Raw genomic sequence first — 288,358 nt, forward strand, 5'->3', positions numbered from 1 at the left:
TAGGTCAGGATTTTTATTCCAATTTTGCCCCTAATTAAACTCGAATATTACTAATACAGCCGCATAATTGCGTGTCCGATATGGTTTCCAAGTAAATGACAGCAAATTGTGTAGGCTAACGTGGCGTATTGGAAGTGGCCAGTCTTTAAGTCAAATTTGTGGCCCTGAGTACGTGGCGTAAAATGATTAGTGGTGAAGTAAATAAATATCCTGAGTCTTCTTTTCTTTTGGAATGATTGGGTTTGTGACAGACAAACCACGTGGGGAATAATTGTCGTTAGCCCAATTATTAGGCGTATCTCTTCCTCTCACAAAATTTAAAATATCAACATCCCACAAAATGAAAAATTCTCAACCTTAGTTTCAATTATACTTTTTCTTACAAAAAATTGATTAATGTTAACTTATATAATCAAAGTGCTATCATCCTAAAAATTGTGACTATTGTACAAGCTTTAAAGTTTACTTTTCCTAATATTCGTCAAAAAAAAATATTGTAGGTTTGATCTTCTTTTTCATTGACATTGTTTTGTAATTTTTTTTCAGTCTTTTTATCTTTTTCTTTTTTCTGTAAATTTTTTTTCAAAATGTTAAAAACCATTAGATATTGGATTGTCAAATTTAAACAATCGGCTACAAAAAATTGTCAAATCTAAACGATCTAGTAGCAAAAAAACTTTAAAAATTTGTTTACATTTGTCTACCCAAATTTAAACGATCAAATCTAAATGTGTCAAATATAAACTATTGTTTTCCAAATATATCACGTTTGTTGGATGACAATTAATCACATGACATTTTTAGTGTTTCACATTGTGAGCCTGTGGACTTTTTTTCCATTTTCGAAATTGTTTTATAGCAGGTAAATATTTTGCCGTCTTGTTATATCTTTTAAAAGACCCCGTTAATAATTTTATAAATTATCCATGGATATTGATATTTTATTGAAACACTTTGAAATATATCAATACATGCGTTGATATTCCTTGATTGTCATGTATGGCTGTTGAATGAGAAACTTTGGACCAGTCACAAATTGTCACATCATTTACCAAATTAACAGCGAAAATATGAAGAGAAGTTTTTGAGTCTTTGAAGATTCAAATCCAACGAGAATCTGGTAAGGGCCTGTAAGCTAGTATGAAGGAGAACTCCGAGTAAAGGACCAGACGTAGAAGCTAGTCGTTGAGTTAGTGAGTGGTCATTTTTAGTAAAAAGATTTCTAAACTTTGTTGAATGAATCCTCAAACGTGCATCTTTGAAGAAATTGTTTATATGTTTTTTCCCTTAAATATTTCAATTCCAAAATACACCAGTTTATGCATGAGCTAAAAGGAGATGATCACACCATACGTTAGAGGTGACATTTTCATGATTTAAAGGATGAATGTGGTAAGTTGCCTCTTAAGTAAAAGAGCGTTTGTAAATGATTTTCTTAAGAAAAATGTACTTAGAGATATTCCTTCTAAACTTCGTGGTTATGCATAATACATGTGTACTAAATATGTTATAGTGCCTTATTGTTATTTGGAAAGAATACATGAAACTATTAAGAAGTGAATTAAGATAACTTTTATATCCTATGCGATATGATACTTTATTCCTGCTGCACGATATGGAATGGAATGCCCTATTCATGCTGTGTGATCTTGGATAAGATGTCTCGTACATGTTGTGTGAACTAGTATCAAATGTCATTTGCTTGTTATGTGATATGACATTGGAAGAGCTGCTATGGGTAATAAATTTGACAAAACTTGGAACCTAGAGTGGATGATAGTTAGAAACAACTAGAAAGAGAGTTTCTCAACCACTTCTATAACACCAGACGTATCATAAGCATGATCGAGCTTACAAGCACAAAAACGAAAGGAAGAGCCAATCATCGACTACTACAAAAATTTGTACGTGGATGAAATTGAATTTAGCATGAGTTGAGAAAGGGAAAAGTATAATGTCAATAAAATATCAAATTACCATATCGTCTCTAATTATAATTTAAAGCCACAAATATTTTGAAAAATGATTATCTTATTTGGTAGTTTAATCATCGACATATAGAAGCCTTGTAAAAAGTTAACGGATCCTAACGACATTGATCAAAATAGAACCAAATTTTTATTATCATTCCATTCTCTTCGTTAAAATTGACCTAAAAGTAATAAAATTAGGTTGAACAAAAATAGGTGGTTACAACCACCACCGTATTGCAAACGAGACTTGTTAAGCTTAAATAGAAAATCATAATTATAAAAAATATCTCCAAACATAACTGAAGTCAACACGTTAGGTCACAACCTCTAAGACAAAATGTCACCAAAAGAAATAACGAGACAATCCATTAAACAACTCATGAAACAAAAAAGCTAATAGACTTAAACAAATATATTCAATCAACACCACAATTGTAATAATTTCCTCAAAGAATATAATAGATCTTAAGGAAGACCATCTTCCATGATCTTAAGCTATAGACATATACAATTTCCACTATACACCATGTGTATATAGTCACCAAAAATTACTATCCCTGTAAGACAAACATACTCAGTATAGGTATGCATGATATGATTTATTTTCATTATCCCTTCTAGTGTGTATATTATATAATTGGAGATTCCTTTTATCCCATCCCAAAGAACATAATAAATATCCAACTTAGCAAACAAATTAAAACAAACCTTGCTTACCAATCTTTTTTATTTTATTTGGGTGTATTTATTTCTTGGAAAACCAGCTAGGGCAATGATTATAAATAGTTTTCTATCTAAGGAAAACATCTAAAATCCAACTACACTTGACTAAATTTGTGTTTTGTCCTTTATCTCCTCAATCATTTTTTTCTTCTATTGAAAAAAAATATATCTAATATTTGGTTGTTCTTGATTAAGAGGACCATTAGCGTAATTTTAAAAATGATTAGCAAAAACAATTTTGATCCAAAATTTTTAAAGATGGTAAATTTTATGAAATATTTACCATCTATAGCAAATTTTATCACTGATAGTTATTGATATGCTATAGTGATAGAAGACCATCAATAATAGAATCCAAAATTTTATTATAGCTTGTAAATATTTTAATTTAATTTACTATTTTTAAAAGTCTCCATATTTACTTGTAAATTTACTCATTTTAGATTTCTTTTAATCTTTTATACGTATCTTGTATTTTAAATGTTTTTTTTTTCTCTTACCCTTTAATTTGATAGTTAGATTGTGTTTAAGAATGATTTTAGGGAAAGGAGAAGTGTTTATAACAAATTCTTATAATGTAATCTTTTTGTAAAACAAATTTTGATTCCATTAAAATTATCTCTAAATCCGAGGTTGAATTTGTTGGAATAAATGGTAATTGTATGTGTTTATTCATTAATGGATACATCACGAGATGATGCATTTCTTCATGAAAATTAATAACTAAATTATAGAAAAAGACATGATTTTTCGAATGGTCACAAATAAATCTATAAATAAGTTATTTTCTAGTTGGTTAAAAAAACACATCTTTTCATTATCCATAATCTTGATGGTTGATCCACAAAATTTCGTTCGTTGATCTTCTAGATGGATGCTACTTTTAGAAACAAATTGATATGTTCTATCCTTGGAGACAATTACTCTCAAAATTCAAAACACTAAAGTGAGTAAATTTGTCTTAAGGAGACAACGTGAATTCGTTGGGCTCAGATCTATAATGCATACATGAGCTTCTTATTGTTGTGATGACAATATTAATAACAAATTTCACGCTATTTTTAAAAGCATATATTTAATTACTAGTTTTTAGCTTTTAGTATCTTTATGTTATTAATTTGATATCTTATACTTATGTGGTTTGTATTTAGTATTTTTCATCTTAGAGAAACAATCATATCTATATCTTAGTTTTTAAAAAATTAACGAATCGTCATATTCTATCGTATCCATACATGCATTTCATGGAAGACAAGTAAATAAAAGAACTCATTATTACTATTTTTCTTTTATATAAATAAATGTTGTTCAACTCTTCTTTTATTAGCCGACAAGAATATAGTTCATAGGTGGAGCGCGCACCAAAAAATTTGTGGTTTGAATTCCCTATCTTCTATTTGTACTAAAAAAATTAAGTATCGTAATCTTCCCCGTTGTCCATTGAGATTTTTTCATTAAAAGTTTTTTAAAAATAAAAGTTTATAATATATAAAAATTACTAGGAGCATTTTAACCAAATAGATTCAAAACACTTGCATCTAGATACCTTATTTGAACTAAGTATTTCATTGAAAATATTTACACATTAACATTGGGCAATATTAATTTTAACCACACACTCACACCTCAATTAACGAAAATTGTAAATCAAATCGCACAACCAAAAATATTTTAAGAAATAAAAATTTGAATGTATTCTAAATTTTGTCCTATCTCAAATTAACAAAATATAATACATAATGTTCAATCTCATCTCCAATTTAAGCAGAGGGAAATTATTTTAGATAGAAAATAATATATTCTTTCTCATTTTTTTTTATATTTTATAAATATTTTATTATATATAAAATAAACGTAAAAAAATAAATAGTAAAATAACAAAATTATTTTTAAATAATTTGATTATATGAAAAATTATAAATAAATAAAAATAAAACTTTTTACCATTGAAAATTTGATTGAAATTAACTCGTGATTGTGTATGTATAAAAATAAAAATAAAAAAGATGGTTTTTAAATGAATCAAAATATTTACAAAAAAATATAAGTAATTTTGAAAGGAAAATGTACAAATTTTAGAATTCCACGTTAAAAGTTTGGCACACCAAGTATATACGTATATATGTACATATGTGTATATGTGTATGTATAATTTAGGCGAAAGCAGGTGTAAAAACAGGGAAATGTTTTTGATTCCTCACAGTGCAGTGTTTGTAATCCAAAATCACAGCCACAAAGTTCTCGACTCGTGGCTGTCATTCATCACAGCCTGTCATTACAGCTGTCCATGTCATTATGCTCATCCACACACATGCATCTCATTTTGCATACATCCATCACATTATCACATGCATACCATACAGACCCACTCATTTTTATTTTTCTTGAATGGGATATTTATCAAATCAAGACTTAATAATGTAATTTTTTTTAAAAAAACTATTAATATTTTTGTTAGGACAACAAACCCTATAAATATTCTCACGAATGACTTTGCTTTTAGTTTCATCCCAAAAAACTTTATACGAAAGAAGATAATTGTCTTAAGTTATATATCCAAGATCATCTCTTTATCTAACCGATGTGGGGTTTTGGTCGCATTAACAATTTTGAACCATTTGAAGATAGCTCAATTGATTTAAGATATATATCACATAATAGGATTATGGTAAGATCGAGTTCAAGTTTCTACTCAGACATGTTGTGAAACTAAAACAAGTGTATCAACTAAATTTGATAATAGAGACGATAATTACACAAAAACATTGGATAGAGTAAAAAATTGGTAACTTGAAGACCTTGAAAAGAAAAGATGTGTTTGACCAAATTTGTTAGGTTAAAAGTTTCTTTAATAGTTCAAATAAGGAATGTAAGGTAGGGTGATTTTGTTGTACGTCGTGCCTAACTCACTTGTTTGAGTTGAAGTAAAAGGTATTACACGGTGTTAGTGAAGTGTATATACCTAAAATTATGGTGGTTAATCAATACAACTTAGCTTAGCCATACAACACAAATGTATATCTTTTAATTTTATTTATAAACGATAGTTGTATAAGTTTTTTGTTAAGGTTGGTAACTCAATCACGGATGTATGATTTTATCAAAGTACCAATTAGATAGATAACAAACTGGACACGACAAACAATTTAGTTATTATATTTTCTTATAGACAAGGCAAGACACATTTAGTTTTAAAGCATTATCCTATCTTTTACTAGGAAAAAAAAGTTAATGGTTTAGAAAAATCACATTATTTAAAGAAATAACGAATTAAATAATAACTTTTGAATGAAGAAATTGTATATTCTTGCTTTAGAGAAAGCCAAAACTTAAACAAACCATCCTCTTAAACATACTTACATGTTTGTAATATTAACCTTAAAGTTGAATTATTGTTGCTATGTTACTCTTTGCTTAATGAATTGCATATATAAAACATAGCAGGGTACTAAGTTTTTAGAAGTTTATTGAAAAGTGACATGAAAGCTAAGATTTTTTTTTTTCTTTTTTGAGTTTGAACCAAGTTATATAATGGTTAGTTTGTGCTTAAACAAATTTAATTTTTGTAGGAAATATAATAATTATTGAATTCACACTCATTTTTATATCTTTTTAGTCAGTAGACAAACTAATGAGAATTGAATGGAGATTAAAAACTAAAAGTTGCATACATTGAAATTTAAAATTCAATTGGATGAACGTACGATTTGTAAGAAGAAATTGAAAGTATAAATTGATTGTTTCGAAACTACTAAACTTCGGTACTGATAACCCAAACTTCATGCACGAAATGACTTTGATTTAGAGATTTTGAAAACAAAAATGAGTCTTTTGGTTGCATCATTTCCTTGTACTTAACGTTGCTCTCCCCCTATCACGTACACATTCATCTAATGCAACGCATAATAGTGTGCTCACATATTTAGGGCCATTCCTCTCCCACTTACACTTCTTTTTGCTCTTTCTTTCTCAAATGAAACATGGAAACATGTGTTGAAAAGTAACTTTGACGTCTCAATTCTTTTTTCATTATTTTTAAAATTTGGAAGAACAACATTTTAACTTGAAATTTGAGTCATTTGTTAAAGAACGATGGTAATTTTATATAAAAATAAGAGATAACTATATAGGAATATCGAAATTGGAGATAGCATCTTGAAAAATATAGCAAAAACCGACATGAATAAGAAAAATAGCAAATAGAAGGCACATGTATTTTTGAAAGTATATTAATCTCATCAACTTTGCCCTTGATTCTAGGATAATTTGTAAATCAATTACAATATATTTTAATGAATCGAACATGAAGCATCACCTGACAAAGATAGTGTATCTTACAAACCAGGTTCAACTTTATTAAATTTTAACTAAATCTGAGATTTTGTTGCTAAACGAGATTGGAGCAAAATTATCCACCTATAATAATGACAAATATATCTTTAGACTTCACTTAATAAACTTTATAAAACATGTTGTTATAATAGATTCAATTTCATTTATATAAAACAAATAAGATTATTTTTAAAACTTCTTAAATAAATAATATTCATAAACCATCAAACTTTTTATTTCTTAAATAAAATTTAAATTTTTAAATAACAGTATATTTTTTCCCATTCTTATAGTTGAAGATTCTGTCTTCTTTTTCGATTTTTCTTTTGCTATATGTTATTTTGTCATGAGCGTTACAGTACTATTATAGGTTATTAGTGTTAAATTTAGCACTCTTTAGTTTGCAACTAAATTCTTATATGTTTTGATAATCGAAATTTGATGACTTATATTCTCATTTAAAAACAAGATTCATTTTGCATTATATGTAGTCATAGTTACCTTATAGTATATTTACACTATAAAAAATGTTGTCTTCAAATATGCTATATTTCATGTACATTGTATTTGTTCATATATATAATGACACATTTGAAATGTCTTACAATTTAAATCTATTACAATACATTATCGTTATTTTGAATACTTTTAAAGATGTCAGTGAATACTTAGACACCCTCACATTTATAGTGTATTTGATTTTGATTTTTTTTTTTTGTTGCTGTTAGTACTCCTATTGTTATTGTTCTACCAAAATACTTATAAAATATAGTAAAATTTAAGATAAACGGAAGAGATTATATATTATTGAACTTTTTATATTTATTTATTTTTTAGATATTTCTATTTACAATAATTTATTTCATTTTTTACATTATATATTATCGGACTTTTTATTTTTATTTATTTTTTGGATCGGTTTAACAGGTGGGCTCAGCTCAGCTCAGCTTTATAAGGCAATAAACTTCATTTTTCCCCTAACGCGTTTGGCCGAAGAACCAAAATTACAAACGACCGAAACCGCCGAATCTCAAAAATTCCAAGAAAAAAAAAAATGAGTCCCTTCGAATCTCAGATTTCTCCTGAATCCGCCATTGAAGGGGACCCAGAAGCTCAAACCCTCCATTTCCAATCTGAATTCAGCTCTGAACACGATCGCGACGAGTCAGTTTTTCCTACCTACTGGAACAACACCAAGAAGAACCAGATCTTGCTCGAGGGTTTTGTCGAGGCTTCGGATGAGGATAATTTGACTAGAACAAAAAGCTTAACAGATGACGATCTTGAGGATCTCAAAGGATGTGTGGATCTAGGGTTTGCGTTTTGCTATGACGAGATTCCTGAGCTTTGTAACACCTTGCCGGCCCTCGAACTCTGTTATTCCATGAACCAGAAGTTTATGGATGAACACCAAAAGGTTCCGGAAAATCCTTTACCCGAGTCGATGGATTCTGTTTCCGGTCCCATTCCGAATTGGAAGATCTCTAGTCCTGGTAAGCCGTTCTGTTCAATTCTTAATCTCAATATCGCTTGTAAAATTGAAAAGGAATTTCTCTTTGTGTGGTTAACTGTTCTTCAGTTTATGAACTTTTTGTTTAGGTTGAGTATGATTCAGTTTGAAATTGTTCTATGTTCAGGTGATCATCCAGAAGATGTTAAGGCCAGGCTCAAATACTGGGCGCAAGCAGTGGCTTGTACTGTCAGATTATGCAACTGAAGGAACTTGAAAAATTAAACGGCTGATGTGAATGGAAAATTTTCAAGATTGTTAGAGAAGATGACACGGGTCTTCTTCTTGAGCTTGTGCTTGGCAAATGGCAATCCCTTTTAAAGAAAACAAAACTAAAAAACCATCTCCATAAGATTTTCCATTTGTAGCCAGAGATGGGTTTTTTCTGAGACCGTGTATGTTTGGTTTAATTTTGATGATGGATGAAGAAAAAAAAGGTGACAACGACGATGAAGAAGAATTTCTCAGGTTTGAGATCAGCCAATGATCCAAAGAACTTGTGTCTGATTCAATTCTTTAGAAAATTTGTAATAATTAGAATTTAAAACATTGAGAAAGCATTATTTCTCTCAAAATTTGGTTGCCTGTTGCTGATTGATTATACGTATTCTGCTTTGTTTATATTTTGTGGCTTTCAAATTCGAATCTTAGTTAGTTTAGTTGCTTTTATGCAGTGGTGAGAGCCCCATCAGAGCTTCCACCAACAGCCTTTTGCTTCACACCTCTGTACATGCTGAGGTAACTAACCTTACCTAACTGAAAACAAATGTTTTGACGGTTCTTTTGATGTTCCATTTCTTGGTCTAGTGTTCGTATTTTTGTGATTCCTGAGTGCTAACAAATGCCAGATTGTGCCAACAATTTCTGTTCAGTTCACAAATATGGCCTGGATGAAATATGAATACCTGTTTGTTCGAGGTGGGGGAGAATTGTCTGCTTCGTGTTGGTTTGCATCTTGAACTTGGAGTTGTTTTCTGGCTTCTTGTAATAATATGACTAGAATACGATCAGTTGATCTATCTCTTTCTGCCTTGTGTTCCCTTGGTTCTTTGCTTCTGTGGCTTCCTGAGTGCTAACTATTGTGTTCAGTCCACACAGCATGGCAGAAGAACTGAACTTACTGCCTTGTACCAATTTATGATTGGTTTTTCTTTTCATGATGAATTGGAGGTGTTTTCTTGTTCTGGATTGTAATGTGTAATGACATTACTAGAAAACCATTAGTATGATCTGATCCCTTTTAATTTTGCTCCTTTTTGTTTATTTGGTTGCTTACTTGATCTCTGTTTAGTTCTCATTTGGTTGGATAAATTCTCAATTTCCCTTTGTTATAGGAGTATTAACTTAGTTGAGATGTCCGGTGTGCCGGCTGATCTCCAATCCTAGCTTTAGTGGCTTTTATGCTTCTAGTTTTATTGTACTTGAAGCATTAGCCCTCTTCACTAAGCATCATATCAATAAAAAATCCCTTTTCCTTTAAGAAAAAGGGTGTGATAGGGGGAGACTGCAAATTTCATCTTGAACTTGAAGTTGCTTTTTGGCTTTGTATTTTGAATGATGATTGTAATATGACATGATTAGAGAAGGATTATATGCTCAGTTTGGTTAATATGTTTAGATGTTTTATACTAATTTTGAAATGATCAAGATCACTTATGTTATATTCATTAAACACAATTTTCATATATTAAAATTGATTTCTGACATGTTTAAAGTGATTTTGATGTATATAACAAAAGTGAATTTAATTATTTCATAATTAGTCAAGAGTTTTTAGTTAGTTACGAAGCCCTTAGATTATATGCTTTACAAGGAGAAAGAGAAGCAAATTGCTCAAGGAGCAGTAAAGTTGAAGAACGCCCCATTAGGTATGTTAGATTTTTTTCTTTTCTTTTTGAATGCTGATTTTTTCCAAAGAATATACTTATGAATATTCTTTTATAATTACTTAGACAATGTTTCTAAGTGGAAGCAAAGATTTCAAGTAGTTGGAAAGTTAATCTAAAAATAGAGAATAGTCCCTCAATCTTAGAAAAGTAGAATATATTTGCCAGATAGTCCTTTTAGAAATGCATTTTTGAGAATTGTAGTAGGAATTTTGCAATGTTTAGGTTATTTAACTACTTATTGATGCCTATGATGTTGAAAGAATGTATAATCTTTTTGTGATATAAAACTCTAGTTGATGTTTAGTCTAATTTAAACTGACGGTGTTCATATGCTCATTTGCTTTTGCTTCAGTGTCATAAAAGAGCTTGGGCACTTTTGGCTCAGAGTAAAAATCAAATATCAAAGTGATTTGTTATTCAACATTTTCTAGAACCTCAAAGTATTATATAAGACGTTTATTTTAAAAAGCATTTCTACACCTAGGATTTGGTTGGAGATTAGAACCAAAGATGTTTTAGTCGTTAACATTACATGAGCTATGTTAGCTTTGACTTCTAGATTGATTCTATCGTTGATTGGCTTCTAGATTGATTCTCTAGTTGATCATAGCCTTAATTTATTATTTTTATATAGAACTTTTGGAATGGGTATACAATTCTCCTAATAGGATGATTGTAGTTACTCTGTAATTTTATTTACCAATAAAATAACAACATTCCAAAACATATAAAAAAAATAAAGGAATAAGAATATCTTATATTAAATGTTAACCAAGTATTGTTTTCATTGCATCTTTTTCCAAGAAATACACAAATAGGTTTCAGAAGCAAGTCCCTTTTGCTATTGCTTTTGGGATGTCAGAAAATTGTTTGTCTTATTATTTATAAAAATAGGAATTTGTTTCTTTCTTTCATACAAAAGATTATTGTGGTTGAAGTTGTTTTTGTAATCAATTGATGTGAAAAGTATAATGGAATAATTCTTTGTATAATTCTTTTTAAAGATGACCACCATGAAGAAATCTTTAGAAAAGATGCAACTTGCTTATACCATATCGTCATATTTGGATTGCTCACTATATATTCACATCAAATTCAAAGAAACTTCTTCCACTCAAAATAAATTTCCTCGGTAGATGCATGCATTATTGAGGCAAACTAGAAATTAAACCGGCTAAATTATTTGTTAATTATCAAATAGTTGCATGATCTACCTTTTCTTTTTCTTTTTGTTGAAAATATAGTTTTGAGTTGTTCCATTTTAACTCATGTATTCATCTTAAATTTAGTCCTACTAGGTTATATTTTGAGAATATTAGTTAAACTATAATAATATCTGTCAGGCAAGAAAACACAATATACTTGAAAACATGAAATTAGGAGTGCAAGCTGTGGGAACCAATAATTTTTTTTGAATTCGTATGTCTCTTTCCAGAATGAAATCAAAATTGCAAATTGCTTATCATTTTGCCTTTATGTTATTTCTCGAACATGCATGGATGTCCCCTAATAATTCAGAAAGATTTAGATAAAAGACTTAAATCTGACAAATTTTCCAAATTTCACAAATGTTATAATAACAAGAGAAAAAGTTAGTTTGCCATCTTCTTTTAATTTGTATCTTTTATTCATTCATCAACTTCCTTCTCTAAAAGTTTTCGTAATTGAATACGTTAAACTAATGTAATATAGTTAATTAATTTTTCAACAGTTGCAAAGTAGAATTGCCTATCAATCTTATAGCATTTTAAGAACGGTTTATGAGTTTAATTTTAAGCAACAATTTAAAAAAAAATTAATCAATTGAAAATGAAGATATTTAACAAAAAAAACTTGCAAAGAAAAAGTCAAGTTATGCAATAAAATAAAAATGAAACACAAATATCACGTGCGTGATAAAAACTAGTATATATAAAAGCCTCAATATGGAGAAACTTTTTTCTCTCTATTATACCATTGAGTTTAGTTCTACGTTACAAATCATTCTTTGATTTTATGGTAAATTCATTTTAAATTTTGTTTTATTTTTTTGTAATATAAATAGTTATAAAAGAGTCACCCTTTTCCACTACTTTATGAATTGTGGAATTAAACTATCCACCATCTCAAAAGTTGAAACCCAAATGGTTTTTCATTTACCCACAAATTTTTGAATTAATTATACTTAAGGTATGGAGTATGTGAAAAGTTGGAATGCAAATAATTTTTTATTTACATTTTAGAAAGTTTTCGTAATTAACAATGTAAATTTAAATATCTAAAACTTGAAAAGTTTTCGTAACATTTTTTCTGCTCTATAAAGGTTTCTTTGATTTTTTTTCTACCAACATTTTTGTGTCTTTAAAACTTATATATTTGGAAGTCTATTGATTTAAAAAATGTCAACGTTCGAATCCTATTGTTTGATTGGAGAGTTTAAATCTTTCAACAAATCATGGAACATCAAGTAGTAGGTGATCATGCAGTAAAACAAGTTTTTCTTCTACGAATACCATTAAACCCACCAAATGACAGTAAATATCCATTTTAGTTCAAGAGAAAACAATTTCTCATTCGTTTATGTTTTGCAATCACAATTAACAAAGCACAAAGACAAACAATTTTTAATATTGGAATATATCTTCTTGAAAATGTGGTTTGTCATGAACAACTTTATGTTGCACTATCTTTATTTTTTAATGAAGATAACAAAAGTTCGGATCACGTACAAAAATATTGTTTATAAACAAATCATTGTTTTGATATAGGCAAATCTTACATTTAAATTATTATATTTTAATCTATGTCCATCTAATTGTGTTACATTTTAAATTTCTTACTTTTAAATTTAGTACAACCTAAACATATACATGCAATGTTTCTTATAATCTAAAGCTACACGTGTCATACACGTGTCTCTACTAGTATATATAAAAGTATGAATGATGATAAACTTTTTGTTTCCAATTTTTCTTCTTCTTACCACATTTATTTGTGTCCTACTTCGGTTTTATTTTTATTGTAATTTACTTTTTATTTATTTTTAAATTTGAATTTAATTATTAATAAATACTTGGGTATTAATAATTTTAATTTTTTCTCTCCAATTAATCATATAATTAAATCTCTAAAACTATTCACGTCCCTCTATCTCCGTCCTATTCGCATTCCGTCCTACCTCATATTAACTTGTATCTATTCAAACATTTCAAATTCTTTTTCCTTTTCAAATCTTTGGATATAAATATCTCATTTTTTTTATTTTCTATTCATGTTCACAAGTCCCAATAAAAAGTTAAGGTGTGAATAAATTAGTCTTCCAACATGTTTAAATGAAAATTTATGAGTCAAGGCTACAAAAGCCCACAAACCTTCGTCAGATTTTTGCGATGCCTAAAAGCAAGCAATCATCTCAATAAAAAATATGTAGAGAAATTGATGAGGATTCAAGAATGAATAATATAAAAGTAGGAGACTAAAAAGAGAACGTTAAGCGTCATTTTCAAAAATAACAAAGTGGAATGAGGATGTCAAAGAACTAGGTTTTTCAATTTTTAATTATTGCTTTGTAATTAAATATGTTTTTTTATGTAAAGATGTATGATGTACTTACCACTATAGTAGATTATGGATCTTATAATTGAGAGATCAAAGGAAAAAAATTGTCTTTCTATTATTTCAACAATATATTTTTATTTAAATTTAATTATTCATTTCAAAACAACAACTAATTATAATTCTGGAGAAATTTGTTAAATAATTATAGTTTTTGAATACGATAGAAATACATAAAACATATAGAATTAGCACAAATGTCCAACCAATAATCAAGTCAATGTCGATGTCCAAAATTACAATTCATTTTATCATTAAACTATTTATATCTTTATGAGCTCAAACCAAACATATAAGTATTTAGATTTTAAACTTATTTTATAAAAGAAGATATTTTAGAAGAAATGTATACTTTAAAAATATATTTTTTTTTAGAGACAATCCAAACTCGTATTCATATATATACATTGTCAATTTTACAATTGTGAAAAAAAAAAAGGATTTTGCATGAGAGGCCCTTTTGAAGGCCCATTTTCCCAAAAGGCACTCCCTTCTGTTTGCGTACACAAACACCTTTTCAGTTCCTTCTTTATTTCTTTTTCTTCTCTATCTCTCTCTTTCTCTCAGAAACCAAAAACCAAAACCAAAACCAAAACCCCACTTTGATTCTCTCTCATCCCTCATTTTTCTCCTTTCTCTTTCTCTTTCTCTTTCTCTCTCCTTTACCGAACCCCCTCAAGAATTTCCATTCCCTAATTCTCTTCTCCCAATTTGTCGCGATGGATTCTGAGGACGATCTTCATTACTCCACCGACGTTGAATCCGTCGATGATGATTGCGATTTCTACAGCGGTGAGATGGACATGGGTATGGGTTATTACACCGATGACGATGACCCTGATGCTGAGGATTTCGTCGATGATGATACCGATGATTACTTCGAGGCCAGCCGACGAGAGGTTCCTTTTCTAATTCCATTTCCGTTCCTTGATTTTTTTGTTTCTTGTTAATCAAATTTAGGTAATTCAAAATTCGATATTTTTCACGGACACGCAATGATCTTTGGCATAATAATAATGGGTTTGGATCGTTCTGTTTGATCTTTGGGTGCTATTTGCTTCAAGTTGATTTTAAGTGGTATTGTTTTCTTTTGTCCAGCGGCTAAGTGCGGGGTTTTTTGTCTGGTTAAAATAAGTATTTTAAATGTTCTTCCCTGACTCTCTAGGTTTATCCAGTTTTGGGGGAGGAGAGAAGTTGGACATTTGTTTTTTATGGTCTTGTAAAGAAATTCGCTTTGGAGGAGTAATCATGTTAACCTGTTTACAATAGGTCGTGTGTAATCCTGTTTAAACTTGAAAGAAAAAAAAAAAAAGGAGTTCAATTTGTCGCCCCTTTCTTTGGGTAGTAACCTTCTTACCAATGGATTTTTCATGCGAAGTTGTATTCTAGATGCCAGGATGGGGAAGTTCACTTTATTACCACTCCTGAATTTCTATTTTCACTTGGGTTTATAGTACGAATTATAGTTGGATAGTTTTCTTATTTAGATGAACAATAGGGATAGTTTAAGGCATCATCATCTTGTATGGTTTTGTTGTTAAAATGTGAAATAGATAGGTGGTACTCCATTTATGATGCAAAATAGGAGTGAAGTTTCTATTTATTCCTTCCTCCTTACATGTGTAGATTTTGTTTATGTTGTTGTTTCTGCTTAAAGGTGTCACGGAACTTTGTGAGAATTGTCAGTTTGCAATATCTATTCTTGAATTGAAACAAAATCTTTTGATCATGAATCCTACAGACAATTGTTGTATTTTGTGATTTTTTAAAATCAATGTTTCAGTTGTTTTTTTTTTTTTTTTTTTTTTTCTGTTTTTGGTAGTTTCTACCTTTTGTAGGTAGTGAGATTAATAATGCCACTGTATCATAACCTTTCTATACCACTTGTTTCTATGATTTGAATGTGGTGAAGGCTCGAATAAGCAGCCTTTATGTGAGGGACGTGGGCAAGCTTCTATTAATAATTGATGATTTGGTGCCATTTTTCAATTATGAACTTTTTCCATCTCTTTGATTCATGCTAATCACCCTATCCCATGGAAATCTGATGTTTTACTATGATTTATAGGCATTGGCAAAGTTTGTCTTAAATCTTGTGGTTTTCTTTGTTTTTGTTTTTTGCTGTTATTAATTTTAAATTTTGTCCTTGTGCAGCAAAATTATACAATACTAAATGAGTCGGACATAAGACAACGGCAAGAGGATGACATTGCAAGAATTTCTTCTGTACTTTCTATATCACGTGTAGCTTCAATTGTCTTGCTCCGCCACTTCAATTGGTATTGTTTTAATTGTTTAAGTTTTGTTCATCTTGTCCAGAATATTCATTCTCTCCTGTTTCTCTGCAATTGTCTTGGTTTTCTTATAAGGAGCAAACTTTTTGTGGAAAAAAATCCATGTTTTTTGGAAGGGTTACATTGTAGGTTTCTGTAATCATGCATTTTTTACATATATTGTCAATATGCCATGCAGGAATGTTACTAAAGTTCACGATGAATGGTTTGCTGATGAAGCTCGAGTAAGGAAGCAAGTTGGCTTGTTGGAAGCACCTGTTGTACATGTCCTAAATGCTAGAGAAGTAAGAAACGCATATATTTGAATCCTCATTGCCATCTTTCTCTTGGTTTCTTTTTGAAAATTTGTGTTAGTGTATTTTGATTGCATAACATTTGGAAAAGTATATTGATGATTGGTTTTGCTGGCAGCGAACCTGTGGGATCTGTTTTGAACCCTATCCAAATAGTAGGATCAAGTCAGCTGCCTGTGGTCACCCTTTCTGTGTATTCTGCTGGGAAGGTTTGTTATTACAATGTTATAGATATTTAATAGTTTATTATATTCTTTATCAAGGCTGTATGCGGTTGAGTTCATATATTTGCTGGAATACTGACTTTTAGGGATAACATACAAACACAAAAACTGCTCTTTTGCATACTTGCTTTTGTCCAGATGCTTGTCGATAATATCCAATTGACAGTCTTTATTGGCTTGCTTCCCAATGAATAGCTTCTCACCGTTTTAACAACCATGAGTTGGTATGAATTATATAAGCTTATCTGTTACTCACTGACAAGAATAAAGCTTTCACATGTATCATTGAACTTTTGAATCTGAATATCATTAAGATTATTTTCTGATTGTGTCATGAACCACGGTAGTATGGGATCTCTTTGTCCCACATTGGTTAGAATGGGATGAGGATGACCAATGTGGTACTTAAGAAGTTGGCTCTCCCACTCCAATAGCTGGAGCGGTGGTTTTCCAAGTTTCTTAAGTACCTAACAGCAGAGGGCTTTGACTGGCTGTGGCCAAGTGAAGTACTGCAGGAGTAGCCATCAGAACACCGACTTTCTGGGGATGGGTATTGTTAGGAACGGAGGTAGTATGAGATGCCTTTGTCCCACATTGGTTAGAATGGGACGACTAATGTGGTAGTTAAGAGGGGATCTCTCACCTCAAGGCTGGCTTTTGGGGTATGGTTTTCCGAGGTGCTGAAGTACCTAACATTTTGTTCTCTAATCTGAATAATAATGGAAGTGATGACATCTATTCAAATAATTTCACATTGTACCTGGATGTAATGTAAATTTATTTTTTGTTTAATTACCTTGTCAATTTCCGTGACATTTGTTTTCACTTCTAGTTAAGTTTGGTTACAAACCTTTATTTTATGTGCTTTATTTGTTTGCAAATATGTGGAACTGTCTTGGACTTCTTTTATATTGTTATAGAATTACTCCACTTAGTTCATATGACAAACTTTTTATTTTTTGATTTTATTTTACCTTTTGCATGGATCTCTGGATAGGCTACGTTAGCACATCAATTAATGACGGTCCTGGATGTCTGACGTTGAGATGTCCTGATCCTTCTTGTGGTGCTGTGGTTGATCAAGACATGATTAATTCATTGGCTTCCAGTGAAGACAGGAAAAAATATGCTCGTTACCTTCTTAGGTCTTATGTTGAAGACAACAAAAAGGTATACTGTGTACCATACAGGCTACGGCGATATGTCTGTGATTAGTATAGTAGCCCTTACATTCTAAAATTGAAGTACAAATTACATTCTGTTATTTTTTTCCATGGATGAATTGTATTACATGTTAGCTTGTTTATAACAGCATTCATTAGAGAAACAATAGCTTTTTTCCCTTTTCTGTTTTGTGTTCATTTTGCTAAAATCTGCAGCTTTCTTTTGTTATTTGCTTTCCTATCTCTCACATTTTTGTTTTCACGTTCTTCCTTCCTACCGCCAGACCAAATGGTGCCCAGCGCCTGGTTGTGAGAATGCTGTTCTCTTTGACGCTGGCAATGGAAATTATGACGTTTCTTGCTTCTGCACATATAGCTTCTGCTGGAAAGTTGGTATCACTAATCATAAAGTTGATTTAGCTTTTATTATTTTACATATGCATTTAGCTTTTCTTTTGAATCTTCAGTGCACAGAAGAAGCTCACCGTCCTGTAGATTGTGCTACTGTGGAAAAATGGATTTTAAAGAACAGTGCCGAGTCTGAGAATATGAACTGGTATATCTTCTGGCATTCTCGTGTCTTCCTTAGGTTTTTTAAACACTCAAAAGATTTTAAAGTAAAACTTTTTGACCAACTTTTTCCTTTCTTGCAATCAATGTTAGCTTTTCAGGGGTCTTTTCCTCGTGCTTTTTTTTTTCTCTTTTTTTTTTCGTTTTCTCATTGTTGTGTTTTACTTATTAAGCTTCTGGTGTTTTCCATTTATTGTTGTTGTGCAAGACTTAAGCATGATTAACAATGAGTTGATAGTCACGTGCTATGTTTGTGTGTGCACAATTTTCATTTATATTTCAATGAGGCATGAACAAGAGCATGTTTTCTGGAAAACCTAATTTTTTTTTATTATAATAATCTCAGGATATTAGCTAATTCGAAGCCTTGTCCAAAGTGCAAGCGGCCAATTGAGAAAAACCAAGGTTGCATGCACATGACTTGTACACCTCCGTGCAAATTTGAATTTTGCTGGTAAGTTTTGATGTAGTTGATGGAATGAAGCCATCTCTTCTCTTGTCCTCATCTTATTGCAAGTTTCCATTGTTTAGAATCCTACAGAGGAAAAAAGGTTTCCACATCTTTGATGAGATTGTATTTTATACAAATAGGTTGTTCTGTGACTTTGTAAATTTATGAACTGCAGGCTATGTCATGGTGCATGGTCTGATCATGGTGAAAGAACTGGTGGCTTCTATGCTTGCAACCGATATGAGGTAGCTAAGCAAGATGGTGTGGTAAGAGGAACCTTCCATCCTATAACCAATTTCAGTTGGATTCTGTGGAGCTATCCTTGAAATCAACTTTTTTATGCTGTATATATTGTAGTATGATGAGGCTGAGAAAAGAAGAGAGATGGCGAAGAATTCTTTGGAGAGATACACTCACTATTATGAACGTTGGGCAAGCAATCAAACAGTATGCAGAACAGTCAAACTTACATATGCTAGTTTTTATGTAGTTTCTAATTCTTGCCATGGTCTTCGGTATTCTGTTGTTTGTCGGTGAGGCACTTGATACAGAATTGTTTGTTTCTCCTCTCTGACAGGCTTCTTTATCTTCTTAAAGTGTGTGTATTGCTTAATTTACTTACTATTTGTATGCCCTTGGAAGTTCTATGATGCCACTAATCTATTTGTTAGTTATATTTGCGGGACATTTGTTGGATGGCAGAAGAAAGGTTAGAATTGGTCAAACTTTTTCTATTGCATGTTTGCATGTGGTTTCTTAAATTTTTTCTGGGTGGGGTTTTCTTTGTGCTTCTATATCTATATGGATGGACCTTGTTGACTTGACTGGCCTTTTATGTGTCGTTTTCTTTTAGTTCAAGCCAATTTGTGAGGTCTATTTATTTTTATTTTGATCAATAATTGTGTATATCTCACTCTCATGTTTGTGTGTTTTTTCTGTTCGATAAATTTGATTTTTTCTTTGGATGCTGCTTGAGAAGTTCTTGTTCTATTTCATAGAATGTGGACATTGTTCAAACTGTTTTATTTTACTATTTTTTGTTTATTGATTGTTAAGGTTATGCTGCTTTTATTCTTTGCAGTCTAGGCAAAAAGCAATAGCAGATTTGCATCAAATGCAGAATGTGCATGTGAGTTTCTATTTTAGTTACTGACTTTTATTTTTAACGAGTTACTGAACCACTAATTCTCGTAAGCTTTTGAAGTTTAGAACCTTATTATATCCATTTCTAGTTTTTCAATGATATCTAATGTTTGGTTGCTGATGGGTGAAAAAAAATCGAATCACAAGAACCTCTTGGTTTTCAAATTTTCACATGCATTTGATTATACTGTTTACTCTGTCTGTTGGGCCCAATTAAATTTTAGAGTTGATCCCTATTTCTTGCTCTTCCATAGATTGAGAAGCTCAGCGATATACACTGCACTCCTGAGTCTCAGCTAAAGTTCATAACAGAGGCGTGGCTACAGGTATGTGCCACATTATCCAACTAGGAAACATCAGATTTCAGCTAGTCTATTGGTGTTCTTGTAGTGAGACTTTCAAGTTGTTTGAGTCAGTTTTAAAAAGTTATATAACTCAAGAATTCTCATGATTTTATAGTTTACATTACAGATTGACTTTTGAAAGATATTGATATTGATAATAGTAAAAAAAGAAAAAAGGAAGAAGAAGAAAAGCTGCATTTTACATAGTTTAACACGAATATTATTTTAGCCCAACCCAACTATTTTTTGAGCTCATTATTTGGTGGTAATTATTTGCAGATAATTGAATGTAGACGTGTTTTAAAATGGACTTATGCATATGGTTATTACCTGCCAGAACTGGAGCATGCCAAGAGACAGTTTTTTGAGTATTTGCAAGGTAAATTTTCAAGGTACTGACAAGGAACAATTTCTTCATGGTATGGTCCTAAAATAATGGAATATTTACTTCTTCTCCAGGTGAGGCCGAGTCTGGATTAGAAAGGCTCCATCAGTGTGCGGAAAAGGAGCTACTCCAGTTCCTCAATGCAGAAGGTCCATCAAAAGAATTTAACGACTTCCGCACAAAGCTTGCTGGTCTGACCAGGTAAATGAAGGGCTCATTCATGAAAACAAGTCTGATTTCAATTATAACATGCTTTAAAACCTTGATATGTTTCATGCACTGAATCACACTTAACATTTCGCTACTCGTTAATTTGTCTGCCACGTACAGTGTTACTCGAAATTATTTTGAGAACCTTGTTAGAGCATTAGAAAATGGGCTTTCAGATGTGAACTCTCATGGAGCAAGCAGCGGCACAACAAGCTCAAAAAGCACAGCAGGAAGTAGTAAAGGAGGGAGAAGTGGACGTGGTAAGGGAGTGAGTCGAACTGCTAGCTCTACCAGAAGTGGCGACAATGCCACTCACTGGTCATGTGAACACTGTACCTTTGTGAACACTAGATCTGCTACTACATGTGAGATGTGCCATCAACGCCATTGAAAACCTCTGATGGTTTCAATAAAAAGAAAAATAGGAGAAAGAGAGCAAGTAATCAACAACAAAGGAGAAATGGAAATGTCTGATTTGATGGGTTAGTAAAACCCTTTTTTCTATGCGTTGATTATTTAAAAAAGAAGGAAAAAAATTTAAAAAGAATGATAAAAAGGATTGTTGGGATGAGATTTAAGAACAGGCAGGGGATAATGTGGATGATGTGTTGAGACAAGAGAGGGGAAATGTCAAATATGATATGATTTCAATGTAAATAGTTGGCAGTATAAATTAACAAATTTGTGTTTGCCAAAAATGTGGGTTTCACTTGATGATGGTTTACAATGTCTTATTATATAGCAAATACAAGTGATATATATATAAGTACACTAGTGTTTAAATAATGCATTTTAGTTTCTCTATAATGCCCCTAATACCATTATTGTACTAGACATTTTCTGCTTTCTGCTTGGCTTTTCTTTTGTTTTTTGTTTTTTTTTTTCCTTTTGTTTTTTGTTTTTTCCCTTTTTAATCCATTCAACTTATTGTATAGTATTACAGGATTGTATTTAGTGTATATTGTTATTTTCGAGCCTGTTTAATGTTCTTGTCACTTTTGTTTCTTATTTTTTTAATAGACTAGGTTTGATAAATTGTTCCAAAGTTACTTCTCTTTAATTAATGTCTGCTATATTTATGTGGTCATTTCGGTAGCAGGTTTATAATCTTTTTTTTCTTCCTTATTTGTTGTGAGAATTGGGAGTGAATGTTTTCTTCACCCTGTGCTAGAGATCTTGGTTCAATGTTTTTCTTAATTGTTTTACTGTCTTTTACTATTGTCAATCACTGATAGAGATAGACAGTTGGAAGGGATCAAATCTTTAGAGGGAGTGACGGATTGATTGGCTATTGCTTTGGTTTTGTTTTGGAACTTACAACACAGTTGATAAAGCAGTACGTACAATATGTATTTCTACAGGTTAAGTTAAGCATCTAAAGAACATTTCTTCAAATTTTCCAGGTCTTCATAGCAGTTCTCTCTGTTCTCTTGCAACCAATCTTTCTTGATCATCGAGATGCTATCGTAGGGTCACCTGTGCTTTCTTTTTTTTTACCCTTAATTACAAAGACCGGTTTTGTGGGAACAGTTCATCCGTTAAAACCATTGAGAGAAGCGGTGAGGGAGGAAGGCTGAGATCTACGTCCTTCCTCTATTACATGTTGCCCTCTTTTATGGAAAAAACCGTGAGGTGGGAAATAAAAGCACACATTTCACTTCTTTTCATTTAATCAATTAAATTCATTTAATTTAATTAATTATTGCAATGGTTTAATTTTATCAATTATTAGTTGCAGTAATTAATGATTAATTTGTATCGATTAATTTACAAGATTAAATATCTCAAATTTAATTTAATGTTGCTATCTTATTTCATTTCAAGTGTATATATTTCTCTTTAGAACCTGTAGTTTTTAATTTGAATTTTCATTCCTATTGATTTTTAACCTATAGTTTTATCATGAATCTAATACATATTTTAATCTGAATCTAATTGATATTAGTATTTGAGTCTTATTCAATGTGGTATATCTTTTTTATTGTATAGTTTAATTTTGAATCTTATTCAATGATTAATTTTATATATATTGTATTAATCACTATATTTATTACAATTAATATTGTTTCTAATGGATTTGAACAATTCAAATTCTTTGAATAGTGACCTTTGTTAATTGGTTGTGAGCTAACAACATATATAATGAACTTACATCTTACAAGTTTTAATGATTGAGATTAATTAATTAAACTATCTTAGAAGTTTATGAGATTAATTAACTAAACTATTCAAATTATAGAATATATTGTATCTATGGATTTTACCATTACATATAAGTGCTTACACTTCACACGTTGTTCATAATTGGCAGGTCAAATTATTGTACCAATAAAATCTCTTGTAATTACCTCTAACTCCTTAGTTGTCACTGAACTCTTTAACGGGCATATGTTTATGGTTCTATAAACCAAGTTCTTCTCAAACTCGAGTAGGTAAGTATTCTTTGTTCAAGATATGAAATCAAAGCTTAAAAGAAACAATTCACCTACTCCTCTTAAAGGTGAAAATGAGTGAATTTCATCTTACTTCAAACATGAGCGACTTATATATACAATATATCATGAGTGACTTATACATCCAATATATATCGTCCAAGTTTCATGAAATTATGTTAATTTTTTTTCCATAATAGATAACTAATTATCACAAATTTAAAATAATCACTTACTATATCAAATAACTAGTTAAGTACAAGGCTTTAAGAAATAAATTCAATCAATGTGACATTTTGCAATATTAAAATAAATGTTTACATTTATATATATATATATATATTATTTTTATTTTAAAAAAATTTACTTTAATTTCAACTAGTTAGAATTTTACAATAATATTGTTAGAATTTTACAATAATATTATTTCTTTTCCTTAAGAAGTTAAGTTTGTTCATCTAGACAGTGCATTTATGCCTAACCTTCATATTTTATAATAGTGAATTTTTTTTAAAATAATATAATAAGAGGTAGATAAAAATTATAAGCTCAAAACGTTCAATTCACACACTATTCTAATGATCACACACTATTCTAATGATAATAATATTAATATTAATATGAGGCAAATATGTCTAAGAAAACAAGACCCACAAAATATGGAAATCAATCTTTCATATGTGAAAATAATATGGAAATCAATCTTTCATATGTGAAAATAATATTTTGTTGATGTGTAGTGACCTCCAATGTTTGTTGTTGACGTGTTGTCCAACATATTGCGAAAATTTTATCTTAAATAAGATGAGCCAACCCATCAAATCATGAAGAAACTAGATTAACACAAATCATAAAACGAACCATTGTCCTTAACAACAGAAGCAAACCAAACACGAGAAACCCACAAGTTGGCAGAAAAACTAAGAGCCACAACCACATTCATTCTTCCCCTTTTGTTTGACTTACAAAAAACAACCAAATTCAATGATTAAGACTTCATCAAACCAAATAAAGTCAATTAAAAGCTTGAATCCTCTAATGCAGCACCGAGAAAGAACAATATTTAAAACAATCTTATGAGATAGATCATCAGCAACCTCTTTCTTAGGAACAAATCTTTTTCTAACAAAATATTCAGCATCAATGTGACCAATAGTAGGAATATGAGTTAGACTAACTTTCATAAAACCCTTAGAACCTACATTTTTCATGCTAAATTGAGAAAAATTGAGAAATGAACGTCATCCTTTTTCACAATTGATCCATTGGCACAAGCATCTAACATGGAAATATCACACACTATCATCTTGACCATCATATCTGACAACATTTTTACCAACCATAACATTATCAACAATCAACTTCACAAACACCCTTAGAAGGCCAATTCCTAAAAGCAACACTAGCAAACACATCAGAACAAACAATGTCATCCTTTAACACATTCTCGAAATAATCATTCAACTGGCTAGATGAAGCAACAATAAAAGCTTTATTAACCTCAGAGACACAATCAATGTCAGCAAAAGCAATATCAATATACTTGTCAAAATAGAGATAATTACCATTCACCACATTTTCAAATGAAACAATGATTTTACCCATAGATTAACCAAGAGCAATATTATCAATAATGTCTGAACTAGTCTCTTAGTCCTATTTTTTTCTGTTATTTATTTATAGAACAATCCTGTGGTGTTAGGTCATTTAAAATATATGAAAAAAATTTCTGAATCAACGGTGCAAGAAACCATAAGTATGTTGATTCAAGAAACCATAACATAGAAACCGTAATCGATACTTTAAGAAATGTGTTATCGTGTTAATGCTGGACTCTTGTTCCTACATAATGGCATTTCCATAGGCTACAAAGTTGTGTTTGTGTTCGTCATGTTTGAGGTTTTTGGAATGGTGGACAAACAAACAAGAAGATAATACCTCTGGGAATACACCTCTTGAAGGTATTTCTGAGTTAGCAATATTACTGCAGAAGAGTAGTTCAAAGATGATGTTAACAATTACCCTGTCAACTTCGGTTTTCCATCAATCTTCTCCAAACCATTTTCCCACAGTGAATCAAGGTCAGAATTGCCATGATGTATAGGAGAGGAATACTAATTACGCAACCTCCGGATGCAAAGTTTACCAGCGTCTGAGAACAAAAGGAAAAGCATATGAATCATAGAAAAAAAAAATTACAAAAAAGGAAAAAACTTTAATTTTGACCCATAAACTGTCCCGGGTTGTATCAATTTAGACCCTTCAAATTGGAAAGGATAATGAGCTCCTAGCTGCCTAATATATTCTTGATCACAAAAAAGTAAACAATAAAATAAAATAAAAATGATGTTGCTAAAGACTTTGTATATAAAAATAGAATATACAAAGGAATAAAAAAGGAAAATATTTAGGAATTAGGGAAAATATTCTCGTAATCTTTCCATAAATATTTTAAGATTCTAACAAGGTTAATCTTTCCTTGGACTTAAGCCTACTAATTCTAACACTCCCCACAAGTTGGGACGTAAATGTCAATAAGGCCCAACTTGCTAACACATGAATCAAAGCTCTGAGAAGTCCCTTTATGAGAACATCAGCAACTTGTTGATTCGAGGGGATGTAAGGGATGCATATTATTAAACCACCAATTCATCCAAAAGCTTAAGCTTGTGGTTGAAGGCAAATTTAATTATATATCACCAACACTCCCCCTCACTTGTGGGCTTGAAATATCTAAAAGGCCCAACAAGTGGAATCAATTTTACCTCACTTTTGGGTTTGAAATATTTGAAAGGCCCAACAAGTGGAAATTGATTTTAATTGGGGAGGAAACGACAATGCAGGGGCATGAACACAGGACCTCCCCGGACCACCTGCTCTGATACCATATTAAACCACCAATTCATCCAAAAGCTTAAGCTTGTGGTTGAAGGCAAATTTAATTATATATCACCAACACATATCTCCACATGTTTGGTTCTATCATGTTGAACTGAATTGTTGGCGACGCTAATAGCTACCTTATTATCACATAATATTTTCATTGGCACCTCATAGTCCTGATAGAGGTCAGATAAAACCTTTTGTAGCCAAATTTCCTCACATATCCCCAAACACGTAGCTTCGTACTCAACTTCAACACTGCTTTTGGCCACAACCCCTTGCTTCCAAGTTACGAGATTGTTCCATACAAAAGTACAATAGCCAAAGGTGAATTTCCTGTCAACAACGAATTCTACCCAGTCAAAATCAGTATAGGCCTCAATAGCTCTTATGTCAGTCTTCCTGAACATCAATCCTTTAACATGAGTTGTTTTTAAGTACCTCAGAATTCTGTTATCTGCCTCTGTGTGTTCCTGCATGAACTAGCTAACAACACTTACAACATAGGAGATATTCGATCTAGTGTGTAACAAGTAGATCAACTTTCTCACAGACTGCTAATATTTTTCTTTATCAACTGAAACATTATCACCTGAGTTTCCCAGTTTACAGTTAAACTCAACAAGAGTATCAGTCGGACAATATCCCAGGATACATATTTCAGTCAACAAATCAAGGGTATACTTCCTTTGAGATATGGAGATACCTTCTTTTGATCTAACTACCTCCGCCAGGAAATACTTCAAATTTTCCAAGTCTTTAATTTCAAACTCACTACCCATCTTCTCTTTCATTTGGATGATCTTTACGATATCATCACTAAATAAAACAATGTTATCGACATAAACAATCAACACGGCGATCTTCCCAGGCTTGGAGACTTTCTAAACAAAGTGTGAACAGAGTGCCTTGATTGTACCCTTGGGACTTGACAAAGGTAATAAACCTATCAAACCATGTTCTCAGTGACTGTTTTACCCCATACAAGGATTTCTAAAGTTTGCAAATCCGAGATCAAACTGAGCTTTAAACTTCCTCTTCCAAGTCTCCATTCAAGAACGCATTCTAGACATCTAGCTGATATAGGGGCCAGTTTTTACTCCTAGCAACAGATAACATAACTGTAACGGTATTAAGTTTTGTAACTGGGAAAAATGTTTCAGAGTAATCAACTTCATAAGTCTGAATAAATCCTTTTGCAACTAACCTAGCATTGTGTCTGTCAAGAGTTCCATCTGTCTTGTATTTGAGTGTAAACACCCATTTACGTCCCACGATTGTATGTCACTTGGGGAGAGTACAGATTTCCCAAGTCTTATTCTTTTCAAGAACTCTCATCTCTTTCATAAGAGCAGTTTTCCACTCAAGGCACTCTAAAGTAACGAGGATAATTTTAGGTATCATGGTATGTCAAGGTTTGGCCGTAAAGGCTCTGAACTGTGGTGATAAGCTCTCATAGGAAACATAGTTGCAGATGGGGTGTTTCTGTAGGACCTGGTACCTTTCCAAAGCGCAATAGGAATGTCAAGAGAAGGATCATACATATATAGATTATCTGAATGATCCTGTTCAGCCTCATTACCAACAGTTTCTACTCTAACCTCAATCTCATCAACACTATCCTTTTCTCATATCTTCAAGAACAATTATATCGGACTTGCCATTCTCACTCATTTTACTGTCAACACATCAGTCAATAAGATTAATCATACCTTGACCTCGTGGAGGTTCAAAGTCTTAGATCGAAGCCGACTGATTAGTAGGGGACCCAATTTCCTTTTTGAGATTCCTCTTACAATAGGTTTTCCAGATAACTTGGTTTTTAGGTATGGTATGAGAATCAGGGTCAAGTAAGGTAACAAGTGTAGGACTGGTAGACTCTAAGGGATAGTTAAACTCTTCACTCACACTCTTCCCTGAAGACGGCTAACGAGAAAGATGTGTGGGGCTGGGGGCTGGGGGGCAAAAGTAATAATAAATCAAATCAAAGACCAAGAGCAGAATTAGAGTTTTACCACCATTCCTGCGGCAAGATGTATGACCGGAACAAAATATTGGTCCACTTTCTTCCCCTCTGAATACCCATTGAATGCAATGACCATAGAGAAAGTATGGATTGTAACAAATGCAAGAGCAATGATAGCTGTAGGATTACCAGCAAAATACAGCTCGATAAGTTGCCTTCAGTTATTGATGTCAGCAAAAAAAAAGAAAAAAATAGTGATACATTTGCCAGCCTTAAAATGTGCTAGCAATTAACGATCAGAAACACAGTATTTGAATAATTGAGCTCTAGGATGGAGTGGAATGTAAGGGTTTATGAAAGTTAGAGTGACAATAATTACCTAATTTGTTGGACTGTGTATGGTTCACAGAGGTATACAAAGTATTTACACAAATAGATATGAGTAAAAACTCACCCGAAACAAGAAAAAAAGGTAGTTGGGAGCATCTATCAACGAAGTACGTCGCTGGACCAAATGAGGGAGTTAAAAGGCTAAGACAGAAAAACACAGCATGAGATATGCCATGACCTAAACCCCCAGCTGCAAGCAATTAAGAAGTGCACATTAGAGCTCATGTAAGAGTAAAAAACAAAGACAATAGGGAACCTTGCTGAACTACTAAAATCACTGTGCCCTCGGTTCATAAACAATTGTCTTTCAAAACTAGAAGAGAGATTAAACACCATTTAATAAGTCTCATCAAATTTAGCAGAGTTGACTATCAGTTAGTCTGATTGCCTCCAACACACTGACAACTTTTGTTTGTATTTCTCAATAAGACTCTTAAGTCAGGCTGCAACTTCTAGGAATGTTTTCTTCCCTCAAGGGGCTGGGTCTTCTAAATCTAACTAAAGTTTCCATAATTAGAATTCTGGTCAGAAAATTTAAGCTTCCAAAGTCCACTCCTTCAAAGCCACAAGGAAGTTTCATGGAACAGCATCACCAGTGAGGTTTTGACAAAGATTTAATGGGAAAGAAATGTTAGAATCTTCAAGGAAATTGAAAATTCCAAAAAGGAAATCTTAGAATCCTATCCTCTGTTTTCAATTTTTTCTTTTGGTGTAAAAATTTATTGCCCCTCAAAGATCATAGTTTAAATTTAAAATTTTCTTGTTGCTAATCGGAAACAACTTTTGTACCTCCAATGAATAAGACTTCTTTTGTAACCCTCTGGATTATTTCATTCATCAATGAAGTTGTTCCTTATAGGGTGCGATAAAAAAAATAAAGTTGTTTACCATCCAAAAAAAATATTTTAAAAAACCAGGCTTAAGTTTCAATCTGAAGAGAATTTTTAACTTTTACACAATCCGTCTGACCCTACAACATTTTGGTGTCAAGGTAACTCATAGGAAATTAATTCTTAAGTAGGTGGTCACCATGGATTGAACCCATGAACTCTTAATTAGTTATTGAGACCATGTCTTCTTTTTTACCACTAAGTCAACCTATGTCTTAGTGATTCTCTTCCATCTAAAGAGAATTAATACTATGGTCATCACCCAAAAAAATATTTCTACTGATCTTCGTCCCACTGAAGCCATTCTAAGTAGAGAGAATAATATACTGGTGCATTATTTTACTGTAGTATGCATTATTAGATTTTAGGGTTTGTTTTTGCATGTAACTTGGCCTGTGAGGATGATGACTTGAGCTATTAGTTACCTTTTAAAGGTTGGCTATTGCAATAGGATCCGGTTGGAATAGGCCCTTGGAGTATTGTATAGAGTATTTGGTCGGAGTGAATCATAAGGATATTTAAAGATGTTTCTGGCAAATAGGAGGCAAGCATATTTTCTATCCATTCTGGTTCATTCTGCCTCATGGTTGTTCTCATTTTGTATGGTTTTACTTGTTAGGAAAACATATATTTTTGGTCCCCAGATTTTGGTTTTAATTTCCATTTGGTCTCTAAATTTCAAAATGCTACACTTTCACCCAAGTTTCAAGTTTAATTTTCCATTTGTCCCTTGGTTTCAAAATGTTACATTGGTACCCTTGAGTTTTGAGTTTTATTTCCTTTTGGTCTCCATGTTTCAAGATTTACATTTTTAACCTTGATTTTTCACTAAATACTCATTTTCGGTTCGTAGTGTTAATTTCTATCAAGTAATTTACTAATTATCCATCACTATTAAAACTAATTTAGAATTTTCACTGGATAATTATTATTAATTAGCTAAAAGTTAATGCCAAAATGAGCATTAGCAAAAACTCTACTGTAAAAGTATAATATTGAAACTTAAGGACCAAATGAAAACTAAACTCAAAAGTCAAGGTTGAAAATATAGCATTTTGAAATTTAGAGACCAAATAAAAATTAGACTTACTTCAAGATAAACGAGCAACATTTTGAAACTTAAGGACTAAATGCAAACTAGTTTCAAACCTTAAGGACCAAAAGGGTATTTTTTTTTCCAACATTTTATACAGGTAAAACGTAATAACAAAATCTTAATGTCGTGGCTTTATAGAAACCAATGGTAATATACAAAAGGCTATGAGTTGAATCATGGGGGATCAAAGTTTACCTAGAGCAATCTGCATCTTATCTGCTAAATATAGGCGCGGCTTTGAAACTCTGTCCGCAAAAGCATCTAACATATCTTCTAACCTCCTATAAAAATTCAATAGCTGAGAAATCGTAGGTAAATCATTGTTTATAGCAAAAGTATTATACAGTCTACAGAAAACAAGTACTTTAGAATCTAATTGAGAGTGTATATTAAAGACAAAATAAATCAATGACAATCTTGAAGTAGCAGATAGGAAGGAGGTACGTCTTTAGAAGGGTAGGGAAAATAGTCAAAACTTGGGACGCTGTAATATCAGAAAGATATTAGTAATTGTAAGAAAACTCCAATCAGTAATCTAGTCTTTGAAGGTTAAAAAAAATGCTCTTTGGATTATGCACCAATAAGATAAACTAATACTAATAGTAAGGCCAAATAAATATACCAATTAGAAGAGAGTTAGAAAGTTCTAATTTAGAACCTAGAATGAATGAAAAATGATTGAGTTCTGATTTCTGTGCGGTAGACTTATTGTTTTTTATGCAAAGCACAGCTTTCATTGGGAAAGAATGAAAGAATACACGGATACAAAAAACCGAGCCCAAAAAAGAGAAATTCCACTGTAAGAAGGGACACCAAATATACAAAATCAAGTTCATAGTCTAATTACAAAAGATTTTTGAAATTGAAGCCTAGTGAGAGACATGAAAGCGAACAAGAGAACATAATCCCATTACTCTCCCTCTCACACCCCTAAACACCCTACCATTTATGTGCGGTAGACATGTGTAAATGTAAACATGGAGATTAAAAAGGCCAACATAAGCGTAGTTCAACGGTTAAGACATCTATACTTCCTCTAAGGAGTCGTACTCCACCCCACATGTGATATAATATTATAAAAATAAAAAACAATAATAAAAAGGACTGTAACCTTGAGCATAAATCCTAGAAGGAAAAAGTAAAAGATCCATAACAATGGCTGCTCAACATGGCGAATGGACAGAGAACTTTAATCACTGAATACATCACTTTTTATCTATATTAGTCCAAAAGCTTCCTTTTTCCAAATTTGAACTAATTTTTCACTAAAAGAATGTAAGTATATGTATATCACATAAAACCATCTAACTAAACCTACAAGCTAACTCCTTCATAGCCACTAATCAATCTTAGACCAAAAGCTTCCTTTTACCAATTTTTGCCTAATTTTCCACTAGAAGAATGTAAGTGTATCACATATAATGATATAACCGTCTAACCTTGAACACTGTCTAGATATAAATTTACACCTGTGTTCTATCAGTGTTAAGTGGTAAGAAGGCTGAGGTGTTCAGTGATCAGTTGCCTATTGGTAAAGTTAAGCAGCAGCTTAGGCATAAACAGCCCAAATACGCCTAACTCTGTCTATAATGATAATCATTTAAGGAATTTCTTCACTGCCTTGTACTCTCTCTCTTTCTCTTGATACATCAACGACTAATTATTTATATTTCGGACTTCCTCAATACACCTAATCAAACCCACGTGCTTCCAATTCCCACAGTCAATAGCAAGATATTATAACAGATTTTAAACAGTATTTATACTTAGTGAGGTGAGGCAATACACCTCAAGACTCAAAGAGGTGGGTTCCATCAAACTTTTATTTCTAAGGAATGTTGCACAAAATCTATATTACTCGAATCTTCAAGTGATATTGAGATGCTATCGGAATTAGATTATGTTAGCTTCAGTTCCAAATACTTATACAGCCCTTTTGTAATTTCATCTCATCAATAAAATTCTGTCGAATGCTTCTCATAAAAATAAAAAAAATGTGATGTTGATTCACCTGTAGACTTTCCAGAAAAGAACCCGTAGAACTTCTTGAAAAATGACCGAAGTCAAAATAAGAATTGCATAAGGCCACGATACTGTTGAATTCAGTGGAAGAAACCCCCTCCATAACGCAGACAGCAATATCAAACTAATGAGCCATAACAGGGTGCTGCAAACATAAAAAACAACCGTGAACTGTAATTCTACCACGTAATAACTGCTTTAGCAACACAATTGCTAGATGAGGGCACAGAATGTGAATTGGACAAAAAATAGTTGATCCCACGAACCAAACAATTGAAATAAACCGAAAATTCGGACATGTTCATTAAGATTGGAAGTTGAAAAACCTAGTTGAAAGCTTTTAAAACTCAGACCAAAGCAGACATGAAGGGCGATGAGATGGGGATGAAGGAACATTGTGGAAAGAGAAATGGAGAAGTACCTGGAGAGGAGAGTGAGAATCAAAAAGGGCTTGTGAGCAATGACGGAGATGAAAAGGGAGAGAGAAGGACCCAAGGCTATCAAGGTGTAGCCGATCCCTGCTGATACTGTCATCGTTTTCTTCCTTTGCTCTCCGCCCTCCCGGACCCCAATTTCGAGACTGATATTTGTATGCTTCCAAGTTTGGACCTCCGAAGTGTTTAATCTACTGTGGTGTCACGGGCGGCGGAGCGGTATATGGCGCCCCATCACACATGTTTTACACATGACCAAATTACACGCAGCAATTTATTTAGAATGACTCAATTTTAAAAGTATGAATTTGGATTGGAACCATGTGCATCTAAATCACTCGAATTTGAACATGAAACCTCTTATGTATGAAAATATACAGGTGCTAGTTGAGTTAAACTCATATTATTTTCAATGTTGTTCTTCATTGTTTCCTATTTGGTATTCAATTTATTGTCCTTTCGTAATATTCGTCCATCCATTATATCGTACTTTACCTATAACGTGCTAACTTTTTATTTCATTATATTGCTTACAAATATATACCACTTCATATATACAATAATACATGTACATATATATATATATAATGATAAACAGTAAAAGTTGTTAGTCATATAAACATTTATATTTTAAATATACCATAAACTTAAAAGATGTAAACTACATAATTATGATAGAATTTGAGTTTAAAATATATGTTTATATAGTAAATAGTACTAAAACAATAGTAAACTACACACTTTCAATGTATCTATAGTATACATTGAAAATATCACACATACACATTATCAAGTTGTATATATTTTAAATCAACAACATATACTTTAATACATTCATAAAATATAATAGTTTTGTTATGTGATTTAGTATATATATACTTCATCTTATTTACAAAATTAATATTTAACGACATATAGTTCTAATAATCTACTGGCATGATGATCAGAATTGCAGTTTATTCCGATGATTTTTTCAACGAGTCTAACAATTATGTTAGCTTTAGTGTGTTCGAAATAATAGTTTGATGAACATATTGTGCTACGAGAAGTTGTACAATGTCCTCGAATCCAAGTTAATATTTAGTAACATATAGTTCTAATATCAATATTTGAAATAAAGTACATAAATCAGTTTAACAAATTGAGAGCATAACATCTACTTCATATAATATACAATTTATTGTTTCATATATACTATTCATAAACCAATTTAACATTCAACCACTTTTTCATACAATTTATTGAATTTTCAACTCTTTCATCAAAGTCCCTACATCGGAAACATATTCAGTTTTTCTCAACATTATATAATAGATAACAACTAATGTTTTAATGACATATCTTACATATACTCATCATATATTTTTTTATTCATGTTTATGTAAACATAAACAACATTTCTACATACTCAATATTCTTTCAAATAATGAATTACTACGTAAGATATTAATATTTAAATAAGACACATAAACAAATTGATACAAAAACTTTTCATTCATAAAACATACGTTGTATTATTCAATATATACTATAATTATGTGAAATACATGAAAAACAATGCAAAAAGAATGGATGGAGAGAGAGGCTGGAAAGTGAGAGAGTTAACGGTAGGAAATAATTTTTTAACAAAATCATAAAATAAAATTAATTAAAGGACAATTTTTATTATAAAAGTACTATAACATAATTAATCACTTACCATATTTACATAAGTTATCTAATAAATGCAAATCTTAATCATGGTCCACTTTTATTTTTTTCTTCTATTTTTTAACATATTATTGATAATAAAGATGAGTAAACTGGTCATTTGGGTTCTATATTCGTGTAAAATATTAGTCAATTTAGAATTTTTTTTGAAAAATTCAACAAATTTGGGTTAATCTTATGATATGTATACCATTTTAGGTGATCTTAGTTAAAGACTCTTTTAAACAATATAACAAACTGGCAAAATATTTACACGGTATAAAATAATTTAGAAAACGGAAAAAGTCCACCGTGGAAAGTACAAAAAATGACTAAGTCAATACGCGATTAATTGGCCACTCGACGTAATATATTTGGTACAATTTAGATTTGATACACCGTCGTTTAGATTTAACATCGTTTACATTTTAGTACACGAATATTCTAACGATTTTTTTCAAAAGTATTTGGTATATGATCATCAAATTCTAAACAATTGTGTACCAATATTCAAACTATTTTTTAAAATATCTTTTATATTTTATATTTGTTAGATTCGGTTGTAGCCAACTTTTTAAAAAAATATATATAAAAAATAATTGTAGAAGAAGATAAAAAGAACAATGAAAATGAAAAGAAGAATGGCCGAAGAAGGTAAGAAAGAGATGAAAAGAAGGGGGATATTTATACAAAAATGACCCATTCGTGGATTTTTTATTTTATTTTATTACAATATCATAAATTTTGAGATATTTTGTTATATTTATGAAAATTATTTATTAAATCTCAACCATTCACCAATTTCATTTCGATTTGATTTCAATGTGGAGCTCTTAAAAAGAATTCCAACCTTGATATGATGCTAAGCCTTTAAACAAAGTGATATTCAAATCTCAAAGTTTAATTTGAATTTTCATAAATTTATTATTTTTTTGTTTTTAGTTTAAAACTTTAAAATGAACAAAAATTTCACGTAAGTCCCAATATGTTTCAAAGTGGTCTTAATTTAAATTATCTAAATAAATTCAATTTGATTAAAATGAATTTTAAATCATTTTCATTTCAAAAAACACTGTGAATCTTAATTTTTCATAAAAGAATTTTATTTTAGTTTCAATCCCAAGTTTCGGAAAGAATTTCAATTTCAATCAAATTTGAATTTTCTAAACAAAGTTTCAATTCATTTTCACTCTTTACGAAATAAATTACAGAGTTTTTTTAGAGGGTTACTCGTAAGGATTAACTTAGATTTAAATATTAAAATATGAGTTGGCACATAAGACGTCACTATGTCAATCCGACGATGGAATTAAGATTATCAAATATCTCAACTATCGAGGTAAATATTTTCTCTTGGTACGTGATAACAAATTGATAGATATCTGTCACTCAAAATATTAAACTATGCTATGTTCTTAAAAGTTATAGTGAAATTAGATGAGACATTTTTTTAAATTCAAACTTTGATTTTTTTTTTAAAGAAATATATAAAGTTTTTTACTATAATGTTAGATAATAGAATAAAATGTTTTCAAACGGATGTTGTAAGATGCTAATACTTTTCATATACTCAATGATCGCCGAACCTATCCTTGGTAAAATAATAATAGCTCTAATTTAAAACAAATGACCAATCACATTCTAAACTGATTGGTGGCTACTCCAAACCTTTCACCTTGAAACAAACTCTATAGAGTGGGACGTCAGTTGCTCCATGTCGTGACATCAATGTTATGCTCAGTTGCCACCAATATGCTGCAACATTGAGCAAAAGTGCACATGAGTATTGTACGTAGATTAGCTGCGATGTTAAGATATAGCGCACTTCACTGTATTGTTTTGCAGTCTTAGGTTTCAAGCATTTACGTAGCGTTGCAATGCTTCTTGAGTAGTTTTTAAGTATATCATTCTCCCTCATCAAGCCTTAAAGTCAAGGTCAAGGATATTCCCTTCAACATTTTGCTTCAATTAGTCCGTTCAACCTAAATTTTCAATTCATACAAATACAAATAAAAAACATAAACGAACACAAATAATGAACAAACCTAACTAAATCCTAAACTTAATACACTTTTTATTGCTTTTCACCCCTTCATGATTAGAAATTTGCTAGTCACGACCAAAAGACAAACCCTAAGGAAATTCTAAACAAGACTCCAAAATATAATATTAGATCTATAATTTAGTGCATATCATGTAAGTATGCTTTTCTAAAAATAGGGGAGATCATGTACAAATCCTTCCATTATCATTTTAGATTCAACCAAAATATGAGTCCATTCAATATATATCAAAATAAACTTATAGGATGAACAAATGGAATAGAAAATTTCCCTCAAAGTAAAGGAAAAACATGACTTTCTATCACGGTGCACCAAGTAGTTGTGACAACACAATATTATCCACGTAAAAAAAAAGTATATTATCACGAGATGCTAATGCTAATGCCACTTAGCTAATTTCAATTTAAGTTGAAACAAATCACAAAATCCACCACTGAAATAGGATGGTAGTTGAAACTATAGCCTTAAATCTTTTGGGGCCTAAAAAAATTGTAACTAAATAGGTAATTTTTACCCATTACCCTTTTTAATTTACTGGTATGATTAAAAGGCATGGTTTTTGTTTGGAGTACACAAATGGTATGAGTTAAATGGTGTACATATGAGTATAAAATTACAAAAACACAACTTGGCGCCATCAGAAACCAAAGGAAACACAAAACCCATTTCTTCTCATTCACAGAATAGCGGCTGACATGCAGTCTTTTCCTTCACCTTCCTGACACTTACAGATTGATTCCTCTATTCTCGACCTTCACATTAATGCTTCCATGGCTCATCAACCCACCTCTTAAATGCTTTCCCTCTTCTCCAAACCCTAACCTTCGCTCTTTATCTTCCATTCGAGGTAATGCCCAACTTCTTCCGCCTTCTTACTTGAATTTTTTTCCTCAAGTTTTATATGGTGATGGTTCGTCTTCTGGAGCTTGGCCGTTGTTGGTTTTTTTTCTTCTTCTTCTTCTTCTTCTTCTCTTTAGGCATAACATGCATTAGGATCAGAATGTGTTGCTAGTTTGTGGGTAAGTTCGTTTTTGAATTGGAATTTTGTAAAAGCTAATAAGTTTTATTTCTCCGAGTTTGATTCAGGCATGGTTAATTCAGCGTTGCTCTTTCTTGAGTTCGTGCTTAAGTAGGATGCAGTGATGGATGGACTGTTTTCTTGAACTCAGCCTATTTCGAGTTGTTTTTGCTTCTGGATGTCGATATTTTTTTTCTTCCGTTTCTTCTGTTTAACATGCACTAGGATCGGGTATAAGTTTGATGTTAAACGTGTTGTTAGTTTATTAGGGAAGTGAAAAGATGTGAAAGTTAGTGTATCGAGAGTAGAATCGTTATGGAATTGGAGTTTTATAAAGGCAATTAGTTTTACTTTTTCTTTTTTCTGAAACGGAGACAAGCCTCTTTATCAAACATAAAAAAAGAGACTTAAGTTCAAACCACAGGAGTATTGTACTAAGAGGAAAAGGGTTAGGGGAGAATACGAACTAAAGTGAAAATGACCTAAACAAAAACATCCATCCTTCAATTCAATTGTTGCCATAATAAATCCATCGAGGTTTTTCCTTACTTTAATTTTGGCTTTCGATACATAAATCATATTCAATGTGTCTAAGGATATGCTCTCGAGTCCACTGAAGTAATTCCCAATTGCAACAAAAACATCCTTTTTCCAATAATCAAGTGGTAAGTTATTGATGGATAACCATACTCCAAAACCTCAAATAACTTCTGGTCTGCCATGTTTAAACTTGTTCCATTTTTCAAATAGAATACGAAAGGGCCCAAAGTGCTCTCAATCAAAATTTCAAAATTCCCTCGAGTAAGACGTATTAAGGCCTTGTTTTATGATTGCTGTTTGGTTGTGATTGAGGCACAGATCATTATACTAATCTGATGGACAACCTTTTACCTTGTGCATTTTAAAATACTTGGTATTGGAAATCTCTTAGAATGTCTAGGTTTCGTTTGACAATTGGCTTCTGTTTTTGAGAAATAGGTGTATCTTTAATAATTTTGTAATTCTTCTGTTGGATGAATTCGAAGAGACCTGAAACTTCATATTCTTCATTCTTCAGTTTTTTGAAAGTCTTCAAAATAATGCATAAAAGAAGTAAAAATTTTAAGTCTCTTGTTTACTGTAACTTCAAAGACATTCAGGTTGGTTGGATCGTTTTGCTCTCATCAAACTTGAAACTTCTTGATGCCTTTCTTTGCCTAAATTCAATTGGTAGTCTTTCTTGCAATGACTTGTAACAATATTCAGCTGTGTTCTTCCTTCTATCTCTTCTCGAAATTTTCATTTATGCTTTATTTCTCTTTCTCAGTCTACACTGGTACAATTTGAATTCTTCAACTCACTTATTGCTTTTCAATCAATGGTCAGTTTGATTTTTTGTTGAAGAAAAAGGGATGAAATCGTCTTTTTTCTAATTCTTGTTTATTTTCTTATATATATAAAAATATATTTGTTTTTTGATTGATTTTAAAAGTTATAAAGCTAAAATATAGTTCTCTGTTTTTTTTTTGTATTAAGCATATGCTAATTTTTAGCAATATTATTTGGAATTCAGTCAAAGTTTGTTCCTCTACTTGGCTTTTTCTGTAATTCCCTTGGAAAGCATATGCTAATTTTTTTTTCGCCACTCTCACACACTTGGTAGTACAAGATCAACGTGGATTTGAATTGAGTAATTTCTTTACAAGGAGTTAGTTATAGTGTATGTGATGTAAACTATAGTTAGTTAGTTAGTTAAAATCCCTAACTAGTTAAAAGTACAGCTGTAACTAACTAACTAACCAAAACAGTCTTGTAACTAACTAACCAAAACAACCTTGTAACTAACTTGTAACTAACCTTGAGATATCAATATATAACAATCTCCTAGCCTGAAAAAAGGTAGAGAATTCATTTTGAGAATTTAATCCCAACTTTGAATTACATCAAAGTGGTATCAGAGCAGCCCCGATTCTTGGACGGATGGCTGGCCGCAGAGGTAACAACCCTGCCGCGGGGGAAAACCGTGTGCAAGAAGCAGCGGAGGAAATCACCGCCCTCTCTCCAAGGACAACAACAGTTCGCTTGCTGGCTGTTGAGGAATCCTTGGAAGATCTCCACAACAAATTTGATAGATTGATGGAAAGTGTCGAACTGTTAAGCCGAAGGGAAGAATTCCCACAGCCACCACCACGGAATGAAATTAACATCCAAAACGACCATCGTTTTGGTGAAGCAAGAGGCCGACGAGCAAGGGGATACTTCAGAAACATGAACAATCCACGAGGTCTTCAAAGAAGGAGACCCGGTTACGCCATACCACAATAGTTTGACGAAGACTTTCAAGAAGATCAAGAAGCATGGCAAGAAATCCAAGAAGATGATTCTTCAAGTGGGGATGAACAAGGAAACATGTGGAACCTCAATGATGACTTACGAGCAGGAAGAAATAACCGAAGAATTGAAGTCAGAAGAGGAGAGTACCACGATTATAAGATGAAGATTGACCTTCCCATGTATGATGGCAAACGAAATATAGAAGCATTCTTGGACTGGATAAAGAGCACTGAGAATTTCTTCAACTACATGGATACACCTGAACGCAAGAAAGTCCACCTAGTAGCCTTAAAATTAAGGGCCGGTGCATCAGCTTGGTGGGATCAGTTAGAAATTAACAGACAAAGATGTGGGAAACAACCGATTCGCTCGTGGGAAAAGATGAAAAAGTTGCTGAAAGCAAGATTCCTACCCCCAAACTATGAACAAACATTGTACAATCAGTACCAAAACTGCCGCCAAGGTGTTCGATCAGTAGCTGATTACATTGAAGAATTCCACCGCTTGAGTGCAAGAACAAACCTAAGCGAAAATGAACAACATCAGGTTGCAAGATTTGTGGGAGGTCTCTGATTCGACATCAAGGAAAAGGTCAAACTACAACCATTCCGTCCTGTCTGAAGCAATATCCTTTGCAGAAACAGTGGAGGAGATGATTGCGATTCGATCCAAGAACCTAAATAGAAGATCAGCATGGGAAACAACTTCAACAAAAAGCAAAACAAACGACCAACCTTCAACCTCAACAAAAGGAAAAGGGAAGGAAGTTGATAACCAAGAAGTAGCCGTTGAAAGAAAGAAAGAACAAACGTTCAAACCTAGTGGTCAGAACAGCTACTCCCGCCCTTCATTAGGAAAATGCTTCCGATGTGGCCAAACTGGCCACCTCTCCAACAACTGCCCGCAAAGAAAAACCATTGCAATAGCCGAAGAAGGAGGACAGACGAGTGAAGACAGTATAGAAGCAGAAGAAGAAACTGAACTGATTGAAGCAGATGATGGGGAAAGGGTCTCTTGTTTTATCCAACGGGTATTAATTATGCCCAAGGAAGAAAAGAACCTGCAACGCCACTGTCTTTTCAAGACAAGATGCACCATAAACGGAAGAGTATGTGATGTAATCATAGACAGTGGCAGCAGTGAAAACTTCGTAGCAAAGAAATTAGTAATAGTCTTGAATCTAAAGGCCGAAGCACATCCAACCCCTTACAAGATAGGTTGGGTAAGAAAAGGAGGAGAAGCCACGGTCAGCGAAATCTGTACAGTCCCTCTCTCCATTGGAAACGCCTACAAAGACCAAATTGTTTGTGATGTCATTGAGATGGATGTATGCCATCTCCTACTAGGAAGACCTTGGCAGTATGATACTCAATCATTACACAAAGGGAGAGAAAATACATATGAATTTCAATGGATGGGAAGAAAGGTAGTTTTACTCCCAATAACAAAAAAGATCAACGAAGGATTAAGAGGTGAGAAACAGCTATTCATCACTGTTAGTGGGAAAAAGATGCTTAAAGAAAGGGAACAATACATCCTAGGACTGGTTGTTATTGAAAAAACCAAGGAAAAACAGGTCGAAGACATAGAACCCAAATTACAGCAGCTCCTTCATGAGTTCCCACATATAAAGGAAGAACCGAAGGGACTCCCACCCCTTCGAGATATACAGCACCACATAGACTTGATCCCGGGAGCATCACTACCAAATTTGGCTCACTATAGGATGAGCCCCCAGGAGTACAAAATACTTCATGATCATATTGAGGAATTACTAAAGAAAGGGCACATCAAACCGAGCCTCAGCCCTTGTGCAGTACCAGCACTTCTCACGCCAAAGAAAGATGGAAGCTGGAGAATGTGCGTTGACAGCAGAGCCATCAACCGCATCACGGTAAAGTATAGATTTCCCATTCCAAGGATTAGTGACCTGCTAGATCAACTCGGTAAAGCCAGTATCTTTTCGAAAATTGACTTGAAAAGTGGCTATCATCAAATACGGGTAAGACCTGGCGACGAATGGAAGACAGCCTTCAAGACAAACGAAGGATTATTTGAATGGATGGTCATGCCATTCGGCCTTTCTAATGCACCCAGCACCTTCATGAGATTGATGAACCAGGTACTTCACCCATTTCTCAACAAATTCATAGTAGTTTACTTCGATGACATACTTGTTTACAGCACAAGCAATGATGAGCATTTACTACACCTAAGGAAACTGTTCCAAGTCTTAACAGAGGCAGAACTCTACATAAATACTAAGAAAAGCATGTTTATGAAAAAAGAAATTGCATTCCTCGGCTTTATAATCAAACAAGGAAGCATAAGCATGGAACCAAAGAAAATCGAAGACATCCACACATGATGGCCGACTCCTGCCTCCATTAAAGAAATACAAGCCTTCCTTGGCCTGGCTTCGTTTTACAGGAAATTCATCAGAAATTTCAGCTCTTTAGCCGCACCACTAACTGACTGTCTAAAGAAAGGAAACTTCAAATGGACCCCATTACAACAAGAAAGCTTTGAAGATATCAAAAAGAAGCTCACATCCAGCCCTATCCTTAAATTACCACAAGTAGCAGTTCTGCTTGCACAGGGATTGGAGCTGTCCTAGTAGCAACAAGGACATCCTATCGAATACTTCAGTGAAAAACTCAGCACCTCAAGACAGACCTGGAGCACATACGAACAAGAGCTGTATGCCCTTGTCCGAGCACTAAAACAATGGGAACACTACCTACTCTCTAAAGAATTTGTACTCCTAACTGACCATTTCTCACTAAAATACCTTCAAGCTCAAAAGAATATCAGCAGGATGCACGCACGCTGGATATCTTTCCTCCAAAGGTTTGATTTTGTGATCAAACACCAATCAGGCAAAGAGAACAAGGTGGCCGATGCTTTAAGCAGAAAAGGCTCCCTACTCACACTACTGTCCTCGGAAATCATAGCATTCAAACATTTACCCGACCTATACGAAGAAGATATTGACTTTAAGGATATCTGGTACAAATGCTCCAACTTCATAGACGCTGATGACTACCACATTGTTGAAGGATATCTGTTTAAAGGAGAACAGTTATGCATCCCGCACACCTCACTACGAGAAGCCTTAATCTATATTTTATTCATTATTTAGTAGAGATACAAGCCTATATATAACCATAGAGAAATACACTTAAGGAAATAATATCAAATAATATCTCCAGAGTAATATCTCCTAAGAATAATCTAATTATATTAATACCCTCCCTCAAACTCTAGGTTGAAATCACAAACTTGAGTTTGCTAAGAACTAATAAAAGAAACAATATATCTAGAATAGAATAAAAAACCCGAAAAACAAACACACAAAGAACATCTAGGTTAGAACAAACCCACGAAAAACTTCTGGGATAGAAACATAGATCCTCGTATAGAGATCTATAACAGAACCTAGGAAGAACGAAACAAGAACTTCGAGGGGCAAAATGAAAGAGCAAAACTGAAGCAAAGTAGAATCAAAGCTGGACGAAAACAGGGTCGGAATTGGATAGAAGTGTTTTGTCGGATCGGAATGGAACCGAACCAACTAAACTAGAGCGAGTCAGAATCAGATTAAACGGGAAATCTGGGGCGAACAGAACGGAAACTGAACTAAATGGAGCAGAGAGGCTTAGCGGATCTGAACAAAAACAGAATGGAGGCGTCGTTGGATCTGGGCTTCGATCTAAACTTCAAAGGCAGACATGAAGAATGGGTCTGAACGAAATCAGACAGGTCTGGAACATATTGGGGGCGGACGCGAGGATCTGAGGACATGGGGTTTCATGGGTTTTGTCGGGACAACATAAGAAGATGGAGCAACGACAACGAAACGCAGGGGCGAGCGGAGCTTCTTGGACGACGGACAAAACCGAAACTCTTCGGCTGGGCGTTCGGCTTCAACTGACAGAGGTTCAATCGGCTGCTTGGCTAACGGAAAAACAAGAGGTCGGACGAAGAACTATGAAGGAGATGGCCGCCGCGGACGCTAGTGAAAAACGAATAGGGTTTCTGGGGTTTGGATGGTGGCAGATTTGAACAGCAATGAGTGGCAAAGGGAAGGTGCAATGACAACGGCGGATTTGCAGATCTAAGGGGCGGCTTCGGCTAATGGGAGATGATTCTGCCTCCGTTGATCATTCATCAACGGAGGCAGAGATCAAACGGGATGTGGAGGCTAGAATTCAATAAGGCGAAAACCCTAGAGCTCTGATACCATGTTGATTTTATGGAATTAATCTATATTTCATTCATTATTTAGTAGAGATACAAGCCTATATATAACCATAGAGAAATACACTTAAGGAAATAATATCAAATAATATCTCCAGAATAATATCTCCTAAGAATAATCTAATTATATTAATAAGGCACATTCTGGAGGGCTAGCTGGACATTTCGGACAGAATAAGACATTGGAGATCACCTCCAAACGATACTACTGGCCGCAAATAAGAAGAGATTCCAATAATTTCGTAAAGAGATGCCCCATCTGCCAAAGAACCAAAGGCTCCAGCACGAATGCAGGATTATACTCGCCACTACCCATCCCGACCTCAATATGGGAAGTTTTATCAATTGACTTTGTGGTTGGATTACCAAAAACACAAAGACAATTTGACTCAATAATGGTCATAGTGGACAGGTTCAGCAAAATGACCCATTTTGTAGCATGCAAAAAGGCAAATGATGCAATCTACATAGCCAACCTCTTCTTTAGAGAAGTAGTACGACTACATGGGGTACCTAAAAGCATTGTATCAGACAGAGATGTCAAGTTCCTTAAGCCATTTTTGGCGAACATTGTGGAAGAAGTTTGACACAACACTGAAATTCAGCACCACAGCCCACCCACAAACAGATGGACAAACTGAAGTAACAAACAGGACCCTAGGTAATCTGCTACGCTGCCTTAGCGGGTCAAAACCAAAACAATGGGATCTAGCATTGGCTCAAGCTGAATTCGCCTTCAATAATATGAAGAACAGATCAACAAGAAAATCCCCCTTCGAAGTAGTTTATACCAAACTACCACGGTTAACCTTTGATCTCACTACACTCCCTACAACTGTGGATCTCAACAACGAAGCAGAATGCATGGCAGAAAACATAAAAAAACTACACAAGGAAGTCCATGATCACCTTATACAGACAACAGACTCCTACAAAAAAACAGCAGATAAAAAAAGAAGACAAGCCCACTTCAACAAAGGAGACCTAGTGATGGTACACCTAAAAAAGAGCAGATTTCCTACTGGCACCTACAACAAGCTGAAAGACAGACAAATTGGACCATGCCCTATATTAGAGAAATACGGAGATAATGCCTTCAAGATCGATCTACCACAAGACATACACATACACCCAGTCTTCAATGTTGCTGACCTAAAGCCATACCATGCACCAGATCATTTCAGGCTTGCTGACTGATGAACCCTGGGACGAGTCCATCCTTAGGGGGGTGGAATGATGTAAACTATAGTTAGTTAGTTAGTTAAAATCCCTAACTAGTTAAAAGTACAGCTGTAACTAACTAACCAAAACAGTCTTGTAACTAACTAACCAAAACAACCTTGTAACTAACTTGTAACTAACCTTGAGATATCAATATATAACAATCTCCTAGCCTGAAAAAAGGTAGAGAATTCATTTTGAGAATTTAATCCCAACTTTGAATTACATCAGTATGTTTGCTAACAATCAAGCAGTTAAAGTCTACTCATGAATTGATTTGTTTTTTAATCTCTGTGCCAGCATTCTATTCTGACAAGGGACACAACGAATTGAAAATTTGACTTTTTTTTGCACCGAAAAAACACCCCTACCATGAGTGCACCAGGTGTATGCCCAACCGAGGATGCCATACATGCATTATTAGACTATTTAGTCGAACCTATGCTGCCTGCAAAGTCATCTTCGAGAGAAAATCCACCAGAAGCTCTACTGCAATCAGTTGCAAAACAGGTACTTCTGAAATTGACTTTCATGTGTTTAAAATTTAAATTTCATTGACTTCCATGCTTGAAAATATCCAAACAATCATAATCAGACTAATATATTTGGTTTTAGATTGGGTGGTTGGAGTTGTTTACGGGAAACATTAAAGTCGTGCAAGCGCAATCTCTGCTTTAATTTTCAAGAACCAACAGTTTATGAAAATACTATTGCTTGCGTAGTTTCTCCACGGGTCTCTCTTCCTCAACTAACTGTTTGCTTTAGCTTTGTTTTAACCATTTGAAAGAGGCAGGACTGTAAGCAGAAAACTACTTTTGTAAATAAATGTAATCTTCTTCAGAAAACTCTCTTTCTCTGGTTCACTAGAGAAGGAGTAGGCTCCGGCTACTCTGTGATAATTGAAGTTACATGAAATGTCCCGGCAGAAAATTTATGTGAGGAAATTAGTTCATTTATTTTCCAATATTTGAAACACATGCAAGTAAAAAGTAATTTATGGCAATTCTGCTGCTTTTGATTTTTTGATATCGGCACTTCTGCTGCTTTTGCTAGTCTATGATTTATTTGATTTTTCTGATCTACACATTTTAATGTAGCACCATTCTTCTTACAGGGGAAAAGTTTGGATTTTCTTATATTTAAAAATCAGCAGACATTGACTAAAACTGTTGATATGATTAAAACACAATAGGTTTAAACTGTAAAGTAGGTTAGTTTTAACTGCATGTGGCAGCTCATTTCTCACCACTCCTTCCCGTAAGAAAGACATTGTAAAGAGAGAATAAAAGTGTCATCTAGATTTAAAAATAGTTTATTCTTAAAACAAGGTGTTATCTAACTTAGTGATTTTCCCTTGAATCTACTATTAGATGCATGCAGTTGTTCTATTATACAACTTCTACCACCAGAAACAACATCCACATCTTGAGTTTTTGAGTTTTGAGACATTTTGCAAGTTAGCTGTGATCATTAAACCAGCTTTGTTGTCTCACATGAAACTCATGCAAAGCTCAGATGATATTGAATTGGAAAATCCTGAGAAGCAGCTTTCTCCAGCAGAAAAAGCAATTATGGATGCATGTGATATAGCCACGTGTCTGGAGGCATCAACAGATGAAAACGTAGAGGGCTGGCCTCTTTCTAAGGTTGCTGTTTTTTTAGTCGACTCCAAGAAGGAGCATTGTTATTTGCTATTTAGTTTCATCACTCAAGGAGTTTGGTCTGTCATTGAACAAGATATAGATTCGTCTGAATGGCAACCAGAAACTGTGGATGTGGAAAGACATGTAAACAAAAAGAAAAGAGTGATTAAGAAACCTTCAAAAGAGGGGCTAGTTGTTGACGAAGCTAAAACTCAGCAGCTTGCATATACAGCAGTTAAGGAAGCAACTGGTATGTATCTTACTGCACTAACTCATCAGATAGTTCCATGGTTTATCTTGCTCTAATTCGCAAAAGGTTTTATCTTGGTCTATCTTATGCTTATCTGGGAATGTATTTTTTTTTTCAGTTTAATTTTTGTTTCATGTGATATTGTAAATCATGCTTTTGCTTCTTTCATTATATCATGAAAAGAGCATTATTTGATTTAGGAGACATGCGCTATTTAAATGGTTTGATTGAAAGTGTGCTTTATATGATCTCTCTTTAGTCAAAGGGTCCAACGGTGGATATAGAAGCCAAATTGATAGATTTTTCTTTTGAAAGGATAGATGGCAGTTTTGGCTTTCTCACCCATTGTTTAAGTCTTCCTCCCCGATGTGGAAGATAAAGGTTTGAGGGAGAAGGTAGTTCCGTTTTTTGGGGAAGCTAAAAAGGTTTCGGGGATGTTAGGCTTAAAACCGTGAGATCTTGAAAAACTTATGGTTCTGAATAGCCTGGATGAGACGAAGGAGGTTTTATTTGAGGCAAGGAAGAAGGTGGTTGAACCTAAAGGCCGATATTTGAGAGTTAGTTGGGAAGGAGAACGTGAGTTCCACAAAAAGCAAAAGTTAAATGGGCTAGTGAGAGTGACTGTAATTCAACTTATTTCCATAGAGTTGTTGACAGAAGAAAAAACAAGAACTTCAACTTATTGAGGAGTTTGGAAAGTTGTTAGTTTTTTTAAAAAAGGAAACGAATATCACTATTAATAATATTGAAAATAGAGGGACAAAACTCAATGTATAAGGGGTATACATAGAGCAATAGGGGGAGGGGGGAGGATCAGCAGGTGCACCCAGGCATCTCAATTAGGTTGACACCCCTTAGCGTCCTCATCACATCCAAAAAGTGAAAAAAAAAACCCATACACCAGGTTTCTAAAAGCAATACAAAATCAAAACCAAAGCCAAACAAGATGAAAGAATAAACTATCCAAAACAGAAACTTAAGCAAGGCAGCAAGCCAAATACAAAATAAAAATAATAGTCCTAGATTGAGCAAAAACTGACTGGAGCAGAAGGCTGATTCGGAAGGCATGATAATCTAGAACTTCAAGGTGGAGAGGCTATAAAGGCTGGCCAATTTATAACAATCTCCTGCTAAGAGTAATCCTGAAAATATTTAGATAATGAGCACCATGAAGATGAGGATCACGAGATTTGGCTGGCCAATTTATAACAATTTGGAGAGTTGTTAGTTGAGGATCACGAGATTGAGGACCAGATTATTTGCCATTTCTCTTCTTAGTATAGCCATTTGATTGGACCTCCTTCATTTGGGTTGGTGGGCGGATTTGTGTCTTGACTTCTTTGGGGACAAGGTCGTTGGAGACTCCCCTATTTCTTGGTGGAGGTGAAAAGGATGGTTTTTGGGTTGGATAGAAACACAACCCTAGTTCTGAATGATTCTTATGCTATTTTTTTTCCCAAGACATTTTGGAGGTTATCAAATAGGGGTTTTGGAAAGTTTTTAGTGAATTCCACGAGAAAGGCGTCATCGAATGTGGTATATGACACCTTTCTTTACCTAATTCAAAGAAGGATAAGGCCAAGAAGGTTAAGGACTTAAAACTTATCAGTTCCATTCCAACGTGTATAAGACTATCCCCAAGGTCCTCACACACATGCTTAAGAACGGTCTTCTGCCGATGATCTCCAGCAATTAGGGGGCCTTCCTAGTGAGCAGATAAATTGTAGACAAGCTTGGATTGGAATCAAGCCATTTAGAAGAAAGAGGGGATCATTTTCAATATTAATTTTGAGAAAACATGTGATTACATGGATCAGGATTTTTATGACAAAGTGTTGGTAAATAAGGGATTTGGAGCTGATTGGAAACATTGGATTGGGACTTATATCATATTAGGCATCCTATCAAGCAAGTCTATTAGAGAAGGGGTAAAATGGTGGGTTTGCACCCTCGACAAAGGGGTAGTTGACTGTAGTCCTATTTTGTATGGTTGTAAGGAGAATGTTGGTATTTAAATGTTGTTTTGTGCTAAGATTAGTTATCTTGAACATTGTGTGTGAACAGTAATTCTATCATGGAGAGAGCACCCTCCTACTTGGCTATAGTTCTTGTTTGTTTCTTTGTGCTGTTTAATTGAATTCTATTCCCTTGTTTCATTGGTATTATTGTTTGAATATCATCTTTGTGAGTTTATTGCCTCACACATCCGCAATATGAACAGATTCTAGTCAATGATAATCCAAAAGGGTAGAGTTCGAGCCTCTAGAATAATCTGATAGGTGTTCCATCTCTCCTTTTTTGTTTCTCTTTATGGTCATTTTGAGCCAGATGATCTCAGAAGGGGTTGTAGGTAATTGTTGATGATATATGATTAAATTTGCCTCATCAACTTAAGCTTTTGGGTGACTTGGTGGTTTAATATGGTATTAGAGCAGGTGGTCCAAGGAGTTCCTGTGTTCAAGCCCTTGCATTGTCATTTCCTCCCAATTAAAATCAATTTCCACTTGTTGGGCCTTTCAAATATTTCAAGCGCACAAGTGAGGTAAAATTGATTCTACTAGTTGGACCTTTCAAATATTTCAAACCCACAAGTGAGGGGGAGTGTTGGTGATCTATAATTAAATTTGCCTTCAACTACCAGCTTAAGCTTTTGGGTGAATTGGTGGTTTAATAGTAATATTATGAGTCATTTCTAATTGGAAAGGACAAGATATGGAGAGAGTTGTTTCTTTTTTTTGAAAAAGGAAAAAAATGGAAAGGACAAGATTTATCTCTTCTAACTTCATTTCGCTGATGATACTACTTTTTGAGATGATTGCAAGCCTTAAGATTAAAAGAGGCCAATGTGATGCAATTAATGCAAGGCTTTAGGGATTTTTTATGAATAATACTTATGATTTCTTTTATTTATGAATAGAGAAGCCTTTTATAGGCTGGAAGTTTACAAAAATCTGTTAGGAGTTAGTTATTTTAGAACTTACTTTGAATTGAGTTAGTTATTTTAGAACTAGAGATACAAGAATGGTAAATCCTAGATAAAATCAAGAAGCTTAAGAAATAGCTAAAGAAACATTAAAGAACTTAAAGAAACATCAAGAATGGAAGATGTTCTACATCACAATGTCAAATTTTGGGCATTAATTGTGACTCTTTCAAGGGAGGTGGCTAAATTTGTAGGTCGTGAGGTGGAGTCTTCCCTTCATCCTATTTGGGTCTTCCCCTTGGCATCTCACTCTTATTCAATTGGTTTTAATTGGTGTTCCTACTTACTTATGCCTCAAAAGAGTCCGAAATCTAATTGGAAGGGAAATGGCGAATCTTGTGAGAAATTTCTTATGGAAGGGAGGTTGAAGAGGGGAAGAGTTTGCACCTGGTGCGATAGTAGGTGGTTTCTAGCCCATGGACTTAACGAGGTTTAGGTATTGGTAACAGCAGGATGAGAAACATTACCCTACTTGCTAAATGGCTTTGGTGATTCTATCATGAAGTCGTACCTTATGGCACAAGGTTATTGTTAGCAAGTATGAGCCTCTGCCTAACCCCTTTGAGTGCACTGGTGAGGGTTTAAAAGGCACTTCCAAAAACTTGTGGAACGAGATTGTGGCAGTTTTTCCTTTGTCAATTTGTTCATTACTCAAAATGATGTTGGGGATGCACGTGATATGGAAGGACAAGTGGTTAGGGATATACCTATCTGCTCTTTATACTCTCGTTTATATCACTTATCTTCTCCCAAGAACCACTCACTTACTTTGATCCTTGGCCATTTAGATTTATTGTCGTCTCCTTCATTGGGTTTTCATTGTTCGTTCATCAATAGGGAAACAACGAATGTCTCAGCTTCCTTTTCTTTCTCTCCTCTTTTCACTTTATGCCTGGGAGGAGAGATTCCGGCCTTTAGATCCCATGTCCTTTGAAAGGTTATTCTTGTGACTCTTTATTCTATTTCTTTTCCAACCCATCCATGGTGGGGAGTTCTATTTTTTTCTCTGCTTGGAAGGTGAAAATTCCCAAGAAGATTAAGTTCTTTCTGTGGGAAGTGTTTCTTAGAAGAGTTAACACCTTGGATCGAATCTTCCTTGGGTAGAGGGTCTTTAGTGGTTGAGCCACTTTGTTGTATTCTCTCTAGGGGATGGAATCTGAGGACCTGAAACATATCATGTGGAGCTGTTTCTTGCTTGTGTTGTTTGGAGCAGTTTCTTTCCGGTGTTTGGCTTTTGTTTTATCAGCCACTGTAGTTGTAAGGATTCATTCTTGGAGCTTTTCCTCCACCCATTTTTTTTGTGATAAATGGCTATCTTTTTTGCCAACCTGGAGTATGTGCTATTGCGTGGTAGTTTTATGGGAGAGAAACAATAGGGCGAGGGTGTAAGAGCACCTTTGTTGATGTTTGGTCCCCTGTTAGCTTATTTGTTTTTATTTTGTATCCTCAAACCATCTTCTTGTCAAATTTCTATCCTTAAACAACTTCCTCTCTAGGTTTCGACAACACACTGCAATTCACTAAATGCGACCCACCTCCTTCCTTGGCCCCTCCCATAGAAATTCCCTCGTGACTTCCAAATTCTTCTTGATGGATCCATGACTGTTGAAAAGAAAGAAATACAAGGGATTTCTGGGTGTTCTTCCCCTTCATAGAAGAAATTTTTCTTCAAGAAGCTGTTTGAAAATTTCAATCAACTTGAATGAATTTTAAATCGTTTACCACTGTTAATGCTAATTTTCTTCAACTTAATCCTTAAACAAATGCTAGTGCATGGAAGCAAAATTCATGGAGTTAATCTTTTTTGTTATTATCACCCTCGATAGTTGCTAATTTGAATTATTTTAATGCAAAACAGGAATAAATCAAAGCGATCTCAAAATTTTAGAAAGCCACGTTGTATACTCTCTAAGTAAAGAAAAATCAGCAGTCTGCTTTTATATGATTCAGTGCACTCGATCAGCAACTGAAGATGTAATTCAAGTTCCCATAAGAGATGTCGCTAACAGGTTTCATTATTTTTCTTTTGCACCTGTTCTCTTCAATTCTGTGTCATGGTTTGAATGCATGTTCCAGGACCTCATGTGCAATGAACATGGATGCAGGTAAGTCCTCAAATGCATGGATATCCTTCTTGCTCATGATTTTTCTCTTTTCCATGGTATTAGTTTGCAGGATTCATTGTTTAGAAAAAGTGGAAGGAGATGGAGCATTACTTCAAAAGTTGAGTACTTCCACATTCTTCCTTATGCTAAAATGGCACTAACCTGGTTTCACAGGTATATTCTTAATTGCTACAGATATTAGTATTAAATGTTGATGTATTTATTTATCATCTGCATTACTTGATATTTTAAGCTTGATTGTTCATGACCTTGTTTGTTTCTTCTTTCTGTTTCTGTATCCACCCTCTTGGCTTTTGCTAGTTGCCAGTACTGTGAGGGTTAACTGATGGTTATTTTGATGACAAAAAACGGAACATTTTATCTAATACTCTGAAGATACAAAATGTGAAGGTTGACTATTTTTTTTGTAATGGAAACAAATCTCATGTATTAAATAACAAGTCAGAGCTCAAAGTACAAGAGAGTTATACAATGAGCAATTAAAGAATTGGCATCCTCATCATATCCATAAACAAAAATAAAGATAATGAAATGACATAGAGCTAATAAAAGTGGTAAAAAACATAAGACCTTTACATCAGCATCCTTTCATGAACAAAAGACTAACAGAAAAATCTAAAATGGGCAAAAATAGGGCCCTTTCTAACTCTCCTTTGCTGGAAAGAATATTGCGTTCATTAGATCCATTGAATAGGAGAGTTTCTTCCTCGCGCGAGGAAGCCCTCTCTCTCTATCCTTCGTTATTCTATGAGATAATCTATTTCTCAGAATATACTGGAACAAGAACTGAAAGAGCTACTTTCTCAAGATCATTCCCCGATACAGGCTTCTCTTCTGCAGCCACTTATCTTTCTGAAAGTGAAAGAGCTCATACAGCCGACCCGAACCTTTCGTCCTATTCTTTTTCTCCTCCCACGGGGCACTCAAAATTACTAAACAATAATGGCTTGCCAGTTGAGAAGAATGTCCTGTGTGGAATAATCTTGGAATCCTTTGACCATGGAGCACCATGATGAAGCATTTAAACGGGCATACTTTTTTTTTGAAACGGAGACAAGAACTTCTTTATTAATAAGAACTCAAAGTATAAGAGAATTATGCAAAGAGAGCCAAAAAAAAAAGTAGAAAACAAAGGAGATCTAGAGGGATCAGGAGGCGCACCTGGACATCTCAACTAGGTTGACACCCCCTTAGCGCCAAACATCATATCCCAAGCACTAGCATTTAAACGGGCATACTCAAAGCGATCGGACCATACTGAAGCAGTATTATGGAAAACGTGTTGATTCCTTTTAAACCAAATTTCTAATAATAAAGCCTTGACTGCATTGCACCATAGTATTAATGAGGTTTTCTTTAAATTTGGTCGAGAGAGAATTTGTAGTACATTACTGCTAAAGCTGCCACAAAAAACCCAACTGAGATTAAAAATTTGCAGCAGCTTACTCCAACAGTTTGCTGCATAAGGACATTTTAAAAAAAGGTGCTGAAGTTCTTGATTCATACAACAAAGCTGGCACATATGATGAGAAAGGCAATGAGAGGGAAACTCTTGTTTGCAGTGTAGAGGCACAATTTAAATTCCCTTGAAGCATAATCCACATGGATACATTGACTCTTTTAGGGCTCTTAGTTTTCCAAAGCCCCCTGAATAAAATAACATCAATGGGAGAAGCAAGAGATAGATGAGTAACCAAGGATTTAACAATTAAGTAGGCACTTGGTTCTAGGGACCAAACTTTCTTGTCTTGGTTAGAATTTACCATTTCCCATTTAAGGAAATCATGAGTGTTTGAAAGTCAACAAAGTCCTCCTCTTTCAATAATCTTCTAAAGTAGACTGCCCAGGACCTAGGTTGGCTATTCGCACTTGACTCTGTAGGCAAGAGTGCAATACGAAATAATCTAGGGAACTTGCTGTTTAGGGGAATATTATCTAGCCATGGATCATTCCAAAAAACACACTGCTGCCATTATCAATTCTGAAATTGGCTAGAGCTTCTATCTTGCACCCTTCCCTTGAAATACTAATCTACGGGCTTCTCAAACTCAAAGCCTCCTTTCTGCTGGTGTGCCAAAGGAAGGGGTGGGTGCCGTGAATACTTCTAACTACTTTGCACCACAAAGCCTTCTATTCTAACATGAATCTCCACTCCCATTTTGATAATAGAGCCATATTTTTTATTCAAATCACTTAGGCCGAGACCCCCATCTCTTTGTCTTTTGATTATTTTAGACCATTTAGCTAAGTGGTTCAGCTTTCCCCCATTATTACCTCTCGCTTCCTTCCTTTCATCCCTAACCACACTTTGGCCCCCTTTTTCTCCTCTGGCGTTTTTCATCCTTCATCTTCGGTAAGTCCCCTAGAGCATGTTCTTCTTGTCCATCCCTGTAAAGTGGCAGCCTGGTTTTGGTGATAATGGAAGTAGAAAGATGCAAAGTAGCAAATGCCCTTTACTGTATTTGGTTGGACAAAGAATACTTCCACATAGAAGACAGGGAAGCTCATAAGATCTTGACATTATCAGACACTCAACTCAGATGGTTCTTGAAGGAGATTTCAGAATTCTTGCATGGCCCTGAGAATGCTTTTCTTCTTCGAAACGGTTTTGATGATTTTGGAAGTACAAGGCTCTTAAAATTTATGTCAAAAGTAGGTTAGGCTATAAGGTATGTTGCTTGGAAGAGGAACAAAAAACTATCCTTTATCCATACTTGTTCTGGTGTCTCTCGACAGCGGTTGAAAATCCTTTCACAAAATGTTGGAAAGTTTCATGATTTTTGTAGTTATTTTGGTTGTTACTTTGGTCTTTTCATGACCTTAGTATTGTTCTTGTGCTTTGGTCTTTTCTTTGTATTTTGGATTTGATGAGGGTGTTATGGGGGTGTCAACCTAGTTCAGATGTTTGGGTGCACCTACTGATCCTATCTCTCTATCTCTCCCTCATTTCTTGGCTTCCCTATTATTCTCATTGTATAGCTCTCTTGTACATTGAGATTATTAATAATAAAGAAGCTTGTCTCATTTTCAAAAAAATAGGGAAGCCAAGAAAGGGGGAGAGAGAGAGAGAGAGGGATAGATAGAGCTAGGATCAGTAGGTGCACCCGAACATCTCAACTAGGTTGACACCCCCATAACACCCTCATCATATCCAAAATACAAAGAAAAGACCAAAGTAAAAGAACAATACCAAGGTCATGAAAAGATCAAAGTAACAACAAAAAATACAACAGAAGATACCTACGGTAGACAAAAGCTAGGCTGAAAAGTAAAAACATAACCGCAGAAATACATATGAAACCCATCCAAACTACAGAAGCACTAATTCTGAACTGGCAATCGGGGGAAACTACAATGAAACTCATCCGATGAAGGCGGTCCAATTGAGGCATATGTCTTGAATGGAGTAATCTTTGAATTCCGCATTTGAAGAACACCAAGCTGCTGCGTTTCTTTTAGAAATCTCTACGATGTCAACCCAATTCCTTTTTTTATCATGGAAGATGCGTTGGTTACATTTCAAACCAAATCTATGCTAGAATCACTTTTATCAAATTAACCCAAATTAGAAAAGGCTTTTTTGATAAGTAAGGCCCCCTTAGTAACTGGCGCACATTGGCGCTAAACGAACCATCAAAGACCCAAACTGATTTGAGCATAGAAAATATGCTCAACCAACAATTTGATGAGAAGGAACGGAAAATGAATAAGTGAATTAATGGCTCACTGCTTTCCAAGCAAAGGGGGCACTCTGAAGGCAGCAAACACGTATTGGGAAGCTTCCTTTGCATAGTCTTGGAACAGTTTAGAGAAAACAAAGTTTCATGATGAAGCACGATTATTTGAATTGGTACAGAAAACTTCTCCATACCTCTTTGTAGCTTCCTTCTGAGTCACTAGGAGCAAGTTGTGCTGAAAAAGTGATGCTTAATGGATCCTTTGCTCAGGAATTGGTAAAACATAGCACTTCTTCCCCTGTTTTGACCTCTGAAATTCAGAGTGCAACTCAACATTAGGTGATTAAAAATCCAGAAGTTTTAAAAGAAGACTTTGATAGTCTATGGATTATTTCAAGATTATTTGCCTTTGATGATTGGAAGGAAATTAGTAAAACCTTGGAGGATCTTTTTCAATAAAAGATAATTGTTTGCAGAGAGCGCTTTGATTATATTGGCTGAAGGTTCCCTAGAATAGTTCATTGGAAAAGAAGAGTTATGGCAAGTAATGGGTCCTTTTCATTTAAAGTTTGAAAATGGAGCAAAAGTAAACATAGCAGACCATCAGTTATTGTAGACCATGGAGGATGGATTAAAATTAAAAACCTCTCTTGATTATTGGATCAGTTGGAAGTTCAAAGTTATAGGAGATTATTTTGGAGGTCTGAAAAATATTGTTTCTGAAACGCTTAACCTACTAAATGCTTCCAAAGCAAAAATTCAAGTAAAAAGAAACCAATGTGGTTTTGTACCAGCTATATTAGAAATAACAGACTTCAACCGAAGAATGAAAGTAATGGATTCCATCTCTGTTTTCAGAGAAGAACTAAGTTGTCACCTAAAACATCAATGAAAATTAGAGAGGAAAGGAGATGGATTGGTAAAAGTGACAGAATTATCTCTCTGGATTGTGTATTGGAGTGAGCTCTTGAGGGCTTTATACAGGTGTCAAATTGGAATATTCCTTGATATCTTCCTTCTGATTTTATCTGACGCCGAATATCAAATTCCATACCCCACTACACTGCTTCATTGCAACACAGGTCCATTGGATTTGGCACAATCTGAACTTTGATGGCTGCCAACTTGCTGGTTGGACGACTACCAACTACATTTGTCGTTTTGTGATTTCATCGTGTGATTTTGGTTCGTTGCTTGACATGTTGATCTTGTGCAAGTTTGAGCGCCTTTTTGCTTGTTTCTTCATCGCAGCTTACTCGCGTTTTATTCTTCTTTTATAATAATCCTGCATCCAAAGCATAGACATTTCATAATAAACAGGCATTCTATACTTTTGTGAACTTGTGTTTGCACAGTAAGCTTTTCCACACTAGTTTATTACAGTTCATCGCCTTCTTTCTCAATTTAACTTCATTATTCTAAATAAAAGACTACGATAACTTGTATTTTTATAAGTTATCACATAACGATGACCTTAGCAAATATGGTCATTGGCGAAATCCATTGGAGGTGGAGAGAGGGAGGTCGAACGAAGCTGAGGAGCAAGGGAGGGACAGAAAGATTTGGGAGAGGGGAAGGAGGTTTTTAGGGTTGGACTATTTATTTATTATTTTAAAATCTTAATTAATTTTAGTAGTTAGTGTAATGAACTAAAGTTAGTGTGTTTGTATCCTACATTTTCATAAATTGGCATGTCATTGTGTTCTTGCTGGTGTTTTTTTTTAGTAAAGCTTGTATACTGTGCTTGGGTTTTGGAAAAAGTCTTGAAAGTTTGTTAAACGGAAGGAAATCTTTTAATAGAAGAATCGAAGGATGTAAGTGTTTTTCCCTCTGCTTCTTTTTCCTCTTTATTCTTTCTTTATTATGGTTGTTTTAATTTTTCTTTAATTAATTAATTTAGTTCTTTTTTTCTGGACAAGAAACTAGTTTTCTTATAAGAAGAGAGTGCAAATGAAGGGAGAAATTATGTTGAGCGGTCCAAGCAAGCTTTAACAACTGAAAACGTTCTTGCTTGAAGCTGAGTAGTGCTGAAAGTTGACTGGCTGCATATCTCCCTTATTTCCAGCTGTTTATTTGCAGTCATTTATCCTAAATCTATCATTCTAGTAGTTTGTATGTGTGGAGAATGCACGCTTTAGTAATATAACATTTTCTTAAGTAATGAAATAAATATCTTTGTTAGTGAATAATCACATATTTGAGAGCAAGGGAAGTATTCTTTTTGCTACATAGCGGCATTATTATTCTTTTTTTGACTTGTATAGAGATAGATGATATACTAATATTCCTATCCTTTTATTCACGTAGGGAATCTTCATCAGATAAGTTGGGAGTCATAGGTGAAGAAAAGGTTGATGAAAATTTGAACAGGCGTGAGAGAATAGATGTAACCAGGAAGCTTAAAGTTGAAAACAATCAAAATGGTGCTAGTGCAAACAATTTGAATAAAAGCGCTAACATTTATGGTAAAGGATTGGAGAGATTGCCAGATAAAACTAACTGTGTTGGTAGTTTGCATGATGCGATCTACAGGCCCCAGAGTACTAGTGCGGTTGACTTAGTTCCCTTCTATCCAGTAGAGAAGAAAAAAGATGTACCAAACACTAGCCAAGATATCATTTCTTATACAAGCAAAATAACTGATAGGAAAGTTGACAATAGCTATGAACTGATGATCCCATGTATAGTAAATGAATCAAATGCCTCAGAAAGTGGTATCAAAGTCGAGGTAAGAAATTGAGGTCTTCTCACTAAGTTTAGGGACCTTAAGATACAGGTTGTTTTAATTTTGTATTTACTACTGGGACTCCTGATGCTTATGGGAACAGTGACTCATATTTTATTCTCCCTATAAATTTTGGCATTTAGTCATGTCTATACTTCAAAAATTATTATGGGTGCATTCCTTGAAGGATCTGGGCATGTTAAGAGCAGATTTTAAATAATATTTTTTTGGGTACTTTGTATGCATACTTCAATCACTCAAAACGAGATTCAATGTTAGGATCTTTGGGCCAAGAGACAGCTTGGGGATGGATTGACATGGTTACTCTACTTTAGAGTCCACAAAAGATACTAATTGGTTTTTGGTTTCATCTCTTTGATGGATTAAATTGAAGAACTTGCACATTTAAATCCCTGACTTTTTTGGTAATGTAAAGAACTATCTCGCGTGTTGCAAGGTAAATGGTTTTAAAAAATGAAGTTTTTGAAGAAATTGTGAAATAAGAAAATGATAAGTTACTTCTCAACAAACATAGTGACACCTGGTGTTCAAATTTTGGCATGGCCATATCTGTACTTCAAATCATTTATCTGTGTGATGAGCTTGTAAATCAAACGACAGTTTCATTCTGCATGTGAAAAAAAGATGGTTATTATTGTTGTAAAAAAATAAGCTTGTGCTAACAAGTCAGACTTTTCAGATTGTATTATCTGTTAGCTTTTATGAATTAGTTTTCTCTATATTTCTTTTATTTATAATTCAACTAATAGCATAATTTACTTCCCAGGATGTCGTAAATAAATAATTTTGTGCTAATAACTCAGAATTTTCAGATTTATAATCTATTAGCTTTTAATGAATTAGATTTTACTATATTTCTTTTATTTATAATTTAGCTGATACCATAGTTTACTTTCCAGGATGGGATATTAGCTACAAACCCGTGTATTGCTGAATGCAGTGGTGAAAAGCTTGCTTCTGGAAATCTCTCTGACAATATTTCGTTTGATCAAAATAGGAACGGTGATCATGCTCTCATCACCTGTCAATCGAACCCAGACTCAGAGCATCTTTCCAAGTTACAAGCAATTATTGTTTCAAAAGAAAGAGCACTGTCACAAGCTGCAATTAGAGCTCTAATCAGAAAGAGGGATAAGCTGGTACGGACATACATCTTATATTGTGGTTATATTTCAGGATTATCCTTGTCTCATGATTTTAATTTGAACCAGAAACTTTCTTTTAAAGTTTAGCATGTTGACGCACATATTATATGATAAAGAGCTTAGAGCTTACACCATAATAGTAAAATAGAGATGGGAATAGTGATTTAAATCTCAACTTTCGTAGACGAGATTGTAGGAAAATAATTAATCCTCTGTTATTGTTGTCTGTATCACTATACAATGACATTCAGCTGTCCATTCTTCTCTCTCTATCTGAACAGGGGTTGGTCATAGATTGAGCTCTTTTCAATCATATTACATAATCATTTTTGACAGTGTAATCCATTCGTTCTGTCTGCAGTCTCATCAACAGCGCCTCATTGAAGATGAGATTGCTCAGTGTGATAAAAACATGCAGACAATATTAAGGGGTAAGCTTTATTGTCTCTTTTCCTTTTCTGTTCCTTCTGTTTTTGTTTTGTTTTTACACTTTTTGTCTATTTGAAATATTTCATGTACAAAACCTTCTAGAAATTTAGATAATTTCCCTTTTCAAATACTTGATGAACCCCTCCCCCAGCTATCTATGATTTTTGGTCTTGTAAGGCCACTGCACCCAAGCTAAAGTATTTTTCAGTATTGGCTAGAGACTAAGATTTGAATTATCGTCATGATCACTATTTTAAGTGTTGGCATATTTTGAGCTTCAAGAGGGAGTAACAGTAGTATTTTTGGATTTACTTTTTGTTATTGCTTTATTGAATTGTTTGGTGTATATTTTGGAGCTAAATTTTCAATATTGTATGTACGTACGTTGATGGATAGTGTTAAATTAGAACAAGTAATATTAGAAACTCAGATTAAAATTAAAACTTTTCTAAAACTTGTGGAGTGCTTCTGCTATTCTAAGTACTAACTCATCATTGGGTGTGTCTGCGTGGCTAACAGCAATGGAGATGCTTTTTAATCTATAGGTATCATAATTAGCCAAAGAAAATGTCTGAACTGCATATATATATTTTGGTTGCTGAAGGTGATGAAGATGATTTGGTTTTAAAGCTGGATTCTGTGATTGAATGTTGCAATGATATATGCCCAAGAAGCACTGCCGAAGACAAATCTTATCAATACTTTGAAGAAAACTGCTCATCTCAATATGTCACAAGGAAGCGATTGTCAGAAGCAATTCTCTGCATACAGAATCCATGTCTGGTTGGTTAATAATTGAAGAAAATTAATTTGACATTTTTTAACATTCCAGGGTATTTGCATGTTTGTATTTGTGTTATGGTTATGTCCTAATGCTGCCCACGGCATATTTATATATTTTTATAAGAGATGCAAGTAAAACATTAAAAGAGAGGCTACAAGATCAAAGGGGCAGGATAGGAACTCTTCAAAAAATTGTACTGCACAAAAACACATAAGACATCGGTATAACAGATTGATGTTAAATAGTTTTGTTATGGCACTTAGTATAGAAATTGCAAATGCTTGGACTTAGAAAAAAATTACACCGTCCATAAGGTGGCCCACCATCTTCTAGCCTCTTACTATTTTATCATTGAGATGGTATAGCCAATATCACCAATTTGCTACAATCAACTAGTAAACCCTTAGGCTTATTATTTGAAATCTTACTATAAAGTACTGTGACAAAAGGAAGATCAAAAAGTGAGAATTAACTACTAGGGTTGACCTAAGGGTTAAGTTGACAGAATTAACTGAGTTATGGTTTCAAACATCAATATGAAAGTTGGTCTGGATATCTAACGATATTGAGAAAAACAAAAGGAAAGAAGAGAAATAGGAAGCCGATGCCTCCTGTTGCAATTCAGAAACCCGCCAAAGTTTTAATTTGAAAGGATGGTGAGAGTTAGTGTTTTGAATGATGCTCTTAAGAGCATGTACAGAGAAGAGGGGGAAACAGCAGGTCATGATCAGGCCTTCTCCGAAAGTGATTATCACGTTTCTTTTGGTTATGCAGAAGCTATTGGTGAATTTGAGTTTGTAGATGATCAAAGATCTGGAAAAATTGTTGTTGAACTAAACTGTAGGCTGAACAAATGTGGGGTTATTAGTCTTTAGTTTGATGTGGGTGTTAAGGAAATTAAAGGTTGGATTGCTAGGTTGCTCCCTTCCTGACAGTTTGGATTCATTGTGCTGTGCTGACATCTGCTGGAATTATGGATCATGAAGAGGCTAGAAGGAAGAATGTTGGAGGCAAAGTCCTTGGTTTCTTCTATTGAACATGGTTTTGAGCATCCATTATGAAGTTTTGACCTAGGTTTCAAATAGTATTACATTTTCTCTCGGTAAAGAAAGATCATTATCCTGTATTGAAAGAAAAAAAGAAGAGGGGAAATAAAGGAAATTGTGACAAGATAATTAACAAAATAATATTTTTGAGTAATCATAGGGAGCCTCACTGAAATAATTTTTTTTTTTAATATTAACATTTATCAGCTTGATAAAGGTGTGAGAGTTGATCTAGCTGTTGGCTAACATTTTGGTAGTAGTGAAGATTGGATATTCATCAAGCTTGGTGCTTTGTGATGCCAAACAGTCAACCAAATATAAACATGGACAGTATGGTAGCATGTTTCAAAACTAGAGATGACATAAGAATGCATTATTAAAAGTTGGAAGTATGACTTGTTATAGACAATTGGAAAGTTCTCACTGCTTCTGGTGAGGGTGCAGGGGGGAGTGAATTTTCAAGGTCTTTTATTTTTTACTTTTTCCCCTTTACTTTATATATTTGACTTATAGTTTATGCAAGGAAACTGCTGCCTCAATATTCTTTATGCTACTAGTTGGGGCCTAATTTTCGAGGTCCTAGTTTTGCCCACTTGTTCTTTTATGTTTTAAACTTCTTTATGGTTCCTCTTGTAACTTTTTTGAACCAGAAACAAGCCTCTTTATTTATAATAATAAATGAGACTAAAGCTCAAAGTACAAGAGAATTATACTAAGAATAAAAAGAACCAAGGATGAATACAATCTAAGACAAACAAAAACTATACTTAGGCAACCTAAAAACGAATTCGAACAGAAAATTAACGAGCTAATCAAAGCCACTCAAAGACAATACGTTTGTAGAAAAGCTAAATACAAAGCCAAACTTAAAATCTCTCAAAAGGAGCCCATTTGAATCTAAAATCTTGCATGCCCAAATCTTCAAGATGAAAGGAGAAAGAGAAACGCCAGGAAGATACAACCAGCTGCCTCAAAACTATCTTACCAAATGCAATCCAATACCCACAGGAACTCAAAGAACTCTTCCAAACCACAGAATTTGTTCCTAAAAGAAATCCCTAGTAGTTACTCCCATTTGGCAAGCCAGACAACGAAAACAAAATACAAAAAACCAATATTAAGCAAGCTACCACAATCAGTGAGGCTTTACTTGAGAAATCATGGAAAGGCAGAAGTTGGTCCAGCAACTGGGGGGACTTTATTCAACAGCTGAGATTCAAACTAGAGTCCACAATCGGCAACTATTGACTTTAGATGATCCGGTAATTGAAACGCTAACTTCCGAAATTGGTTTAACAGATTTCTATCCTCTAGATTCTTTAATCAAAACTGCAATATCCATGTGGATCCCGTGGATTTTCTTTTTGTTAAAGAGAGAATTTCCTTTTCAGGACAGTGTACAGTTTATAAATGTCATGTTGTAATGGCCTTGAAGTAACAGATCTTTATATTTTTACCGGGATGCAACAAATTGATCAATTTTTTTTTTAAACTTGTATTGCCACATAAGACATGCAGTTGAGGATGCTGCTAAGATGGTATTTGTTATGTATGGCAAACTTGGCTAATAAAAGATGTATTGTATTGATGTCTCTAATGTGTTAATGGGAACTGTATCTTGTATGCCTAATTGATTGAGTCCGGTTATCAATTTGCACTTGCATAGCACAAGAAACATTCAACATAAAAAATTCTGAAAAGCATGTAGCATAAACATTTCAATACGGTTTAAAATGCATGGAATGTACATTTGATGTTAAATATTCTATACAGGCATTTAAGAGGGAAAAAATGGTAGTCCGATTTCATTATTTCCACATTTGTAGTTGTAGATATAATGATGCTCTGTTGACTTGGCAGGAACTGGATGGTATATGTCATAAGAATAATTGGATATTGCCAGTTTACGGAGTTTCGTCATTAGATGGTAAAGTCTTCGTGAATTCAGTCAGTTATTACTTATTACTATTATTCTTTTAATTTTTGAGAGGTACGGTTGTTACTGATGGACAGACATTAAATTCTTCTTTTCTAGTGCACTGTGCTTCTCCAAAGTAGATCACGTAGAATGAATGATAAAATGTACTTCTCCTTTCACCTGGAGTACAATGTGCATGACTTTATGGCATTATTTTTTTTTCTGGATTGGACATTATTTTGTTTGTGTTTTTGGTTTGTTTGCTTGTTTGTCTTCTAAAGTATATTGAAAATCGGATTCTACCTTCTTGCATCTCGAAAGATTCTACAAATACAAATTATTATACTCAAGTAGTACAGTGCATTGAAAATTAGATGGTGCCTCATTCTCTCCCATCTTTTCTGATTCTGCCTTTAGAGGCTTTCAGGGTCTTTCTACATATGGATGGCCGATCATGCATAGCTCTTGTGTTTCAATTTGAAATCATTTGAGAGCATCTATTATGGAATAGTGGTGCTAAAGTGTATTATGTGTTTTGAAGGTGGGTTCCAAGCTAATGTGTTTGTAAAAGGGATGGATTTTGAGTATTCAAGCTGTAGCGAACTGTGTTCCGACCCTCGTGATGCGAGAGAATCAGCTGCGATGAAGATGTTGGGTCAACTTTGGAGGATGGCCAATCTGGCCAAGTAGTTTTAGAAGCCTTTGATGGAGGTTATTGTAGTAATGGGTCTGTTTTTGGGTTCTCCATGGAGAGGAGAGGGGGAAAGAGAAGCTCTTTAGTCTTTATGCTCTCCAAGATTGTGTAGCTTTAAGCTCTCCAAGATTGTGTAGTCTTGTGTAGTTTTTTTTTGTACAAGGAGCCTAACAAAAGAAAGATTTTGGAGAGCAATCAAAACAACTGTTTAAAGCTGTCATATTTTCTTCTCTTTGCAAATCTCCATTCTAATTTGTGATTTATTTCATTTTTATTGTGTTCTTAAAAAATATGTATTTATATTCTTTTTTACGATTTCTAATTTGATCTAGTTTCTAGAAAGCATATAAACACATCTCAAATTCTTGGCCAAATTTTGGAAATGGCTGGTTTCATTTTGGATAGTTTTTCAGTTTAGTTTAGTTTTGATCCAAGGCCATGTTTATTCTATGTGAAACATAATACATCAGTGGAAACCTAATCAAAAGCAAATTAATTTCGCTTACAATTGAAACTTATTATAAAGCGATGCTCACTATGATTGCTCTATTAATATAACTTCATTATGATTACATCGATGACATTTTTCCTTATAGTTATGTTGATGACATCTTTCCTTTAGTTATGCTAATTGTTTTACCTAGACTTTTTCTATATCTTAATACGAAATGTAACACTTACAGGTACCTCAATCATAATGTAAGCTTTTTTATATTATTTCATTCTCTTTCATTGGATGCAATATAACATGGGTTAGAAATAGAACATCATACATTCAAATACATGGGCAATTCAAACGACAGTTCCACAAATTGAAAAAGGCCAAATAAAAAAGAACGTGGTTTATAGATTGGTGTTTAGAACACCAAACTCCAAAACCATGTCACCTTTCAATGTTTCTATAAAATAAATTTTGAGCAAGTTGTTGAGTTATGAGTTTTTTCTATCTCACCCTTGGTTTCAAATTTTCATTTAATGCTTCAAGTTATTGTTTGATTTATTTTGAATTTTTGGTTTTTAAATTTTAAGTTATTAAGTCCATGCTTTTAATATGGCTTCACTTTTGTAAGTTATTATGTTTACCCTTTGTTCCTATAAAAAAGGGTGTTGTCTCATGTGAAATATGCATTGAGATATTGGTTTGCTTCCGGATATTATCCTTTTCCATTAATTTCATTTTCTCAATAGTAATATCAAAGCTACTTGATTTTTTTAACAGTGATATCAGAGCCATAGTTTTAAAGGTCTGTGATTTTGTTTGACAGTGAAATTTTTTTCCATTTTTTAATCTGAAACATGTCTTCTAATTTTGTGTTTCCTCACCACCACATTTAAATGGTGAAAACTATCCATTTTGGGTAGTGAAAATGCAATCCTACCTCAAGGCACTTTATCTTTGGAAATCTGTTTTCAACTGATGCTGATCCTCAACCACTGGAAAAAAAATTCAATGTTGAATCAAACTAGACTTCATGGAGAGGAGAAATTGAAGAAGTTCAAAGCTTTATTTGTGATTCATGTTTCTTCATTATTTCTTATTTTTCTATGATTATTGATTCTAAAACGACAAGAGTAGCTTGGGATAAATTGCACAATGATTTCGAAGGAAGTGCTAGGGTGATAGCTATCAAATTGTTGACTCTCAAGAAAGAGTTTGAGATCCTAAAAATGAAGGACTCAGATACTGCTAGAGATTACACAACAAAGTGATGGCCATTTTAAACCAGATAAGATTATTTGGTGAAGATTTTTCCAATTAAAGAATCGTGGTAAAAATAATGGTAGTGTTCATGATAAATTTGAGTCAAGGATCTTAGTCATGTCTTATGATCTAAAAACTCTCACTATAGCTGAATTAATTAGCAAATTACAAGCCCATGAACTAAGGGGTACAGTGCATAATGAGGAGCAAGTTGAGGGTTCATTTAATGCAAAGTTTAAATACAAGAAACTTGTTGCAGAATTTGATACACAAACAACTAAAGGTCGAGGGAACATGAAAAAGGGAGTGTAAAAAAAGGATAAATTTCCTCCATGTTTTTATAAGAAGACTAACCATGCTGAAAACAATTGTAGGTTAAAAAATAAACAAATCTCACTGTGATTATTGCAACAAGATAGGTCAACCAAATCCAAAATTTCCAACTGTTTAGCCTATAATTGTAGTGATTTTTCTTATCTAACTCCCCCTTCCCATCATTACATATATTCACTAAATTCATCTTTTTGCAGAGGATAATAATCTAGACATCATAACGAACCCAACGCAACAAGAACCGCCTAAAATGAGCAAGAACATGCCAAAATGAGTTCAATTTGACGAAGAGGTGCACACTAAACTTCCGAGTGTCGTGGCACTAGTGCAAAAAAATGGGTGAGTACCGCTACGCTCTCTCCCAATGCCACAACACTCCAAAGTTTATTAACAAAAATTAGACTCCTGGGAACATACGCCTTTGTCAAAATAACTGCCAATTAACCCTATAAATTCTCTCTTTCACTCCACATAATGTATTACTTAATCATTTGTTAGATTGTAAGCAAAACTCTCAAATTTGTATAAGAACTCTCTCAATCACTCAATAAAATCCTCCACTTTTGCTGCAAGAGTGAACTTATTTCTCCGAAAATTTTTCTTTTGTATCTCCAACTTCATTGATGGGCTAAGGTAATAGGGTAGTTGGGTGATTTCGATCCAATTCTATGAGATTACTTGTTTAGTTTTGCATATTAATTTGATCTAGGGCCCTTCTTCTTTTATGCATCCGCTAGATCACCCGATAAATTTAAGCTTTAATTTTAACATCTAGAAGTGCTAAACTCATCGTTAAAGTTTGAATGTTAATGATTTTAGAATGAATTCTTTACCATCAGTTAGGATCCTATTGAGTTTGTCTTTTATTGTTAATTTGAGAATGTCCCATTGATTTTTTTAAAAGATAGTGTTTGTTCGGTTTTGAAAAGTTCCAATACGAAACTCTTGATCTTAATGTAATTCATTGTAATTTTGTTAAAACCGCTAAGATAGATACTTAATTGCATAAATTAGTATGAATCTTGTATTTTACGTTGTTTGTTAAATTAAGGCAATTAGTCCCGAGGACCAATTGAGGATGAAGTTGAATGCAAATATACTTTTGTTTTAACTATTGGAATTAAATTGAATTACCTAAATCCCTACTTTATTAATGGAAAGAAAACACTTGTCTTTCTATTTCTCGAGTTCTTGCCTACAATTCATTTACATCTTCCAAAGATTAAGACTTCTATTTTTCTTTTTCTTCTTTGCAAATTGTCACAATCAAATCTCCCTATTACTACTATTGTTTTAGATTCTTGAAATTACTAAATTGTTTGATTTTTTGGTTTCAAGTGCTTATCAAGAACTCGGGTATGCTACTTACAATTTTATTAAGAAAGTTGGATAAATTTTCTTGAAGAGCATTTTAGGTAAAAGTTTCTCATACCCGATTCTTTTGTATAATTCTTTTGTCTATTGTATAGACTTTTGTTGTAATTAGATTGATCTCTTATGTGCAATAGTTACTAGTTCTTGTATATTTCTTATTTTTTTAAACGTCCTACCCAAAATAGTTTTTATCACCAACAACTTGCAAATTGCGTAGATGGCAATGAAGAAGTAGATTGTATATTTATTGCATCTCCTATTGATGACAAAGTGTCAAACTCATGGCTTATTGATAGCAGATGTGCTACTCACATTGCTAAATTGACAAATCTATCTACCCATATTGAATTTTTAGTCAAATTGACAAATCTGTAGAGTCTAAAGTGAATCTTGGACATGGTAAAATTAAATAGTACTACCTAAAGGTAAAGGTAAAGACAATGTCATTATGAATATTAAGGAAGGTAAAAAGAGACTATCTAATGTTTTATATGTTCTAAGGTTATCTCAAAAGTTGCTTAATTGCTCAGCTGTTGCATAACAAAATATATGTGTGCTCCAAAGATCAAGTTTGTGTTATTTATGACCTTCAAGGAGCAGAGTTTGCAAAGGTCAAAATGGTTGAAATGCATTTGTTTTTAGTGATGACTCACTACGTCGTCATCGTGCTTTTTTTGTACATGACATTGATGACAACAAATCTTTGAAAATTTTGCATTTTTCTAACATGGTTGATGGTTTTTCCAATTTTATATCCATTGATCAGATTTGTCAGTTTTCAAGAAGGGAAGGTGCACAAACAAGCAATATGATTTCTCAAACTACTTGGTAGTTTTGGATTTGAGCAAGAAAAGCCTACACACGAGTTTGTGTACTTCTAGTGCTTTCAATCTAATACAATGTGGTCAAACAAGACACATCCAACTCAAGATTTTATTTACCGAAGAAAGCGAAGAAAGCAAGAGAAGAAACTAAAATAATTGGACATCTCAACAATTTACGTTCACACCAAAATCGAGTACCGAAGGAGTGTTGAGTTACGAGTTTTCTCTCACCTTTGGTTTCAAATTTTCATTTTATACTTTAAGTTATTGTTCGATTTATTTTGCAGTTTTTAATTTTAAGTTATTAAGTTAATGTTACAAATATGGCTTTATTTTGTAAGTTATTACGTTTAGCTTTGTTCCTATAGAAGTGTTTTGTATCTCAGGTATAACATGCATCACAATTTTTTCTTACTTCAACAAGAAGATTTAAAAAGATTGAAAAATTGATTTGCTTCCCCAGATATTTTCTTTTTCCATTTCATTGTTGAGAATTTTTCTCAACAGTAAATCAAATTTACATAGATTTTCTCAACACGAGTAATTTACAACTCATAACTTCAAACAACATTTCTAAAGTGTTGCAACCACATTCACAGTATGTTCATAACCTACCCTTAACATTAACTAGGAATTTGAACCTGAGATTTCGGAGAGTAACTACCAACTTTCCTGAGGGAGTATTTCTGAGACATTTCTAGGGATGTATACTCAACAAAGAAATGTTTAGTAGAACTTCAATATTTGTAATTTTTTAAGTTTTGGAAGACTTCACATTCGCTTGAGCAAACCCATTGATCGGTAGAGCAGCCTCAGTTCCAGAAACACATTCATCTTCCACATATGGAATTGTTCTCCACACATTTAACTTCATGGGAAGACTCCCTGCTCCAGTAAATTTACCAAGATATAAGATATTAGATCAATCAATCAAATCTTTATGTTTGATATAAGATATTAGTTTCACCTCTAAAGCTTGTGTCTTTTTCCATGCAAACAGCAGCATAATGAGAACCAGACAGCTCCATCAGCGCAAAAGTCATACTCCTCGAGCAGTTCTCCAAATCATCACAAGACTCTACGCTTATTTCATAAGCCTGGTAAAATATAGTCATTATGAAAATTCACACATACTAAATCCACCATGAAGAAAACTTGGTTATTCATACTGAAAAGTGTTACAGAAGAATAATCCAGTCCAACACATAGAACTCTCCCACTAAGGCTAAAATCCGGTCGCACACACAAAGTTGGCTAAAATGCTAATGATTTGGTAAATCCTATAAAACAAACCATATGTGATTTATTTTCCATTTGCATTTGCACCATTTTCAAATCTCTCCTATTTATCTCTCACATAAGAGTTCCTTTAACTCGTGATGAATGCCTTACCTCCTCAGAAGTTTTACACCCAGGAAGACATGAACCTCTGGCAGTTTTATTAAACTGAATAGTGAAAGTGTTGAATGGAGTAGCCGAGAAGCCCCTACCCAACGCTTTAACATATGCCTCCTACAAAATGAATTTTGGTTACATCAATCAAATGGAAGAGAAAACATGTTCAAACGCAGATGAAGGGCCTTTACAACTGACAAAAAATTCTAATATTCAATCATGGAAAAAAAACTATTATTAAGAAAATGGTTGAGATGGAAGTTAATAATTAAAAGCAAACATATGGTTTAGGGTTTGATTTTCAGACTTGCCTAAGATCTCAGGACGGACGCTATTGCAATTGTGCTCACCTTTAGAGTCCATAATTTTATGAATTCCTGCCGCTGACTTTCAGGATCTGAAATAGCAGATAGAAATTCTATTTCATTTGGAGAAAAGAAACGTTTAGCAAAAGCTATGATGTTGTTCTTTATTTTTCGTGTCTTCGCTTCCACATCTATACCAATCTGAATTAGAAATGTCACAAAAGTTAATTATGTTTAACAACAAAAGATTTACTCAATAAGAATCCAAAGGAGGTGTTGCACAAGTAGAAACGTGTAGTTAGCATGTAAAGTAGAGACACTTACTGGAGAATGCATAGTCACTCCACATGCTATCAAGGATGAAGAATGTGAGATGTTGAATTGCAACGGCGGTAGACATAGTTGACTGCTGTTCTGAAAATCTAACTATTCAACAATTATATAAACATGAATACATGGGAAAAAGAAACAGAAAATAAAGTAACATGTAAACTATACATGAATTGAAGGAGGAAAAGTACATGAATTAAAGAAGGAAAAGAAATCACCTCAGGCTTCCCAAACATATTCTTTTTGAACTTCAACGCTTGTGGATCAATTTGAAATTGTGTCGCATCTAGAAAGAAAATAGCATATTTCAGGTATAACAGTAAAAAAGCAAACCTCACCATTCCCCGTTGTGCAAGTAACATTACAAATAAAAATAAAATAACAATAAAACTTACATCTTGAAATGGTCGATCGTACCAAAGCACGAGCTAGCAAGGCTCTTTTTTGAAGCTCCTCTTCTTGTATTTTCATAACACTCTCCTTTTCATTTGGTGATAATAAATTTAAATAGTGTTTCTGAAGATGTTTACTCTTTACTTCATCAGGTACGATATACCAGATATGGGTTTCCCTGAAAACAAAGAAATAATAGAAAATAAAAACTTGGGGGGTAGGAGTCGATCTAAAATACAGAAATTTTTTGTAAGCTACATGATTCATTGAACCAAACAATGCATGCAATGTACATTAGCGGCCACAGAACCTTGAAATATTGATTACATTTTAGATGGAGGTTGCATAGGAACAATAAGGGATGCAGCAGTGGCAAAGCTCCGTTGGAAGAAATGCATATTTATTGTAGTGCTTGCTCTCAGAGACGAAAAAAGCATGAAGCCGAACTGTAAATATAATCAATCTTTGATAAAAGCCATTCACGACCAAGGCTCCACTGGAGAAACAAAAGATTGACCTGCAATAAAGTCAGACAATTAAACATAAAAGAATGTTGAAAGGACCAAGTGCACAACTATGACCTTGGAAATCCACGTTAGGTGTCGCCTTGGAAAAATGCACACAGATGGTCATATAAACAAGATTAAATAACACATTAGTACCAATATACTGCCACTTAGCGTACTATAATAACGTACATATATTTATAATGAAAATACTTGAAAATAAACCACTCACTATCAATGGCTCAATCCCTCGGGATTACACGCTTTCCCCACTTCAATTTGTCCTGAAACAAAGATTAAGGTCTCTCAGTTATCTTCACGAAGCAAGATGACACAACAATCTACAAAATACTTCATCAGCCTGAAACAAAGATTAAGGTCTCTCAGTTATCTTCACGAAGCAAGATGACACAACAATCTACAAAATACTTCATCATGACAACTCAGGCTATTTTATGGTTCAATAATTCAAATTCCTCACTTCCAAGTTTGCTTTGAACAACATGAAGAACCGATCTCCCAGAAAGTACCCATTTGAGATTATGTACACTCGAGTTCCTAGGCTCATGTTCAATCTTGTAAATTTTCCATCTTTTGTTGATGTTAGTATTGAGCTGAAAACATGGTGGAAAGAATAGAAGAGTTGCATTGTGAAGTCCACGACGATTTGGAGAAGACAACTCAATCTTACAAGTAATCTAAAGACAAATCTAGAAGAGAAGTTGTGTTTCAAATGGGAGAATTTGTGATGATTCATCTAAGGAAGAATAGATTTCCCGTGGGAACCTACAATAAGTTGAAGGATAGACAACTTGACCCATTCAAAAACTTGGAGAAGTATGGTGACAACATATTCCGCATTGAATTGCCAAGTGATACATGTCAACCTTGTTTTCAATGTTGCTGATTTGAAAACCTATTTTGCTCCGGATGAATTCCAATTATCAACATAGAAGACCTCAAGACGAGTTTGATTTTGAGGGGGTGGAATATGGTGTAACCAAATGATGTAGTAGGAATAGGATATTATGGTCAAATCCTTAATCTATTAGAATTAGGATTAGTATTAGTTTCTTTTCTTTATTGGGATTAGGATTAGTTTCCTTTATTTATTAAGATTACTGATTAGTTTCTTTTATTAATTAGAATTAGGATTAGGTTGCTACAAAAAGAGTACTTATCTATTGTGTTCACAACTACAAAAACATTAATAAAATTCTCTCATTTGAGTTACATCAATGTGAATCCCAATTACTTTTAAACTGTAATACACAGGCTCGTAACATATCCTCTAACGTCTTAATAGTCCGCTCTGACCCATCAGTTTAAGGATGAAAGGTTGTACAAAACTTTAGATTAGTACCTAGAGCTTACTATAAACTTGAGCAAAACTTCAACGTGAATCTAGAATCTCGATCTGAAATAATTGACACTGAAGATTCAGATGACTAACTATTTTGGTCACATATATCTTAGCCAATTTATCCAAAGAATAAGCAGCATTTTATTGGCAAAAACCGTGTTGTCTTTGCCAGTCTGTCAACTATCACCCAATTGGCATGTGGTTACCTTGAGTTCGAGGAAGTCCAAACAAAAAATCCATCGTAATATCTTCCCCATTCCACTTCGGTACTAAAAGTAGATTCAATAGTCTTGTTTCTTTTTTTTAACAAACAGTTCGACCTATTGGCAAATCAAAGACCTCGAGACATACTCAGCTATCTCGCGCTTCATTCCAAGACACCAATAATGCTGGTTTTTTTAAACGGAGACAAACTTCTTTATTATTAATAAGAACTCAATGTACAAGAAAATTATACAAAGAGCGTAATAAGGAAGTCTAAACAAGCAAAAGAAGAACCCATACATCTCTATTAGGTTGACACCCCCTTAGCACAAAAACATCATATCCCAAATAAGACTAGTCTATTACAACAATGAGAACGAAATCTAGTCTATTACAATGAGAATGAAATCCAACCTATTACAGCAAGAGACACCTTGGTGCTTCCAAATGCATAACATAAGTGGAGTTGTGAGCTTCCTCTAATATTTCATTCTTTACCTCTAATTTATCAAGAACACATCTTATCATTGTTCTATGACCTCCTAAGTCATAGTCTATTTGAAAGCCTTGTTTCACTATCTCTCATCTGCTTTAAACCCTTATCATTCTATTGAGCCTCAATAATCTTGTAGAGTGGGTCTTGCTCGAAACTATGCAAACAATCTCCCTGAGAGTCGTTATCAACAGTGCATTACAACTCTTTAATTCCCGTAAACAAAGAAGAGTTGATGGCATTCAAAGAAGCTTACAATGAACTACCTTTCTACTCAAAGCATCAATTACTATATTCATTTTCCTAGGATGGTAATCGATGGTGTAGTCATAAACTTTGGTCAATTTCAATCATCTTTGATGTCACATATTGAACTCCTTTTGAATAAAGATGAACTTTAAGCTCTCATGATCTATCAAGATACGGCAATTTCCTGCATATAAATAATGTTGGCATATTTTGAATGCCAACACTGTTGTACATAGCTAATTCCTTATCATGAGTTGGATAATTACACTCATGCTTCTTCGACTATCTAGAAGCATAAGCTATCACCTTACCTTTCTGCATTTTAGACAACCTAAACCCTAATAAGAAACATCACACTAACTTTTGAATCAACAACAAGCACCGAAAACTTTAAAACAGGTGCTCAAAAAAGTTGTCTCTTCAGTTCCTGAGAACTTTGTTCATACTCTTCAGTCCACACAATTTAGAGTTCTTGGTCAAATAATTAACAGAAGAGCTAGCTTTGATAATCCCTCAATAAAACATTGGTAGTATCCAACTAAACCAATAAAACTACGTACCTCAGTAACTATTGTGTGTAGTTCGCACTTAAGTACTACTTCAACTTTTAAAGGCTTTACCAACACACCCTCGGCTATAATAACAGAACTTAAAATGTTACACATTTGAGCAAAAACCCACATTCACTAAACTTAGCATACAATTTCATGTCACCTAACGTTTGCAACACTATTATGAGATGCTTAACATGATTTTACCTCTCCTTAGAACAAACCAATACTTAGGTACTACTTCAACTTTCAAAGGCTTTACTGACACACCCTCAGATATATAACAAAACTTAAGAATGTTAAATGTTCGAGCAAAAACTCACATTTACTGAACTTAGCATACAGTTTCATGTCACCTAATGTTTGCAACACTATTCTGAGATGCTTAACATGCTTTTACCTCTCCTTAGAACAAACCAATAATGTCATCAATGCTTATTTCCATTTTTAAAAAAATACAAGAGAAACTCAATGGGTATTCAAAATTCTTCAAGGACCCGAACTAAATCAATTAGATCTTACCCCCAAATTCAAGGTTAAGGCGACACGATCTAGTAAAAGCCAATCACTGGTGAGGTTCTGATCGGCCACGAGGATGACATGTAGTTAGTGCAGCGGCAGCTATAACTCAGATTCGGTGTGCAAAGGGTAAATTGGGTAAAGTTTTATTTTAAAAAATAGATAATACAAAACATTTAATACATCCAAAACAATTTCAAACGGTTTCAAAAAATACAAAACATACTTCCAAACATATTTTCAAACATTCACCAAACCGCAATAGTCAAATTCATATTTTGGATAGGATGTGGAAGCTAGTTACCTCGATTGACTATCCTACAATTCTCCATCATAAATCCACTTGGGCAAATATCAACTTACTCGAAGTCTAAAGAATCCATAAAAATTTAGAAATAGAACTCAATTTTGAAGACCTTAATTGAAATTGAGAGTGTTTAAAAGGATAATCTTACCCAAAATCAACCAAAACTAACCATAGACCTGAGTCGATCAGTCCGAGCTAGTCTAAAACTACAAACAGCAAGCCTTCACAGGTTAAAAACTAATCTAACACACTTTAATCTATTCTAAAACAGTTCAAAGCATTTAGTCCAATACTTCAAAATTCACCCAAACATAACAACTAAAGGGCTTAAACGGTTCACCATATCATTCAAACATTTAACTCCAATTCTAAATGGAAAATAGAACAAATATACTTACTAACTCTTACCCAAAAGGACTCCAAACCATGCTGGACGGCATTCAAGAAAATTCAAAATTGCAGATCTGATCCTTAGATGTTATGGGTAGACTGATTTAAGACCAATGGGAGTGTGGGTAACAGTCGAAATTATACCCCCAAGCCAAAAACGCTGGTATGGCAGAACTAGTCGTCGAAATGATGCTGCGAAAGCCTAGGCGAAGCCTCACAATGCAAGTCAGATTCGTGGATGAGGGTAGACCGCTGTCAACGACAAAGCCTTGGGTTCGCTTAGAGTGTGGACACCGGTCGTCGCTGCCTCTTGCTATTGAAGAGTCGCCGGAGAAGAAGAATGGTGGTCGGCGGTGAGGGCTCTTTGTCTTTTCCCTCTCTCTCTCTCTCTCTTTTTTTACCTTGCAATTATCACTTTCATAAATATGTTATTTTTAAACAATTTCAAACTTCAAATATTAAAATAAGACTTTATGAAGTATTGGAAACATAAATGTGTGTAAACCAAATATTTAACAAAAGAAAAATAATCACTCAAATTATATATTAGTTTAAGTGATCAATTTAAGCTTAGGTTAATGGATCATTTTTTTAAATAAACTAATGAAATTTCTATTAGCATTCTAAAAATTAATTCAACTCTGACTAAAAAAAATGTATCTACGAAATATTCAAATGATTTTTTTTAAAATAAAATAAAATCCAAAAATATTTACACTCAATTTTAAAAAAGAATTTGTTCATAGCATAAAATAATTTGACACACGCGTAGAATCATATAGTACAGTCTACAAATCATTTGATATCAGTACAAAACTATTTAGATCTTATATCAAATGTAAAAAGATAAAATTTCTTGAAAATTAACACTAAATTTAGTTTACTTTTTCTATTAATTATTAGAACTATTTTATCATGATTTTTTTAATAAAAAGATTATATTATGATTTTGTACCCTAGTGATCATTGGACATGACACGATTCAGAGTAAAGGGGTGGCTCCAAAAAGTAAGCACCATTTTTGTACATTACACCATCATTGGATGTATGCCATTGATATTCGTCCATAACTGGTTGGTAAAAGTAATACTTAGTAAATAAAATAATCAAAATAAGACATAAATCAACGTTCGAATACCAAAAATACAAACATAGTCCACTTATTCATGGCTTTTCTATTTATAGTCAAAATCTGATTTGAACCCATTCAATCTAATTCAAGAAAATTTCATCTTTTGCTATATGATACGATGATCCATCAATGCCATTCCGTTACAACCACTTTAGCCAATTAATAAAAGATTGTTATAATAATCAAAATAAATGCCATTGTCAAAACCAACCAAAATAATGAGAGAGAGAGAAAGAGAGAAAGAGAGAGAAAGAGAGAGAGAGAGAGAGAGAGAGAGAGAGAGAGAGAGAGAGAGAGAGAGAGAGAGAGAAATCACTCAACAGATTTCCATTGCAATAAAATTCCCGACTTTACATCAACCTAACGAAATAAACCTTTCTTTTTCTTAACTCTTTTTTCTTTTTTTCCTTTTTGTGGGGGTGGGGGTTAAGGATTCACTTGTAATAAAGTAATAATAATAGAAATAATAATCAGAAATTAGCCCCATCTTCAGCAAATTTCAATAGAAACTTCAAAATTGAATGCTTAGGATCATCCCTGCCTCCTTTCTCTTTAATCTTGAAAACACCCTTCATTATTCGAGTATATAGTCTTTCAAGCTCTGGAATTCCATACTTCACTGTCCGCTCCAAAAGTACATTCTTCACCGACTCGAATTGGTTCAAAATATAGCTATCTGATATTGAAGCATCTCGTGAACAATTCCAATCTGTGAGATCGGAGGCTTCTCCACCGGAAGCATCACACATATTCCCACTACCCGGACAGGCTTTTGAACTTTCACGACTTGCTTCGCCTGTGTCGGGCTCTTGGGATGGTTTTGGTGCGACCAAATCTTGATGCTGTGGTGGCGGTCTTTCTTCTGTTTGTATTAAGGTTGTCAGGAAGTAAATACCAAATGAGGAAAGAAAAAAAATAGTAAAAATCATCAAGAGTCCAAAATATTCAAACAATACGAATTTCATTCCAAGATAACATTAGTCCTACAGATTTATAGAGGAACTACTGAGATATATCAAAAGAGAATATATTGTTTGCTATCATTGTACGCTATTGGATTTAGAACGGGAGCTTTTCATTTTTAATCAGTAAATGAAATAAAAGGGGAAAACCTGAAACACCTAAGTATTGAAACAGTGTTGACGTTCACTGATGTACATAGGACCAAAAAGAATTAAATCCATCAAGCGATCAAAGGAAAAGAAAGTATCCAAAAATCCTGGCAGTCCTTTCACCCAAAGAAACTAGAGACACTACAAAGATCCAACTAGTTTTCTTCGTGCCACGTAAAAGGTGACCCCATTGATGTTGATGGAGAAAATAAAAAATAGGGATAGGCAGAGGACTGGACCAGCTAAAAGTATAAGCACAAAGTCAGTGAGCAAATAAGTGACACGTTTCGCTGAATCTATATGACACATAACACATCAAAATCGAGAGAGGTTGTTGTATGGCATTCTCCATGGATGATTGACCATATTGACAACTCCAAAGCTACGTTCCCAAGGAAAGGTAAATCTTCTTAGGATGAGCAACTAGCCAAATTACTAAGTATGAATTATTATATAACAAAGGTTCATTAGTACCCAACAAAAAGAAATCTTGGAAGGACCAAGAGGCCAAGATCAATAATCATTAATTAATTGAAGAATAGATGAGATTGCCCATTCAACTGATTCAAGGCTCAAATCCAAGGCCCAGACATTAGTAGGAGGGAACCCATACATCGAAACTGTACTGACTGAACTGAATCTAAAAAGACAACAGGATCAATAGCTCCACAACTCAACCAAGAATCGAGCCAAAAAGAAATCGGTAAATATTAAGACAACGATGAGCATGGAATGCAACAAGAGACAAAGTGGAGCAAATATGACACGAAGGTATGGTCCTCTCAAAATGGGAAAAGGCCAAACACAATCAAACTCGGAGCCATAATATCTAGCAACAATAAGCCTGCGCCACATGGTATTAAACCTTATTTAGAAATCTTGAAATCCATTTAGCCAGTAGATCCAAATTCTAATGATGAAAGTCTCTCAATAACATTATGCATTCCACGTCCTTTGGAAACTTCACAAAAGAAATCACGAGCAAAGTTGTCCAAAGAAGGAAATCTTTGTCCGCGATTTCAACAGTGACATGTGGTAAATAAAAGTGCTAGAAAGGGCAGCTTGGGTTCGGGTATGCTTACCTCCTTTTGAAATACGACAGTGTTTTAAAATGCCCAAGGGAGTTTTGAACTTCTGGAGCCCAAAGAGTTGATAAGATATAAAATTGATGTTTTTAATAGACCCATGACACCTTGGGTCAAACATGGAGTAAAGTTCATAACTCTGACTTCCATACTCCTACTTCTTAACTCCTTGGGCTAAACACAAAACATACAATAAGTGAGTTCACAATACCTGCATGATGAGCAGCATCTGTATTCTTCTTTGGGCGTTTTAATGCCTCATAACTTCGATTGAAGTCAACCTCTGGCTGAACATTACGCAATCGAGCGCTAGCTCGAGTAACAGTTCCCAGCTGCATAGCTGGGGCAGATGGAAACACAGTTCCCCTAAGTGCATCTGGCACATTCAATGGGCCACCTTGGGCAGCTATATTGTCGCAGAATGCAATCAACGCGGGATCCATCTGTGTCAGCATTCCGTGGACCTGTGGATAAGGATATCTATGTTGATAAAGCCACTCAACCTGGAGGGGGGAATGGATAAAAAACAAATGAACATACTGCATCGCGAAGCTCGTGAGCTCTGCTAACAATCCTAGCACCATTGTAATCATCTCCATTATAAGCCTGAAACAAATACAAAGTATATTCTCATAAACATTTGTAGGAAAGGAAAGCTCAGTAGAAGTGAACCCTTTCTTTTGTTTCATAGGGTTGAGAAACACAAACACTGGTGTCAGTAAAATGATTGAAGAACAATAAGAAGCCCAAGTCACATACACACATAATGGATTCAGACGGACAAAGAAATCATAAGAATAGACAAAATTCTGGCATTTACACCTCTGCTGCTTCCCATTTGTCAGACATTTAAAAATTAAAAATCCATAACAATACTGAGGCCCACATGGAATTATCAGAGTAGAACACCCCAAATTGAAATATTTAAGATAATTTTAATTTGAATTTAAAATAATAAATATTTCTTTGTCTACATCACATAATTGTCATAAATATTATTTAGTTTAGAACTTCCATGTTACTACAAGCAGTACCTTCGCATTAGAAACAATAAGATCAACATCTTGTATAAATGCTGAACATGTAATATATTGCCCAGAGTCAACACGTTGAAGCAATGTAGCCATGTCCATCGGGTTCTGGACGACTGAGCGGTAATTGGGAGCATCCTCATCAAGAACAGGGTAATGGAAGACAGTAAACCTTTTATCATACAAAATCCTGCAACGGGAACACAAATCAGTTTAAACAAAGAACAACATATTTGAAATCAAATTAAAAAATATATGAACTGTTTGATCAAATCTTGAACTTTACCAAATAGTCAATTCCATATTAATGATGGATGATTAAAAAAATTGGACACATTTTTATAGGGAGTACCAGCTGTATATATTTGGTTATCATACAGATGGCATTCCCTATTAATAAGATAGATGGTTAAAATGATTAGGAGCACATGTTTTGTTTTGAACAAGGTGATTAATGTTTTAAAAGGTTCCAGGAATCCTCGAGGCATTTTCTCTTGCACCTCAAGTTGGTATGAGGCGTAAGCCTCATTTTAAGTTAATAAAACACAATTAAATCATAAAACATCAAACCTTACATATTTTAATATTATAAAGTGCTTAGAAGTACATAATATACACAAAATTAATCATGACAAAGAATAAAAATCCTAACAATTAATCATGACAGAAGAAAATCTCAATATTCTATCTAAAACTCATCCACATTATCATTATCACTACTAGGATCTTCCATAGATTCATCCTCGTATCCTAGGAAGCACGAGTTTAGACACGTGACACAAGACAAGACGGTGACATGTCAATTTCTGAAATGTAGGACCCGACACGTTGGGGACACGTAATATATGTTATTAGACTCCTCCCTCCCCTGGTAGTGTGTTGGTTTCTGGCAAGGTTTGGAGGGTCAAGATACCAAAGAAGATCCAATTATTTATCTGGGCAAGTTTCGTTAGGCCGCATGAATACCTTGGATAGGCTGGCCAATAAGACACCTTCGTTTATGGGTCCGTCCTGCTGTATTCTTTGTCAAAAAGCAAGGGAACACCTGGACCACCTACTTTGGAATTGTCAATTTGCGACGTTTGTGTGGTCTCACTTCTTTCAAGAGTTTGAGTTTTCTGACCAGAGAAGTATCTGCACTACGATTGAGGAGTTCCTTTTGCATTTACCTTTTAGGAAGAAAGGCTAGTTCTTATGGCTTTGGAGAGGGGGTGCGCTGTGATTTGGGATATTTGAGGTGAAAGGAGCAAGATAAAGTTTAGTGGGTCCGAGAAGGATCCTTCAGAGGTTTGGTCCTTAGTGAGGTTCCATGTTTCTCTTTGGACTTTGGTTTCAAGGTTTGAGTAATTATTCCATTGGTAACATCATAGTGAGTTAGAAGCCTTCCTTGTAGAAGGCTTGTTCTTTTTTTGATGGGCTTAATTTCTGTATGCCCCTTGTACTCTTTCATTCTTTCTCATCGAAAGTTGTCTATTTCATTTATCAAAAAAATAAATAAAAATAAAAAACTCGGTACATAATAAAATGACAATAAATTTAACAAAGATGCAATGGAGCAAGTAAAGACCATCTCACCGGTTGCAAACATCTCTAAGGCACATTCTTAAACGGCGAAGGGCATGCTGTTCAGCTTCTAACTTGGCTTTTAATTCGGAAGCCTTTGGCCCACTGGCTACTACTGGAACCTTGGGAAGCTCAGGAAGAGATTCAGACACTTGCACTCTTTTATCCATGCCCTCCAGCAAAACTGAGGAAGCAGCCTCAATTAAATTGGTAAAAAACAAAGACTTATCTTCACTGGCCGGAGGACTCACTTGATAGCTGCTAATTAGAAAAAGGATAGAACATTAGGTGGGAGACAATTTTTCACAAAAAAAACAACAGCGGATATCTTCTCTATTCTACACAAAAGATTATGAGAAACCATAAAAGCAGAACCATTCATCTCTGTAGTCAATCAACTACTAAGTACCTTTTTCCTTTTCTTTTTTTTTTTTTTTGGAAGAGACCAAGTACCTTTTTCTTAATAAACTACTGTTATTAAAAAGAAAAAAAATATAAGTAATCAAAGAAAGTAGAGAATCAGAAGTGAAAAAAAATTAGGAAAGAAGATACAAAGTGATCAGTTAGAGTGCACAAAATTCCAACACCAGCTAAGCACCTTCTACAGCTTAAAATATCTTGCTCTATATACTTTTGAGCAAATTCTACCAAAAATAGTAAAAAGATTTAAATAAATAAGGGAAGCATTCTCTATCATGAAATGGGGGGTAAAGGATAACTTTCTCTAACATGCTTAAACAATCAAAAGAAAACAAGGTTTAACTTCACAGTAAAGATTTCGGTCAAAGTAGATGAATACATACATCCCACGATTAGGAAAAATCATAGAAGCTTTCTCATCAACTTCAGCAAGCGAGAATAAGGATGTTCCGAGCAGTAATATGGGTAGGTCAGAAGGTAGCTCCTCTAACAGAGTCAATAAAACAGCTCTCAACTGCTGATCTGCCTGAAAAGTCAACCATCAAAACCGCCCCAGCATGTTATACAGTGTTATAACTTATAACATTTGTAAACTTTACAAAGTACAAAGTTTTGAGTAATAATTGATGAATAAACATAGAATATCTTGAATAACAAACTCACTGTCTCCCACCAACGATGAAATTGAGGTAGGTAGAGGATTGACGGAGTAGTCCTCCTTGCTTCACCAAATATATGTACCAATGCCTCCTCAGGTGTCTTTGCACTAGGATCAGAAAGCAGTGACGGGAGCCCCAGACAATGAACAGGAAATTTCTCCAATTCATGTAAAATAGCAGGACCAAGGTGATCCTGTAAAACTAAACCAGTAAGTACATTTAGTTGGTCGCTCCAAAGTGATCATAGAGAAAATTCAGGAGGTTCCAAGATAATTACCAACCCAACATCTTCACCACCACAAAGCAAAAGTCGAGGTCTACACACTAGTGGAATTGCAGATCCAAAAGAAAGCATGGAAAGTTTGGCAAACTCAGATGATGCTGCTAATGGAAAGGCATCAGATAAGAAAACCATGGCTTTATGAAGATGTCTTTTCAAACATGGTGCAACTACAGAAGATAGCGGCCGAGAATGCACTACAGCACCTCGATGAGCAGCAGGAGTAATTGTGGACATGGCTTCAACAAAATGATACTTCTCGACCTTGACAGATTCAACATCTATTAGAAACTTATCATCACAGGTGTAAACCTGAGGATACTTTTGGCGGAAAGCTCGTATAGCAGCCTCAGTGCAGAGAGCCTTCAAATCAGCACCACAATAACCTACACAAGTAGCAGCAAGTTCTGACCGAAGCTCTTCTGAAGGAGGATTCTTCCACTTGCGTGTGTGAATGGTCAAAATCTCAGCACGTGCATCACAACCAGGCAGTGGAAAGTTAAATTCACGATCAAAACGACCAGGGCGCCGTAGGGCTCCATCGATGGCATCAATCCGATTTGTAGCTCCAATTAATACAACCTGCCCGCGAGAGTCTAGCCCATCCATCAAAGCAAGCAATGTGGAGACAATGGAATTATGAATTTGCTCCTGTTTGCTTGATCTTACTGGAGCAAGCCCATCAATTTCATCAAAGAATATGATAGAGGGCTGATTCCTTTGTGCTTCTTCAAAAAGTAGTTTCAATTGTCGCTCAGCCTCACCCACCCACTTGCTTAGAACATCTGCACCCTTCCGCATGTAGAAACTGACCTTTTGGCCAGCCTTTGATGCAGCACAGGCTAATGCTCTAGCAATTAATGTTTTCCCAGTACCTGGAGGCCCACATAATAGCACCCCTCTTGGTGGGGTTATATGATAACTTGCAAAGAAATCAGGGTAGAGTAAAGGAAAGAATACCATCTCCTTCAAAGCATCTATATATTCTGACAAGCCACCAATGTCACCAAAGCTAACACTTTCATCAACTTGTACAGGTTGAATATCTGCCCCACCCTTAGAACTTGGTCCAGCAGTTTGAATACCAGAAGTTAAACTTGAAAATGCATCACTTTGGTGACCCCAACCAGATGCTGCAATATTCAATCCCCAAGACGCAGTCCCATGCATGTCCAATCCTCCAAACAGCCAAGGTGGGCCAGATCTATTTCCACCTCGAGCCCATGGTATACCAGGAGCTTGGTCCAACTCATCCACAAGAAGAGAATCATCAGAATCTTCAATCCTTCCCATACGACGTTTGTGAACTCTTGATCCACCCCTCCTTACATCTCTCCCAACCTTAGTCCCCATTCCTTGATGTAATACTCTACGAGGAGATCTTGGTCTTGGTTTACCTTCACCTATAGAGAGTCTCCGAGCATCGGGACGATTTCGAAGATCATATCGTCTACGTCCCTCCTGTTCTTCTTCACCTCCTTCATCATCACCATCTTCCTCACCCTCGTCCTCAGGTTCTGGCTCACCATCATCATCATTTTGAATATCATCCACATCATTATCCTCTATATCATTCCCATTTTCTATCTCATCTTGGCTTCCTTTATCTTCTGAGCTACCTTGCTCATCATCTGATTCTGAATTCAAATGGTCTCTAGAAACTAATCGTGAATGGCGTGGTCGTAATCCTTCACGCCTAGGAGTTGGTCTGTTGTCCATGTTTTTTTTATGTTTTGGAGAAGAAAAAACATTTTTGTTTGAGTTATTATCCCTTTGACTAGTCATTATTTTAAACTTGGGGTTGGAACTCTGCAATAAGTTACTAAGCTTCAGTATATGTGGTAAATGAAGGTGATATTTCCATGATACAATTAAATCATCTAACTAACCGAAGTTAAGTTGAGGAAGAAAAAGAATTCTTGGAACAACATTAAATCTCACCATTAAATCTTCATCTTCAGAATCTGTGTAACCGCTAAAATTTGTACGCCTTCTCTTTTGTCGTTGAGACCGCCGAACTGGCTGCAAATACACACACAAGAATACAGAAGTCTGAGATGAGAAAAGATAGAGTTTAAGGAGAAGAACCCTAAAGAGTAAAACTGTAAAAGCTTATCATCATTAACTTGTGTGTTTGTGTGTGCACACACACACACACATATATATATTTGAATTTCAAAGTAGAATAAGAATGTTGAAGTATTGACCTAGCTCATCAGCTTTGAAGAAAATAAAAGTGCTAAGAGTAAACCAAGAAATGATGTAAAATTCAACCATAAAACACCTAAAGTAAGACAGAAATATCCAAGCCCAAGCCACGCACAATGACAACCAACTCTAACCATAAAATCATGCAAATATAGGAATAGCAAAACTCAACACCAATATACAAAAAAATGAAAAATGTATAATCCTTAGTAGATTGAACATAGCAGTTGGATGACACTAAAACAAGGTTAAATTATGAGTCGCACAACTAAGTACATGGATAAAAAGTGAACTTTCTCCGCCCATTTTATATGAAAAGCAATATCACAGTAATAGAAGACAATTTTTTTTAAAAAAAAAAACTATAGCTAAAATGGGGAGCCACCAAAGGACAATTACAAGACATAACTTCAATCATGTAACCCTGGCACGTCCACCAAAATAGGTTCCATAAATAAGCAAAAACAAACCATTACAGCTTAGAAAAACCCATGAAAAGTAGACGAGTTTGAGGAGCTCATTCCAAACCACCAGCATAAGAGCAGAAGAACAAGTGTTGACTGTCTTCCCCACCTTTATGCACAACACCCACCAAGGAGACCAAGACCAGTTTGACATTTTCTCTATCATCTGTTGTAGGTGTTTATCACTTAAGGATTTTGGTGAAAACGAAAATCTTGGGACGGAGCAAATGGTGGACAGAAAATCTTGAAGGTTCTTGCTCTTTGTGGACCATCTTGTACCAGTCCTTGTTGCATTTTTGGCTGCTGCCATTGTGCTCCTTGGTTTTCTTGAACCTCTTGATGTTTTTTTTTGGATGAGAGAAACACAACTTTGATTAGGAAAGAGTGAAGGAATACGCAGGTAAACAAAATCCCAAGCCCGCAAAAAGAAGGAATCCCGCTAAAAGAGGAGACTCCAACTATACAAAATCATGTTCATAGGATAATCGCAAAAGATCTTCGAAATCAAACTCAACAGGAGACATAAAAGCGAACAAGAGACCATAAGCCTTCACACCCCTTCTCAACACCCCTAAACACCATACTATTTCTCTCATCCCAAAGCACCCACAAAATAGCACAAACACTTACACACCAAAGAAAGCGGCCTTTCTCCCCAAATGGCGGATTCAAGAGGAACTCCTCAATCATATCTCTAACAACTCTGTGACAAACAGTGCTCATGCCAAAATTCTGGAAAAAGGTCCCAAACATGGCTCAACAACTCAAAATGCCAAAGAATATGGTCCAAGCCTTCCTCCACCTTTCGACACAAAATACAGCAAAAAGGCCCAACCAACAGCGGCATCTTCCTTGAAAGCCTATCGAACATATTGATACAACCATGAAGAACCTACCAGGTAAAGAAACGAACCTTTCTAAAGACCTTAATCCTCCAAACCAATGATGATTATACTCAATCTAGGGACCTTTCTTGAACCTCTTGATGATTGTACTCAATCTCTTTGCCCTTGTTTTGATTCATCAAAATTTTGCCAACGTCAACCATGGGGAGTTCGATTGCTTGTTGAATGGCTACAATGGTGTTGCTCAATGATGGAATTCTCCACACCCCGTGAGGCATTGTTCAATTGTTTGAGGACAGGAAGATGCTTCAACATCAATGGAACTCGAAGGTCGTTGTTCTTGGGGTTTTCTCTACCCGTCAGGTCCCTCTCAACAAGTGCTCTAATACCAGTTTGGTGAAAACTAAAATCTTAGAGTAAATCTTGGAGAGAATTTTATTAATTGTGTAGAATGAGAGAAACAAGCTATCCCTTAAATAGACCCACGGGATAAGGGTTTAATCACACCTAACTATTTAGTTAACTAACCTACCCCCTCAAATAGACCCAAGGGGGAAGGGCTGGAACACACCTAAACTAAAATTAAATCATGATTTTATAAAGACAAAATAACAAATGGATGAATTTCCCAAAATGCCCCTATATCAGATTCTAAACTTCCAGATGAGGTTAACAAAGGGGCTGATGATATCTTCAGAGGTTCCACTTAGCTTGCTTCCCCTGGACTTTACAGAATAACCACCCTCTTTTTCATGAGTCCATATTTTCCACACTAAAGGTGAAATTTGTGATCCAACTAAAGAGCGCAGCCCACTCCCGCTCTCAATCTTTAAATCGTACTATTCCATCTAAAACTGAGGTCCCAGCCAAAAGAAGAGAATGACCAGCATGACAAGCCTAGAATAACCAAATTTGAGAGGAATGTTTAAGAGCCTGGGTCATCCTGACTCCTGACTCCTGACTCCTGACTCTTCCTAAAAAAAACTGTGTCCCCCTTTCAAACTTCACATTCATACCATTTATCAGCCTTTTTCCAGCAGTTTGTTCATTGTATTCGTGTCAATTCTTCAATTATTCCCAAATCCTTTATCACTCAGAGCCTCATCTAAAAAATTTTGATGAAATCTTTCGTTTCAAGATAACACATATATAGAATGGAAAAAGCTTCTGTCTTTCCAAGCAACCAAGAATACAAAGAAAGCTCTTCAGATGATTTAGTTGTAAGAAATAATAAATACATCCAGCTTTCAAATGTTCTTTCTGCTGTCCAGCCATACTTTTTAAATACAATTTCACAAAGAGTGTCTTATGTTGTTACGAATCTATATAGATCAAGAATTGTGTGGCAGAGATTAATTCTTAAAGTACTATTTATTCTTGCCATAATCAATGCCTTGCCCATAAAACCGTTCGAACTGATATAAGATAGAGGACATAGTACTCACAACAGCATTAGCAGTTGGCATGGATTGCTTCTTTGGACGAAGCAGCTTGGCAATTCTAACAGCTGGGGTCCTTTTCTTGTTGGGTTTGAAGGTTGCAGAAGAACCATAATATACATATGGACGACCATACGATATTGGTCTCTTCCTTGGTCGAGCACTTGTGCGTAGTGGGCTGGAGACTGGTCCATCTCCCAAACCAGTTTGCTTCGGATACATGGTCGATGTAAGAACTAGATTGGATTGATAGATCTCCCCGTGAGTGCTTCTGAAGACAACATCTGACAAGAAATTATCCTTGTCAGTTTTTAGCCAATGATAAAGCAAATAAAACTGTAATTAATACCTTAGCTAACATGCATTTTCATAACAATAAATGTACCTACAATTGTAATCACATCACGAAAAATCAAGATATCCGTAGTTAAATTGTGCAGTTCACCATGACGAAACTAATGCTAAAAGGTGACAAAAGCTTGCTCACGACCAACAAAGAAGTTACTAAGACTCGAGGGCACAAATTATTTCACAAAACAGCACGTTCCTAGATCTTAAACTAATGTTTTGACAACAATATACTACATATCTACGTCTTGTACCCCCCCCCCCCCCCCCCCCAACACCAATAAGAGGTAATTTCTTAGACTTGATCATTGAATTGAAGTACTCAACTGCGACTAAGAGAGCACCTGTTTATAGCACATTCTGCACAAATTCACAAGGTGCAAACCATATTACTTCCTTTTAGATACTTTCTCACTAAATTTCATGGCCTTGCATGATCATCTGCTAATTACTAGCTAACATTCGCCGTGTCACTCCCTCACTACGTAAAAAACATACAACCCAGGAAAAACAATCTAATTACGAGTTTAAAAAATAAAAATCGAAACAAAAGGGCAACACCTTTCACAAGTATTGTCCATTAATTACGCACAAAATAAGAGCAACCTCCAATAGCAGACATTAATAAGCAGCAGTTGCATTGCATGTTAGTAAAACAAACCTGAGCTGCTTCTTGCCGCGGTTTCGCCTGATGAAGCCTCCGAACGAAGGAATATCCCAGGCTTCCACAATCAAGAAAGTCTGATCAAAATATCAGCAAAGAAGAAGCATTCGGAGAGGTGGAAAAAAGAATCGAAATAAGGGGGAGAAGAAGGGGGAGAGGAGGAGAATGAAGAAGGTAGTGAAGAAGGTAGTGAAGAAGGTAAGTAATTGTGAGAGATTCAATAGGTGTAAAATTGCATTTGAGTGAAGGAACTTAGGTGGTATGAGGAAGACGACGAAGGCTGGGGAAGAAGGAAGGAAGATCGAAGCTCAAGAAAAACAGAAATTTTTTCCATGGGGAAGACGGAAGAGAGAGTGCATGGCCTCAGCTAGGGCTTTCGTGGGCCGTCGATTTCTTGGGCCTTTAATGGGCCGTCGATTATTTTGTATTCGGATCCTACGTTTGAATACGACCCGACCTGATCCACTTCAAATATGCTTTTGAATGGAATTGTTCTTGTGTTTCCCATTCCTTCTACTTTCATTTTTTTTTCTTTTTTTTTTTTTTGGGTTAAAATAGCATTTTAGTTTTAAGTACTTTGATGGTCGTTTTAGTCTGAATATATTGATAACTTATAGAAATACAAATTAGTGTTTCTTTTTACCAGGAAGAAGTAGGGAAAATTAGTAGAAAATGCATGCACTTAAATTTATGCATTCACATGTTTATAGTGCATTGATTTGATGTTTGAATATTATGATTTCTTGGTGTTTTTCATTGAAGGATTTGATGAAAAGATTAGAACAATTAGGCTAACGCAATCTTTAAAAATTTGCAATGCACACTTAGAAGCAATGTTGTGAAGAAATGATAAAGAGAAGACCTACTCGACACTAACAAGGATTCTAACAGACACCTAAAACATTGTAGACCATTGCCTAGAGAGTTAAGCTTTGAGAATCAAATATGATATATCATTTTCGAATTGTGGATGAAATCTACTAGCGTAAAAATAGTCGTCAAGGAACACAGAACGCGCTTATGGGGCGATGGGTGATGAAAGCCTATAAATACCCTCAATGAAGAGCTAGGAAACAAACACACACATAAAGAACTTTAACAGCGAAAACTCCGCTCAGATTCCTAGTCAACTCCATTCTCCATTCCTCCTCAAGTTCAATGCTTTTACCGAGATTGATCAACCGCACTAGATTAAGAAATTGTGATCTCTAGTTATCATTCTGTTGTGTTGTTTTATAGATCCTAGATGACCTAATTGATTATGCCAACTTACAAATATGTTTGAATTCATGAACTTCGTGTTCATTGTTGCATATTTTTCAATTACTTGATAATATAATCCATAAGATAAAGTAGACAATTTTTCTAATATACGTTTTTCATTTGAGACAGTTGATATTATATAAAGATATTCTATTTCATTTTTTCTATCAGTATCAATATGATAACCACTGCAACATATAACTTTAAAACTCAATAGGTTTCTTTTTTTTTTATTGATTAGAGAACAATGTATTATTAGTACAATAATTGGAATCTTTAAGTATCTTTCTCGTGGACATGAATGAAGATCAAAGTGTTAAGTCGGTAAATTTGGATTTTTTAGAGAGAGAATCTTTGCCTTTTCTTTTCTTTTTTGTGCTCATATTATTATATTATTATTAAACTAAACTTTATTTATTGTTATATTCTACTCGCCACCTTTTCAATTCCTATTATATTTTTTTTGGTGATTTTTATTTATAGGTGTAAATAAGAACAATATTTATTCGATTTAGTTCCATATAAATTTTGCATTTAGTTAATAATTTATTTTATGTTTATTATATTATATCATTTTAAATTTAATGGGGCTCTTATCAACCATAAAAGAAAAATGTGTATGCTATATATTATTTCCATATATATACATATAAGGAAGAAATGCTATACATATAACACTTGTATAACTGAAAATACTTTATTTATATCGAAAAAATAAAAATTAAATTGCTAAAATGTTGATATAGAGCATTTTGATATTTTTATAAAATGAAAAACTAACCTAATTAAGAAACTCTTTTAGAATGCATTTAGGTTGGTAGTCTAAAATGCTACTAATAAAATTGTATTTTAAATGCATGACACATGTTTAATATATACTAGTATAAAATAAAAGTAGGTATGAGGAGAAATTTTGTTTGGCCAAATATACTCATTCACCAAAAGAATAATTTTCATTTATACTTTCATGGCAATTTTGTCTTCAAACATAAATGTTCTCTAATTAATTTATATTCTTAGTGGAGTTAATTTGTGATTGAGTGGAGGAGAAAGAGCAAACACCTTACAAAAGGGAAAAAAACAACCTCTAACATATGTATGTATAGACACATACACACGTGCATGTTAAATTTGGTGTTTCATTTACTTGCAATTATATCATCACATAAACTCATACCATTCCAATCAATTGATTATTAATAATAATGAATATTTGAGTTATAAAAACTTTTCCATCCTCCACGTGATTGGTTATATATAAAAACTTTAGCTTAGGATTAAGATTAAGTTATATAAGATATCTTTAAACGAAATAATTAACTTTATTAAAGTTAATTGTAATATAACTTTAAAATGATTATTTCTATGGTTTCAGTCTTATTTCAACTCTTTAGATAGGATGCTCCCACTTTCATGTTTCTACATGAACGATTCAGGATCACATCGTTTGTACTAACTACAAAGTGGGTCACATCCACAGTGTCTCCAAAATAAGGTGTTCAACCTTATTCGTATACTATATATTATTTAGGTTATATGTTCAAACTTGATCCACGTTTATGTCTCCACATAAAGTTCAAGTTTTCTCAGATATAACATCGGGACCTTAGTTTATTAGCTGTAAGATTATAGTATCAATAACGACTTTATTGAATAGAATATGATTACAAACTACGAGTTTTATGACATGAATCTCAATAGTTTGTTAATCACTTAGTGTAATAAATCATACTCAAGTAATTCAAAGGAATCCTTGAAAAGTTTCAACTTGAAATTCATGCTTAAATCATAACTTAAACTCATTTTGTCGCACATGGTTTGAGCCAACTCCCTTAGTCTATAAACTTCCTCAATTTCTTCTTGATCTAAAATAAAAGAGTTAAATTTCAAATTAATCCTTTTGATTCTCAAAATTTCCAAACTTTGTTAAAAAATCACAAAAACACATGGCACTAAGGCATGGGTTGGCGCATGGCTGAGCAGTCTGCACGAGAGCACACTAACTTTATAGGAGTGCCAAGCTACGTGCTAACCTCACAAGCCACGAACACACGCCCACCATGGCCGCTTGCCTTTGCCGCATGTGTTCATCCTTGCATGCACAAACCCTATCACATAGCCTTGGCGCACCTTGGCTATATCCCACCATGGCCGCATGTTTCATCCTTGCATGCACAAACCCTATCACATAGCCTTGGCGCACCTTGGCTATATATTAAGGGTTGTCTCGCTGCTCAACGCATCATGAGACTTACTCTTGCGCGTCCTTTGTCTCATGCAACTTTCTTCAAATAAAGTACCTAACACCTTGCTTAAGCCCTTAGCAATTGTCGAGAAGCTTATCTCTTATGTAGTTCCAGATTTCAAGCTTAACTTGAAAATTTTATAACTAAAGATTCATTTATCAAATTAAGATATTTCCTTCTACAAACTTGCTTTCATCACCTCAAACTATTATACCAAAACTCCAAATATTGTCTTAGCTGGACTCAAATCTTTGAAGGTTACTCTAGAATTCCACAAAAACAAACATTCTGAGCTTCTCTTGGACAAATGGAGTTCTTCTCCAATTCCCTTCCCTCCAACGGCCCTTATCGAAAAACTAGACTTTCTCACAGTTCTTTTGAGACTAAAATAACTAGAAACGCACAAGTGAAATAGTAGAACTCATCGTCTGAAACCAACCTTATGTAGAGTCCTGCATAATTAAGGTTTGGTACAAACTATTTACAAGAATAACAAAATCTATAGATTCCTTGCTACCCAAATAAATGAAGTGATATACCCACGTCAAACTCACTTGAAGAAATCTCAAACCCAAAATCTATAGATTCCTTGCTACCCAAATAAATGAAGTGATATACCCACGTCAAACTCACTTGAAGAAATCTCAAACCCAATAAGAGTTTGAAGAAATCTCAAACCCAATAATAAAAAATTATTTCAACCCAATATTCACATCTTCAACCCACCTCAATCTCTCATTATCACTTTCACTCTAGCTCTCAATGGCAATCCATTTACAATTAACATCAAACCCAATATCTTCCTCTCTTTCAGCCTATTGCTCTCATTGAGGAATGGAATGGAGGCAGTGGATCATAAATTATCACTCTTTTCCTGTTGTAAGTTTAAATCTTCTCTAAAATAGATCTAACTTAAAAGGACCAAATTAAACTTGCTAATTGATAGGATAGAAAGCCTATATACTCCCATATCACAGATGGTAAACTAAATTCACATCAAACATGAAGGTAAATTTGATTGATTGATGGATTTTCATGTATACCATCAATAGTATTCAGCCACATAATATTCAATAGTATGATGATAAGTGATGAAAAATATTGGCGCATAGTGAATCATGAATTATTACACGAGTTGAAGGTTTGAATCCTCTCTTTTAGTAAAAGCACACTCCCAAACCAACACCAGTCCTTAAAAATACGAATCACATCTTCGAATAATAAAATAGAAAAATACATCGGTATGTACAAATAAACATGATTATCAATCTCAAATACACAACTCCCTCTAAATGAGGAATCCAAATAAGAAACTATAGTACAAAAACAAGGAGGTATCGGATATCTTAGAAATAGACAAATCTTCCCAAGACCTTTCTTAGTGTATCTGGACTACTGCATTAGCAAAACCAACTATTCTTGCCAAAGACACTCCAATGCTTGTTGCTTGTATTTCAGAAGCATCATATGTATAGCAAATTAACTTGATCGACAATTTAATATGAAGAATGAATAAATAGAAAGTGGGATATTGAAGCAGTGTATTTGAGAATACAAACTATTGCCTTTTAACATGTAAATTACAGCTATGTTCTAGCATCCAGCAGCTTTCAAGAATTTGTCATATGGACTTGATGGTGGCAATCTTAAAGAGTGACGACCATATTCATGTGAACAAAGAAGCGGCTGATCCTGTCCTCTGTTTGTCTCATTGTTATAAAACTTGAGATCCCCTTGAACGATTTCCATTGTCTGAAACGAGAACGACAAGAGAATATTTGCAATAGTTTTTCATGGATCAATGAAATGATATAAAGAATAGGACTACTACAACTAAATTTTATAGGGTAATTGCAATGATTAGCAATTTTAGGGTTAACAATTATGTATAACAATACTTTTAAAGAATTTCAAATATAGCACAGTAGATCCATCAATAATAGACTTGGAGAGTTGGATCTAAATTTTGCTATTTTTGCAAATTCTTTAGCATTGTACTATATCAGCTAATACTTTGGATTTGTTGTCATATTTGCAACTGTACCAATTGTATAGCTATGTCTCAATTGTATAGCTAATAGAAGTACGATAATTCAATGTGATCAGCCAATGTAAGATGAAACCATAAATTTTCATTTATCTTCTCTATATCAATGGGTATAAAACGACTAGCCACACAGCGTGTCAAGCTCCTTGACTACTTTTTCAGGAGAGCATAAAAGGAAGAGCCAATTCTCCTTTCAAGTTCGGAAAAAATCAATAAGAATAATGAAGTTAATGATAGCCCGCCACAACTTTTGAAATGAAATGATAACTTACATTGAGAGGTAACGGAGGATATAAAGTTTCAATTTCACTGGAGAGGACAATCGCCTTCTCTTCTTTTTTGTGCTTGAAACTATGAAGCACTGACATCTTCTGCTGTTTACAACTAACAAGGGCCTCACATTGGCTTTTCATTTGATCATATGGAACAGGCGCAGAAGAGACTGGAAAGCTTGCAACTTGTCTGGCTGTTTCGAGCACCTGTAAATAATACAGACATCACTCCACGGATCCAATGTATAGATGTAATTATTGCAAGGAAAATTTATTCATTTCTTTAGAAATTATTGCTATCCAAAAATCTATGACACGTAGAGGCTATTTGAAAATTTAACACCCCACACCAACCAAAGGAGAGTACTTTACAAGACCATCAGTTCATAAAAAGACCAAGTATTCCTATACTCGTCAAACCTCAGGGCTCTGTTTGCTAATCTTGTGCAGCTAGCGCAGACGAACAGTGAAGGTAATCTCTACCACTCATTGTCTTATCCCCTAGCTAGTATACCTTTTGACTGCTTAGAGATTAATTTGGAGCGTACCTACAAACCACAACCTGAAGGACTTCATAACCTAGCCACTCCTTCATGGTCCTAGTATCCTCTCTTCATCAAAAGAAAAATTGGTTCGTTTCTTCATCCATCATTCATCATACCATGCCAAAACCAATTGGAGCCTCTCTTGACTTAGAAAAATGTCTCATCAGTTTCCGTTTCGTACATTACATTATACATGCTTCATTCATGCAGTCTGTGTGTATGTGTTTGTTTTCTCTTTCATGTTGATTTTAGGAAACATAAGACTCAAGAGGATAATAAAATCTAGGATTCTAATGGGAGTAAAACGAGGAAATAACAAGAACTTTTACACCAGTCCCCAAGATTCTGATTTTGTCACTGTCTTTTTGGCACTTGCTCGTCAAGTTCTTATTTTCAGATTGGAATATCATTGCGATAATTATGTATTGAATTGGCACTAGATCTTCAATAAGCCCAAATGATTGTATGAAGGATCTCGACTCCACCCATTTATTCTCCTCTACCTCAACTTTTATAACAAGCATCTTATTTCAATACAATTACAAAAATATCCTATACACATAATTTATTGACAAAGAAAATATCCTACATTTCAACAATAAGTACACATTAATTTTCATTGCAATAACACTACAGAACAAAATAGCAAGCATAAATTCAGAATTGTAGAAAAATAAGAAATGGTTCAGTATGATCCAATACTCTGGAAATATTCCATAAGTGCAAAATAGAAGGATTCATGTAGATAGGATGATTAAACAAGAACTTGAAGACTGGAGCTCCAAAAAATGTTTGTCTTACTGATTCCAAAAGCTGATTAACGTTTAGAATGTCAAGGTTACTGATGGAAAGTGATGTTTTGCGATCAGACTGGCTTCCACTAGGCTCAAGGAAGGCTTCATCATCTGTCAAAGCAGCTGGAGGCATACCCTGAAAGAAACACATTCTGGTTTTACTGTTACTCATTTAAAGGATAATGCCAACTGACACACAACCTAAGCATGTCTCACCTCATCATAATCTGGAAATGCCAGCTTTGCAAGTGGAGAGCATGGACGTGGTGTCTCCATAAATAATGGAGCTCCTAATGGGTATGCCTCATCAGGTAAGAACCCATGTAAGAGCTGCTCTCTAATACTTGATAGCTCGGCCTAAAAGAGAAAATAGTTCATTAACACAATTTTTAGAAAACTACTGATTAAAAATCAACAATAACAAGTAATTAGAGTCCTGAAGTCCTCCTCACTGGCACCTAGGAGAAAGATTAATTGATTTCTCATGGAGTTTCATTGCGGCAGTTTTTTGTAACGTATCTCCATTTTTAATTAATACCAACTCAAATGTTTTTATTTGAGCTCTGGCCTGGTTGGAATGCTGCACATATTCCCTCATATTTTTCAATTCATCCTACTTTTTACCAATTCAAATGTTTTTATTTGAGTTTCCGTGACCATTTTTAACTAGTTTGTTGGGCTTTTTTTTTTTATCATTTTCCATGAAAGCCTGGCTTTTCAGTAATAATTTAAAAATGAAACTACTTCCAACCAAGCACTATAACTAAAATCTTGAAAACTCGCAAAACATTCTGCAGATTTCATCCAATTTCATAGTCATAAGATCTTCACTACTTTAAATTGAAAAAGAAATTCCAATGCATCATAGACTTGGACTTCCGCATGTTTACATGAAGCCTCACATTCTTAGTTATTTTCCATGGAGTTTTTTAATTCCTTGAAGTTTTTTCTGGCTGTTCTCCAGTGTCTCTTGTTAAACTTTGATATTTCACAATGAAAATGGTTTCTCGTGGGAAAAAATGGCATGTATAAAAGTTATCATGAAGTGTTATGAGAATCAAAACCTCTGAGAGATTGGCATATTTAATCGTGAAGTGTGAGACCACAGTTTCCTTCAACTGTTGTTCATCTAGTTCAAGAATTGAAAGAAACTTCAATGCAGCAACTTCGTCTTCTTCTGACCCAAATGGTACACTGTCCTTTTCAGACTTGACACGAACAGCCAGCAGCCTGATATCATTAACCAACTGAAGGTGAGGATCAACCTGTCAGATCCAAAAGTCCAGTTGAAAGTTTTAGCACATGTACTACACAAAATAATCAAACAAAGTACAAAAGGAATGTATTGATCCTATGGGATAGGTTCGAAGATTAACCATTTTATTATCTAATGATGCTTTAATGATGGTAGTCAAATCTGGGAGATCTCCCACCCTGGCTGAAAACAGAAGCATAAATGAGGCCAAGGTGAAGATTGATCTTCTGCGAGAGGGTAGTAAACCACCTTCAAAAGGAGCACAGAGAGATCTGCCCGTTAGTAGTTTCTTGACAAGAAAACACTGCTAGTCTTTTAAAATAACGAACAACTCTGAAGAAATAAAGTACTTGCTATCAGAAGAATCCATATAGTTAATTTAACAATTAAATGTATAAATAGTGGAAGATAATCAGATATAACCCAAGATACTTAAAAGGTAGAAAGAATTCTTTTTATCCTAAATACTTGCATCTCCGTCCAAAGGTCAAACCAGATATGTATTATTGAAATGATTGGTGGAGACTCAAATGTCGCTGAACATAAGATTCAAATGTGGCTGAATATACAGAGTGAAAAGACAGCATCTCTTGTGGTCTTAAGATTCAAGAGAAGCAGAGTAACAAGTTATTGTATCATTTTAAGTTATTGACGAAATAAGTGATAAACTCTTAATGTTCAAATTTGGAAACCTTGTAGTAAAAGAATGACAAAAATAGAAACTACTCCAAAATGATTAGAATGGAAAGATTCTCATCAACATATTCAAACCCTCTCATTGGTGTTCTCTTTCTAATGTGTTTGCTCGTTATTCCCTAAAGATATTTATACTGAATTCGGATGCATTCATTTCATTTTTACCTAATAAGATTCCTTTTTAATTTTACATTTGTAGTTCTCTTTCACTCCCTTTTTAAGAGTTTGTTTCCTTTAAATATTTTTGTATCTTTTCATCATTTCAGTGAGGTCATATCTTGTTTAAAAAGAATATAGAAACTGAACCCCAAAATTCACAAGCACGCAGGCACATAATGAACAGTTTCCTAACAGTTACAAAATGATTTCAGTTTACCTTCTTGATCCACAGCAATGCTACGAAGGGAAAATGCCAGCTGAAAACATCGTACTAGAGCCATGTGACTCGAAGTCTGTTAAGATCGGTACCACTTAGTCATTCTTTTTCTTTTTCAAATCAGCATTTAATAGTGATCTCCTGAGACTCCAGACAAACTAAATTATTAAGCACATTAAATTTATCCAAAATTTCACCTTAGACCGGGTAAATAGCAAAGCAATGCTATAAGTTTGAGCCATAGCCTCAAAATTTGCAGGTGTATTATCCGCAGATGTAGCTTGCACCCAGATTGAGGAGAGCAGGAGTCTAACTTGGTGACTGCTTAACCGGAGGGAATTCAACTTCTGGAAAATTAAAACATGACTTTAATTTTCATTATCAAACACTTCCATAGAGCAATGGATTGGTATAGGAAAGGATAAGCATTAAGAACTTTATACAGTTTTTGACTCGTTTGAACTATGGTTGAAGCTGGAGGATTCATGCCTAGATGGATGTGTTGTATAATTTTCAGAAACAAGGTGTGCTGCTTGACTTTCTTCCATTCTTACCCCATTTATAGATTCTGATACATGATTGTCATCGTCTTTAAAGGAGAAACCTCCACTAGTCAACTTCTGTGTGGGACTGCTAAATGGTAACCATGAAACAGTGTCTGAGGAAATCGTCTTCTGTTCCATCATAGGACACTTAATGGATGGCATAAGCACTATAGAGAAAATGTCGTGTGCCCCAATTCGAGTCTCATGATCAGGGTGAGCCATTGCTAAAAGCAACTGATGAAATAGAGCATCAGGAAAAGCCTGAAGAAAAACATGACAGATTTAAAAGTTAGGTTTTAAAAGATCTTGATATCCACGAGCACGTGCATGTCCCCTAAGCTCAGCAGCTAAGAAGTACAAATACAGATATGAGACAATAATATGAAATGGCACGAATAATTGACACAAATACACTGACACAATGACACATTTATCCAAATATATATTTTTTAAATACATATAAAGAAAATTTAATTTCAAGAAGTTTTTGTATTTATTGCGTCTATTAGTATGCTTAACAAGAGTTCCATGTGTGTAGAACAAATGTTAGGACCCATGTTAACTCTGTACAGCTAGTGTCTACTGTGCTAACAAGTGTTGGAGTGCCAAAATGTCTGATAAGATACATTAGTCAAACTAAAATGGCCATGTGTTCGAACCCAACTTCCTTCTCCCATCCCAAAAACAATTAAAAGGGAAAAGAAAATCAGCAGTATGATTACTTGCCTTCTTGTAATATGAAACATTAGGAATAGAAGATACAGTCATTGCAGTCTGATAAACAGCGGAGACTGTTGCCCGAGCTGAAATATTATTATTTGAAATATTTTCGAGGACAACAGCTAGCATATCAAGTATGAGTCCTGCATCACCTACCTGATAGTTTCAAATGGTTTTAGTGAAAATCAATGCATTGAGAACCACAGTCCCTTGAGCAGAAAATAATTGGCACAGACTATTTCCTACAGTATTTTATTGCTGATATCCAGAATTTGTTGATTTTTTTTTAAATACAAGTACAGGCATTGAGATTTTACTTGATTTTGCAATGAATAAACTTGAATTTTACATTTTTACGAGACAATGTTTAGGAACATCTAGATCAACGATGACAGAAGAATATACATTCATTTATTTATATTTATTAGAAGGAAGATGGTTTAACAATTTCTTCAGAGCAAGTAAAAACAAATGAAAAAGAGGAAAAGATTAAAAAACACTCGGTAGGTGCCCAACAAATCAAATAATTGAAAAGTGAAACAAAGAGCCAACATGTGGAGGGATGATTGATTGAAAAGAAATACGTGAAAAGATTGAAAAATAAATAAATCGGTAATCAGACACCATTCAAATGAGAAAATGAAAGCAAAAGAAACCAACATTCAAGGGACTACTTAAGCCAAATTGTTTTAAGATCTATAGCCACAAAGAAACTTTCAATAGATTTTGTAGAAGTAGATATAAAAACACTGTACTAGGAAGCCACATCACTGCCACAAGTTCTGAGACAAAGGGGGTTAAGCAAGGACCACGCAGCAATAACACTCCAAATATCAGTTAATGCCAAAATCAGAATACATGTTGGATTTATGAAAAATACCCATTATTTTCAAGGTAAAAAAACAGTGATGATTTGATATGTATACAAGTCTAAAAAAAATCCATTGTTGTTTTTATCTATTCTTATAAAAGGTATTACGAACCAAAGATATGAAAAAAAAATGTTCCATTTAACAAGCATGCACAGTGTATCAGTAATACAAGAAATGAAAAACCATATAATCATACATGGCTGAAGATATTTATATGAAAGACCTAACATTCAGCTGGATATTTCAGAAGGCTCTGCAAGTAATATACCATATATGAACAAGTTTTGAGGTTTATTTCATCAGTCTACCAAACTCAATCACGTCCAATTATCAGAATAAATGCTAAAAGGAAAAAAGAAAAGAACAAACCTTCTTTGAAAGCTGAGAAATGCACTTTTCGAGTGCCAACTGAAGATCAGTATTCCATTTATCTGTGTCATGTCCATTGCTGGATGCTTCAGATGAACATAGAATGCACTTCCGTAGATGTTTTATCAAATCATTGATAGCCCCAATAATAGTAACTGAGGCTTGCGTCTTTGCATTTTGAGAAAGTTGTGTGGTTACATTGATAATATCCACTTGAACTTGAGGCTTTTTTACAACACTTTTATGATCCAAGTGCTTGACAAGAATCGAAAACAAAAGATATGAGTTGTCCCCTGGTATCAAGAAAAAGTTTCACCAAAAAGGGGAAAAAGTTCAAATAATGGACAACATAGCAAATGTAACTGCTAGAAAAAATAAGTCGGCAATAGAATTTCAAATATAACCTGATTCATCCAAAAGCGATTGCATAAATGACAACACCGAGTAGGCAAGTCCTTTAACTAAGGACCATTGATTTTCAGTATCAAAATGATGAAATAGAGGTTCAAACATACGCCTGACAGTTGTAGCTTCCTTTGCCAATCTAGCCATATTACACAAGCAAACTCTAGACCAATAAGAAGGGTTCTTGGAAACATCCCTGTGAAAATGCCGGATGATGTAAGAAAGGGGATCAGAGAGCATTTCCAAACAAATAACAGTTGAAACGATTAAAAAAAATAGAATCATGAACTTACACTTCAGTTGCCGAATTATTAAAATGGTTAAACGAAGAGAACTTTTTATCGACATCTAACATGGAAGAGCTATGGTTTTCTACTTTATGTTGTCCTTCAATGTACTGAGATTCTGAGTGAGAAAATTGTCCATCTACTACATAGTTTTCCAAGACCGCAGATATAATCTATTTCAAGACAAGTTAGAAAGTTTCATATTAGCATGGATCTCAATTATATCTTAAACACACACACACACAAACCCTGTGAATTTTACCCAAAATAAGCTGACACCCTTAGTATTACAAGGAAAAAGGAAAAACGGCAACAAGATTAAGAGAGCTCACTTTATCAAAGTCCATCGAGATGTGAGATTGCTCGCCCATGAACAGTATCTACAAAAATAATTTTTAAAGAAATGCATTGGAAAATTATCTTAACGAAGTAAATAGTTGTATCTAATGAATTAACTCGGAAACAAGAGAAAGAGAAAAAGAATCAAAGACTAATGATAACCAACAATTTCAATCATCGGGTCTCACTAGAGAAGCGGAATTCAAGAAGGGAATAGTTCTACTAAGCTGAACAGCAAGACAAATTTGACATACCAGCAATCTATATTATCACATCTTCCAAGAGAAATGGCCGTATCGAATAAGTGAATATAAGACTGGATGTATCAGAAATCTCAATCATCACATTTCATATGAGAAGCGGATTCGAAGAGGGTATAATTTTAAAAAGGTGAACCACATGTTAGCTTTAGAGTTTCAACCAAACCAAATATTGAACCTCACACCCTACATCTGATGACCACTTTATATTCCTCTAATTAAAAATTCAGCCGCTTTTGTCTTTCTCCTAACCCTTCTTGCAGAAAATTCCAGCGAATCAAACCAAATATTGAACCTCCACTACATCTGATGACCACTTTATATTTCTCTAATTAAAAATTCAGCCACTCTCGTCTTTCTCCTAACCCTTCTTGCAGAAAATTCCAGTGCTCCATCTATCACTTTTCTCTCTGAAAAGTGTTCACCTCTAAAAATTTCTCACATTCCAAGACCTTGTTATTGCATTTTGTAAGGATACTTCGGAGCATTCTTTTGTGCTAAACTTTGTGCATTTTATCTATCAAGGGGTAAAGTTTGTTAGTCTACTTTCATGGGTTTTTGTATTAAAAACTGGGTATACTTCAAGTTGTAAAGAAAATAATTGGCTAGATCCGCACCTAGTGAAAACGATATCGGTGTCTGTGAAAATAGATAAATAAAAAAGAGAGAGAGAGGTTCGTTGTCAGTTTTGTTCTCATCCGCAAGAGGACATTTTGCTGTCTTGAGGGTGGAATAGGCAATTTACCGAACTAATATAAATCGTGGTGTCTTCTTTCCCTTGCTCCTCAAAATTTTCGCATTCCATTTTTCTTTATTATTTATTAATTATTTCAATGCCTTACATTGAGTGATATAGATTTATCTTGATTTTTTTTTTTCTGGTGCTAAATAGGTCGGTGCTTTTTGGTAAAAGAAACATTTCATTCATGAATGAAATAAGGGGAGGACGCCGAAAACCAGAGAATCGGTCATTGCTTTTTGAAAAACTAGAATTCATCAAAACTGAAAATTGGTAGACAATCCTATTCACCCCTCAAGTGTTGCCATTAGATCATACAACATCCATCCAAAAATTTTTGATAACCATGGATAGAGGGATTTTGAGTTCAGATACAAGACAGATCTTGGCAATAATCTTAATCTATTTTGACCATTTCAAATTTGATAGCCATGGATGAAGATGGCAAATCAAAATTATGAAAAGAAAGTTGTGCATAAATACATTTACATATCTACGATATTAGCATCAAGACCTTGGGAGAGAGAGATTTCAAAATCAAAATGATGAAAAGAAAGTTGTGCATAAATACATTTACATATCTACGACATTAGCATCGTGACCTTGAGAGGAAGAGAGTAATACCATAGAAGCTAGAGTTTGAAGTCCAGCTGACCGCAAATGTGGTGCCTCATCATTACTCTCGCCTTCTAGAGCCAATTGGCAAAGTTTTGGAATGATGCCCTCCAAGTTGAACATGTATGTACTATCTGTCTACTTTATTTGGATAGTTAGTGTCCAATAATCACTAAATGATAGGGCAAAAGATTAAAAGAGAATGTATCCTTATCTAGAAGTATTGAGAACAGACATTTGTTTATATGAAGAAACCAATCAACTGCATTAAGTTCAAGTTAATACCATATTTGCACAGGTTCTACATAAGATGCAAAAAAGTTACAAATGTATTATCCATTAGCAGGTACAGCACGTAATAACAGTTACACATGCAATATACTAACAAGATCACATTGGTAATGGAACTTATTAATGTTTATTCTTCAAGTACCTGGCTACTAATGAACTCAACAAGAATATTGCAACCAAGAATCTGCATATCATCATGCCGTGTTTGTTCTAAAAGAGTTCGAGAAATCCCAATTAAGCTACTAGCAAAAAGTGGCCTGCAAGAGTTGAAGTGCTTAGGTAAATGACATGCAGAAACGCTGGTTTCATGAAATATCAAAGAACATGCTTTTCCAATCTTTGATGACCCGTAAAATTTTATTGGATGCTAACATAGTGATTCAGAAATAATGTGGTACTCAAACTACTCCCCCATCCCAAAACGAAAGATTCCAGTTAAATTAGACTATGGCTAAAGTAAATCAAACTTACATCTGATCTTTGCACATTAATAGAAGTTTTCTGTATATACATATTACAACTTTCACAGATCCAAAATTCTCATTCCGCAGATCTTTGTAGCATCGTTGCTCCAGGAGTTCGGTAATCTACAAAGACAAAATCAAAGAACAAGAGAGAGAAGATACTCCACTACCTCAAGATAAGAAATCTTATCTAAAATAAATGAACAGGTGACTCAAAAGAATAAGAAAAATGAAGACTGCATTGGAAAGAAACTTAGCTGGATCATTCAATAAACAAATTTAGTGTGTTTAGTGAATCAGTGAAAACCAAACTTCCATCAGAAAGTCCATTATGAAGAACTAAAACACAGGCCAAAAAAGCAGCCAAAGGAGCCCTTGAAAGAAAATAACAATAAGGAACTTTGGCTGTTAAGAGTTAGGAAAAAGAGACCACGACTAAAAATTATAATACACAAGCTCAGGACTAAGTCACTAAGTGAAGTGCTAGTGCGGTTCAACTTCTGTCGGTTCCAAGTTTGTCCAAAAAATCAAGTGTCATATGGGAAAATTTGTCAAAAGCTTTACTTTCAGATTTATGGTTCGAACGAAATCAACGTATCTTCCGTGATAAAGCAAGACCAAGGGCAGAAATTATGCATGCAGCAGAACTTAAAGCTGCAGCTTGGTGTTCCCTTAAAAAGGAGTTTGTTAATTATTCCATCCAAGACATTTACCTTAACTGGGCTGCTTTTCTTTCTCAACCTGCCTAATCCTATGCTGCCTCAGTTTCAATGTTTACAGATTATACAGACCAAAGCCCTGTACAGCTTTTGAAGCCTTGAAGGATTGCTCCTGTTTTAGTTTGTTTTTTGCACCCCACCCCATCCCTATTGTGTTTATAAATGAACGCCTCCAAAATATATGATCAAAATCCTAAATTCATTAAGGACACACTACTAAGGCCTGGGCATCAAAGAGTTTTTCTAGATAAAGTTAATGGTGTTGATTCTTATTAGGGAGAAGAGAGCTTCGAAAGAAAGAATTTCTGTACATAGCTAAGCCTCTTTATTTCTTGTGTGAATATTTACATATCCCAAGCTTGATACATATAGGAGCTTTGTGATAATTATCTTCTAACAAACTAACTAATAAACTGTGTAACAGAAAAATAACTATCTAACAGTCTTATTGTTAATACTCCCCCTCAAGTTGGACGATGAATGTCTATGATGCCCAACTTGGATAACAACCTAGTTAAGGTAGACGATGGTAGTGCTTTGGTAAACATATCAGCTAGTTGTAGGCTAGACTTGATACATAGAACTTTTAAGAAGCCTTCAACTATCTTGTCTCGGACAAAATGACAATCAATCTCTATGTGTTTTGTCCTTTCATGGAATGGCGGATTAGAAGCTATTGCAATTGCTGCTTGATTGTCACAAAACACAGTAGCTAGCATTAAAGTCTTATTGAGGTCAATGAGGAGTTGAGAGATCCATACTAACTCACTGGTGACTGATGCCAAGGCCCTATATTCAGCTTCTGCAGAGGACCGGGAGACCATTGCCTGTTTTTTAGATTTCCAAGAGAAGATAGAATCTCCTAGGAAAATGCAAAATCCTGTGACTGATCTTCTAGTATCAAGGCACAATCCCCAATTAGCATCAACAAAAGCCTTTAGGTGGAATGAATTAATGGGTTTTATTAAAACACTCTGTCCTGGGGTACCTTTTAGGTATTTCAGTAGATGATGAGCAGTATTAGGTGATCTTTCGTAGGTTTTTGCAAGAACTAGCTAAGACGGTGGACAGCAAAACAAATATCTAGTCTAGATATTTGTAGGTATATCAATCTGCCAATCAGTCTTCTATAGTAGGTAGTGTCTTCCTCAGCTAGCTGCCTTCCCTCCGTGTTAGATAGCTTCAAATTAGGATCCATAGGTGCTGCAGTCGGTTTAGAATCAAGAAAACCAGTATCTTCTAGGATTTGAAGGCAGTATTTTCTTTGGGAGAGCATGAGTCCTTGTTGAGACCGTGATAACACTAGACCCAAGAAATACTTTGCTTGCCCCAAGTCCTTTAGTTTAAAGTGTGTCTTTAGGCTGTCCTTGACTGAGTTGATAATTGAGGAAGATGGTCCGGTTAGTAATATGTCATCTACATATACTAACAAGGCTACAAAGTTGCTTCCATTGCCTCGAGTGAATGATGAGTAGTCGAATTTGGATTGAATGAAGCCATGTGAGGATATTGATGCTGCAAATTTTATGAACCATTGCCTTGATGCTTGCTTGAGGACATATATGATCTTATTAAGTTTGCAAGCCAATCTTTCTCCTTTTCTTGGTACTTGAGAAGTTTGGTAGCCCAATGTTAAGGACATATGCACTTCTTCAAACAAGTATCCATTTAAGAAGGCGTTATTTATGTCCATTTTGGTAAGAGACCAATTATAGGATGTAGCAAGGGCTAAGAATATCTTGACAGTAACTATTTTAGCTACCGGTGAGAAGGTATCTGAAAAATTTATCCTTCTTGTTGATTATAGTTCTTTTCTACGAGTCTTGCCTTGTATCTATCAATGGTGCTATCCAGTTTACACTTCACTTTGTATACCCATTTATTACCAACCGTGTGATGATTTTTAGGAAGAGAAACAATGGTCCATGTATTCGTCCTCTTCATAGCTTCTATTTCTTCAACCATAGCTTTTCTCCAAGTCTGGTGTTTTACAACTTGGTGATAATAGGACGGTTCATATATGGAAGCAATATTGAACAAATAGTTTTTATGGTGTTGGGAGTAGGCTTTATACGAGAGGTATTTAGTAAGGTGAAAGGGAGTTGATCTTTGGGAGGTGAGGTTACAATGAAAATCTTTTAGGTAAGAAGGTGGATGGTATTGTCTAGAGGATTTTCTGGGTGCTATGGTAATAGGTATTTGGACAGGGCTATTAGTCTCTTCTGAATCTTCAGTACAAGGATCATGATCATCAACACCGTGGTTATCTTCAAGGGTATTTTTTGATATAGGTCTTTCAGCAGTAGTCAGATCAATGATGGTCTCTTTTTCTAGGCAATCAATTAAAGGGCATGGTATGACGAATTGCTCAAGGAAGTCATGTGAGATAGATGTACCTTTTTCTTTGATAGAATGAAAGGGAAATAATTCTTCAAAGAATAGGACATCCCTAGAAACAAATAACTTTCTCCTAGCTAAGTCATATAGTTTGTATCCCTTCATGCAAGGTTGATATCCCAAAAAAACACAAGGTTGTGCTCTAGGATCGAACTTGGATCTGGTTGCTGAGAGAGTAGAGGCATAGGCAAGACATCCAAAGGTTCTGATAATGCTGTAATCAGCTTCTTTCTCAAACAGAGTGGCAAATGGAGTGCTATTAGAGAGTAGGACCATGGGTGTCCAGTATATTAGATAGACAACACTCAAAATACATTCTCCCCAAAAAGTAAGAGGGGATTTTGATTGGAACATCAATGCTCTTGCCACGTTGGGGAGATGTCGATGCTTTCTCTCCACCACTGAGTTCTGCTTAGGGGTGTAGACACATGAAAACTGGTGAGCAGTTCTAGTTTTAGCAAAAAATTCCCTGAAATTCAATTCTGGAGCATTTCAGAACAAAAAGCATTAATGACTTTTGAGAAATGAGATTCAATCTATAAGAACCCTAGATAGAAAAATAGTGGATTATTAGGAGAAAATTAAAATGGTTGTTAGTAAGGTCATATTAGTAAATAGATGGTAAGTTGGTTAGGTCTTTTTGTTATAAATAGTGGGAGAGGGGTTGGGGAGAGGTGTGAAGAATTTTGAAGAAAGATTTCCTTGTAAGGGAACCTTGGGAGAGTCTAGCCCTCTCAAAAGGCTAGGGTTACTTGTTACTTGTTATTATGATCTTCTAATATATATTTCATATTTGGATGTTTTTTAAGTGTTCTTGAGTTCATCTTTTCTTCTTGAGGTAATCCTTGTTAGGTGGGATTTTAAGACAATCATCTTGAAAAACCGATGAATGACTTGTAGAATATCATTCTTATTTTCCAAAAGGTATACACATGTGTATCTAGACTTATCATCAACAACGGTGGCAAAATAAGAGTGACCAGAATGTGTTAAGGTTTTAAAAGGACCCCATATATCACAATGCACAAGATCAAATGCATTATCAGCAATATTATTGAATGTAGGAAATGAAAGACATCTTTGTTTAGCCCGGGGACAAATGTGACAAATATTTTTTACAGTTTGGGGAATAAAAAATTTCTCTCTTCTTTGTTAATTCCTTTATCCCATTCGTTTGTGCCATGTAGAAATGGAAGCTTTACACATCAGTGTAGTATGTTGAATGCAGTTATCTTTGTATTTCCTCACTCTGAGCAAGTAGAGGCCATTAGTTACCTCAACCTTCCCAATCGTTTTCGAAAGCAACTTGTCCTAAATAAGACAATTAGAATTAGAAAATGACACAGCAAATCTTTCATCTTTGAGAAGAGCACTCACTGACAGTAGGTTGTATTTGAAGTCAGGAATATAAAGTACATCCCTTAGGATCACTTCTTTTGCTATGGAAATATCTCCTATATACTCAACCTTTAGGTGAGTTTTGGTAGGTAAGATTACTGACATATTCTGGATACTGTGGAGATTTTTAAAAGCAGACTTGTCATAGCAAATATGTGAGGAAGCACCACAATCGATGATCCAGATTGATGAATTAGTGAGAGAAGTAGATAGACAAGTACCTGCTATGTGAGTGGTCTCTATTTTGGGATTCTCACCATTTTGAGATGTGTTAAGATAAGATGAGTTTGAAGCATACTCATAAGCTATGAATATTGGTCATTGTTGAGACTTGGCAAAGAAGGCAGATTAATTAGAAGCTTCTGTCATTTTCTCATTTCCAGCTTGAATTGTATTGCTTTGTCTCTGTTGGTGAACAGAGTTGTTGCTTGCAAGTCTATGGTCGGGAGGATAACCATGCAACTTGTCACACTTGTCAACAACATGTCCTCTATAGCCACAATTAGAGCATATAGGTCGCGTGTCCTTTTTCTTGGACTTCTCATAAGGAAATCTTCTCTCAAAATTAGCCAATAGTGTTATACTCTCAAGGGAAGGTGAAGATCCAATGGATCTTTGTCTATCTTCTTGGATAATGAGGGAGAAAACTTTGTTTATAGGTGGCAGGGGATCAATCAAGAGGATTTGAGCTCTAATATGGGAATAGGATTCATTTAGTGTCATGAGAAAGGTCATTACAAATTCTGAGATCAAAAAATCAATCATCTTCTTTGATCCTTCACAAGTGCATTCATCCACAAGACGGTATTCAACTAGTTCTTGCCATATAGTGGTGATTTTTGCATAGTAAACTTTAACTGAGAGATTCCCCTGTGTAGTAGTTACCAAGTCTTTTCGCAACTGGTATATGTGAGGTCCATTGGACTGCCTATATCTTTCCTTCAATTCATCCCACACTTCCTTTCCGTTTCCATTGTAAACACAAGCATCATTGCTCTACTCCATGATGAGTAATTATTTGATCCTACCAGTGGTGTAGAAACAAGGTTGGTGGTTGGAATGATTGAATGGTGTAGCATGAACGGGTTTAATTGGATATCAAGATCATATGAGGTAATTGGTGCTGAAGTATTGGAGCTGCTGGAGCTGCTGGATGTCGAATTCTCAGGTGTCGCCATTGCTGCAGACTGCACGAGGGTATAGGGACGTTCAGGTTTTTTCTTCTAAGACTGTCTTTGCGGAAATTTCTCTAATACCATATTGGGGAGAAGAGAGCTTCGAAAGGAAGAATTTTTGTACAAAGGTAAGTCTCTTTATTTCTTGTATGAATATTTACATAGCCCAAGCTTGATATATATAGGAGCTTGGTGATAACTGTCTCCTAACAAACTAAATAATAAACTGTGTAACAGAAAAATAACTATCTAACAGCCTTATTGTTAATAATTCTCCCCAAAAGCAGCAGGCCGAGAGAATATTTGAACTTTCTTTGAGGTTCTAACCTCCCGGAGCTTAGAAGAGAATAAAGAATGTTGTAGACTGTTGGGTGAAGACACAAGGCTACAAAAAAGATTGTACCTTAATTGATGAACTTCATATAAATACCCATGACCTATCTTTCAGATCATTGTTCTTAATTTATTTTCACACTACAACGTTGACTTCTTGTTCCAAAAACCAATGTTAAAATTGACATATCACAACCCCCCTTGGGGAGCTTTGTCCAAATCCTTCACAGACTTCTCGATTAAGGATATAGGCCTAAATTGGAGGGCATTCACACATCTACCCTATTGGTCATCTTTCTTTTCAGGGGTTCACTTTGTATTTGTTTGGATTAATTTTGAATCATGCTTCATCTCTTTGTTGTTTTGTGATGCATTCCTCGTTTGTTCTGTGAGATTGTTGCTATAATTCCATTTGGAATGTTATGTCAGCTTATATTGGATATGATATAGATGCTAAGTGAGTGTCAATCTAATTAAGATTCCTAAGTTCACCTCTTAATTCTTAGGTTTCGCATTGTATATATATTGTAACTTAAGCATTCATTTCCTTTTGCATTGTATATATATTGTACCTTAAGCATTAGTTTCCTTTCATTACATCAATGAAGAGGAGATTCCTAAGTGCACCTCCTGATTCTTAGGTTTCCTTTTGCATTGTATATATATTGTACCTTAACATTAGTTTCCTTTCATTACACCAATGAAGAGATTCATTTCCTTTTCCAAAAAAACAAAAGTGATTTGTCAAAAAACCTCATGTGACACGGTCAAAATCATCATGTAAAGCAAACAAAAAAGGGGTTTTGGTATGCTGCTAGCCTACTGCATATATGTATAGCTTGTATACAAATATTTCATGACCAGAAAACAAACCCAAAGATTCAGAAAGTTGAATTTGCAACTGATTCATCTTAAGTAGTGATAGCCTTTGCTTAAAGACAGAACATCTCAAGTATGTTAAGAGGGAAAAAGAAAAGGCGAGAAAAAAGTTACATACCTTGGGAATACGCAACGGGTTTTTTGAAGCATAGTCACAGAGCTTACAAATTTTTCTATCATTAGGTTCAGCATCCTAGCAAATGTAATTAGAAAATAAGTAGGCATATAAAAGTTCAAATGTAAATCTATAGTGAACAAGAGTAAAAAAACTATAGGACACAATCACTTGTATATATTTTTTTACGATGACAAAATTTTGGAAAACAGTTGTAACAGCCAAAGTCAATGTCCTTTGTTTGTTGTTACCAAAAGAGAAAGAAAACTGATGAATTAAAGTCGCCAGACTTCCTAAAGCCATGGTCATTAACTCACATTTCTAGAACTCTCAGCTCGATTCAAATTGTTCGAACTCAAAGACTGGCAAGATTGACCCAAAAAAAAAATTCAAGCTAACACGCAAAGACTAACTCCCATGGAGCCACATAATGGAAACTCACCTGATTACGAGGAAATATGTCAGCAAGGAACTTCTTGTATCGTTTCACAGGCTGTCTTGATCTCGCCCTCATAGAAGGACAGAAGAAACAGAGGTTACCACAGGCAGGAACAACCCGCCGAGACATAACCCCCATGTTTTCTTATGAAATTCAAACCTACTCTGAAAGTCCACAAACAGAATCGTACAAACTCAAACCCAATATAGAAAAGGAACTCAGGAACAAATGTAATTCAAAAGAGCCAAAGAACAATAAGTTCATAAGTCACAGCATACTGTCAGTATGATATAACCAATCTATGAGACATTATCACAAGTTTCTAAGCACCCTCAAATCTTCCAAGTCAAATTCAACCCAGATTCAAAACCCCACAACGAAATGTGATGAATTATAGAAGCAAAGAGAGAGAGATCTTACCCAACTGAAATAGAAGCACAAACAAGTAAAGGGGTATCAACCAATAAGAAATCAAACTCTTCAATTGGGGAATTCCGATCAAGCTACTGCGGCCGTGATCTATAGCACCCTGAAGAAAAAACTTTCAAATTTCAGAGAGAAATTCAAAACCCAAAATTCGGTCAATTCAGAAAATGGGAAAAATCGTAGAAATTAAAAAGAAAAAACAAAAAACAAAACCAAAATTGAATTAGGAGTGGAAAAATTACATGAAAATGGCGCAATGGGGAGAAGAGATAGAAATGCAAAATCCTCCCCCCACCAGGGGGCGTGTGTACTACTATAATCTATCAATTTTTTTCCCCTCTTGCCAAACAATAATGGCGAGATTTTAAAAAAAGAAAAAAGAAAAAAGGAAACAAAAGGGGGAAAAAAAAAATGAAATGAAATTCCAAAGGAAAAATTAATATGAAAATGACAAAGTCCCAACGGTCCCGGAAATTAAGGGATCGCACTCGCTTTCTTTTTACAGAGAGTGATTTCTAAATACATCCATCAAAATTCTCTCCTCACGCCTACATGAACATGCTTTTCTTTTTCTCCTTTTTTATTTTAACTTTTTTATAAAGAAAAAGGATTTTAAATTATAGAACTTTCTTGTATTTTGTTTCTATTTACTCACCTTTATAACCACTACCCCTATCACATGTTATATATTCATGTCACTTTTATACTTTAATTAATTATAATTATAATCACCTTCCCCCTATACTAACTAAAGATTTGTTCCAACTCACCTATTAATTCAATATCTTACTATAATTTATTGTACTAAATCAATTATAATTTATTAAATATTTTTGTTCATTGTGTTGAGTGAATGGATGGAATTATTTGAAGAAAATTTTAGAAGGTATATATTTAGGACCTAGATCACACTTACGCCACTTTTACCTTGATGCAATGGGTTATAAAACAATTGCAATATGGTTGGTGGGTGGCCTAATTAGTCTACACGTCTATCTGCACTAGCAATTAAAAGTAGGATCCATTATACCATCCTGATAAATATTTGTAAACTGATTTAGCTTGGAGAGGTCCTCAATTCAATTGCGTTTAGTCATGCGGTGGGATTCACATATTTTGTAAGAATATTTTTTTGTTGAATTTTCATCTTTTGCCATTGAAAATTCGAAGGTACGAATTTATGATATGCATCCTTCGGTGGTCATTGATGACGTTTTAACAATTTTATAACCTCATTTGATAGTCTTAACAACCTACTACTTTTGATTGTGTAGTTGATAATGATAACAATATCAATGGTTTTTATTGTTTTGTGTTTGTTTGGTCAATCCAAACATTTATTTTTTTAATTTCCTTATAACCAAATTTTTGCAAAGGTTATCGATCTACCCTATCATGTTATGTTGATAGGAATACTATAGGGTAAAACGTTGTTCGAAATTCGAATACTAAATAAATTGTTGTGACCAGATTAATGGCAACTTGTTAATACTTGAAAAGTAACATCAACAAACATGCAAGTTTAAGTTTCAAATAAGTCATTGGGACGTACACTTAAATGTAAAGGTGTAAACAGATAATGAAAGATGATTGCAATATGAAACAAAGTAAAAAATGGAAGATAATGACGGATTATGTTACACTTACATATGGACAAGCGAACACCATGAAATGAAAATTGGAAGTTGAGTCATGAAGATAAGAAGAGAGATGTCAAACTGTTGATAGATTGTTTGAAACAATAATGAATGGGTGTGTTTGCTTTTATTGATTAGAAATCATATTGTGAGGGTAGTTTAGTCATTTCCAGTATACCTTTCAATTAACTATTTGAAATAAACATTCTCAACCACGATCATCCTACTTTTGAAAAATTAGATGAGTAAATACCAACAATCTCAATCACGTTGGTTTATCAGTCATCCATATTATGATTGTGGTCGAATTGGAATCAACCAAGAGTACACCATTTTTTTATTCCCCTAGAGTAAACATCGCCTCATATACAAAAGAATACATCACCTCATCCTGAATAGTTGTAATGAATGACAAAACACAAACTCCCTATCATAGCACAATTGTACACAAGGTTAGAAGTTTCACACCAAAGCTTTTAGATTTATGTTTATCTACGGTTTCCAAAATTTTAAAATGTCTTTTTAGTTCAAGTGGAGGGTGGAGGATTTGAACCGCATGTCTTTTAGTCTTAAACATCGACCTTTGTTTATAAGGACACTGAAATGGAGTGGGTCTTATCCATTTAACTGGCCGAGCCTGTCTCCTCACCGTAAACAAGGTGGTCCATCCTCAACTGAATTTTTCGATCCTCGTCAGTCTATAATACATCTCCCTCAACTGATCATTCCTCTCTTTTGTGCTTCACACAATTAGTAGGAGCTTTTCAAAGAAATAGGTTAGTAGCCACGATGGAATCTTCCTTATGGATACTCAGGAGGATAAAGATGTTTACTAGGTTTGAAAATTAAGTTACCTCTTCATTATAAATTCTACCATTCATGGTCAAATTGAAAACAATTTTTTAAATACAAATAATTGAATTTTAAAATATTGTTAATATCTATGAGATATATTAGACATTTTTAAGGATTAAAGTAAAAAATAAAAGTTTAAAAATTTATTAGCATAAAAAAGAGACTAAACTTATTATTAATTTTCATATAAATGTAATTTTAAATGCATTTAAATGTGATATCTCCCTTCAGTAATACTAGCTAAGAAGTTATTTTAAATATGTTTATGAAATTAAATATTTTTATGTATGTGAAAATATTAAAATAAAATAAAGTTTATACCAAAAATACTTTTTTTATAAAGAAAATGAAAGTTAGAAATTAAAATTAAAGGTAAATATGTTAATGTATATGCTACAAAATGGTAACGAACTCAAACACGTGAAGTAATAAATTAAAGGCGGACTTATCACTATCTCGCTTCAGCAATACCTTACACTCGGTTCTATCACGCGAGACATGCAATAAAAATAGGAAAGAATGAAAGAGAAAAATAGTGTGAACCTCTTGTCGAACGGTATTCTTGATTTCAAGAGTTGGAGAAATTCGTCTACGAAGATTTCAAGAGATTCAGCATAAGGACACGAAGAAATTATAGTAGTTCAGCTTATTCAAGCCTACATCCATTTTCGAAGTAGCCATGGAGTATTTCATTCATCTTCTTTAAGAATAAAGTACAAAGAGTTATTTCACTCATTTTCTCTCTTTTTTTCTCGTACTGATTTCTCATCTAAGGTTCATTCATTTTACACCTTTACAATCCGTTACAAAGAGTAAAGTAAACAACTTCTAACTAACTAACAGATTTTTTGTTTAATTTATGTTGTAGGACCATAAAGCTAAAGAATTAACAATCGGAGACATCAAGCACCCTCAAAATGAACATCGGGAATCAACTTGCTTTATTTGTTAAAGAATCAAAGCATGGAGAACAATTGAGATCCACCAAGATCTTTTGTGAGTAATAAAATTCACTCTCTTTTTAACAATATAGTTAATTTATGTTGTTTTATTAGTGGTGGAGAATATTTTAGATTGAAGCTAAAAAAACTTTTGGATATCAATTAGAAGGTAGAGTCAAACATGAAAAGTAAAACGGTTCCTACTATTGAAGTATTTGCCTCTCAAAACAATGAACCGAGGTTGTGTACCTTATAGCTATATAAAATCCATCGTTTCTACGTTGTTTTTTCAGTATGTATAATCTAACTATTAATAAAACGAACACTATAATCATTTGAGTTCTGGTGAGTAGGTATGTTTATGTAAAGTACACCTATCAAATATTACAAAATTTATAAAGTGAAAAGTACATTTCTTGTGGTTGGTTGAGAATCATGGAATTGATGGTAGCTTTAAAGAAAAAGCACACCCCTCCACACCACCAATGCAATGTTTACTTTTTTTTTTTTTTTTTGGTAATAAAACAAAATAATATATAGTAAAAACGACTATAAAATTTTTATATTTAATAAAAATCAATCTACAAATGCATAAAAATGGGTTACCATTTGAGAGGGCAACTGTCTCTACCTCTTTAATAAAGCTGCCATGAAGATGAAAGTTTTTGTTTTATTTTTGTACAAAGAAAATTACACAAAATGATATTCTAATAAATGAAATAAAATGAGATAACATTTGACAGAGTTCTTTTTACTCTATTTATTTATTTATTTATATATATATATTATATATATATATATATATAAGAAAAACAATTTATTTTCACATCAAGAATTTTTTTAAATATAACGAAATAAATTGAACATTTACGAATATAATAACATTTATAGAAATTTTACTGTATTTGTAAATGTTTGATGTAATTTTGTTATTTAGAATAACTTTCTATCGCAAAGAATGTGGTGATAAATGAGCATGGTGGAGTGATGGTTACGTTTTCCTTCCTTTTTTTTTAATATAATATTGTATGGTACGTGTGACCATACCAATACTATTAGGTTCAAACTTGCTATGTTGTGTTTAGTTTCGTTCCTTCGTTAAAAGTGAATTTTTCTTAATTCATTATTTTTAATACCTAAATTTTTAGTGGTAAACATACAAATTTTTCTTTGCATTTGAAAATACGTTTAGTTTCAATTTAAAATTTTGAAATTTAGATTTAAAATTTAAAAATTGTGTTCGGTTGTGACTTTGAAAATACAATAGTGTATCTCATGTTCATAATTTCTAAAAATAAGATCTAAAGACAAAGAAAATGACAATTTATTGTTTTCGAAAATAGACTATTTTACGTGTTTTTTTCTTAAACCGTTTTTAAAAACAAGTATACCAAACATGTTTTAAATACTTTTTTGTATTTTTTGTTTTTGAAAACGTAAAAACTAAAATGAATCACGAACCAAACTCGGCATTAGCTTCTAGAGAGTCTAAGAAAATTTTTTCTAGAGTTGACAAGAAAAATGACAAATTAAGAGATTTACTTTGAAAAAATAACAAAATTATTTTAAATTCATAGAATAGCAAAACAGAAAATCTAGAGAAAAAGAATGGAACAATGCCTCAAATGCTCATACCTAATTGAAAAAATTGAGTCCTAAATAGAATTGTTTACTAAAACTCAAATACATTGTAATTAAATAACACACCCCACAAACAATTAAACCCTATGAACATATAATTCCCCCCAAAAACATAAAATTATGCATATTGTCATTAATGGGAAGCTCCACCTAACCTCCGCAAACATTCAAATCTCGTTCAAATTATTCTTGAACTTCTGTCAGTTTAGCTTCTTCGTTGCATTTGAAACCCTAAGAAATTTTCGTTCCATTTGAAACTCATCTCTTCATCTTCTTCGGATATTTATTCATTGTCAAATCACTGATTTCGCGTCTATTCCCCATCTCTTCACCTTCTTTGCCTATTTCTAAACTTGTCATTTACTTTCGCACAGACTTCACATCCATTTACTTTGTAATTAGGTTATTTTGCACTTTCTTTCCTATCAGGTTCTTTCGATCTTTAACATTGACACTATTATATATATTTTTGCTAAAACTTTGACTTTCCAAACCCCACCTATATATATATGCAGTCCCTTCTTCACCTAAAATAACTGAAGCAAAAATCTCTCAATTGATTTCAGTGCAAAACCAATTAAGATCGAGAGACTGTTTTATTGTGGGGACTAGGGATGTAATAATATGAGTTATAAGGGTTGGGTTGTGTTAGGTTAAAATGTGGGTTAGGTTGTGTTAGGTTAAAATGTGGGTTGGGTTGGGTTAGATTAAAATGTGGGTTGAGTTGGGTTAAAAAAATTGGATCTTTTTCAGGTTGGGTTGGGTCTCGAGTTGGAGGGTAGAAAAATTCGGTTCAACCTAACCCAATCTAAATTAATATTATATATGTGTATATATATATATAATTTAATAAAATAATATCTAAAAACTAGGTTTTCCTTCTGTCATGCGCGCCGCTCAACCCTCACAATTGCGTCATTCACCTTCGATGATCGATCTTCTTCCTCTTTGGTCTTCTCTCTCCCTCTTCGATCTTCTTCCTCACAAGCGCGTCGTCCACCTTCGTTTCCCTAAACCCTAAACAAAAAATAATCATAACCCGACAACCCAACCCAACCCAATCCAACTTATATTTGATGGGTTGAGGGTTGAGTTGGAAACTAAATTTGGGTTATTCGGGTTGTCAATCCATATAACCCAAAAATATGGGTTGGGTTGAGAATGTAACCCAACCAAATCGATTACACCCCTACTGGAGACGACGGGGTGATCAATCTGTTTGCACAAAGAGAGCAGAGTCGTGAAACATCTTAAAGAGAATGTGATTTGCGACTCGGTCATACTAATTTGTTTATGTGTTGCAGTTTTTGATTTCACCTGACAAAGAAACTAGAATCGATTCTTTAACGATCTTGACACTATTTAGATAACCAGTAGCTAGGACAAAGTGCACCAACACAAACTAATGATATAACTTGAAAAAGAAAAAATAGTACGAGTAGTGGTAAAATAAATATATAGGTAGAAAAGTGTTGTTGTTTTTGTATTTTATTTTCTCCATCTATCTAAATAATTCCAAATGGAATTTTGGAATATGCCATAAATGCAAGGTAGGTGTGTGGGGGTGAGACAAGGGGTTCCCTTAAATGATGGCAAAAGCCTTTTTATTTTAAAAGAAAAAAAGAGAAGAGAAGAAGAGCTGTCGCAGTTTTGGCTGCTTCTCTCCTCATAAATGTTCAAAACTTTGGCCTGTAGTACAAGTCACACCATCTGTTTCTTGTCACTCTCTATATGCAATAATAATCAATTCTTCATAATCTTTCCCCTTTTCTTTTCTGGTTTAAAGAACAAGTCCATTGTTATTTACATTGTGGTTAAATTAAATTTTTTATCTTTGAACTTTTAATTTTCAATCCATTTCTTTTTTAAATTTACAAAATTAAAAGTTTAGTTCATCAGTTTCTTTTAGAAAATATAACAATCCGATGAAATATTTACATTGTATATAATATTTTTGGAAAAAGTCCATAGGTCCACAATGTGAAATACCAAAAATACCCCAGCCGACATGCGATTAATCGACCACGACACGTGTAATTCTTCTTCTACATGATCATGATACGCGGAATCCAAAAACTCGTGTCTCAAGAAGGCCATCCAAAGCTCTTGATATGCCCTTCGTAAAGGCGTCCTAGGATGCTTGAAAATCTTTAGGTGTTTGAGCAATTTACGTTATCATAAAACAATTGGCAGTAATATAAATATCTATTCCACGAGGTTCTTAGATTCCCACTAAACAAACGACCATTACGAGTGAGGACTAAATTTAAGACTTCTTTAAAATCTAAAATTAGACAATCCAAAGTATAACTAAAATTGAACAAATTAAATACTTTAAACTTAAATTTAATATTATATAAACATTCCAATACTATTCTTAGTTGAGAAGGAAATAATATTATTGTAGAGTTTGAGAACGAGGTTTAGACTATGATATCCTTTTAAATTATGAGTTCACCCAAAAGTTTAAACTGGTAGGTAAAGATAGATTTAATATCTCATCAAACTACGGTTGATATAATCCACATAAGGAATAGTTGAACATAGCTAAACTAGCATACGACCAAGAAATTTGTGCTTTCATATTATTGAATGAAAAATTTTAGATCAATCACAAATTATCAAGTCATTAAAAAAATTAACGATAAAATTTTATATAATTGAATTTGGAATTAATTAAAAGTTAACATGTATTCGAAATTAAAGTTGAAGACATAAATTCACTAATCTTAACAATGTCACATGTTTTCATCGTGACGATTGGATTGAATCAAATTAATTTGACTTTATTTTTTATTAATATTTAAGTATAATTGAGAAAAAAAAAGTTTAATTTGACTCAATATCTAATTAAAGGACAAAGTCCAACTAATTAAAGGCAAATGTTAGGTTCATGAACCAAACAAGTCCAAACACACAAAGCCCATTTAAGAACTTGAGAAGCTCCCTTCATTCGTGGGGTCAAAAATTTTGCTTCCCATGGGGCTAGAGAGAATTCTCCCATCAAGAATACCATGCTTAAGACGGAAGTTATTTGGAAACACGAACATTTTTTTTCTTATGTAATTCTAACTTTTTGAGCATTTATATATTCATTTCTTCTTATTCTTTCAAGACTCCAACTTCATTTACACATACTATTTTTTCAAATCAAGAGTATCATTAAACGTAGAGAATGAGATGATAAACAAGCTAGTGGTCAATCAAATGCAATCAACAGATCAAAGGTTGATCCATGTTAATCAACAAGCTAGAAGTTTATTCAAGTTCATCAAACAAGCCAAAGATCAATTCAAGCAGATCAACAAACCAGAGACTGTTAATCTGACCATAACAACAAGCTAGAGGTCGATTCGACTTGATCGACAAGCTAGAGCTCGATCCAAGTTGATCAACAAGTCAAAAGTCGATCCAAGCGAACCAACAAGCAAAAAACTGATTCAAGCTAATCAACTAGCTAAAAGTCAATTAAATTTTTTTGTTACGAGGGTCCATCGCCACTTTTTGAATGAAAGAATTAAATGATGAATACTAGAAATTATATTAGTAGAAATTAATACAATACAAAGTTTAGGGTTTAGGGAGAGAGAGAAGAGAGAATCACGTGCAGGTCTTGTGACATCGAAGAACCGAGATCTAGTCCACATGGATGAATGATGAGCAACAAAAGAAGGTCCACAACAACACCGCAAGTTTCATTCCTGTTCAATCTCAAAACCCTTCCCCTTTCCCAATTTCAAAATAAAAACAAAAACTAACTCAACCAAAAAAAAAAAAATATCCCGATTCAACCTTCTCTTCTTCAAATCCTCCCAATACTCATCCACTGGGATTTGAAGGGTAAGATCGCCTCATCATAGTTGAATACATATTTCTCTCTTGCCTTCTGTTCTTTGCTCATTCTGTTTGCTTTTGATTGACTCTGAATCTACAATGTTCTTCCTCAATTTTCATCGTTGTGCATTTCCGCCCACTTCTGTTTGTATCTTCGGAATTGTTTGTTTTTATGCCATCTATTTCATTTTCCGTGGTTTGTTCTTGTGTTTTCTGCCTTGTGATTTAATTGTTTTGCCGCGCCTTGTACAATTAATGGGGTTTGTCTGTAATGTAGTGTTAATCCTTGATATGATTTGGGAAACTGCTTTAGATTAGGTTTATATCTGGCTTACAGAACAATCCATTATCTGTCGGTAATTTTCTTGTTCCAACTATGTTGTATTTAATGTTTTTAATTCTTTTCAAGTAACCCATCTCTTTTTTGGACAGGTAGGGAAATTTTTGCACGTCCCTTCTTAAGAATGTTCTAAAGACATCGTAGAGTTCTATTTCTGTTTATACTCGTTAAATTAGAAAATATATGTTCAATCTTTTGCAAGCCTTCCTTCCATAGCACTGCAACTTAGTCTAGTTAGGGATTGTTCAATGATCTTATTTAAGTAGTTAAACATCATTCGTTATCATGTTGAATTCAATCCAATCTTCTCTAATGTTATATATCTTTTGATCTCAAATTGATTGTATTTCTGATGTTTCTAACTTTGTATAGTAGTGTTGTCTGGTAGGATCCTTTGTTGATTTAGTTGGTTTTCCCCCTTTTTTTTCTCTTTTCTTTCAGGTTCATCTCTTATATAAAGCATAATTGAGTCATTGAGCATAAAGTTAATCACTAATAAGCCTTGGTCAAATGCAACTATAGCTACTATTGCAGGTGGTCATTTCTGACCAGTAGTTGCCTGTTGTTAGAATGTGGAATTTTGCTTCCAACTGTGTGGCTGGATGTGCCGGACTGAAGAGCAGCTCCCGAAAATCATCACATACTGCCACAGAGTGTTCGGATGATGAGCTATCTTCAGATGGTAGGGAGGAAGTGCTAGAGTGCCCAATATGTTGGGAGTCCTTCAATATTGTTGAGAACGTGCCCCATGTTTTGTGGTGTGGCCATACACTCTGCAAGAATTGCATCTTGGGATTGCAGTGGGCTGTGGTGAAGTTTCCGACATTACCGGTTCAGCTTCCGCTTTTTATATCTTGTCCCTGGTGCAACCTCTTATCCTTCCGTCTAGTTTATAAAGGAAACCTCAAATTCCCTTGCAAGAATTACTTCCTTTTGTGGATGGTTGAGAACATAAACGTTGAAAGAGTTAAATCTCATTCTGCGTTCTCTGGAGATCAGCTAGTCTTTCCAGTGAGCGGTACTTCATCCAGGGGTAATCAAGTCAGTCACAATAACCTTAGGAGGGGACACCATGTTCGTCAGTTAGATTCACAAGGACCAAACAATGCCAATAGCCATTTCCATAGCTTCAACCTGGAGAGGCTTCAATCTTCTCTCCGCAAATTGCTTGTTTTCTTCGTTCACTTGACAGCCAAGTTTCCTTTGGTGATCATCTTCCTCCTGATTGTCTTATATGCCGTGCCTGCCAGTGCAGCAATATTGGCTCTGTACGTATTAGTCACAGTCCTTTTTGCTCTCCCGTCATTTCTCATATTGTATTTTGCTTACCCCAGTCTGGATTGGTTGATGAGGGAGATCATCACATAAGGTGTATACCATAAGGGGCAATGTGAATTGTGACTAGTAGAGACCATCACTTCAGGACTTTTACTTCTACAAGCCAGTCACATCTTTCAGGAAAGTTGACTTCATATTTTAGCTTGTTGATACATTAGCTTCCCAATTTGCCGACATTTCAACTGGATCGTTCATATTCAACACATCAAACTCGAGTGGACGACAATTGCAGTCCCAGGTAAAATATAGGTCTTGTTTTCGGTTTAGTGTCCTAATTTATTTCTTTTTCCATTAAAAATCTTCTTTAGTAAGGAAGTACGAGGAATTTGGTTATTTCTGGTGTCATCTTGTTGCTTCTTTGTTCCATATTAACTGTCATCGTGTAATAGATCTGGAAATTAGATGTTGTATGGACAAAGCTATAAGAGGCTCAAGCCCTTGCTTGTATAGAGGATTGGACTAATTATATGCCAGTATCCACCCCACCCCACCCCCAAATAATAAAAAATTAAAAATAGTAAGAAGGTGAAGTTTTAGTTTAGTACCTGAAACTTTTCAAGATGTAAAAATAAATCAAACTATAGGGCCGACTTAAAAGCTTTTAAACTCGGCAACAAGTTATACTCGACTCAAATCATAGGTCCAGATTAGTCTTTTACCTTTTATCTTATTTCTTTTCTTTTTCAAGATTTTGAATGTTTTCTGTCATGAATATGATGTGTGAATGCCAAAATGTGTGGATTTGATTTTGGGTCATATACTTCTGCTATCTGATATTTGTATTTTAAACCCCTCTAATATTAACTCCTGCTTTACTTTATGCAAATGAAGTCGGTAAATGTTTTAAATAATTTGGATAAAATATTATTTAATAGATTTACCTTAGTTAAGGTTTATTTTATATTTTCTTGCAATATATATTTCGTGTTTTTAGTAAAATATTACTATTTAGTTGAACATGTTATAGTTTATGTTTTTAAATTTGTCAATTGGTTTAATCATTTACACTATCATCAAAGTCTTCATTTTTTTTTAATTATTATTATCATATGCTTTTTTTTCTTTTCATTTTCTTAAAATATAAGTATAAACTTATTATGTAAATTGATGTAATAAACAAACTTAGAGAGTTAGAGTTAGTGAGATAAAATTAATAATAAGTTTTAGGTTACATTTTATTGCTTTTAACATACTAGTGTTCACATGATTAAAACTTTTTAGAGCACGCATTATAAAATAAATATACTTTTAATTTAATTTAAATCTGAAGTGTAAAATATGAAAGTAAGAGATAGTAGATAAAATAATATATATTGTATATGTGGTGTGGGTGCAAAATTTGTTAAGGTGAAATAAAATTGATTGACAACATAAATTTAATGAACATTTTTTAAAATAACAAAATAAATTTAAATATGAAACAAATTTTTTGAAAGATGAAAAAAGTTTAATTAATAAAATACTGTCAATTTATAACTTGACCAACTATCTAATGTTATATTTGGGAGTGAACGAAATCAGTTTTAATACGCCCAAGAAATTTGGTACTAAGTCGATCCTCATGAGTTCAATTTCTTCCTGGAAGATGTAAAAAAGACAAGGTTATGAGTTCAATTTTTTATTTTTGTTTGTACTTTTGGGTTTGTAGATTACGAAGAGAAAATGATAAGTGGGTGATCATATTCAATCCAAATTCTATTGTAATGTTTCAAAAAGATAAGATGCCTTTCAGCGGCCACTCTTTGGTTTTTTTTCATTTGGTAAATTATTGTTGATACATGTAAAAACCTTTTTGGATGAATTCATTCTTATATATATAAAAGGGCACGGCCCTCCACCCTTAATAGTATTAGAGCCTTCAAGCTCATATTTCTCTATGGAATAAACTAGGGGTGTAAGAATCGTGCGGGTAATCCGACAACTCGGACTATCCAATCCATATTAGAAATTAGAAACGAAAAAAAAAATAGATTATTCGGGTTGTCAACTAAAATAATTCAAAAATATTTCAACCTGATTACACTTCTAGAGTCAACTCAGGAGTCAACTCTTTTTTGAATTTTATTCGACTCTTTTTTGAATCTGAAAAGAATAAAATGTTAGTCAATTTTCTAATGCTATTCTTTTGAGATATTTTTTTATCTAAGTTCTTTTATGTGGTTGTCTCTCTATGCTAAGAATTCTTTCAAGAGTATAATCATATACTTATATTCATCTTTTCTTTATGAATGAGTATGACTTGGTCAACCTGCATACTTGGAAGAGAATGAATATAAGTATATCCTTTAATCTTGATTATGGTTTCTTAATACTGATCGATTGATATAAACAAACAGTCTAAGAAGAAAGAAAAAGAAAAGATTTATTATCACATTAGCAGGTGACTATCAAAATTCTTGGGTTCTTCTTCTCCTTATTTTCTCTCCCCATGCTCGCTAAGCTAAAAAAGAAATTTTCTCTTAACCCTTCTATGATATCATAGACATAATTTTAGATATCTGCATATAGGATGTACTCAAGTCGTCATAAAACCCCTCTTTAGAAGAGGCTTAGATGTATCGATCTATATGAACTTTTCTAAAATCTAGACAACGGTTTAGTTTATTTCAATTGCAAATCTGTGTTTACAATTGCTCTTTAAGGTAAGAATATTTATGACATTTTATGTAACATCAACCCAAAGGACTACATTTGAAAAATGGATCATATTCCTTTTTCAATATTATGTATGTCTGGTATTACAAAATGATGTACACCAAGCTTTGGGTGTATCTCCAAAAAATTACACTAGGCTTATGGAAGCCAATCTTGAGAGATCATCAATGTATGTTTCAAACCTTATGGATTGGAGTGAGCTAACTCGAAATCCAGTCTGATCAATTGAGCATACAATTGACTAGAACCGAACCAAGTTCAGTTCAATACTAATATTTCTATAAATCAGTCCAACCCAAACCAAATCGAGTTGGTCGATCCATCAATTTGATTTTAGTTTTTTTCACCTCTAATAAATGTTACTTTACCATAAATTGCTATAGATTTATTGTCATGATAACTGAAAATTTGTGATTGATCAACATTTCAAAAGAAAATTGAAGACACTTCGATGAACTTGAGGGATAAAATAGATTTTTTAAATGTAAGAGACCTTATATATAAAAGTTGAAAAGAGGTTAGGAAAATTATATTTTTTTTAAGAGGTTAGTTTTGAAAATAAAAAGAAAGGTTAAAAATCAAAATTCCCAAATATAAAATTATGATTTCCAAATTGTTCAAACAAAGTTCAATGGAAGAAGAGAAGAGTAGAAGGCGATTTTGAAGCCCTAATAAATACGCCGATTTCCTCATCATGTCCATTAACCAAAACCACCTCCTCCGCCTTGTTCTTTCCTGCCGGAAAATCACTGCCCAGGTCACCAATCCAGCCACCTCCTCCATCATCGCCATGGCTTCTTCCTCCGAGCAGGAATTCGTCGCCTATTACCGCTCTAAACTCCACCGTTTTCCTCGATCAAACAATTTCTGGGACTCCAAAGTCGCCTCTCGCGTCGGCGAAAAGCTCGGCCACCGTTTGAAGGAGATCGGCGTCTCCGATGTTCGGATTGATCTCGCTGAAGAGCTATCCCGCCCTATTTACTACCGGAAGATGGTTCTGCCGCTCTTTGATTCTGTTCAGCGCTCCGGCGTCGCCGTTGATGGGGCTGAGAAGCTTGGAACAGGTTCGATCTAGCCTCGACTATTGAGATTGAATTTAGGGCACATATAATTCCTTATCCTTCATGTCGATTAATTATACCAATTTTGACACATTATTTTTAATCTCTCTCTCTCTCTCTCTCGGATTAAAAATTGTAATAATATAAATTGTTTTCATAATTAATTAAAGAAATAGAGAAGAGACCAATTTCCCCCTTGAAATTCAGGCCATTTTATCCTTGACTGATTCGTTGGACTACATACAGATTATACTTGGCTGAAAGAAAAAAGGATTTACATGACACCCAAAATGTTGAGTACAAATTGATATTTTTTTATACAAATTATGGTGTTAGAATTAGTTGTTCTAGACATTGAGGGTTTGTTTTTTAGATGATACGATAATATTTGAAGAAAAGTGATTGAATGAAAAATATAATTTTTTTTTAATGTTTGGTAGGGTGTGATTGGTATCTGGGGAACGGTTATACCTTATGATAAAAGGTGTTTGGGGAAGGGTAAACCTATGTCATGATAAAAAAGGTGTTTGGGGATGGGTTATTGTATAACTGTTGTTATGATAGAAAGTGTTCGGGGAATGAATATGTGAGTAGGATTATGACAAAGTTATCATAAGATGTGTTTGGAGGAAAGCCTTACACGATCAAATGTGTTTGGTTTTATACTTTATAATTGTTTCGACCTCGAATCATGTCTATTTTTTATTTTTTATTTTTTATTTTTTATTTTTGTTCTATTATTTAAGTGTGTTTGAATAATTAGACTATATTTAATATTTTTTATGTTTTTTTTTTCTAGTTGAATTTAGTTGGGTTGTATTTTCAATATTATTAAAATATATATTATCAACTCATAAATCTTATAGTTTACTATTAAGAAGTTTTGTTTAGCTTGTAGGACATATTTTAAATTTTGATATTGAACGGTTGAGTTTTATTTTAATTTTATGAAATTTTAGTTATTAAAACATGTTTTATATAAATTTAGTAGTTTTTCAAATTGGCAAAATATTTATATTGTATAGAACAATTTTGAAAACATAAGAAGTTTATAAGCCCATCATAGAAAATATAAAAAATGTCATATTCAATCAACGTTTAATCAGCCACACACGCGTGTATAATTTTTTTCTTAAACGATCATGATAGGATGATAGTATCAACATCGAGCACACGTGTGAGTGATTATTCTTTTAAACAATTGTGATATACAATTGCTTACCAAGATCTAAACGATCATATACTAAATATAAACGATTTTGGTTCACGATCATATACCAAAATCATTTATATTTAGTACAATATAGTTTTACTTGGTACAAGATCATCCAAACGATCTTGTATCAATGTTTAAATAATTTTTGTTCAATATTGTGTACTAAGATATTTTATATTTGGTATACAATCTTGAATCAAGATTGTTTAAATCTTAGTACACAATTGTTTAGACTTGGAAGAGGAAATATATGAAAGATGACGAATATCATTTACAAATTAATAATATGAAGGAGAGATGAACAAATAGTGAAAAAACGTCTACAATACTAAAGAGCAAACTTAGAATTTATGAAAATATAATGAGTTTTTTTTTTCTTTTTACACCATTTTAAATATTTTGGTGTTTTGTTGTATTTAAGAAAATAAACACAAATTTAAGAATTTTAAGTTAATAAATAATATACAACCCGACAATTCAACACAACTCTTATTTTGAAAGTTAGGTTAAGTTTGGTCGAAGATGTTATTTGGGTTGTCCAAAAAATCTTTCCAATACAATCTATTTACATTCATACTATTATTTTGTGTTATATATATCTTGCTACATGAAATGCATTTTGAAAAACATAGTTCAAACTATATCTCCAATGATTTATACGAACTAGTTTATTACTATAACATAAAATTTTATAATATAACTTCTTCTATAAGTTGATAAGATTTTATTAAATTAAAATACGAGCTAGTTTATTACTCTAATATAAAATTTTACTATATGACTTCTTTTAAAATTAGATAATAACTTTTTTAATTATGTTGTTAATTTAATAAATTTAATATTATATATGTTTATGATGTTTATATTTTACTAGGTATTTTAATAAAATTTCATTCTCACTTTGACTAATTTGCAAAAATATTATAATTTTTTTTATCATAAAATGCTAACTTCAAATTGAAATGAAGTATTCGTTGTAGAAAATTATATTTTTTTAACAAAAAAATCATAAAGTTTTGAATTTTATTTGTTCATTATTAAACTAAATTATAGATTCTTACCCATATAGTTTAAATAAATATAAGGAAGGAAATTTAAATATTAATTTTTAACAAAAGGGGGATAAAGAAAATTTAAATGTTAATTTTAAACAAAAGGGCAATAAATATAATGTTAGAAAGATACCTTAATAGTAATAATAATCCACAAATGGTAAATAAACATAAAAAAAAACAAAGATGAAGAATCAGAAATTGTATATTAAAAAATATTATCATAATTAAACTATGAACATATTTGGAATAACTTAGAAGAAAGTTTTTAAAATCTTATTTTTATTTTAAAACTCACAATAAAAACTTCTTAACATGAAAAAACAAATGTGTTTTAAAACTTTTTAAATTTATATATATAAGTTTTCTTTAAAATGTTTTTATCTAAAATTTTTATGGTTGATGAGTGGTGATTGGAGGTTAGTTGATAATAGTAGTTAGAGTTGGCTTTCAAAAGGTCGTCGGGGAGTCAATGGAGGTGGTGGTCAAAGATTGATCGACGATGATATTATTAGAGGTTGTGTTCGAACTTCCTAAACCATAAAACAAATATCTTTAGACCTATTTATTTCACATGAATTCTCATTGCCACGAGATTTCAGACAAATATTAGTTATCTTTGGTTCGTGGCTTTTAGAATGATTTTTTTTTTTTTTTAATGTTTTAGGGTTGTGGAGTTTTTATTTCTATTTATCCTAATCTGTTTTAGGGTTCACCAAGTAAATAACAAAATAAAATGTTTCATCTGGAAGAATATTTAAAAAGTAGTTAGAAAATGGCAAAAGTGATTTTTTTGAGTTATTAATTATGAATTAATAATTTACGAAAATATCTCTATTTCAAATTCTAACAACGATATTTCACTCTAATTAAACATTTGATATTTTAAAGAGACACTTTTTAAAATAGCAAAAAATTGAAACTATTTATAAAATATAGCAAAATTAGTAAAACTCTCCCAAGCCAATTTAAGTTGTTTTTTTACATATTTCTTAAATAATTTTAATATTTTGCTAGTCATGACAACTTTCCGAGGACTAATTCAAAATATCTAAAATTTGAATTCTACTATCAAATCTTAACTATATTCCTAAACAATTATTATTAAAAAGGGCTGACAATAAAATATCTAAATAGAATGTTTACTTTTGATAAATGATACACTTTTATTTAAATTGATAAAATAGAAAAATATGGAAAAAAATTATTGTAACAATGTCTTAAATCACCGAAAATTTTGAATCCTAAATATAACTGTTCGAGGAACCACATATACCCTATAATTAAAATCAAACTACCAACACACAACTAACACTTATCATCATCATAACTTCACATAATTTTTGCATCGTTTCATATATTCTTCAAATCGTGCCCGTTCAGGCATTCAAACGTTCAAGCAGAAACGATTGTAGCTTCCAGCTTCGTCTCTTTTAAACCCTTCAAAGTTTTCATACATTTGGCACAAATCAAGAAATTTTCTTCTTGTCGGCTCCTCTTATCGGAGACTCACATGTCGAACAACCTACTGCAAATTCCAAGAAGAACCACGATTGAAAAAAGAACATTGTACCCACGACGAAATTCACTGTAAAATTCGTCGAAAATGCCACTCATCCTTACTAGTATGTGTTGTCTTTAGTTGTGCATTTGGTTTGTACATGAGTTTAGCTGCTATAATTTGTTAGTTGTAGGTTGTAAGTGTTGGTCTTTGAGTTGTAGGAACTCTAGTTTGTATCTATTTATAAAAGATTTGTTAGACTTGTTATTAGATGAGCTGCACTTTAATGTTTTATAAGTTGTTTCAATTTTTTCTGTGTTTGTATATTTCATGTTAAGTTTGCTTTCAGTTATAGTAGGGTCAGTAGGTATCAGTAGAAGGAGAATGGTATATGTTGGCTTCACGCCATCTCTTAAGCTAATAGTAGGTGGTCTAAGGGAGGTATGACACAATCAACTTCAACGAGACAAAACAACTAGCTCTGGTGAATATACAAGAGCAATTCCGATCGATTTATTTTTTGTCTCTCACCCTTTTAAATTTTTGTTGTAGAGCAAAACTAAAAAGGAGTAAGACTCAGGGCTGAAGAGCGAGATCAAACATAGGAGAGCGAAATGAAAAAAAGGAGTAAGACCAAGAGCTGAAGAGCGAGATCAAACATAGGAGAGTGAAATAAAGTGTTGAAGAGCAAGACTAGAGAAGGAAGTTGTGAGAAAAAGGGAGAGGAAAGTGAATTATGAAAGCTAAAAGGGAGGGAATGAGATAAAGAAAGGTGAGAGAGAGGAGAGAGAACAATTGCAAGAAAGGAGAGTGAGCCAATGAGAGTCTAATCAATGTGTGCAAGGTTTTCTTTTTAGTATTTTCACTCCAATTTGACATCAACCAACAGATAAAAAAAAAATTACTTAGGAAAAGATAGATCTCAATTTCTCCCACATTTGGATTATGTTTTAATTATATTTTTAACAACTTATAAAATAATAAGATACATTTTGAAAATCAAGACTAAATAGATCTAATCTTATAAACTTGGGAAAAAAACAAAACAAAACATAGCAATTCAATATCGAAGGATATGGAGGGACGGAGTTGAACCAAGAAATGTGTGGTTAATATGTTAGTTATTTAGCATAAGTTTCTTTTTCACCCCAAATACCCTAAAGAAGCCAAAATCACATTAAAATGATACTAATTACCAATAAATTTCATATTTTTATCTTTTAAAATACACTGAGAAGTCACCCGTCAGAAAGAGAGAAAGAAGTGTGAAGAACAAAATGAACCGAATTCATCCCCAATGGAAACAACCCAATTGTGAATTCGATGTAAATTCCAATGGGTACTCTCCAAAATCCCTAATTTCAAAAGCTATAATCTCTTTTGAAAAGCCTCTCAGTGATCGATTTCAATCCTTTCTTCAATCCTCCATTTTCAACCACCCCTGCAATTTTTTCTTCACCTTTCTCTTCAATGGCCTCCTCCCCAAATGCCGGATGGTTCAAAATATTGCTCATTAACCGTGTCCCTCTCAAAGCATTAGTTAATGGCAGATGCCCTTCAGGCGTGTCCTCCGTCAGCTCCCAAATAAACTCCGTCGGAAATGCTCTGTAATTGTACTGCTCAATTTCCGTATCCAGCTTCTTCATCCAACCAAGTTTCATAAACAATTTCGTGAAATCTTTGTTCACTTTCTCGAAAATCCGTTTCTGTACGCTGTACCCAAATTTCCCATCGCTGTGTTTCTGCCACAGATCGTCAATGGCTTTCAGATCCTCGGCGGCAATGAATTGAACTTCGGAGAAATAGACGTACCCTCTTTTCAGGGCGCCTTCGCCGGCGAGGGCGATCAGAAGCCGGCGGGTCTCCTCGTCGGCTTGCCGAAAGTCTTTGGCGCCTAGGAGGCGGTCGAGCTCGTCGAAAGAGATGGCGGAGGAGGTGTCTGAGGAGAGAGAGAAGGAGCCGGCAGCTGCGGCGGAGAGAGAGGAAGTGGCGGCGGTAGTGGTGGTGGTGGTGGTGACAGCGGTGGAGGAAGTTGGTTTGAGGAAGAGAGTGGAGGAAGAGGAGAAGGAGGTGGGAGAGAGGTTAGGGCGGTGAGGATGGCGGAGAGAGTGACGGAGAGATGGGAGAGAGTGGGAAGTTGCCATGGGGGAGAGGGAGAGGGAGAGAGAGAGTTAATGAAAATTGAAAATGTGAAAAAGAGAGGTTTTGGGGTTTTGAGTGAATTTTGATTGAGAGATAAGGAACGAGTGGAAGTGAAAGGGAAACAGAGTTTCTCATCGAAAAGGATTCAAGTGAGGCTTTTGATTGGTTAGTTAAGGGTGAGGTTGGATCTCTCTCCATCCCTCTCAACAAAAACATTTTTAATATTATTGATATTAAACTCTTTTTGTTATTTTCATCTGTATTTTTGTTTCTCAATATCACAATATTAGTTTTTAGAAACTTCACCTCTATCAATTTAAATTCCACAATTTTCAAATCTAAACAAAAACAGATCAAAATATAAAATATAACTAAGTTTATCCCAATAACTTTTTTCTAAAATATAGTTATTTAAGAAATTATTCTAAAACATCAGGTTGGATCCACAAAAATAACTAAATTTAGGTCTTTCATTCTTTTTAATTATATATATATATTTATTTATTTATAGATCCCATAATTTCTTTTTTATTAGTTGATCCTACCCGTCTTCTTTTATATTATATGTATTAAATATTTCAATTATAAAAATATATTTATTTATTAAAATTAATAACTTTTCAATTTGAAATATTTAATATATATAATGAAAAAGAGAAGGTATATGATCCACTAATATATAAATAATGGAAAAATAATCATGGAACCCACAATGAATATGTATATATATATATATAATTTAAAAGAAGATGTGAGGTCAAAACTACCATATTTTTGTCAGTAGTTTTGAAGCAACCTCATTTTTTAGAATAGTTTCTTACCTCACTATATTTTTTAAAAACACTAAAAATATTTACAAAATTCATCAAACTTTCCTCCGTTTATTTATGTTTTTTTTTTTCAATCCTATATTTTGTAAATAGTTTGAATGATATTATTTAATTAAAATTAAGACTAATTTTCATAAGTATAACAAAACACCAAAATATTTTCGGCACGTAAAACAAAATAAAAAAGTCTATGATATTTTTATAAATTTCAGGTTTGCTCTTGAATAATGCGGACAATCTTTTACTTTTTTTTTTTATTTTTCTTCTTTTGCGATTTATTCAGCTCCTGTTCGTACTATTAATTTTTTTTCATATTATTACTTCTTTTCATTTTACAATATTGTGATTATTTGTGTAAATATTTACCAATTTCTTCATTTCCTCTTCCATAATTTTTTCCTTATTCTTCATTTACCATATTCTTTTTTCTTCTTGGTACAAGATCTAAATGGTATTGGTACATGATCTAAACAGTCATGTATCGTTATCTAAATGATCAATTGTCTATCTTAGATAGACCATTATCACTGATAGATTGTTTAGATTTGGTACAACATTGTTTAGGTTGGGTATAAGAGCACAAGATTGTTTAAACTTGGTACAAGGATATAAGATCGTTTAAACATGTTAAAAGATCTTTTAGATTTGTTAACAGATCGTTTAGACTTGCTAATAAATTGTTTAGACTAGGTACGAGATCGTTTAGACTTATATAAAATTATTTTTCAAGCGTGTGTGATCGATTAATCGCAAATATATTTTTGTTACTTCACGTTGTGGGCTTGTTAGTACTTTTCTTTTTTAAAACTGTTATATACGGTGTAATTATTTTCGCGCTTTGTTTTATTTTTTAAAAACCACTTAAAATTAAAATTATCAATGTTCAACTTAATTAATTATGAAATGGTTAAATATTATTTTATAATTAATATGACCGTTCGTACAAAATTTATAGATAGACATAAATATATCTATAGTGAGGAAAATGTAATTACAGAATTTTAGTGGAATGACCTGTTAGTTAACAAAAGTTGATTAGTGTGATCTAAAAGAGTCTAGCCAATTAATCTCGAATCGTTGGAGTTCATGATCTATATATCCACTAGATCCCTCTACTAGCTCATTATGGTAATAAAATTTAGAACCGGGTGATCGAAATTCGAAGAGTTTGAATTAGCTTTTATTAATATATTTAACGAGTTTTTTTAGAATCAAGTTATATTTAAATAAGATTTAAATATCTAAAAGTTAGAATGGAGATTTGAATAAGATTATATTAAATAAAATTTTCATATTCTTATTTCTTTAAAGAAAACTCATAAATTCGGTCACCAATTCGATCCCACGATCCCAATCGATCCTTTGCATTCTAAAGTCATAAAATAGTAAAGATACTTAATTCAAAATTTTATTTTGGAGTAAAATTGAACTTCTACTCAAGATGCTTGGCTTGAAATTGGAGTAAAATTTGAATTGTACGAAAATTTAAAGTTTAGAATATGACCAAATTATAGTTGAAGTAAACTTGTGATTTTATCCACGATTTAATTTGAATGAAAGCCAAATTTGGATTTGATAAAATGTGCCATACGACCAAATTTTAATTTGAGATAGTCTTAAGGACTGAGGACTGGGGTGAATATGAGGTTTTATCCTTTTAACCCAAATTCGAATTTGGAATAAAACTTGGAGTCATAGAGTGTCTCAAATTTTAATTTTAATTTTGTTGAAATCAAAATGACAAGGAACAACTTCTTGATTTTGGCTCCATTTGATTTATCATTTTTCAAGATGAAATTTGAACTTACATGCAAATGATTTTCCAAAGCTCCTACTAGAAGGAAGAGATAAAAAAATGATCAAACTGAAATATTATCTTCAATTTTGACAAAATTGAATAAGGTGGTAGTTTTTAATACTCGTATGAATAGTTTTTTTGGTTTCCTTAAGTGCTCCATCACGCGTTGCTCAGTGATACAGTCGCCTACGTTTTGCCACACGTCACAGTTCGAGCCAGTTCTCTAGTTGTCTCGAATTGTCATTATTCCACGTTCCACGCCCCAGTTCGTTCACTATTGATCTTTCCTCCATGCCTTCCTTTTATTGAAACTTCATATGGGAGTTCAGTGGAACTATTATAAATAGAGCCCTCATCCAGTTCGTGTTCATTCATTATTCGTAACCTCTCCTCCTCTCTACCTTTTTCTCTACCAATACAAATAGTTATGAGTGAGTTCCTTCATCGCTTCTGTTTCTATTTTCGACGAGTGCACATCAGAAGTAGGAAGCTGTGTTAACCTTGGGAGCAACCGACATTATGATTAGCACAACAATGTGGCCAAATTTACTTTCAGGGTAGTGATTCGTCACGACGCAATAAGTCATTTTGATCGTCATCTACGTTACTTTTACAACAGATATGACCACTAAACTGAGAAAATGGTCTCATAAATATGACCACCAATAGTTGTGACACAAGTCGAAGGATTAGGGTTATGACATAACACAATAAGTTTATTTATGGGTTAGGAGTATAAGTATTAGTTATGGACTTTTACATGTTTGCACACAACCAAAGAGTCTCTTATTTCTACCGGTCATCGTTGGTTTTGCAAACTATTACAACAAAGATGTGAAAAACATAACTAAATAGACATGTGCAATTTGGAAAACACGTGAAACAAAGAAACAGGACCTCTACTTAAAAAAAAGGATCACTTTTCATAAAAACGAATATTGGAATTTGTTGGAAGAGACTAATTTTCGTCAAATTTCCCAAAGTGTATCCTACAGTTTTTTATGGTTTTGGCGCCGCCATTGAAGGCAATTGGAAGACGGATGGTTCGTAGGAGCTCGTCTGTTCATGAACGTAACGACGGAGTCTTCCAGAAATCGAATTCCGAATTTATAATCATAGCAGGATCAAAATCAGCTGCCCACCGTCTAAGAATATCCGTTTGATTTCATTCATTTTTTATCTCAATCTCAGCTGACTTTTGTTCCGCGTATTCCTGCTGCTTCATTCACGTGTGTCCCTCGTTCTTGCCACTCCAAAACGCCACAGAACTTCAGTTTTTCCACTTTGAGGTTATTTCATTTCATCGGATCAGCTGAAGGTTCTCATGTAGATTGTTATTGTTATGCATATGTATTGAATGATGGTTTTTCATTGAATTTTGGACTAGACCTATGCGAGAGTAAGAGAGGTTGATGTGAAATGGAAGATAGATATGGCGTGGTCATGAGTATTTTTCCACGAGATATGCTCGTGGGGTTGTGAATGTGAGTTTACGGGTCGAGTTTTATGTTTGGAATTGGAAATGGGGCAGAGTTCGAAGAAGAAACGGCGTGGTGGGGGAAGGGATGGGAAGAGGAGCAAGGGAAGGACGCCACTGACTGATTACTCATTCAGTGGTGAAGAGAGCGACCTTATCACAGAAGAGATGACTGCCTTGTAAGTCCCTCTTTAAATCTACTAGCAAAGTTGTTCAGTGATTTTGTTATGTTAATGGTGTTTGCTCCATGCTTCTTATCTACTAGCAAAGTTGTTCATTGGCGAACTTGTGACTCATTTATTATTTGTTGTTTATTGTTTATTGTTCATTGTTATTCTCCTTTATTAGATTCAACTCCTATGAAACCAATCTTTAATAATAAATTACAACGAGTTGGATCTCATTTATGTCATACCCTACCTGATTTCTAATTGGTTGGCATTAGGTTACTTTCCTTCTTTTATCATTCTGAACGATAAGCACTGTAACACCATGAAGAGAGGGCAGCAAAAGGGTAAAGAAATACAGAGAGTGAGAAACTTTTGGATGAATTGTTTCTAGAGATTGATTTATTTAGGTATAGGACATTTCCTTTTATAATGGGAAATGAATAGAACAGAAAAACTTCTTTCTTTAACAGAAACTGTACAACTAAAATGAATCTTTAACAACTAAACTGTTTTAACAACAGTATTCTGGGCTTTCTTAGTGAGCTATTTTTTTTTTTTGAAACGGAGACAAGCTTCTTTATTAATAATAAACTCAAAGTACAAGAGAGTTATACAATGAGAATAATAGGGAAACCTAGAAATGAGAGAGAGGGAGAGAGGATCAGTAGGTGCACCTGGACATCTCATAGTACCCTCATCATATCCGAAATAAAAGAACGATACTAAGGTCAATAACAATATAAACTACCTATCGGAAGACAGATGCAAAGCTGAAAAGTAATAAAACATATGTAGAGATACAAAATAAAGCCCAGCAATTCTTCAAGCAATCTGGAAAATAACAGCCCTGGTTCTCTTCAGATGAAGGCATCCAGTTGAGTAAGATGTCCTGAATTGAATACTCTTTGAATTCAGCATTCGAAGAGCACCAAGCTGCTGCATTTCTTTTAGATGTGTTACGATGTCAACCCAATCCCTTTTTTATCGTGGAAAATACATTGGTTGCGCTCAAACCAAATCTCCACTAGTAATGCTTTTATCAAACTAACCCATATTAGAAAAGGTTTTTTTGATAAACGGGTCCCCCTCAATAATTGAAACACATTGGTGCTTAGAGAACCATCAGAGACCCAAGTTGTTTTGACCATAGAAAAGATGCTAAACCAACATTTAGATGAGAAGGGACAGGGAATGAATAAGTGCATTAGATGCTCACTATCCTTTAAGTAAAGGGGACACACTGATGGCAGCAAACAATTATTGGGAAGTTTTCTTTGGAGCTGTTATGAAGACCAACTGCCATAATCCAAACCAGAATGTTTATTCTCCTTGGACTACTGGTTTTCCAAAATGCTTTAAAGCAATCTTTTTCCAAAGGGGAAGAAGGAGAGAGGTGATTCGATAGGGACTGAACTGAGAAATGACTCGAGGTCTCTAATGACCAAACTCTCCTATCATCCAATTAAGATATGAGGGTTAATAGGCGTTGGAAATCTTGGATTTCTTCATCGTTCAGCAATCTCTGAAAAACTAAGGACCAACATTTTGTGACAAATGTTCATTATCCCATTTATTATTGATGAAAAATCTGTCCAACGACGATCTTGCAACTGTGCCACCCTCTCTTGACCAAGTGAATTTGCCATTTTGTAGGGGAAATTCCATTATATTAGCCGAATCTATAAAGTCATTAAACTGTATCAAACCTCTTAGTGAGCTGTCTTAATACACCCGAGTTTAGGAGCAATATATGAATGAACTGATATAAAATATGGATAAGAGGAATCCTGAGGATCTGAAAGTCTACTTACTTATGGCTTGTGTTTTTGTGTGCCTTTTTGTATTCTTTCATGTTTCTCAATGAAAGCATTGTTATACAAATTGATATAGTTCTAGAGGTAAACTATCCTCCTCCCATGGAGAGGAGACAAAGTTTCAAAAGAAAGAAAAACTACAAATCAAAATCTACATTATTTTGTTTATAGGTGTGCGATCTTTCAAGAAGACTGCAAAGTTGTCACTGGTCCATCCCCTCAAGTTACCATCAAACTTAAGTATGCCTTGTATTCTACCATACTTTCTATATAGATGAATTAGAATATTTTAGTCTTGAGCTTCAATTTTTCCTTGGCTATCAGACCATATTCAAATGACATGGGGTTCGAAGATCGAGATGTATCTGCTCTTTTTTCGGTGAAGTATGGCTGTTTCCAATTTTATTTTTGTTTTTCTTCTTGAGCTGCCGAGTTAAATCTGTATTTCTTTTTGTTATTAGTTAGGTACTTGCCTGGATACCCATACAAATGCCCAAAGTTGCTTATAACCCCAGAGAGAGGTTTGGCAAAAGGTGACACTGAAAAGCTGCTTTCTCTTCTCCACGAACAGGTACAGGCTAGCTGTTATTTGATGAAACATGCACCTGATTATTTCTTAATCTTTTAGAATTACCTTTGTAGATATGACATTTCTTTTAGTAATTGTGCCAATTCATAATATTGTTTTAAATACTCCCTTGGGCCCTACTTTTTTCCTTAAAGCGATCAATTACTTTTTTTTCCAATGGAAACAACTTTTTTTTTTCTTGAGAAAAAATGAAAGGATACAAGGGTTAAAGCGATAAATTGTTAAAATTTTAATGGTTGAATATGGCAACTCTGAAACAAAGGTTTTTATGTAGTTAATGTTGCAACAACCTTTTCTTTCCCTGTTTGGGGTGCCCATTATTGTCAATAAGACTTGGGAGAAGTTTAGGAGGGATTTCTTATGTGAAGGGGCTGATGATGGAAGGAATCTCCTCTACTAAGGCAGCGAGTGGTGGCCAAGCCATTGGATTTTGGGGGATTAGCCATAGGTGATTTGTACGTGTTCTCTCTTCCTTTGTGAATAGTTTGTAGATCTGATTGCCAATGCCTTCCTAACAAGATATGACAAGCTTCCATATCGAGAATGTTACATACAATATGATCTTTGTAGAAATTACCAATTGAGAGAGAGATGGTGCAAATGGAACTTATCTAAGCTTCACCACCCTTCTTAATCCATCCAATCTTTTATGGTTGAGAATGCAGATTTTTTTTTAAGATCAAGTGCTTTCACAAGTTTAAAGTCACCATGTTCTCACTGCTTCCATTATCGAACATGTTGATTATTTCCTTTCTTTTATTATATTTTATTGTATTGGTATTATATTTACCCAAATTTATTTTTTCCTTCTTTGTAATGGGTTGTTCTTCTATTCAAGAAAACCCTTTCCTCTTTGTGAAAGATACAAGAAATATATTTTTTTGAAAACCTTAAAAACCCTAACTCATTGAAACCTAAAAATCCCTTATAGCTCCCTGCCGCCACTCCCGCCACCGCTGTTGCCTTGAGGGTCGTCGCTGCCGGTCGATCTACTCTGACCCATTGCCACTGCCGCCAGCTCGCCAGACATTGCCGGCAGTTGGTTTTTCTTGTGTTTTTGCTGTAATTTGGTGGGTTTTTTTGTGGTTTCTCATGTCTTTGCCGATCGCCCTTGTCTGAGATGTCCGCCACTGATTTTGCTACTGTTCGCTGGCGGTGATGAGTTTGATCCTTTTTTTTTCCAGATCTGTTTTGTCTGTTTTCTTAACTTTGTTGCTTCAGCCATGTTTAAGTCACTTATGGTTAAAGTCGACAATCGTATCCATTCCAATAGCCCCACAATCCAAATAACCACAATCTGACTTAACAGAGACAACTTTCTTTGTTGGTCAGAAAGTGTTAGGTTGTATATTCGTGAACAAGGGAAAATTGGCTACATTATCGGAGAGAAAACTGTCCGGTAATGTACAACCTTTAGCTGTTGCTGGTTTTTGGAATTTTTTTTTTGTGCCTCTTCTAGGATTTGGACTACTTTGGCATGTTAGCTTTGTGCTTGTCGGTTGCTTCTTCTTGCTAGTCTCTAGTTTCAAATGTTTTCCTTTTGAGAGAGTTATTTCGTTTTGCTTTGTTTTCAGATCTCTTCGTTTTGGTTTTGTTTTAGTTTCATTTTTTCTGTTGGTTTTCGCCTTTCTAGCTTGTTCTTTGCGTTTGTTTGTTTTGGTTATTTTTCTCTTGTATTGGCAGTTTGTTTGGTTGTTTTATTTTCTTTTCTTTTTTGCTCTTAGTATAATTCTCTTGTACTTTGAGCATTAGTCTCATTTAATAAAGAGGCTTGTCTCTGTTTCGAAAAAAAGAAAGAAAATTGTCCCAACTTTGCTTGTTACATGAGATGCTGAAAACTCCATGGTTATGACTTGACTTGTAAACTCCATGGTTGAAAACATCAACTGCAATTACATTTACTCTACAACCAAATGATTGTGGGATAGTGTGACACATATGTACTTTGATTTGGGCAATCAATCACAAGTATTTGAGTTGAATCTCAAATTAGGAAATATACTCCAAGGAGGTAACTCAGTGACATAATACTTTCACACCCTAAAAAGGATTTGGCAAGACCTGGATCTCTTTGATTCATACAAGTGGAAGTCTGCAGATGATCAAAAGCATTACAGGAAAATTGTAGAAGACGGTCATATTTACAAGTTTTTTACTGGCCTCAATGTTGAATTTGATGAGGTTAGAGATCAAGTACTTGGAAAAACCACTCTTCCATCTATTAATGATGTGTTTTCTGAAGTTCGCAGGGAAGAAAGCCGCAGGAATCTTATGATTGGAAAAAAGGCTATTGACTCAGTAGAAAGTTCTACGATGGTGGCTGAATAAACAACCATGAAGACCTCTGATCACTCTAACAAGACACACACTCTAACAAGACACAGGTAAAGCCTCAAGTTAGGTGTGTCCCTTGTAATAAACCCTGACATACACGTGAAATGTGTTGGAAGCTTCATGGAAAACCTGCAAATTGGAGAAGTTGTAAGAAAGGGGGGAGAAATTCCCTCCTACATGAAACTAGTTTGCAATTTGTTATCTGCTAGTAAAATCTCTAAGGATACTACTTTGGAGGTAAATTGTTCCTAGGCAAATTTGACTTTAGACCAAAATCCTGATTCTTTGGAGGTAAATTGTTCCTAGGCAAATTTGACTTTAGACCAAAATCCTGATTCTTTGGAGGTAAATTGTTCCTACGTTCAAGCTCCTTCTTTTTCAACCAAGTCAGACCCGCCTAGGCCACCTCATCCACGTTTTAAGTATTATGTTTTTTCCTTACTTTCCTCAAAGTTGAAGTTTTTGGGAGGTTCTCCATGCAAATCTCTGACCGCTCCATTAAAAAAGAATTGTGAATCAGATTTTGACACTACATGTAGTCTGAGTAGCGAGGAAGCCGACCATTTGACAAATTCAACTGAGGAGGAGGTCTAGTCGTTAAAAATCCTTTAGAATCTGATCTAAATTCCCAGTTTCAGTCAGAGGAGGATCTAATTATTGAAAAAGCAGACCTCTATGATTCCCTCACAAGCACAACACTGTGAAATTCCAGATCACTTGAAGTCTTTTTCATGAGAAATGTAGAATAGTTTTGGTTTGAGTCCTAAAAGTAAATTTGATTCTGTCTCATCAGACAATTATTATTGGATTGCAGTCTTTTGGGTTGAAAGTTTTCAGTGAGGCTTCCCGGACTCGGGATCGTTTCTGTCACTTCAGACTTGAAGCAGCTTGTTTGTTTACCTTTTCTTGGTGTTTCCTCTCCATCCATTTTTAAACTTTGACCCAAAATGGACATCTTGGATTTTGGGCTTTGTTTTAAAAATTCTTTAAGTTTACGTTGTACTTTGTTTTCTTTTGTTTATTCGAGGTTTAGAAGTTTTCGTTCAGTTCGTTGGTTCTTTTGTTCACTGTTCTTTTAGTCCTTTTCAGCTTTTAGTATATTTCTCCTGTACTTTGTGCATTAGTCTCATTGTTATTATTAATAAAGAGGTGTGTTTCCATTTCAAAAAGACGACAGTTAAAGGAATTAGCGTGCCCCCAAATCTTCATCTTGGTGTTCTCTCTCTCAAAGTTATTTGGTTGTTTGAGATTTACCGCAGCAGTTGGAAAGCTTTTATTTCTTTGATTTTCTGATTTACGTAATAATTTTATTTTGATTGTTGGTTTGCCTTTTCTATGCTTTGCTTGGGCTGATTTTATTGTTTTTTTCCACTCATTTTGGAGTTTGTTTTCTTGAACAATAGTCTCTTCTTATTTTTTTAATTAAAAAGTTCCGTATCTTGTTGAAAAATAAAAGTTAAAGAATCTGGAAGAGCACAATTGGAGTTTACATTGCTTCATACGGCATATATTTTAGAAGTTTCCTTTACTATGGTTGATTGTTAATAGATATACTTAAAATTTATGGTTTTCCGCGTCTTTGAATCTTCATACCAAGATAACAATTGTTTGTACTTTCCAGGCTAATTATAATGCTCGAGATGGAAGGATCATGATCTTCAATTTGGCAGAGGCTGCTCAGGAATTCTTGTCAGAAATAGTAACTATAGGAGAATCAAATGAATCAGTAAGATATGTCAAATTCGTTTAACAAAAAAGAAAAAGACAAAAAATATGTTTAAATTTCTGTTAAAAAACGATGTGTTCAAATAATTTCTTCTTTAAAATTTCATTCAATATCATTTTCCTGATATTTTGATTTTTTAAAGTCTATTTTTAGGGGAGAGACAAATTTTATTCCTGAATGAAAGAGGGAGGTTATGAACACACAACCACGAAAAGGTGTGTTTCAAGAAAGCTCTCCTGTTAGAAATTAAAAAAGAAAGAAATACTAGTCATTAAATGAGTTTTTGCATTTACACCAATAAGAAGCTGGAAACAAAGTCAATTTATAAAACTATCAGAGCCGGAACTCTTCCATTTCGTTTGCGATTCCAAAAAATACTATTGATCGCAAGCCATAAGGTCGTCTTCACACAATTGGAAGGGTGTCCTACAGAAACTGGTGCAAAAGTATCATTAATGGTTTCAAACATTACCATGGACCAACCAAAATATCCAAACATAGTAACCACTATCGAAAGGCAAGTTGGATATATGTCTTTTTTTTTATTAAAAAAAGAAAAAGGAAACAATGTTCTTCTTTTCATTGATATAATGAAAAGTGTCCAATGCTAAAAAACACAAGCCATCAAATAACAACAAAATAAAAGATTTATTGAGTAGCTCCATCTTCTCCTTTTTCTCTATTTTGCACATTATCGAGAAACTCCATCTTACAACTCTGCACTTCATATTAATTATAGACTTCATTTTTGATAGAATAACGACTAACTCAATTCTCCCAAAAAAATCAGCATTCCAAGTCCCAAACTCCCTAAATATAATGAAACTGTGCCTTTTCTATCGAGGCAAATTGGATTTTTATAAATCATGATGACAGGTCTGAAACTTCTGAAGCAAACAGGAAAGGGAATTTGCCAAGAAAAGTTATTTTTATTGGACTTAGTGTTTTGTGGGTATCACCACAGCAAAATTCAACAAAGTGCTTGGCTATGTTTCTTAATTTGAATAGGTGTGTTGCATGTAAAGAGACTTGAAAAGCCATGTTTGTTTTTCTTTTTATTGCCACTAATACAAATCTCTACCAAGGAAAAGAAGCAACAAGCCAAATAACATTGACCCAAAATGAAGAAATGGTGGATTTTGATACGTGACCTCTAAAAAGTCTTTGTAGAGTGGATTAGAGCTTTTTAGAAAAAAATACTGTACAGCAAGAACTTTGACCCAAAATGGACATCCTGGATTTTGGGCTGCTTGAAGAACACAAAATTCTCTGTTTTCATTAATGGTAAACCACACAGTCGCATATTGGCATCAAGAGGCATGAGACGGGGATCCTTTATCTGCCTTCCTGTTTCTTTTAGTTGTTGATGTCTTGGGAGCTCTTGTTTTAAAGCTTTACGAAAATGCGCTTTACAAAGGTTTCATGGTGGGAGAAGAGAAGGTTCACTTTCCTTACCTCCAATATGCTGATGACACTCCTTTTTTTGCAAATATGACGAGGATATGCACTTTAAATTAAGGGATACCTTAGTTTTGTTCGAATGGTGCTTGAGACAAAAAATGAACTGGTAAAAATTAACACTTAGTGGACTAACTTGAAGCTAAGTTTAATTACATGGTTGGAAAATTAGGTTGCAAGACCAAGAAGCTTCCTTTTATGTACCTTGGCCTGCCTCTGGGAGGTTATCTGAGGAAAGAAAACTTTTGGCAACTAGTGATCGATTGCATTCATAAAAAATTGGATAGATGGAGGAGAATTTAATCTTTCAAGAGGGGGGAGGCAAACACTATGTAAATCGGTTTTGGCAAACTTACCAACCTACGACATGTCTCTCTATGTAATGCCGGTTAAGGTGGCTTCCTCTTTGGAATGGTTGTTGAGAAATTTTCTTTTGGGAAGGTCAATCGGGCAACAAAATTAACCATTTGGTAAAATGGGATAGGGTCTCCCGCTCTCAACTGGATGGTGGTCTTGGTTTGGGAGGGCTAATAGCCTGAAAAGTTCTTGGATAGGTATTCCCTGTAATCTAGAATTCAGAGAAGTATATTTCTTATTCATATTGAGTCAAAGGAAAGTTACATATTTATATAGAGAATAAAATAAACCCTAGACACTATGTACAATTACAATAAAGGACATATGATATAAATATAAATATATATATTATAACACTCCCCCACAAGCTGGAGCAAATATGTCGATCATGCCCAGCTTGTTGCACAGCTTGTAGTCTCCATTTAGTGTGAGTAGTGAGGAGTTCTTGGGGTTTCCAAATGGTTTTGATTTCAAAAATAATGAAGAAGTTGAAGGGGCTGATCTCTCTTCTCTATTTGACGAAGCCAGTGTTGTTCCCATCGAAGTTCCCTTGGAATTGCCTAAGGATCTACTGCCCTTAGTCAATGATTGTGGCATCATTTTGGTGTAATGAAAATTTGATAACCTTCCTCCTTCTCATCCAGGCTAATGAAGATAATTTCTCAATAGTAGGAAAATGCAGAAAATGCGGATTAGTTTTCTTTCGAGATCTAGCCACCTTTTCGTCCAATAATTGTGTACTTTATAAGGTTTGAAGGCGGAAATAAAAATTTTCATTGATAAAGTGAAAAGAGACTAATGCTCAGAATGCATAGAAACAATCATGATAAGCCAAAGACTCACAATTATAAGAATGGCAGCCACATGTGCAGCCAAGGGGAATAATCTTTCACTAATTTTAGGTTCGAAGGGAGCTAACAGATGACATCTGATAACTCCTATGAGTGGGCTAATCCTCAACATAATGACTAATGAACCACAATTCTGCAAATGCTATAGTAAACTAAAATATTTCTTGATTCTACCAAAAGAACCTCAGCCGGTAAGCCAATAGACAGAAGCAAGTGCTGTGCAGCCTGTGTACCTTCCATGAAAAAAGGGTTACAAGAAGAAACTTGAATGGTTATTTCATATGAATTCAAGTGCATTTTATGTATATTAATTTTTTCTTTTGTTTTTTTTTAAATGTAGACAAATTTCTTTATCAATAACAAAACTCATAGTACAAGAGAGATATACATTGCGAGTAATAAAGAAGCGGATTTCTTTTTCTCTTCTTATTTCTTTATGTCAGCTGATTGTGATTTTCTACTTATTGTGCAAGGCTGTCCGTTCTCATACAGCTAGCACTTCTCAACTGCTTCCAGAAAAGACAACTTCAAATGAGAAGAAAGGACCTTATGTTTATGGCTATATAGACCTCTTCAGTGGTTCTGGGGAGTTGTGGAGCTGGAGCTTTGACATGGACGAGAAGCTCAACTCCCTAGCACAACCTCTTGTAGCAGATAGCTTGAAACTAGGAGCAGTTCAAGAAAAAAAGCTTGATAAAGTTCAAAACTTATTAGCTCGACAAAATTCAAAACGAGGTGAATTATTGTCTCCTTCCTCTAACCTAGGTACCCTCGAAGAAGAAACTGAAGGTGACAGTCAGAGCAAAAGTTCTTCAAATTCAAGAAGATCATTAATTGTACAGAGGAATGAAGATGGTAATGAAGGTGAGATGCAGGTAAGCACTATTGGACATGGTTACTATACTTGATCTTGGTTGTTTGACTTGCTAAAATTGTATACTTTACTGGCGTCTTTAACAAAATTTTATTTTTCCTTCATTAATTATTATTATATTTTTTTTGTTTCGTCCATCTTCAGGTTGTTCATGACATTCTTATGCTGGATAACCACTTCACTAATATTGAGATTATGTCCTTTTATTTTCATGGTTTTTCCTTTTGTTTTTTGTTCTATTGACCTGATTTTGTGTTAGGAAAAGCTTTTGCTTCGTAGATGGAAAAGTAGGAAATTTTTGTATAATAGATCGTGCCTACAGATTTTGGAAAAGAACTCGTGATGGTGACAGTTTGAGATCGCTACAATATGATCTCAAGAGTTTGTCATCTAAGTTAGGTGGCATGTGGTATGACCACTTAAATATATGCATTTATCAAATTTATTATTGTTAGAAATAGTGGGCTTGGGCCTTGATGAAATCCCATGGATAGTTAAGATTTACTTTGTCCTATTTTTTTTATTCTTTTAATTAGGCTCATGTTGCCTGTAAATTTTTCCCTTTTTGTACCTTTATGATTATCAGAAAATAACAAGAAACATATATATTGTGGTTTTTCTTCATGTACTAGGGTTCCACGTATATCTTGTGTTCTTTCTTCGTCTTTATTTTTCAATATGGATCAGAGCGGGATATCGATGAAACCCTAGATGACTTGACACTTGATGGATGTCAAACGGGGGAGACAACTATCGGGATTAGTGTCGCCGTCGATGCTGGATCGCAACTGCAATGGAGGAGCTGTTTCGTTGCCTACATAACCCACCGACCAACCCTTCCCTTCAGTCGCAACTTTCAACCAGCTCCCTTCCTCAGCCGCACAGTCTACATGTGCTGCTGCCAATCCCCACATGCCGTTGCTACCTCTGCACGCACCACCAATCAGTGACCTCCAGTTGCAAACCCATGTCCAGCTGCCACCCACTGTTTCTGCTGCTCACATTCATTCAACCTTTGAGGGTGGTGAGTCTTCAACACAATCAAATCCTCACGTCCTCACATATAGGTTTCCTTTCTTGGAATAGCCTAGCAACAATCGGACATGCTTCGACAACTAATTGCAGATCATTAGGATTGCACTCAATCCAAATGGGTCAGTTTCAGATCATTAGGACTCTTCTACCAGCTTTTGGTCCATTTATTTCAGAAGATTGCTTAATGATGAGAAAATATTGGACTTTCGGTCCTTGTTAATTCAGATCTCCTCTTGACAGCCAGTCTCCTTTTCAAATTGAAGGTTTTGGTCCCTTGAAACCTCAGATGTCTTCTTGGTAAAATCATTGGTTAACATCTTTCAACATCTTCTCCTTTGAATAGTTCTTTGTACAATAGGCTTTGGCAATTTGTCCAAGAAGGGTAAATATCTCCGTATGGATTATGCTGTTTGGAAAATTAAACTGTGTTTCAGTACTTCAAAGAAAGCTTCCCTCCCATGTCCTCTCACCTCATGTCTGCCCCCTTTGTGTTGATAACATGAAAAATATCCAGCACCTTTTAATTAACAGTGTCTTTGCATCTAAATGTTTGGTTCCGCCTTCTTTAAGCATTCGATATTTGTTGGGATTTTTATCATGATTTTAAGAACAATGTGACTTAAATTCTTGCCGGTCCAGCCTTGAAGAAGAAGACAACTGATTTGTTTTGGGTAAACACAGTAAAAGCCTTCCTATTTAGAATCTAGTTTGAAAGAAACCAAAATGTTTTCCATGATAAACCATCGACTTGGATGGAGTGTTATGATTCTGCTCATTTGAACACATCTTCACGGTGTTTATTATCCAAATATTTTCAGGATTACTTTTCGCAGGAAATTGTGTTAAATTGGCCAACCTTTATAGCCTCCCCACCTTGAAGTCCTAGATCATCATGCCTTATGGATCAACCCTTTGCTTCAACTAGTTTTTTGCTCAATCAAGGATTATTTTTCTCTGTTCTCGGCCTGCTTCCTATGATTTATGATTTTGTTTTGGACAGATTATTTTATCATTTTGTTTGGCCTTTTATTTGTGGCATTTTGATTTGATCTTGTATTGAAATTAGGAACCTATTGCTCTTTGTATAACCCTCATGTACATTGATCTTTGTCTCTCTATTTTTCAATATTAATAATTGTGACTTGTATACTTAAAAAAAAAGACAACAAATTGCAAATATTAAAGCAACATTGGGGGCCACTTCCTCCTGTTTTAGCCCCGACATTCATAAAGTCCCACCAGTGTATTCTAAGAGTCCGGTAGCATCATTCCCTTCTTTATCCTCACCCCCTATGTGTCTAATACAGTGGCACAATCTACATAATATTTTTAAGAGGAAAAGCTGAATGGCCAAAATTATTTTTTCATGGTCCAAATCTATCAAAATGATTCTTGAAGGGCACCACAAGTTTGGCTTTTTGACAGGTATATCTCGTCCTCCATTGGTAGACCCTTAGGAATGGTACTAAAAGGGGGATGATTCTCTTATCCGGTCCTCATTGATTAATAGTATGGAACCACAGACCGACAAGCCCTTGCTGTATGCTGCAATTGCCAAGGATATTTGGGACATGACTAAAAAATTGCATTCCAAGTGTCATAATGCCTCTCGTTTATACACGGCAAAAATAGGTTCACGAATGCAAATACGGACAATGGATGTGACATCATTTTTTAGCAGACTTTCCCTTATCTGGTAGGAAATGAACCTATGGAGAGAAGTTGTTTGTTATTGTCTTAGTGATGTCATACAACACTCCAGGATGTAGGAGGTTGACAAGATTTATGCTTTCCTTACTGGTCTCAACCCTAAGTTTGATATTGTCCGCGGGCATATACTGGGCCAGAGACCTATACCCTCCTTGATCTGAGGTTTGCCTTGAGAAGGATCGTACTAGTGCTACGGATAGTCTGACGACCCCTGCTATTGATTCCGCTGCCTTCTGTGCAAAGTCCCCTAGTCATGACAGTGAGAGACACAACGGGAAACCAATCCCTATCTGTGAGCATTGCAAGAAACAGTGGCATACAAGGAGTAGTGTTGGAAGTTACATGGTTGTCTCCCTGGAGGTAAGAGACGCTCTAACAATGACAAACAGAACCTGAGGCAGGCTTATGTCAGTAAGTCTGCCAGCCCCTCTCAAGCATCTGGGGATCTTTAGTTTCAGTCTGCTTAGTTGTCGTTATTGTTTTACAACATTGTATTTTGTTTTGCTTGGATTTGGTTTTTGCTGCCCCTTGCTCGTTTTTCTGATTTTGTATTTTTGGGCCTTTTTATTTGGTGTGGTCAATCTCTTGTATCTTTCTTTGATGGTTTTATTTTTGTTTTTTGGCAAATATGATGAGTTGGGGTGTCAACTTTGTTGAGATATTCGAGTGTGCTTTCTGTTCCTTAGTCTCTTCTTTGTTTTGGTGCTCTATGTATATCTCTCTTGACTTTAAGCATTAGTCTTGATTTCTTAATAATAATTTAGAAAAAAGTATATTTCTTATTCATGTAGAATCAAAGTAAAGTTACATGTATATAATATATATAGATAACAAATAATCTAAGTGTTGTCTCCAAATTGTAAAATAGAAAAAATTCTTTGGAGAGGCCTTTAGCGTGAAGTCTTGCTTTTAAAGAGCTCAATACGTCACTAACAAGAAGGAACGAAAAGGGTGAGAGGGGATCCCCTTGACGAATTGCCCCCCTTTTTATCTTTTTCATGAAATGGAAACGAAAAATTTCATTGATTATGAAAAAAGCTCGGCCTTGGAGGCCTCAAAATTCATAATTCTGCCTTGCTAGCAAAATGGGACTGGAGATTTGCTATGGAAGATTCTGCCTTTTGGAGAAAAATTATTTGTAGCATCCACAGTAAAAAGCCTTTTGATTTGTTCACAATGGAAAAGTCTAGAAATAGTTTAAGGAGCCCATGGATTAGCATCTCAAAGGTGTGGAGGTTGGTGGAATCTCTAGCATTAACTGAACTTGGTAATGGTAGTAGAACAAGTTTTTGGTCAGACACCTGGGTTGGAACCTCACCACTGAAAGGCCTTTTTCCCAACTTTACAGAATAGCCTTACTTCCCCAAGGCTCGGTTGCCGATCATTGGAATTTTGCTACCCTCTCTTGGTCCCTACCATTTAGAAGAAGTTTAAAAGATGCTGAAATTGTCGAATTTGAATAATTACTCCCTCTTCTCTTAGATGAACAAGTTCTTGATTTCGAAGATCACAAGGTTTGGTCTATTGACCCCATGGCTGGTTTACGGTTAAAGCCTTATGGAAGTCCTCAAGCCCCCGGAGAGTTAATGTTCTGATTTGGGTCCCTCAACAGTGCTGATATACTTCAAAAGAAGGCCTCCAACAAGTGCTTTCTTCCCTCAGTTTGCCCCCTCTATTTGAAAGCTAATGAGACTTCACTCATTTGTTCTTATTTTGCCCTTTCGCCTCTTTTTGCTGGAACAGATTTTTCTCCATCTTCAACATTGTTTGGGTTTTTGATGGCTCTATTTGCTCCTCGATTCTTCAGTTTCTAGAGGGCCCTCCATTCTCCAAGAAGCCAAGACTATTATGGTTCAATTTGCTAAAAGCTATCGTCTCCAAATTGTGGTTTGAAAGAAATCAGAGGATATTCCACGACAAAGAAAAACCATGTTCATAAATCCTCTCTGCAAAAAGAAGTGCAGCAGCTTGGGTTTTCTTGAACAATGAGTTCGTGGCTTACTCTATTCAAGATATTTATCTCAACTGGGCAGTTTTCCTATCCCATCCAGCCACTTAATTTTCATCCAGCATTGTTTCCAGCCCCATTTTTGTATCTCTCAGTAGCTGTATTTTTGCTTCTGTCTTTACATCATCTTGTTACTCTTTTTTTCTAGTCTTGGCCTATGTTAATTTGCTGGACTTTCAAATTTTATTTTCTGTGCTTAGTTCATGCTTAGTTATGGGAAATGATGTTTTGGTGCTAAGGAGGTGTCAACCTAGTTGAGATGTCTGGGTGCACCTTCTGATCCCCTGGGGCTTTTTGGTTTATGCTTCTTTATTTTTCTCATTGTATATACCTCTTGTACTTTGTGATTTTATCATTAATAAAAAAGTTCGTCTCCTTTTCAAAAAAAATGAAAAAAGTGTACAAAGTACAACAATAATATTAGGATCGACAAGTGCATCCAGACATCTCAACTAGGTTGACACCCACTGTAGCTTGAATCTGGCCCCTTGGTCTTCCATTGATGAAGATGGAGAATTTTGGATGGGTGACACACCCATCATCTATGCTATCCAATTTTGGATCAAAGTTTTTGTCGATCAGGAGTTTTTAATGATAGTCCAATCTGCTCGATCAAACGACTTTTACATGCTAATTTGAGGATCCATCATTTTTTCCTTTTGGACCTATAATCCTCATCTACTTTATTTGCTATAAGAATGGGATCTAAAATTTGTCTTCCTTCTATGAATGCACTTTGGGTGGGGGTTATAATGGTATTCATAATCTTCTTGAGACGATGTTGGTTTGCTTTTTTCTCCCTTTGTTATAGCTCGTTCTCTTGGTTTCATTGTTTTTGTTTTGGCCTTTTTGTTCGTTATTATCTCGTTGTGTTTCATCTCTTTTCTTTGTACTTTGAGCTTTAGTTTAACTCATTATATCCATGAAAATACTTGTTTCCGTCTAAAAAAAAGAGAGAAGTAAATTTGCTAGACATATATGAAGGAAGAGAATGGAAGTATGATATAAAAACCCTGTTATAAAAGTAACAAATAGCCTTGTAATAGATAAATAATTGACTTCTCACGTACACATTTTTTGGTTGATGTAAGGTTGATAGTTTCTTTATGCTTGATTCAATGGTTGGTAGTTACTTTATGCACCTTGACTGCTCAGTTGTTGAGCAACGCTATTCGTTTACTTGAAAGAATTTTTTTTCCTGCAGCATGAAGTTCTTATACCCGGACTAGATTCTATTCTCACATCTGATGTTGCTGAAGGTGATGATCATGGATCTGAAAGTGAGGCTTCAGAGTGGTCTTTTGCTTCTTTTAGTAATGAACAGGAGTCCCAAACCACTGATAGGGATATAATGATGGTAATTCTTTTGTCACTTTCTAAATTCTTCTGTGTCTATACCCTAGAAGTTAATTTTAAAAAAACTTAATCCCATGTGTGAACGGGCTTGATTTTTTTATCATTAGGTTCATCTGCTCCATCTTGCATGTGCCCCTAAAGGACCATTGGCTGATGCTCTGCCAAAATTGGCATCTGAACTTTGCAATCTGGGGGTATGCTCAATAATTATTCCTTACCCATGTCCTTTCCCAATTCTTATCTTTATCTATTTGGCTGTCAGGTCCTGTCAAAAGCGGCTTTGGATTTAGCTTCTAAGCCATCTTCCACGTTTCATAAAAAATTTAAGACTGCTTTCCAGGAACAGATGGTGCTTCGTGATTCTTTCTATTTAAATTAGTTTCATACTCCTGCCTCTATTATTTCTTGTAGTTCAATTCTTACATTTTATTTCTTCCACATTTTGTTTTACCTAGAATGCTACTAGTTTCTCCCAGTTTTGGACTTCTGATTTTGGTGGCTCAGCATCTTCTCAACTGAGTTCTCGCTATCTCAACGATTTTGAGGAGCTAAAGCCCCTTGGTAATGTGTTCTGGCGTTTTGCATGTGCATGTGTTATTAATGTTCAATTTGTAATAATGTTGATGGTTTCTCTCGCTCTACATATGATTTTGATAAGAGACTATATAATTAGTGATTTTTTTTGCAGTCCCATTGGACGGGTCTTTTATTATGTGATTTCATTTTAGCAAGAAATTTATTTCTTGTCCAAAAAGTTAAAAAGTTGATAAAAGATTCATTCAGAAGGAAAACCATGTACTCTAGTGGGTGAAGGCACAGGGAGTCCTTCCCCCAACAAAATTACAAAACGACCTCTTCCATTTTTTAAATTAAATTAAATTTAATTTTCTTAATAAGAAATGGAACTTTTCATTGAATAAATGAAAAGAAAAAAGGAAGGTGTAATGGTTACAAAAAAGCTTGTGTTGTGTACTCCAATGAGGCACAAACTTTACAAGGTTAAAAAATAATCAAAAGAATTGTACTTTACAAGGTTAAATGGGGTTTGGGACCTTAAAATTCCCCCTTTGGACTCGTTCGGAACCATCCCATCAAGCACTCTATTTCTGCCAATAACCCGGATCTTCTGAAAGTGTACGGCTCCACACTCTAGGAACCTGAATGCTTCATTAGGTCAGTAAATGTTAATTCTTCATCGGAGTGTCTCAAATTTTCTAAATCCTCCATCTCTAATTCGAAGGCATCGTTTCTGCGAGGTTCCCCCGGCAAAGATGATATTTCTTTCAAGAATCAGCTTGAAATTTCCTCTCCTATTAGTGTCAGTTGTGAAGATTCAGCTGAAATCACCAGCGAGGTTGACCTTAAATTAGACTCAGAAATTGAAAAGATGGACCTTAATGTTTTGTTTAATGATGAGAACTTCCCTCCAAATAGAATTCCTCTGGATCTGCCAAAAGATTTATTGTCTATAGTCGATGATTGCAGAATTATTTTGGCTTAATTTAGAAATGCAGCCATCCCATTTTTTCTCCCAGCTATCATGAAGATTTTTCTCCTGTAACACTAGGGGTTTGAATGATTCCTCCAAACGTGCAGCCCTAAAAAATTCATCAAAAATTGCAGCCCGGATGTAGTCATGACTCAAGAGTCCAAGAAGGAATTCTTATATGTGATTTTGGGACTACTGGTTTTTTTCAGCCTCTTCTGGTTTTTGGACTATTTTGGCATGACAACTTCGTGGTTGCCAGTTGCATCTTCTTGCAAGTCTCTAGATTCGAATGGATTCCTTACGGGAGAGATATTTTGTTATGCTTTGTATTCAGTTTCTCCTCATTTTGGTTCTGCTTAGCTTAATTTTTCTGTTGGATTTTACCTTTTGTATTGCCCCAGTTCTTATTTGTTTAGTTTGTTTGAATGTTCTTGTCTTTTCCTCTTTTTGCTCCTAGTATAATACTCTTGTACTTTGAGCGTTAGTCTTATTTATTATTATTAATGAAGAGGCTTCTCTCCATTTGAAAAAAAATAAAAATAAAACAGAAAGACTTCTAAAGTTACGGTTTGTTAAACTGATCAACATGAGGTGAATACTGAGTATCTCTTTTTTTTTTAAAATAGTATCTACTTGTATTTGTTGTATTATGTTTGCTAGAAGATTTTATTTTTATTTATATTTGTCATCTTTTTGTTTGTTTTTTCATTTAACTAAGCTAATTTTCTCATTGTGAATAAGACCAAAATTATTATTCCTAATAATTCTAGAGTAAATTTTTTTAAATTTAATTTAAAAAAATAATTTAATCTCTGTTTTAAGGTTTTGTTAGATTTTAGTGAATGAACTTATTATTTTTTTTGTGGTGAATCACAGCAGTCAATTTTCTTTTTCTTTTTCTTCTTTACATAAAAAGTTCTTTTATTGTTGTTATTATGATTATTATTTTTATTTTCTTTCATTCTATTGACATAGCGAGATATTTTTCTTGACTCTATTATGAGTTACAGGTCATGGTGGTTTTGGACATGTGGTATTGTGCAAGAATAAATTAGATGGTCGACATTATGCTGTGAAAAAAATTCGCCTCAAGGACAAAATATTACCTGTCAATGATCGCATCTTAAGGTATAATTATTTCAAGATATATAGTCATGATAGTTTATAAGTAGGGATGTTTTTTTCCCTACGAGCCCCGGGAATCCTCATGTAGGCAGGGAACAAGTGAGGGTTGTGGAGAACAAATCTCTGTGAGCTAATTGGAGATGGGACGAGGAATATATTCCTTGTCACTGCTCCTACCCCACTTCATTTAGCTTTTTATTTATTTCTACTACGACTAGTACTATATATAATTAATTAATTAACTAATTAAAATTTAAATTTAAAGACATATTGCTTAATTGACTTAGATAACTTGGTTAAATATTTAAATTATATGTATTTATGTAATTATGGATAATTAGGTAACTTGATAGATAATATTATCTTGTTTGTATAAGGTTGAAGAAAGTTCTTTTTAAATTTGGATTCTCTGTAGGGAATTAACCATATGAATGATAAATTTTAGGAAGAAATTAACTGTTTGATTAACAAATTTTCAAAACAATTAATTTAATTTATTAGTTTTAAAAGGAAAAACCAAAAGGTGAACCAGGAAACCAGATCCCTCAAAATTTAGGAGGGAATTTTACGGAAATGGGCAATTAAATGGGGACGTGTAGGGAGATGGGGAATCCATTCTTGCTCTACCTGGTGGACATCTCCTATTTATACAATCAGATGAAAACTCTATTTTACTGGATTCATATGACGGCTAAACACAAGGCAAAAGAAACCTGAAACTATACTTGGAAGTCAATTGGTACTAATTAGAATTACCAAAGTCGGGAATTTAGATGCAATCTTGTTAATGCCTAAAGTCTTGACAATGAAGTCCATTCTTACGTTCATCAGGGCATTCACTCTTTATTGTGTATAGTGAATTTATCACAGAATGCAGAAACCAACCAAAAAAATTCACAGTTCACAATTTAGATTTAAAGCTTGTCAGTTAACTGTAAACTCAGACTGGAGGAGATTTAGAGAATATACCTTGAATGATATATAATTAAATTTACCTTCACCCATTAGCTTAAGCTTTTGGATCAATTGGTGATTTAGGATGGTATTAGAGCAGGTGATTTAGGGAGGTCTTGTGCTTCAAGCTCTTGCATTGTTGTTTCCTCCCCAATTAAAATTAATTTCAACTTGTTGGGCCTTCTTCGCACACAACACAAGTAAGAGGGAGTGTTGAATGATATATAATTAATATTTTACCTTCACCACTACCTTAAGTTTTTGGATGAATCAGTGATTTAAGACTTTCTAAGTATAGACTTTTTGTTGCATTTTTTATTTTCCCTTTTATTGTCAAAAAAGAAAGAAAAGAGTAAACTAACCCATTTGATAAGATGTTCAGATTGTTTGATAGCTTGACGATATTGTATCTTCTCTTATAAAACTCTTGAAGTGCCAGCTTCTTCTTGGTTGCAAGTTGTAACTGTTGTATTGGCCACTGGAAACCTGGTGCTTTTCACATATCAATCGTTAGTAGATCCACTTTCTTGGAAATCCAACTGTCGGGATCCACTAGTTTTTTGTACTTATGAGTAGGTAGTCTTTGTCTAAGCTCTTACTCAGTTCTGCTTGCTATAGTCATCCTGTCATTCAATCTCTTCCTTTATTTTTAGCTGTTGGGTGGTGTCAAGGAGCTCCTTTTTTTTTTTTTTTTTTTTAAAGGAAACAACCTCATTTATTTATTTATTTTTGAAACGGAGATAAGCTTCTTTATTAATAATGGAAAATGAGACTAATGCTCAAAGTACAAGAGAATTATACTAAGAGCAAAGTAAGAAAAGACAAAAACATCCAAACAAACTGCCTGAAGATGATCTCAGCCAATACAAGGGAAAACGACCAAAACAAACAATTGCAAAGAACAAGCTAAAGAGGCGAAATCCAACAGAAAAAATGAAGCTAAAATAGAACCAAAATGAAGAAAACTGAATACAAAGCATAACGAAATAACTCTCTCAAAAGGAAAAGATTTAGATCTAGAGACTAGCAAGAATATGCAACTGGTGATCTCAAAGCTATCTTGCCAAAGTAGTCCAAAACCCAGAAGAGGAACAAAAAAATCTTTCAAAATATCAGCATCAGCAAAAGGTTGTACTTTCTTTTGCAACACCTCAACACCCCATGTTGAATCTTCAAAGACAAAGTTTGATGTTCCAATTGAAAACTAATCCCCAGGCGTGTAGAAATATTAAAAATATTCACCTAAATATTTCTCTCATAAGCCACTTTAATAGATTCTAGCACCTTCTTCGACTATAACACGATTCATGAGGAACAAGATAATCTCATAGAATAGGCTTGAGAAATATTAGAGGAGCAGCCATAGTTTCTGGCAATGAAGACTTTTAGAGATGAGTTGCACAAAACATTAACATTCTCTCTTTCTGAACTAAATACTTCTTGGCAGTTACCATGAAAAGCCAACAATACTTTACCATAGGAACCACGTGCAAACCTTTTCTTCAACACATACCTCAATACAGATGGTGAATGCTCAAATAGTTGATAATCTGGACTAGTCCAATAAAAGTAGGGAAGCCTTCAAGATTAAAGCAATGAACTTTAGATCTAATATGTATATATTTTTTTGAAACAGAGAAAAGCCATTCCACTCTTGGGTCATCCCGAGCAAAGCCATTACACAAACTTCTGAATTCTCTTTTTGCTTTCTCTTACTATATTGGAACAATATTGGAGGTCAAACAACATGGGAGGGCTGAACTGCTAATTTAAGCAAAAATAATTCCACAATCATTGACTATTGTCAACAAATCCTTTGACAGATCCAAGGGAACTTTATTTGGAGGGAAGCCTTCATCATTAAACAAAGCATTAAGACCCACCCCTTCAATTTCTGAATCTAATTTAAGGTCAAACGCGCTGAGAGCACCGGTTGATTCTTCACTACTAACACTGAATGGAGAGGAAATATCAAGCTGGTTCTTGAAAGAATAATCAGCTTTGCAGAGGGAGCCCACAGAATTGAAGTCTTTGTGTTAGTGATGGTGTAGAAATATTGAAAAGCTCAGATGTAGAATCTGCATTTACTGATCTAATAAAGCATTCAGGGGCCTGAACTTTAGAGCTGTATACTTCAAGAAGATCCAGATTCTTATAAGAAATGGAGTGCTTGATGGGATGGATCCGAAGAGAGTCCAAAGGGGGAACTTTAAGGTCAAACCCCATTTAATTCCGATTTTAGTAGGGCAGTTCAAACATTGTTGAAGGAGGTTTGCTTATGGATGTAATGTCTAAGAATTTTTGGAGCATGAGGGGATTTACTTTGGCACACTTGAAATGATTGGAAATTCCACAATCTGGAGAAAGATGGCCTCTGCACTAGCAAAATTTGAATTTTACGTTTCTGAGGCAATTTGAAACGTTTTTTTCATCAAAAGTGTGAGTTGTCAACAGAAATTTTTGGACAAAATTCATAATTACTCTTAATGGGAATAAAGTGGGCCTTTTTTCCATTAATCCTCTCACTTCATGACTCGTTTAATGATTCTTAGGCTACCAGAATTTTAAAAATTGGACCAATAGAAGTGGATCCCACTGTCCTTTTGCAACATCGGTTAGTCTTGGGTTCGGCAAAATTCAAATTAGGAGTCTATTTAGTTGCCTGCGAAATTAATTCATTTTCAACCTGAATGTCGGCCACTGTCTTCTTCTCTGGCGCCAATGGGATGACCAGAAACTTCTTCAGAATTTCAAATGGATTTCTACCTTGGGGAAGAACTGTAAACACTGATTTCGGGACTTTCAGTACTGATGGGCAGGAAGAAGGATCAATATCTCCATCAAGTAAAACATCTCTAACTCTCAAACAGTCAATAGAGTTTTTAAAATCATCCCATAAGGAAGGAACTTTGAAAGGACGGGTAGGATTTTGGAATTCAAAATCTCCAAAATGAAGGTAGATATTTTCTCTTTTTAGGTCAGTAATTTCAATCGTGGGCGGTACAAAACCACATAAATTCTTCTTAACTTGAATCCGGGCTTCACTAACGTTGGTTAAGTTCAGAGTTTCAGAGGCTATATTTGTGAGACCTCCAAAGTGATCCCCAATAACCACAAAGGTACTTCTACACCAGTAATTCAAAGGGAGGTTTTTAATCTTGAGCCAATCGCCACAGCCTTTTTGAACAAGTGTCCAACTGTGTTTGAGGTTATCCCATCTTTCGAATTTGAGGTGAAAATTCCCTAGGCCTGTCATTTGCCTTTCTCACGGATGAAGTCTAATATTGATCCTTGCTCAATGCTAATGAGGGCATTCTAACAATTTTCGTTTGAAAAAGAACTTTCAGCCTCTTACGAATCAGTCTCTAGTTGTTAAACAAATAATTTTAATATACTCCATAGATTTACAAAATTAACCTTCATAACTTCATGGTTCTTAATCAACTACTACTTCTGTTTTGGAGGGGTAGAAGGGTTAGGCACTTGAAGCTTCCTGTTTTGACTAGGAATTTGAGTGATTTCCTTGGTTTTGGACCTTGGAGCAGGGGAGTTTGAAAGACTAGATTTCATCATTTCAACATAACTTATTTTTCTTCTCATATTCGAAGAAGGAATCTTGGAGATATTTCAGAATACCATCTATTGTAATACAATTTTTCGACAAACTTTCCCGAACAACTTCCAACCTTGCTGATCTTTTCCTAGCACACTCTATAAAAGATCCCTTCAATATGGTCAGTGATCGTAACTTAGAATCCATCTCGACTTAGTTTGAAACTTCGATATTCTCAATCTTCTTCTTTCAACATCCCCGAATTTCCTAAAATGGCTGTCCATCGACATTCTGAGTAAGTCAGCTATTATTGACTGGGTCCATCTAAGTTGGCTATCGAAATGAAAGATGCTTCTGCCGGCTTCTACATCTTTGATAAAGCAAACATCTTCCTCTTTCCAAATGCAATAGTGTGACTCATCGATTTTGCAACTAACAACCTCCATGTTATGCTTTGAGAATTAACGGATAGGTCTGCTAAGAAACCTGTTTGCCAGAAAGGGGAGGAGAGAGGAGAGAGGGGAGAGAACTTACCTGAGGTTTTTCCCTTAATAAATAAACGAGACAAAAACTCATAGTACAAGAAGATTATACAATGAGCATTCGAACCAAGGATCGGGAGGTACACCTGGACATCTCAACTAGGTTGACACCCCCTTAGCACTCTCATCGTATCTATACATAATAAAAAGACAAAACGTCTAATAATGTCCAAATGTAGGGCTAACCACAGTCAATACAAATAAAAAAAACATAAGCAACAACTTCTAACAAGACTAGGAATTACAGCCAAAAAAAGAACGAATCTTTTCTAGAAACACCAAAGGTCGTGAGCCAAATCTGAATCATCAACAAGGAGAAAATATGAAGGCCTGTCTGTTTAGTAAGATATCTTGCATAGAAGTCTTTAAATTGTTTACTCAGAGAGCACCACGAAGAGGAGGCATTCATACGTGTGAACTCGTCTCTATGGAACCAAGAGGAGGCTTTATTGTGAAAGATCGTCTGATTTCTCTCAGACCACAGTTCCACCAAAATTGTCTTTAATGGCATTTGCACCAAAGCCAGGACGCATTTTTCATCATAACTGGACCAATAAGTAATTGTCTAACATTATTCTTGCATTCTTTATCAAGAACCTAGTTGAGACTATAAGTGTGAAAGAGTTTACTCCAACACTTGGCAGCATATACACATTCAAACAAGATATGCTGGAGTTCCTCATGAAATTTGAGACAATGAGCATATATGTTGCGAAATATAATGATTGGGTAATTTCTTTTGCATAAAGGATGCACAATTTAAACTCCCGAACAACATAATCCATAGAATTATACTCACCCTCCTTGGGCTTCTAGATCTTTAAAGGCATTTTCCAACTGTAGATCCATCGGAGAGACTGGAGATAAGTGCTTAGATAATGACTTTACTGAAGAAACCCTATTAGTTTCCAGTGACGAGATTCTTTTATGCTCAATATTGGATAAACTTGTCCTTTCCAAGCAGCCTAGGAGAAGTTGAAAATCAGAGATTTCAACCTCCTTCGACAATCTTCTAAAATTAAGAGACCAAAAGGAAGTGGGGGTGCCCCAATGTTCTGAAACCGAGCCTTTAGGATTAAGGGCAATTCTGTACTGTCTCGAGAATCTGTTCTTCAAAGCAATTCTGTCCATCCACGGATCCAACCAAAACAGAATTCTGTCACCTTTCCATTTTTAAAAACGGCCAGCATTTCTACTTTTTGCTACTGTCTAGAAATATCTATCAAAAGGCTTCTTAAACTTGAATTTTCTTTGCCACTTGTGTGCCATTGAAAGCGGCTACTCCCGTGAATACTACAAACCACCTTACACCATAGAGAGTTCTGTTTTGCCATAAACCTGTCCCCCACTTGGCAAGAAGAGCCATGTTTCTAAATGTTAGCTTGTCCAACCCGAGGCCCCCATCTCCTTGGGATTTGGAAACTAATTCCCATTTCACTAGGTGTTTCAACTTGCTACCATTGTTCCCTTACCAAAAGAAGATCTTCGTGGATTTTTCAATGGAATTAGAGATTTTTTCTGGCATGAGGAATGTGGACATGTAGTACGTTGGGAGATCGGAGAGCACTGATGAGCAAAGGGTAAGTCTTTTTCCTATTGAAATATTGATTCACTTCCACTTATCTAACTTTTTTTTGTACTTTGTCTAAAACAGACTGCCAAAAGTGAACACATTTTGGATATCCTCCCAAAGGAAGACTGATGCAATTATAAACAGTACAGTCATTAAATCTTACTATTGGCTGTTATTTCTGTTTTAACCATTCTTTGTTAGTAGTTGTTTTTGTCTGTTAGTAGCTGTTATTCCTGTTTTCAACTGTTGTTGTTAATAGCTGTTTTCTTCTGTTAATAAGCTGTTGGCAGCTGTTATTGCCAAACTAATCAGTTACAACAACTGATTAGTTACACTCAACCAACACTCACAGCTATAAATCATCATTCTCCTATTGAGAATGACGGAATAGATTCTTGAATAAAAGAGAGAAATTAATTCCAGCTTTGAATTACATCAAAGACCTAGATACATCAAAGGGTGTTTTTCTATTTTGCGTTTCAGCATGAATGCTGCTAAGGAGATCTTATTTTCCAGTCTCTGGTTTCATTGAACAAAATTGTAGAAATACTGGATGCCTGTATACTGTTAATCCAATTGCCGTCAATAGCAAGTATTTTTTAAGTTTATCTTTTGCCTGGAACACCACTAAAAAATTTGTTTGGTTGTTTTTTAAGTTTTCAAGCATAACTTCATCGGACTTGCAAAAGATTTAGGTGTCGTCTGCATATATGAAGGAGGGGAACATAAACATTGTCAAGGAGCTCTTCATGTACACTCTCTTGAAGAGAGATGTTCTAGAAGATCCCTTTCTGAGTTTGTTAAATGCCAATTCTCATATAATTGTGAGGGAGATGGCACACCCACGGGAGCAAATTAGTAATTATCCATATTCTTGGATGTTTCAATAGTAACACATTGGCTGGAGTGGCCATCCCTTACTATGTTAAAGCTATCACCATTGTAGCTTGCTACTATACCAAGGATAAAGAGGGCTTGCCCACCAAATATTCCTTTTATTTTCTTTTCATACTTCATTCACAACTTTTTTTCGTAGTTTTATACTTTGTGCAATATGTTTATGGATTTATTTTGTTGAGGTATTAGGGAGGTGGCCACTCTTTCCCGTTTGCAACATCAACATGTTGTTCGGTATTATCAGGTGAGTGTTCTAAAAATTTCTTTTCATATTACAAGTAGTGCCTTGAGACATTATTTAATGCTTCCACTATTTTGAGAGGTTCATTTTACTTGCTGGGATAGTATTTGATAGGAACCCTTTATATAATATGAAATCTAAAACTTACATTGATGATAATTTAGACCACTCAAAATATTAGACACAATGTATGAAGACTAAAATACAATATAGAAAAGAAAAAACCACCATAACTAACTTGGTAAGTTGTAACTCTCTTTACAAACTTTTCCAAACCACAAAACTACTTAAAAGTTGAAACCCTTCATAACTATATTTCTACTTCAGCCCTTCCTCCTACACACGTTCGAAGATGGAGTTAAACAGCATCAGAATTCACACTGTTAGTAGATAGTGTGTTTCATCTATTTGAAAAAGTGTTTTGCATAGAATGTAGATTTAGATGTCACACCATTGTGTGTTAAAGCACTGAGTTAAATATTCTTTTTTCTTAAAAAAGGAAACGAGCCTCTTCAATAAAAAAAATGAATTGAAAATACAAAGAGATAAAGTACAATGGTGTACAAAGAGATATTTATTGATTTAAACTTTCAAATATTAAGATTAGTAGTTTCAGACATGGAGGTGAAAAGCTTCAAAATCCAAGATTCGTTTTACTGCATATGATTTGAAAGAGAATATTTCCATATTGAGGATGTAGATTTCAGAAAAATTCTTTTAGTGTCTAAGCTCCAACTTGAATGGTTTGTGGAAGCTATTACGAATCTAGTGAAAGAACCAGAATGGAGGTTCTTTTTGGAAAACAAAAATGAAGGATGTGAATCTAGAAGGCTAACTAAATTTCGAACTCCTTCACGGTGGTTCATGAGGTGTGTAGCATGAAAGGGATACAGGGACTTCTCCTTTATTCACATCTTTTCAGATGATTTGAAGAAGAGATGGTCTTCATTTCTTAATAATGAAGAAAGCTTGCTGAAGGCTTTGGAAAATGTAGACGACAAGGATGAGCAGCTGGTTTTGGCAACAGAGAGTAGTACCCTAAAATGGTTGATGGAAACTGACCTTCTCGAACTATTTAGAAGGGAGGAAAGAGACCTTATTCAGAAAAGTAAATTAAACTGGATGTGAACACTAAGTTTTTCCATCGGTTTCTAGCCGCCAAAAAAGAAAAAGTTTACAGTTTTTGCATAGAAAACTGCCAAATACCAATTGCTGGTAAAGCTGCATATTGTTTTCTACTGATGTTTTGTCTTTGAGTGGCTTTAATTAGCTTGTTATTTTCTGCTTGTGTTCGTTTTTAGAATTCCATCATATTTATGTTACCCGAGTATAGTCTTTGTTTAAGTTTTAGCTTATACTTTCCCTTAGTTCTTTTTGCTCTTAGTATAATACTCTTGTACTTTTAGCTTTAGTCTCACTATCATTAATAAAAGGCTTGTTTTCGTTTAAAAAAAAAATTCAAATATTAATCCCAAAGGAGTCCTAGATTTTTATCCTTTTTTTGGATTCCAGAGAATGTTTTCTTTTTTCATGATAAACTATGTACTTTTACGCATCAGTTGAAAAGGCATTCCGTAAAGTGCTTTGTCAAGTATAGATGGTCTTATAAAATTAACATTCAAACCTTTCAGGCATGGTATGAGAGTGGTGTTTCTGATTCTTATGGTGAGGCGGCTTGGGGTTCGATGACTCCATTGAGTTCTACTTTCAGCTATAAAGGTGCGAGTGCGACTGATGCAGAGCATGAGAATAAGACGGAATCAACATATCTCTATATCCAAATGGAATATTGCCCTAGGTAGAATTTTTCTTAAGCTTTGCCACCTCTTCTTCTTTTGCATCTACCATACAATGGGCCTTGTCGAGTGCTTTTTCTTTCAGAATGTGAAGGGATTTAAATTCAATTCATAGAAAGCGCAATATGATCGAGTCTCGAAAGGTTTACATAAATGCGAATTTTGACCAAGTTTAGTTTATAATTTTTATTCTTTACTAATTGCAGTCTCTTGCTTGCTTCTTTTTTCTTTTGTTGTAACTGTATTCACCGTATTTCTAGTCAAATGCTAATTTTTAGATTATTTAAAATGGATTTATTGGCATTAATTTTTTATCCACATTATTGTCTTCTCCTTTTTATTGTTTGAAGGACTCTTCGCCAGGATTTTGAGTCATATACTCGTTTTGATAAAGAATTGGCATGGCATTTATTCCATCAAATTGTGGAAGGTCTGGCACATATACACGGACAAGGGATCATTCATCGAGATTTAACTCCAAGTAACATATTCTTTGATGCCCGCAATGATATCAAAATCGGGGATTTTGGTCTTGGTATGATTTATGTCCTTCAATGCAATTTGAACTTTCTACGCCTATATTTTTCTTACTGTAAGCTTACATTTTCCTTACGAGACTCTTCTGGTAGAAAAGTGACATGGCCAATATAGGCGTAGTTGGAATTCTTGACGTGCAGGAAGGCAAGCTTGAAACTTATGCACATTCTTGCACTCTTATTATTCTGGTCTCTTGGGTGGGTAGCTGGAATTCTTGACGGTGAAAAATTAAAATGATATCGTGTTATGTGGCCAAAACAAGATATCATGGGTAGTTGGAATTGTTGATGATGAAAAATTAAAAAGCAAATGTATAAGGTCAAGCAGTTGTCTCAAGAAAATAGTTGAGTGCAATTTGACCCATCCACAATCATAGAAAGAAATCTAATCACTTATTCCAGTTTTACAAAATTAAAAGTTTAAGGCTAAACATAACTGGTACCCTTAAGTTCGGATAATGTTCCCCAAATTCTGATATATTTTTAAGTTTTATCTATAAAGAAACATTTGGTTGATAAATGAAATAAGAGAAAAATTCTAACACCTATAGGTGATTACAACAAAAATCTCCAATTGAACTAAAATGACTAAATGGGTGCTTATTTTTACACCAATAAAACACGGTAGACAACCAAATCCATAAAATGATCAAAAGAGGAGAAAGTGTCCCTGAAATTATGGCCATTATATTCAACCCACAGTGTCCAAAAAACGCGAACACAAAAGCCAACCAAACTGTCTTCTTACCACCTGACACATCAATAAAGAGCATAAAAATAAAAGATACTGTTGGAGCTAGGTATTGATAGAATCTTTTCACTATAACAAAGAGAGTGGAGCAATCCTGGTCTCATTCCCAGAAGATCTTATGCTCTGAAGTCATCTTTATCTGTTTCATGTGTATGGCACTGTATTGCTAGCTATTTGAATATCAATTAGAACTATAGGAACCGTTGTTTGATGTACACAAGTTGCAATGGCAAAACCCTAATTTTTTCTTGGCACTTGCAAAGCTGCTGGGATGATTATGTCTTGCTGACATGTCTATTCAGTGTTCACAGGCTCATGAGTCTTCCTGCTGTTTGAGCTAAATCATTATCTTGTCCTTGTTTCTTGCAGCCAAGTTCTTGAAGCTGGAGCAATTAGATCAGGATGTAGGTGTTCCTCTCGATACAACTGGAGTTTCAATTGATGGTACTGGTCAAGTTGGGACCTACTTTTACACAGCCCCTGAAATTGAACAAGGATGGCCAAAGATTGATGAAAAAGTAAGTTTCTACTTAGGTTCACTTTGGATTGGCAATTATATTTTCATGTATCTGGGAATGGTTGGTTGATATTGAGTCTTGTGGATTACAGGCTGATATGTACAGTTTAGGGATTGTGTTTTTTGAACTCTGGCATCCTTTTGCAACTGCGATGGAAAGACACCTCGTTCTATCTGATTTAAAGCAGAAAGGAGAACTTCCAACTGTGTGGGTCGCTGAATTTTCTGAACAAGCATCCTTATTACGACGTTTAATGTCTCAGAGTCCATCTGAGCGTCCTTCAGCCTCGGAACTTCTCCAGCATGCCTTTCCTCCAAGGATGGAGTACCAATTGTTAGATAGTAAGTTGGTTATTCTGTTATGTGGTTTGAAGTCTTTTGTGTACAATTAAGTGTGACCTCAAATTTAGTCAAGCCAAAAGTTAAATGAGGTCTTCTTCTTTCCTGTCCTTTTTCTTTCTTCCACTCCTTCCATTTTTTCCTTCTTCCATGCAGAGCAACCACCGTCAGCCATTGCCGCGATTGATGATGACAGTTGCTTTTAATAGAAGAAGGGAAGAAGATGGAAGGAAGAGAGGAAGAAAGAAGAGGAGAGAAAAAAGGGGAAAAAAAAAGAGAAAAATGATTTTGTTTAAAAATTCATTAATTAAAAAGTCAGGAAAAGTACTCTTGTTATAGAAAGTAAATGCTAGTTAGTTTTTCCTTGGTAATTAATAGATAAACTGACAAAAGGACGCAAAAGTGCTACCAAATGCCATTCTTAGGGTAAAATTATTGAGTTTGAAAACTCAAGACCCAAATACAGCCTAAATCAATTCTTAGAGTCCAAAAGCATAAATTTTCCTCATAAAAAAATAATAAATAAAGGAAGAAATATTATTTTGTAGTTTTCTTTCACTTCCTTTTAGGGTTTGTTTCTGTTGAACATCATTTTAGCTTTTCATTATAAATTTGTTGTTTAATGAATAGTTAAGCTTTTATTAAGAAAGAAAGGAAAAACTACTAGGGAATACAAAATATAGGTCTAGAGAGGCAAAGTACAAAGGGGGCCTCCAATGAAAAGAACAAAGATGTAATGGATAATTACAAAAGAGATCATTAACATAAGCTCATAAGGATGCATAGTATCCTAGGGACGACCAAATCTCACTTGGATATATCTCGAGTGGTCACTAAATTATATTGTTTCGTGCCACCCCAATGACTCTACAAAATGGTACATATTTCAACTTGCCATAAAAGGTTTCTCTTCCATAAGGGAGGATGAAGAAGGAATTCCTCAATCATCTATTTCCATGGGAATGTCAAGAGAGGAATAATTGGGTAATATTCTTGGTTACTTCCCTTGTTACCCATTGGTAATTAAATTCTATAGATAGGAATATTTGCCACTTGTATGAAACAATTATTATCATTCTAATAAAAGATTAAAAATCTTGATTCTTTGAGGAATATTCGTTGAGAATACTTAGGCTACATCAATTTTGTATCAGGGCTAGTGTTGACTGCTATAAGTTGAAAACTAGGAAACTATTGGTGATGCCGACCAAAAGAGTGAGCTTCGTGGGTTGTGCTCATTGGTGAACAACCTACATCTAACTAGGAGGAAAGGAACCTTGAAATTCCAAGAAAGAATGAAGAAACCAAAGATGTTTTAAAATTTTGCAATAATGGACTACTATTGATTAAAGACGCCGAAAGAAGGAACCAAAGTTTTTTTAAAATTTTGCAAGGATGGACTACTATTGATCAAAGATGTTGAAGAAAAAATAAAATACAGTAGTTTGTATAGACAAGAAAATCAATTGTACTTCCAAAAACAGTTTTGGAATTCTGACTCAAGTGATTCAGAAGAAGAATTCCAACATGCTAATTTTACTCATGCCTGATTATCTAAGAAAATCTATCATTATCCACATTAGAAATTTGATTCTAGTAATTCAAGTGATTCTGATGATGTTTCTAAGGCGGTTTGGGACGAAATAAAAAGGCGACGAATTAAAGAATCATTAAGAATCATCAAGAATGAATTTTTACTACCCATGAAGAATGTTCAAGACGTGAAATTACTCTTTTAGTTATGAAACACGATCAAGAAAGGTTGAGTCGAGAATTAGTGGATGACTCCCTCACCCACTATGAGATTGAAACATATTCACGAATCCAACAAAATGACTTCTTTGATCTCATAGCATTGGAGAAAATAAAGAAACAACAAAAGAAATCCAATGTTCATTAGGAAAAATGACTCAACATATTGATCAATTATCAAGCCATTTGCAAAAGTTCAAGAACGGACTGGTTTCATATACTGAAGAAAAAAAAAGGAATAATGGTTGGGAAATCTTCAAGATGAGATTAAAAAAATTGAATTTGAAGATGTTCATTTGGAAATAGTCTCCGGTGAAGAAAAAATCCAACAAATAAGATGGAAAGAAGTACTGGACACTGAGCAAGAACAATGACACAGTGATTGCGGTGGAAATGGACCACCAATCGACGAAGAACTTTAAGCGAATGATAAAGAAGACAATTATTCTTGATGGATTCTCTTTGGAAGATGGTTTTTCAGTGATTGGTTCTTTAAATACTGTTTTGAATGAGCTCGAAGAAAACTTCCTTTCTGGGTTTATGGTTGAAGTGTTTTAGGTTGTTTTTGTTATGATATATATATTTATAATAAATATCATTTATCGTAATTGTACATACAATCTATGGTTTATTTTTTCTCTATATATATATGTAACTTCACTCTGACTCTACATGAATAAGGAATTTACTTTTCTCTGAATTATTGAGTACATGGTATCAAAGCCTTTAGGGTTTGGAATATCGTAGTTTGTGGCTTCCTTATCCATTAGGGTGTAAGTTTAGGTCATCTTCGAGTGGCCGTTTGTCGACCCCGCCCAACTCATAAGAAGCGCCATTGCCTTCCGTCGCATTCTGTTGTCACTGATCGCCAAGAAACATTGCGCGGGAGCTTCACGCGCTGTCAAATTTTTTTTGCATAGCCTCCACGCGTCGGCAAGTGGGAGCGTGTGAAGCCTCCTATTTGACCTTCGTCTTCTGGGCTTGTCTCGAATCCTATTTTCTAATCAGTCTGTGCAGCTGGGTCCATCAAAGATCATTCGGGTTTGACGGAAATTGAAGACTATGACCTCGTTCTAGGGTATATTCTGAAAACTTTTTTGGGCGGATGCCGTTTCCACAACCTGTTTTTTGATTAATAGAATGCCTTCCTCTGTTCTTAACGGTGAGATTCCTTATCATGTTCTTTTCCTACCAAGTCTTTGTTTCCTATTGCTCCTAAGATATTTGGTTCTGTCTGTTTTGTTTGCAACGTTTGTCCTCATCATACTAAGTTAGAACCCAAATCCTTGAAATGTATCTTCTGGGGTTATTCGCGTGTTTAAAAGGGGTATCGTTGTTATTGCCTTACCCTTAAAAGGTATCTTGTTTCACTTGATGTTGCGTTTTTTGAGGATGCACCCTTTACTTCATCACCATCGAGCTCGTGTCAAGGGGAGGATGACATTCTTTTTATATATGAGGTTACCTCTCCCACATCTATTCCTAACTCTATTCATGAAGCTTTACCTCATCCTGGCTGGCGAAATGCAATGATTAAGGAGATGACTACTTTAGATGATAATGGTACTTGGGATTATCTTGTGCTGTAGGAAAGAAGGCCATTGGTTGTAAATGGGTGTTTGTTGTCAAGGTGAATCCTGATGGAATATTGGCTCGATTGGAAGCTTGCCTTGTTGCCAAATGTTATACTCAAATCTACAGAATTGATTATTCAAATACATTTTCTCCAGTTGCCAAATTAACTTCCATCCGCCTATTTCTTTCCATGGCTGCTACCCATAAATGGAATGGCCTTCGCATTAACTTGACATTAAGAATGCTTTTCTGCATGGTGATCTTCAAGAGGAAGTTTATATGGAGCAACCTCTGGGTTTGTTGCTCAAGGGGAGAGTGATAAAGTATGTCGCCTTTGAAAATCTTTGTATGGTTTGAAACAGAGTCCACGTGCATGGTTTGGTAAGTTTAGTCAAGCTCTTGTAGGTTATGGTATGCAGAAGAGTACATCTGATCATTCTCTTTTCGATCGCCAATCTGATAATGGTACAATTTTACTAGTTGTATATGTTGATGATATTGTTACTCCTGGAAATAATGCATCGAGTATTTCATCTTTCAAAATTTTCCTTCAGGGTCAGTTTCATACGAAAGATTTGGGCCAATTGAAATATTTTTTGCGTATTGAAGTGATGAGAAGCAAGATGGTATTTATTTGTCTCAACAAAAATATGTACTTGATTAGTTGTTTGAGACAGTAAAATTAGGAGCCAAACCAACTGGTACTTCGATGATGCCGCATTAGAAACTTATTAAAGAAAGAGAATTATGTAAAGATTAAGAGGTACAGGAGGTTAGTTAGGAAGTTGAATTACTTAACAGTGACTCGACCAAAGATTGCTTATTCTGTTAGCGTTGTAAGTCAATTCATGTTTTCCCCTACCGTGGATCATTGGGATGTAGTAGAGCAGATTTTGTGTTATTTGAGAGCTGCTCTTGGATGTGGGATCTTATACAAAGATCATGGACATACAAGAGTTTAATGTTTTTCTGATGCTAATTGGGGCAGGATCTCGAGAGGATTGGAGATCTACTTATGGATATTGTGTGTTTGTAGGCGGAAACTTAGTATCATGGAAGAGTAAGAAACAAAATGTTGTTTCTCGTTCGAGTTCTGAGTCTGGATATAGTGCAATGACATAATATGTGTGCGAAATAGTATGGATATACCAACTATTATCTGAGATAGGCTTCAGTATTACAGTGCCAACTAAATTATGGTGTGATAATCAAGCTGCACTTCACATTGCATCTAATCCAGTATTTCATGAGCAAGCTAAAATATTTAGGTGGATTGTCACTTCATTTGTGAGAAAATCCAAGATGGGATGGTGTCCGCAGGATATGTGAAGACTGAAGAACAATTGGGAGACATTCTGACGAAAACTTTAAATGGAGTAAGGATAAGCTATCTGTGCAACAAGTTGGACATGATCGACATATTTGCTCCAGCTTGAGGGGGAGTGTTATGATTATGTTTATAATATATGTTATTTATTGTAATTGTACATACAATCTAGGGTTTATTTGTTCTCTATATATATGTAACTTTACTCTGATTCTACATGAATAAGAAATATACTTTTCTCTGATTAATTAAGTACAGTCTTCATATTTGTTTTGCTCAGGTATAACCATTGTTTTAGTTGTAAACTGTGTTTCTCCTATGTTCCTTTGCTATTAGTATAATACTCTTGTACTTGATCAATTTTTCCCATCTATCTAACCATCGGACATCAATGTTAATCCTATTTTTTCCATTCAGCTTTATAGTTTTCTAACTTTGTGTAAATTCTTTCTACCTCTTTCTTTAAAAAAGACATCTAACCTCGTGATATGATGGAGTCTTCAATCTAGGATCAAATGAAGTAACTAAATCCAACAGAATTTTGAAATAGGGATCTTTGACTAAATTAATGAGTGCATTTCCATACAAAAATCTATAAATATCTCCACGATCACTTTTTTTTTTCTTTTGAAAAGGAGAAACCTTTTTGTTAATGTATTAATGATGTGACAAAAGCTCCTAGTACAAGAGAATTATACATTGAGTATGTAAACCATGGATCAGGAGGTGCACCTGGACATCTCAACTAGGTTGACACCTCTATAGCACCCTCATCATATCCAACTAAGCTAAAAACCAAAACAAAGGAGTAATGTCCAAAAGCAAAATAAAACTAAAAGTACAAAGAAATACAAATACAAGGACTAAAAAGACTAAATAGATTAAACAGTCATTTAAAGAAGAGGGGGTGTCAACCTAGTTGAGATGTTTGAGTGTGCCTGCTGATCCTAAATGGTTTCTTTTTGTTTAGCTCTTTGTATAAACCTTTTGTACTTTGAGCTAGAGACTGGTTTGCTTTTCAAAAAAAAAAAAAAAAAGAACATGTCGTTTTGGTATTTTCATTCTAAAGTTTATGCTAATTATTCCATCCAAAGTATTTGTTTGAATTGGAATGTTCTTATTTCTTCGATTTAAATCACATATCGATGAAAAGCTTTGTTTCCATTTCAAAAAGAAAAAGAAGAAAGATCTTGTATTTATATTACTAGTTTTCTCTCTGTTTTATTGCATCGTTCTTGGTATTTTGTATTTGAGCGTTAAACTCATTTCATTACAACAATGAAAAGCTGTATTTATATTTTTCTAAAAAAGAAATATTGTTTGAAAGGAGCCATTGCATTTTTCATGACAAGCCACTTCCTTTGTTTGACTGTTATAAAATTGTCCGTGGCGAAGCTTCATGGTGCTCTCTCACCAAGTTATTTACAGATTACTCTATTCAAGATCTTATTTTAAGTTAGAATGCATTTATATCTTCATTTTCTAGTTTGTAGTTTCTGGTTTAGGCCCACACTCAAGTCATGTGATTGTATTCGTTAGTGATGTAAGAAGAATAGGGGTTAATTGGATAATTGGTAATACTACATATATATATGAAAAGAAAGTATATTCTATTTGAATATTAATTGGCAAGCTTGACTGAGCAGTTTTTCTTCGTGTCTAGACATTCTACGGACAATGAAATCATCGGAGGACTCAAGTATATATGACAGAGTTGTTAATGCTATTTTTGATGAAGAGTCATTAGTTATGAAAGATGACAGACATGATTGTGGTACTGCCACTATTCAGTACACAGATTTGGGCACTGAAGTTCGTGATCATGTTATTGATGCCACAAGGGAGATGTTCAGGCTGCATTGTGCAAAGCATTTAGAAATGAGTTCTATGTATTTGTTGGATAGCTCTACGCAAATCAATAGGTTTTCTGTTTAATCAAACTGTTTGTACTCTTCAAGAAATTCGATAGTTTGCTTCTTACATTTTAGATTTGGCTGATCTTTTCAAACAACTTTTGAAGGAACACGGTCAAACTTTTGAGCCACGGAGGAGATATACTTGAACTTTGTCACGAGCTGCGTTTACCTTTTCTTAATTGGCTTGTCTTCAGTCAGGTATCTGCTTTCTCTCTCTCAAAATTAATTTACTTTTTAAATTGATTTATTTATTTGTTAATTTTTTTGAATAAGATATGAACTTCTCATTTATTTTTTTAGCTATAAAAATATTCCAAAGAAACAAACTTGTTGGAGTGAAAAAAGTCTTAAATTACCAATTGACCCAAAAGTTTAAGCTTGTGGATCTAATATTCTCCCTCACTTGAGAGCTTGAAATATGAAGAAGACCAAACAAGTGGAAATAAATCAATATTAAGTGGGGAGGAAACAACAATGCTAAATACAGGACCTCCCTGGACCACCTGCTCTGATACCATCTTAAATCACCGATTGACCCAAAAGTTTAAGCTCGTGAGTGAAGGCGAATTTAATTACATATCATCTAACGAAAAGTGAGCTAAAGAAAGTACACAATATCGTGATCCCATAATATAAGAATATTAGAAGGAAAAAATGGCTGGGACAAAATCAAAACCCTCCACCCGAACTCCATACTTGTCTTCAAATTATTCGTTCCTTTCAAAGCCAAAATCTGAAATCATGGATTTGACTGCATTAATCCTAAAAAGATTAATTCAATATGATAATGCCAGCTCAACTAGTAGCGATAGAATGATCATGCTTGCACTAGAAAATGATTCACTTGATGAATTCTGTCTTCGGATTGTAGGGGTGTTCCTTGATGTAACTTCTTGATCCTTTTGTACTCGTGTATATTTCAAGGGTTGTTTTTAGTAAATGTCGCTTTCATGCATCTTAGGATTCTGTTGACAGCTTACATGTGTTCCTCCTAGGGAGCCTGCATAAACTGGCTGACAACATTCACTGCAAAGGAAATATTAGGATAAGTAAATCAGTTTACTTACAAGGCGCTGATATTATTCTTTATCAACTTCAACTTGATCATTAGAGTTTCCTAGTTTACAGTTGAATTCAATAGGAGTATTAGCAAGATGATTTCCGAATATACTTGGCTTGGTTAGCAAATCAAGGGTGTATTTTCTCTTGGACACAAAGATGCCTTCTTTCAATTGATGAGATAAGTGACAGTGAGAATGACATCATCCCAGAGATAGGAAGGAAGAGAAATGGATAACATAAGGGAACAAGCAACTTCTAAAAGGTGATGATTTTTTGTTCGGCAACCCCATTTTGTTGGGGGTGTAAGCATAGAACCTTTGGTGAACAATTCCTTTAGAGGGTAAGAACTCATTAAGAGAGTAGTTTTGAAACTCACGACCGTTATCACTCTATAGGATTGCAATATTTGTATTGAATTGCATTTCTCCAGTGTGATAGAAGTCCCGGAATGTGGGGGTAACTTCGGATTTGTCGATGATCAGGAAAACCCAAGTAAGACGAGTATGATCATCAATAAAGGTCACAAACCATCGTTTTCCGGAGGAGGTAGTGACCTCGGATGGTCCCCAAACATCACTATGGATAAGAGTAAAAGGTCGGGTTGGCTTATTGGGTTGCGGGGGAAACGAGACTCGGTGTTGTTTAGCTTTTATGCACACATCACAAGTTAAGGAAGAAACATCAACGTTAGACAAGAGGAAATAGGTATTTCATATATTTAAAGTTGGGATGGGCTAAACGGAAATGTCACAGTATACGATCTGTTTTAGAAGTGGTAAAGTAGGAAGATAAAAGACTCGTCTTAGAAATATTACTAGAGGAGGCATCATCATCAAGTAAGTAAAGACTTTTATTGTGCTGGGTAGTGCCAATCATTTTCCCCGAGTTCAGGTCTTGAAAAGAAATAGAATCATGTAAGAATGTTGCTTTGCAGTTTAATTAATGAGTAATATTTCTAATCGACAGAAGATTATATGAAATTTGTGGCACATGCAACACATTGTGTAATGAGAACCCGTCAAAAAGGAAAATCTGCCCCTTCCTGGCAATGGGAGCCAAGGAGCCAACAACAATTATTATCTTCTCATTCCCAGCACACGGAATGTAGGATATAAAGTGTTCAAAAGAACCGGTTAAATGATCTGTGGCACAAGAGTCCAGGATCCAAGGATTCTTACCATCAACACTAATGAGACTAAAGGACTAAGGTATACCTGACTGGACAAAAGCTCAAAGTGTGGTTGGACTAGCATTCTTATTCACATAGAAAGATGATCAAGCATGGAACTAGGTTATCAGATTCTCATAATACACCGGTATAGGAGTGTTGGATGTCATCCCTAGGGTAGCCTTAGTTGTTGCAATCTGTTGACGAAGCCCTTTCAGTTGCTGTTGAGCTATTCCTAAAGAAAAAGAGGAACCTTGCACGTTAGGGTTGGAATATGCCAAATATTCACCAACTTCAAATATTGAGTGAATTTGAGGGTTCCTAACATCGAAATGATAACTAAGGTCAGTGGGTGGCAGGGCATCTAGATTTGAAGGGAGAAACGGTGGTGGCCGGCCAGAATTAGGTGGCAGAACATGAATTGGGGTGTGGGGAGCAATGTAGGCCACGAATGAAGAATAGGGTTGCACAGATAGGATGGTTGAAACTTTCTGAGGAAGATGGATCGGCACACGTTGCTCTAGCGACGACACGTGGAGGCACGCGCATGAGAGGGTTTTGGCGGCGTGGACAACAATATAATTGACTGGAATACATTTTTTGATGTTGTCTGAAGGCAGCGGAACCATTTATCCATGGCAGCACCGATCTGAGCATTGACGTCGGCAGCGACGGTGGTACTAAAACTGGTGGCTGTCTCTGTTTGATTTCCATCATTAGTTGTGTTGTTAAGGGTTTGTTCAATGTCCCGCTATGCATCCACTTAAGCTGGTGGTTGAAGGCAAATTTAATTATATATCACCAACGCTCTCCTTCACTTGTGAGCTTGAAATATTTGAAAGACCCAACAAGTGGAAATCGATTTTGCCTCACTTGTGGGCTTGAAATATTTGAAAGGCCCAACAAGTGGAAATCAATTTTAATTGGAGAGGAAACGACAATGCAGGGGCTTGAAATTGGACCACCTGCTCTGGTACCAAACTGAAAGTAGAGACAAAAAACACACAAATTTACCTGGAAACTTGAGCATCGGGAGAAAAGTCACGATATTTTTCTTCTTATTATTTTCTGATAAAATTTTACAATAGGTACAGTGAGGAATAATAAATAGAATACATAAGGGAATAAAAATGGAAAAGATTTAGGAATTAGGGTAAATATTTTTGTAATCTTTTCATAAATACCCTAAGGGCCAAGCCCACTAATTCCAACAAGTCATACTCGTTTGTTAGAAGAAAGCTTTCCATATTACCGTATGGGAGAAAACCAAAAAAGAAATAAAAAGAAAAATCTAACCATATGATTTGTATTTCTTTTCAGTCATTTCTTTTATTTTTTTCCTTTGTGCATCCACTATGTTAGTAAAACTTTGAATTGTACTTTTGTAGAACATGAATTGATTTGTTGATTTTCTATTCAGAAATCTTCATTTAAACGATATGATATATCGTATGTCTATAGAAGAGCAATTGGACATTCACCTCCAAACCGATACCTTCAGGTACTCTTTTACTTGTCTTGTGGTCTTTTATTTTTGTCTTTTTACTTTCGAGAGAAAAAAATTACTTTTAGCTTAAGTGTTAGAATTATGTTTTTGGTAACAAATTGTCAAATAAGGAGGAAGTTGACTATTGGGTCATGAGAGCTCATTCAATTTACGAAGAGCATTTGTCACATGGAGATAAAAAATAACTTGATTTAAAAAAATCATCTTTTTTTTGCCACATGACATGCTTTTAAGTGGGATACATGGCGATGGATGTAGTGTAGCCAAGGTGATGTGTTCTAGCGTGCAAGTGCACACGGTCAAGTTATAATATAGTAAAACAACCAGTAAAGGCTTGAGTATTATCCTTAGGGATCAATTAACAGTTAATATTTAGCTATTTTAGACTTGAATTGACTTTAGCTAAGGAAACAAAATCGGATGTTGAGCAATTTGTAAAAGTAAAATGAACTTGACAAACAACAACTAAGTTCAGAATAAAAGACGTTCTCTCAACTTTATATGATATTTCTTTAAAAAACACTAGCAAACACATTAAATCTTATAAAAACAACTCTAAATATAAGGCTAAATATGCACTCTTTAAGCATGTATCACAAGGACGCTCAAGTAACTTTTGTTTACAAATGTTGAGAGAAAAACGGGCAAAATTATCAACTCTAGTAAGCAGGAACTTTGGGGTTAGGTGGACATTTTGTACCAATATCATTTTTTTGAAGACAGAAAGCTACATGAAGTTACAAAAGTCCCATTCCTCAGCGGGGTGGTGCTGCTCGATTGCCAATTGGTTAGATAGCATTTCATTGGGTTTAAGTTTCTTTGGCATGGGGTGTATTTTTTTAGGCGTTTGCTTCAACTTGATTTCCAGCCACTTCTTTTTGCTTTAATCAAGCATCTTCGTAGCATTTTTGGAGCATCTTTGAAGGGCATGTATCATTGGTGGTCGATTCTTCTTGTCAAATTGTTACTAGTTGGATTTTTGGGTTGAAAGGATGTTTGGTGTTATGTTTCTTAGGGCTTGTTGGCAATGACTTAAGCAAAAAAAGTTTTTCAAAAAATGAATTTTCATCTAAACGTTTTTTCTAAAAACTTTGGAAAAGAAACACACATGTAAACAGCAACCTTTTTTAAAAAATGTTTTTAGGTAAAAATTTATTTGATTTGTTATATACTAAAAGTTTTTTAATATATAATTTCAAATTATAATAAAAGAATTTGTCCATGGTGTTTTTTAAAGAAGTTGATTAACGATCATCAAGGATGGTGGTCAGGGATAGTCACCCTGTAAAATGATAATCAGAGGTTGATGACAGCTTTCGTTGGAAGTCAAACAACGGCAATCACCAAAAACTGGTTGTTGACAGTTGATTGATAAAAAACGATTGATAAAAGTTGATTGGTAACAATTACCAAAAAATGGTCAAAGAGAGTTGGCCGACAATGTTTGCTGAACAACAATCGACAAGAGTTAGTTGGCAACTGTCATTGAAAAACGGTCGTTGGTAGTTGGCCAACAATTTTTATTGAAAAATGGTTGATAAAAGTTGGTTGACAACGGTCAACAAAAGTTGACTACCAATGGTCACCAATAATGATCTACAAAATTTGGCAAAAAATTGTCAATGAAAGTTGACCGACAATAGTTACTGAACAACTATTAACAAAAGTTCGACAATGATCATCGGAAATGTTCGTCGATAGTTGGTTAGCAATTGTTAACAAAAACGGTTGATTAAAGTTGGTTAGAACCGACCACCGAAAATGGTTGACAAGAGTAACTAACAACGGTTACCAAAAAATGGTCGACCAAAGTTGGCTGACAAGGATCATCGAACAATGATCGACAAAAGTTCCATCAGCCCACATATAAATAAGGACCAAGAAGAACAAGAAAGGATCCAAAGTGCAGCAAAATATCCGTTGGGTAAGAGAGCAATCCTCGAACAACCTTGGGAAACAGATGCTAAGGGTCAGCAAATCAATCCATCCACTGATTGGACCAAAAAGTGAATATGGAATCGTTACTAAGCTTGAAGAGAGTCAAAGATTCCATCTTCCTCCAAACTCATGAAATGCAAAGCGCCATTAATAACAAATGAAGAGGCACAAGAGTCAAGCCAATATTATACCACAATCCTGAACAATGGAAACCAAATGATCAGGTATATTTGATGGCGTTAAAAGGGGAAAAGCAATGTGAGCCTTGTGCAATACCATTTACTTCCACCTCAGCTGTAAATAAAGCCTAAAGGTTCATGCGTTAATGTCTTCATTTGCCAATTTAGTATGATCATTTTGGGACAGAAGTTATTATTTTGGTCATGGAGAATGACCAAGAAAGGTTGAGACATGTTCAAGAAGATTGTAGAATCAGTCCTACAATAATTATGATGTTGAAGCTTATTCAAGAACACCTAATCTCTACATCAATCCTGAAGTATTGGAAGACATGAAGAAGGGAGTAAAGAAAATCAATCGTTTGATGGGAAGTATGACTCAAAGCACATATCAACTTTCAAAACAATGGCAATAGCTTAAAAAGGAAATAATTCAAGAAAATCAAGAATCCATCCAAATAGGCCATGACACCATGCAAGAAATGAATAGAAATGAAAATCAATGTGAAGAAGAAAACCAACCACGTGGATAAGAAACTGAGGAAAATTGGAAACTCACCCAAAATTTTAAACACAGAATAAAACATGGTCAAAACTCCAACCATTGAAGTGAAAATCGTGGACAAGAGAAAAAGGGGTGAGCAACCAAATTACTGACTCTGAACGATGAAAGTGGTATTGGCGGTGTTGCAGTCGATTGTGAAGCAACGTGGGAGATGACATGCTTCGAATAAAAAAAATTACGTATTCTGGCGAAATCACTCTTTTTCCTCTCTTTTTGATGTACAGCTCAGGATTGACTTCTTTGAGCATATTTAAGCTCATTTTAGATCATTTTGACATTGAATTGCTATCTCAAATGTATCACTGAAATCACTTACAAGTAACATTAAATTCAACGTAGTCATATTAAAACTAATCTAATTCCACAGCAAATAATGCACTTTTAGTTGCGTATTAGTGCTGCTTCTCCAAGATTCCATTAGTTTTTTCAAGTTGAGCTTGGCCTTAGCTTGATCGTTTAGAAGTTTCCATAGTTAAATTTTCTGTCTTATGCTTACACAGGATTGTGTTTATTTTTCAGTTTAATTTTGTTTCATGTGATATTGTAATTTGAGCTCTTGCTCTTTTCATTAATATCAATGAAGTGTTGTTTCCTTTTAAAAAAAAGGCAATTGAAAATTTAGGATCTTATTATACATAAAATTCAATCTCATACCTACAAGGTTAGTGTTTTTTTATAAATCTTCGATATGTTAGGAACTTATTAGACATAACATCAAAAGTTAGAGAATTTGATAGACATTTTCAAATTTTATGGATTTATTATAGAGAAACTTGAAAATTCAGGGGTATTTAGACACTTTCTAAAATTCAGGGATCAATTAAAGAAATTTAATTGTACAAGAAAACTAAGGTACTTGGAAATTTAGAATTGAGGCCAGTGAATGTGATGCTGTGAGATGAATTAGATCTATTACTCGAAGTGAGAAGGTTGAACTATGAACTAAAAGTAGCACTAGTTGGAGATATAGGTGTTGAGTGAGTTGACAATCAATTAGGGTTACCTCGGTCGAATTTTTGGTTTCATCGCAACTTCGCTGTAAAATCCTAATTTCATGTCTCTATGGTGCTCCTATTCCAGTCTTCTTGAAAGTTGGGTAACTTTATGGTCTTATTTCATTTCCATGTCCATATCTATGCTTTTCTTGGTTGAAATTTTATAAATTCAGTGCTCTGGTCATATGCATTTTGCTTGTTATCTCCAACAGGGTGATTTTGATATCATTGGGGGTACATCGGCTTTGACTGAGGCAGAAGTTATCAAGGTACACTTTCCATTGGTTTAATGCATTTGGACACCCATTTGGTGGCAGCTAGGTTGCCTAACTTTTCCATATGCCTGACTGTTTACTTAACTGAGAAAATGAAGGAGGTAGCCTAATTTTTGAAAAATAACAATTAACGTCATAACTGTTATGGTATATAGTTATAACATATGTCCTTTATTGTAATTGTACATAATGTCTAGGGTTTATTTTGTTCTCTACATAAATATGTAACTTTTCTTTGACTCTATGAATAAGAAATATACTTCTCTGAAATATGGACTACAATAACAAACAAATGTCCAAACAACCAAACTTCCAAAGAGAGATACAAAAGTAAAACAGAAAAATAAATAAACTAATTGAGGTACAAAAGTATACCAATTAATACAAATTGGGGTGGGGTGTGGAGGTTAAACAACTTCGGTACATTTAAACCATGCATCATGGAAGTGTTGATCCATAACTTGGGGTGGAGGTGGGTTCCACATCCATGGTAGGTTGATCTTGTTCTAAGCCGTGGATCCTGAGGTTGAAATATCAGGAGTCCAGATTAGGTGCTAGGGTACAAATTTGATGAACTCGGACTGGAAATTTTACTTCTGTTTGATGGGAAAAGAAAGAAATATATTAAACTCAGAGAAAAAAAAAGCACAGCCTAGGGGCATGGGATGAGAGGGCCCCCTTCCAAAGAGGAACTAGTAAAGCACAAACCAATCAATTAGTAAATGGAAGATCAAACATTTTTGGATTTTCAGCATTTATTGCACAATCTCCCTCGAAAAATTAGTGAGCTGTTACCAGCTTCTTTTTATAGATTAAACGATTCAAGTGTGGAAGTCCATCAGTTGCGAGCAAAAAAAGGGGAAGCATCTTTTCCATTGTCTCTAATTCTCCTTCACGTTTGTTCAACGTGACTTCATTTCTCCTATATAGTCATTTTCTTTCATGTGTATTTGTATTGGTTCTATCGGTAATTTGTTTTGATTTCCTTGTACTTTGAGTATTATCCTCTTTTCACTTTAAAAATGAAAAGTTCCGTTTTCTTAAGTTAGAGAGCTGGCTTTGGGTTCTTATTTTCTGTTTTAATATATATATATATATATTTGTGTTCTTTAGATGAATCATAATGTATGAGCGGTTATTGAATGTTCTATGTGAATTTGTAATTACTATATGTGGAATAAGTTGGTTTGAGATTCAAAATATTGATCGCCTTAAGTTTTGAGAGAGAAGTTGTTGATTTTTCTTTTTTTAGTACAAAGTTCTCACATTATATGCTAATATTACAGGTGACTGTGGACATTATTTCATATTTTTTTAATTCAGATTCTTGTGATATACACTTAAATCATGGAGATCTGTTAAATGCTATTTGGTCGTGGGTTGGTGTTAAGGCAGAACATAGACATAAAGTGGCAGAGGTAAATTAATTGTCTTTGTTTAAGTATTGGAATAACTAAATTTACCAGAAGCCATTAACTTAAGCTTTTTGGTTAATCAGTGATTTAATGGTTAATCAGTGATTTAACTAGCATGGTATCAAAGTAGAAGTGAAGAAGATTTTGTGTTCAAACTTTTATAGTTTTATTTCCTCCTCATTTAATATTGATTTCCACTTGGACATTTTATAAATTTCCAAGCCCACAAATTGGGGAAATGTGAAAGTATTGATACAATGAAATTTACCATAATTCATCAACTTAAGATTTTGGGTCAATTGGCGACTTAACATAATTATTTATTATAATTATTTAATTGTTTTTTATCTTATGGTCGTGCTGAAGCTCTCTTGTAAATGCAGCTGCTTTCTATGATGGTATCCTTGCGCCCTCAATCTTCTGAGAGGAAATCAAAGTGGGTTGTGATAAGGCGCCAACTATTACAGGTTAGGTTTGAGATAATTAAAGAACCCTGTAATAAGCTTTAATATATTATATGTAAGTATTTGTAACTGGATTACATTGAAGTGATGAAATGCACAAAGAAGGAAGGAACTTCTTCCAAATACTAAGAGAGTTTCAATGATCCCCTGCAATTACCACGTAGGCAACTTTAGAGTAATTAAAAAAATGTTTTTAACTTTCACCAAGAAGCAGCAGTGTAAATGATAAGATTAGGGTTTAAATACGTTAGACCTCCATTATTGTTTACATATAATAGAAGAAATAAGGGTAAAATGTCACGTGAGATTGAAGACAAAAATAAAATAGAGGGAGATATCTCAGGTGGGCCCCGCCGCAGCAGTTATATTGACAGGGGAAGTTACAGCAGCAACAGCAACAATTATATTGATAGGGGAAGTTACAGCAGCAACAGCAACAATTATATTGATAGGGGAAGTTACAGCAGCAACAGTTCTTTTGACAGGGGAAGTTAAAAGGTAAGAAGGAAGAGGAGAAAGGGGGGTTTTTTGGTAAAGAGAAAGTGGGCTGCATTACTCCTTGAGAGAGAGGGGAAGCAGAGAGTCAGGTTCTTACGTTCTTTGTTGTCTTTTCTGTTGTATTTTCTTTGTTGTGAGTTTCTGGATAGGTTTAGTGTTGTCTGATGTTTATTTAAATTCAAATAGGTGTAGTTGTTTGTTTGAACTTGTCTTTTAACTATCAGTTGGGATGTATTGATCCTTGTCTATAAGATCAATATAGTGGATATTATTGTAATTTTCTGTTATAAATCTTCAATACATAAAAACACTATATCAGTGTTCTGTCAATTGGTATCAGAGCACTGAAATCTGTGCATACTGAAGAAGATGGCTAAGAAGGGAGAAGAACGGTTGGAAGTCCTCGAACAAGAAATTTTGGAGATGCGTTCTAAGTTCAAGGAATTGCCAACAATGGAAGAGAATTTATCCTTAATTTCGAAAAGTATTGGGAGTCTGAATACACAAATAGAAAAACAGCAACAGCAGCAACAAATGGTTCTGAAATACATTGAGGGCATGATCCGGGAAAAAGCAACAGCAACAATGGTTTCAGAAGGATCTACGGGTAATGAGAGAGGTTATGAATCAGTTATAGATGAACTGGGCGAAGGATTGAAAACGAACCGGACGAATGAGGAAGACAAATCGGCTGATCGAAAGAAATTTTCAATGGCACAGATCAGAATTCATGGTTATTTAGAGCAGATCGTTTCTTCAAAATCCACAGTTTGACGGAATCAGAGAAGTTACCGGTGGCAGTAATCAATTTTGAAGGACCGTCTCTTTATTGGTATCGTTCACAAGATGAGCGGGAAGCTTTCGTTCGTTGGGAGGATTTGAAACAGAAGATGCTCATTCGTTTTGAACCATTAGGGATGGAAGTTTGGTGGGACGATTTCTATCAATTCGACAAGAGACGATAGTGGAAGAATATAGAAACAGATTTGACAAATTATTGGCTCCAGTAGCTTTTTTGCAAACGGTGGTCATAGAAGAAACCATTATGAATGGGCTTAGCCCATGGTTGAAGACAGAGGTAGATGCTCTAGAGCCCGTTGGGTTGGCCCGAATAATGAAATTGGCTTTGAAACGGAAAAATAGAGAAATTGTTCAAAAAGAATCCGGGCTTGTGAGTGTTTATGGGAGTAAAGTGCAGAATAATTTACCTAGATTGAAAGAGATCACCAATAGCAATGCGACAAATGTGCAAGGTGGGGGAAATGTGCCGATGAGAACTATAACACTTAGAGGAGTAACGGCTGCTGAAAACCGGCGGGAGGGTCCTACAAAGCGGTTATCAGATGCTGAATTTCAGTCTAGAAGAGAAAAAGGACTTTGCTTTCTATGTGTGGAGAAATAGTATGCTCGACATCATTGTAAAGCCAAGGAACAAAAAGAGTTAAGAATGTTAGTTGTAAGAAAGAATGGAGAAGAGTTAGAGATCATTGAAGAAGGCCTTGACGAAGTTGAGTGTGCAGAGCAAATTATTGAAGTTGGAGCAGAAGTTGGAGCAGTGGAGAATCTTAATATCGAATTGTCTATCAATTCAGTTGTAGGTTTGACCAACCCTAGAACTATGAAGGGGAAGGGGAGGATGAAAGAGGAAGAAGTAATGGTTTTGGTAGATTGTGGAGCTACCCACAATTTTATTTCTGAGAAGTTGGTATCTAAATTGAACTTGCCCATGAAAGCTACTACCAATTATGGATTCTGTAAGAGCAATTAAAGAAAAAGGGTGTGGAAAGGTGGAAGTATTGATTGGGGAATGGAAATTAATTGACAGTTTCTTACCTTTAGAACTTGGAGGTGTGGATGTTATTCTTGGAATGTAGTGGTTACATTCTTTAGGAGTAACTGAGGTGGATTGGAAGAAGTTAACTATGACATTTCAGATGAAGGAAAAAAAATCATTATTAGGGGGGATCCAAGTGATGCAGTGACTGCAAAGTTAGAATTCTGTATGTATAATGCCTCTTTTTTTTTATGTCTTATTAATGAAAATGAGAAGCCTTTTTATAGGCTGGAGATTACAAGAATTGTTAAACTAACTTGGGGTTGAGTTAGTTTAACTTGGAGTTGAGTTAGTTATAACTAACTCAAGATACAAAATTGGTAATTAATCCAAAACTATAAAAATGGTAATTCAAACCCCTCTTCTAGGATAAAATTCAAGAAACATCAAGAAGGGAGATGTTCTACATCAAGAAGGGAGATGTTCTACATCAAACCCCTCCTCTAGGGTAAAACTCGACCTCGAGTGAAGATTAGGGAGCTAAAGAGAAGGAATCTGGTGCATAGTAAGGTGATAAGTCGGCAACATTGAAAGATGGGCTGATTCTCATGTTTGCTGGGAGGTCTACGCGGTAAGCATTGGGGCCGAGTCTTTCCAATATTTGAAATGGGCCCATGCTTGTTGGTCACTTTGGAGTGATGACATGCAGGTAGTCTTGACTTTTGAAGGTGCACCATAACTAGGTCACCTACTTGATATTCCTTAAAGCGTTTGTGATAGTTGGCGGCTGTTTTGTAGGAGTCATTAGCAAGCTCTAGATGACTCTTGACTTCTTGGTGTAGCTTGGAGATACGTTCAGCCATTGCTTCGGCCTCCATACTGACATCAACAACAGAAGGTAGATTAGCTAAATCAAAAGTTACCCAAGGGAGACTAGTGTATACAACCTCAAATGGAGACTTCCCTGTTGAGCGATTTGCCATGTGGTTGAAGGCGAATTATTGAGAAGATTGGTTCTGTTGCTTATAAGTTAGATTTGCCAAATACAGCGGCTATAAATCCTGTCTTTCATGTTTCATAGTTGAGGCCTTGGGAGACCACACACAAGTGCAGCAGCTTATACCGTACATAAATGAAAACCATGAATGGATGACTCAACCAGAGGAAGTGTTTGGTTACAGAAAAAATCCAGCAATCAAGACTTGAGAAGTGTTGATCAGTTGGAAAGGATTACCTCCGCACGAAGCTACATGGGAGGATTGCAGTGATTTTAAACAACAATTTCCTGATTTCCACCTTGAGGACAAGGTGGATTTGGAGGAGGAGAGTAATGTTAGACCTCCATTATTATTTACATATAATAGAAGAAATAAGGGTAAAATGTCACGTGAGATTAAAGACAAAAATAAAATAGAGGGAGATATCCCAGGTGGGCCCAGCAGAGCAGTTATATTTACAGGGGAAGTTATAGCAGCAACAGCAGCAGTTATATTGACAGGGGAAGTTACAGCAGCAACAGTTATTTTGACAGGGGAAGTTAAAAGGTAAGAAGGAAGAGGAGAAAGGGGGGTTTTTTGGTAAAGAGAAAGTGGGCTGCATTACTCCTTGAGAGAGGGGAAGCAGAGGGTCATGTTTTTACGTTCTTTGTTGTCTTTTCTGTTGTATTCTTTGTTGTGAGTTTCTGGATAGGTTTAGTGTTGTCTGATGTTTATATAAATTCAAATAGGTGTAGTTGTTTGTTTGAATTTGTCTTTTAACTATCAGTTGGGATATATTGATACTTGTCTATAAGATCAATATACTGGATATTATTGTAATTTTCTGTTATAAATCTTCAATACATAGAAACACTATATCAGTGTTCTATCAAAATACTACTTTGACTCCTGTATTTTCTATCTTGGTTCATTTTGGTCCTGGTAGTTTAAAATGTTCATTTTGGTTTTAGTGTTTTCAACTTTTGTTCTATCTACTTTAAAATTTCCATTTTGGTCTATGTATGTTAGAAAGTGACCCCTTTTGCCCCTTAAAAGTGGGAAAGAAAAATGAAAGGGACCAAAATGGTTAGTTTTAAAAAGTATAGGGACAAATTGACATTTTGAAAGAACAAGAATCAAAAGAAGCTGAAGATATAGGACCTAACTTAGTATTTAAACAGCTTTTCATCATGTTCATGAACATTTAACATGAACTTGTATCTCTATAATTTCTAAGGAAGAAATTGTGCTACAGGAACTCAAATTAGCACAAGCTGTTGTAAATCGATTGCAGACTGTAGTTTTTAGGTTCTGCGGTGCAGTGGATCAGGCACTTCCTAGATTGAGGGGAGCACTTCCAACAGGTATTGTTGCAACTAGTTGGTTGTATGTCCTTACAGTTCAAGATTAGGAATAAGATACGAATCATATCAAACCTCGTTATGGATATATTGCAGATAAATCAATGCATAAAGCACTTGATGAATTGTTAAACCTTTTCAACTACTTGAGAGTGTGGAGGCTTGAAACAAATGTTTACATAGATGCCTTAATGTCACCAACTGAGGGTTATCATCGAGACATATTTTTCCAGGTACCAGGTTTTCCTTCCCTCCTTCCCATGTATGGAAAATGCAATGGATGATCTTTGCTGTATTTATTTTTTTATTTGGAAAACCCATAAATGTGTGATTGTCTGTTGAGACGGTTATAATAAAAACTACTTAGATTGTTTCTAATGGCGCTGGCCTTAATTTGTGAAGATTTTTGCACAAAAAGCGAATTACTGAACTTGTCTCCCGGTGAAATCATATATTGTTTATTTTATTTTAATTTAATTTTCTTTATTATTTTATTTTTAAAAACATTTCCCATTTATTAGCTTCAGCTCCCTTCTCATCCACGCACTTTTAGGCACTGAAGTATTAGTTGCCACTTGCAGGCCTGCCTTTCTAGCAGCCTATTTTCGGTTAATTGGGCATGATTCTCAAGTACATCGAAACAATCTAGATTTTATGTTCTCCAAGTGTGTGTAAAACATCAAGCAGTATTTTGCTCGATTTTAGTAGCATTAACTAAGTTGCAATTACACCAGGTATACTTAACAAAAGAAAATAATCCTGGTTCACATCCCGAAGGTGCATTGCTTGCTATTGGTGGCCGCTATGACTACTTGCTTCAACAAATGTGGAGCCGTTCATATGTGAGTTATCTTCATTTATCTTTCTCTCTATTATGTTGATATGCTCCATCCATGCAGCAAAGTTAATATTGGCACAGAAGAATAATGCAGAAAAGAGGATCATTTTAAACTGATCAAAGTTAATTTTCAAGCGATAAGGTGATTTAGATTCTAGGCAAAAGAACCCAATAGTTAATGGGCTTGACAATCTAATCCTGGCTGTTTCTCCTTAATCTGAGCCAGAAATACTTCCTATGGAATTAAAATACATTTTATAAACTTAAACTGCTTTGCATGGGTCATTAGAAGGGCTGTCGTAGTCATAGGTTTGCGTTTACCTAGCTTCTAAACCTTGGTAAAAAGACTTGGAGTGTATCCTAACTTTAAACTAAATTGGAATATTTGTTCCCTGGGGCCTCTTATAAGGACTTGATGTTTATCCTGGATTTGGATGTCTGTTCCTTTGCTAGTTCATTGGCAACTGTTATGGCATGTATATTGGTATATTGGTATATGCTATTATAATATCCTTCATTTTTTTTTCTAATTTATTTTAGGACACTCTTGCACACATGTTATGCATATGACTACTAAATGGAAAGATACGGGGTACTTTTTGTCCAATCCTTTATTCACTTCACAGGATCTAAATGCTAGGTTTTTTTACGGCAATTAGAGTTTTATTCCTAAAATAGCGACCTGTAATTCATAGAGAATTTTTGGATCCATTGGTTATAGGTTTTGATCACTAACTTTCAAAATGCTTTGTTGCTAATTTTAGATTTCATTGTCATGATGTGCTTATGTTTTGACCTCTCATATTTTTGTTCACAAGATTTGAAACTTGCTTTCTTGTGCATTGGCTTTTATTTTGGTTAGATGTAATCTTTATTGTTCAAATTTAAGATATGTTGCTCCTTTTCAATGCTAGAAAAGTAGCCCTCCTGGCGGCGTTGGGACCAGCATTGCATTAGAGACTATAATTCAGCAATCTGCTCTAGATTTGAAACCCATCCGGTGCAGTTTATAATCTTTACATTTCGTTATTTTGCTTTGCATAGTTTTTATATCATGAGTTTTTCTACAAGGAAGAAAATGAGCCATCTTAAAAAAAGGATTGACCACTACCATGACCGAATAATAATTCTTTTGAGTGCAATGTAATCCAAGGACAAAATTCATGGATAAGTCTTCTCAAGTAGTCGTTGGAGCAGGTAATGGACTATATAAACTGGCATTTGTGGAGGTTTATTTGGCTGTCTGACAAATGAAGCATCCATTTGGCAAATTCTTTAACATCTTTCCTTAATTGGACCAAAAATATCTTTGTGAAACCAAACCCAGTGTTTTATCTCTACCAAAATGGGCAACTAACCGAGAATAGTTAGCAGGCTTTCTTTTCTATCTAAGGGCATGTGCTACCCTATTTTCCTTTCTCAGTCGGTCGATGTTGATTTTGGATAAAAAAAACGGCACCGGCCACCGATGTATTGGTTTTCATCGAGGCCATAATCGGTTTTGATGGCATTTGTGGCACTGGCCGACGTTGACCACGGGCAGCCGGTCGGCTTTGTGAGTTGAATGCTTTTGGTGAACTAAACAAGAAAAAACAAAGAAATAAAAAAGAATTAAAAGAATAATATAAACTTAAAGAAAACAAAAATATGTACTAGAAAGCTAACAAACAAAGAAAATCCACGTGAAAAAGAGAAGAAATTAAGGGGAAAAAATATCTGAGAGACGAGGGAAAAGTAAGAGAAGAGGAAACGAAAGGGTCTGAATGAGATGAAGGAGAATTGGAAATTGGGAAACGAAAAAATATGGAAGAGAGTTGAAAAAAAATGAGAGAATTGGAAAAGAAAAAAAATGGTTGAAATAATGGAAAGATTAAATAAAATCATTAAATGCGATTGGATAGAAAAAATTGAAAAGAGAACGAAGGAGGAGAGAGAATTGAAAAATTAAATGAAGTACAGAGAATTTAAAAATTGGGAAATCAAACCATGGGAGAGGGAAAGTAGAAAGTACATGTATGGTTACTTATTTTTTGAAAAATGTGAATGGTTTTTTTTGTCAAAACCACTTTTGATAAGAGGGGCCACCAACGGATTTCTGGCTTTGCTTGAGACTTACGGTCGGCTCAGTCAATGATACCCGGTGCACTTGTCACAGCTAATTCTTTATGTTGTTCCTATGTTGTTTCCAGTCTTGATAAGGCGTCAGCGTCCTTGTTCTGTAACCCAGATTGGTAGAGAATTTCAAAGTCATACCCGAGTAGTTTGGTGAGCCATTTTTTAAACTGGGATTGCACCTCCCTTTGCTCCAACAGGAACTTGAGAATCTTTTGGTCTGACGTGATAGTAAACTTCCTCCCAAGTACATAGTGTCTCCATTTCTGCATGGCTACCACCACAACCATTAATTCCCTTTCATATATTGATTTAGCTTGAGCACGAGTAGAAAGCTTCTAGCTGAAGAAAGCAATAGGGTGCCTATTTTGAGATAAGACTGCCCCCAACCCTTTTCCTGAACCATCAGTCTCAATGATAAATGGAAGGGACCAATCCGGAAGGGCTAAAACAGGGACTGGTATCATGACTGTCTTCAATTTTTCAAAAGATTCAGTGGCTGCCTCATACCATTTAAAAGCATTTTTTTGCAACAATCTGGTCAAGGGTGCTGCAATTTCACCTACCCTTTCACAAATCTTCTATAATAACCCGTGAGCTCCAAAAATCCTCTCAACCCTGACACATCCTTTGGTTGGGGCTAATTCACCATAGCTTGAACTTTATCCCCATCTGCCTCAACTCCTTTAACAGAAATCCAGTTGCTTGTTATCTCTTAGAATGGCAAAAACCATCCCTAAATGTTTCTCATGTTCAATTACATTTTTACTATAAATCAGAATATCATCAAAGAAAGCCCGGACAAATCTTCTTAAGAAATGGTGAATTACCTGGTTCATGAGAGATTGGAAGGTAGCTGGGGTGTTTGTGAGGCCAAACGGCATCACCAAGAATTTGTAGTCGCCTTCAAGCGTTCTAAAAGCAGTTTTCTCAATGTCTTCTTCCTTCATCCTAATTTGATGGTACCCGAATCGTAAATCAAGTTTGGAAATTATGGAGGCTCCATGTAATTTATCTATAAGCTCTTCTATAACTGGTATTAGAAACTTATCCGCGACTGTAGCTTGATTTAGTTTCCTATAATCAACACAGGAACGCCAGTCACCATCTTTTTTCTTCACCAACAGAACCGGACTGGAATATGGACTATGGCTAGGTCTGATCACTCCAGCTTGTAACATCTCTTCCACGAGCTTTCCAATTCTCTTTTTGTAGGTGACCATATTTATAGGGTCTCACATTGATCAGTCTTTGTCCGGGTGATGTTAGGATGCAATGATCTATTTCCCTCTTATTTGGTAGTCCAGATGGGGTAGAGCAAAGGTCTTCATACTGTTTTAGGAGAGACTTGATCATTGGGAGATCCTCTTCTTCCCCCTTTTCCACTGTTTCCTCATCCCAACCGTTCTCTTCTTCCACTTCAAATTTGTGGAACTCAAGTAGGAACCCTTGATCTTTCTCTCTTCCCAAGTTTTGGTGATAGTTTTGAGGGAACATTCTGCCTTAATTAATGATGGATCCCCCCTCAATGTGACTTTCTTCTCACCCACTTTGAATGACATAGTCAAGGTTGGCCAATGAATTTTCATGAGGCCAGTAGTACTTAGCCATTGCATCCCTAGGATAAGATCCACTCACCCTAGTTCAACTGCCAAAAAATCAGCAATGATAGTTAGTTCTGGTAGCTTCACTTCTACTCTTTGACATAACCCTTTTCTTCTTCTGTTTGATCCATCACCAATGGTTACCCCAAAAGCAGTACCTTCCTCAATGGTCAGTTTCAGCTCTTCAACTAAGACTTGGTGAATAAAATTGTGGGTGGCTCCACTATCAATAAGTATCAACACCTCCTTATCCTTCACTACTCCTTTCAGCTTCATGGTTCCCTTAGAAGAGAAGCCCATGATTGTCCTCATTTGTATTTCAGTTTCGATTGGGACTTTAAGGTTTTTCAGCTCCATTACTTCTTCCTCTCTCTCCATCAAGACGTTGCCTTCTCCCTCTCCCTCTTCTTCATTCATAGTGAACAACATGAGTTTCCTTTTTTCCTTCACTTTACATCGGTGACCATGGGAATACTTCTCGTTGCATCTAAAATAAAGGCCCTTATCCAGCCTAGCTTGAAATTCCGCATCTGACAACCTTTTCACAGGAGGTTCACCTTTACTGTAGTTTCCCTTCATCGGTGTAGTTATTTGTTTCATTTGAATCTCTGTCCGGTTGTCGTTCCCTTTTTTCCCTCCCACTATTTTTTTGAAGACTTGGTTCACAACTCCACTAAACCCATGATTGCTTAACTCCACCGCTGCTAACTTCAATGCTGTATATTCCTGTCATTAACGAGTTGAGCCTCCCTCATACGTGCTTCCGATGTCAATTGGTGTCGGCTGGTTACATCTGCTTGTAAAGAAGGTTCTAACCTGGTTATAAACACATCCATGAGCACACTTTCAGCCATGTCCGTAAGAGGGCTGAGTAATTTAAGAGTTTCTTAACATAATCACTGTAGGATCCATCTTGGGTAATCCTAATTAGTTCTGCTCCCAAGCTCCCTTGTTCAATGTCCCTAAAATGTTGGAAAATCCTCTTTCAAATCCGACCATGATTCAACTTTCCTTCGATTGTGGCTCTATCTATACCAGTCCACTTCATCTTGGCCAAAACTCACCACAGCAACTTTGACCTTTTCAGCTTCTGGAAGATCATTAATCTAAAAAAAAAATGTCCTGCACAGTAAACCCATGATTCGGGGTTCTTTACAAGGAACAGGGGCATTTCCAGCTTTTTATACTTCTATCCACAGTGACTGTCGTGTTGTCCAAACGAGTTTACGAGTCACCCATTTTCCCCTTTTGTTTCATCACAGATCCATCGGACATTCCAGATTCATATCTCCTTCGATATAATCTATTTTCTTTCATGTTATCAGCCATACGGTCGACTGCCTTCCTCAACTCGAGCATCATTTCCTTCAAACCCAGAACTTTTTCAGTACCTTCCAAGCACTCTTCCATTTGTTTATTCACCATTAATCTTGTCACAACCCCTAGATTTATGGCTCTGATACCAATATGTTAGGATTCCTCTCTTAAAAGACAATAATAATCCCAACAAAATGATAGAAACAGAGGCAGCACTCTGTCATTTACTTATATTCAATAAACAGAAAGTTCAACAAGGAAAATATCAAGAGAAAAGTAAATAAACAGCATGAAATACACACCAGACCAGCAAAGAAAGGTACAGAAATAGCCCATCCTTAATATGGCTGACGGCTCCTCCCTAAAATTATTCTATTTATACTCATCATTTGTGGGCCCTGCCAGCATCATTCTTTTCTTTAATACTCTCTCCCAGCTCTGTCCCCTATACAATTACCTTCTTACTTTTTCTTTTCTACTGATGAATAATAGGAGGCCTTGCAATGTGCTGCAGTGAGAACATCACCCTATAGATAGGAAGGAAGGAAATGGACAACATAAGGGAACGAAAAACTTCTAAAAGGTGACAGTTCTTTTGCTTATAAACCCCATTTTGATGGAGGGTGTAAGCACAGACACTTAGGTGAATAATTCCTTTAGATGACAAATATTAAACCACCAATTCATCCAAAAGCTTAAGCTAGTGGTTGAAGGCAAATTTAATTATATATCACCAACACTCCCTCTCACTTGTGGGCTTGAAATATTTGAAAGGCCCAACAAGTGGAATCAATTTTACCTCACTTTTGGGTTTGAAATTTTTGAAAGGCCCAATAAGTGGAAATTGATTTTAATTGGGGAGGAAACGACAATGCAGTGGCTTGAACACAGGACCTCCCTAGACCACCTGCTCTGATACCATATTAAACCACCAATTCATCCAAAAGCTTAAGCTAGTGGTTGAAGACAAATTTAATTATATATCACCAACAACAAAAACTCATTAAGGGTGTGGTTTTGGAACTCACGACCATTATCACATCGTAGGTTTCAATTTTTGTATTGAATTACATTTCTACGATGTGATAGAAGTTCCAAAATGTGGAAGTTCCAGATTTGTTGAAGATAAGGAAAACCCAAGTAAGATGTTAAGGTCGTCAATAAAGGTCACAAACCACCGTTTTCCAGGGGAGGTACCGACCTTGGATGGTCCCCAAACATCACTATGAACAAGAGTGAAAAGTTGGATTGGCTTGTATGGTGGTGAGGGAAAAGAGACTCGATGCTATGTAGCCCCAATGCACACATCACAAGTTAAATAAGAAACATCAACTTTAGAAAAAAGATGAGAAAGTAAGTGCTTCATATATTGAAAGTTGGGGTGGCCTAAATGAAAATATCACAACATACAGTCTTGAAAATAAAAGACTAGTCCTAGAAATACTACTAGAGGAGGCATCATCATCAAGCAGGTAGAGTCCCCTATCGTGTCAGCCAGTGCCAATCATCTTCCCGAAGCTCAAGTCCTGAAAAGAAACATAATCAAGTAAGAATTTTGTTTTGTAGTTGAATCCACTTGTAATCTTGTTTATTGATTGAAGATTATAGGAAATTCTGCACATGCAACACATTGTGTAAGGTTAATCCTTCAAAAGGAGAAACCTTTTCCCTTCCCGGCAATGAGAGCCAAGGAGCCATTTGCAATTCTTGTTTTCTCACTTTTAGCACACAGAATGTAGGGCATAGAATGCTCACAAAAACTTGTCAAATGATTTGTGGCGCCAGAGTCTAAGAAACCCATCAACACTAATAATAAGACTGAAGGACTGAGATATACCTGTATGGTAAATAGCTCCAAGTGTAGTCGGGCTGGGATCCCTAAGTGGCTGGGAAGGGTCGGCACACTCATTCACATAAGCCCATCCTGGGTTTTGTTTGTCGTTGGAAGTGCGTCTCTTCCTTTGGCGAACACCATGTAACTTCCTGATTCAAGTCGAAGAAATCTCGCAGCTTTGTTACCAATTAATGTAAAGCAAAGAAGAATCTTATTCAAAATGTCAATTAATTCTTACAAAACAGAACAGCCGAGAATATATATGTCTACTCAATAGCCAACCTACAACCTGCTGGACAGGTTGTAAACAAACCAAAGACGTGTGTTAACCCTTACAAAACAGACATTTAATAAGTTGGGATTAAGTAAGCAACTACAATAACAGAACATACAAAAACTTTCAGCATACATCAACTACATCATCATTTTGTTCCGTTGTGAACTTTTCAGAAATGAGGGGAGCACTAGTGTCTTGATTTGTTCACGAGGAGGTGGGCTATTGTTGGAACGCATGGAACTTGTTGTGGAGCTATGGGAGGAGAAGATTAAGGTTGGTATTAGTATATCGGATAATCTACTGTCTATTTAATTGTTCATCTTGAGAAGTGTCTTTTTGTTTGATCAGGCTCAGCTTGTCCCTACACCTGATCCCAGCCTAACGGAGCAATATGAATATGCTAACGAGCATGACATAAAATGTCTTGTTATTATTACGGACTCTGGTGTATCTAACACAGGTTCAGTAAAGGTAAAACTTCTAATCTAAATTTCTACTTCTTGGAGCAGCATTTAGGAGTTAAAGCTAAAATGTTGGAAGTGAAGGCATATTAGTCAAACTAGTTCTTCATTCCGCCATTGTTTATAATTCGAAAGTGTACCAAATCATGGCTTATGTCTTGGTTTCCTTGTTTGGTTCAGTTTGGTTCTTTATTTTTAGCAAGGTCTTTACATTGTTAACCTTTTGTCGTAATCATCAGTACTTTGAACATTACTCTCTTCATTTATTTAATGAAATTTCTGTATCCTTTTTAAAAAGAAAAAATAAATAAATAATCTTTATTGTATTGCAAATAGGATGGAAGAGTTTTGGACGTACTACCCTCTGGAGGGCTTGACTATTTATAACGGTCCAAGTTAACCATTTTAAACGACTCAATTACTTGTGCATGTAAATAAGTTTTCCTAAATCAGTCGTCGTCTGTATGTTGTTGCCTGCTCTCTTACGTTGCACAAAAGCATGGTTCTTATAGATCACATTACATATCCAGGTTCGACACCTAGAACTCAAAAAGGAGAAGAAAGTTGAACGAACATACATTGTCAAGTTTCTCCAGGAGGCAATGGCTAATCAGTTTAAAAATCCTCTCATTTGGAATTAGAACTGTTCTTCATTGCATTACTCCGGCTTCTACTCATCCGATGTTCTATAGATGCTTGACCACAAGCTTTTCGACCATGTGTGATTCCACAGCTAGAGAACAGAACAATATCCAGCTCTTCTCCGCCATATTGCTCAATGAAGTGAATACTTTCAGCTCCATTTATCGGTATCCGTCTTTGTGCATAACCAGGTGAGTACTTTATTCGAATCCATCCATTCGAATCCATCCATCCGCCTGAGAACAGTGGTTCAGTTTTGGGTCTAAACTTTGTATATAAACAAAGTTACATACATATATAACATCCGAGTTAGTTTTGTTCAGTCATATCTTGCGTTTTTTTTCCGGTCTTTATGTCAGTCTTTAAAAGAATTTGACATTTGTGTATCATTTGAAAATCTTGTGGATTTATATGTTCTTTTCGAAATAAAGGTGCATGTCTTTAGAATTCCCTCGGCTTAATCTATATAACATTCTTAAAATTTTAAAAAAAATTACAATAATTTTTTAAAACATTTTAAATTTAGGACTTAATAACTACAAGAAACATTTTTTAGGGCTCCTCCTTCGATTTTTCATCTGACTTCCTCGTGTTCTTCTTGTTCTTGTATTTGTTTGTGTTTGTGTTCTTGTTCTTCATCGAGGTGCTTTTTTCTTTTCCTCTAAATTCTTTCTTCTCTTTTTTGGGGTTTTGTGATTTGTTGTTTGGAATATTATCTGCAATTTCGTAGACTTTATTTTTATACATGGATTGTATTTATTTTAGGGTTGTTTATTTTACCTTGTCATGAATGTTAACATTAATATGCATATTTTATTTTATTTTATTGAAAAAATAATAAAAGTAAAGGTGGGAGAGTTAGGATGGCGATGTGACTTTTATGTTTCGGAGAAAAAACAATAAAATTAACATAATATAATAAATCTAAAGTTTATTCATCAAATATAGATACCACATCATCTTCTTAAAAAGTTTAAGAAATTTTAATGGAAGAGATCAAAATATGCTCTCTTGTTTTTTAGGTATGCGACTAAAAACAAATAAAATAATGGTTTTAAGACCAAAAAGAACTAAAAAAACAAAGTTTAAAAACCAAAAACAAATTTAAACCCTCCTACGATCTATATAGTTTTAATATATATAGTTCAAATTAAATGAATAGTTATTTGAATAAATTTCAAATAAGTTAATCTTTTATTAATTCATAACTATGAATCTCATTTTAAATAAAATTATAAATTTGTTTTAATCATATTCGAATACATTTTGATTAAAAGCAATCACAAATACACTCCGGTAGAAACAAAAATATGCAACTCAATTAATAAAAACAAAATGTAACCACGTGTATCCATCTATATAGAGCAATCACAACCACAACAATACAATAAAAATAAATAAATATTCAACTCAATATGAACTTAGACAACACAATGAATCTGCCATATCCGAAACTGCGACGAGTCAACTATATTTTTTAAATGTGATATTGAATAAATAAAATTAATTATACATCAAAACATGTAAATAAGCTCAATATTATAGGTTTGGAGTGCGGACTATATAGTCTATCTTATTATAATTTGTGTTTGGAGTGAAAATTATTGTAATCTAGGTTTTTCACGACTCCTTTTTACTTCATATATAAAATATACATTTTTCTTAAATTGATTTTATTAAATTTGGTTAATTATGATGTTCATTTAATAAATTTAGCTTCAAACTAGATTTTCTGGTACTCTATTTTATCATACATATATATGGTACATGAAGTAAACATTTTTCTTAAATTAATTTCATTAAATTTTGTTAATTAGGAGGTTCATTTCATAAATTTAGCTTTAAACTTGGTTATTCACGGCTCTTTTTTGTCATACATATATACAGTACCTAAAATATATTTTTTTTTCTTAAATTGATTTCACTCAATTTGGTTAACTATGATCTTCATTAAATAACTTGAATCTACATTTCAAACTACTTTTTTTTTCATACATATATATGGTACATAAAAAACACATAAATCTTAAATTGGATTTATTAAATCTTGTTAATTAGGATGTTTATTTGATAAATTTATGGTTAATCTCCACGTACTAATTTTCTCATATATTTAGGTTATGGTGTTTCAAATTACCTTACGCATACATCCCTACAATTTGGGTATGGAGTTACTTAAGTAAGAAAACAAAGACAAAAAAAGACATTTTCAATACCTTCTTAGCCAAATATAAATTCATTAAGGTAGATGAGATTGGTAAAGAAATGGATACAATGCATGAGCAGATAAAAAAAAAAGTTCATCAAGTTCAACAACCACTTACATAAGAAAGAAAGAAAAGTAGTCGACAACAAAACAACAATTGGTCAAGAAGCCAAATCTTATCCAAGTTGTCTAACAATGGTGATTTGACTTTTCCTTAAGACCACATCTTATCTCCTCGAGAAGCCAAATCCTTAAACTCTAGGGGTGTACATAAGCTGGTTTGAACTGAATTGGAGGAAAATTATGGACTAACCCCAAAGTATCCAAGTTGGCAAAAAATGAACCCTATCGATTCAATATGCAAGAGTTAACCCAACCCAACCTAAAATATCCAAGTTGGGATGGTGGGCTGGTTTTTTTCTTTTCTTTTCTTTTCATCCTTTCATAATTTATACAAATTTTTATATTGTTTTTCAATATGCAAGGTGAACAAATTGCCATTCAAGGTGTAAGACCACACATATATATTATACAATTTCTATTGAAAAAAGATTTACTTTTAGGTTTTATATATATATATATATATATATATATATATATATATATATATATGTTGGAAAGGGTCAACCCAACCCCTTACTTGCATAATCCGGCAATCCGACTCAATTTTTTTCTCCAATTTTCTAACCCAACCCAACCAACATGAAATTTAACCCAACCTAACCTTTACAGTTTGGTTTGAATAATTCGGGTTGGTTGGGTTACTATCTGTCCTTTTCTCTTCTTGAAAAGTCACCATTGCTTTCTTTCTCACGACGAGTTGTCAAGTCACCTTGACAAGACATGTACTTCCTCTCTTATTGCAATACCATGCTTAAATGCCTAACTCTTGGCACTTAACGTATACCTCTATACTGTCAGTTGTTCTCATCGCATTATTTACTTCCATGCAATAGAACCTTGACTTACACGTTTCACTTCGCATCACCTACTCTCTTTTCCATGCTTTCTCGCAGAATGTCTCTTTTCCATCCTTCTTAAAAAGACTCCATTTTTTTCGAATCAAGGCCTCACACGAACAGATATCATTCTCTACTCAACAATAATTGCTAGCCCTAACTTCTAATACCTTTACTTGAATAACTCGGGGAAGCAAAATAACCCCACTTTAAAGAAGAGAAGTGCCTTTGGTTATTAGTGAGGAGTATAATTGGTTAAAAAAAAGTCAAGAGAAATTCTGAAGCCGGCTATTTATTTAAATTTGTTATCTAACGTTGTGCCATTGTCACCTTATGTCTTCGGCTAATATCACAATTTCTCATATTTTCGACCTCGCAATTTGGTTCACACAAACACGCATGACGCAAGTGGAGAGTAAGGCCCAACCTTCGGTCCGGAAAAGCCCCAAAGGGAAGTGGTTGAAACTAAGGCCGTGAAATTCCCTTACAATCTTCAACTTTTTTTTTTCTTACTTTAGTTTAGTCCTCCATTTTTCTTCTCCCATGATTTCTGGGAAGCTTTATTCATCTTACTCTTCATCATCGTCATGCATTTTCCCACCAACACCAACATCGACACCGAGGGGCAATCTCCATCTTTCTTTTCTTAAAATCTCTTCAACACTCAGATTAATCAGCTTTCAATCCCCCTCTCTCTCTTTTCCATCCTCCTTTGTTTCTAAATCCAGTGCCAAGTCCACTAGATTTTCGAGTTCTTTGGTTCAAGTTTATAGCTACGAAGGCCAAAATTCCATTACTTTGTCGGATTTGGACGACTTGTCCGAGAATGGAGTTGTCTATAAGAAAACACTGGCCATGGTGGAGTGCTCCATGTTCGCTGCACTTAATGGCTTGGTCTACTTCTTGAGCAATTCTCTTGCTCTTGAGGTTTGTAACTCTCAGTTTCAACGAATTCCATTTCTTTCTCTATACGCTGCTGTTTCTATGATTTTCGACTTTTTTTCCCTATCATAGATAATGTTTTTTTTTTTCATCAATGAGATGGATACCCCAAGTCCGTGTGGTATTTTGTTTACTTTGGAAGATGTTCTTCTTCATTGATGTCAATTTGAAATGTCTTTTCTTCCTTTCACTTCTCTTGCTCTTGAAACGAATAGAAATTGTTTATCCACTTCAAATTTATAACTATTGACTGATTTTATCTATATAGTTAAATAATGTGATTTATTATTATTGTTTATGTAAATATGTTGATTATCTAAAACAGTACATCTTGGGGCTTGGTTTAGGGTCTTCTTAAATCTATCCTCAATAAATTGGAGAAAGTTCCCATGGTTCTTCCATTTTACATTATTTATTTGTATATGTGATTGTATGTACGACTCTTACTCTAACTAATACTGGTAAACCTTATCTAAAGCTAACTGACTAATAACCAAATAACAATACTATAACAGCACTAATAATCCGTCCTCCATAACGGAATGAATTCCAAAAGCCTCTTATCATCTGTAATAAAGAAAAAAACTTCACTACAGTGAGACAAACCTTGGTGAATCTATCAGCAAGCTCTAAAGGAGAGCTAATTAATATAAAGTTTGAGAAAACAAACAGATAAGATTTGACACAGACAAAGGAGCCCAAAAAACTGGAGAGCATTTGACTGCAATTCATTCCAATTTATTAGTTCACCAACTGAAGCTATCTTTTTACTTCTCACAAAACAAGAGCATCACCTAGACACCTAGGAAAGCCCAGAAACCAGTCATAAAATGACACAGAGTGAGGTGAACATCCAAATCAACAGCAGAGCCTAAAGTTGAGAGATGAGGCAGAAGCTTTTAAAGGAATATTCTTTGACAAGATTACCCTTAAGACACAAAAGCAAATGATGACCAACCAGCATGTAAATGGTCTTGGGTCTTGCAACAAACTGACTTTGACAATGAGCATCAAAAGCAATATTCATTGGAAATTTATGAATATAACAATAATAAACTTTTGGTTTTAATATGATGATGATTCAAGATACTACGCTTTTTTGGGAGGATCAGTAGGGTGGGGGATAGTACTCTTTGTTCTATTTATTTGCATCTCTATCACCTGTCTTCATTTAATAACCCTTCGCTTTGGGATCTTTTGATTTAGTCTGAGAACTGTGTCCTTTTCTCTTGGGTTCCATACTCATTTGTCCAATAGGGAAACAATGGAGGTTGCCTCTCTTCTTTCTCTGCTTGAGAGCTGCATTTTTAAGGTGTGGAGAAGGGATGCTTGTATTTGGAGTTTCAAACCAGGGTGTTCATATTTGGAGTCTAAACCCTAATCATGGTTTTTCGAGTAAGTCCTTGTTTCAATTGTTGTTGGATACTGATAGAACTCGGGAACGGAGATGAATCTTATTCAATGACAATATCAGAACAAGTACACAGGATTGATAGATTAGCAATCCCTAAACAAAAAGTAATTGGTAAAAATGAACAAAGAAAGAATTACCCTCCCTCACTACCTCTCCTATCTTTCAAGGATGCAAACAAATGATTAACAAAACTCTCATCCCTACTCGCGGACCTCCCTTTCACTATTTAAACCTCTCTTCCCCCCAACTAACTAACTGCAGGTCCCAGGTCTAGCAACCACACTCCCCATAACGCGTGCGCTCCTCTTATTTCCTCTTCTACTATATTGCCAAATGATTGGTGGCCTAACAGATACCTCCCCCATTAGGGAATATGTTTTTGATGTGGTTTGGAGTATTAAGGTTCCAAAGAAGTAAGCTTCTTTATTTGGCAAGTTTTGCTTGGTCGTGTGAACATTGTCGATAGACTTGTTAGGAGGAGGACCTCGCTTATTGGACCTCTTTGTTGTTTTCTTTGTTGGAAGGTGGAGGAAGATTTGGATCATCTCCTTTGGGATTGTTAATATGTCGGGGTTGTGTGGAACACTTTTCTCTGTAGGAGTTTGATGTTAGTTTTGTTGGCCGAAGAAGCATTCAAGTGACGATCGAGGAGTTCTTCCTCCATCTGCCTTTTAGAGAGATGTTTTTTTTTGTGGCTTGCTAGGGTGTGTGCTGCTATGAGATATTTAGGGGAGTAGAGGTAGGGAAATGGACCCTTGTGAGGTTTGGTCCTTGGCAAGATTTCATGTCTCCCTTTGGGCTTCGGTTTCGAAGCTCTTTTGTAACTATTCCCTTAGTAACATTTTACTTAGTTGGAACCCCTTCCTTTAGTTGGGGTGTTTTGGTGGGCTTGTTTTTTTGTTCTATGCCCTTGTATTATTTCATTTTTCTCAATGAGAGTTGTTGCTTTATTAAGAAAAATTGATGTTGATTTAGGATTTCTGATGCATATGCCATTTTGAATGGTATCTTTTTCTTGAGGGAAAAAAACTGAAGATTGTGATGCAAGGCCCCACTACATGACCATTCGGTATTTCTTGGCTCATTATTGACAATCACAGGTAGGATTAGATTAGTCCTAAGGCATAGGCAACTTAGATGACAGGAAGGAAATTGTATCTATAAAGGAAGGAAAAAATGGCTGCATATAAGTGTTTTCTTATTGTGGGTCTAGCTTATAATACAAATAAATACCCTCACCAACAAGAGTCACCAAAAGAACAATCATACTTCAGTTTTGGGTCCATGACAGGGAGACTGGTTTGTAATGCAACCAATCGAGTGTCTTGTAAAAACTGCAGGCAGTTCTTCCCTCTTAGAGAAAGGTAAATGACCTCAAATTAGGAAAAGTTTTAAATAACCCAAGTCCTTGAGTAAAGGTTTGTAACTGAAGGATAGTGTTTACTGTAGCATCTAAGCAAGAGACTGCGATGGTGATATTGTTATTTTCATCAACATAAATCTGAAGAGCCAGAAAAGAACGGCCCAGCCCTAACTAAAGAGAGAACAATCAGTCTCATGAATTTTGTAACCACGAGAAGAGCTATACAAAATTCCAGATAAATGTAAACAACAATTTTAAAAGCATTGTGGACATCAATTCATGTATGTAGTTTTCATAAGTATGTATGGGACAAACACAATTCATAGTCTAATTAATTGTTAAAACTAATAACAAATAACGATAATACAGGTTACAACAGCATGTTTTGTAGTTTTTTTCCCCTAAAAAATGATATAACAGTGTTGTTTTTTCTTTTATTTTTGTAAAATAAATTATAAAACGAAAAGAAAAGCAATGGTAAAAAAGAGCACCCTTTTTCTTCAATGTAAGTTCTCATATGATAATGTCCTTACCACTTCCTTATAATTATTCGCTTGTTTCAATAACTTATGCTTTATTAACTTAGATGTCTACGAATGAAGTACCTCATAGATTTCCCCATTCTTTCAGTGATAGTTAAGTTTCCCAAATTTTAATTTAGTATTGTGTTTACTTGATATCGTACAGAATTACTTCGGCTGTTTCTTCTGTCTTCCAATAGTAATCTCTTCAATGAGATGGGGCATATCAGCTGGGAGAAAAACCATGGTCTGTAGTTTTCCTGGACTCAAGTATTCAACAACTTCTTTTGTGTTCTCTTGTTATTTGTACATCCTCTCATTGTCGTATTGCAAATACGTAAGCTGTTGCATCTGATCTTCTATCAAGACAGGTGGCGACGTTTTTGCTGCTGCTGGTTTTGTCTGGTCCAGTGAAAGCTTTAACATATCTGGTGAGCATATATATATTTTTTTAAAGGAGACAAGTTTCTTTGTTAATATACAACTTAAGTACAAGAGAATTATACAATAAAAATAATAGAGAAGCCAAGAGAGGGGAGGATTAGGAGGCACACTCAGACATCTTCTCAATCTTAATTGCTTGTGGATTTATTTTCCTGTTTCTGAAGTAAAGACACCATGTGAAACATGTTCCCCTTTAACCTATCAACCATGAAAAATTTCTCATAAAGGAAGAACAATCAGGTTAATGGCCTTCTTAAACCAGCTTTAAAAAGCTAATCGAGGCTTTTCTCCCTAATGATTAAATAACCATAAATAAAAATCATTAAGAATGAATAGCCAGGTATTATCAGGCAACAATGTAAAAGTACAAAAAAATAAAAAACTAAAATGAAAATTCTAACAATTGAAATATTTTCAAAATAACAATCCTAAAGTCTTTTAAACTTTCTTTCTTCCGTCTTTTAGTCCTTGATGGTGGAAAAAATGTTAACGGGTGAAGTACTACAATTTATGGCACGTTACCATTCCAAAAACTTCCATTCATACGAGAGTAAACAATAAATAATTTTTCTAATCATTATGCAAGACGTAAAAGCTTCAATCGGCAATGTGTTAATTTGTTCTCATGGAGATGCAGATCTCGTTTATAAAGGCACATGCATCTTATGATCAAAAGAAGGCATAAGCTTCTAGACTAGAAGATTGAGCCTTTCCTCAAGAAAACCTTCAAGCCATAAGCCTCAAAGAACTCTAAAAACCATGTTCTCAGAACATAGTTATCGTTGTTCTTATTAGAAAGAGAGGAAAACTAGGAACTGCATATTTTTATTCATTCACTTCGCACTATAAATTCCAATTCTAAATTCAAAAAATAGCTTAGTGACTAGTGACTACATAAAATCAACTACAAACTCTACAAACCTAATTCCATAAAACTAGCCACCAACTTCAATTATAGATACTTAAACTATCTAAGGTTTAAATCCTATTTTGGTCTTTAAACTTTGTATCTTGTTCTATTTTGGTCCCTAAACTTTTAGTGTCGTCTGTTTTAGTCCTTGAACTTTTAAAAAAACTTAATTTAGTCCCTAATGTTAGGATTTCGTTAATTCTTTAACGGAATGATGATGTGACTTCTATATTGCAAGATTTATCAAAGTGAAAACCTGAATTTTGTAACTGTGACATTTTTTTATTTTTATAACTTTTGTCACTGCCACTTGCTCCAGAGTGTTTTAGAACTTTTTTGGCTTGATCACGTTGTGGGTATTTTCCTTGTATCTTTTGATGTTCCTTAATCTTTATCCTAATGAGAGGGGAACAATATTTAATTCCTTACTTTCGGCTGACATTTTTTATACTTACTTGTGCAGCTTAGGCATGGTTTAGTGGGGTTTACAATGGGCTCCTTGTGGAGGTATGTGATTCACTATGCATATGATTATTCATAAAATATAATTAACCTCAGATTTGGGCATAGGGCATTCAGAATTAATAAAGTTTATTAAATCTGTACATGCTACTGTGCCAGTTGGTCAAGTTTTCTTCGGTAGTTTGATGATGATGCAGTGACCAAAGCATTAGTGGTGTAATATTCTAATCTCCATGTAGCTTTACATCTACCTGCTTTTGAAAAAAAATTCTATTAGATTTCACCATTGACCTACGGGCTAAGGAGAAAAGTTTTAGGGCCTCATATTCCTATTGGAGAATGGTCATAATAATTCTTGTTTTGTTCTTCTCAGGCTTGGAGCAAATTGGAGTACCTCAATCTTTCTTTGCACAATCGTATAGTTTCCTCTCTTTCCCAACACCCATCTGAACAAATGTTCTATCCTAGGTTTTTCTTATCCATTCTACTAACCAAGTATGTGTCTGTGTTTAGGTTCGAGCATTTGGGGCAGTGGGTTATGTCTTAGTATCTTCATTCTTGATAAGAGAGAACATACTAGCTCTGGTAACAAGCTATCATGAATCTCTGCTGCTCCACGTCAAAGAAATCACCTCTGAATTCTCATAACATCTTCCATTTTCTGGCTGCAGATCACTATAAATATTCATGCTTCCCTCACCCTTATCTTTACTGCCTGGGGTGTGAACTTGATCCCATCAATGAACGCAATATATGCTATATTTGGGACACTGGTATGTTTTATATTCCCCGCTGAAACGTAGATTGTACTTGTATGACAATGATTATTGAGATTTAGTTAATATTCTTATCTTTTAACCTATGATTGGTTTGGCACAATCAACATTTATTTTATTAACATTTCTCCTCTCTATGTTCTGTAAGGTATTCCTGAACTGTGGATGCTTCATGTTTTTGCTTCATCTTTTGTACTCCATATTCCTTACTAGACTTGGTTTGAAGACTTCATTGACATTACCAAGGTGGCTGGAAAAGGCAATGTAAACATTCTGACAGGTATTAATTTTTTGACAATGATGAATACCTTTTCCTTTTATAGGAGGAAGATATTGGTTAGGCTCAATGGAACATTTCATTCATTAATGATTTGTTCTATTGTGAAAGGTTACGAATTATGGATGATGCTTTTTCCAAATCAGATATAATGGAAGTAACTATTAGCATTAAGATTTCTAGTAGTGGTCATCTTCCTGTAAAGGTTACGAATTTAGGATGTAATTAGTGATTAGCTTTGACACTTTGTAGACTGGATTATACAATCTGGGATCTGGATTACAAATTCAAGCATGAAATTATCTTATCAACTTTTCGAGATCAGTTTTGTTTTTTCTTTAAACAGAAACGGAATTTTCATTGATATAGTGAAAATTAGTACAAAATACATAATGATTTTAGGGTCAGCCTGCACACCTAGTCATTCAACTAGGTTAACACTTAGCACCCTCATCATATCCCAATAGAAAGAACATAAACTTATAGGACCAAGTGCTGTGAGCAATAACTCTTGCAAAGAAATCCCGCCCCTGTAAAACAATACGGCATAAACAAAACAAAAACGAGAACATTCTACAAGTGACAAAAGACATGACTAAACATCCATCTGAATGAAGGACGACCAATTCAGGCCTATGTCTCGAACCGTATAGCTCTCAAACTTTTTAGAAAGAGAACACCACGATGAAGCTGAAATTTTTGCTGCCTCCAACGGTCCCTCCACGAAGAGCTTTATTTTGAAAAATTCTTCAATTCCTTTCAAACCATAGCTCCGACAACAAGGCTTTCATCACGTTAATCCAAATAATTTTAGGTTCTGATTTCAGTCTTGGGCCCAACAAAATCTGTCGCACATTCTCTGTGTTATGATATTTATAATATATGTCATTTTTTGTAATTGTACATACTGTCTAACTTTAGTTTAACTATAGTCTGACTCTAAATGAATAAGAAATATATTTTTCTTTGAATTCTTGATTACACTCTTCCATTCATCCAGTAAAATCTCGCTGGTTCAGAAAGTAGTTTAGTAGATCAGTAACAAATTCTCTCATCAATTTAGGCTGGAGGTCCTTTCTTTTCATGGATGCTTTGAAGGGTTGTGTTTAAGCTTAGAGGTTCATGGATACTTTGAAAATATATTCCGCCTCTGTTTTTCCTATTAGAAAAATAATGATAGTAAATAAAAATCTCAATTGGAATCTTGGGACAAATTCATCCGAACTTGGTGAGAGATGCTAGGTTTTTAAGATTTCTTTTGATAACCATTTGATTTTTCCATTTCTTTTTTTTTTCTTCTTCTCTAGCTTTCTTTGTTCTTTTTTCTCCTGCGCCTATATTTCTTTAAAATAGTTCAACCGTCTGAGAGGGAAAAGGGCTAGTATCGTTTCTATCTCCTAGATTTAATTCTGGAAATTTATGTTCTTTTAATCTAGTGACCAAACTCTGCTATATGTCAACTGAAGTTGAAGGCTAGGAAATTGGGCCTTTTTGTATGGCGTCGCTTCCTTATTAAATAATTCCTTGAATTGGGTTGGTATTTTGGCCATTTTAATGTTGAGAAAGTGGCCAAAAGGGTTGTGTAGAACTCTAGAAAAAATTGTTTGACCTATAAGATAGACATTGACATTCTATTTTGTTATAAAAAAAATTAGTATTAAATTACATAGAATAGGAGTGGTTATTAAATTAAATGAAACGAAAATATATTCGAACTTTTTTGTATTGAAGATAGATGAAGATAGAAAAAGATAAATGGAGATAGATTTGGTTGTGGAACCGAAATTTTAAGCAACGTTGAATGTCGAAAAAGAATTTAGGTGGAAGAAGAAAATGAAGAAGAATTTCGGAAGTTTGGTTGAAGGTGGGTAGAAATGAACGATTGAAGAAGATAATGATGTGAGGAAGATGAAGCACGGTGAAGATGAGGAAAAGTCTGAAGAAGAGGATTTACCTTTCAATCATTTCAATCATTCACGGTCTCCTTTGAAATTGAAAGTTTATCCTCTATCCCTATGGTTAGAGTATTAAAATGGTATTAGTTTAATAAATTAATATTTTCTTTAATTATCGTATTATGTTTCATTAAAACGGTTAAACTTTTCTCATTATTTTCTTTATATTATAGGGTTTTTTTTTAAATAGCAAAATAAATTAAAATATTTACAATCGACAACAAAATTTTGAATTCTATCAATCATAGTCACTTATAGACTCCTATCACTAGTGGCTATCAATGTCTATTACGGATATAATCTAAAAATTTTGCTATATGTTGTAAGTATTTTATCAAATTTGTTATTTTTGACATTTTTTGTGTATATATAATTTATAGATCATTTCAAAAGAAAGATGGTGATGCTTGTATGAATGTAACTTAAATGGTTGTTGCTGGCAACCATGAACAAGGAGAATCAAAATATGACATGCAACACCCACTCAAGTGAACACACCCATTTGTTTATTTAAAGCAAAACTTATAGCAAAATTGAACAAAAAAATGCTTATGTTTAACAAAAGCAAATAATAGGCTCTTGGACCCTTCAAGTTGTACTCTCCCTCTCTCCAAAATAATAAGAATAATAATAGCAAAAATAGTGAAGTTGAAGAAAGAAAATATGGAGAAAAGGAAAAGGACAAATTTGAGTATGGTTTTGGAAACTTTTTAGGCGTGGGATTGGGAACATGGACATGGAAAATCATATATAGCAGCAAAATGAACACTTCATTTTTCCCCAATTCAAAACATATGCTTCAATCTTTCAATTTTAATTAATTCATTAATTCATAATTGCCTAGTGTAAAACTTTTCAAACTTCTTCTTTTTGTGTCTTCAACCTTCATTCTACAAATCATTTTGTACACTATTTGACTACCAATTTCCTTCCCATAGATGGGGTTGTTTCACAACTCAATTAGTTTTGATGAGTTGAGTGGGTAAAAATAATAACTCATCGTTTGGTTTATCAATAATTAAAGTTATTCACATTAACTCACATTCCTCACTAAAATACTTGTATTTTTCACTTCGTTGTTTGTATCAACTCTCCCAATTACTTCCATACAATTAGTATCAACTCAATTCGATTCTTTGATTTTTGTTACTAGTCAAATGCTCCCTGAAGTGAATTTTTTAAAATCATTTTTATGTTTTTAATTATAAGACCGTGTTAAATCAAACAACTTTCTCTAATAATAAGATATCATTTATGTTAAAGTAGAAGACTGAGTACAATACAACTATTCTAAAAGTTTATTAAAGTATCTACAATATGACATAAATATGTAAATTAGAATTCTCCAGAATTACTGATAGATGTACTCTCTAAATAAATATTTCAGGTAGACTACCTTGAGATAAAAAGTAAACTATGAAATATGTAAAATAGTTAAAATTTGAGACGGATCATTTTTGCTTGAATTCTAACGATCTCACGTCTTGTAAACAAGGATTGTGTCTTGATTTGTGAATGAAACAAAGTAAGCCAAGAGAGGAAGAAAGTAAAGAGAGTTAGAAAGAAACTTTTGACTAAAACTTTTGGCATAGCAAAAGAGTATTTTTTTTCAAAAGTATCAATCGTTTGATTCTCTTAGCTTTTGTGTCAATTTCTTCGACAAATTTGAGTCTTATTTGAATTTTGAGAATGCATATCAACCAACTCTAGTTGGTCGAATATTAACCACTAATAAAATATGTATAGTACATAGATATCAAATAACCAAAAAAACTTTAAAATACAACAGCCAAAGACTGAAGAAATTAAAAAATTTGAAACTCCATTTTAAAAAAAGAATGAAGGAAGTTTGAATATGTAAAGAGGTAACCCACATGGGAGTTAGTTGAGTCGATGTTTGTAGTGACTCAGTGAATGCAAAAGGTGAATCCTCCTCTTACTCAAAACAGGTACCCACATCCCATTTACATGACCCGAAATTTCCGTCCAAATCCACCGAACCCTCCCACAAACCCCCACAAAACATCGCCGTCTCCGGTAAGCTCCTTTCCTCCACAAATATCCTCGGCGCCCGGTAGTAATTATCCATTAACTCCATCTCATCTCCCAACACTTCCGTCGCCCTCCAATACTCGTCTCTCAGAACCGAAGTTGGAGAGCAACGCATTCCTCCCCCGTCCTCCGTGATTTCCATTGAAGAATCACAAATCTCCTCCGCCGGAACATTCCGCGGCGGCGGCTTTACGATGTTCGTTAAGGCATCAGGACCTCGGAATCGAATCGCTGCTTGATCGTAGACGATTGCGGCTTCTTCTGGCGAATCAAAGGTTCCTAGCCAGATTCTAGTGCGTTTGATCGGGTCTCGAATCTCCGCCGCGAATTTCCCCCAGGGCCGCCGCCGGACGCCGCGGAATTTCTTGGTCGGCGGAATTTCGTTGGGTTTCGAGTGCGTCGAATCGTGGAAGCGGATTTCGTTGATGTGGCGACGGACGAGGCGGAGGAGGTGGGCGTCGTCGTTGTCGTCGTCGTCGCTACTGGAAGTATCGGTGGCGTCGGAGTCGGTGACGAAGATGCGGAGGATCCTTGGGGCGGCGTAATCGGGCGGAAGAGTGATCCCGGTGACGGAGCGGCGTTCACGGAACTTGAAGCGAGAATGAGCTGAAGACATTGTTGGGATTTGTGGAGTGAGGAGTGAATTTTGGGAATTTTTTGAAGCCAAAATTTGAAGGATAAAAAAGGCAACGGAAACTAATAAGATTTTGTTATATTATATTTTCCTTTTGTATTTCACCTCTCTTTCTGAAGACTGTTTTGGAGAGGTTTGAAAAAAGGAAAATGTAATCTCATACCAATATTTTGTTTCAAATCATCTTTCTACACATTCCCTCCTCTTTCAATACTCCTTTTTCTTTTTTAGCTATGATTAGTTTATTTTTAAATGTTTTTTTCACATTTGGAATTTATTGTTTTCAAACTCTTTCTTTTTGAAAAAAAATCAAAAGGCATTTCTATTTACAAGCAATAACAAAATTACACACCATAAACAATTGAATTTGAACCAGGAGAAGAAAAAAGAAAAGGAAAGAGTGTGGAGTTATTGAATTAGGAGGGAACGGCGGTAGAAATTCGAAAAGGACATATAGTTTTAGAAGGAAAGTAGTGATGGTGCCACGTGGCATTTCTTTGACCTCGAGAGTATCGTTGACCTTGGTACCCAAGTAATTGGACCTCTCTTTCATTTCCACGTGTTTTCAAAATATATATAAAAAAAATAGAGAATTTTTTAATTTAAATTATTATCTTTAATTAGGAGTATATATCAAAATATGAACCAAATCAAATATTTAAGTAGATAACAAATATTCAATCTGCACCGGTCAATCCAACTCAATCTAATCGATTAAATTAGCTTGGTTGACGTCTCTTCCTAATTTAAATATTTTTTTTTTTTATTTTCAATATGCAAGATGTACAAATTGTCATCCAAAGTGCAATGTGACATGTATATATATTATACATTTAACAAATTATACAAATAGAGTTTTATATTAAATATATAATCGGATTGGGTCAGGTGAACCCGATTTAACCCAAACTCAATTCTTTTTTCATTTTTAGAAAAATAGATTTTTTAACTAAGGTAATTAGTTTGGTAATTAGTTTTGGATATCTTCTGCGTTTGAGTTTGAGTTTGAGTTTCTCTTTCATTTTTGTTAATTACTTCTCAAGTAGTTTAATTTTTGAATTATTTATTGGTTTAGATGCAATTTGACTTGAGAAGAGAAAAAGAAAGAGTTATTAAATTTATGTATAAAATGGGAAAGCTTGGTCCTCAAGTAATTGACATCAGTTTCTTTGTACTTTTGTTATTTGTGTTTTGATAGAAAGTGACGTGTAGGAAACCTCCTCCAATTATTATTATTGTTGTTATTATTAGAAATTTTGAAAAATAGAACGTACTTGCAAATCTATATGGTTTTTATTTAATACATCCATGCATGTAGATCAAAATATTTATAGCATAATTTCTATATCAAATTTAATGTATATTTATACTTTCTAAAATGGTTGTAGTCTACCATATGAATGGATTTTGCTTATTCAATATGTTGTTCTGATGTGAAGGAATATGACTATCAAATTTATAGTTATGATATATGAAGACATTTGTTGAGAATCTTAGTAATCATGTGAAGCGATGTGTCTAGCCAAAAAATGTGTGATATACTTTTTACTCGAGATATGTTCGTTTAAATGTGTTGAAGGCAAAAATAGTAATTACATTGAAAATAGTACCAAGAGTTTGTGACAACAAAGTGTGATTTTTTAAAAGTTAATTACAAATAGATAATAACAAATTTAGGAATGAATCCAAGTTTTGAACAAGGGGAGATTCAATTTATATGTTAGACCTTAAATCAATTGCTCATTAGAAGATTAGTGTGAGACTTAAGGAACAAGATGTAATCTTATGAGTAAAACGATTAATTTGACCAAGTTGGGATTATGAATAATTCATGAAAGATTAACTTATTGATCATGGTTATATTAGATGGACACAAATATATCTATAGTGAGGAAAGTGTAACTAGGAGTTCTTTAGCGAAATGACTCATTAGTTAACGAATGTTGCTTAGCTCGGTCTAAAAGATTTTAGCCAATTAATCTCGAGTTGTTGGAGTTTATGATTTATAGGTCCATTAAGTTCTCTTGCTAGTTCATATGAAATAAACATAGAACAGTATGATAGAATGAGTCAAATTGTTCGAATTAGGTGAGGAGAGAGAAACTGACAAGTATATATGATACAGTCATTCATTATCATATTAGAGATAGAGCTTGAAAATGGAATTTAAATATTAAAAATATGAATGTAGATTCTTACTCGAAAGCTTGAAAATAATGGAAATAGTCAAATTTGTAAAAAGTCAAAATGTTGATTTTTTAACTTTGAAGAGTCAAACTTTTATCTGCAATATATTTAATTATGATGTGAATTTCGAGAAATGAATGCATATTCATACTCGGAGGGTCGAAGTTAGTCAAGATGGAAAAAATAGTAAAATGCCAAAATGTTAGACTTTTGGTTTGAAAAAGTGAAAGTTTAACTTTGATCAAATGACAATTTTGTCCTTGACCAAAGTTAGTGAAAAATTTCAACATTTTGTTAGATAATTCCATTGGCTCTAGTTGGCTAGGTGTTGTTGCCACACTATGAAAGCATAAACTCACTAATTGTTAGTGGATTGTATGTTGTCGTTGGTCTATGAGTTTGTATGTAAAATAATTATAAATATGTGCTCTTGGTTCTTTGGAAAAGGGTTGGAGTTTTAAGAAGAAAATTTGGGCTGCTGCTTTATTTACTTTGTAAAATAATTTAGCTCAACTCTAATCCATAATTTCATCAACATCTCTTTCTCTCTTCCGATTTCCTTCATCCAATGGATTCCACGACCTCGACCTGATTTTGAGTCTAAACCTTAGTATGTAAACACTAGTAGTTGTCCTGTTATAGTTTAGGTAGAAATTCAAGCAACAATCAGAACTTTGAATGTAAGTTTACTATTTACCTTAAATTCATTCTAAATTATGTTTTTATGCTCATGTTAATCGATTGCATTTAGAGTATTATATTATTATTATTATTATTATTTATCTTTTTTCCGCTGTGTATGCTTAGTTAATCCTTCGTTACAACATTTCCAAGCAACATGAAACTTTAGAGAAAACATTTTAGAAAGCTCTACTTATTCTTTAAAGAAAATCACTCACTAAACACTAAGTTCCCTTCTTTCTTTGAAGGCCCTAGCTAACACCTAGAACCCTTCTTCTTATGTCTAGTGCTTTTTAGAGTAACACATCCTCTCTTTAGACCTTTACACTCCTATTTATATAATAATCTTGATATCGATAATATTAGTCATTCTTAAGCTCTCTTTATCTCGACGACGCTTTACACATGTAAGTTTAACATTTCTCTTAACCATGTTTAAGCTTTAACCTTGATACATAGTCCTCTAATTAATCACAGTTAAGAAATTTATTTCCTAACTCTCAACCGCCTACTCTTCTTAGTATAAGAGTAATAAAGTCGTGTTAGCACAACATACTTAAGCCATCAAAATTCTAAGGCATTCACATTGTCGAATCTCTAAGAAATTTAGCTAACGATAAAAAGACATAATAATTTAAACTTTTTTATTAAATAAAAAACCAATGCTACATTGTAGTTTGATTGGAAAGAAGAAAAAGGTAAATAGAAGAATAAATGGAAATAGAAATAGAAATGTGAACAAGAAATTACAAAGCTAATGAAATTGCCATAACTACTCATAATCTCTAGAGTGTTTTCCTAGGCTGAATTTCTCTTTGCGGAGGTGAAAATCGTCTTCTTGACACACACATCCATGGGATGAGAAATTACAACTTAGAGAAACTTTCATTCTTAAGGCACCGACTTAAAGCTTTGAGAAGAAACTCAAGGAACTAAGAATTAACTGTAAAGAAGAAGATGGGTTTGGTGATGTGGAGTTGATTGATGAAAAACGAAGAGTTTCTCATCCCATATATAGGCCAAAATTGATTGGAAAAAGCCTGAATAAATCAAGCTATATGAACTGTTTTCAGGTTGAATAGAAGTTGCCCAACTGCTTTGAACGTAAAAATGGAACAGATCATGACTTGTTTGAAATCTCTAGAAATTTAGGGCCTACTGGTTCTAACGCATTAGATTTGCCGTCGGGTGCATCTGATGGAAAAGATCTTTAGAAATAGCAAAAACCTACACTTATAAGCATAATTATCCTAATGAGCTTAATTTAATTACTAGATTTTTAGTAAAATGTAGGGTTAAACTTAATGTTCACAATAAAAGTTCACATATAAAAGTGTTAAAAGCATGCATTTAGGGAAAATAGTAAATACCAATTTAATCACCTACAAGTACATCCATGATACATATACATAATATATCTAGGGTTTAGATAGATAAAAGAAAGGCAAGAAGTCAAAGTTATCCTTAAGACACAGCTAACAAAAATGTGCTGAATTTAATTTCTAAAACCAATTAGTAGGTAAGGAGTTTTTTTTTCCCCTTAAAAGACAGTCTAAGATTTGAAGCAATTTGTTGAGAGAATGTTTTCAGCAAAAACGAAATATATTGGAAGAAGATGACACATTTACATCCAATCCCATCTCTTGGTTTCCTTTGAGGTCCCGTCGTCGCGAAGGTGCACATATCATATCATGTCTCTTACCTACTTCTTTTATCAATCTAAATAATAACTCCATAACAAAAGTTTGAATTTTGGATGTTGATCGAGTATCATATTATTCCAATTGGCTAGAAATATATGCATAGAAATATTTTTAAAATAATTATAAAAGACTTGGTTGATTACGATGTATTCTTGTAATATCATCTTGTAATATTTGTGTAAATTCATACTTTCACATCCATATTTATTTGATTTTTTAACGTAAGATGTAAAATTTCAACATAAAAGAAATTTTGAATAAATGATAATGATAAACGAAACAAAACTTGCTTCAATATCCAATTTTGAGAAGAATCATACTATTGACATCTAAATTAGGATATTTCAGCCCAACTTTTTCATGACATAATATTTTATTAACATAAATTAAAGAAGTCTTTTTAAAGGAAACAAAATTTAAGTAAATAAACAAACATATTAATAATTAGAAGAAAAAAAAAAGAGAAAAAAACAAGTCTCTTTTCAAAATCAAATTACACAGTATATCTTTACATATTAATTACAATAATTCAAACTTGAAATATAAAGGCTGTTACATCAGTACATTTGAAACCTTTTTTTTTTCTTTTTCCTTTTCTTTTTTCTCTCGAATAATATAGTTGATGTATTTGGTTAAAATAAATCATTTGAACATTCTAAAAGAAAAATCAATTTGGGTAGGAAAAGAAAAAAGGAAAAGAATTGCAAAAAGAAAATTTTCACCCCAATATAAAAAATTAAAAAAGAGAGAGAAAATGATTATATTATCGAGAAAATGATTATATTATCATTTTCAATATAAATATAATTCTTGGGAGGAATAATTTCATCCACGTATATTGATCCTGCAATTAGAAGCAAAAAAGAACCCATAAGTACTTTACAATAATTCATTTGTTTATATATATATTTCAAATTCATTAGATGTGGAACAAAGAAGTGATAGCCTTGGAAGATGCAATCATGATGATATTTCTTGGTGGTTCAAAAAGTCATTTACATTTAAGCCAATCTTTTTGTTTTATAAAAACAATTGAATTAGATAATGAGAGTATTGAATTAGAGACATTAGAAATTATTATTATTATAGGAGAGTGTTAATATATGTAAGTAAAATTATATTTATAGGAATATAAGATATGATTGAAAAAGAGAAAAAGAGAATGGAAGAAAATACCATCTGAGCAAATTGATGTTGCAAGTAGGCATATCACCACCATCAATATTCTTCAATTTAGACTCACAATCCAACTTGACGGTGATCGGACCCAATCCCCATCCTTGAACAACCACACCCACCTCCGTCTCCGCTTCAACTTTCACCTCCAGCGCCTTACTCTGAAACTTCGACAACAGCCTCCCCCCATCCTCAACTGCCAGCATCTTATTCTTCACCGCCGCCTCCGCCTTCACCGTCGTTGTACTCCTCCTCCCCTGCGTAAATCCAGCCAACTCTCTCCTCCCAAACTCCGTCGCCTGCCCCACCGTGACATCATACTCAATCTTACCATACTTTATCGAAAGCTTCTCATTTGGATTCTTGAATTCCACTCGAATCGACACTTGCGAGTCGAGGAACGACCCGTCCGGTGTGGTGGAGACTTTGAAGGACGAGATCCGGAAAGCGAGGAGGTGGAAGACGGGGAGTTTTGGGTCGTAGAGTAGGTAGAAGAGAGCGAGGGCGAGGGCGGCAACAACGATGAGGAAGAGGATGAGGAAGCAAAAAATGCAGCAGCATGTTCTGCAGCAATTGCGTTTGCGTTTCTTGGGTTTGTAGGAGGAAGGGGGACGAGGTTTGGGACGGAGAGGTGGAGGAAGGTGGGTGGCGGTGGAGGCGGAGGAGGAGGAGGTGGCGGTGGTGTTGTGATCCTTGTAGCCAGGGGGCTTTTGGAGAGGCGGTTTCAATGGCAAATCCGCCATGGAAGAGAGAGAGTATTGAGGAAGTGAGATTTGGATCAAAGGGAGGGAATGGATGGGAAATGAGGGATTGAAAAGATGGAAGGGGATTGAATTGAATGGAGGAGGGGGTGAGAGAGAATGAGAGAATATGGGGGAAATATTTTTGGAAAAATGGAGAGAAACAGAGAGAAACAGATAGAAACAGAGAGAAAGACGGGGAATATGAGAGGAGGAAGGTATTTAAAGGAATTAAGGGAAATGAGAGGTCACTTTCATGAGGAAGGACCATGTTTTTCCCTCACCGCATTCACTTTCATCGGTTGTTCTCAAGATTACAATTTAACCACACCTAATATTCCAACTCTTATATACTATCTCTTATATATATATTTATTTATAGGCAACCAACCAAGTTTCAAACTAAAAATAAATTGGATTTGTATTTAATCACACATGTTGCAATGCTATTGATGATTTTTTTAAGAAACTCAATGCTATTGATGCGGTGTTCGGTCGTCTATGAATGAAATTTCAGAGGTGAACATGAAGATGAACCTTACAATGCGAGCAATGGCAAACCAAGCTCTGGCTGGAGGAGCAATTCCAGTTGGTAGAATAAAAATTCTTGAGCCCAAGTCCTTCTGTGGGGCAAGAGATGCAAAGGCATTAGAACATTTCATCTTTGATATCGAGCGCTAATACTTTAAGGCCACGAAGGCCGTTACAGAAGAAGCCAAAGTGACATTGGCGACTATACATCTGCCTGAAGATGAAAAGTTATGGTGGAGGTCCCAATATGTTGATATTCAAGAAGAATGTTGCATGATCGACACCTGACACAGTTTAAAGAAAGAACTTCACTCGTAGTTTTTTCTGAGAAATATGTCAAAATTCTGGCTCGGGTGAAACTGCATGAATTAAAACACACTGGCATCATTCCGGGGTATGGAAAATAATTTGCAAGGCTGATGTTAGACATTGTTATATGTTAGAAAAAGAAAAAATCCTATATTTTGTTGAAGGACTGAATGTGTGGGCAAAGACTAAACTATATGAATAGAGAGTTCAAAACCTCACATCAACCTATGCAGTAGCTGAATGTTTGTTCGATATGTCTAGTGACTCTCAAGATACGAGAAGTCACCAAATTTCTTCACCTGGAAGAAATAGAAATAGCTGACCGAATTCTTTCAAAGTTGTCGATGAAAACATATGTCGGCCTAATGGAGACCGCAAGCCTTCTCAACCCAACACGAGAAACACTTGGCGAGGACACAATAACCCAAACACACCAAATCATCCTCTCAATTGCTACATGTGTAAGAAGCCACATCAGGTTTAAGGGATTGAAGGGTTATCTCATCCCAAGAGATCCATTTAGGTAAGTTATAGTTGCCGGTAACCTCTCTCTTTCTCTCTCTTGAATATTTGTTAAATCTATACCTGAACTTTGTTTTCCAATGGACTTTCCAAGTTGATCAAGATCCCATGTTTCTTGCTCATTAATTTTTTAGGATTCATGATATGGAACCAAGCGTTGGTTGCATGCAAGAAGTTAGTGGTGGTGTTGTTTCTAGTACTCATTTTTCGTATATGCTAAATTTTGGTTAGTACACAATTTTTCTGCTTTAGGGGAAACTAATGTTGATCTTTACGTTTTAGAAAACATTTTTTGAAAATGTTGAATTGCACTTTTTTTTTGTTCTCTCTTTAGTTCGAGTGTAATACTTTTTTTAACTTACTAATGATTTACTATTATTTAAGTAATTATGTATAATTCATACATGTTTATGTAGGTGAATTAAAAATGATTTAAGACTTACTGAAATTTGTACCATGCTCGAGAGACCACATTCATGTAAGTAGTTTTCGATTTCATATCCACTGATCTCCAGTACTTGGAAGAATGTATTGTTTTCATTCACAAGTATAAACTATTTATCAATCTTCATTTGTTTTGTTTATGTATATTTTAACTGCCCTTTACTTGCTTGAACGATTTTATTAAGCTGCTACTTGACTCAAGATTTTGAGGTAATTTTGGCCTCAACTTGATGCATTTACTAACTTTTTTAGAGGACAAGGGCTAAGCAAAATGGAGCAATGGTTATTAGAGGTCCAGTTTCGTGGAGTCCTACATTGATGATCTAGACCATGGGGTTGTACCTACGATGACCTCGACTTGGCAAGTTAATACATCTTGTTCGACATTTGTTTTTGAGGAAACACATATCTTAAATCTTGTTTTAGGTACTTTATAAAGATGTTTTGTAATTAAGCAGATCTTTTTCGGTTAAGTTCGATCGTTAGTTTGGTTGTTGAAAAATATGGGTTGATTAGAGAAATCAAATGAATGTTGTTTTTTTCCTAGGTATTGGAAAAACATATTGAACGGAAGAAACCACGCAACAAAGTTATTTATATGTGTTTTTTTTTTTTTATCGGTTGTGTAGATGTATATTTTTTTGGAAAATTTTAGAAGAATTATAGGTGCAATAACAAGTAGGAAACAAATAGTTATCCATCATTGTGAAAACCTTTTTACATTTCAAAGTTCGTAATTCAATGACGTTGATAAAGCCACTTGTATACTTTAAATATGAAATTAGTGTTTTTGTGACATATGTTTAATGTCAATGTAAAGTGTTAATTGACATAAAAAGTTAACTTTTTCGTCATTTATTAACAATGATAAATTGTCATAAAACAATGTTACGATCATAGATAACTAATGATTATTGTTGTTTGAATTTGTAAGTCATGAAACAACCAATTTTTATAAGTTTTTCATTAGTCATCTATACACTTTTCTTGACGGTGGATTCCAAGACTAAAAAAAGATCACAAAAAGTAGTAATAACATTTTGTTGGAGTCATGAAAACCTGATTTTGTAATAGTATTCTCTTTTCATCCTTTAAAGTTTGCTTGTTGAGATCTCTAGCATTCCATTTGATTTCTCAAAAGCGAATCCATCTCAAATATCTTCCTAAAATTGATGGAAAAATTACAAAGAAAAATGAAGTTGATATTAAGAAAACAAATATGTTAACAAAGACATGAATATCTCGCTCTCCTTAAGGAGATTCAAGTCCCTTGTAGTGTGTGTTGTATTGTCTCTTTATATCAACTATTAGTGCAATATATATTCTCTAGTTTGTTCCTTCCAAGATATATACAACTCAACTAAAACGTTGTGTAGCTCAAACCACTATGCAGTGAAAGGTTGAGCTCAAAGCTCCACACCTAAGAATACCCTTCTTTTAATCCATTGCTCTCAAGATATGATTTTTTTTCTTTTTTATAGTTGTGTTGTGTTTTGAGAGAAAAGAAATAATCCTTTTATAGTGAAATTTTACATCAAACACTTATTATACATACCATTTAAAAAAGAAAAAAAAAATATTTAATGAAAATTTACATCGAATATTTATTAATAAAATCAGGTTTAACTTTTTTTCTCGGTGTATAACTTAAAATTCATTAAAATATTAATAACGTAACAATATTTTATTTATCAAATAAGTTTTATTTTGGGTTTAGAATTTTTCGTTATTTAAAACAAAAATAGCTCTCTATACCCAAATTTAGATTCTCATCATTATTAGATCAAGCCCATGGGCATGGAAATATTTTGTGAATATTGAATATTAGTGAATACTTCTGATTCATCATTGATCGAATTTTTGAATGAAAAGAATGATTGTATTAAATGTTTGATTGCATGTAGAAAGAAAGTGCATGGATGTTCTTAGCTTGCTAGGTGCCCTCCTATCATAGTCTATGAAACACTTATCATTGCCTAACTTTACTTGATTTTAAATAGGAAAAAGAGCATTCATAATTTGGAGGTCCTTAGCTTTTAAATTTTCTCTATCTTTAACTCATGCATGAATGAATCCTTTACGTCACGTTGAACCTATGGTTCATAATTATGAACTTCCAACACTATTTCCTTTTATTTTTAAAATTGTGCTCATCTTCTTGCTTGTTGGGTTAGATATGATCATCCCTAGATCCTCTAATATTGGTGCTGAATGAAAGACAAGTTGTGTGAACTATTCTTGACTTCAACTTTGTCAAACTTAAAGGTTTTGTAGTCTTCTAGTGTTTGATGTGTTTTGAAAATGCTGAACTTACTATAATTTCTGAATTCTAAACATGTAGAAAAATCAATAAGATTAGAAAAAACGTACACTAGTTTACAAATAGTTTTAGACGTGCCTTATTCTTACTAATAATGTTTTTAACAACCTTTGATTTGTGGATAGATTTACAATTATTAATTTTGTGTTAGATTATTGGTAAATTACATTGGATAGTAATTTGAATACGTTATTTTTGTAGATGTGTGACTCACTCGCATCTAATATTTTCAAATATTCACAAAACTTCAAATGCAAATCAGTAAGGTATCAAATGTAAAATGTAACAAGTATATCATTAATGCCTTTTGGTATGTGGTCTTTCCTACGGATATTACAAGTTTCCTCTCCCATGCTATTGAAGATTATCGATGGAGGCAGCTTTGAATGGAACAATCACCTCTTCAACAACAAAGCACAGCCCTTGGACCATTTCTTTTTACTATGTGCATAATATTGCTATCGCTTGGTGTAAATTATCTTAACATTTCAAATTGAACCAAGTATATCAAGTGCATCCTTACATTTTTTACATTTCATATTTTAAATCGTGGGTAGCTTGTTTTAGAATTTTAGAATGACCAAAGTTAATAACAAGTTCTAAGTTCTAAATTCTAGGCTCTACACATTTATATTACTCGCCATATAATCTAGAAAGTTCATTTGTTCATAACTTTTGTGGTGGTCTTTAACAATACAGACACACCAAACGACAAGTGCTTTGAGAATGAAAAGAATAAAAAGAAATAGAAAATTGTAGATCAAGAATCTGTTCTACGATCACTGGGAACCTCTATGAGACTCTCTAGGTCTTGTGATTTTACCACTGGAGGAGGCAAATCTACGAGCATTTGAGGAGGAGCAAAATACATGTGTAGAGACATCATGCACACTATAATGCCTAGGAAAAGCTGTTTCACAACAAAAAAGAAAAAAGAGGAAAATGGCTAATATTAGAGGTTTGAAATAACCCAAGCCTCACTAATTTAGCTTTCAATGGAGAGTAAGAAAAATGGTAGAAAAAGATGTAAAATCCACAAGCCCACATTTCCTATAAACAATGTTCTTAAAGCTTCCTTGGGTAACCAGACCATTTGGATTTTAGGTTTTGAACATCTCTTTTACATCTAAATTTCTTACTTTGTTATATACTCTTTACCCAAGTTTTCAAAAATCAAGTCAAATTTTGAAAATTATTATTAAAAAAAAAGGTTTTTCAATTTTTGTTTTTGTTTTTAGAATTTGGCTAAGAATTCAACTCCTGGTACTTTAAAAAAATGCAAACCAATGTAACAAAAATGAGAGAAAATAGGCAATTTAATTTTGAAAACTAAAAACAAAAAATAAAAAGGTTACTAAACAAGGCCTATGTTATTCCAGTAAAAATGAAAAGGCAACACAAAACAATACGTTGCACACAGTAAAAAATTTTGAAAGGGCTTTTCTCTTTTCTTTTTCCAAATAATTTTCCTTTAAACTAAATAGCAAATAGCTACATTATGAACATGAGGACTCAAGATATAGCAGCTACATGGTATGAAGAGAGAAACAGAAAAAAATCATAAGTCAGTTTACCTGCAGTGTTGGCTTGAAGTTAAACAGATACACAGATAGGATGGTTGTAAGAAGCATTGCCATTGAAGTAGAATACACCTAAATTATAAGACAGTTAAGGACCATGAGATAGTCATATCTTATTAAAAGAAAAGCAATATGATATGAAGCGTATGGAGAACTGGTGAAGTATAACACAAAGTGATGTCCGAAGATAAACAGGTACCTTAACAATATTATCAGCATATTTCATCAGCCATGAAACTAGAAGCCCAGTGGACCCAAGATTAATAACCACCATCCAGGTAGTAACACTGTATCCATTGAGAAGACGTTGCCACCATGGGCCCTTCTCAAATCCTCCCCTAAAATCATCAGCGACAAGCCGTGCCATGTTAAAAATCGCCCCAAACCTGGAAAAGCCCAATCAAAATGATTCCAATGTTAATGCCTTCTGAGCATGTGAATAGATTTTAAAAAGTGATAACTTCGTTAAGACTTAAGAATTACACAAGGAGCCATTTCATTTTTTTTTCCAAATGAAATCAACAACTTTCATTCAGAAAAAATGAAAGAATACAAGAGCATACAAAAATGACCGGTACAACAAAACAACCGCATTAAAAAAGGGGAACCAACTAAGTAAAATATTGTCTATGGAATAGTTACAAAAGTTCTTCAAAATCGAAGCCCAAGGAGACATGTGAAATCTAACCGAAAACCAAATTTCACTATGCCCCTCTCCCTACCCTGAAATTCCCAGTCATTCCTCTCACCCCAAATGTCCCAAATAATAGCACATGCCTCGACAAGCCATAAAAAAACCCCTTTGTCTCTAAAGGGCGAATGGAAGAGAAACTCCTCGATCATCATTCTGACTCTCCGCATACCAGCAAAGCTAACACCGAACTTCTATAGAAAAGAGCTCCACACTGCCCTCGCAAACTTGCACTCCCAGAAAAGATGATCAAGATCTTCCTCCGCCTCCCGACAAAGCATGTAGCAAAAAGGCCTAACAAGTGAAGTTCTCCTCCTTACAAGTCTATCAACAATATTAATCCAACCAAGCAAGACTTGCCAAATGAAGAACCAAACTTTCGTAGGAACCTTAGTCCTTTAGACCACATTAAAAACAGACTCCTTAGTCATGATAACCAGGAGTAGATGGATTGGCCTCTATTTTAAAGGGTTTCTTCTTTATCAATATGGACTTATGTGGAGGTCAAGTCCTGGTGGATGGGGGTGAAGTTTATGGTACCCAAGGGACGGTTATAAAACAGCTCATTGTTGCAAGTTAGACTGTTGGGTTGGCAAGATGTGGGGTCGTTAATTTTTATGGAAGGGGTGGCTTCTAAGCTATAAAAGGAGGCCATCCCTTTAGTTTTCAAATCCATCCCAAAATCAATACATCTTTAAGAGCTTTTGTGCATTTACTCTAATTAAATTCTTTTTTCTGTTACTCTTGCGGTAAATTAGACTTCACCCCTCATTGATAAAAAATGAACATAAACTTAATTCTTGGAAGGATCATTTATTTTTATTTTGAAATAAAGCCAGGGTTTCATCAATATGCTTCCTTATGCTTTACAAATCAACTAGCCAAAGTAACAAGCTCTAGCTAGTTCCTTCCCACGGAACAAGTAGAAGGCATAATTCAGTGGTTATAAAACTAGACCACCTTTTTCTTCTATTGATAATGCATATTATCCTAATCTTGACGTAAGTAAAGGGAAAGAATTTTTTTAAAATGCACAGTCCACCATCATCGAAGTACATCTGGAATTTCCCTTCAAAATTCCATGCCCATGATCACATCATTATTTTGTGGAAAGTAAAAATCCCAGTTCTAACCATAATTGTCAATTATTCCAAGCAGAAGATCGAGACAAAAAGAGTAAGGAACTTGATAGAAATAAAAGGATGGATACCTACGTGTATAACTGCACATTCTGCCAATATAAAGAATCATTATTTTTCTTCATTAAGAACTCTGTATAAATGCCTGCTAATGCTGAAAGACATGCAGAAAGAATCCCTAACATGTATCCTTGAATTGGTGCTGAGAGAAGAGATTCACATGAAGCCTCTCCACATCCTTTAACCTGAACCAATTAAAAATTGCACAAAGAAGAAGAGAAACAAACCAATTAAATTTTAAGAACACATCAGTAACTAATTATTACAATTATAATTTAGAAAAAGAGAGTTGATTGAAGGCAGTGAAGAAAGCATAGGAGGCTTAGAAGTCAACAATTCTATAACATGCATAGGCTTGCTTTGTGAGATCTTACCAACATGCATAGGCTTGTGAGACACCCATAGGACATATATCATTAGAAATTCATGTTTAACTAGGGAAAGGATAATCTGAAAAATTAACTACTAATTACAGATAGAATAATCTAAGGGTACATCTATTTTGATTTGAATTTCGTTCATAAATCTTTGATATGAGATGTTTCAAAATTTAAGATGTAATTTTGACTGATTTAGCTCCTTAACTATATCTTGGATATCTTGTTTGTTTGTACATTTAGTATTTGAAATACAAGAATCCTAATTCAAAATGCAAAGATAAGGATTAAACAAGCCATGAGTTTAATAAAGGACTTGGAGTAAATATGCTCAATCAATGGTGGTCATCTATCAAGTCTTTAATATCTCATGAGCTTCCATGGCACACAAATATTGTTGGGCATCGTATGGTGGATTGTCACGTGATACTAATCAAGATGCACATAAATCAGCCCAGACACGGGATGTGAAACAGCATGGAACCAATGAAATACATTATTCTATTGTCTATTTATTATTAGTGTCATTATTGCATCACCATCGTAATGCTTGAACATTGCGTTTACATTTCTGTTGTAGATGATTCTGAAGGAAACTATATTCTAGCACTCATAGAGTGAGTTAGTGTTAGTTAAGCTCGGTTTGATTTCTAAATTCCTTAGTCAAGTTCTGGCACATCATTCCTCTATAGGCAACCTACACTAACTCTCTGTTAGTTACAACTTTTGCTGCTCCTCGATCCATGTTCCTTCTTGGGTCTTTGGCAGTGTTCACATTCAACCCTTCAATATTGCTCTTAACTCCTTTATTTCTTGCCTTTCATTTTATGAATTACATCCATCTCACCATCTGTACTCAGAACTAGCTTAAACGTTAATCGGGCTAATTAATTCCATTCCTCCACCTTACTTGATCTACAAGCTCTTCCACTATCAGTAATTCCAAGAAAGGTCTAGCCATTAGTTATGACTATTCTTATCACTTTGATTTTCTTAAGCTTGTCAAGGTAAGCCTAGTTCTTGTTCTCTTCCCTCCATTTCCTTCTTTCTTACTATCCCTACAAGTCCTTAAGCCATATTTGAAGAATAGCGGAAGCATATTTCTTTTGTATTGCAGTTACCTGGCTTGTGGTTGTCCCGACTGCAAGCAGAACAATAGCCATCCACTGCAAGTTGGATAGTTTCCTCCTTAGGAACAGCCTAAATCAGGAAGTAGAAATATCTGCTCTTGTGTGAGAAAAATGATTCCAGAAATGGTATGTATTGATATAACATAGTCATTTGTATTTGATAGAGAACCACCTGAACAAAATTCCAGTCGTGACAATCTTCAAATTCCCCATTATCTGGTACGTGGATGTATCCACATATGTCAGGGTAGCAAATTGAACATTGTTGTGGATCAGGTATATAATTGAAGGAATCGGATATAAACGAACAGTCCTCCAATCAGTGGTCATTTTTGGAGGAGGAGATTTCTGGCTCTCCTTCCACAGAAACAAACTTGACACAAAAAGCTGCAAAATACGTAATCATGTAATCATATATATATTAACGACACAAAAAGTAGATAAAATCACATTGAACAAAGGAATTCAAAACACCTTAAAAACTTCTGCAAGAAAGGGGACTGTCGCGTAGTCGTAATCATATCTACCATTACTTTGTGATAACGTAGTCAAAATTCCCTGTCATACGAAGACAGAAAATGAAAAGGATTCGTTAACCAAAAATAAATCAATTACCCTACTTGGCTAAACTAAAAAAACGCCTTCCCAGTAAAATATAGAACAATGGGGAGTCTCAGGAGCTTAAGAAATGACAAGGAAAGAAGAGATTTAAACTAGTAATTAAAGAAACCGAAGCTACTACACTGAAGCTTAACAATACATTCGGAGTTTGTACACATCTAACAGAGCGTTATCATCAATCCATGTTGTTCCAAATGTGACTTAAAGCGAGTGACCGGGTTCCAATTCAGTTGAATGAAATGAGAGAAAATCGATTTGGAATCACAAACCTGAGAACTGGTAAGCACAGTAAGAAGCAAAGCGACTATGTACCACTGCATTTCGAACAATCTCTGGGAAGAAACGGAGATCAAAGATCGGGGGTATCTAGGGCTCGACAGCGAAGAATTCGAGGGAGTAATTACGAGAAACAAAGATGAGGTGAAGAAGACTAAGGAGGAAGAAATTGTGATGGAGATCTCAGCTCGTAAGAAATTGAAATGTTCTATTCTTTTACGAAAATTTGTTTTCTTTTTTTTAATGAAGCATTTACCATCCATTGGGTTACGAACCTTTAAGAAATGATTTTATTTGAATTTCCATAAATGATTTTAGATTAATTATTTAAAGAATTTAAAACCATGTATTTAATTTTTTTTGTTTTTTATGGAATTTGAAAAAACAATTACAAAAATAATAATCAAATATGAAACATTTATAAAACTTTACAAATATATTTAAATCAATCAACTTTCTAACTTTTTCAACTTCTATATTCATAAACTATTCCGTCTCATTCAATATTTACAATATAATCTACTAATAAACTTTTATATTAATAGGCTTGAACTATCTTTCAAGTTGTAACTTGTGATTAATTTTGTTCATTTTGTTGCATATTTAATATACTAAGTCGACCTTAACGATTTACACTTTGTTCATTTAGTGTGTATTTTTCTATTTCGGTTAAGGGTTTCTTTGATTTTATCCCAAGGTACTAAGTTGTGGTTGTAGCTACTTCATTTTGTTCAACCTTATTTAAAATTAATTCAATTGTTTGATTCATATTTTTTACCTAAATTTGACTATTTTTAAATTTTGTAATTAACCAATTTTTGTAAAACAAAATATTATTTAACTATCGTTGGTAGTTTGGTTTAAGTAACTAAATCAATTAGTTTGTTTAACTAAGGTCTTTTAATTTTGTTTTGGTTATATTAAAGGTACTATGCCGAGATGTATGTCAAAGTTAGTATTATTTTTAAATTAAAAAAACTAGCAATTTGAAGATTTTTTTTTTTTTGCTATAAATAATCCATTATGAGAAATCCAACCGGCAAAAAAAAAAATACCTTATAAACTTTTACAACATTCTCGTCTTTTTTCTTTCATCCAAACCTCTAACCTCCATAGTCACTACTTCATACGAAAAAAAACAAAAAATCTACAACATTCATTTTGTTTTCTCTTTTAATAAATCCTTAAATCTTCGTTTTTCTCCAAAAATAAAAATAAAAAGCTCCCCACAATACCAAAAATTCATCGTACAAGAAAAACTCTAACATAGTTGAAACTGTATAGAAATACGTAGGTTCCAATAATCCACATTTAAACAAAGAGTTTAGTGTTTTAGATTTTTATTTTATTTTTTCTCTTCTTTTTAGTGATTGTTTTTCATATTTTCCTAATTTCTTTTCTCTTATATTTATTTATTTATTATTTTATGAGCTTCTCTTTTATATATAATTTGTTTATTGTTACGTATTTGCTTCACATTTTGTTGTTTATCCTTTATTTATCTTTATTATTTCTTTCCTTTGCTATTTTATTTTAAACTTTATTATTTATATATTTATATTTAATTTTTTATAAGTGGCATTTTTTTATTTAATTCTTTTTTTTTCTTTTTACGATTATTGTTTGAGTAATTATAATTGTCGATCATTTTAGGAATAGTAATTAAAGATATAGCAACATTTAAAAAAATTACAAATATAGCAAAACTATCGCTGATAGATTTGTATGATCTATCAATGATAGACCACTCTTTATAACATGATTTATCAGTGATAGACTTCTATCATTAATACAATTTGACAAATTTTGTTATATTTACAATTTTTTTAAAATGTTGCTATATACTTAATTAATTTGTTTCTGTAAAGGGTTGTTTGGCCCTTAGTTTGAAATCAGGTGGGCTTGGCATTTGATGTCAAGCCCATGTTTGGTCCATGGCTGGGATAAATTGAGGGATTTTCTTTTTCTAAAAAAAAGTTACTTCTCAAATTTAAACTAGTAATTTCACTTCCATTTTAAAATTATTACTACAATTTGTTTGGATGACAAGTCAAATAATTTAAAGATTGAAATAATTTGAGTTGGTTTGACTAAAAAAGATTAAAAATTTGTTTATAACTTTATGTATTAAATAAGATTTTTTTAATAAAAATAATTAGTGTAATTTGTTATTGTTTTGAGCGAATAAATATAGAATTTTTTTATCTTTTGTATACATAACAAAAAAAATTATTACTCAAATAAAAAATAGAAAATGGTACATTTTTGTTCAAGTAATAAAAATAAATGAATACATAAGAACTTTCCTTTTCATCTTTGTTTTATCAATTTTTGTATGGAAATAATATAAATCCCCTTTCTAGTAAAACTTGAAAAAAATAAATGGCAAAAGCTTAAAAATTTGAATATATTTGACACATAATTAAATTTTAAAATACTTAATTATACATAATTTTAAAATTTAAGAATATGTTATACCTACATTACAAAATAGGATTTAAATATACATTTTTTATTTTTTTTTCTTTGGTCACTTTAACTAGAAAACAATACTTATTTAGATTACTTAAGAAAAAAAATGTTTTTTCAAAAAAAAAAAAAACTCATTTTTATTTGAACTCTTTTGATAAAAGTGGTTTAAATATTAAATTGCACGTGCATCGTAGGAAGACAATTATTACTATCACTAAATGTAACTCTACCTGACTTTCGTTTATGCATAACCTTTTTGATATACTTATAACATAGTTATTAGACACTCTTTAATGTTTTGTTTAACTGAAACTTTTGTAAACTCTATCCGTTTACACAACTTATTATATTTTGTGAATAGTTTGTAATTCCTAATTATACCATTCATGTTAATGCAATTATAATCAAAATTATTGTTATTGAATGTTAAATTTTTTTTGTTTTTACATTATTGTCATGAAAATCAATAGGTCAATAAATTGAAAGGGGTACTTGCAATAATGACAAAATAAGTTATACTAATTAACTACATAGCACACACAATTTATTATTTGCGAAAATGACAAAAACAAAGTCGAACTCACACATCCAGAAGTAAAATATCGCAAATGCCCTCGTTATTAATATAAGTTTGATACACCTTATACACATCTAATACACTTGATATTTCTTGATACATTTTATTGATAGATTTGATGCACCTAATATTCAATAGCTTATTTAATATAATTAACAATCGGTCATTGTCCGAAAATTTTTCAACTAAACCTTAATACGAAAAATTCCACACATTAATTCTCCAAATTAGCCAAATGAACCTTAAGTTTTAATGGGTATACCCAAAACCCAATCGAAACTCACCAAAATGGCTCAAATGGCTTAAAGAAAAGGGCATAAAACTCGTTGGAGGCTCGGCTAGAAGGGAAGGAGCACAGCATAAACGACTTAGGAAGGGATGGGTTGGCTCTAACGGTGGTACTCGATGTGTACGAAAGTAAGGCAGACACCAACATGGTTAGACAAAGCTTGAAAAGGAGGACATCAACGCATGATGGTCTTCGGCTTGGGGCGCGGCTTCATCTGAATGTCAACGGGGAAGCTTGGCTATGCACAACATCGTCTGAACATGATCGGAGGGTGGCAAGAAGAATGGTCACAACGACAGACATACATCGGCCAGGGTTTCTTTGTGAAGAAAAAGATGGGCCTTTCGTATTCCTTTCTTTTTTTATATAAAAGATCTACAACAACAACAATAGTAACAAACATCTTTCGATACCTTTAAATTGGATAACTAATATCATTTTATATGATGCTTAAAAAAACACTTATGTACCATCTAAAATTTTGAAGTTTTGGACAAGTAAAGTTTGAAAGGATTTGAAAACTTTGTTCATGGAATTGAACAGGTTCTCCTATAAAGTTTTTAGTAATAGTATCAGAGTCATTCCTCAGATTTAGCTCATTTCATTAAGCATTCACCATTTAGGGGTTTTGTCTTAATAAAATCATGGTATCTGATAATAATCAAGTAGTGCTAAACACTTTCTATTGACTAACACTTTGGTAAACATTGTGTTTTCGGCACCATTGATAAACTTGGTCTTCTAGTGTTATAGAATTTTAGCTTCTTGTTATTACTTCTCTAGAATCTTACTAAGATAAAAACTATTAAAATTTTAATGTCTAAATTAATCGAAAAAAACCCATATAACCAAAACTGCAAGAACATCATAGGATTATTCTCATGACTCTCAATTTTTTATAGTCAATAGATGAACTTCAAATAGGCAATATATATATAAACTCATGTCAGGATCTCAAATGGATGCAGTGTTGGCCACAAAAATTCTACACTGTACAGATCTCAATTTGATGCCTGCCAAAAGATTAGTGAGACGATGGATGCTAGTTAAAGCTGCAGATGACAGATATAGAGATACAATGGCATTAAAGTGGAAGGCCAAAGCAGAAGCTGAGGTCAAAGAATAATGTCTCCGACTTGGTAGCACGCTTGAAGGAAGAATTCAAGCCACTTGCAGAAAACACCTTCAAGAACAGGTGTTCAAGATTGAAGATGTTATTTGGTACCACTTTGCTTACGTGACTATTTTTTATGTCTGAGGGGCAGTTCACGTAGCTTGTTGGTACCTTGAAGCAAACACATATGAGCTGCAATTTTTTTTTTCTGATCGGTTGCTTGTTTTGTTACTTTGTTAATTCTCCAATTTTACTTAAACCATAAGAAAACATTTAATTGGTAGTTGTGGAGGTGAGTAATATGCTTTATTTTAAAGAAAGAATTTTGGCGGTGGAAATCTCTATAAAAAACTCATTTCTGCTTGAACTGTGGGGTGGGTTTGGGTGTCTGTTCAATCTCCATCACAGGCTTGACCCAGCAATTACAAAACTGGTCGATGCAACTACAAAAACTGGTCGGTATAACTTCTCTTTTTTCTTCAAGCTTTATTATTTATAATTTTATGATCTTTTGCTTATTTGATTCTAACTCGTGAAAATTTAAAACAAACCTATAATCTATACATAAAGAAAGTGTTTGGTGGTAGAAGGAGAAGAAAAGGAGCATAAATGACATCATATATGTATTCATGTTTTGGTTTCTATGCAAAAACAAGATATGGATAAAGTAAAAGAAGAATAGAAATAGGATGAGAATTAAGGATGAGAACAGACGTCCTTGAAATTTTACATATGATATAGAATAGGAATCAATTGCTTTCTTTTTCCACCCACATATAGTTTCCAAAAACAGGAAGAATAAATCAAACCCCACTAACAAAATCTTCAAAAATTGAAGGATATAAATTGAATTACTATTTATTTTGTTTAATAAGAAAGAATTCTTAATTTTGTTAACCAATTGATTTTCCTTTTTTTTTCTTTCTTAATTTTATTTTAAGAATGTTCCAAAACGAAAAGGAAAAAAGAAGAAGTTTGTTTTTAAAATCATTATTTAGTTTTTGAAAAGAGGAGTGATTTTTCTATTTCATAATATAGGATGATTTTAGTAAATGAAGTTGGATTGCGGTCCAATAGTTAGAATTTCTACTAACACTCTCATGCCCAATTAATTAATATAACGTCTTTTTTCTCTTATTTTTTTTATTTACAAATTGAATGGCAAATAATGTGAATATGTGATAATATTTTCTTGTTTTACACTTCAACATCAATTTTTTTTTCATTCTAAGAAGAATATTATGAAGTTATTTAAAAAATGTCAAAATTCAAATTCAAAGGTAAAATTGATGGAATACATGAATAAAATTGTTTTTTTTTTAATAAAAGAAACTTAAAAATCACACCTGATCTCTTTGTTAGGTAATTATGATGGGTTATAATTTCCTTGATAATAATAAGGTGTATAGCAACCGTTTATAAAAATTGTAAACATACACGATAAATTTCTATTTTTGATAGACTCTCATGGTCTATATCATACATCAATATTTTAGAAGACTTTTATTATGATAGATATGTAAATTTTGCTATATTTATAAATTTTAAATATGTTTGTTATATATGCTAATGAAATGTCTTCCAAATTAAGGTAATTTTGGATTTAATTATGTTTAATTTTGAACTAATTGAATGAGAGTTATTTGATTACTTGGAAATCGAAATTAATTAAATATTTGTTTAGATGAATATTTAATTAATTAAAGGATTTGAAGTTTCGTGTTTTTGTTGGTAATTAGATTAAGTTATATATAATATATGTGGTTTTAATTGAAGTTGAGGATCTTAAGAATTTTGGTTACTTATACATATTTATATTTATATATGCATACTTAAAATGGGAAAAGTGAAAATAATTATATTTGTGAGTAAAAATATAATTATATGTTGAAAAGTAATTATTTTGGGATGGGAGAAAAGTTGATTGGATAGAAAGTAAACGAGGAAAGAGAAGGATTTGATTTATTTATTTCGGGGTTTCTACTAAAATTTTAAGTATCCTTCCTGATAATAATCAGGTAGTGCTAAAAGCATTCTATTGACAAGCACTTCGGTAAACTTTGTGTTTACGACATTATAATTGTAAGACTATTAGTAAGCTTGGTGATCGAGTGTTATAGAATTTTAGCATATTGTTTATTCTCACATTAGATAATTAGAATTTCATTGAGATAAAAACTCTTAAAATTTTAGTGTTTAAATTAATTTTAGAAAATACTCTTTAAGACCCAAACTGTAAAAACAACGTATGATTATTCTCACTACTCTTAATTTTCTTTAGTTAACAGTCAAGAACTTCAAATAGTAAGTATAGAAAGAGATATTCATAATTGGATCATAACAAACCTTCAAAGACTATCGAATCAAAACTACGTAACATTTAGTTCCAATAAATAAACTTTTCGAAGTCATTTCTTTATTCTCTAGACAATCAATTCTTCAACATAAGGGAAAATGTAAGTTTCTTCATTAGGTTTAGCTCAGGTTGCTATAAAGTATTTTTATAGGATTGGATTGGATACTCCTATTCTTTTAATATTAAGAGATAAAAGAATATAGAAACTTTTCAAATTCTGTACTTTTTATAGTCAAATCAAAATTTGAAAATTGACTAGTTTACTTTAATTGTTATCTAAATTTTATTGCTTCATCACTTGATCTAAATATACTTCATTCTTTAATGTTTGATATTAAAATTTTAAATATGGATTAGGAACCGCAAACCGAATCCACTATAGGGATTTTTTTGGATACATTATAAATTGATGCACACAAATTTTTAGAACTTCTTATAAAGAGCAAACTTTTCTCATGAAAGTCAATACCGAATATTCAAATATCTTCACACCAAGAGTATTATCTTGGAATTAAATTACTCATAATCCTAGATGGAGTTTAGAAGATGCTTTAAAACCATCTATTGAAAGTTCAAAATTGACTCAAATGGTTGAAAAAGAGGATAAAAGTGTAGAAATATAGTTTCAATCTCAATATGCCAGATTAAAACTTTCTAGATTTTCTACTACCTATGAACTTGCTTGTTCAAGTACTTCTATGAATATTCAAGGAGTATGATTCAATAATACAATACCGCAACCTTTTTATGCAAAAGAAAAAGACCTAACTTTATTTCCAACTCATTCGTGTGATATGCAAAATGTTAATCTAACTAAATGTTATATGCAAAATGTTAATCTAACTAAATGTTATCTCCAAAAGAATTTTTTTTTGAATCTTTTAACAAAATTGAACAAAATGAAACATGTGAAGAATATTATAAAACTATGGAAAAGTTGTAAACAAATATACACAAATATACACTTTTTTCAATGGATGAAACATAAAACCTATTATCAAAATCCTACGTTCCCAATACATCAAACTATCAATACAAATTTATAATCACCAACTTAGGAACTTGAAGAAATTAAGTTTCAAAGCATTTAAGATCAAGAAGTAGTAGCTTCTCCTTTTAAAATGAAACAAAAAGTTTAGGTTTAATCTTGCATATTGAGATTGGAATTGTATTTCTACACTTCCATCCTTGTTTTCAACAATTTGAGTCAATTTTGAATTTTCAATAGATTGTGTTAAAGCATCTTCTAGACTTCAAGTAGGATTATGGGTAATTTGATTCCAAGATAATTATTTTTGGAGTGAAGATATTTGAATGTTCGGTATCGGCTTCCATAAGAAGAGTTTGATCTTTAGGAGAAGTTCTAAGGAGATAAATTTGTGTGCATCAATTTATAATGTATCCAAAAATCCCTACAATGGATTTAGTTTGTGGTTCTCAATCCATATTTAACATTTTAATATCAAACATTAAAGAATGAAGTATATTTGGATCAATTAACGATACAGTAAAATTTGGATAACAGTTAAGGTAAACTAGTCACTTTTCAAGATTTGATTTGACTTTAAATTGTACCGAATTTGAAAAGTTTTTATGTCTTTTATCTCGTAATATAATATTAAGGGGTCGTTTGAGGAATGAAATGAAAGGAAACGAAACGAACAAAATAAATGAGTTTAGACAAATGCAAAAAAAAAAAAAAAGTACAATTCTCGTTTGTATTTGGTTTACAAAAAAACATTCCATAAGCATTTCTTACACATTGAAGAAAAATATAATTCAATTTGTTTCTACGGGGTGCCGTAGAAAAATAAATATTTGCCATAAATTAAAGAAAAAACATATATTTTTTTAATGTATTGGATTTACGGATCAAATTGAACACAAATTAAAAATTAAATAATACAATTTATGTGAATTAAATTTACGGTATAAATTTTATAAACATATTTTGCACAACCACAAAAAATTAAGACACTTGATTTAATCTTACAAAAGAAAGAAAAAATTACCGTACAAATAAGAAAAAATACTCTACTTTTGAAAATATATAAAATATATTAGGTGTACGTTACAAGTAAAAAAGTATTTATACAAAATCAACCAAAGAAAATCAATACAAATTTTTTGTGAACGGTTAGATTACGATACAACCTAACTAAAAAAATGAATTTGAATACAATTTTTGGTTGTAAAGGTTTTATGGTACGAAAAATTTACACAAACGCAAAAAATATTATCACATTTTTCATTTTGTATTGGCTTCACAAAAAAAAAACAATAATTTCTTTTTCAGAAAAAAAAAAGTCATAATTCTTTTCCCAAATAATCCTTCTCCCAAACAAGAATTATAATAATCTCTCACAATTCTTTCACTTAATCATTCCCCAAAAACAAAGATTATAAATACTTCTGCATATTCCTTTCACTTAATCCTCTCTTTTTCTTATTCATTTTTCTCCTTATTCCTTTCCTTCCTCCAAACAGCCCCTAAAAGAATAAGTATTAATACTTTCAATAAATGTATAACTTTTGATGCAAAATATTATTTTGCGTTTAATCTTTCTTGTAGCAAGTCTGGTTCCTCGTCTTTAACCTCACATCCTCTCCCTCGCTTCCCACCTTTCTTTCTTTCGTTTTTTTCAAATTGAAATCTTAAAGCAAATAAAAAAAAACGATATTGAGTATAAAGAAAAAATAAATTAGGACCAACATATTGGTGTTGACATCCATGAAAAAAACTTCAAAGAAAAAGAAAACATGTCAAACTTGAAGCACTAAGAAACTTGCATGTAGATCAATTGCATCAAAAATGACATTTTTATTTTCTTGAAGATAACGACTTTTTGAGTTCTCTGATAAACATCAATATACAATATAGTCTTTAATTAAAAACTAAAATCCTAAATTATTAAGAGCAATGATTTTATTTAGAAGTTTAGTCATCCAAATATAGGAACCATTATCATTACATTAGAGACTTAACGAAATCTTAACCAGATGAATCAAAATAAGTGGAAATGAAAGTAGAATGAGATGAATTAGGATATAGTGATGTGCATATATTGCATATATGGTAGAGAAGATGAACATAAAATAATTTAGATTGTTGAGATATGATTGTTGGATGGTTATGCTATCCAAATTGGTTGAAGGGGAAGATCCCAAGACATATATATTTTCATATTTTTATGCGATTGAAGTTTGTATTTTAATGAACAATCTTTTTTGAACGGTCACTTTCCTTGGGATTGGCTTTCCATTTCTCATCCTCAACAATAACGTCACCATTATTATTTATTACCCTACTTTATTGTCCCACATTTTTTATGTTTCTTCGTCTTTTCTAATTTTATATTTTTGGCATTACTTCTAATTTTGGACCCTCTTTCCTACTTGCATCGGTTTTCTTGAAAAAGAAATTTTGTTTTCTTTTTTATTCTTTTATTTTGAACCCGATTCAATTTTATATCGGGTAAATCTGTCAACTTTCAACGATATATTATTATGGATCTACTTAATATAAATTTGTATTTAAACAAGATGTAGATTTCAATGACCTAGAGAATACAAAACAAAAAAGCTATTACGCTTCATTTTTTTATAAGAATAAATCTTAATTTATTTGTTAATGATTTGAGTGTTTTGAAGTGTCTATTATGAAGAGCTTCGAACGATAATGTGAATGCAAATTTAATCACTCAAATTAAAGTTGAATGAAAAAGATATATGTAAAGTGACGTTATAAATGAAAAAAAAAATTATGAACGGATGTGATAAAATTTAACATTGTTTTATGTTTGTTTCTAATGATTGGTTTTGGACATGGGGTGGAGTTTTGCTTTTTGTTGAATTTTACGAGAAATTTTTAAAAAATATATATATTGTTATTTTTTTTTTGTGTTTAATGGCTACTTAGGTTTAAATCTCTATCATTTAATTTTCTTTTACCAACATTCAATGACTCGAATTGAATTCGGTTTTCACCCAATTTTCTTTCTTTTAAATTAAAACATATTTTCATCTTCTCCAAAATTTAAAACAAATTTCATCACTTTTAATCTTCCATCATTTACAAAGCTTCCATCGTTATTCTCTTAAAGTTATCAACTTTTCTTTCCATCTAGTTCTTAAAAAAGATATATTATATTGTGAAGATTGATTTGTTGAGTGAATAAAGTTGTAAATCCACTATTTTAGAGTGTTTGTCAAGTAAGTTTACTAATTATTCAAAACTTATTGTAAGTTGTTATTGTTGGAGATGTTACGAGTCTCACGTTGAAAAAATCAAATAAGACTCACACTTTATATATAGTATAGATGAACTACTCCTCTCATTATTATATTGTAGTGGTGTTAGATTCTAATGACACATGGAGGGAGTTTAGGAAATTGATGTGGGCTGGTTGGAGAGTGGATGTGAGATGATATGTGGAAGTTGATTAATGGGCTATCTTATGAGTTTCACCTCTTCCCTTAATTGATGAATTTTCATTAATTCAATTGTTTGGCATGCTATTAGATTGATTAAATTGAAGGTTTAGGAGAAATTGTTAATATGTGACATTAAATCAGCAATGATTCCTTAAGAAACAATAGGTTAGTTAAGTTTTCACAATGAGCTAGTATTGTTTCTATCAACCTAGCTATGGAGAAATCAAACGGAAACGTGGAAATTAAATGTTCATCCTAACGTAATCTCTAGAACTTAATGCTGATAGAGAAGGATGTTGGGTGTCGGTTTGATTTTAACATGTTTAACTAATTAGACCATTAGGATAATTGGTTGGAGTTTCGATTATTAATCATTGATTTTAACATGTTTAACGGATTACAAGCATAATTGAACTAATCTTTCGTTCATCTCTATGGTTGGATCCTGAACTTGCCACTTTGCTAGTAGTAGCTTATGTTAAGTTTGATGAATTATAAAATTTGTTTGATTACGAAGGAAGTTTGTAGCCTACAACAAACATAAACTTCTTCTATTCAATAAAGATCACAATTTTGCAACTTGTGAAGAGGGTAAAAAAAATTGTTTCCTTTGATTTTCATAAAGATATAAAGATATTTGGAGAACTCGCGGGTAAAAACGTGATGTAAAAAGCAAAAAACAAAAAACAAAAGATCTACAACATCTATTTTGTTTTTCTTTTTAACAAAACCCAAAATTTTCATCTTTCTTCGACGCAAAAAAAAAAAAAAAAAAAAACATACATGTGCCAGTTGAGTTAAGTTGATGTTGACATTTTTTTATCATCTTACGAGCTTTTCTTTTATATATAATTTTTTTATTACACATATTTGCTTACATTTTGTTGTTTATCTTTTTTCTATTATTATTTTAATTTAATTTTAAACTTTATTTTTTTTTATAAATTTATCTTTAATTTCTTTATAATAAGCATTTTTGTTTAATTTTCTTTTTTCTCTCATCATACTATTTGATTATTGTCTCTTTAATATATTCTCTTTTTCAATATGATATTTAATATTATATTATTTTTTCATATTTGTTTATTTTTCTTTTCTTATTTCTCCAATTTTCTTTTCTTATAATTATTTCTTTATTTTACATTTTTATCCTTGTAATATGCTTATTTAAATATTTTGTATTTGCTTTGGGGTGAATCTAATATTTCTTACTAATAGTTGTTTAATTATTTTAATATTTTCAATTAATTTCTTTTTAAAAAACATTCGACGATAAAATCTAGGAAATTTGGAAGTTCGAATTTTTAAAATTTTCAAGGTGAGGAAATCAATTCTTTGGAAGTTCAAGATCAATCTCCAATAGATCTTTGGATGCTCTAAAACATACATAACATTTTTTTAAAGTATATCACACTATTTTTATCTTTTCGTATGATTTGTAGAAGTCACTATAACATTTTTTTAGATTTATTGTAGTTAAGATCCATCATTCATGGCCAACAATCCAATTTCTATCTAAAAAATGTATTTGACCCATGCATATGTATACTTCTATCGACAAATTTAGTGTGTGGAGAAATTTTCTTTTTGCCGACAAAAACCATTTAGTGACAAATAGTTTCTGCCTACGAAAGAAACGTGGCCAGAAAGTCATTTTGTTGACGTGATGATGATCGTGGACAAAAATATCTTTCTGTCGACGTGTTTTTTGTGGTCAGAAAATCTATTTTTACGAACGTAATGATGATCGTGGACAAAAATATCTTTCTCCCGACGTTTTTTCGTGGCTAGAAATGTCTTTTCTGCCAACGATTTAATTGGCGCGGGCAGTTTTGTCGACGTAATGTCAACAACTTGGACAAAGGAAACGACGACGGTGTTTCAGCCATGAAATATGTCCACGCAAAAAAAAAACGTCATCATAAGCTTTGCCCACGTTTTTCTGCGTCGACGAGGACAAATATTCTTGTAGTGATGTGCTATTTTATGTTTGCATAAATTATGATACATCTTAACTCTTGTTTTTACTTATCCATTTTTCCTATCAAGTCTCATTTTGATTTTTATTTAAAATTTATAAATTTTCTAACTAAAATTTTCAACGTTTTAAAGTTCTTATAGTTTAAATTTTTTTTAAGTTTTAAAATCTTCCACAGAACTCTTTTCTTTAAATCATTTAGAATTTTTTTCTTTTAAATTTGTACTTTTTTTTTATAATGTTTTTCAATCGTTCAAAATTTAATTTATGATTTCATAAGGTTTCCTAATCAATATTTTCTAATAACTTATAATTATTTTCCTTAAAGCAAATGTTACGACAAAATCTAAAAAATTTGGAAATTATATTTTCTAAAATTTTTGAGATGAGAGATCGCATCTTTGAAAGTCTTAGATCACATCTCTAGAAAACATCTCTAAACTTCCAAAATTTACGTTAATACTTTTCAACTCTAAAAAGACAATCTTATTGTTAGTATGGATCACAACCATTTGTATATAAACCTATCACCTCCCTCTTCCATCTCTTCTCTTCTTTGCTACAATCTATATGACCTAACATTTTCTTATTTCATCTTCATAATTCAATAATCCTCTCTTTAAATACTCTCATACTCTCATTCTTTCATTCCCTAAACTCCAAAACAACCTTATTCAACTAAAAGTATATGAACCAGCTAGATGAAAGAGAATAACCCTAAATGTTTTCATCCAAAACTAATTATAAATATACTTTTTTAACTTTTTTTTTTAAAAAAGGATAAGGGGTATTATTAAAAATTATTAAAATTTAGCCAATGTTAAATTTAATGGATTGAACATATTTATGGGCAAGAGGAGGTCTTGCATGATTTCAGTCATCCATATGTATAAACTTAGCTAATAAGATAAAATTCAACTAAAGTTTACATAAATGTTTTACATTTTCTACATTTGAGGTATATAATTATTCTTTATCAATAATTTTTTATTTTTTGGTAGTTCATCCCAATATTTAGGAGTTGAAAGATTATTGAACATAAAAATTTAAAAATAATTCAAGACCTTATTATATATTATTCTTGAGTTCTTCCTAAACACCCTTACTTTGACCATGCATGTTTTAAAAACTTATCTAATCAAATAATAAGATGAATTAATTAAAAAAGAAGAAGAAGAAAAGTATATGCTTTAGAATCCATCAAAGTTTTGAACTGTTAGAGGTTGAAGATAAAATCAATATAGACCATACATAGTTGGTGGAACAGTAAATTAAAGAAATTTATAATTACAAAAAGTTTGAAATTATTTCTTTTAATTATTTATCATGTGGAGGATAACGTTTTCTAAAGGATAAGTATATTAAAGTTAGATTATATCATATTTGTTAACACAATCTTAATTCTAACCCAAACACTTCTTGTCAACTGCAGTGGCCCATGCAATCACATATCTATCAATATTAAATCGTACAAAAAATATAGTCATTTATAACCTTAATAGACTTCTATACTTTTCGGTCAATAAAAGTCTATCGATATCTACAAAATTTTAAATTTTGTAAATATTTTAAGTAGTTTTGACATTTACAATAACTTTGGTCCGTTTATGTTATTTTTATTGATAGGGTTAAATAAAATAAAAGAAAATTCGTTGGTTAAATAAGAGGTAACAAATTAATGCATGGAACATCACATAAAAGGGATCACTTGTTATTTGAAAATGTATATAACCAAAATGTTAGATGCTCGTATTTGGTTCGTACGAAATAATTTATTTTGTAAGTGTGGGAATTGTTATTATTTTTGTCAATGCTTGAAATTAATGGTTATGTTGGTTTTTAAAGAAAACCATTGCCTAAAAGGTAATTTCGTTGATTATACTAATATCTAAAGTCAAAAATGAATATCATGTATTAATTGAATCTCTTTCAAATATGTCAAACGATAATTAATAAAATTGAGCAAAAGGAAAGTTTTTCAATAACTTACAATTTCATTTACTAAGAAAGCTAGGAAAGGAAAATCATTGATAGCCCATCTAGAAGAAAGAGATTATAAATGTTAAATTTAAGAGGTTGTTCGAAGGTGGGATGTAATTAAAATCATTAGAAATACGAACGATATTGGAATGTAGGAAGGATTGATCGGAAAACGTAAATGAAATTGTGAAACGTGAAAATATGGAAAAGAAGGAAATGAAATGAGTTTGATATTAAAAAATTATTGAACCTAAGAAGCTTAATTAAAACATGAGTTTTGAATTACATTATTACGGTAAAGTCGTTGCATTATAACCAATCAAACACCTCTTAAAGTTGGAGGTTGAACTATAATTATATGTTTGTTGGAAAAAGAAAAGAAAATATTTGAATTTAAACGAGAAAATTTCTACTATTGTTTATTTTAATGCTGTAACACATGTGCAAGCACACACACAAACACAAACGTGCACGAACACACTTTAAAACCACATCTAGTTTAGGGTTGGTTGTTCACGATTGTTAGGGCTCTAATGGCTCCCGTCTAATTTAATATATGTCATTGGTGGCCTTAATGGGTGTAGCGTTGATCTATTTGAACCAATAATGTGCCTGATAACACTAAAATAATCGCTCATAGTGTTTCATCCCTCGAGGAGGAGAAAGATAACATAATTTTATTAAGAGTGAGTTGTTTTCAAATATAATAAAATAAACTATTATATTAATAAAATATGCCAAAAATCTAAGATGGTCGAAGTCATGGATAAACATGAAATATATCTATCTTTAATATAATCTTAAACTTTACTATAAGTTTAATATAATCTTGAAACTTTACTATATGTTTAATTAGACGCGTTGAAGAAAGAAAAGAAAGAAAAAGAAAGAAGGAATAAACGGAGAAAGGAGATGGATAGACGAAATGGAAGGGCGCAGAACAAAATTGAAGAAGACGACGAACTTCTTCTTGCATTATCTGCAAACCCTTTATTCTCCATTCCCTTTCTCTGTCTCAAAACTCAAAAACAATCACCCACCACTCCATTTCTACCCTTTTTCTTTCTCCGCCACGTGTCTTTCCTAACCCATATTCCCCATTTTCCTCCCTTTTCTGTTCATTTCTGTATTATATATATACACACACACAAATATACATATTGGACTTTCATCACAGCCCTCGAATTTAGCACCCCTTTTAACAATATCATCTTAATTTCTTCTTCTTCTTCTAATTCTTTTGATTGAGCAAAAGGGGTTTTTCACAGCGCCATGGATCACGCCGCGGATGCTCAGAGGACGGACTTGATGACCATTACTCGCTTCGTCTTGAATGAGCAATCCAAGTACCCTGAATCCCGTGGTGATTTCACCATTTTGCTTAGTCATATTGTTCTTGGCTGCAAGTTCGTCTGCTCTGCTGTTAATAAGGTCTTTTTTCCCTCTCTTCTATCCTCTTTTTGTTTTGCCCTGTTTTGGGTATTCTTTTAGTTTCTTATTGATTGTGTTTAGATCATTTTGGTTTTATTTTTTATGAAGGGACTTGTTCTTTTTCCTTTGGGATTTTGAGGGATATGATAAATATCCTTGTTTTGCAGTTTGATGACAGAATTCTGCTATTTAGAGACTTTTCAAACTGTTTCATAATGGATTTGATGGCTTGGGGGTGGCTTATGATAGTTTTTCTAGTTCAATACTTTGTGGGTTGACAAATTTGATTTGTAATAAATGAATGCAAAAAATGTGGGGAAGTTTTCAGTTCAAGTAATTTAAGGGAAAACTTCTGAATATCTGGCTTGAAATAAGAGATGTCTTCAAAGGTTAATAGTTGTACATTGATTTTTTTTAAAAAAAAACATTATATTATCAGGTACAAATATAGGTCGATGTGAACTTGTATTATTCAAAGAGACTAATATAAGTTTGGGGCGCTTTATATTTTATATTGCCATTTAGCAGTCAAAGATGTATTCTAACTTTGGTAATGCATTTTATACTAGTTTATTTATGTAGGATGTAGGATCTATCTAGTTATATAACATATTTTAAAATGATGTGTACAATTGTGAAAGAAAAAGGAACATACATTATTGTAGAACTAAAATATTTTCTAAGATTTATCGAGATGTAAAGAAAATGAATGGATGTCAATTCGAGTATAACTTACTTGTTGAACTAAAAACAAAAAGAAGAAATAAAGGGGCAAGGGTTGATCCTCATGCCCCACATGAAAGTCAAAGTTATGTAAAGGTTCCGTGTAGGATATCCTTCCTAATAAGATAGGATTTTATGAGGGTGCCAACAGCTCAGAATTCCAAATTCCCAAAATACCCTTTTGCTTGAAATTTTCAAACAACATTCTGTTTTTGCCTTATGTACCATTCGGTATTGCAATGTTTACAGTTCATTAACCACAGAAGTTTTCCTTTTGCAGGCAGGTTTAGCTAAACTTATTGGACTTGCTGGAGAGACCAATGTTCAGGTAAGATCTTATTTGTTATAATGAACTCACAAACTAATCTAGATTAGCCCAAGAATACTGTTTCTGAAGAAAAAGAGGATGAAAATCATCTCATACTATTTTTTTTTTTTTTGGAATTATGTCTTTACGTTTATTCATTCTCTTTGACAACAGGGTGAAGAGCAAAAGAAACTGGATGTGCTCTCAAATGAAGTCTTTATCAAGGCTTTGGTCAGCAGTGGCAGAACTGTAAGCTGCTATCTAATCATACAAATGACACGACAAAAATATCTGGTGACTTACTCTAATAGTTGTCAATTTGGTGGCAGTGTATTCTTGTTTCTGAGGAAGATGAAGAGCCAACATATGTCGAGCCATCTCGGCGTGGAAGGTTTGTTTTCCGTTCTTGATGACTTTTGTCTGCTGCTTACAATGAACATTCAGTATCAACTCTTTTTACTTTGCTTTAATTTTAATGTTATTTCTTATTATTTTCCAATGACAAAGGTATTCTGTGGTGTTCGATCCACTGGATGGTTCCTCCAACATTGATTGTGGTGTTTCCATTGGAACGGTAATATCCCTTTGTTACCTTCTGAATGAGATTTCAAATGTTTTTGGTATAATTTCTTTCCAATTAGCTAAGTGTATGATTGTTTGAATATCTACTTTTTCGTGTAGATTTTTGGAATTTATCTCTTGAAAGACAGCCATGAACCTAACCTAGAAGACGTCTTGCAACCTGGAAAGAATATGGTGGCAGCTGGCTATTGCTTGTATGGAAGCTCTTGCACAGTATGGGCAATCTAACTCTATTTATTCATTTGTTTACATCAGTTTGTATGCAGTATTATAGATCTTTTAATTTTTAGATGGTCGTTCTAAAGTTATGGTTATTATTGATAGTAGTCCTTGGATCATGTAGGAAAAGTATGTTCTCTTTTTCCTTATTGTTGTAAATCAATTCTTAAATTGAGTGAATGCTAGTATTAAATTGTTAATCTTCATTTTGGTTTTTTTTTTGCAGCTTGTTTTAAGTACTGGAACTGGTGTTAATGGATTCACTCTCGATCCTTCTCTTGGGGAGTTCATTTTAACTCACCCAGATCTTAAGGTGAAGCATTTCTTCCTTATGTTTTTGTGTTTCTTCTTTCCCTCTCAAAGGCACCTCTAATTTCCATATAATGTGAGAGAAAAAGAGAGACAATTTGAGAGAGCACTCGTCACATCTGTTGCTATCATTTTTTGCTTCTTTTGATTGTCTTGTACGTACTTCATTTCTCCTGTAACCATCTGCAGATTCCAAGTAAAGGAAAGATTTATTCAGTGAATGAAGGAAATGCAAAGAACTGGGATGGTCCGACTGCAAAGTATATTCCATCGATTTGGTTTTTGTTTCAGTTTGACTTATAGGCCATGTGAACTACTAACTTGTTTTCTCTTTTAGGTATGTAGAGAAGTGCAAGTTTCCTACAGATGGTTCGCCTCCCAAGTCTTTGAGATATGTTGGAAGGTAAGGATTTATGAAATATTTGAAACATTACTTTAACTCATCTTATTGTTTATTTGTTGTTTCATTCTTATTCTAAACGCATCATATTTTGCAACATATGAACTTGAATCATTTTGAATAAGTGGGGTTCCCCATTTGTTGTTTGTATGCTGTTCATCTCTGAACTTGAGTTTGAAATGAGGATAAGATATGGTAGTATGGAAGTTCTGATGGTATGATGCTTTGATTAACAGCATGGTAGCTGATGTCCATCGTACATTGCTTTATGGTGGTATATTTTTGTACCCTGGTGACAAGAAGAGCCCCAATGGGAAATTGCGGTACGTGGCAGTTTTACTCTCCTCTTTCTGAGAAATTTGGCTAGTTAGCATTTTGGACCATTGGATATATTAGAAAGAGTCTATATAAGAATCTACGTTCAACGTTGAATAGCTTTTTTCTAGACTAAACTTTTTCTAGCTGTATTACATTATGCAATGATGTGTGTGTTTGTCTCTTTCCAATTGCAGTGTGTTGTATGAAGTTTTCCCAATGGCGTTCTTGATAGAGGAGGCAGGAGGTCAAGCATTCACTGGAAAAATAAGGGTACCATACTTTACCACAATTATAACGAGACATATAAAATCTTGAGAGTTCATTTCCGTTTCCTTGATTTGTTTTAAGATGAATGCAATTTGATTTGCAGGCACTTGACTTGGTTCCAAAGAAGATACATGAGAGATCTGCCATATTTCTTGGTAGTTATGATGATGTTGAAGAGATCAAAGCTTTGTATGCTGCTGTTGAGGAGTGAATGGACTTCAAAAGTTAGAACCAAGTTACTCGTGATCCATGTCGGCTTCATTGCTTTTGTTGTCCCTTCTTTCAGTGTTTCTAATTGTAATTGCATTTGTTCCCATAGAATTTCAATGCCTTATTGATTGTTCTTAGTTCTTTCATGATAATGAATGCATAAAGTGCGGGCATGAGAATGATTTTATTCGCTCAAAGCAACTGGGAAAATGAAGGAAATTGTCCAAAAGAAAGAAACAAAACAAGAAAAGAAGAATGATTCTCACATAATATAATGTAGCTTAAAGGTGTAAATTAGGTAAAAATGTAACTCAGCTGACTTATTTGTGATCTTTAGGAAAAGGAAAAGGAAGAAAAGCTTTCAAACATAGAACAACAATTGGCAATGAACTATTCCACAATCTTTAATTTCTAAAATTTATAAAAGCAGATTTTATCTATTATTTATCTTTCCCTTTTTAAAATTTTTGGAATGAAGAAATTTCTTGACTGTAGAATGAAGACTTCGATTTATCATTTTATTTTATTTTTCCACAAAATTAGGTAGCAAGCTCCATTACAAACCCGGATAAACATGCAACAAAGCCACATTCTCAAATCAGATTTTAACGAAGCAATTAGCAAGCAGCGTGAGGCAAAACGATGAAATTGAGCAAAGGAAACTACGACGACATGACCCAATTCAAAAGCTACGGCCAAGGCTACCATTGCTGCCAAGGGGAGGCTTCCAGCTTCCAATGCCCCGAAAATTCATAGTCAATTTAGGTTTCATCTTAGAGATAGAGTGTAATAGATTAATTAGTCGACAATTCCACCATCGTCATCTTACTCTCTTCATGGATTCCACCATTTTTTTTTTTTTCATTTTTATCCTATCAAATACGGTTGTGAAAATCAGTAATTATTGTTTATTATTATCCATTTAGAGGTTTCTAAATGTTTGTTTTGTGTCATTTATTTTGAATTTGGCAGCAACCAAACAAAAAATCAATTCAAAATTTTCACATGGTTTACTTTTCAGATTTTATTTTCCAGTGGGATTTTTTTTTCGTTGAAATTGGTATTTTATTGTTATAAAATAAAATTATGGTGAACTAGAAAACTAACTTTCATCTTGGAAAACAGCGAAACAATTGCTCTTTTAATCTTTCAAATGCAAAACCAAAAAGTATATGAAAACCATACATACAATAACCTATTTAATATACGATAACGGTTGTTTTCATTCCATCTACCATTGAACAATATTTTTAAAAGTTTAGGGTTCATGGCAGGTATTTAGTCCAGTCGACAGGATGAAGAAATATTGACTACTTTTTAAAATAATTCAAAATTTAAAATAAAATAAGATCTAATATGAAAACCATAGTTTTAATTTTCTAATTATTAAGTGTGTTGAGAAACACCTTATTTTAAAATAAAATTAAGGGTTGAGATTCTAATTTATAAAAAATAATAATTTGGTTAGGTTGAAATTAGTAAAATGAAATAAATTGTTAAAATCTTTAACCAATTGATTGAGTGATCGAAAATGAGAGCAATTAGATGGAGAAAGTGATCGATTATGTCGCTATAAATTAACTTAAATATTTACCATATCTAGCAAAATTTTGGATTCTATGGATTATAGACACTTACAGACTTCTATCAAATTTTTTCATGTTGTAAATATTTTGTGAAAATTTTCATTTTTGACGATTTCTGTTTATTGAATGCATTAAATAGGTAAGTGAATAGATGTGTTGATATAATAAATTAGTTACCACATTATTTATATATATTCTTTGGACAAAATAGTCAATAAAAAAACTTGAAATCTTAGTTAAGAAAATGAATGAGATTTTGTGATATTTGTGTAAACTGAAATCTATTTTATTTTCTCAAAATTTATTTAAATGACTGTTGTTAATGGGCTTGGTCAAGAATCGTAGGCCCAATATTGAGAAGACCCAAATTGCTATATGGCTTTGTCTTTGTAAATGAAATTCAAAATTTTCTTTTTTTGGAATTTAACTTATTCGTCAAAAGGAATTAGAAAACTTTTTTAAAAAAACTTAAACGCATACGTGAGCAATAGATTAGACAATGTTTGGAAGTGTATTTAGTGTGATCATAATTTTTTGAGGACCAAAATCCTTCTCATGCTTTCATTTTTTAAATATTTGGTAGACATCATATGAAATGCTTTTAGTATGACTATATATATATATATCATTAAATTTAAATATGTGTATAATATTTTGACAATAAGAAAAAACATATTTACATAATTATAATGTTTAGATTGTATGGGGTTAAGTGAGTCAATAAGAAAGAGAGTAGGAATGAAAGAAAATAAAGAAGATAGAGAAGTATTAGATAATAGATTGAAGGGAGAAAAATGAAATGAAAATTGGAGGAAATAGAATGTGCACATTAACCCTATCACCTTTTTTTTAAAAAAATTATTTCTTTTGAAAGTTAAGGACAATATATGAGATCCTCTAAACAAAATATAATCGTGTAGTATTTAAACGACATAGAACAATTTCGAAAATGAAAAAAAAAACTCATAAATATCCATAATAGAAAATATAAAAAACGTCTGTGATTAATTGTCCGAAAATAATCATTTAAATTTGACTATTATTTTCTATACCTAAATCTAAGCAAATTTTTCAAAAAAAATTTTTTTGGTACATTGTTTAAATTTAGATAGTAAAATCTCGAACTATTTTATTAAAAAAATTACAGAACCAACTTCAAAGCACACACTCTAATATTAAAATGAAGTGAGGATTTGAACCTAAAAACTCTTGTTCACAGGAACATACATACATGTGCTAGTTGAACTAAACTCATGTCGACAAATTTTTAATTTTTCTTTTTTAATTAATATTAATTTTGTATAGTTTATAAAAACGATGATTGTTGTGTTTTAGTGGATGAGAATTAGTACAAACAATAGAACAGATATATATTTTTAAAATTATATATATATGTGTGTGTGTGAGTTATAATTAATGATTGTTTTAATGAATGAGAAGTGGTTCAAAAAGGGATCCATGTTCCTTGTTTGCCTTGAGTCGTCCAAATCACTTTGAAATGACCTTTCTCACTAACATTGATATCACTCATTTTAATTCCTCTTTCACTTTCTTTTATGCAACACAATGTAATGATGAATCAAAGGTAAATTATATAAAATCACTCTAAAAAGAATTCTCTCCTTTCCCAAATTAATAATAATATTAATACTCTTCACTTTTCAAAAGTTATAAAACTATTTCTTCATTTTCTTATTACCTTTTCCAACCCAACCAACTTAAATAGAAACTAGAATTACCAAAAATTATATCTTCAATAAATTTGTTTAAAGAAAAAACTAAAATATATTTTTAGTATTAGTTTATAAACACAAACAATTAATACACATTTAAAAAATATGCTTAAAACAAACTATATAGATATATTTTTCATATAATTGTTCTCGTTTAGCTAATTGGTCCAACTCTTAATCCAATTTTCTTCCAACAAAATATTCAATCAAGTTTGAAAACAATTTCACAAAAGCTCACAATCATCCACAGTCAAATTCTTCCCAATGATGAATAACCAAATGCAAAAAGAAATACTAATGTGCTACATTCTTAAATCATTTTAAGTCCTAAGGTCTTCTTGGTGCTTTCATTGTCCTCTTTTTGTTACAATCTATGTACCTTAACTCAATCATTTTTTTGTATGAGATAAACAAAGGTTGAATAGTAAGAGGGAAGAAGAATAGGAAAAAAAGAAGAAAGAATGCGTTAGATTATAGATTGAAATAGTGAGGAGAGGATCGATGGTGACAAGGTGTAGACACAAATGATAAAAACATTTTCACCTATTTTTATGGTATAAGCTAATAATGCAACATTTGAAAAATTATAGAATTTTTTTAAAGGAAGTATTAACGATTGAATATTTTATAAAGTTTTGAGGGTATTTTTGTAACTATTTGAAAGCTAACGATATATTTCCATAAAAAATTAATGGTAAGATATTTTTCAACTTTTTTATATTAAAGTTTAAGTGTATTTTTAAAACATTTGAAAGTTTAAGAGTATTTGTTATACAAAATACAAAGTTCAAAATGATTTCTTATAATTTACTCAATATTTCTTTTTCTTTTAATCATCTTTTACCCTCCGAGTTTTTATGAATGTGTTATAAGTTTTCAATATGTACACACATATATATTTATACACACATATATACATACATAAATCTACACATACAAACATGTATATATATATAGGTCTTGATTAGAAAGACGTTTGGTAATAGAGTTTTGAAAAGGTGCATTTTTGTTTAATGGTTGATTTTGAATTAAATAAAATAAACAAAAGAATAATGGTGATGGTTGTTTAAAAAGAAACAAAGAGCATCAAATAAAGAATGGTTACTAAATATATGGTTTCTTCCATTCTTAACTAAAAGAAGAATTAAGAACAAAACATGGTTACCATCCACTTTCTCTTTTCTTAAAGGAAAAAAAGAAGAAAAGAAGAAAGAAAAACTATAAATGAACAAAATATATATATATTATCATTGTATAGAATTTTTTATTAAAATTCAAGTATTCTAATACTTCATAATCACATAAAGTCTTAAAGTCTTAATTAGATCAAGTGAGTGTTATTTGTTAAAGTAATGTTCTTTAGCATCTTTTGCCACGTATCTTTATTTTTAATGGGTGATTTAAGATGGAAGATCCTTTTTTTTTCTTCTTAATAATCAATCTTAGAATATAGGTTGAAAAATACTAAACATAAGAAAAATAAATTGAAAAGTAGAGGGGAAAAAAAGAAACAATAATAATAGAAAGAGAAGGAATATAAAGAAAGACTAAAATCTTGAAATTAACAAGAAAAGAAGAGAATTCAAAAGGCTGTATATAGGAGAGGAGCACAAAAAGAAAAAGAAAAAAAAAGAGTTTAAAATTGAGGAAAAAAGAGAACCTTATGAAATTAATTATAATTAAGTTATTTAATTTATGTGTACTTTTCTTTAATTTTGCATTAAAAAATGCTTTTTTATTTTGGAAGATGTTATGTGGTCAATTGAGAATATCCATCACTTAATTTATATTTGGTATTACAAATTAAGGATAACGAATTAGGAATAATATTGCTAATCATATATTGATAGCTATATATTATCACACATATATATAATTGATTATGTGATGTAGCATATGAAATGACAATTTACAATAAAAATTTAATTCTTAAGTATGATTGTGGAAATTTTATAATATTGAACCACACATCATGCATTAATAAAATGATTGATAATATATAAATTAAAACCACAACTTCAATCATCATAAAAGATCATACTATTCAAACAATTATAGTTTAAGTATATACTAAAGGCAGAATAGACATTTAATTTTGTATTTTTGAATTTTCAAAAATGTTATTTTAATTTTGAAATATAATATCATTAATTGATGTAGTTAGACTAAATTTGAATCCTTTATATCATTTTTACGAAAAACTATAAAATTTTGATGTATTTAGGTAAGAAATCAAGATATTGAGATTGAAATGTAGAAAAATGAGTTGTAATAAAACTACTTATTTTATATATATATATATGGTTTGGGTGTAAAGCAAAAAGAGATAATAAAGGAGAAATAATTGAGTGAATGTTTAAGCAAAGATAAAAGAAGAAAGAAAGAAAGAAAGAAAGAAGAGAAATTTATATTTTATATTGAGAATTCACATGGATGACACATTTGTGTTACATGCATTCACATGCTGGCCTTCTCCCTTCTCCCTTCTCCCTTCATCAACTTTTCTTTTCTTTTTATTTTTAATTAATAATTGTTATTTTTTGTTTCCAGATCGGACCCACCATGTTTGATCCTTATCTCTCTTCCTGCCACGTGTTACTTGCCAGCTTGATTTGATAGAACTGATTGATTGTTTCTTTTGTTCATGCGGTTCCTAACCATTTCTCTTTTCTTCTTTTCATTTACATACAATAACCTATTTAATATACCTTACCTACTGTTCTAATAATTGACTCATTAATGCTAACCCTTCATCAAATCATTACTTACATTCAAATGCTTCCTTACCCATAAATTCACAAATTAAATTTTACAAATAATATTAATATAAACAAAATTACTCCTTTAAGCTTCAATCTTCTTCCTATCATATTCTATCTCTTTTTTTCATCCATTAATAAGTTTTATGGGTATGGTGTTATAAGAAAACTCATATTTCTTGTAACATATATTATATTATATAAATTTTCCCCAATTGAAAAATGATTATATTTTAGGGCTATTTTAAAATAAACCAAAAGAATAGTAAATATCATAATCTGTTGATAGATAAATTGTATCTATCTATTTCATGATAAACAATTTGTATCTATATGTATGATAATAGATATAGATAACGGTATATCAAAAGTTAATTATGATATTTAATTTCAAGAAGCGGTTTAAAGAAAACAAACAAAGTAGAAGTCAAGAGCCAAACATGTTGCTTTTCCATTTTTGTTGTCAATTAGACCTAAGGAATCATTAGGAAAACATAAAAATGATAACGTATTACATTTTTGTTCAAAGTATTATTGGCTCAAAATATAATTAGTTGTTAGTATTTGAGTAATATTTTCCAATTTTCGTTCATCATCTACTTTTTAATCAACTTATTACTTACAAACGTAATATATATTTTATAAGAAAATCTTGTATAAGAATCCACCTAATTTTATCAACTTTTAGTTTTATATTTCTATGATTGAACTACCGAAAAGAAAGATTACCTTGTTTGGTAGCATCACTCTCATGTTTTCAAAATCCCTCTCATTTGGATATGATCTTGATTCATTTTTCATGTATTTGTTTAGAACTCAAACATTACATAAATATTGTTCTACTTAATTCATGGACCTTCTACATTAAATAATTTCCTCAACTTAACTCAAAATATCTTAACTTGTAAAGAGATTTGATTGTGAATGATAATTCATTACATAACATAACAAAAACCATTTAGAATGTTTGAAAGAAAAACATTAAAGAGTTTGTTATTTTCTTTTATGAATTGAACCTTTAACCTTTTAAACGAGAGTGAAAGTGGAAAAACAAAACTATGTATTTAAGTATCACAAATAGAGTGTTTATATAAATTGATTGATAAGGTAAAAGCATAAATATGTTTTTTTCAAAAGAGATTTAGTTTATTTATTGTTTTTTAACAGAAAAAAAAAAAGAAGAAAAAGGAAAATTGTAAATGCAATGTGTTTGTGGGCAATGAATCTGATTCGAGCCAAAAGAATGGTACGTACCAGCAAAGCAATTACAAAGGAGAGAGACATAAAACAAAGCATAGTTAAATCAAACGCCCAATCTTTCAATTCAATTAACAATCTTTTTAATTTCCCCTTTTTTCCACACTAATTCTGTTTTTTTTTTTTCCCTTTGATTAATTCAGTCTTTCCTCCATCATCCAATTCTTTTCTACCTTTCGAACTGTTACAATAACCCTAACCATTGTTTCCATTCACAATTTAACTTTTAATTACACTTCTTTTAAACAATTCTTGACTGCTACTTTCTGAACGATTTGGAAAGTACAAAACTAATTAATATCGAGTGGAGTGATCTTCATTTGACACCATGCATGTATATTAAAGCTATCATTGAGATGGAGTTGTTTATTATTCTTTCATTAAATTAGGCTATGTGTATGTATGTTGTATTTACATATAATTAAGTACAACAACGTTGTAAACACTTAAATTAGTGAAAATATATTTCTTTCAACACGACTTCTTACGTGTTTGTGGTATTGCACCAAGCTAGGTTATCAAATTAAACATTGTGTTCTATTCCCACATCTTATTATCTTTATGTTTTTATAAAAATTTAGAATCATTGTGACATTTTGTGTTAGATAATCCTTCTTTTACATTTTGTTTTACTTGTTTGAATTGACTTTTTAAATGCTTAAAAATAATTTTTTTTCTTCTCCTAACATTTCTATAAGTCTTTAAAAATCAAGTTCGTTAATTTAAACATGTCGTAAATAACTTAAAAAATAAAATTGATTTAGGAGGAACTTATGAAACTCTCGTTAGACGTAAGGATTTGGTCACTAGAGGTCTTAATCACATAAATAATTTTAATGTACTAAAAAAATATCACAAACTTAAATTTTTGATATATTCTAAAAAAAAGCATAATTAAACTCGTATAATATTTGTAGTGATTTTGATGGTCTCCCCTAATTACAAAACAAATAAATTAAGAAACCATATATCATACTTTTAAGAATGCTAATTAAACTAATTATATATATCAAAGTGGTCATTATTAGGTTTAAAAAAAGAGTCACTATTGTTTAGCTACTTAACCTTCAATCTCTTGAAATTATAAGTTTTACACATAATGTACTATTGAAAATGTGTCAAACCAAGTCATTCTATAGAAAAGTTATATTTAAATTTATTAATAGAAAATTGTAAGTTATTGTTTTAATAGTATATTAAAACACATAGACAAGGCACTTGAAAATTCCAACTTGAGAAAAGGAAATTTGTTGATGGTTTGGTCAAATTTTGATATTGGACAGGTTGGGTTTAGAATGTATGTGTGACATACTCATGTGTCCAAATACACTAACTAAACAATAATTTAATGATATACCATCATTTCCTTTTAAAAATTTATAATTGACTATTAAATTAATTGGAGTGATTTTAATATGTAAAGTTAATTTTGACGATTTAAAAATCATTCACATTGATAAATTGGGAATTTTTGTTTAGATATCTTAGTTAAAAAAGTGTAAAATTATAGTTTATATAGTAATAATAATTTTTTTTATATTAAGAATTGAGTTGAGCAAAGGTTGGAGTGTTGCTAGTACAACGATACTATCATTTATTTAATTCATTTATTAGGTAGTAGGCTTTACAAATCTTAAAATGAAAAGGTTCCAGTTTACAATAGCTTATAAAAGAATTTTCTTTTTTCTAGAATGAAATAGCTTTCTTTTTAAAGCTAATGGTCGTGATCAATTAAATTTTGAGTCTTGGGGTGACTTTTTTCAAAAGCATTTTAAAGTCAAACATTATATTCCCTTAAGTGTAACTCGTAGGTTCGAAACTACATTTTTAGAATAAGTTGTTTAGCATATATTTTTTAAAACAAAATTTTATTTCTTTGTAATAGAAAATGCTTAACTATGCCAATTAGCTAAATATTTAGTTATATATTCTTAAAAAATGTTAGTGATTACTGTTATATATATATATATAGGTAGATTTAGTACATGTTTAGGAAGGCTTTAACTTCCATCAACTTTATGATATATATATAGATATAAACTAACATAGTTTTAATATCATTAGCTAGTTGAGTAGTAAATATATCTTTTAACCTCCTTTGACCCAAGTTAAAGTTCCACGGTATATTTGTCATTTTACTATATTTTTAACAATTTTTTCATTTAAAACGTTTACCCTATATATTTTACTTTTAGGTTTCAAGTAGGCGAACCTCTATCTTGATTGGCTAGTATAACAGATTAGGATTTCATCACTTTTTTTTTTTGTCGAGCAAGTATATGAGGGAAGTATTCGTTAAGCAAATTCGTATGCAAATAGGGACAAGTTAAATAATGGGAATAAAAGCAGTCAATTGGTAGAAGGCAAGCAACTTTCGAAGAGTCTTCCTGATCAAAATGTTTGAGGGAAATTGTATCGGTATCAACTTGCAACGCTCTTGTAACTGTGGAAAAGGAGTGATTGCACTTCTACTATGGCATCTTAGAGGTACTATGAATGAGCAAAATGAAAGTTGCAGTAAAGATAAAGATTTCAAGGGAAACTGCTAAAAAACGATTGAATGTGTGGGAGAATCTGTTAGATATGAAGAAGTGTTCATGGATCTCAACTAGAAGGTTTTATGGTTGAAGGGAAGGAGTATATGGTGTGTAAATTAAAGAGGTCAATATATGAACTTAAACAAGCTTCCAGACAGTGGTATCTTAAGTGCAATGATATCGTCACATCTTTTGGTTTTAAAGAAAACATCGTTTATTGATGTTTATACCTAAGGATCAGTGGGAGTAAATTTATTTATAATCCTTGTTCTATATGCTTACTTACAACATATGTAATCATCTTGAGGTAATTGGATATTTCGATTCAGATTTTTTTGGGTGTATGGATACATGAAAATTCACTTTTGGCTATTTGCTCCTATTAGCTGAAGGAGAAATTTCATGAAAATGTTCCAAGCAGTGTATGGTTGTTGCATCCACTATGGAGGTTGAATATAGTATGCTTTAAGGTTATAATTTATGTTTTATGGTTCAAAAACTTTATCTCAAGATTTGGAATCGTGGACAATATTGTCAAGCCATTGGTAATTTATTGTAATAATTCTCCAGTAGTTTTCTTCTAAAAAAATCACAAAAAGTATTCTAAAGGTGCTATACTTAACGAAATAAAAATACTTTGTTGTTAAAGAAGAAGTTTAGAAACAAATAGTGTCAATCAAACACATTAACATTAAAGTTATGATTGCAGATCTACTAACTAAAGGATTGCCATCAAAGACATTCAATCATCATGTTAAACATATGAGCATTAGTATATATCATTATTGAAATCGGGATTATGTTATTTGACACTTTGTGATCATTTATTTATTATTTATGATTTTATCTCATGTTTCTTTCTTATGATTAGTATATATATAAGTGAATTATCTAAATCAAACATAATATTGCCTTTGATAAAAACACCTATTATTGGACCGTTATTGATTATCTTTATTATAGATAATGTTAATAGAAGAACTATTTCAATAATACATGAAAGAGAGTATATTAATGCAATGATGTAGGATTGCCACGATCCTTTAGTAGTTTCTTTGACTTGACAAGATATATTATGAAGTTTAATTTTGCACATTATGTCTATGAACGTATATGGTAAATAATGTCAATGGGCCAAGTGGGAGAATGTTAGATTTATTTTAAAATAAAATATCATTATTAATGTGACCCATATGCATTATATGCTATTTTTATCTTTCAGGCCTATTATTTTATTAGGCACATTAGGTAAAAAGATAATGCCCTAATTAAACATCATGATGGGTGTTGTCTATAAATAGAACCTCAGGGATTCGTCCTCTCACTGCCTCATTCAAGTAATTCACTATTCCCCATCAAGAAAATTAATTATGTTAAGGAAGGTCAAGTGAGGGGAACACAATCCTTTAGAAGATCATTCATGGATCAAGGTATGTGATTCTCTAGCTAAGTTTAATTTGTAAAAATTAAGTAGTACAAAAATCTTGATATTTATTGTTTTACATAATGTTATGGTTTTATTGTATATTCATGAAAATAAAACGTACAGACCCAAACAAATTTTGCTTTCATTTCCTCTCTATAGAGCACTAGTTACTTACATTATTGTCTTCAACATGCAAGTTACACTAACGACGACGACTAAGAGGGATTGCTAGACCAGCAGCCAGACCAACAATGAATGTGTATTGATTGTTATTCCATACCAAGATCAATAAAAAATTTCATGTCGAACGGGGATCCTAAAAAAAAAAAAAAGAGTCCATGACCCTCATATAAGGAGAGGTCGAATTTCAAACAAATCGAACCCCTTTTTTTTGGGTCTTGGTAAGGAAGATACAGATAAAATGCCAAATAGCCTGATGTCAGCTTCTACGACATAAGCTTTAAAGAAGAGAGCTATTACCAACTATTTTTTTTTTAAAAAAATTTTCCGTGAGTTATACTCACAAGTTGAAGAGGCATGCATGAATGAACGGAGATCACGTATGAATGAAAGATCTCAAGTATATATGAAAAATATGGTTAACAAACACATAAAAGAATTGATAGCTATTGTCTAATTATATACTAACAAGGCTTACCTTTCTTTTTAATAGTTTGATTATAAGAAATTCAAAGAAGTACACATGTTTAGGAGTGATTTTAAAATCATCAAAATCATTTTTCATTCTAAAATTATTCAAATTAATATAATTTTAAAATGTACACTTTTGAGTGCAATTTTCATATCATCAAAAATAAAATTTGAAGGATTAAAGATGTGTTTTTCACATTAATCATTTTGAAAACAACAAAGTTGATTTTAACCATTTTAGAATCACTCAATGTGAAAACTGTGTTCTAGAATAAATGAGTTGTGAGGAGGCTGAAAGTACTAAGTATAATTATTAGGCGTTTTGAGAAAAAAGTATGTGTTTTTTCTAGGTGACACAAAGAAGATATAATATGTTTTAGCTAGGTGACACAAGTAAGTGTTTTGGATAAGGCGTTTTGAGCTAGGTGACGAAAGAAAGTTAGGAGATTTTGTGAAGATCCATTAATCTGGATTAGTTAGCAGGTTATGTATTCGGTTAAAATTAAGCTTCATTAGAGGAAATATTAAACCTACAAGTGTAAGATATAAAGAAAGTGCTGACAAGCTAAGATGAGTTTAAGGATGAGTACTAATCTGGTTTAAGATTAGTATAAACAAGCCTTGTAAGTTTAAAAGAAAGGTTATAAGGGAAGCTCTAAGTTCTAAAATCCTATTAAAGAAAGAAAAAACGAGAAGAGAAGACTTTGAAGTTAGGCGATAAAAATGGATTAGAAAAAAAGGAAGCATTAAGTTTTGTGAGTGACATTTTCAAAGAAAAGAGCAAGATTTTCTAAAAGCTTTTCTTTCCAAGTCATGTTATGCTAATCTTATTCTCAACTCTTTTTAAACTACTAAGTGATAAAGATAATGTAACACAGTGGAAGTTATAACTTAACTTTATTCATAACAGACGTTTGATACATAAATGCAACACCTTGACCAAATAAATGATGCTTAACTATTTCCAAAACTCTGCTGCAAATCTTTCAATCGTCTTCTCAACTTTGCCTAAACGCCTGATCTTGGAAGATGAGATTTCTAAAACATAAGTGTAAAATACTTGGTGAAGTTTTATGAAATACTTTTCGCTATGCCCTTTGATAAATCCTTTTCGCCAAATCATAATTACCAACACAAATCAATTTATCAATGAACACTTTATTTTGCGAAACATATCAAAATGCATATAATCATTTTTATAATAAAATTTGATCAACTTGCAAATCACATCAATATTCATTTCGGAAAACACCCATTATTCAATCATCATTTTGTCAAGAACCCCTAATCGTTCTCTACGCTTGGTCTCATTACTTCAAATTTAGACTATTGCATCAACAGGATCCAAGAACATACAAATTCGTTCTTGTTGCTCAGGCTGCTAAGCTTTATACGCTCATTTCAATACATAAGCCAGCTTCTTATCACCATGTAGCCCCATACACCTCCATGGTGACCTTAACTCTTTATGTGCTCACAAAAATTAACATCACCTCAAGGAAACAACTAATGGTTTGAAAACCATTGATAGTATTGAAATCAACAAATCATGCTTGAAAACAAATAAACTTTTTTATAGAAATCTCTTTTAAAACACTTCTCTTTTGATTTTTTCATTCAAATCAGTAAAGAGAAGTCATAATAAGTTTTTAACATAAATTCATTTGAGATAAAACACAAACTCCTCTCTCAGCTCCTTCTTGAGCCTACCTCATGAGTTCTATAGAGCTATACACTTTATTTAAGCTCGTCTTATGAGTCCAACAAGCTTTTATTAAGCTCACTTCATGGATTCATCGAACTCTCAATAAGTTTGCTTAGGCTCACTTCATGGGTCCGTCAAACCCCATTAGGCTCGCTGAAACTCACTTCATAGGCCTATCGAAGTTTCACTAGGTTCTTCTTTAGTTTGTTTTGGATATGCTAAAATTCATTCAAAATCGAGTATGAGTCAATTACCTCAGTTTTAGCTTTTAAACATACATGTAATTATTCCTAATATAATAAGGTCTCACCGCCTTACAATTTATTATAATTATTTGTAATAAATTGCGGCCAACTATTTTGTTCTTCCCTTCAATAATTGGAATATTAATTATAAAATAATAAATCACAACACAAAATATATTAATCCTCTTATTGTATTTTATTATTTTTGTTTGGTGTCAATTATTAACCTCAATGTCTCCTAACACACTCATAATGATAAGTTGAGATCAAAATTAAACAATCTTCCCCCCAACTAATTAATTTTAAATATTATAAAAGAAAAATATTAACTTTGATCATTAAAGTCCACTTCTAAGCACGTAGTGGGTCCCTTTTTAGCTATTAAAAATGATGAATTAGTAAAACTTCTACTCTTTCCCTTTTTAACAAATGAACATATTTTAATTTTAATTAATTACTCTAATCTTATAGAGTTTGATGATAATTTAATATTAGTAGACATGTATTTATTTAAACATAAGTTTGAAATTAGACAGCCCATTTATCTTAAATAATAGTGTTTTTCCCTCTCACATCAAATCAAGAGGGATTTCTCAACTAACTTGGCATATTGGCAAGTTATTATTCCATTCCAACTTTTTATTCATTTCATGTGTGTGTGTACAATCCATTAATGAAAATGACTTTTATTTTTCATTCATTATTATATACATATATATACACATATATCTTAGCACAACTATTGAAATGAGGTGAGATTGATTCTTCCACCACGAGGAAAAATAGTTGGAAATTTAATTATGCTTTTTATTTCAATTTTTTTTAGAATCATTTCAACAATTCAGAAAAAAAAAAAATCAACACGTGCAAAAACCAAGAATTCACTCATTAATTGTATTAGTAAAATGATTGAGATGAAATAACAAAATGATTACCAAATAACATGATTTATTAATCTATCCTCAAATTACTTTTTAACAGGAAGGAACATATTCCTCTTTACAGCCATTTAACTATTAAATCATTATAGATTTGAAGGTAGTTGTTTTAATACAAGGAAGAAAGTAGAAAAAAAAGAAAGATAGAAATGAATGGAGATTAAAATTGGGAATGGGCATTAATTATGGTAGGTCAGAACCTAACTAAATTGGTCGCTATTTAATTAAATTTTGCTTGGCCAAACAATTGAAGCAGTATGTTAAAAGAGCATCATCCCACCACTTACATCATTTTAACATTTAATATTAGTACCGACCATTTCTAGGGACTACCTTTTCTCTACCATATTAATAAAATCATCTCCTAATTTAATACATACTAACTTCTTTTTTCCTTCTTCTCTTTTTTTCATATCCAAATAAACATTTTATTCCTTAGCCTAACCCCAAACCTTATTTTCCATCCCATCATTGTCCCCAAAAAAATATTTTTTTTTTCTTCTAATCATTTTTCTTACTCTTTTATATTTACATTATTACTCAACATTCATTTATAAATATAACAAAATATCAAAATATTTACTCGCTGGGTAACAAAATAAAAAAGGCTATAGTATTTTCATAAATTGTCTTTGGATAATGGTTAAGATTTTTTTACTTTTTTTTTTTGTTTTGTGATTTATTCATCTCCTTTTCATATTATTAATTTATTCAAATTATTACTTCTTCTTCATTTTGTAATATTATGATTATTTATGTAAATATTTACCAATTTCTTCATTTTTTTTCTTCTAGAATTTCTTTCTTTCTTTCTTATCTTCTTTTTCTCTTCTTGGTACAATATTTAAATGATATTTGTATATGATTTAAATGATCATGTATCAATATCTAAGCGATCAGTTGTCTATCCAAGATAAATAGAGATAGACCACTATCACTAGTAGATCATTTTAACTTGGTACAAGATCGTTTGGACTAGGTATAATGGTACAAGATTGTTTAGATTTGCTACGAGATCATTTAGACTAGGGTAGAAGGGTACACGATTGTTTAACACATGGTATAAGGGTACAAGATCTTTTATACTTGCTACGAGATTGTTGCTAAGAGATTGTTTAGACTGAGTACGAGATCGTTTAGACTAGATACCAAATCATGTTTTCATGCATGTGTGACTGATTCATCATAGAGTATTTTTGTTATTTCACGTTGTGAGCTTGGGGCTTTTTTCTTTTATAAAATTATTCTATATAGTATAAATATTTTCATGCTTTGTTCTATTTTTTTTAAGGGTTTTTAACTAAGATAGGCTAAAATGGTATACCATATTACAAGATTAACCCAAAAATTTTGAATTTTTCAGAAATATCCTAAATTGACTAATATTTTACACAAATATAAGACGATCAATTTACTAATCTTTATTATTAATAATATATTAAAAAATAGAAAAATGAAAAAGAAAAGTGAACCATGATTAATATTTGCATTTATTAGATATCTTATGTAAATATTGTAAGTGGTTAATTCTATGGTAATATTGTAATAAAAAAAATTTCCTTAATTATTTTTATTTTGTTCAAAAAATCTTCCCTCTCGATCTCCCTCTCACTTTCCAATCCCTCTTCGTTCATTCTTTCTTTCGTTTTGCATTGTTTTTCATATATTCCACCTAATTATAGTATATATTGAATAATACGATGTATATTTTATTAATGAAAAATTATTATATCATTTGTTTATAGAAGGTGGACCGACAAGGAGTAAAATCAAGGACTTCGGTTACGGTTTAGAAAATTAAAAAAAGAAAAGGTAAAAGTTTCATTATTTGAATACGTTGAATATTGATTCCATTTTCTTCAAAAAATACGCTGAACAATAGAAGATTGAGGAAAGTATAAGCGGTGAAGAAGAAGAACATCGGTGGTCGACTGGTACAGTGATCTTTAAAAAAAAATTGACAAAAATTTAAGGTTATTAAGAATTTATATTTCGTATTCGAATTACATTAGGGTATATTGAAGATAACATTATTTATGTATTATTAAATATATGAAGTAGTATATATGTAATAAATCACATACAATATATGAACTATGTAGTAGTATATATATGTAAGAATTTAAAAAAAACACTGATTGGATACATAATCTATGAATGCAGTGGTATATAAATTCAGTAAGAAAAAATCATAAAACATGAAAAAAAAAATCTATGCATGTATTATTGAATATATGCATAAATATATATGTAACAAATCACAAAACATAAATGAATTATTTAGTAGAATATATATACGAAATAAAAAAAATATTGAATGGATATATAATTCGTTTATATACTCGCAATAAGAAAAGTCACGTAACATGAAAAAGAATATGTGTATGTATTATTGAATATATATAGTAGTATATATGTAACAAATCACAAAATATAAATTTATTATTCAGGGGTATACCATAGTATATACGAATGACAAAACACTTAATACAAATTCTATGTCGAGCATGACAGGAAGATAAACTGAATAATAAGAAAATAAACAAAATAGAAGGAACATGATCGGAATATATGCTATGGAACATAAGGTTCTATAGATGAATAAATTTTTTAAGGAAAAAAAAATATGCTACGAAACAGAAGAAGAAAAAATATACGAAACAAAAAATGAAAGAAAAAAACTAACAGTGTATTTTATAGTAAATCGAAAGGAAAGAAGAAAAGAATTTTTTAAAATAAAAATCGGAGAAGAAAGTCGACGCCGGAATTGATGATCTTGAGAAAAAAGCTATTGGTTTGGGCATGAAATTGAAAACAATTATTTTGTAGTATAATTAAAAGTATTATTACCATATTTAAATTATTGCAAAGATAATAAATATTTCACTAATAAATACAATATATATATATATATATATATATATATATATATATATATATATTAATAATTAAGAAAGTTATCATTTATGTTAAATTGAGTAGAATATGAATAAGGAAGTAATTTAAATTTAATTTTAAAAATTATATATAATTAATAATTATGATAAAGTTATAATTGTTCTAAAATAGAGGAAAACCAAAATAAATCATAATTTATGATATTTGTGAAATTTTCTAGTAGATTTAGGTATTTTGTCTAATTTTTGTTTTTTAAAAACTCTTTTTTATGATTAAAAATAATAAATATTTTAAAAACTTACTTCTCCTAAATTTTAATTTAAGTAGATTTTATATATTTTTAATAGGGTTCGTTTAAAAAATAGAACAAAGTGACAAAATTTTTATACTGTATAGAACAATTTCGAAAACGAAAAAAAGCCTATCGGTCCACAATGAAAAATTCTAAAAAAAGCCTCGATTAATTGGCATGTAGCGCGTAATATATTTGGGAAACCATCATTTAATATTTGGTAAACCATCGTTTAGTAAATCTAAACGATCGTGTACCATATCTAAACGACCTTGTACAAAAAAATAGTCAAATTTAAACGATCGTACCAAAAAACTTTTAAAAAATTGTTTAGATTTGACTTCATCGATCAAATATAAATCTAAGTAATTTTTTAATATATTTTTTTATACACAATCGTTTAGATTAATCATTTAAATTTGGATTGTCAAATCTCAACGTTTTTTTGTTTTCAATTTTTTTTGAAAAACAATCATTTATATTTGGTACACGATCGTTTAAATTTGACTATTCTTTTTTTGTACACGATTGTTTAGATTTGATCGTTTAAATTTGGACAGTCTAATCTAAACAATTTTTTTCATAAGATTCTTTGTATACGATCGTTTAAATTTGAGTATTTATGTGTACACGATCGTTTAACGATTTTTTTAAAGATTGTTTGGGGTATAAATTTGGGTATGGTCGTTTAAGATTTGACTATCCAATATCCCAATGATTTTTCGTCACAATCTTTTATATTTGTCACACGACCTAAACAACCAAATAACATTTAAAAAACAAAAATTGTCTATTTGGTACACGATCTTGACCAAATAACGGTTTGAAAAAAAAATAAAAGAGAAATTATAGAACAAGAGAAAAATACGATGGAAAGAAGAAAACAAATTGTAGAAGATGAGAAGAAAGATGATGATAGAGAAGAAGAGGAAGAATCAAAATTGAAAAATCGTTATAAACCAGTATGAGCAAATATTAAGTTGTTCCATAGGCCACAAAATATTTGACTCTTTTCTTAATGTTTTTAAACCCTTTTATACATTATTAATAATGGATTAAAAACAATAAATAATTTTCCCTACATTTTTATTTTAATATAAAAATCTGCATATAAATATTAATGAAAGATACATCTTCATTTTAAAAAAATAAAAACAGTATGTGTTTGATTACTTTTCCTTTTACACGAAATTGTTTAAAAGTTTGTTTGATTTATTATATATTAAAAGTGTTTTTCTATTAATTTTAAATTACTATCGACAAATGTGTCCAAGGAGATGTTGATGGTAGTGGTAATTGGAGGTTTGGTCGACAATGGTGACAAGAAAAATAGTTCTAAGAGTTGGTTATCGATTGCTACTAGGGATAGTTGTTTGAGACAGAAAACGATAATTGTTGAAAAAACGGAAAGGAAACTTGACCAACGTTAGTCACCAAAAAATGGAATTAAATTGAAAAACAACTCACTCGTGCGCTTTGCTTCTAACAACTTGCAAATGACTTCTTTATGAATCTAATTAATTAAGGACTTCTGGACGAAATGAAGGCAAGGAGACATAGGTCGTTTGGGGTCAAGAAAGAGGAAAATGTCAATTTTGAAGTGAATTTGAGCAGTCTTTTCTTACCGAGGACTACAAAACACAATACCTGGAATTTTTAGCTGAAATTTTGAGGTAAAAAGGGGAAGACAATTCTATGAAAGTTTTTGGAAGTTCATTTTTCATTTTGATTAAATAAAGGTTATAAGTATTGAAAGTTGAATGATGATTCTAGAACTTTCACAATTTTTGAGCAACCCTAAGGTGGTCGAGCAACAAGACTTGAAGGGGCTTGGCGTGCGCATACAAAGCAAGTATAAAGATTATTTTGGGTGTTCTGGGACATGCAACACGACCAAGACACAGGTCGAACAACAAGGATGTGCTTATGCCGTGTGCATGGCCATGCACGCAGAGTGGTTTAGCGCAAGGCAAGGTGATTGACGAAGAAGAGCACACACGTACAAAGGGCATGCTGTGCAGTGCCAAGCCACTCGGCGCACATGACATGTGTGCATGCACGACAGACAGATGGTCAGACATTCTAATTCCATGTGTTCGTACGCATACCGCATGCGCTTGTGCCATGCGGCTAGCAGTGCCATGACATGGTTTTTAGGCTACTTTTTTAAAATTTTGGATATTTTTCATGGCCAAAGAATTTATTAAGACTTAAATATGAATTTTTTAGGTCAAGGAGAATTTGAAAAAAATTCTAAGCTAAGGACCGAGTATTGTGAGTGAAAACATTGATTTCTAAATTGATTCCTAACCATGTTTTATAAGCTAACGATGAAAGTTTGAAGAAAAATATTTGAGTTTACCAATCTCTATTGAAATTGCAAGGCATGGATGTTTAAATATTTATAAGCTGAATTTATGGTTTAAGTAAAGCATGGTTTAAAGTTGATTTCCAAAATTTATGTTATATTCAAAAGTGTATTTATGACCATATGAATTGAAAGCAAACATATGTTTTTAAGTTTTCAAGCATGTTTTAATAATAATAAGAATTTGACAATATATATGTTTTAAAGAAATACAAACAATAGTTATAAAATTAGAGAAAACATGCACTAATTTTAACGACATAAAAGAAAAAATAAAAAGAAAAGAAAAAAAAAGTAAAAGTAAAAATAAAAACAAAAACAAAAACAAAAACAAAAACAAAATAAAAACGAAAAAAAAACACAAAAACAAAATAAAAACAAAACAAAACAAAAAAAATAAAATAAAAATAAAAAAAATAAAATAAATACATATACAAATACAAATAAAAAAATAATTAATAAAAATAAAACTAAACTAAAAGTAAAAATAAAACAAGAACAAAAACAAAAATAAAACAAAAAAAGAAAAAAGAAAAAAAAGAAAAGAAACAAAAATGAAAATAAAAATAAAAATATAAAAACAAAAACGAAAATGAGAAAAGAAAACATAAAATAGAAAAATACAAAAATACAAAAGAAAAATAATAATGGTGAGCTTAAATTGTGTATTAAGTTACCAAAGAGAAAGGCATCTCCAGCCTAGCCTTGCCTTGTTATAATACCTTTTCCATAACTACTTTTAACATTAATTTAAAAATTCATTCACTAAGCTTATATTTGTATTTAAAAGTCGGGTGTTATGAGGGAAAAAAAGAAAAAAGAAAAACAAAATATATAAAATATATTTGTTAAGCAAGCAGGAAGGGCATTTTGGGAAGAAGAATCCAAGTTGTGAAATGATTGGAAGGTTTGAATGTTAGAGGGCAGTGAAAGAGTTGAGAAGATGAAAGTGATAAAACAAAAAAGTAAAAGGGTAATTTAGTAATTTAGTGTTCAAGTATAGCCAAACATTACCCAATGGTATCCAAAAAGCAAAGCTGACCTACAATGCCCCAACTTGTTTTGTTATCCCATTGTCTCCATCTATAACTGTTACCACTTCCATGTTATTTCCAACTAATTTTTCTTTTTTTCTCTTTTTTTTTGCTTTCATATTAATTCTTTTATTTTCTCCCAACATTATAGTTTATAATTACCATTTATGAGAAAACTAATATAAAAATAGTATATAAGTTTCGGTAACAACTAAAATAAATACAATGGTGTGAGATTATTGAATTTAACAATATCAAGTGGTAGAATATCGACATAATAAAAGTTCTTTTTTTCTTTAACATTTTTTTAAAAGGTTTTGAGTAAAATAAGATTTAAATTTAAAATAAATTAACTTAGAGAATTTTTATTTTTTTAAAAGAAAACTTGAAAACCCAAGTGGGTCTTATGATTGGGTTTCTGTAAACCCTCCCCATAAAAGGGAAAAAGAAGTCTAAGATTCTATAACCTAATTAAGCATATATAAATAAAAAAATTACATTGATTTTTTTTTTTATTATTTAATTTTCAAAATATATTTTTTTGTTTTTGAAAAAAAAGGTAGGGGGGTCATTGATCATGACAGGCATATCCCACCAAAGATAAACAATTAATTAAAAAAAAATTCACCATATGTATAAAACTCCCTTACATTCATATATCCAATAACTAACCTAATAAAAGCTTGGACAGCCAAAAAAAAAAAAAAAAAAAGAAAAAAAGAAAAAAAGAAAAGCCTTTTATTTTATTTTATTTTTTTTGATCTTCATCCCTTTTGTGGCTTTTGTGTGTGCTTCTTGTTCTATTTTTCTTCTCCTGTGTGAGTTGTAATAATTGCTCTAGAGGCTCCCATGGATGTCATCGAACCCGGCGAGGCAGCAGTGACGACTGAGGCGGGAGATGCTCATGAAGTTGGTGACAGTGGTGGTGGGGGTAGTGGAAACGGATCGAATTCCGGCGAAGAAGAAAAGGGGTCATCTTTGTTGTTGTTCGAAGATGGTGAGAAGAATTTTGGTGGGAATCGATGGCCAAGACAAGAGACTTTGGCTTTGTTGAAGATAAGATCTGATATGGATACAATTTTTAGAGATGCAACTCATAAAGCTCCATTATGGGATGAAGTTTCAAGGTATTTTTCTTTTTCTTTTTCTTTTTCTAATTCATTATTATTATTATAATATTAATCTTTTCGGAAGGGATCAAAAGGGGGTATGAAATTATGATAGATTCTTTCATTGGGATTTGTTTTCATTTCTCTTGAATAACTAAACTTGAACTTGGGTTTTGTGAATTTTGGCCTTCCTTGTTTTTTTTTCCACTTTCATTTGGATTTTACTATTTCATTAATGTTTTTGATAAACATGTGTATACTATGATTATGTATCATTGTAATCATATTATTGAACCACTATGTTTTGTTTCCAATCCTGGTAAATTCATATGAAATGAGAAGAGAGAAAAAGATTAAAGTGAACCAATTTGATCTACATGGCATCTTCTAACATGGGTTGTCTGTTTTTCTTTTCCTCTCTTTTTCATGTTAAAACCTTAAAATTTAAGTCCCTCTCTCTCTCTTTTTATTTTTCCATATAATAACAGTTTTTTGAGATCTTCGTTATTGTAAATTATGAAGAGGGGTGAGTTAAAAAGGAAAACAAAAAAGATTTAAAAATATATTGTAATTAAGTTTTCTTAGATTGAGTTTTTTTTTTCTTTTTCTTAATTTGAATTGAGATAATTTCAGGAAATTAGGAGAGCTTGGATTCAATCGAACTCCAAAGAAATGCAAAGAGAAATTTGAGAATGTTTATAAATATCACAAGAGAACCAAAGATGTTAGAAGTGGGAAATCCGATAATAGCAAAAAAGTTTATAGATTTTCAGATGAATTGGAGGCTTTCGATCATCCTTCTAGCCATCATCAAAATCACATGTTACTTCAATCTCACCATCACCACCACCCGTTACCACCAACGCCAACGCCACCGCCACCACAAGTTCTTCCTTCGACGACGCCACCGCCGTCTTACAACCCTCCCGCAACCAAAACAATCAGCTCTACTGTTCCATCCACCATGAATAACACTACGACAAACAACACTTTGCCACCAAAGTCCTCTAATAACCCTCTTTCCAATTTGCCAAACATGGCTGCCAATGTGATATTTTCGAGCTCCACATCGTCATCGACAGCATCGGAGGAAGATCCGTTTCAGAGTAGCAGGAGGAGAAGGAAGAAGAGAAAGTGGAGTGATTTCTTCTTGAGGTTGACAAAGGAAGTAATAGAGAAGCAAGAGGGGCTTCAACTAAAATTCTTAGAAGCTCTAGAGAGAATAGAGAATCAAAGAAAATTGAGAGATGAAGCATGGAGAATGAAAGAGATGACAAGGGTTAATCAAGAACATGAAGTTTTAGTTCAAGAAATGTCCATGGCCGCTGCCAAAGACGCAGCAGTGGTCGCATTTTTACAAAAGATAGCTCCGTTTTCTTCTCCACCAGTGCCAGTACCACCACCACCGACGACGACTCAACCACAAAACAGCGAGAATAATGGAAAGTTGAGCTCCACTATCGGAAGCCATGTAATCTCGATGACGACGACAAATGGAAAGGTGATGAGTAGCATTATTGTAGGAAGCCCATCAAGATGGCCAAAAGGTGAAGTTGAAGCATTGATAAGGCTAAGGACAGAAATGGAAATGAAGTATCAAGAGAATGGGCCAAAAGGGTTATTATGGGAAGAGATTTCATCAGCAATGAGAGGGCTCGGATACAATAGAAGCTCAAAGAGATGCAAAGAGAAATGGGAAAACATAAACAAATATTTCAAAAAAGTTAAATATAGTAACAAGAAGAGGCCAGAAGATTCCAAGACATGTCCTTACTTTCACCAATTGGATGCTCTTTATAGAGAGAAAGAGAAAAGTAATATGAATTTTGATATCAATAGCCAAATGGAGCCATTGATGGTTGAACCAGAACAACAATGGCCACCTGCATTTCAACCCAATAGTACTCAAGTCATGGGAAATAATTTACAAAGAATAAGTGGTGAAGCAAATCAAGAAGAAGAAGAAGAAGATGATCATGGTGATGATGATGATGATGTTGAAGAAGAGGATATTGGAGGTAGTAGTAGCACAGATGTTGAAGATTGAAGAAATAAAAAAAAATTATGGGTTGTATTCTTCAATAAGCATATAATCCAATACACAACAATTCAAAAGAGGAAACAAAGGTATGGCACAAAAAGCAACCAACTTTGACACTGATGGAAGTCAGATTTGTATTACATGTGCTAAAAGAGCAAAGGGGGAAAATTGGGTAATGGGAAAATTTTTAAATTTGTACAATAATTAATTATTGTGTTGTCTATAGTGGGATTAATTTAATTTTCTTTCCTCTTTCTTCTTCTCTTGTTATTATAATCAAAAGGTTAAAGCTTGCCAAAATTTTAAACATCATAGCCTAAACATTAAGAGTTAAATTAGGAATTCACCAACTCATTAAGGTAAGAAGGCAATAAAACATAAGATTGATAGTTTTTTTTATCAGTGGGATCAATAAACTCCTTAAAACAAACTATTGGAGTTTGGAAATTCTCCTTAATCTTTTTGGTAAACACATCTTAAAATTTTGAATTATAATTTGTAACAAAATTTTATATTCCACCTATAATGATAGACACCTATCATAGATAAAATGTAAAATTTTACTATAATTTATAAACATTTTTATTCATTTGGTTATATTTGAAAACTTCTTTTGGGGAAGAAGGGGATAATGGTAAACATGTTATCGATTTATATTTTTGGAGAGCATGGAGAAAGGAAGGAAAGAAGAGAAGGAGATGAAAAGAGAATGTAATGGAAATTATATTAAGGGAAAGAAGTAAAAAAATAGAAAAATAGTGAAAATGAAAGGGGAAAAGATATTGTTGTTTGAATACATGGGGCAAGTAAAATGAAAGGGGTATCACAAGTGGGAGAGAAACATGGCTTTTATAAAAAAAAAATAAAATTGGCTTTTTATAATGCTAATGATGGCCAATGTACTGCCTTTATATATTTCTTTATAAAGAAGAACAATTGAGGTGCTTTATGGACAAAAAATTGAGCTGAAAATGAAGTAACAACAAAGCCAGAACCAGATCCTCTTCCATTTACTATATAAAAAGAACTATAAATTATGGATCATCCAATTATGGAAATCCTATTAATATACATATATATCAAAACGAAATTCAACTTATCATTGTTACATCAATAAAAATACCCCTAAATGAATTTTAACTTATACTACATTGTATAAGACTGATTTTTTTTAATATAAGGACTGATGTAAATTAGACTAGAACTAGCTAACTAGCTAGTACTTTTTTCTTTTCTTTGTTATTAAATTTGGGAGATTTTTCATCTAAACATTTTCCTTACTTATCTAGAAAGGTTCATGTGAGATTTTTTTTTTCTTTCCTACTTTGGTGAAATTTTGGAATATACCCTAAGTAGAAACTCAAATGATAATTATGATCTAAATTCATTTATTCAAAGTTTTCTTTGATCTCTTCTACAAAGGTAGTTTGGGTTAGAAAGGAAGTTTTGAATAGAGTTTTCCTTTGTTGAATAACCTATTTGAGATTATCCAAATGCTTTTTATTCTTTCGAAATTTATGAAGAAGGTATCGATATAGGCCGTTAGATATTTGTTAGAGATAAAGATGAGGAGCCGAAAGTGAGTTGAAATCAATCCAATCATGATGTTGAATTTTATTTAGGTTGAAAACTTTCCAAACTTTGGGATATTCATGGTTCAATTATATAATTTTACTCTCCATATTTTAAAGTTTATCTATGTATTTGATAACTCAAAATTATATTTATCTTAAATTTCAGTTTATATTTTATTTTTAATATATAGCTATATTAAGTAAAATTTAGATGGAATGGTGTATGTAACGAGTTACTTGTTGAAAAATAGTTGTTAGATGTTTGTAGTATGATAAATAAATTGTAAATGATTAGAACTAACTTTGAAAAGTTTCAAGATCTAACCGTACATAACTTATGATAAAAAGAAAAATTGTATTTGGGTAGTCTTTTGAGAATATGATAGAGCAAATATAGCATATTGTTTTATAATTTTTGCAAATATGATAAAATTCTCACATTTTAAAATACTCTTCATCTTAAATTTGTTATCATTCCAAAACTACTATTCAATAATTCATTTCTTCTTCTCTTTTTAATACCCTAATCATCCCTTATTTCAGGTCATAATCATTCTTTTTGATCTTATGAGAAAAACAATTTGTTTCTTCAATAACGTACACATTTCTTCTCCCTTTTTTAAGATCCTAATCATCCTCTCTTACACGGAAAAACTGGTTTGTTCTTCCTCATTGGTAGATTACAGTTGGTGTCAAAAATTGTTCTCCCTCACTGGTTTGCAAAAATTGGTATGGAGTTTTCATCGTCATTTTCCCCTTCTTCTCTGAATCGCTGATATGATTTTTTTTTCTTAATGTTTTATTCATTGTGATTTTTTTCCTTGGTTTTGTAGTGGTGTACTGATATTTTGCATGCACGGATTCTTCAATTCTCTTTTATATTGTATCAATTTTGATTTTAGAATATCAATGGTACATGGAATGCAAAATGAAAGATAATGCTTGTTGATCAAAGTAATTTAACTTTGTTTGTGATTGTTATCTACTTTCTTCGATATGTATTTTGGAGTTGAACCTGATTTCAAATTATTTTGTTTTATATTTTTACGTTGGTTCTGTTTTGATTTTACTTTGTATCATTTTTGTATATTAGTGTTGTGATGTGCTTATGTTATATGTATTAGTTGGTTGATATTCTTACTACATGATTTTTATATTTTCAAATTTTATGCAGTTTATTGTAGTATTATTAAGTATATAAACGATATAACTTAGTGTATCATTATCAAGTATATCAACAATATACTAGTAATTAGCATATTAATAAAGTGAATCATTATCCAAGTATATCAATCAAGTTACAAGTGTATATGAATAATGTATCAAGTTTATTAGTAGGACTTCAAACATATCAAATATATTTAATCAATCGAGTGTATCAGAAGAATACTAAGTGTATTGATAACTTGTAGAAATACAAGTTATTTATGGTCTTTTATGTAAAATAATTAAGCCTTGCCACATAAAAATAGAAGAAAACAAGGAAAAAAGTAAGTAATTTGATTAACTTGTGCATCACATCTTACAAAAGAACTTCATCATTGTTTGATCACATTTTACATGTTTTATCGTAGAATAATTGGCAAAAAAAAGTAGAGCTTGGTGATAGAAGATTATGCGAGGAGATCTGCCCAGCCAATGCGACGACAAGCAATCAAACTAGTCGATCTGATGCAGTTGCAGACAAATTTAGTTGACATGAATGTTAGAAAAAGGACAAAAATACATCTATGCAGCGATGATGCAGCCTTTCAGAGGCATTAATGAAGCATAGGATATTGTGTCAAAATCATTACATTCCTCGTTTATAAATTGAAGCCTCTACTTCAGACCAAGTGTACAATCTTTGGAATGGAGAGCAAGTTCATGATCTTCTATTCTTTCTTTTTGAGTTTTAGGTGACGATCGAAGAAATAAAATTCTCATAGTGGATTCCCATAGTGGAAGCGTGTGAATGTCGTACAAATAGAATTCAATTTTAAAAACAAAAAGAGTTAAGAGAAAACAAAACTAAACATGCTAAGGAGGAAGAAAAGGGAAAACTAACATTTGTAGAATTTCTCCTCGGAACAATTCTTTGGATCTTTGAACACCACGAAATCTTCCTTATTATCCTCAAGGTAAAAATCAACAGAGAGTTTGTGAGGCTTCTGTAATTTTTGGTTTGGTGAAAAAGAAAATTTTTTAGAGAGATTTTTGCAGAGAGATAGAACTAATGCAGAGTAGAGAGAGCATGCCAAAAAAATATATCTCAACCATAATGATAAAAGAGAGATGTTGGGGGAAGTTATCAAGTGATAACTTCATCTCCGTCAGGTGTGGGAGATATTTTATTATTTCAAATTCTATTAATTTAAAATTAGTATAAATTTAAACTATATTATATCATATATATAATATAACCAATGATTTATATCTCTTATATAATCTATAGTTCTAATATGAATTGAATCCATATTAATTTTAACTTGTTTACTTTTTAATTTTTATTCGTATTATTTTTATTATTATTTGAATCATATTCAAATATTAACTTCTCTCATAAAAACTTGTAATATTCAAATATTAACTTCCCTCATAAAAATTTTATATTACAATGTTTCAAATACATTATATTAATTGTATCATATGCAATTTATTTTCTTTAATCAACTTGAACAATTCAAATTAAACCAAAATAAATTCGTTTCTCATTTATCCTTATTGAGCTAACAAGGGGACCTTATAGATCTATCGATTGAAGCTTCAATGATATGAGATTAATTAACTAAACTTTTTAATTAAATTAATATCTATTCATTAACTATCAGCTATTCCACTAAAGACTTAAAGCACTCTTCTTACTATATATATGTTTTTGTTTTCATTAGATATAAGCAATCAACAGTGCAATGACCCTTCACAAATAGCTCGTAAGTACAGCTAGGCCAAAAATTTCCATTTTGCCCCTGTAGTTACATATAACTCCTCAAGTACCACTGATTCTTCTAATGAACAATAATTATAGTCCCACTATAACTGAACTCATCTCAGGCCAAGAGAGGGTATGGCGCCACATTGTTCAAGCCCTGGAATCAACCCTTAAGAGAGTAATTTCTCTACTTACTCTATCTATAGAGAAGAACTGGATTCCTTTTTGTGTAACAGTGTTTCCAGCTTCCCAATCAGACGAATTCACAAAACGGTAGGCATATTGAGTCGGCGACATAGACCACTCTCTCCCATGAAAATTAAAGGATCACCTTCTTAGGCAGAAGTTCACAACTCACTCAGAATTTAGGTCAAGCCACCTATGGTCATCCTGGTGAAATGTAGTCTTAACTAGTAACAGTGTTAATAAGAGAGACTATTCATTCCATGGTTCGGTCTTATACAAACTCTTTGTATAGAATACCCTACTCTAATGTCTTGACATTAATGATTAGGATCAAATCATTTGTTGCACTTCAGAACAATTGTAACAACTACAAAGTAGGTTGTATTCGTAGTGTCACTAGGATAAGATATCTAGCCTTATCAATCTACTACAGACCATTTAGGTTATCACTTGTATGTCACCATATACATGTTTAGGTTATAGAAGATAACCTTGGATGTTAGTTTATTGGTTTTGTGAGTTAATGCAACTAAATGTCAAATAAAATAAAATACTTTATTTTATTAGATAAATAAAATGTTTGTATAATATATACAATTACAAACTACAAGACCACGTAATTTAGGACATCAACTCCAACAAGAGAGTGAGAGTTCCCCTATCCATTTTCCCTTACTATCAGGCAAAAATCAGAGCCAAAGAGTATGAGAAATCATACTTTAATGCTTAACACACTTCTTTATATTCCATTTTATATCTTTGTTTTGTTACTTTGTAATATGTATTCCATGGCCGAAAGGTCTAAAAATATGTTTATAATAGTAGCGCATTTCTTCTATCATTCTTCCATTTCTCTGTTTTTATTCATGTTCAATCTGTTTAATGAGCAATGCAATGTGTTTTTAATAATAGAGAATCTGAATATATGTTCTATAAATTTTTTTTAGTTAAACAGATCTCAACACATTGTGTATTCGAGAGAAAGACAATGGCATTGATCATAATCACATGACAAGTGAAAACACGTAATAACTAAGCAAGCGATAAGGAGATTGTAGTAATACAATCTGATTGTCGAATTCATCCTTTGCATAAGTTGCAGAGATGTTAATGTGTGTGGCGAAAGCACCAAGAGGTTGCCTTCCTTAATTAACGATAAGTTACTTATAATACAAACAAGTTGATTAGATGCAAATCATAGCTTAACTTTAAGTATTTGGATCTCGAAAGGCAAACAAGTATGACAAAGGTGTCGAAAGGTCACCCATCTTAATTCTAAAGTTAGGGAGGGGAATGTTTTTTTCTTTTTTTTCTGAGGGAGAGGGGGAAAACGTAGGGAAGAGGGAAAAATAAAAAATATAATTAGTTTTTTTTAAAAAATTTATGCCCACATTATTTGCGTCATCAAAAAAATAAATTTTGAGTTGCAAAAAACTTGGATTTTTCGACAGGTAAATTACGTCCAAATATTTAAAATATCTTCGCACATACAACACGTGACCATAAACTAAAATAAATGTCGGTTGAACTTCAACTTAAAAATTATTCTTATAACCACACAACTTTTTGCCCACGTACATATTTTCGTAAGCAAAAACAATGATATGCCCACATAATAGACTAGTTTTTACCCACGTCTATGTTTTACTCGCCAAAAAACAAAGATGTGCCAATGCAATGAAATTTATGTTGGCATATCATATCTCTGCCCCTAATTTTTTTTATGTTGGCAGAAAAAACTAACATCAGAGACAAAAATTCTTGTAATGCATGCAAGGACTCCTTTATAAACGGTACTCTGGATAATTAATGCTCACTTAAAAATATCTTAAAGTGAGTCTAGTTTTAAGGACAGAGATTCAAAGAAAAGAAGACGTGAGGAAGGCAAGTGTTGAGGGGAAGAAAGTCACAAAGGTCATATTCAAACGAAATCTGGGTAGTACGGGGTATTTTGGAGTTACAAAACTCAAAACATTGAGTCCTTTACTGAAATGTTGAGGTAAGCTAGTTAAGACATTTCTAAGAAAGTTAGAAGGAAGTTTCTTAATTGAAATTCTAGATTTTTAGTTATTAAGTTTAGAAGTCGAGTAAAGATTCTGGATGAAAATCCAATTTATGGGCATGATCCAAAGATGGGCCGAGTGTTAGGAGATCAAGGAAAGATGAGCATGCAAGATAGACGAAAGAGGTTATTTAGGCCTTGAAGCATGTAAGAGCCCAGCCCATCGCATGACCAGGAGGTGTGAGGCACCTACCAAGGCCATGCGGGCACAACCATACAAGCGCTGACAAGGGCAGTCATGCAAGCAGACACGAAACATAGGGCAAACCCTACGTACGAGAACACACAACATGGTGTGTTGTGCGATTGTGATGCGGGTGGCATGTATGGGCATGCAAGGTTAACATGCTGCCAGGCCCAAAGCTTTGTGCCCTTTCGTACAACTTGCCTCCCATGCATTGCGTGTCAACCAACCTCTATGCCATTTTTGGGCATTTTTTAGTGTTTTTGCAATTTTTGCTTGGAGTTTGGATATTTTCTCGATCTTAGGGACTAAATGGAAAATAAATACCCTATTTATAAGATAAGTGGAATTTGGAGAATTTTCTAAGGCCAAGGAGTAAACCTCAAGTTTGTGAGTGACTCATGCATTTAATGGGTTCTAAAGTATATTTCAAGCTTGATTTATTAATCACAATTTCAAGCTACGTAAGCACTAGCTTGTGAATGATTTGCATTTCAACATTTTGCTTAAATGCCTAAGGTTGCTAAGCTTCCAAGTTTGAACTATTAAATGATTCATGAGCATAAGTTTGATAACGAGTTTATTCATACATGTTTTATAACCTATCTTTCCAGCATGTGTTATAAAAGATGAAGTTTGAAAGCTTAAATGTTTTTCATTAGGCTATACTAGAACTATAACTACTACCTTTTAATGTGCACATATGATTTCCAATTACTGCGCTTGATAGAGGGCTCTAGGATGATTACATCAGTGAAGGCACTAATGTTTATGGAGGAAGGTTCAATTTGTATTGGCCTATGTTAAATTATGAATGTATAGTTAGAAGCTGGTACATAATAGCTTAATGTATGTTTGAATGATTAAGGATTTCTGAAATATTTCTAAACCCCTTACTATGTTAAGATTACAATGATTTATATGTTCAAAACTAAGAATTGAGCATAACTATTTAGAAAAGTATGTTTTAGAAAACTGTCATTTAATGGTTATTTTTAGCTCATACTTTCTAAATGTTTTTCCACACTTTTCATGTGAAGATAATGTTTTTTTGGGCTGAGCTTATTGTTGTCGCACTGACCAATCCAATAGGAAAATGTGCTATGTGATCATGTTTGAGGTAGTATATTGATAACTTGTACAAATACAAGTGACAGAGACTAATGTGTGTGCAAAGTGTCATGCAAACCGATTAAGGCCATTTTAGCGTATTAAGTATGCAACAAAATCAATCAAAATAAACAATTAATCACAAGTTGCAACTTGAAAGAGATAGTTCAAATAAAGAAAATTCTTACCGTTAGCTCCAATAAAAAAAGAATTTATAAGGTTCTTTGCATTTTACCATAGAAAGCGAAAGCAGAGGGTCATACCCAAGGAAATGGAAGGGTAAAGTTGATCTTGAACTTCACTTGAGAGAATAGTTCTTAGTAGAAAAAGGAAAGCATTAAAGAAAATGTAGAGAACATCAAATTGAACAAAGGATTAAGGGAATTTGAAATGTAAATTCAGTCCTAAAAACATAAGTAGAAATTAAACTCTATGAGAAAAACAAGGTGAGGGGCAATGTGTGTTATTCAATTCTTATCATCGAATTTAAAAAAATATGAAATAGTTTTTGCTATAAAAGAAGATTCTTGATCAAGGTTCTTGTAAGATCAACTTGTTTGATTCTTGTTAGAGCCTTGATTAAGATTCAAGAAAAGAGACAATTACCACATGCATTTATAGTGTTGAAATATCGACCAAGGTGAGAGAAACCAAAACAACCCTATTGTAATAAATAGTTTTCGAATGACCTTATTTTGATAAATAGTTTTTGAAACAGCATTATTAATATAATTTATCCATAAACATATATTTTTTTAAACCATTATTCTCACTCTTAATTAAATCCATCGTATTTTCTCGTCCAATTAAAATCAACCATCTCTCTCCTCATTATTTATCTTATTTTCCAACAATTATAATTACATGCCATCAAATAATTAACTTTACTTTTCCAACTAAATAAAATCCACGTTCTCTTTCCTCAAATAAATCTCATATCAAATCAACTTTTATTATAAAAAAATAGTTATCTTTTCTAAATATCAAATATTCTCTCTCTTCATTGCACTTGTGTTGGACGTGTGCCCATTGCATCTTACGCATCCTCTTTGTGCGCAGGCTGTGCATCCAACACAAGTGTAATGCAGACGCTAACCTCTTTTAATCCAAAACACACGTCCATCACGTCTAGCAGCCTCTGACACTCGGCCAGCCACTAACACTACCCAAAGCACCATTTTTTAGCCTAAACCTTACCTTCACTTTAGATCTTAATATCTTAAAATTCATAACTCAAATGAAAATTTTCCTTATAGAAAGTTGTTGAAAAGTGTCTTACCTTCAAATGGCAGCTCCAAACTCTAACAATGAGCTTTGTAGCACTCTAAAAGTCCACCTTGCTCGGATTGACCAAAGTTCTGATATGTCTTCCTTTCTTCAACTCAAACTCGACTATCTCTTACTCAAAATCTTCCGATAGCCATAATCTAAAAACTAGGCGCAATTTGTGATCTTTTGAGTGGAATTTCAATAAAAACCCACGAGTGGTTTAGGAGAAATGTCCCACCTTCATCAATAGTTCGCAAAGAAAACACACTACCTCCTCCACCTCTCAAATCACCACCAAATTCTCCCATCTCCTAAAGTCATTGTAGTCCTCCCTCACTATATCTACAAAGATTTACCCCATCCTTCGCCGTCTTTCCAAAATCCAAACTCCTTGAAGCTCTTCAGCGCAACGAACTTCTGTGTTTCCTTGCCATTTACCACTTAAACCTCTAGTCATCAATTTAGACCCCAATCGTCTTGATTTAAATGTACCTATAGTTAACCTTTCTGAAGGGGACACTAAGAGTGAAAACACAAAAGATGATGGAGCGCCACATAACACTACGACCAGTGATAAGCAATTACGAGATCAGGAAGCTTGGTTGACCATTTATGACTCAATCTTCCATGACAGACATTTTGGTAAAGATGCAAGCGATACAAGTTCAGCGAGGGAAGCACAACCTAAAGTTAATTAAGGAAAGGAGATTGACGAAAGGTTTTGTGAATTACTCACAAATGTAGTCATGAAGCCCATGCAAGCTACCTTTGATGAAGTGTTTGAAGAGAATGTGGCGTTAACATAACAAATCACAAGCCTCAACACAACTGCATCGGGGCTTAATGTCAAAGTAGGTAGTTTAGAAGCCACACAATCTCTCAAGTCTCCTCGGCTTTTCAGTATCTCACAAGTTTGATGATTGCACAGTCAAACCGATCACATTAAATTTTAGAACGACATGATAGGTTGTAAGACCCGCACCTAAAATTTAAGTTAAGAAGTGAAAGTTTTGGTTGAGTGTTTAGGTTAGGCATTTTATGTGGTCTTCGAGAGAAGATACAAGAATTTTGTGGAGAAGCATATTGCGAGGAAACTGTTGAAGTGGTTAGATGATAAGAAGTTGATGTGTAAAGTAGTTTGCAAGGTGGGCTTTTAAATTGTAGGTGACCACGCGGTAAGGATATTCACAAGAAAGGTTGGGCGAGTGAGGTTCTTCGCGGAATGAAGTTTGGCGAGAAGAGGTAATGAAAGTTCAGAGGAATTTTTTAAGTATGAAAATGGGCCACGTGTGTAGTTCAAGCTAAGCATGATTAATGACACATGTTAAGTTTACATGTGCTCCATTAAGAAGCAAGAGCTGGCAATCTGAGAAGATTTTAAGCATGACTAAGCTGGTTTAAGAGCTCTATAAATAGAGGACCTCGATCACTTTTTTTGGTAATTCTTTCAAAGAGAAAATGAAAGTGTTGAAGTGTTGGTTTAGCTACGTGAGAAGAGGCTTGCGAAAAAAGGAAGCACTTTAGTTTGTGAGTGTTTTTTCTTCTTGAAAGTTTTGTGAATAGTTCTCTTAAAAACTTTCATATTAAGATCTTTATTATGATTTCTCTTTACTAATTTGAAAGATAGATTCAAATGAGAAGTGTTTCAAAAGAGACTTCTATGAAACGTTTATATGTTTTCAAACATGATTTATAATGTTGAAGATTGATTTGATAATTATGATTTCAATACTATGAAATGGTTTTCAAACAATTAGTTGTTTCCTTGGAATGATGCTAATTATTATATGCACGTAAAGAGTCAAGGTCACCATGCGTTGTATGGGTCTACATTGTGATAAGGACTTGGCTTATACATTGAAATGAGCATATAAAGCTTAGTGGTATGAGCAATAAGAACGAATTTGTATACTCTTGAATGCTGAAAAACTCAATAGTCTAAACGTGAAGTTACGTGACCTAGCGTAAAGAGTGATTCAAGATCATTGGCAGGGGTAATGTTTGTTAACTAATATGTGTATACTTGAAATGACTCATTTATGCGAAAAGATGTGTTATGCGAAATGATGTTTATGCGAAGCAATATATTCTTATGATTTGATATATTATCTTGTCCTATTGAATTGATTTGCGAAATGATGTTTATAAAATGGTATTGCAAAAAGGATTTCATAAAACCTCACTAAGTCTTTTAGACTTATTATTTAAAATTTATCTTCTAGAACTTACGCGTTGAGGCCAAGAGAAATGAGAAGTTTGGGCTTACCAGGCGAAAAGCTGTCAAGCCTTTAGTTAAAAGATTAAGTGTATTGTTTGTATTTTTGTTAAGTATTGTATCTGTATATTCAAGTACTAGACGCCTTGTTGGTAATGAAAGTTAAGGTTTGTTTTATTTTTTCCCTTTAGTTCTTTATTGCCGAAAGTACTTTTGTTAAGTGTTTGGCAATTAAGCTAAGTTGAGGAAGTTAAGACGAGTGTCTTTGGCGTTTCACTGTGTCAAGGATGCTCAATTCGCACCACGTCTAGCGAGACAAGAAAGCAGGTCTGCGGGGCGAGGTGTGATATAGACAGTTATTACACAAATGAAATATACAAGTGTAGTCTTTATACATCGTGTACCTCAACCTATCATAGCCTCTAAGCTAATGATGCCATTCCCTCCCATTCATCCTAAACATCTGCCTCCTCGCAAGGCTGATCTTCACCTTGAGAATTAAATTTGGGGGTGTGATGTGTTTGTATTTGTACATTATTTGCCTTTTTTTTTTTTTTTTTTTTTGCTCTTTTGTTGTATGCTTTATTATAGTAGTTAATCAATTGCATCAAAGTCTTTATTTTTTTTTAATCATGCATTTTGCTATTCTTGTTCCTTGTTTCATTATTGGATTCTTTTTATGTTTTCTTTTGTACTCGCAGGGATAACTTTTATGATGAACCTTATGCTAAGTTAGTCTACTTTGTACCTTGCAATGACATGTTTTATTAGCAAAATGAACTTCGTAAATAGTTCTTGTAGTCTTTAGGCGAGCAAGCTTGAGCTCAAACATCTTTTGTAAAATTTTCTAGGATCATCTTAACATTCACTTTTTTGCAATGAGGATCTTGCACAACTCTAAATTTGGGGGTGTGCAAGGTCTAAGCTAAAGCATTCAAAAAATCAAGGAACCTTTCTTGTTCACGAATTTATATTTACAATAAATGGCCTACTAATTCTTTCATTTGAACTTCAATTGAAATAAAATCTCCTATATTGTCGCCTCTCACTAAAGTAAATTAGAAGCTAAGCTTTATCAAAATCTGAGAGCAAGTAAATAAGTGGTGATAAGAGTTATAGTTGAGAAGAGGAACAGAGTCATAGAGTACCTATGTTTTCCCACTCAATGCACAACTCAAGTAAATAAATGAAGCTAATAAAAATGTTATAAGAAAAAGAAAGGAACTAAGAGTTTTTGAAACAAAGGCCATTTCGCAAAAAAAGAAAATAAGATATAATAAAAATGAACAAGGATATTTTGAGACTTAAGCTTGCTGCTTTTAGAATTTGGAAATATTTTTAAGTTTAAAGTGGCAAGGAAAAGAAGAAATGCTACAACACAAGATGGAATAGAATTGCATTCTGAAAAGTTTAGCAAGTTGCATAAGAGAAACCATACTTAGAATCATGAGATGATGCTTGAGAACAAACGTTCTTTTAAATTTGGAGGTGTCATAACTTGTATAAATACAAGTTATTGTAGCCTTTTATGTAAAATAATGAGGTCCAAAGGCATAAGAACACAAGAAAACGAAGAAAAAAATAGGCGATTTGGCTAACTTGTGAATAAACTAGCGTGAAAGAGCCTTATCCCTTTTTTATCGTGCTTCAGTGATCATATCAGGAGTAGTCTTGTAAGCAAAAGAAGTGAAACTTGGCAATTTAATGTTTAGACGAGAAGAAGCGGCCAACCAAGGCATGTGACAAAGAAACTAAGTTGAAGTGAAAGTTGAAGAAGTACAAAGACAGTATGTGAAGCGCCATTGTAGCTTTTTAGAGTATTAAATGGAGCGTAACCTCCTGTCAACATCAACTCTCAATTATAAATAAAACCCCTCACTTTAGATCAAAGTGTGCGTAATTGTGGCCAGAGAGCAAGCTCGAATATCATCCAAACTCCATTTTCCTTGAGTTTTTAAGAGAGAGCCAGAAGCAAAAGAGAGAGAGTTATTCCCCTCAGTAATAGGAAACAATCAAAGCCAAGGAGGATGAGAAATCATACTCTGAGGCATAGTTCATTCTTCTTTCTTCCATTTTCTTTTTATATTATATTGTATTGTATTATGTATTTGACATCAAAAGACCTAAAGTTATGTTATTCAATATATTGCATTTTATACTTCATTCACTCGTATTCTTGTTTCTTCTTTCCTTTGTCATGTTCAATTAGCTTGAGATTATAAAGTGTATTTGGATGAGTATATGATCATGATGTTTGTATTTTGAGTTTTGCTAAGTTAAGTGTGAATGTCAAGATCATTGTTTATTTGAAATAAGTGCAATGAACTTGGCCGTAATCATCTGACAAATGAGAACACACAATAAACCACACGTTTAGCAAAAAGATTGTAGCGGTGTATTGTTATTGCTAAGTCCATCATTTACATACATTACAAAAATGACAATGTGTGTGGCAAAAGCATTGAGAGGTTGTCCGCCTTAATCAAGGGAAAACAACTTAGAATTGCTTTAACATGATCAGACAAAAATCATAGCCCAACTTTGTGTACTTTTATCTCAAAAGGTGAGCAAGTATGGTAGAACGCAACGAAGCATTTTGTATTAATTCAAAGTTGAAGTATGCTTTATGTCGCCTTGATTCTTTGAGTGCAGTTTATCGCCTTTAGATAGTTAAACTATTCCTTCTTTGTCATGCCAACAATGAGTTCGAAATTGCTATGATGAAAATATAATATCTTGAATTAGTATTAATCTTGTTGTTTCATAATTTTTCATTAAATTAGGGAATTTGGTTCGACAAAGGTCAATTGATTGAATATCGATCTTTATTAGAATCAGTTCAATAATTAGAATTTGACTAAAACACCCAATTCCCTACTTTTTATTCTTGAAAGAAACACTTCTTTGTATTTTTTTTTAAGGGGTTTTTTTAAAAATATAACAAAGCGGTAAAATATTTACACAGTATAGAACGATTTTCAAAATCGAAAAAGCCCACAAGCCTACAATGAAAAATACAAAAAATGTCTAATGATTAATTAGCATCCAGCGCACGTAATATATTTGGAAGGCGATAGTTTAGATTTGTCTAGCTGTTCTTTTCTACTGGACGTTTAGATTTGATTATTTAGAATTGACAAGATTTTTTGCTACGCAATCGTTTATATTC

At 33.3% G+C, this 288,358-nt stretch overlaps 18 protein-coding genes and 1 pseudogene across 51 annotated transcripts; 11 read left to right on the forward strand and 8 right to left on the reverse strand.

The window, feature by feature from the left end:
- Positions 1-7,991: 7,991 nt before the first annotated feature.
- On the forward strand, positions 7,992-9,795 carry LOC101222799. 3 transcript variants are annotated; one of them, XR_004217754.1, is made up of 4 exons: positions 7,992-8,521; positions 8,666-9,006; positions 9,213-9,276; positions 9,387-9,795. XR_004217754.1 is itself a non-coding variant. In XM_031888051.1 (2 exons), the coding sequence occupies exons 1-2, from the start codon at positions 8,083-8,085 to the stop codon at positions 8,743-8,745; spliced, it is 519 nt and encodes a 172-aa protein (XP_031743911.1). In that variant the 5' UTR covers positions 7,992-8,082; the 3' UTR covers positions 8,746-9,161. The 3 variants fall into 3 exon arrangements, 1 of the variants encoding a protein (XP_031743911.1); XR_004217753.1 differs by having other exon boundaries at positions 9,411-9,795; XM_031888051.1 differs by lacking the exons at positions 9,213-9,276; positions 9,387-9,795 and having other exon boundaries at positions 8,666-9,161.
- Positions 9,796-14,553: 4,758 nt separating this feature from the next.
- LOC101223037 (probable E3 ubiquitin-protein ligase ARI8) lies at positions 14,554-21,905 on the forward strand. Its single transcript, XM_004140830.3, has 15 exons — positions 14,554-14,920; positions 16,176-16,300; positions 16,494-16,599; positions 16,727-16,817; positions 17,830-18,002; positions 18,280-18,384; positions 18,463-18,551; positions 18,912-19,019; positions 19,192-19,282; positions 19,374-19,463; positions 20,098-20,145; positions 20,414-20,485; positions 20,783-20,882; positions 20,963-21,089; positions 21,219-21,905. The coding sequence occupies exons 1-15, from the start codon at positions 14,741-14,743 to the stop codon at positions 21,487-21,489; spliced, it is 1,776 nt and encodes a 591-aa protein (XP_004140878.1). The 5' UTR covers positions 14,554-14,740; the 3' UTR covers positions 21,490-21,905.
- A 3,209-nt stretch (positions 21,906-25,114) lies between these two features.
- Positions 25,115-33,435, reverse strand: LOC101202764 (gamma-secretase subunit APH1-like). Its single transcript, XM_004140831.3, has 6 exons — positions 33,199-33,435; positions 32,767-32,922; positions 30,951-31,036; positions 28,834-28,959; positions 28,429-28,556; positions 25,115-25,682 (listed from the first exon to the last, which is right to left on the reverse strand). Exons 1-6 carry the CDS (start codon positions 33,309-33,311, stop codon positions 25,557-25,559), a joined length of 735 nt encoding a protein of 244 aa, XP_004140879.1. The 5' UTR covers positions 33,312-33,435; the 3' UTR covers positions 25,115-25,556.
- Positions 33,436-37,579: 4,144 nt separating this feature from the next.
- On the forward strand, positions 37,580-65,484 carry LOC101206764. 7 transcript variants are annotated; one of them, XM_011658238.2, is made up of 11 exons: positions 37,583-37,810; positions 46,076-46,285; positions 47,146-47,668; positions 52,510-52,660; positions 52,820-52,930; positions 58,762-59,182; positions 60,100-60,339; positions 60,707-60,776; positions 61,379-61,557; positions 64,465-64,531; positions 65,064-65,484. In XM_011658238.2, exons 2-11 carry the CDS (start codon positions 46,148-46,150, stop codon positions 65,210-65,212), a joined length of 2,049 nt encoding a protein of 682 aa, XP_011656540.1. In that variant the 5' UTR covers positions 37,583-37,810; positions 46,076-46,147; the 3' UTR covers positions 65,213-65,484. The 7 variants fall into 7 exon arrangements, with proteins under 7 accessions (XP_031742615.1, XP_011656542.1, XP_011656543.1 ...); XM_031886752.1 differs by having other exon boundaries at positions 47,291-47,668; XM_011658239.2 differs by having other exon boundaries at positions 37,804-37,982.
- LOC116404773 lies at positions 40,370-43,413 on the forward strand. The gene is made up of 3 exons (XM_031888202.1): positions 40,370-40,859; positions 40,933-42,416; positions 43,327-43,413. The coding sequence occupies exons 1-3, from the start codon at positions 40,370-40,372 to the stop codon at positions 43,411-43,413; spliced, it is 2,061 nt and encodes a 686-aa protein (XP_031744062.1).
- Positions 61,564-63,457, forward strand: LOC116404391 (annotated as a pseudogene).
- Positions 65,485-69,877: 4,393 nt separating the features above from the next.
- Positions 69,878-76,885, reverse strand: LOC101203236 (4'-phosphopantetheinyl transferase gsp). 10 transcript variants are annotated; one of them, XM_031887867.1, is made up of 11 exons: positions 76,473-76,885; positions 75,761-75,817; positions 72,611-72,662; positions 72,200-72,389; positions 71,875-72,050; positions 71,698-71,765; positions 71,474-71,575; positions 71,195-71,350; positions 70,842-70,961; positions 70,417-70,546; positions 69,976-70,334 (listed from the first exon to the last, which is right to left on the reverse strand). In XM_031887867.1, exons 4-11 carry the CDS (start codon positions 72,307-72,309, stop codon positions 70,204-70,206), a joined length of 993 nt encoding a protein of 330 aa, XP_031743727.1. In that variant the 5' UTR covers positions 72,310-72,389; positions 72,611-72,662; positions 75,761-75,817; positions 76,473-76,885; the 3' UTR covers positions 69,976-70,203. The 10 variants fall into 10 exon arrangements, with proteins under 10 accessions (XP_031743728.1, XP_031743727.1, XP_011656545.1 ...); XM_011658243.2 differs by having other exon boundaries at positions 72,611-72,739; XM_031887865.1 differs by having other exon boundaries at positions 75,761-75,859.
- Positions 76,886-77,888: 1,003 nt separating this feature from the next.
- LOC101203476 (ATPase family AAA domain-containing protein At1g05910) lies at positions 77,889-90,033 on the reverse strand. 3 transcript variants are annotated; one of them, XM_011658247.1, is made up of 11 exons: positions 89,702-90,033; positions 88,699-88,976; positions 85,678-85,758; positions 83,734-85,545; positions 83,461-83,649; positions 83,181-83,323; positions 82,390-82,635; positions 80,818-81,004; positions 80,324-80,389; positions 79,995-80,247; positions 77,889-78,448 (listed from the first exon to the last, which is right to left on the reverse strand). In XM_011658247.1, exons 2-11 carry the CDS (start codon positions 88,912-88,914, stop codon positions 78,057-78,059), a joined length of 3,585 nt encoding a protein of 1,194 aa, XP_011656549.1. In that variant the 5' UTR covers positions 88,915-88,976; positions 89,702-90,033; the 3' UTR covers positions 77,889-78,056. The 3 variants fall into 3 exon arrangements, with proteins under 3 accessions (XP_011656549.1, XP_011656550.1, XP_011656547.1); XM_011658248.1 differs by having other exon boundaries at positions 77,889-78,445; positions 82,390-82,638; XM_011658245.1 differs by having other exon boundaries at positions 82,390-82,638.
- Positions 90,034-94,339: 4,306 nt separating this feature from the next.
- LOC101203725 (protein SEMI-ROLLED LEAF 2) lies at positions 94,340-113,531 on the reverse strand. Of its 5 annotated transcripts, none has more exons than XM_011658249.2 (21): positions 113,228-113,531; positions 112,980-113,088; positions 112,563-112,723; positions 112,124-112,198; positions 105,112-105,227; positions 104,783-104,897; positions 104,359-104,487; positions 102,729-102,776; positions 102,403-102,569; positions 102,109-102,305; positions 101,705-101,997; positions 100,470-100,619; positions 99,642-100,004; positions 99,396-99,545; positions 99,199-99,274; positions 98,248-98,375; positions 97,936-98,136; positions 97,088-97,228; positions 96,879-97,007; positions 95,533-95,739; positions 94,340-94,965 (listed from the first exon to the last, which is right to left on the reverse strand). In XM_011658249.2, the coding sequence occupies exons 3-21, from the start codon at positions 112,695-112,697 to the stop codon at positions 94,807-94,809; spliced, it is 2,979 nt and encodes a 992-aa protein (XP_011656551.1). In that variant the 5' UTR covers positions 112,698-112,723; positions 112,980-113,088; positions 113,228-113,531; the 3' UTR covers positions 94,340-94,806. The 5 variants fall into 5 exon arrangements, with proteins under 5 accessions (XP_011656551.1, XP_031742728.1, XP_004140882.1 ...); XM_031886868.1 differs by having other exon boundaries at positions 112,980-113,100; XM_004140834.3 differs by having other exon boundaries at positions 99,753-100,004; positions 113,228-113,530.
- Positions 113,532-121,737: 8,206 nt separating this feature from the next.
- On the forward strand, positions 121,738-124,101 carry LOC101203968 (hypothetical protein). Of its 2 annotated transcripts, none has more exons than XM_004140836.3 (2): positions 121,738-121,899; positions 122,756-124,101. In XM_004140836.3, the coding sequence occupies exon 2, from the start codon at positions 122,804-122,806 to the stop codon at positions 123,599-123,601; it is 798 nt and encodes a 265-aa protein (XP_004140884.1). In that variant the 5' UTR covers positions 121,738-121,899; positions 122,756-122,803; the 3' UTR covers positions 123,602-124,101. The 2 variants fall into 2 exon arrangements, with proteins under 2 accessions (XP_004140884.1, XP_004140883.1); XM_004140835.3 differs by having other exon boundaries at positions 121,742-121,899; positions 122,675-124,101.
- Positions 124,102-126,832: 2,731 nt separating this feature from the next.
- Positions 126,833-127,489, forward strand: LOC101204363. Its single transcript, XM_004140837.3, has one exon. It carries the CDS (start codon positions 126,921-126,923, stop codon positions 127,299-127,301), a length of 381 nt encoding a protein of 126 aa, XP_004140885.1. The 5' UTR covers positions 126,833-126,920; the 3' UTR covers positions 127,302-127,489.
- Positions 127,490-132,160: 4,671 nt separating this feature from the next.
- Positions 132,161-133,291, reverse strand: LOC101204607 (tetrapyrrole-binding protein, chloroplastic). Its single transcript, XM_004140838.3, has one exon. It carries the CDS (start codon positions 133,198-133,200, stop codon positions 132,418-132,420), a length of 783 nt encoding a protein of 260 aa, XP_004140886.1. The 5' UTR covers positions 133,201-133,291; the 3' UTR covers positions 132,161-132,417.
- A 3,471-nt stretch (positions 133,292-136,762) lies between these two features.
- Positions 136,763-198,181, forward strand: LOC101207000 (eIF-2-alpha kinase GCN2). Of its 9 annotated transcripts, XM_011658253.2 has the most exons (30): positions 136,767-137,115; positions 137,214-137,482; positions 139,459-139,527; positions 139,612-139,671; positions 139,753-139,858; positions 143,832-143,936; positions 147,076-147,477; positions 153,434-153,586; positions 153,693-153,779; positions 153,848-153,934; positions 154,041-154,146; positions 156,085-156,202; positions 163,908-163,962; positions 165,591-165,757; positions 166,106-166,290; positions 167,412-167,560; positions 167,652-167,901; positions 174,216-174,474; positions 174,573-174,666; positions 178,119-178,199; positions 182,095-182,151; positions 183,444-183,575; positions 183,956-184,039; positions 188,541-188,649; positions 188,743-188,879; positions 189,381-189,488; positions 190,399-190,484; positions 196,802-196,901; positions 196,977-197,099; positions 197,620-198,181. In XM_011658253.2, the coding sequence occupies exons 2-30, from the start codon at positions 137,349-137,351 to the stop codon at positions 197,728-197,730; spliced, it is 3,714 nt and encodes a 1,237-aa protein (XP_011656555.1). In that variant the 5' UTR covers positions 136,767-137,115; positions 137,214-137,348; the 3' UTR covers positions 197,731-198,181. The 9 variants fall into 9 exon arrangements, 7 of the variants coding, with proteins under 7 accessions (XP_031743599.1, XP_011656555.1, XP_011656554.1 ...); XR_004217598.1 differs by lacking the exon at positions 197,620-198,181 and adding an exon at positions 195,010-195,100 and having other exon boundaries at positions 136,765-137,482; positions 196,977-197,000; XM_011658252.2 differs by having other exon boundaries at positions 136,767-137,482.
- A 3,058-nt stretch (positions 198,182-201,239) lies between these two features.
- LOC101204847 lies at positions 201,240-208,329 on the forward strand. Of its 2 annotated transcripts, none has more exons than XM_011658258.2 (8): positions 201,240-201,823; positions 205,303-205,406; positions 205,504-205,567; positions 206,954-206,997; positions 207,326-207,368; positions 207,466-207,537; positions 207,624-207,725; positions 207,877-208,329. In XM_011658258.2, exons 1-8 carry the CDS (start codon positions 201,440-201,442, stop codon positions 207,994-207,996), a joined length of 933 nt encoding a protein of 310 aa, XP_011656560.1. In that variant the 5' UTR covers positions 201,240-201,439; the 3' UTR covers positions 207,997-208,329. The 2 variants fall into 2 exon arrangements, with proteins under 2 accessions (XP_011656560.1, XP_004140887.1); XM_004140839.3 differs by having other exon boundaries at positions 201,243-201,823; positions 205,303-205,383; positions 205,508-205,567.
- A 3,286-nt stretch (positions 208,330-211,615) lies between these two features.
- Positions 211,616-212,832, reverse strand: LOC101207240 (ethylene-responsive transcription factor CRF6). Its single transcript, XM_011658261.2, has one exon. It carries the CDS (start codon positions 212,626-212,628, stop codon positions 211,897-211,899), a length of 732 nt encoding a protein of 243 aa, XP_011656563.1. The 5' UTR covers positions 212,629-212,832; the 3' UTR covers positions 211,616-211,896.
- Positions 212,833-217,722: 4,890 nt separating this feature from the next.
- Positions 217,723-219,383, reverse strand: LOC101205096 (NDR1/HIN1-like protein 6). The gene is made up of 2 exons (XM_004140840.3): positions 218,394-219,383; positions 217,723-218,061 (listed from the first exon to the last, which is right to left on the reverse strand). Exons 1-2 carry the CDS (start codon positions 219,134-219,136, stop codon positions 218,043-218,045), a joined length of 762 nt encoding a protein of 253 aa, XP_004140888.1. The 5' UTR covers positions 219,137-219,383; the 3' UTR covers positions 217,723-218,042.
- A 4,381-nt stretch (positions 219,384-223,764) lies between these two features.
- On the reverse strand, positions 223,765-229,376 carry LOC101205341 (CMP-sialic acid transporter 1). Its single transcript, XM_004140841.3, has 8 exons — positions 229,127-229,376; positions 228,711-228,794; positions 228,409-228,623; positions 228,228-228,306; positions 226,745-226,914; positions 225,039-225,225; positions 224,834-224,911; positions 223,765-224,169 (listed from the first exon to the last, which is right to left on the reverse strand). The coding sequence occupies exons 1-8, from the start codon at positions 229,175-229,177 to the stop codon at positions 224,020-224,022; spliced, it is 1,014 nt and encodes a 337-aa protein (XP_004140889.1). The 5' UTR covers positions 229,178-229,376; the 3' UTR covers positions 223,765-224,019.
- Positions 229,377-245,242: 15,866 nt separating this feature from the next.
- Positions 245,243-249,296, forward strand: LOC101205576 (fructose-1,6-bisphosphatase, cytosolic). The gene is made up of 12 exons (XM_004140842.3): positions 245,243-245,764; positions 246,768-246,815; positions 246,969-247,043; positions 247,124-247,185; positions 247,302-247,368; positions 247,476-247,589; positions 247,822-247,908; positions 248,094-248,164; positions 248,242-248,307; positions 248,541-248,627; positions 248,817-248,892; positions 248,993-249,296. Exons 1-12 carry the CDS (start codon positions 245,606-245,608, stop codon positions 249,098-249,100), a joined length of 1,020 nt encoding a protein of 339 aa, XP_004140890.1. The 5' UTR covers positions 245,243-245,605; the 3' UTR covers positions 249,101-249,296.
- A 21,908-nt stretch (positions 249,297-271,204) lies between these two features.
- LOC101207491 (trihelix transcription factor GT-2) lies at positions 271,205-273,985 on the forward strand. Its single transcript, XM_011658262.2, has 2 exons — positions 271,205-271,655; positions 272,271-273,985. The coding sequence occupies exons 1-2, from the start codon at positions 271,378-271,380 to the stop codon at positions 273,682-273,684; spliced, it is 1,692 nt and encodes a 563-aa protein (XP_011656564.1). The 5' UTR covers positions 271,205-271,377; the 3' UTR covers positions 273,685-273,985.
- Positions 273,986-288,358: the final 14,373 nt, after the last annotated feature.

The sequence above is a fragment of the Cucumis sativus genome, chromosome 6 (assembly GCF_000004075.3).
Source record: "Cucumis sativus cultivar 9930 chromosome 6, Cucumber_9930_V3, whole genome shotgun sequence".
NCBI classification, from domain to species: domain Eukaryota; kingdom Viridiplantae; phylum Streptophyta; class Magnoliopsida; order Cucurbitales; family Cucurbitaceae; genus Cucumis; species Cucumis sativus.

Excerpts from the sequence above, each read along its gene's own strand:
- LOC101202764 (XM_004140831.3), bottom strand. The coding sequence starts at position 33,311 with ATGACAGTATCAGCAGGGATCGGCTACACCTTGATAGCCTTGGGTCCT. Across the intron at positions 31,037-32,766 it reads CTTTTCTGGAAAGTCTACAG|GAGGTTAGAAGATATGTTAG; the intron begins GTGAATCAACAT and ends GAATTTTTATAG. Across the intron at positions 25,683-28,428 it reads ATCTTGCCGCAGGAATGGTG|ACGCTGGTAAACTTTGCATC; the intron begins GTAAAACTCTAA and ends TTTTGTTCTCAG.
- LOC101207000 (XM_011658252.2), top strand. The coding sequence starts at position 137,349 with ATGGGGCAGAGTTCGAAGAAGAAACGGCGTGGTGGGGGAAGGGATGGG. Across the intron at positions 153,780-153,847 it reads CTGAACTTTGCAATCTGGGG|GTCCTGTCAAAAGCGGCTTT; the intron begins GTATGCTCAATA and ends TTTGGCTGTCAG. Across the intron at positions 174,667-178,118 it reads ATTGGCTTGTCTTCAGTCAG|AAATCTTCATTTAAACGATA; the intron begins GTATCTGCTTTC and ends TTTTCTATTCAG.
- LOC101205096 (XM_004140840.3), bottom strand. The coding sequence starts at position 219,136 with ATGGCGGATTTGCCATTGAAACCGCCTCTCCAAAAGCCCCCTGGCTAC.
- LOC101222799 (XM_031888051.1), top strand. The coding sequence starts at position 8,083 with ATGAGTCCCTTCGAATCTCAGATTTCTCCTGAATCCGCCATTGAAGGG. Across the intron at positions 8,522-8,665 it reads TTGGAAGATCTCTAGTCCTG|GTGATCATCCAGAAGATGTT; the intron begins GTAAGCCGTTCT and ends TTCTATGTTCAG.
- LOC101203968 (XM_004140836.3), top strand. The coding sequence starts at position 122,804 with ATGTGGAATTTTGCTTCCAACTGTGTGGCTGGATGTGCCGGACTGAAG.
- LOC101204363 (XM_004140837.3), top strand. The coding sequence starts at position 126,921 with ATGTCCATTAACCAAAACCACCTCCTCCGCCTTGTTCTTTCCTGCCGG.
- LOC101205576 (XM_004140842.3), top strand. The coding sequence starts at position 245,606 with ATGGATCACGCCGCGGATGCTCAGAGGACGGACTTGATGACCATTACT. Across the intron at positions 245,765-246,767 it reads TCTGCTCTGCTGTTAATAAG|GCAGGTTTAGCTAAACTTAT; the intron begins GTCTTTTTTCCC and ends TTCCTTTTGCAG. Across the intron at positions 247,369-247,475 it reads GTGGTGTTTCCATTGGAACG|ATTTTTGGAATTTATCTCTT; the intron begins GTAATATCCCTT and ends TTTTTCGTGTAG.
- LOC101207491 (XM_011658262.2), top strand. The coding sequence starts at position 271,378 with ATGGATGTCATCGAACCCGGCGAGGCAGCAGTGACGACTGAGGCGGGA. Across the intron at positions 271,656-272,270 it reads TTATGGGATGAAGTTTCAAG|GAAATTAGGAGAGCTTGGAT; the intron begins GTATTTTTCTTT and ends AGATAATTTCAG.
- LOC101203476 (XM_011658245.1), bottom strand. The coding sequence starts at position 88,914 with ATGTATCCGAAGCAAACTGGTTTGGGAGATGGACCAGTCTCCAGCCCA. Across the intron at positions 80,390-80,817 it reads TTATTGTTTCTAATGCGAAG|GCTTATAATGGAGATGATTA; the intron begins GTACTGCTTGTA and ends TATTTGTTTCAG. Across the intron at positions 80,248-80,323 it reads CTCACGAGCTTCGCGATGCA|GTCCACGGAATGCTGACACA; the intron begins GTATGTTCATTT and ends CCTTATCCACAG.
- LOC101207240 (XM_011658261.2), bottom strand. The coding sequence starts at position 212,628 with ATGTCTTCAGCTCATTCTCGCTTCAAGTTCCGTGAACGCCGCTCCGTC.
- LOC101206764 (XM_011658238.2), top strand. The coding sequence starts at position 46,148 with ATGAGTGCACCAGGTGTATGCCCAACCGAGGATGCCATACATGCATTA. Across the intron at positions 59,183-60,099 it reads AAAGTGGTATCAAAGTCGAG|GATGGGATATTAGCTACAAA; the intron begins GTAAGAAATTGA and ends TTTACTTTCCAG. Across the intron at positions 60,340-60,706 it reads TCAGAAAGAGGGATAAGCTG|TCTCATCAACAGCGCCTCAT; the intron begins GTACGGACATAC and ends TTCTGTCTGCAG.
- LOC101204847 (XM_011658258.2), top strand. The coding sequence starts at position 201,440 with ATGATTTCTGGGAAGCTTTATTCATCTTACTCTTCATCATCGTCATGC. Across the intron at positions 205,407-205,503 it reads TGTAGTTTTCCTGGACTCAA|ACAGGTGGCGACGTTTTTGC; the intron begins GTATTCAACAAC and ends TCTTCTATCAAG. Across the intron at positions 207,369-207,465 it reads CAATCTTTCTTTGCACAATC|GTTCGAGCATTTGGGGCAGT; the intron begins GTATAGTTTCCT and ends GTCTGTGTTTAG.
- LOC101223037 (XM_004140830.3), top strand. The coding sequence starts at position 14,741 with ATGGATTCTGAGGACGATCTTCATTACTCCACCGACGTTGAATCCGTC. Across the intron at positions 19,020-19,191 it reads TGCAAATTTGAATTTTGCTG|GCTATGTCATGGTGCATGGT; the intron begins GTAAGTTTTGAT and ends TATGAACTGCAG. Across the intron at positions 19,283-19,373 it reads TAGCTAAGCAAGATGGTGTG|TATGATGAGGCTGAGAAAAG; the intron begins GTAAGAGGAACC and ends TATATATTGTAG.
- LOC101205341 (XM_004140841.3), bottom strand. The coding sequence starts at position 229,177 with ATGCAGTGGTACATAGTCGCTTTGCTTCTTACTGTGCTTACCAGTTCT. Across the intron at positions 228,795-229,126 it reads CTGTGCTTACCAGTTCTCAG|GGAATTTTGACTACGTTATC; the intron begins GTTTGTGATTCC and ends TTCGTATGACAG. Across the intron at positions 224,912-225,038 it reads ATGCTGATAATATTGTTAAG|GTGTATTCTACTTCAATGGC; the intron begins GTACCTGTTTAT and ends CTTATAATTTAG.
- LOC101203236 (XM_031887868.1), bottom strand. The coding sequence starts at position 72,309 with ATGCTTTTTTCGTCTCTGAGAGCAAGCACTACAATAAATATGCATTTC. Across the intron at positions 72,051-72,199 it reads ATGCAACCTCCATCTAAAAT|GGAAACCCATATCTGGTATA; the intron begins GTAATCAATATT and ends CTTTGTTTTCAG. Across the intron at positions 71,576-71,697 it reads ATATGTTTGGGAAGCCTGAG|TTAGATTTTCAGAACAGCAG; the intron begins GTGATTTCTTTT and ends ATTGTTGAATAG.
- LOC116404773 (XM_031888202.1), top strand. The coding sequence starts at position 40,370 with ATGTGGAACCTCAATGATGACTTACGAGCAGGAAGAAATAACCGAAGA. Across the intron at positions 40,860-40,932 it reads GGTTGCAAGATTTGTGGGAG|AAACAGTGGAGGAGATGATT; the intron begins GTCTCTGATTCG and ends TATCCTTTGCAG. Across the intron at positions 42,417-43,326 it reads TCATGAGATTGATGAACCAG|ACGCTGATGACTACCACATT; the intron begins GTACTTCACCCA and ends CCAACTTCATAG.
- LOC101204607 (XM_004140838.3), bottom strand. The coding sequence starts at position 133,200 with ATGGCAACTTCCCACTCTCTCCCATCTCTCCGTCACTCTCTCCGCCAT.
- LOC101203725 (XM_011658249.2), bottom strand. The coding sequence starts at position 112,697 with ATGGGGGTTATGTCTCGGCGGGTTGTTCCTGCCTGTGGTAACCTCTGT. Across the intron at positions 102,570-102,728 it reads TCTCGATGGACTTTGATAAA|ATTATATCTGCGGTCTTGGA; the intron begins GTGAGCTCTCTT and ends GTCTTGAAATAG. Across the intron at positions 97,229-97,935 it reads AATATGCCAATCTCTCAGAG|GCCGAGCTATCAAGTATTAG; the intron begins GTTTTGATTCTC and ends TTTCTCTTTTAG.